Source organism: Lynx canadensis, chromosome D3, assembly GCF_007474595.2.
Source record: "Lynx canadensis isolate LIC74 chromosome D3, mLynCan4.pri.v2, whole genome shotgun sequence".
NCBI classification, from domain to species: Eukaryota; Metazoa; Chordata; class Mammalia; order Carnivora; family Felidae; genus Lynx; species Lynx canadensis.
Genome location: NC_044314.2, coordinates 78,129,283 through 78,369,906, shown reverse-complemented (window position 1 = coordinate 78,369,906; position 240,624 = coordinate 78,129,283). Strand labels below are relative to the sequence as shown.

Sequence of the window (240,624 nt, the reverse complement as noted above, 5' to 3'; positions counted from 1 at the left end):
GAAGGAAGGAAGGAAGGAAGAAGGAAGGAAGAAGAAGGAAGGAAGGAAACATAGGGGTGTCTGGGTGGCTCAGTCAGTTGGGCATCCAGCTTAGCTCAGGTCATGATCTTAGGGTTCGTGAGTTCGAGCCCTGCTTTGGGCTCGCTGCCGTCAGCTCAGAGCCTGCTTGGGAACTTCTGTCTCCCTCTCTCTCTGCCCCTCCCCCGCTCATGCTTTCTCTCTTAAAAATGAATAAACATTCAAAACAAAGAAGAAAGGAGCCTTCCTGCCTAAGGTCCCTCCACCACTTACTAGATATGAGAGCTTGGGTCAGTTATGGATGCTTCAGCCTCTTTATCTTTTACAGATGGGAGTAATTACCTCTACCCCACAGCACTGTCATTCATTCATTCGTTTGCTCAACATTATTGAACATCTAATATCAAGAATCATGTTACATGCTTGATATATACTCAGGAGAACAAACTGGGCATCGTCTCTGACCTCAGGGAGCTTCCTGTCCTGGATTAAATGAAATTATTGTATAAAACTTTTAGCACAGAGCCTGGCAAATAAAACTTGCTCAATTAAAGTTAACATCATCGTTACTATTACTACCATGGCCCAGTCAGGATGTAAACACACGTATCTTTGCCTCTGAAATCCTTTTAATAAATAGGGTTTTGTAGGGGCCCAACAGGAGACGAGGCTAGAAGGGGACTTAGGGATGTCCAGAAGAGACTTCAGACGTCAGGTTTTTAATATGTACAAGAGCAACTGCAATCCTTGTGCCTCCCAAGCATTTTTTAGGTATTTTCACTCTCTTTCTCATGATCCATCCAAGCCAGATGTATTTTTAAACTCCATAAACATACCCCTCTCTGTGGCAATAAGTGTATTTTCCCTTGAATGTGGACCCCGTGTGTTTGATTTGCCTGGAAAGGTGTGGAAACCACCCAGACACGGTGCTAATGGGATGTGACAGAACTCGCAGCTTCCCCGGGCCTGGAAGGAAGTTGACGAAGGGGAAGCTTAATGAGCTTCCACCCACATTTCAATTATCCTAACAAGCTGCCAAAGGAAGGCCTGTTTGCAGTACCGTGTTCTGGAAAGTTTTGACAAGCCCAGGAGGAATCTATCCGGGCCGGAGCTGCGTATGTCTAGGGAAAGAAAACACTCTTCCTCTGGGAGAGAGGATGACAAGGCCAGCTGGCAGTCAGCTTTGTCACCTAGTACTTGAGGGGATCCTTCTCCAACACGACACCCTCATTAGCTAACCCAGTACAATTGTATCAGCTATAATGCCAACACCATAATGCCACATAACAAACAGCCACGAAACCTCAGTGGCATATCACAATTTTTAATCACATGTCAGTGGGTCAGCTGGGCACTTCCAGTCATCTGAGCTGAGTATGGCTGAGTTCATACACGTCCCCGTGGTCAGGTAGGTGGCATTTTGCTGTTCCTGGTTGGGCTGCCTCGCTTGCCTGGGGCAACTGGGCTGACTCAGTATTTCTCCACACGACCTCTCATCCTACCCACGGGTTTGTGCATGGAGCAACAGGAGGGTCCTAAGAGAACGGCCACATTATTGCGCAGGGTCTCTTGAGCCCAGCCATGGGAAAGGCATGGCGTCACTTCTGCTGTGTTCTATTGGTCAAAGCAAAAACAAGCTTAGCTGATAGAAGGGATGACAAAGTCACGTGGCAGAGAGTAGCTACAGGAAGAACACTGATGGGTCCATCAGAGCAGTCCCACAACAAAATATAAATAACAAGCACCATTACTGAATGGCAACTCGAGGTCTGTTTTATGTGTAGGAAAGGATGTTAAACTGGGACGCTTTGGGTCTTGAATTCAGCCAAAGCCCAAGAGTAAGATGAGATGTTCAAACACCGACATCTCAGAGCAAGATGCTGGCCTTGCAAAGATTCCCCAGATGAAACTCGTTTTGTAACCCTTGGTCCAACACCCACCTCCAGGATATGAAAAGGCTGAGTTGAAAACCAGGGAGAGGATTCTTGGAGGGAGAAGTCCAGTGTGAGGTGATTCTCTGCCCCTTGACAAGGGGAGAGGCAGTTACCCTTGTCTTGTGAGGGGAACTTTCAGTAGGTAGCTTGAGTCTGCTATGTGTTTCCTGGAGTCTGGAGGGACCAGCCTGACTCAGACCTGAAGAATGTACAGATTAGCAGACTGTGGCTAGAGCCTAGCAGGATTACAGGATGAGGGGAAGGGGTAGCAGTGGAAGCAGGTGCCAAAGATGTATGTGTTTCCCATGAGTCGAATAGATAAAGGCATCTGCTGAGATGAAGGCATGTTAAAATCCCTCTGCCCAAAAGACGCAGAGGGAGGCACTGATGTCTACCACTTGGCATGGGAGCTGGGAAGGACAGGGGGAAACTGAAGAATCCCCACCATGTCAGGGTACTGTGCCACGTGGAAGGCAGTAGAGGGGGACCCAAAGAATCCACAATGCACCTCAAAGAAGAGACTTTTGAACACCTGCTGAACACAGAGAACTTTAAATACCTGCCAAGCAGTTTGTGCCAACACCAAGTCGTGACAGTACTAGCCACAGAAGTTCTTTCCTGCCCTCGTCAATTGCCCCTCTGCTCCCTCAGGTCATTGGACAGCAAGCAGGAAGGAGGAAGAGACATAGGGAAGCCAACCTCCTTCCCCAATGCCTGAGCTGAGTAAGAGGAGACACAGAGCCGCTACCAACCCCCACAAATACTATGCCTTTGAACTAGCAAAAAGATGCCACCTGAAAGAAGCTTTACCTCCATCTGTCTGAAATTTGCTCTAATATACTCTAACAGTTACCTGTTAGTGTATAACAAATCTTCCCAAAACTTTGTGGTTTAAAACAACATTTATGATTGCCTGGTCTCTATGGGTCAGGAGTCTAGGCACATGAGCTGGGTCCTCTGGCTTAGGATCTCTTACCAGGTTGCAGTCAAGGTATCAGTTGGGCTGTGATCTCATCTGAAGACTAGACTATAGAAGGATCCACTTTCAAGCTCACTCACATGGTTGTTGGAGGCTGTTGGCCAGAGGCCACACTCTTCATTCCTTGGGCCTCTCCATGGAATAACTCAACATGGAAGCTTGTATCATCAGAATAAGCAAGAAAAAAAAAAAAAAAGCAAAGAGTGTCAGCCAAATGGAAGTCAGTCTTTATAATCTAATCTCAGAAGTGACATCCCATGACTTTGAATGTATTGTATTAGTTAGAAGCAAGTCACTAGGTCCAACCCCAAGGGTAGGAGATCACATAGGGTATAAATATCAGGAGGGAGATAATTAGGGTCATCATACAAGTCTGCTTCCACACACACTGAATTCATTATAGCTACACACCACGCCATTGGCCAAAAGTCTGTTATAATAAACACACAGATCTCTAGTGTCTACAATATGAACACTACCCATGTCCTATGTGCTATGCAACCTACCAACCATATGTGGTTCTGAGTGGAGATGCTTTAACATTTTAAAAACAATTTATCATGGAAGTTTTCAACCATTTCCGAAAGTAAAAGAAATAATAACATAAAATAATAACATAAAAGCGGCCATTCTTGTTTCACTTATGCCCCAATCCGTTCCCCCAAAGCCCCCAGTTGTTGAAAAGCAAATCTCAGACATCACACTATTTCATCTTTAGGAATTCAACACGAATTTCCACGTACCAATTTACCATGACACCATTAACAAGAATCCCCCAATTTCACCTACTAATTCAGTTAGTGTTCCAATTTTTTCCAACTTCAGAAGGGTCTCTTTACAGTTGGTTGGTTTGGGGGAAAGCTTCGACCCAGATTTTAAGCCATTACTTAAGAATGGGCATTTTAATGACTGAGATGGAACTATCCTGAGGGTGAGAATGACTGCCAGGCATCAGTGTGGAAAAAAGGAAGGTTTCTTTTTTTGCAACTCTATCACATCCCACTTGTTCATCAGGATGGTGACACATAGGTTATCTGAAATCCTCAGTGTAGTCCATCGAGGTGGGTGTCAGAATCCTCATTTTTACACAGGAGAAAATGTAGATGCAGGAGAAGGAACTTGCCTCAGGTCACACCGTGATTATTTGATGCAGCCGATGCCCCAACTGAAGTCTGTCTGACCTCCCCAGGGGACTCTGGCAGCTGGCTATCATACTGTTATAGCTTCTAGGACAGGAAGATATCGCGAATGCCTTTTTACGGGACCATACTCTCCCTCGTGAAGCCCTTTTTACCTGATGTCGGCAAGAACCGAACCATGTGGGCTCTTAGCCTTTGTTTCCTAATATTCAGCACAGAATTGGGTACATTGCAGGTGCCTATATAAATGTAGCCCATGTAAAGCCTGACTGTCCTGCTTCAGCCCTGAAGCCACCATAGCATAGAACCCCATGCAAAGAAAACCCCATTCTGACAGCCAGACAGCCAGTCTGAGGAGCAAAGTCATTCCACTGGCCCAGCCTCATCAGCTTTAGCTCCTTGACAATGGGGGCAGCTCGTGAAGGGAGCTGCGGCTCATGGGGGAGTGAGACAGATTCATGTCCCCACTGTAGACATTCACCTGAGAAAATGTGATTTTCTTTGCTTTCCCAACTAGGTGTTGGGAAGAATCTGATGGAGAAGCATTATTTCTTTTGATGGGGCAGCTATGGTCGTGAATGGTATTCTTCCATTCTGGAAAGTCTCCGCAGAAGCAGGTCACCTGGCTCTGGAACCATCCATACACCCCACCCTCTTCTCTGCCTGACAAACTCCTAATCCTTCAGGGCTGGACACAAATCTCATGTGCTCGAGGAAACCTTCTCTGTCTTTCCAAATAGAGTGTCACCCCCCTCTGGTGTACCTATCCCATGTTTGTCTGTCTGTCTTCCACTCCAAACTGTAAGTCTGATAAAGCAAAGCCTGCATCTGTCATACGTGGAACATAGTAGACAATAAGTATTTGTTGACGGATTGTTTCTTTTTATTAAAAAAAAAAACCCACAACTTGAAAACTGCACTTACTGAATTACTGAAACTCGTATTAAAAAACCACGGAGCCCAGAGGCATTCTCTCCAGAAAACAAAGCAAAACTTGAAATTTACTTTCTTCTCCCCACTGCTGTTCCCACCAAAGTCCTCTCCTCTATTTGGTCAACTTTTTAAACTCTCCGAACCTAACCAAGCCAGGGGCTGGTGTTCACCATCTTTCTCTTTTGATGTAGCCTTTTCTCCTATAACTAACTTGGCCCTTCTGTCTATTTGAGTTCTTGCATTCACCCATTACCTAGATCCCAGAAAGCAAAGAAGGCCTCGAGAGTGAAAATCAGCCTACCTCTTTAGAAGGTGAGACGTGATTATCAACTCCTGAAGACACGAAGTTTTGGCCATTTTGTTACCTGCTATGCTCTCAGCGCTTGGGGTAGTGCCGATCACATAGCTGGTGCTCGATCAAGATCGTCACACGTTTTTGTACTTGCTAAGAGGATGGATGAATAAATAACAAGAGGTTTTCGAGTGAGGAAGCAAGAGAAAGATGAACAAAAACACCAAATTTTTTTTTCCCTCTGTTTGGAGGTCTAAGATGGGATGTTTGCCTGAAGAACCAAGTAGCCATAGCTGGTAGGTCACAGCCCCTGGTCATTCTCAGACTTGAAGGGCCGTCTGCTGCTGAATCAGCAGGAAACAGCACTGGAGACGTGGGCTAGGTGCAGCTTGGCAGCGTGGTAGCAATTTAGCTGACAATTTCCTTCTATGTTTCAGCATAATTGAATTAGCATCCATGGAGACTGTCTCCCAGACATCGGCAAATGCAATACCGTGGAGCAGGCGATGCAATTCATCTGGCATTATGAGGCATTGAATTGCCATCCAATCCCGCACCTCTCCTCGTTGCTTTGTGTGCTCGTTAGAGGAAATTAGGTGGATGCGATGAGCCTGGGAACAATTAAAATCTTCCCACTTAGGCGATTCCCAGCAGCGGTACCCAACTTCTCTTGATAAGCACTCAGGTTTGCTCAGCTAGCGTGCACGCATGACTTTCTGGATGTGCTTTCTAATTCTGAGCAATGGATGACAATTCATTTTGCTTCAGATAGGGCTATGGACTGTTAGGACACAGAAAAAGACAACTTACCGGACAGCCATGATATGAACCAACCAGAACAGCATCTGTAATGGACAGTGCCATGGCCGGGAGTCTTGGGGCTCAGTCCAACTGGGAAGAGTATTGCTCAATATAGAGTCTATGCAATGGGACTTGATGGTGGACCACAGACAAGGGCCATGAAGACAGTACCCAACACAGCAAGTTAAGGTGAAAAGTTGGGAAGATTAGGAGCAGGATGAGTGGGGACTGAAGAGTGGCATTCGGGCAAATGGCTCAGAACCAAGGTTGTGAACATTAAGAGTGTGCTAGACTGAACGTACTTTGAGGCTAGGGGTGGCCACTTAAAGGACTGTGGTTTACTGGGTAGAGGGAATGGCTGTCAGCTGCTAGGGAGCAGAATGGTATGGCAGAAAGAGCCGCTTTGGAGAAATATGGATTTGAGACTGAATACCGGTCCTGCCATGTTTGACGGTTAAACCACTTCACTCCTAGGGTCTTCTGCCTCCTCGATAGAGAAAAGAAGACATCTATCTTGCAAGGCTTGGAGAGGCTCAGGGTTGTGCTGATACTGGAGGTATCATATGCATAACAGGACTTTGTCTTGGCTTGGGTTCCACCAGAAAGGGACTTTGAGATAAGGATTATAAGGATTGGAGTGCAAGCAGTTTCTTCGGGAGATGATGGAGGGGAAGTGGGAGAAGGAAGCGGGGAGAGAAAGAAGCCAAGGAAGTATTCGTGGTGATCAAGCCAGAGAGCACTGTGAGCATCAGAACTCATCCCATGGGGAACTCCGGGATCCACGCAGAACACAGGTCTCAGAATTAGCTTAGTGAGGGATCTGGAAATTTTTAAAACCGACTCCCATCAGTCATTTGCTGAGGGCTGTTCGTTGCCTAGAGCTTCAGGTCTGCCTTGGCAGTGGGCAGACTTGCCTTCCTCTCTTCAGAAAGTCCCCAGGCACACGGATGCTGATAGGCAGAGGGAAGCTGGCCTTTCCGCTCTGATGTGGTAAGTCCTGATGGGGTTCTGACAACTTCTGCCGTGGTTGATGCATTGTCCCAATTTGGACCGGGTCCCCTAAGCAAGCCAAGAATGGAACAGCAGGTGCCAGTGTTCCCATGTTCCAAAGAGAGGTGCTAGACCTCCAACAGGGGTGGCAAACTATTTCGTGACCCTTAGCCTCTCACCAAGTTCCCAGGAGAGTAGGGAATTGGAAGGGGGCTTTCATTAGACAGCATGGATGGAATGACACTGATCTCTCCCCAGCCCCATAGGGCAAGAAGGGCTGTGTTTCCCTCACCTGAAGCCCAGAGGGAGGAGCTTAGGAGGGACACACGAGAGCATGATTTGTGTCCTCTGAAGACTGGAAGCCCTACAGGCTGGAGTCTGACTTGTGCCTGAAGGATCTAAGGGACACAGGCAGGCTGAAGAGGCAGCAATTCTCCCACCAAAGCATTTTCCTTGGGGAAGGAGAGAGAGAGAAAGCGCTGACCTGGGGATATTTGAAAGATGCTTTGCCTAACAAGGCCCTCCGGAGGAATGATGAGCACCCAGGCCATAGAGATGGACCGCGAATAACCAAAGCCAGAGGGAATGTCATTACTGGACAGAGCATTTCTTTTCTTTTCTTTTCTTTTTTTTAATTTTTAAAAATGTTTTATTATTTATTTTTGAGAGAGAGACAGAGACAGAGTGTGAGTGGGGGAGGGGCAGAGAGAGAGGGAGACACAGAATCCGAAGCAGGCTCCAGGCTCCGAGCTGTCAGCACAGAGCCCAATACGGGCCTCCAACCCACGAACCACAAGATCATGACCTGAGCCGAAGTCAGACGCTTAACCGACTGAGCCACCCAGGCGCCCCTCACTGTACAGGTTATTTAGAGAAAGTATCCATCAGGTGTTGTATATCGAGAGCATCTGAAATGTATTAATAAATAGCAGGTCTTGTCATTATGAGCTGGGTGCCTGGGTGAAAGTTACACCAGAATTCAGGCTGTCAGAGCTAACTCCCAGGGTGTTAAAACTTGCTGATCAGCCCTGGGCTGTACCAGCTCCTGGCCCAGTGGGAGGAAATGAATGACAGAGACCAGGGTCTGTGTCACCAAGCAGAACATGAGGGGTCCCTGCACCCCACCACTGCTGTGGGGCATCAGGGCCAGGTAGGCTACGTTTGCTGTGTTCATGATGCTAGCTCCTGGGAGGGCATCTTGCTCGTTCCCACTGGACAGCAACTGTAGAAGGAGGCTTGCTCATTATTCTTCCTGAAGCTAAACCTCAGGATGGACTGAGGAGGGCAGTGGGGGTGGGAGCCAGGACTGGCTGCCGCCTACAGCAGCATCAGAGCACATGGCAAACTGCTCCCCTGGAGCTCAGATCCCAGGCAGGTGCTGACAAAATAAAATCAGAACTGAGACAAAGGGATTTCTACACACAACCTGTGCATTTCCAGCCTTCTTTCGTACTGGAAAGCGACGGAGATGTGCTTTTTCTACGCATGCATCACGGATCCATGGGAAACTTCTTCATTGAGCTATAGCTCTTTGTTCTGCAGGACAGGAGCTCCTTGAGGGCAGGGACGGGGTCTCAAGTCCTTTTTGTGTCAACCAGGAGGAGTCTGTGAAGCAACCAAAAGCATTTATTTGGGGCCTTCAGGATTGCAAGCCAGGAGTCAGAATGGACAGACCTTCCAAGAGGGGAGTGAAGGCTCATCAAGGCAAAAACCACAAGTTTGCTTAATTTGTTTTGAAAGAATTATGACTGGTGCTGAGAGAGTCAAACTATCTACTACACAATTGGCTATTTAGTTAACAGAGGCTACATTATCTCTATTTTGACTGACTCTCTTAGCAATGTTTATTTCATTTGGAATCTGATTTGGCATTTGAATCCCAGGAATCTAGCCTAGGGCTGGATACAGAAAGAGATTGGGCTTTAAATTCACACAAATCCTGGTTTGAATCCTAGCTCTGCTACTTACTAGCTGTGTGACCTCGGGTAGATCACTTCACCTCTCTGAGGGTCAGCTCCCTCATCTGAAACATGAAGATAAAAATACCTACCTCCCAGTTGGAGGGAAACAGAACTATATTTAATGTGCTGGTTCCAGTGACTAGAACGGTAGCTGCCATCATCATTATTTTCTATTGACATTGTCTCATTTCCTCACCGTTGTGTTCAGACATTTCTGGTTCTCTTATAGAATTCAGTGCAAAAATGGCCAGATCTTTCATCTACTCAAAAGACGTTTCCATTTTGGTAAAAATCCTTAGTGACACAGTCCACAGACATTGTCAGAGCCGAAAATACTTTTTCATTATCAGATAAGAAGATCCCTTCTGCAGTCTCCTCATGCTCTAATTCTGCCTCCAGTTGGTCCTGAGGGAAAGTAATCTTGCATGACACTTCAAGCTTTACAGCTAAAATCAAATTTAGCATCCCGGTTCCCAATGGGCAAACCCAACATTTTCACGTGCTTCCCACATGTCAAAGAGAATAGACGCATCTTTTGTTTCAAGCCAAATTTCTCCAGGTCGGTTTTCTACATCGTAGTTTATTGAGCCTCCGCTCTTCCATCTGTGAAATGGAGCCAGTGAGAACGTCCTCTCTCATAGGGTTGTTCTGAGAATGGATGAATGGCCAGAGAACTCAGGTTAGTCACACTGTTGCTTCCACAGACCCCTGCTGTGTCACGGAGGAAATCTGTGGTTCCAGTCCATTGTGGTTGTTGGCCAACTTTCTGTCCAGACTCCATTGGATCAAATTTGCTCTGTTAAGCAAAACTGATCAACTTGGACACTTTTTGTGAATTCTGGCCAAATACCCCAACTGTTTAGTTTTTGCTCTCATTAACCTTAAAAATTAAACTGTCAGTTATTTTAGCAGCAAAAATGGGCTTATTTGGAAAAAAAAAGCAGAGAATCACAATCCCAGACAAGCAGGCTATGGCAAAACCACAAACAAGGGCCCAGAAGGAAGGAAAGGAACTCTTTTATAGAGGAGAAGGCGAGGGGTGGGGGTGGTAGTTGGAAGGGCTGTTGTAAACAAAAAGTCCATTGGAGTAAACTGGGGGGTTTGAAGTGTACTGGCTTCTCATTGGCTGAGCTGTGACTGTCTCTCATTGGCTGGGCTGTTGCTGAGGGAGGAGAGAACTTTTCTTCCTCCTTTAGGATAAAGTACTATCACTTGTACTGTCTCTCATTCTGTTGGGTCTGCAATTGATTCTAAGTAGTAGGGTGTGAGAGCTCCCCCTGCTGGCCGTCTGACTCCATTTTAAGGAGGTTTCCTTTGATTAATCTTCACATTGTTGAACCAACAGAACTCTAAGCTACAGAAAGAACGTGGAAGTGAAGCTGAGTGCTTTAGAGGAGTGGAGGGGACAGGCCACAGGGTGTGGGCGGGAATGGTTAGGGACAAGGCTAAAAGGAAGCAGGACAGGGCCGTGAAGGTGAAGCAGCTGGCTGCCAAGTAGAAGTGCTCTAATTCTCTCCTAAGCATCAGGGAGTGATCAGAACAGAAAAGGGTGCCTACCCCTTGTCCGACTCAACTCAACCTTGTCCGACTCAACCCCACGTGGCAAAGTGCATCTCTGGCATGGAAAGTGCCCAGAGAAGGAAAAAGGAGGTCAGAGAAAGTAACAATTGCAGCTACCACTGTCTGAATGCTGTGCCTGCACCTTGTATATGGCATCCACTCACCCCTCCCGAGAACCCAGCGAGGTGGGCATTATTATCCTCATTACACACAGATGGTCCTCCAGCCCTGAGAAGTGAGTTTCTCAACATCCCCCAGTTGCCTCTTTCTATCTGCCAGGCCTTTCATGTTTCCATCATTTATTCAATCTTCAACAATCATTTACTGAGTGTCAAACCCCCGTGTCAGGCGCTAGGCAGGTTGTATCAGGAAAGCAGAGAAAAGAGGATTTCAGATGAAGAGGTCCGGGGAACAGAAGCCCAAAGCCAGAACCAGGTTTTGTTTCTTGCAAAGTGCCTGGAACAGTGGCGCCAGCAGCCTGTGCCCAAAGGCAATCAGACACAAAAGTAGAGCCACAGCCCCTGGCGGGGAGGGGGTATCACCTCATCCTATCAGAGACAGGTAACTGTCCTTGAATCAAAGGCTTCCCAGAAGCACCCCTAGTAACAACAATCAGCAACACTGATTATTGAGCAATTTGCTTTGTGCTGAGCAGTTTATAGGCTCACTTCACTGACACCGGCCCCTTTAACCGTCACAGTGACCCTAAGAGGCAAGCAGGGTAACGGTCCCCATTTAACAGATGTGCTGAGGTCCAGAGAGGTGAACTCACCTGCCCAAGGACACATAGATCGAAGAGGCAGAGCTGAGATTCAAATCCGGCTCTCCCCAGTTCTAAAGGCTGCTTCTGAACCTCCACGGGCCCGCATCCCTCCCACAGCCCTGCAGTCACGGACTCACCCCTCTTCTCTGTGGATAGCGGCTGACCACCCCAGGAAGGCTGTAGCAGGTGAGGGCTGAGTGGCAGGGAAAACGGCACTCGAGCCCTGCCACTTAGGGCTGTGCGACCTCCCGGAGCCTCAGTCCCCTCATATGTAGAATGGGAACAGTATCATAGAATGGCTGTGAGGACTTCACATGTGACCTCACCCGCAGGAAGTGAGCACACTGTCCACACTCCACCCCTCTTAGGGGCCTCCCGTCCCATCCTCATGCCCCCAGGAAAAACGAAGGCAGAAGTCCCTGAAATGGCGAAGAAAAGGCCGCAACTCTTCTGCTACCACTAGACTGTGGGCCCTCGGGAGGAGTCTCATCTGTGTTTCCCACAGGACCGGTCACGTGACAGGTAGGGGGTGCTTCTGAAAACGCGCATGCGCGCAAGCACACACACAGCGCAGGAGGGAAATACACCAGCAGGTTCTCCCCGGTTATCTCTGAGTTTCGGCACCTTATCTTTCTTTCTGCTTATCTGCATTTTCTGACTTTCCTGTGATGCACATGTATTATTTGTGGCATTATCTGAGATCTTGAAAGACATACACCCAACTAGTGCTATAGGTTACCTCTGGGAAATAGGGATGAGAAGACCTAGTTAATGAGGAGGTCTTCGGGGGGGGGGGTTGTTTTTTGTTTTTCTTTTACTTTATGTACATCCCTACTTTTTGCCTAACTTTTATAATTTGTTTTGAAAGAACGATATAAGCCACGTGGCACATGAGGCAGAAATAGCAAGAACATCACATGAGAAAGACTTGCCTTCAAATGCTGGCGAAGAGTAACCACTCTAAATCTCAGAAGTTCTCCATCTGTAAAATTGGGGTTAAAATGCTGCTTTGTCAAGTTTGTTGTAAGGATTAAAAATAAGGGTGCCTGGGTGACTCGGTCATTTAAGTATCCGACTCTTGATTTTGGCTTAGGTCATGATCTCAAGGTTTGTGAGTTCGAGCCCCACATCTGGCTCTGTGCTGACAGCATGGAGCCTGCTTGGGATTCATTCTCTCTTTCTCTCTCTCTCCCTTTCTCTCTGCTCCTCCCCCACTCATTCTCTTTCTCTCTCTCTCTCTCTCTCAAATAAATAAGTTTTTTAAAAAACTTAAAAAAAATAACCTGGGCATAAAAACCTCAGCATACAGTAAGTGATCAGTAATTGAAAGCAGTTATTAAAGCTTTTTGTCTGTGCTTTTATGCTACATAAACAGGTGCTTCTCCAGGAACCAATATGGTGAAAAATAAACACTTGCTAAGCACCCAATCAAAATTCTGCATGTCACTACAATGAAACACATTAGAAAATGTAAGGTGGGGGCCCCTGGGTGGCTCAGTCCGTTAAGCATCCGACTTCAGCTCAGGCACGATCTCAAGGTTGGTGAGTTCAAGCCTCATGTCGGGCTTTGTGCTGACAGCTCAGACCTGGAGCCTCCTGGGATTCTGCTCTCCCTCTCTCTCTGACCCTTCTCCTTGCACTCTGTCTCTCTCTCTCTCTCTCTCTCTCTCTCAAAAATAATAAGCATTAAAAATTAAAAAAAAAATATGTAAGGTGTGTCTGAAATAAAATATCCATCTACACTCTCTAGTATCAAATTTGATCCCTCAGTGGCCAAATATACTCAGTGGTCAGTGGTAGATCTTGGACTTCTCTAAGCTGGGCAGAAAAATCTGGAGTGTTCTGTTTTGTTGACTTTTATTTTGTTCTTTTCCTATTCCACCACAAAGCCTTCCTCTGGCTGGAAAATTCACCACCACACCCCTCCGCCTCCCCAGAATCCCACGAGGAAGTGAGATTTGCCCCGGACACAATGGTGGAGCTGAGCTAATCTCGTCTTACATCTTTGGGAATTCGTTTGCCTGTTGACCCAGGTGCCCTACACATGCTCACGAAAACCTTCTGCCAAACTTCATTAGCCATTGGGGCTTCGGTGCCGTTATTCTGAGCCCTTATTTTCTGGCATTAATTTAAAGCAACATTTTCTCACCTCCTTTGGCGTGCTTCCATGAGTTGGAGGCTTAAAAAAGGAATTGCCATGGATTTTGTCACAAATTGCCTAAAATCAAAATGTTTGGTTTCATCTCCTATTTCATTTCCAAATGATTAGCAGCCGCCGCCTGGAGCACCTGTTAGCAGGACTCTGAGACCATTCCCAGGCAAAGCAAAACAACCAACCAAAATAATCAACAACTGAAAAACACCACAGCCTTATCAGTTCATGGTTTCCACTAATGAGTTACTGATGTCTGTCACGGGCATGTGCTCAAGGACTGGTGACAATATCTGACACGCCAAATCGAATAAAGCATTTTTTTTCTGTTCACTCCAAAGAAGCAAACTGGTGGGAATTTCATGTGGTGTGGCGTGACCATAAGAACAACTATTATTTATGAAGTGCCCCATGAGCTAGGGTTTTTCCCGTACACAATACATCTTAGAACAACTCCTCAATTATCAGGACGGTCTTGCTTGCAAGGGTCAGAGAACCAACCCACACTAGCTTAAGCAAAAATAGACTTATTTGGGCTCATGTAACTAAGAGGAGAACTGAGGTCAGCAACAGGCTCCAGAAACTTCCTCCTCATGTCTCATTTTTACTTCTATCTATCTGTCTTTGCCTATTGGTCCCATTTCCTCCTACTATAGACAGGCCTGTTCCATATGAAGAGGAACACGGCTGCCACGTTCCCAATAGGTATAAAATGCTACTTTCTCCCCAGCATCATGTGTATATCGATCCCAGGGAAAACTCTGGTTGGACTGTTTAGGTCGCATGCCTCTCTCTTGCAGCAATCACTGTTTGTGGTCAGATGATTTGGCCAAACTGGGTTATGTTCTCATCCTTTTGACCAGAGGTCTGTGTCTGTTCATAGGAGAAAAGTTTAAAAAGCTTAATAAGCGGATAAAAATAAGGCACTATGAACAGTTGGGCAGGTTTCATGCTGCACAAGGGTGCCAGCGGAGGGTTAAGTAGGAAATAAAATCCTGCCTGTGCTCTGCTCAGCCAGCCATGCACCCTGGCCCCCAGTACATCTGCTGGAAGAAAGGATGCCTTTTTCTAATTCCTGCAAAGGTGTCACAGGGGTAGCAGCAGCTTTGGACAAAAACAACAGTTACTGTAGGCCACTACAAATTCTAGGAAGTAAATAATGATTAACTCTTTTTTTTTTAATGTTTACTTATTTTTGAGAGAGACAGAGACAGAGCACAAGCAGAGGTGGGGGCAGAGAGAGAAGGGGAGAGACAGATCCGAAGCAGGCTCCAGGCTCTGAGCTGTCAGCACAGAGTCCAGCGTGGGGCTCAAACTCAAACCATGAATGAGATCACGACCTGAGCCAAAGTCGGACACTTAACTGACTGAGCCACCCAGGCGTCCCAATGATTACCTCATTTTTAAGATGAGGAAACGGAGGTCCACAGAGGTAAAGTGACTTGCCTAAGGCTATATAGCAGGCAACACCAGATCCAGGATTTGAACCCAAGTCTCTGGCTCCAAAGCCCATGGCTTTCCCTGTAATAACTCATCAGCTACCTGGGGAGTGGGGGCTCCCCCTCATACCTAATAGCATGAGGAAGAAGTGAGAAAAGTGGATTCCGTGTGCCTCTTGTCTCTGAAAAAACCCAGCTATCCCCATGGGGATAATCTAACTAAGAAAAACAAGCCAAGCCAAGACAAGACACTTCACAAAAAACTGTTTGCAAACAGCTTGGAAGTCATGGTGTTCCTTTAAAAAGGTAATTTCTTGCTTGGAACAGTGAGAAATTAGATGCAATCTGTTTTGATTTCTTCCCAATTTAGGACACGCTTTAGTGACCAATCTGAAGACATGCCAGCATCCTTCTGTCTCGAGGATATGTTAGTTTCGTTTATATCTCTGTTCATAAAGGACATCTAAATCATCCACAGGAAAAGCGGCTCAGAATTGATACAGCAGACATGCAGACAGACTGAGCTGCATCTTTTCTGGATATTATTATTAATAATAATAATAATAATACCATTCACTGGGCATTTACTGTGTGTCATGTCTGATACTAAAGACATCCATCACCACACAGCCTTATTAGAAAGTCAGGGAGGGTAATTTTGGCTATTCAACATCTGAACACCCTTTCTTGGAGGAAAATCCTCCATTGGGTGATTCCTGGCAGAAGCTTGACCTGTTCCCTCCACAAAACCAGAAGAAATCAAGAGTTCCACGAGCTCCCCTATATCCTTCCAGAACATTCCATGGTTGCTTAAGTTAACCAGTGTCTGTTTCCATTCTTTGCATCCAAGCATCCTGCTGTATAAAAGTGTTCTTGGGGAGCCTGGGAGGCTCAGTCAGTTAAGCATCCAACTGTCAGTTTCGGCTCAGGTCATAATCTCGCAGTTTCGTGAGTTCGAGCCCCACCTTGGGCTCTGTGCTGGCAGTGTGGAGCCTGCTTAGGATTCTCTCTCTCTCTCTCTCTCTCTTCTCTCTTCTCTCTCTCTCTCTGTCTTCCCCTCTCTCTGCCCTCCCCTACTCAAAGTGTCCTCTCAAAATAAATAAATAAACTTTAATAAACAAATAAATAAAAAAATCAAAGTGTTCTTATCCCCATTTTACCGATAAGACTCTGAGACTCGGAGAGAGTATAAGACTGGGTCAAAGAGTTAGAAAAGCTAGAGAAACGCGAGCAGAGCTCCCTGAAGGCGTAAGAGAGGCATAATGTTAGCTATGAATACGAGTTTCATCCTCTGGGGGACCCTGGCAAGTTATTTCACCTCTCTCTGGGTCTCAATTTCTTCATCCCCAAAATGCAGATGTTTATGCCAGTAACACAATTCCTGAGAGCACTGAAAGAAGTCATCAAAAGAAAAGAAAACAAAAAGAAAAGAAAAACAATCATGTAGGTATTGCTCTCAACATCAGGTCTGGCACACAGAAGGTGCACGACACCCGTTAGCTGTTGTGTCTGTTGTATCTGTTATTATCGTTTGTGCTTATTAGCCTTTTTCTATCGTGTCACAAGCGGGGCTTAGCTGACCATCTAGTAGGACTGTGTGCTTTACCTTGTCATCCTTTTCACCCCCAGAGACGCGGCTGAAGGAAAGCGGAGGGTGATTAATAAGTCCACCAGGAGAGGTATTCTACCTCTTGGCATGGGGGTGACTTCTGAAACCAGACATTCACTCTGGTTCTGTGTCTCAGGGGGACCCCAGCACAGACTGGCAGAGGCTCAGCCAGGGCTCATCGATCACGCTAATGACGATGGATTTCCACCCTTTGCCACTTGATCACCAGCTGCCCAGGGTTTTATCACCATTTCCCAGGGCAGAGCAGGCCACCCCCCCCACAACTCCTGCCCACGAGGGCCTTTGTTTCTTACTCCCTGTCACCCAGAACAGAGCCAATTAAAGAACTCACTCATGTCTCCACCCTCCACCCCTTTAATTACAAACAGTGCTGAGAGTTGAATAACACAGAACAAAAGACAGATTTATTTACTCCAGGATATAAACAAGATTATCAGAAACAAGCATTCAGAAGCCCTTAGCTCCTGGGAGAATTTTAATTTGCTGACCCCCTGCCTTACAGAAATCTCGGGGTTTTTTTCACATAATTATAAAACCCCAAGAGTCTCGCCTGCTTGAGTTGTTTGTTGGCACATTCACCACCCTGGCTCCTTGCTCTCATTGGCCAATCTTAAGTATCTCCACTGGGGCTTTAAGCCAGGCTCTTTGGAGACAATGCAGGAAGCTTGAAAGAAATTCTCTTTTCCTGGTGAAATTGTCCTGTTGTGGGCCACCTAGGATGACCAAGGCACACAGACAGGACCAGAGAGGAGGTGACGTTTCATTGGCTTTTGGTTACAAATCATTTAAACTCACATTGAAATGGCTTTAAGCCAAAAAAGGAACGTAGCGGCTCCTGTAACTGAAAAGGTGACCATTAAAGCTATGTTCGGGTACAGTTCAATGCAGGGGCTTCAAGCATGTCACTGAGCTCAGGCTCACTCTATACCTCCTCTCACCTGTGTTTCTCTGTTGGCTTCTTTCCCTTGGGAAAGAAGGTCCCCAGTATTCTCAAGTCTCCAACCTATCAACTCCTAGAATTGAGTGCCACTGGATCAGTTTTGATCATGTGCCCCCACTTGAACCAATCACTGAGGGAAGGAAGAAATACACTGATTGGCCAGATCTGGGTCACATGCCCAAGGCTGTATATGGAGTATAAGACCAATTCTATTTGAACCATACAGACAAGGATGTCAGGTGGGTGAGTCCCCAAAGAAAACTCTAGGTGCTGTACCCAGAAGATGGGAGATGGATGCTGGGCAGATGAAAACAATGGATGACCAACAGAGTATTATGCTGGGGTAGAGATTGTAGAAGACAATCTTCCTGGGGCAGCTTGGAAGTTGTCCTTTAGCATCTATTATGGGCTGAACTGTGTTATTCCCCCTCCTCCCCAGTTGATATGGTGATGTCCTAACCCCCAGGACCTCAGAATGTGACCTTATTTGGAGACAGGGTCTTTACAGAGGTAATCAAGTTAAAGTGAGGTCATTAGACTGGGCTAAGAGCCCAGTCCAATATGACAGATATCCTTATGAGACAGAGAAGTTTGGACACAGACACACATACAGGAAGAATGTCATGTGGACATGAAGATAATCATCTCTAAACCAAGGACAGAGCATGGAATGGATTTTCCCATATAGTCCTCAGAAGAAACCAACCTTATATTGATACCTTGATCTTGGATTTCTAGCCTCCAGAACTGTGAGACATTAAGTTTCTGTTGTTGAAGTCACTTAGTTGTGGTGGGTTTTTTTTTTTTACTGTTAGTTTTTTGTTATTGATGACAGCCCTAGAAACTAATACAACATCCTTTGAGGAAGATGTCAAGCCAGGTGGTTGGCTCATGTCTCACTTCAAGCCCTAAGAGACTCCTAAGATCTGCCCCCGCCCCTGCCCGCCCAGACTCTTGCACGTTGCTGGGGCTTCTGCTACCATGGTCATTCTTCATTTTGGATACCTATTGCCATATGGGTTTTCACTGCTCAATACAACATTGATTCCAGTGTGAAGCTCAGCCCTTTTCCATACCTGCCACACATAAAAAGAATCCACTCACCCAAAACATGTCTGTACACTTTGCTGAAGTCTTGGAGTAAGGAGGAGAAGATTAAATTGCAAATTCACACAAAGCTTCAAAACTGAACAATGAGAATTCATGTTTTCCACTCATTCATTCATTCATTCATTCATCAAAAAAATTTTTTTTTGAAAGCCTACTTTGTGCCAGACTCTGAGGCATGAGAAGACACAAGATAGACAAGACCTCTGTATTCATGGAACTTATACTTTAGCTGGGAACACATATGATAAGCAATTAAATAAGCAAGAGAATTTTGGAAGGAAATGTCAGGAAGAGAATAGTAGGGTTGAGTGGGCACTTTGGGGATGACATTTAAAAAATTTTTTTAATGTTTATTTATTTTTGCGAGAGAGAGACAGAGCATGAATGGGAAAGGGGCAGAGCGAGAGGGAGACACAGAATCCAAAGCAGGTTCCAGGCTCCAAGCTGTCAACACAGAGCCCGACGTGGGGCTCGAACTCATGAACCGAAAGACCATGACCCGAGCTGAAGTCAGTTGCTTAATTGACTGAGCCACCCAGGCGCCTCTGAGGATGATATTTTTAGCAGGATGACATCTTTAGCAGGAGTTGGGGAGTCAGGAAATACCTCTCAGAGGGGATGAAAGTGGGAGGGGCTAACTCTAGAAGAAAAGAAAAGGAGTGAGCCACGTGGAGGTAGAAGGCAGAGAGGATGGGAGAGCATTCCAGGTATGGAAGCACTTGCACTTGAGAGGGTGAGGGGAGGGCTCAGGGGTAGGGGGGTGGTGGCCAGGTTAGGAGAGTGGCCCCAGATCTCTAGAACTTCCTTGGGTCTTAGCAAATTCCCTTCCTTACCTAGTTCTGTTATTCAGAGGCTTATTCATCCGGAAGCTGTTGAATATGCCCCAGATTCTACTCTGAGTACCTTCTGCAACACGGTTGCCCAATACAAATATAACACTAGTCACATATACATTCCTAGATTTTCTAAGAGCCACATTTTTTTTTAAAGGGAATTAGTGAAATTAATTTTAGTAAGATATTTTATTTCATTTAATATACAAAAAATATTGTCTTTTGACATGTAATCAATATAAGCACTGTTGAGAAATTTTGACATCCTATTTTTTAGTACTGTCTTTGAAACTCACATGTGTTTTATACTTACACCACGTCTCAGTTTGGACTCGCCACATTTCAGGTGCTCAATAGCCACAGGAGGCTATGGCTACTGCATTGGACAGATTCATCTCCAACCATCCAATGGGAGGAGGAAAGTTGACCTTGAGATTCTTTTCAAGAGTGTAATAGCACAGTCCTGTAGGCACACATGGGCTAGAATGTGGGAATGTCATCCTGACCTCACTCTCATTTCTCTTAACCTCAGCCTAGGGGGAAAAAGGTACAATAACAATATTAAGTGTCCAGCAGAGAGCAAAGGGCCCACCATCTGCTGGTGGGCCCCCCTTAAAGGAATGGAAATTCCCACTGACTGACAGACATCCTGGAAGGAGGTCAGGCAATGAGGATGCAGAAAGGCAGCCTATTTCCATAGTTGAGCTATTGTCGATAGCGCTGCTATAAACATTGGGGTGTATGTGCCCCTATGAATCAGCACTCCTGTATCCTTTGGATAAATTCCTAGTAGTGCTATTGCTGGGTCATAGGGTAGATCTATTTTTAATTTTTTGAGGAACCTCCATTCTGTCTTCCAGAGTGGCTGCACCAGTTTGCATTCCCACCAGCAGTGCAAGAGGGTTCCACTTTCTCCACATCCTCGCCAGTATCTGTTGTTTCCTGAGTTGTTAATTTTAGCCACTCTGACAGGTGTGAGGTGGTTTCTCATTGTGGCTTTGATTTGTATTTCTCTGATGATGATGGATGTTGAACATCTTTTCATGTATCTGTTGGCCATCTGGATGTCTTCTTTGGAGAAGTGTCTATTCATGTCTTCTGCCCATTTCTTCACTGGATTATTTGCTTTTTGGGTGTTAAGTTTGGTAAGTTTTTTATAGATTTTGGATACTAATCCTTTATCTGATGTGTCATTTGCAAATATCTTCTCCCATTCCATCAGTTGCCTTTTAGTTTTATTGATTATTTACTTTGTGTGCAGAAGGTGTGGTATACACACACCACATACACACACAATGGAATACTACTCAGCAATGAAAAAGAATGAAATCTTGCCATTTGCAACAACATGGATGGAACTGGAGGGTATTACGCAAAGCAAAATAAGTCAGTCAGAGAAAGACAGGTATCATATGATTTCACTCATATGTGGAATTTGAGAAACACAACAGATGAACATAGGGGAAGGAAGAAAAAATAAGATAAAAACAGAGAGGGAGGCAGACCATAAGAGATTCTTAAATACACAGAACAAACTGAGGGTTGCTGTAGGGGAGGTGGGTAGGGTGATGGTTTAAATGGGTGATGGGCATTGAGGAGGGCATTTTTTGGGATGAGCACTGGGTGTCATATGTAAGAGATAGATCACTGAGTTCTACTCCTGAACTCAAGACTGCATTGTATGTTAACTAACTTGAATTTAAAGAAAAAAGAAAAGACAAAACAAAAGGAAGGCGAACCTCAGGCTGGGAGGCAGGCGGGGTGAACTCCCATGCAGGCAATGCTCACAGGGTAGGGGGAGCCCTGTAAATGCCCATGGAGTTGGGTCGGTGGGTTCTGAGCGTGTTACCTCTAGGAGGTGCATGGGGAACATTCAGTCTTGGAACATCCAGTCAAGTCAGCATAAAAGTTGCAGCCTGTTCTTGCTGCCACCATGGGCAGCAAGGTCTGTCCTGTGCTGGAGCGGAGACGCAGAGGGCAGAGCGGCAGCAGCTGGAGGCAGAAGGAAGGGAGCTGAAGCGGAGAGAGCGGTGCCTCATGGGAAATGTGAAGCAGTGGTCCAGAGAGCCGCACTGGCTGAAGTGACAAACAAGATGAATTTGTGAAACATGCATGTGCTCCCGGGGGATGACAGGGGAACCTGATTTTACAAAGGAAAATAAAAAGAAAAGAGGGGGTGGAAATAGAAAGGAAGAAAGAGAAACTGGAAGGGAGAGAAGCTTCTAGAAATGGAGTGGGATGAAAGCCTGAGCATCACAATTAAGGCCTTAAAAAGAAGAGCAGCACCACAGACCGGTAAAATCTGGGCCCTGCTGGTGAATGAATGAATGAATGAATGAATGAATAAAAAAATCTGTGTGTCCAGTTGCTGGTCTGAGCCCTTTCCGTGGCTCATTTAATTTACTCCTCACGACAACACTGAGGCCAGTATGATCATTTCACTTTATGGATGAAGATATTGAGGCTCAGAGAGGTTAAATAATTGATCAAGGTCACACAGCTAGGAACTCATACAGTCAAGAATTGAACCTGATTCTGCTCTTAACTCCTACACTCAAACTTGTTAAGAGGTGTTCTGGAGAACACCAAAAGGTCTCTGTTACAAAAAAACCCCACACACATAACAAAAAACAGGGGGAGAGGGAAGGAGGATGGGAAGTTTAACCAAATAAAATTGGAAAATGTGGCATATTGTCACCCACTTGAGAAGTCACAGAACACAGGCAGGAGGCTGTTACAGGCCGTTCTGGTTACCTATTGCTGTAAAACAAACCAGCCAATGATGGTTATTTTTATGTGCCAACTTGGCTAGGCCACAGTACCCAGGTATTTGGTCAAACACTTACCTGCATGTTGCCATGAAGTGGTTTTTTTTTAGGTGACATTAACACTTAAATCAGTAGACTTTGAGTAAAACAAATTAATCTTCCATAATACGGGGGGCCTCACTCAATCAGTTGACAGTTTTATGAGAAAAAAGACCAATCTCCCTTGAGGAAGGGACTTCTGCCCACAGACTGCCTTGGGACTCAGGCTGCAGCATCACCCCTTCCATGGGTCTCCAGTTCCCAGTCTGTCAGCTTACCCTGCAGATTTGAAACATAATAGATATGGTCAAATGATCGATATTGTTAATATGTTATGCTGTTGATCTAAAGCACCCGACTAAGACGGAGAGAGAAGGGAGGAGAGAAGACGAAGACCGGAGAGACATACGGGAGATCGGAGAGGAAGGGAGACCTATTAATACTAATAATTTATGTATATATAAAGTATTAATATATATACACACCTGTGTATATACTGTATATACGTGTGTGTGTGTGTGTGTATATATATATATATATATATATAATCGTTTTTGTTTCTCTAGAAGACCCAGACCAGTACACAGCCCAACCTTAGTGGTTTAACTTTTTTATGCCCATTAATTCTGTGGCTGAGGATTCAGACAGGGCACAGCAGGGACCACTCATCTTTTAATTAAAAAAAAATTTTTTTTTACATTTATTTTGAGAACCAGAGAGGGACAGAGTCTGAGCAGGGAGGGGCAGAGAGAGAAGGACACTCAGAATCGAAAGCAGGCTCCAGGCTCTGAGCTGTCAGCACAGAGCCCGACGTGGGCCTCAAACTCATGAACGGTGAGATCATGACCTGAGCCGAAGTCGGACACCCAACCGACTGAGCCACCCAGGTGCCAGGGGACCATCCGTCTTTACTCCACCGTGGCTGGGGTTTCACCTCTGCCGCCGCCTCTAACAGCTGGAACTGTAACAGCTACAGCCGGGAGACGCAGTTCCAGGTAGCTTTGCACTCACCTGTCTGGCACTTTGGCAGGACACCCAGAAGGGTGGGCTCAGCTGGGACTACTGGCCAGGGAGTATACCTGTGCCTCTCAGAACAGGGTGGTTCCATGTTCCAGGAAACAAGGTTGAAGTGGTATATGTTCTTTTATGATGTAGCCTAGGATGTCACACAAAGTCACTTCCACCATACTCTGTAGCTCTCAGATTCCAGGGGAGGGGACAAAGTCCCCACCTCTCAACAGGAAGGGTGTGAGAAATTTTGCAGCTAAGTTGTAAAACCTCCACAGAGGCCTTAAAGGAAAAAAAAATCTGTTTAATCTTACTTAACCTGACTTTTCTCAAGATTCCACTTATCTATAGTCACAGGTGAAATTGTGCCCTCCTCCAAAATTCAGATGTTGAAGGGGCACCTGGGTGGCTCAGTTGGCTGAGCGTCCAGCTTCGGCTCAGGTCATGATCTCACGGTTCGTGGGTTCGAGCCCCGCATCGGGCTCTGTGCTGACAGCTCGGAGCCTGGAGCCTGCTTCGGATTCTGTGTCTCCCTCTCTCTCTGCTCCTCCCCTGCTCATGCTGTCTCTCTCTCTCTCTCTCTCTCTCTCTCCTTCAAAAATAAATAAAAACATTTAGAAAAATTAAAAAAAAATTCAGATGTTGAAGCCTTAACCCTCAGTATCTCAGAATGTGACCTCATTTGGAAATAGGGTCAGAGCAGATGTAATCAGTTACATTTAGAAGAGGTCATACTCGAGAATAGTGGGTCCCTAATCCAGCATGACTGTGTCCTTATAAAAGGGGGAAATTTGGACCCAGACACACACACGCACACGGGGAAAATGATATGAGAAGATACAGGCAGAGGCCAGGGTTATGCATCTCACGAACCACCACATGCTAGGAGAGAGGCATGGAACAGATTCTCACCGCCCTGAGAAGGAACCAGCCCCTGCTAACACCTTGATCTTGCACTTCTAGCCTCCAGAACTGTGAGGCAATAATACGCTCTGTTGTTTAAGTCACCTACTTCCTGGTTCTTTGTTACAGCAGCCAGAGCAAACTAATACTTCATTTGTTTTTTCACTCAGCCAAATTCAAGACCTTTCGCAGCACGGCCGCCGCTGACTGCCAATGTCACCTTCAATTCCCTTAGCTTCCCCTCACTTTATGTTCCCTGAAACTACATTTTTTGGTGAGGATTAAATAAAATAATATACACAAAATAGCTAGTAAATGGGAAGTGTTCAATACACAGCAATCCCCTTCCTGCACCTGTCTGCCCCCTCCTGGTCATTCTGGCTTGTTCCACTGCCCTTGCCCCTTGGGTTTGCTTTGCTTCGTGGGCTCTGCATCTCGAGCCTCTCTTCCAGACACCTGAGCTGCCAGTCTCCCAAAGAGGCTGGAGTCTGGCTCCTCCATCCCTACACAAGCTTCTCCTTCAGGCTCCATGCAGAGTCCCCAGGCAGCCCCTAAAGAGTGGGTGGGGGGCTCACAAGGGCAAGCAGTGTGGCGGAAAGAGCCTTGGGAAATTTCTGGGTTTGATGGAGGCAGTGGAAAACAGGGAGTGTTGCGTGAGCAGGACACATTGCTGAGCACAGGAGATTGTGCTCAATCTGGGATCTAGTAAAAATTAGCTATATGACTTTGGGCAGGTCTCTGAGCCTTTCTAGGCCTCGGTTTCCAGATTTATGCAGCCCAGATATTCTCAAGGATCTTCTCTCCTTTATAGATACCTTTGTACAAATGGTAGGAAATTTGGTGTCCTCCCCAAGATTTCTGCAGACTCCCAAAGATGCTTCTGTTTTGTTCTTAGTTCCATTTAGGGATCATCTGGATGTGCCACTCATGGGGTCCCTTTGACACTGGGCCAGGCAGATGAGGTATTCAGCTCCCCACTCAGTCTCCAACAAACTAACTGCTCACATAAAGTACTTGTGTGAACAGGCATGTAGAGCGTATTTGGTGCCCTCCTCTGATTCTCCCAATGTGAACCCAATTTTCTGGAAACCACTCTTTGCCCACCTCAAACCAAGTAAACGTGAATGCGAGGCCATCTCTGGCCCCAAGGGTGAGCACATGATCTAGTTCCGGCCAATCAGAGCATTCCCCCGCCAAAACCACAATGATTAAGATGGTCATGTGATCCTAGTCAGTCAAATGAGAATTATCCCTGGGTCTTTTTGGAAAAAACTACTAGGAATCAATTCCTGAGAATGAACTGTTAACCTTAAAAATAAAACTGTCGGTTATTTTAGCAGCAAAAAAAAAAAAAAAAAAAAAAAATGGGTTTATTCAGGAATAGCAGGGGATTATGGTGCCGACCCGCAAGCTACACCAAAACCATAGGCAAGTTCCCAGAATAAAGGGGAGGAGCCTCCTTTTATAGGGACAGGGGAGAGTTGGGAGGGCTGTTATAAGCAAAAAGTCCACTGGAGTAAACTAGGGATTTTGAAGTATAGTGGCTTCTCATTGGCTGAGTTGTGACAGTCTGCCATTAGCTGGGCTGTTGGAAGGGCAGGAAGAAAGCCTTTCCCCCTCCTACTCCAACAATAAAGTGCAATCCACCTGCAAGATTCCTCTCTCTTCCCGTTGGGTCTGTTTTCGACAAGGCGTGGTAGGACATGAGAACTCCCCCTACTGGCCTCCAACTCCATTCTGAAGGAGGTTTCCCTTTCTCAATTTCCACAGAACCAAAAAAGCAAAGAAACGAGATATAAAAAGACACCAAGTGTCAATGACACTATTTAAGGCCCTGGACCCAGCCATGCCGGTGTATTCAATTTCATAAGCAAATAAACACTCCTAGCTTATTTTTCTTAATCCAGTCCGATTTTTATCTCTATCACTTGCTCCAAAAAGACATCTGATAGTAAATCTTACTGAAAACTTGAGAAGATAGATGAATGTACAGCATAGCAATGCAACTAATATAAATTCAATATCACCTAGTCTTGATCCTGCGAGTTCTTTGTTTTGCTCCCCTCTGCCACAGTGACTCAAGGATCTCCGTTCCAAATTCCATTTATACCTAGCCTAGAGTGGTCCGGCTACGCCCACTGCAGCACCCTCCTCCTGCCCCCACAAGCCCTTATAAAGGTATTTCCCTAAACAAAGAAAATTCCCTCCCTGAGGGGAATTCTTGTACCAGTTATTGAGAAAATAAAAATTTCACTCCTCCACCTACAAAATGAGGAGGGTAGACAGGACTTCCTCCTCATTCCATGCAACTTAACAACTCTGCAGTTCAAAATACAATAAAGCCATTAAAATTGTGGCCTAGGAGAATGTTTTTCAAAATGTAAGTCATAACCCATTAGTGGGTCTTGAAATCAATTTACTGGGTCATAACCAGCATTTTTTTTTTAATGAAAAAAGAATAAAATAGGACAATAACCAGAGTACATCATACATAACAGAGGTGAGTAGTGGCTCATGAAACTTTTATTTCAATTGGAAACAGAGGTACCGTATACACACAGTACTAGATCATAGTTTCAAATGTATTTCTCACTGTGGCACAAAACGTATGAAAGCTAATGGTGTAAGTCAGTACTTGTTGACAGGGAGAGATGTCAGGCAGTTAAAATACATACACATATATACTTATTTATATTTATATATTTATATTCATATATTTACATATGTATATAATGTGATCTAATTTTTGCCAAAGAAAACAACAGAAGAGACAGACAATAGATGTAGATGTGGATAAACCCGAAAAATATATAGAATTATGTATACCAAAGACTAAATTATTATCCCTAGATGGGGGGAAGGGATTAAGGTGTTTTTCATTTTCCTGTGTATACTTTTTTTTTTTTTTTTTTTTTAGAGAGAGAGAGAGCAGGAGCAGGGGAGAGGGTCAGAGGGAGAGACAGAATCTTACGCATACTCCACACTCAGTGCAGAGTCCGATGCAGGGCTCAATCCCGGGATCCTGGGATAATAAGACAGATGCTCAACCGACTGAGCCACCCAGGCACCCCTGTGTATACTTTTTAACTGTTTTTAAAAACAGACATGTTACTTCTACAGTAAATTTAAATTACTCCTCTAGTAAATTTAAATTTAATTCACTCCTACAGTAAATGTAAAAATTTCTTAAAGCCTATTTTTATTTAGAAAGGTAAGTATACTTAGAAAAACCTTTTAACAAGGATATCTGGAAGAAATATACCCAAATAGTAACAATGCTTTTTTGTGCGGTTAATTCCTTGTGTTTTATAATGTACCCACCACAAACTGAGTGTTATTGTAAAAGTAAGAAGGAAAGTGTTTGTCTTAATTTTGCGATTCTTCAGCGGGAGAAAGAAGTTTGCATATAAAACTTGAAAAATCAGAACGTACTGAAGGGGTCGGGCGCAGTGGGGGGCAGGGGTGGGGAGCTATGCAAATCCTTTGAATGGATTTTCCGCATCAGCGAATTCCTCTTCTTTTAGCTACTGTCTGATGAAGGTGTATATTAGGACGCGGCTATTATATATTCCACATGTCATATTCCTCAACACCTGTTTGAAAGAGCATATTTTATGGAGAAGGAAGTGTCACTGAAGCTAAGAGAAAGAAAGACAGCTTCCACCAAAGTGCCAGAAGCCAGGGGACTCCCAGACAAGAAACAGTTGTATATATCTGAAGCTGCCCTTGAACAGGATGCAGACAGCAGCGGAGGACAAAACCAAAGAGAGAAAGGCAGAGAGAGTCTCTTCAATACTGTCAGGAAATTGAAAAATTGGGCCACCCCATCCAGAACATCTAAACAATGACGCCCTAAAGAAAGTAAGAGCGGGAAATTTGCCTCCCAAATGGCTAGCTGAATTGTGAGTTCAAAATTATAAGTTATAAAAGGAAATTACAGGGAAAAAATGGAGGGAGGAAGGAGAGGAAGGAGAGAGAGAGGTAAAGGAAACAATAGTGGTAAACGAAATTCTTACCTGTCACTTCTCAGAAGAGCAGGGGGAAATGCAGCATGAGGAAGAGCTGCATTTGGAGTCAGAAAACACAGGTATGGACATGTCAACCTTGTCTCGGTCACAGTCAATGTAGCTGCCTCGTCTAGAGTGCTCGGCGCTCTGGGGAAGAAACTGTGTGTCCCAGCTTTGTGTCTGGAATGGGAAGCCATTTATTCTTCCCTCTTCTTTTCACAGGAAAATGCTTTCCTCTGCCCTTCTGTGTGCAAAATGGGGGAAACGAACTTGGCATTTACTTTTACGTGGTGTGTTTTAAAAAGTGATGCTGCATGTGGATTAGGGAAGAAATTCAAATATCACAAAAGACCGTCGGTGTAAAGTAAGTTATGCTTTATGCTACACATCTTCTACTTGCCTCACCCCCGCCCTCCCACATCCACTCTCCACCTCTATGGCACCAACTGGCCCCCGTGCCCTCCAGCTGCTAGGTGGCTTGAGCCAATGGGAGCCACGGGCAGGAGATCAGAGGAAAGCATTGGGGTGTGTTTGGGGTATCCTTCCTCTGAGTTTGCTTCAGACGGGCTGTGTCCCTCAACTACAGATCACCAATCCTCCCAAGACCTTCTTCTCTGCATGATCTCCCTCCTTCAGAGGGCTGGTAACCACTCCTTTCCCTTGTCCCGTAGAAATGGCCACAGCTTCATTCCCTTACTATCCCTTGGTGACTGCACTTTGTCCCGTGATCCCCTACACCCATATGCGTGTAAATGGCCACATGGTAAATAAACCTGCCTCGCATCACTTTGACTCTGCCATCTGGGTCCTGCTGAGCTCTGACCTCCCTCTCTCCATCTCTCTTGCTCCTTCTCTCTCCTAGAAGGTAATATATGATACACCTAGTTTTCCTCTCTTTTGTTTTTTAAAAAAATTTTTTTAACATTTATTTATTTTTGAGAGACAGAGCATGAGTGGGGGAGGGGCAGAGAGAGGGAGACACAGAATCCAAAGCAGGCTCCAGGCTCTGAGCTGTCAGTGCAGAGCTGACACGGGACTCCGACTCACGAACCATGAGACCATGGCCTGAGCCGAAGCCGGACACTCAACAGACCAAGCCACCCAGGCACCCCTCCTCTCTTTTGTATTTTAAACTTAACCTATCTTGAAGACTGTGCGGGGCGTTTTCTGTTTGCACAGCTTCTACCCCACCCATTCTCCACTCTTTACCACCATGTCCTGTGTTTCTGGAGGCTGGCCTGGATGGACTGCACCAATGGGCTCCTTTGCCCTGTGACACCTAGCTGGGCACTGCCAGTGGGGGGACAGTTGTAGATTGGAAGTACCTGCAATAGATAAGCAGGCATGAGGAACATGAGCTTTGGGTATTTATCCCAAAATAAATGCTCCCTCCCTGCCAAGGTGCTATGGTTGACCACTTCCTTCTTCAGAAGGCTCCAATAGGACAGCTCTCTTCTATGAAAAGAATTATACAGATATTTTGAGGCTTTAGATGATATCTGTCTTCAGAAAGGAATACTTTTGATTTCTAGCAGTTAGAGGAGGAAAGATCACCTTAATCTAGTCAGAGATGAGTTGATTTAAAGCTGGTTTTTAGTCTTTGCAAAGGAAGGTCTCCTTTTCCTGTTACTGTCATCTTAGAGTAGAGACATCAGTGGATTCATCTTAGAAGGAAGAAAGGAGGGAGGGAGGGAAGGATGAAAGGAAAGAGGGAAAGAAGGGAGGAAAGGAGGGAGGAAGGAAGGGAGGGAGGGAAGGAGGAGAGAGGAAAGAAGGAAGGAAGGGAGGAAGGAAGGGAGAAAGGAAGAGAGGGAGGAAGAAGGGAGGAGGAAGAGAGGAAAGGAAGTTAGTTCAGTTTTCTAAGAGGACAAAGAGCTAATTACGTTAGCCAGAATTTATTTGTACCTATTATATGCTGGTTTCTTACCTAGCATATGTATTAACATATGTTTTTGTATCTAATCTATGTAGATGATAGAAGTATATAGACAAAGAGATACATAATTATGTCATTTAACCCACTAATGGCCCTATAAGTTGGTGATTTCGTTTTTATTCTTCATCATAAGGAAATTGAAGTTTATATAAGTAAGAAACTTGCCCAGGGTCACATAGCTAACATACAGGATTTAAAACTCAGGATTCAACTCAGTTCGGTTGGCTTAATGAATGTTTATATCTTATGTAAAACAGCAGCTTACAAACAGGCTGTGTGGCAGGGGTTCCTACCCCTACCTGTGTGTTAGAATTATCTGGAAACTCTATTTTTATTTAATTGAAAATTCAGCGATGCCTAATATTTAATTTTAAGTCACTAACTCTGCAGAGCTGTGCCGCAGTCTCCCTCTGTTATCCTAAACCCTCAGTGCAATCCTACTACTTGCTGGCCTAGAAAAGTCCCATTTTGAGGGCATAAATGAATTGGGGTGCAGAGGGAAGTGAGACTGAAGCAAGATGTGTAGTGTATGTGTTTTGTGGGGCTGCTGGAACCAATTCTCACAAAATGAGTGGATTAAAACAATAGAAACCTATTCTCTCACGGTTCTGGAGCTGTAAGTCTAGGCAAGGACGTGCTTCTTCTGAAGGCTGTAGGAGGGGATCCTTCCTTGCCTCTCTCCCAGCTTCTGGTTGTTGCTGGCAATTCATGGTGCTCCTTGGCATGCAGAGGCATCACCCTAATCTCTGCCTCCGTTGTCACATGGCGTTCACCTTGTGTGTCCTCGGTCTTCTCTACGTTCGAATTGTTCAAATTCCCTTGCGCTTACAAGGATGCCAGTCATGGGTTTAGGGCCCAGCCTATCCAGTATGACCTCACCATACCTGATTATGGTCGCAAAGACTCTTATTCCAAATAAGGTCACATTCACAGGCACTGAGGTTTAGGACCTGAACACATCTTTTGAAGGGTGCACAATTCTACCCATGCAGGTAGGAAGCAAGCTAGAGCATGTACTGAACAGGAAATTGTGGGCTACTTGGAAATCCATGGGAATACCTGGCCGGGGAGCGTTTTCCTACCTGGGTTGGAGGTTTGAGGAGTCTTAAGTGGGTGTTAAATGAAGCAAGGTCAGGGCACCTGGTTGGCTAAGTCGGTTAAGCATCTGACTTCGGATCGAGTCATGATCTCACGGTTCTTGGGTTGGAACCCTGCATCGGGCTCTGTGCTGACAGATGGGAGTCTGGAGCCTGCTTTAGATTCTGTGTCTCCTTCTTTCTCCCTGCCCCACCTCCACTTGTGCTCTGGTCTCTCTCTCTCTCTCTCTCTCTCAGTCAAAAATAAATAAATAAACATTACAAATATATATTTAAATAAAACAAGGCCTCCCGCAAAGGCTAGAGAAGCTAAAATCTTCCAGATGGCTTGGGAACCCCAGTTGTCTGCAGGGCTTACAGATACACCCCCAGGTTGTTCTGCTGAACACACACATGCAGCCTCTTTCAATGAAAAAGCATCAAGACTGTGCGACAGAGTGCTGAAGTCAGTCGCTGAATTCTCAGCCCTATAACTGGGTTAGTCTCCGGCAATCTCCACCACTAACAAAGTGCCAAATCCCCAGAGCTTCAGTTTCCTCCTTTGTAAAACGGGATTAATAATTCCGTAATTCCGACCTGTCCTGCAGCAGCCCTGCCCACTGTGACATGAAGCATGAATAAATGGAAAGCATTAGTCACGGAGGGAGCTTGGGCCACATCCTAGAATCCAGCGGGGGAAATTCACTAAGAATACTCCTGGAGGCGACTCTACTTCCCCCACGACCGCACCTGTTATACCCAAAGCAAAGAAAGAGAAGAGCAAGAGAGGGTCATAAACACCGCATTTTTTCGTCCTCATTTACAAAGGTCCACGTTCACTGCCCCCCTTCCGGGTGCGGTCTGGAGGATAAGGTAGGAATGGGCCGTGGGACCACAGGGCTCCCAAGGGTCAATGTAGCAAGCGGTAATCCTTCTTGAACAGAATGAAATACAGGGTCCTCAGAGGTGGTGCAAATACACATTATCCAGTGATATTTCGTCCTGGCAGCAATTAGTCAATAGGTTGCCAGCTATCGGGCGTCAGGGGAGCCCCCACTTTTACTTTTGCCCTGGGCCCCATAATTTGTAAATCCGGTGCTGGCATTTCAGTAAAAATACCCAGAAGGAGTTCTTTGGGTGCTAGATGCAACACAGAAAAGTATATTAAAGATATTCAGAAAACAATGACTTTTCCAATAGGTTTTTAATGCCAAACATATGTACTCCTCACTGAAATTCGAGTGCATAGCAGATTCTGAGATTTCACTTCAACTACCCCAGCTGGCATCCGACACATTCCAAAATGTTGCTTCCACTGGATACGTCTATTTTTAATCCCTTCAGATGCCTTTCTTTTTGGCAAATTGGGAGGAAGAGAGTGCCTGTCGCTCCACGTCTTTCCGTTCATATTTTGCATAAATCAACCAGGAATTAAGAATTAAACAATCACTTCATATCTCAGTTGTCAAATATTTCACTGTTGGGAGACGTATTTGCATATCTGAAAACATGTCGGCCTCTCGGTGTGTTCGGGCTGTGGAGAATAGAAAGAAAACTCTTTGGGATACCAACGAGCACAACAGCCAGAAAGAGATTTGGGGCAAGGTGGTCAAAGAAGGTGGTAGGTCCACGCAACAAGATGAGGGGGACGCCCTGACCTCTCTGGTTATTGCCGTCCACACTGACCTACGTCAGGTTCCCCAGGAGCAGACCCAGAACAGGAGTTTGGATAGAGGCGGTTTACTTGGGGGGCCATCCAAGCAGTACCTCAAGGGGGTGGGGAAGCGAAACAGGGAAAGGGAAGAAGCCAATACTGGGTCATCCATGAACAGGCATCTACCATAGGCAAGTCAGTCCTGAAGGAGACCTCTGGGGAATATAGAGCACACTCCAGAGATGTCCTACCTACCTGAGGGGCGAGCGGGTGAGGTATTAACCACAAACTCCTGCTCATCACCCCTTTCCATCAACTCCTGTGGGTTTTAACTTCTTGCACATCCAAGGCTGCTCAGTTCAGAGAGAAAACAGACCTCTGGCCCTGTGGTGCGCACTGAGGCACCCCAGGGTGCCACAGAAAATCCATAGCAGAGGATAGGGATATCTTAAATATTTGAGGGAAACAATGTAACATCTATCCAACACTGTATGAGCTAATTTGAGGTAACTCGTGGTATGGGTAGTTTGGGGACCTCCTCCCTCCCTCAAATTCATATGTTAAAGTCTTAACCCCTAGTAGCTCAGAGTGTGACTTTATTTAGTTGAATCCCTGTAGTGCTGGGGAGCTCATTCGCTCCCTATGGAACACACCCCTTCATAAACAGAAAAGGGAAATAGCATGTCTCAAGCCTGTATGGGGTACTAAGCTCTATACATTGCATTATTTCACTTAGTGATCCCAACTGTATGAGGTGGGCATAACCATCACTATTTATATATGTGGTGAAGTTGAGGCTAGGAGAGGCAAAATCCCTTGACCAGGATCTCATCACGAGTCCATGGCAGAGCCGAGATTTGAACACACGTCTTTTCAATTCCAGAGCCATTTCTACTTCCAGGTGTCACATAGCTCTGACAGGTGGCCATTAACACCAAAAGAAAGGAGAGCTGACACTTAACTGAGCACTTCCTTTCTGCTAGGCATGGTGCTTCACATGGACAATCCATTTGGTTTTCATCACAGATTACCTCTGAAGCTGCTCAATGCCCAAATCAGTCCGGCTCTAGAGTTTATGCCTCTTAAAATGGTTCTCTGATGTGTATTTCCTCATATTGAGCCCAAACCTCTTCCTACTCTTTGGACTCAGACAGAACTTGTTGAGTCCTTCTCCATCGAGCCTGCCCCTCAAAGCTGTATGAACATTTTCCATCCCATTTTGCTTTCTCATCCCATCTCATCCCCAGCCCCATCTACTGAATACAATTCAGTTTATCTGCATCTTTGTTTCCTTTTTTATGTTTATGTATCATTTTTGAGAGAGAGAGAGAGAGAGAGAGAGAGATCATGAGCGGGAAAGGGGAAGAGAGAGAGGGAAACAGAGAATCCCAAGCAGGCTCCACACTGTCAGTGCAGAGCCCGACGTGGGGCTCAGTCTCATGAACCTAGAGATATGACCTGAGCCCCAATCAGGAGTCAGCCGCTGAACTGACTGAGCCACTGAGGCATCCCTAGTTTGTCTGCATCTTTCTGAAAGCACTTTCGGATTGCTTAATGCTGCCCACAATGGAAGCAGGAAGACCAAAAGTTCCCGTGAAAGGGAAGGTCAGACTCAGTCTTCCTACAGTGGCCAGAAAATAATGACTTCCAAGCATCAGCATCTAGAGCTGTGGGGCGGGGCACTGTGTATTGAATAGAGGGTCATCTGGCAGAGGACTCCTTCTAAAGAGAAGCTGAGGTAGGGGCGCTTGGGTGGCTCAGGCGGTTAAGCGTCCGACTCAGCTCAGGTCATGATCTCGAGGTTTGTGAGTTCAAGCCCCGCGTCGGGCTCTGTGCTGACAGCTCAGACCCTGGAGCCTGCCTCAGATTCTGTGTCTCCCTCTCTCTCTGCCCCTCCCCCGCTCACACCCTCTCTCTCCTTCAAAAATAAATAAACATTAAAAAAATTTTTTAAAAAGAGAGAAACTGAGGTCATTATTGTGTGACATCATAACCTGCAGAAGCTCAAGGTTTAGAGATAAAACATGAATTAGATTGATTTCACGTGAAATAATGCCAAGGATAAAGCATGCAAATCAGAACTTGTGCAGTAAATCTTCTGCAAGCTGAGAACCTACCCCATGGGGTTATTGGAAGAATTAAATAAATTAATGTATGGAAAGTGCTTAGTGGAGCACCTGGCACCAGGCGAATTATCGGTAAATATTAGTATTAATATCAGCTGTGAAATGAACACTACATGTAAAAATGAGTAATTCTTTCTGGGGATGGGATGTCAGGAAATAATCATAATAGTTGCCACTTAAAAAAAAAAAAAAAAAAAAAAAAAAAAGGGGGCGCCTGGGTGGCGCAGTCGGTTAAGCGTCCGACTTCAGCCAGGTCACGATCTCGCGGTCCGTGAGTTCGAGCCCCGCGTCAGGCTCTGGGCTGATGGCTCAGAGCCTGGAGCCTGTTTCCGATTCTGTGTCTCCCTCTCTCTCTGCCCCTCCCCCGTTCATGCTCTGTCTCTCTCTGTCCCAAAAATAAAAATAAAACGTTGAAAAAAAAAATTAAAAAAAAAAAAAAAGTTGCCACTTGACTAGGATTCCTCACATGCTCAGCCTTTACATACATTATCTGTTTTAATCCTTGGCAATCTGTACAAAAGTGATTCTTCCCATTTTAAAGATATGGAAGCCAAGGATCAGCAGAGTTTAGGGATCGTATCCTGGGTCATGCAGCTAAGTGGTTAAGAGCTTGGGTTTTAGACTCAAACAAGTCGCGCTTTTGAATCCCAGCTCAGCCACTTTGTGTGACCTGAAGCATGTCATTCAAGTTCTCTGAGCCTCAGCTTCCTAGTCCATTAAATAAGGTAATAAAATATTTTCCTTAAAGATGTGCTGCAGACAATGAGCCAATATATGTAAAACAGAGCAATGTCTAGCACATCCAAACACTCCTTAGATGTATACATGTGTGTGTGCGTGTGTGTATATATGTGGGGGCTTTGAAGTATGAGTAGGAGTGTGTCAGGTGGAAAGAGGAGGGAAATATGCTTCTCAAGGTAAAAGTAACTGTGGGGCTAAAGACACACACTGAGGTACCCAACCCAAGGCACAAGAAATCACTAGTGGGTTACTGGCAGGACAGAGCAGAGTTTAGAAGGAAGGAGTCTCTTGTAGTTAGACGGAGAGAAAGGGTTAAGGTCCTCAGACCTAAGAGGAGAAACCAGAGTTGGCAGAACGTGGCTTCCTGGCCAGTCGCCAGCTCCCAGCCATCTTCCCTGCAACTCCTGAGTTCGCGACCCCGCCCCCACCAATCCCAACCAATGAGGAAGTCCTCCACGGCGTCTCGTTGCCAGGCAACCGAGTTGGCCCCGGCCTTGCAGTTAGCGGATTTTCTCTCCCTAGCGTTGGGAACCTGAGCCTCACACCGGGGCCGCCTTAAGATAGGGACCGGGGGCCCCTCTGTGGGCTCCCTTCAGACTTTATCAGTGGAGTTTTATTTTTTTTACTTCGTATTTTATTTTCGTTTATAAGAGAGAAAGATATCCCCTTCCAAAGAGAGGGAACGCTCATGAAAGTTTGTGACTTTCTAAGAAGTGAATAATTCCAAGCTTGCCTGATTCTACCCAGTCTGGACCTCCTTATCCTGTTTATGGGAAACCCAGATGACCTGCCTCCTTACTCCTGGGTCAGAAGCCTCTTTGGAGTCTATGTAATTGGCATTGGAAATCAGGGAGAAACTGCTGGAGCCTCTCACACCAGTGGCTGCTGAAGTAGAAGATTCGGGGGGGGGGGGACCTCTCTTTAGGGGGCACAGGCCACACCTGAGGGATTTCCAAGATGACCAAAATACCAGCCACCAAGAAGGTGCAAAGCGTCCCCAACGCAGGGGCCCTCTGGCCCTTTTATGCCTCAGAACATCTAACACAGGTAGGTCTCCCCTCTCTGCCAAAACCAATCATGTTTTCAAGACCAAGTGATATAGGAATTAGCCTTCAGGCCAACAAGAGACAGAGGAAGAGAGGAGTCATGGTGTAATTAAATTGTCGAGACACATCCCTGTTGCTATCAATGGTTGGTTTCTCGTAAAGAATGAAAACGCCAGCCAGAACACTGAGCTGGGCCATCCTATTAGCCAGTAATTCCAAAATGATAGAATAAATCAGCAGTGACACTGTAGAACATCAGAAAAAAATTAAGATGAATTGTAGGTTTGCCATTGCAGAAATTATTTTCAGAGATCCACTGGGCTCGGGGTACGTGCACTTCCTGTCTCTTATGGAAAGAATGCGAAGTCAAACTTTCGTTTTTGAAGCTTGACTTTGCTACTCGCAAACTGTTGACATAAGATAAGTTGCTTAGCATCCCTGAGCCTTTATTTCCTCATGTCTGCAAAGTGACAACAGGAATTTCAACTAGGCAGAAACAGTGTTAAGACTGAGGAGATGTGGAAATTGGTTAACATGATCCAAACACTTGATAATGTGTTTATGTGACATGAAATACTGCTGTTGATTTGAAAAAAAAATCATGAATATGTATGTAATGGCCACAGTCAAGTGTTTCTGTTTTCAAAGGATCATAACTGGGTAGGCCAGTTCTGTCTTTGGTAACTGTGTCTTTGTTATTGTATCTGCAAACCTGTATATCACCACTGATTGACTGAGATAGGTGAACCGTGGGAGAGGGGGTCACAGGCAACCCCGGCCCACTGTGGAGTATCTTATGGCTCAGAACCCTGCTCCAGGAAGGAGGGCGTGGGGAGAAGTCAGTGCACAAAGGAGAGCTTAAAACTCACTCATGGTTATGTGGTGGCCCAAAGTGCTCCTGAGCTCCTACCTTCCAAGAATTACCACATCTGTATGCACCCCCCATTGTTCTGCTCTCTCAGTGAGCTCACTCTGCAAGATGCAGTTCTCATCTATCTACTTTCATCTCAAAAGGCTACACAGAAGTCCCATCCAGAGCAGTCCTCTCGGGGACTGAACTTCCTTAGCAGGGGCCGGGAGAGGGGGTTAGGAGAATGAGTGAGGTGGACTTTTCAGAAGTAGAGGGGGTGTGGGCAGTGGAGCCAAACAGCTTGGGTTTGAGCCCTGGATCTGCCTCTTAGCAGCCCTGTGGACCTTGGGCAACTTGCAGAACATCTCTGCTTCAGTGTTACCATCTGTCAGAGGCGGGTATGGTTATGCCTTCTCATGAGATCGCTGGTGAGCATTAAATGATCTATCTGAAGCTCCTAGAACAGTTCTTGACACACAGTGAACACTCCTTAGAACTTAGTTATATTGTTATTTCATTCATTTGGCAAACATTTATTGAACCTGTTATGTGCTAAACACCTGCTCTTGTAACAAATTGGACTTGCCTTTAAAAATTTCATAATCTATAGTGTGTATGTTTGGAATGGGAAGTGGAAGATAAGAAACAGATAATTGTAATGCAAAGTGAAAAGCATCATTGGGTGTTGTGAGAATGCAGAGGACAGCTAACTCGGACGTGTGTGTGTGTGTGTGTGTGTGTGTGTGTGTGTGCGCGCGCGCGCGCGCACGTGTGTGTCAGATTTGCGGAGGGAAGAATCCATGTATCCAAGTAAATGCAGTAGAGTTTTCCATCTTGGGACAGAGAGATGAGAAAAGTAGAGGGAGGTGCAGAGGTTGGAATGACCATGTCTTTCTTGGAAGAGGGTTGGTGGAACCAGGAAGGTCAAGAAAAGGGAAGAAGGTTTCCAGGGAACTGTTGGGTAAACTAAGACTTTAGGCACAAAAGCTTCATTGAAATCCCGCTGCCCCTGCCCCACTTTCTAGGAAATAATGAAGACTCTAGGGTGTCACTGGCTCACATCTGAATTATCATACTTGTAGAAATTGCAACATTTTAGAGCTACCGTAAAGCATTGGTTACCCTAAGCAAGGTTAACTAGAATGTGCCAAGCCACAAAGAAAATATGTACAAATTGGGATCAACTTATGGTGCCAAACCCAATCAAACCAATAATAATTGCAGTGACGTTAATAACAATGGTAATAGTCAGCACGTCTTGAGTATTTATCATGTGCCAGGTCCTAAGCTAGATCTTTCAGAACCATCTACAACACATCAGGGTGAACTGTTACCTCCTCACAAGATAGATGGCAACATGGAAGCCCAGGGAAAATAGGTCCCTTATCCAAGGACACTGGCCAGCAGGGAACAGATTTGAACTTGGATCTTTCTCCAGGGTTCCAGCGCTCCCCGCCTCCCCACGCTAATCAGGCAGTGATAGAGGTTAGCATACACCACAAGGGTATACAAAATGAAGGTGTAAGTGTGGGCCCTGGCTTCAGATAACTTTCGGGTTTATTTGGGGGGCAGAGGGTGACATACAGACAAAGAATAACAAATGCCAGGCAGCCAAGTAAGGGTCTAATGAGGAGTGATTGAGGAAGGATCTGGTTTCTCAGAGGAGAAGGATGAGGCCACACTGGGCTGCATGGTAATACGTAATACCACTGACTAGGGGTCCACCATGCTCTAGTGTAATGACATGCAGAGACCTCCCCCCCGAAAAGGGTCCCGAAGCCCTCCGAAGCTAGGTATTCTCCTTCTCACAGAATGGAAGTTGCTATGTCATAACTAATGTTACAGTGACACCCTGCCTCGCCCAGTGTCTTCCTGTAGTTTTTAAAAATATGAATAATATATGCAAATCCTCTGCTTGAATGGCTTTTGTTGAGGAAACCTTGTAGCTCGCCCTTACACGGGGCTCCCTAATCTTTTAGGGAGTTCCTTGTCCCTTTGTTTTTCAAGGAAGCAGAAGAGAAGTTTAATGGGATTAGCCATGGGAAGGGAGGGAGCAGGGCATGTGCAGATTACCGTGGACATACATTTTCTTCCCTGAAAGGGAGCTAAAAGAAGAAGGGCACTTAGCACGCACCCCTCCACGTTGCAGAATGGAAATGCAGAAATGGCATTTTGGCAAAAACGATTAAGTTGTGGAATCCTTTAGACAAGCTCTGTCTCTTGGTGCCTGAAGTGTCTCCCTCGCTGAGATTAAACACCCAGCGGGAAAAGAAGGATCCCTAATTTGGGCAGATCCTGAAACAGCCAGTAATCATCCTGGGCACTCTACTCCTATCATAGCTTAGTGACTTAAAGAGACGTTTCTGCGGCAAACAACATGAGCTCAAACCCCGACTTTGCCACTTACCAGGTTGCGTGGCCTTGAACAAATCAGTTTTCTGAGCCTCGGTTTCACGGGGATGTCGCATTTTATCTAATCGAAGACGCCTTCCATTTCAAGAGGTGTCGTAATTTTGTTTTGTGCCACTAAGAAAGAAAACTCTACTGATTAAACTATAACCTACTTTCCATTATAAGATGTGCCCCAGTTTCAGAGTTGCTAAAATGTGAAAATAAAATGTGCATCTCAGAATAGATGAAACAGCTAAAAATGCTCCCCTGTCATAGGGTGTTGTGGGGATTAGATGAGCTCATGTGGGCAAAGCTCTTAGAACAGAGCCTGGCACAGAGTAAATACCATGAAATGTTAGCCATGATGGCTTTTGTTTCATCCTCTATCGGCTCTAGGATAGAGGGGTTGTTATTAACCCCCTTTTGCACCTGGGTAGACTGAGGCTGGAAGAGCCCCAGGGTCTGGTTCTCTGCTGAGAAGGGAGAAGGGGGCAAATGAAGCAGAATCCCAGGTATAGAGAGTATTGCTTGGCCCAAGCTTGGCCCAAGCATCTCTGCCCGCCCCTCCACTCCCTACTGTCCTACCTCTGCCTCCGCACCCCCCCCCCAACCCCTGTGATGAGAACAGAAATGCCCAGAGAAGGTCTCAGGAGTCCAGCCCAGGGTACACCCGGGCGGGCTGCCTGGAATCAGAAAAGGAGAACTAACATGTTTTAGAAAGAGATCCCCCAACAAGAGAAACCTGGACTTTCCACAGAAGACGTTTCCAGCTGCAAACATGAAATGATTTTCCCCCTTGTCCAGTCGGGGGGCACTGTGGCCTGTAGAGGTAAGTGGAGACTCATCACCCCTCTTTGTTGGAAGTGGGCTCAGCGCTGGGTGATTTCTCTGGCCTCTTATCACAGAGACCACGCCCCCTGCCCTGAATCACTGATTGCGATGGAAAAAAAAAAAAAACAAAAACAGAAAACAAAACAAAAAACAAAACCAAAATAGAATAAAAGCTCTCATGACCACTTGAGATTCAATTCTGAAGAATCCCACCAGCCGCGCCTTCATTTTTATACGACTCATGACTTAGGCCAGGGAAATACCAACCAGTCCTTTTCTCTCTCCAAGGGATTCTTCTGGCTCCATTGTTATATGCAGGAGACAGTTGCAGAATTCAAGTTGCTTTGTTGTGTTGTTTTTCTTTCTGCCCCAATGCCGATGCTACAGACTGGTAATGCCTGCCTTGGTGAATCTTGCTGTGTCTAATAGCAGGTCAATGTGACAGTGAGTTCCCCTCCAGGATAAATTGTGGGGAAGGTGCGTGTTCATTACCTCCTGACACAGGAAGAGCGATAGGCACTTTCTTTGTGCTGGACAAAATGAAGCAAGCTCTTTGTCTCAGCTGCAAAGAGGCAACTGCTCAGTGTGGGGAAGGGGTGGGGAGGGCGGAAGAAACACAGCAAAGAGTCTAGTTGATGTGATATTAGCTTAGTGACTAGGTAGGAGCTCTGCCTTGGAGGTCATACAAAGGTGCGCTCAAATCCCCTCTCTGACAGTCTCAAGTAGGAGGTTCTGTGAAATGGGCTGAATTATAACAGGGTCTACTGCATCGATGTTTTGGCAGGTTGAAATAAAATAATGCATGTGAAATACTGAGCACGATATCAGGACACAGTTAGCCCTCCCCCGACCCTGTAAGGGATGGCAGTAGTTATTACCAGTGCCCCTCTCTGTCCTCCGACTGGATGGGAGTGCCACCATCACCACTTTGAAGACGCGGCCAGCCCAGATATGAAGTCTGGAGGAAGCTGACAAGTCACGCACTGGGGCCATCATTAGTGAGGCTAAGTGCCAGCTTAAGGGTAGAAGGGAAGAAGTGGGTCTAGGGATGATTTTTAGAACTGGCATGAGAGTATATGTGCATGAAGGATGAGGTGCCTTGCAGGAGAAAATTTGTTCTGGTGGCAGAAATGCACGACCCAGTTAAAAACCCTGGTTGTAGAAAAGGAGGTGTCTCTATAGTTTGCATTTCTTGGATTTAACTCTCAGCCCAAGCCCATTACTCATGTTTGAATCCGATGGAGAACCAGAAAGAAGTGAGAAAAAAAAAAAAAAAGGAAAACTCTATGTATCAATTAGGATCATTTTGGGCTACAAGTAAGAGAAAAACTGAAAAGCAGTGACATAAACAAATATGAATTTATTTTTCTCATGTAAGAAATGTGGAGGTGAATGCCTACTAGTATTGGTTCAGAAGCTTGCTAATTAATGTAGGAACTGGCAGGTCTTTTCCCCTCATGGTCATAGAATGGCTGCCCCAGCTCCAGGTGTCCCATTTGTACCCCAGCAGAAAGAGGTAAAAGTGGAGATTGTGGGTTACTACCTTTGTCCCTTTTGTGAGGCAAATGAAGGCTTTCCAAGAACTTTCCTATTTTCCTCTTATGCTCCATTTGCCAGAACAGTGTCGCCTGCCTTTTCTAACTGCAAGAATGGCTGGGAGGGGCGCCTAGGTGGCTCAGTTGGTTAAGCATCTGACTTCAGCTCAGGTCATGATCTCAGGGTTCGAGCCCCTGCTCGGAGCTTGGAGCCTGCTTCGGATTCTGTGTCTCCTTCTCTTTCTGCCCCTCCCCTACTCTCACTCTGTCTCTCTCAAAGGCAAATAAACATTAAAAAAAATTTTTTTAATGAATAAACATTTAAAAATTAAAAAAGAATGGCTGGGAAAGTGTGTATCTAACAGCATGGAAAGCAGGGGCAAAGGAGAGATGAAAGAATGGGAAATAGGTATCGGTTGGAGTAAACAGCAGTGGCTGTGAATCACAAATGATTTCCCCAAAACTCAGATACTGGTGGACCCAAGCAACCCAGTGACTGTGAGGCTCTGGGGGCAGGGGAAGGGTAGAGGCCCTCAACGGAAGAATTCGTTCCTTCAAGGAGTATTTGTATATGCCAACCATGATGCTAGGTGTTGGGGATACAGAAGTGAAAAGAGGCAATCCTATGGGACACGCTTCTGGAAACTCTGAAAAAACATGTACTTACAAGAAAAACAGGAAGAGAGAGAGAGTTGGGACAGCAGAACCTGTGCCATTGTTATCACTGTGACTCCCATCTGGTTCGCTGTTTGAGGGAGGGGAGCTTGAGGAAACTCCAGTTAGACAAGTCTTTACACATCTGTGGAAGGAGCCCTGTCCTCAACCCCCTATCAACATCCCCACCCACCCACTGCAGCCTCCAAATACTCAGCTGTGAGCTGTTAAATTCAGAAGCTGCTGCAGAATCCATGCAGGGTTTGGTGGTAAGTAAGCACTTACATGAAATCTGACAGAAGCCAATTAAACCTTTCTTGGACTGAATAAACCAACATATTTCTCTCGGAGATCTTTCTGACAGCTACATTCAAAATCATAATGGGTGGTAATGGGATACCTTCTATCCTGAGATGGTGGCATTTTTCCCTTCTAAATTCCTGTTTTCAAACTCTGCTCAGAAAATTTCTTGTAGGGCTCAATTTCGATCGAATGTATTTCTGCCTAAATTGGAATTTATGCAATCGCTAGTTTCATTTAATAACTTGAGAATTAGTCACGTCTGGCGATCGGCTTGCATGTCCAGAAGTGCCTCGGGGTTTCTGGGTATCACAAAGTGAGAAGATTATACTGCTGGGATGGTTTCTGGGGTGGGTTCAGCATTGTCAGCGGCTTGAAGAGGTTCATGGTATCTCAGTGGTAGAAAAGACAGAATAATGTCCCACAGTAGCCCGGTTACATGGGCAGGGTCACCTTCCGGGGTGTATATTTAACACCTACCATGACAGATGCTTAGGGGGTCAGACCTGGGGACTTCTCTCAAGGAACTCACAATTCCACTGGAGAACCAATTCATAAACATCCGTGAATCAAGACAGCAAATAAAAAGTAAAAGTAAAAGTAAAAATAAAATAAAAATAAAAGTAAAAGTAAAAAAAGTAAAAGTAAAAATAAGAATAAAAAAAAAAAGAGGGGTGCCTGGGTGGCTCAGTTGGTTAAGCTTCTGACTTCTGCTCAGGTCATGATCTTGAGGTTTGTGAGTTTGAGCCCCGTGTCCGGCTCTGTGCTGACAGCTTGGAGCCTGGAGCCTGCTGCAGATTCTGTGTCTCCCTCTCTCTCTGCCCCTCCCCAGCTCGCACTCTCTCTCTCTCTCTCTCTCGAAAATAAACATTAAAAAAAATTCTGTTTTAAAAATTAAAAAAAAAAAAAGAAGTACCAAAAAGAAAAGCAAAAAAATATATAGGAGCTTGGAGATAGAAACAAATTCTATCATGGGAAGAAATGCACAGAGAAGCTATCTGGTCTGAATCCTCAACATTGGCTGGAAAGAGGTTGAGTAATACGAGACACTAAACCAAAGCTAGAATTTTTCTTCTTTTTAATTTATTTAAAAAAATTTTTTTTAAGTTTATTAATTTTGAGAGAGAGACAGCACAAATGGGGGAGGGGCAGAGATAGAGAGGGAGAGAGAGAATCCCAAGCAGGCTCTGTGCTGCCACTGCAGAGCCTGATGCAGGGCTTGAACTCACAAAACTTGAGATCATGACCCGAGCCAAAACCAAGAGTTGGACACTTAACCGATGGAGCCATCCAGGCGCCCCTAGAATTTATTTTCTAATAAGGGTGGAAGCAAGACAGAGTACTACTATGCTTCCCCAAGGAGCATGTTCTTTCTGGAACCCTGTATGATGAAATGCTCTCCTTCAGAGCTCCAGTAGGCAAACCGTTGCATACTCTCCCTCTTCATACATAAAGTTACCCAAGTTTCTAGCCCAGGGCAGTTGTCAAATTAGAGAAGATTTTGCTCCATGAATTTTCGCTAAAGCTTTCAATAACCAGAAAGGTCCAATGTGTTGTTTCTTTCGAGGCTTTGAACTTCAGCAGAGCAGGGTTTCTCCATCTTGGCACTGTTGACATTTGGGGCCGATGAGCTGTCCTGTGCATTGGAGAATGTTGAGTAGCATCCCTGGCCTCTGTGCCTTCGATGTCAGTAGCAACCCCTTCCCCAAGTTGTGACAACCAAACATGTGCCCAGGTCTTGCCGAATGTCCCCTAAGGGGCAAGATTATCCCCGGTAGAGAGCCATGGCAGTGGAAGACTACTACAGTCCTGAACATCTTTCCCCAGCTGAATGCTTCTCTGATGATGCAACATTCCCCATTTAAATAAGTGATGCCATTGTGTACCAGTTGTTCAGGCAGAAACCCAAGCCTCCTCTTTGACCCCTCCCTCCTCATCATCCCTTATGTCCAACCAGCTGCCTCAGGGCAGGTGTTCTTCCCTCATTATCTTCAATTTGACCTTCTTCCAACCCATTCTCTTTCAATGCAAGTATGATATTGCCACTCCACTCGATAGAACAATCAAGTGGCCCTCCAACGCGCTTAAAATGAAGATTAATATCTATAATGGCGTTTAAAAGGTTCTGCAGGATCAGGTCCCTGCCAACTTTCCCTTCCTCAACTCTCATTATGTGGCCCCTACTCAGAAGCCAAACTGGTTTTTGAATATACCATCTCCTTCATCTTCTTCCTCCTTCTAAAATGTCCCCTACCCAGGGGCGCCTGGGTGGCGCAGTCGGTTAAGCGTCCGACTTCAGCCAGGTCACGATCTCGCGGTCCGGGAGTTCGAGCCCCGCGTCAGGCTCTGGGCTGATGGCTCAGAGCCTGGAGCCTGTTTCCGATTCTGTGTCTCCCTCTCTCTCTGCCCCTCCCCCGTTCATGCTCTGTCTCTCTCTGTCCCAAAAATAAATAAAAACGTTGAAAAAAAATTAAAAAAAAAAAAATGTCCCCTACCCTTTCCCCCCCGGTTTTCCATGACAAGATGTTTCCAGAGCTCTGGACAGTGGTGGGACGGGCATGGCTGGCTTCCGATCCCAGCTCTTCCCACTACCTGGTCAAATCACTTAACCTCTCTGGTTTCTTCACATTCATCTACAGAACCAGGAAATCTAACCTCCCAGTTTTAGGTCTCCCTCCTTCCATGGGAATCTAGGGAGCAAATAATGGCTACCACTTACTGAGCATTTGAAGTACATCAGGCTCTTAGCATAAGTTATTAAAATAATCCCTCATGTCATGGGCAGATGCCATCATTACCCTTATTTGTAAAGAGAAGGAAACTGAGGTGTGGAAAGGTTTTGTAATTTGCTCCAAGACACCCAGAAAAGTAGTTGGTGTCATTAGGATTTGAATTCAGGACTGATTAACTGGAGAGACCCTGTGCCCTTAAGATAAGCCTGTTGACTGCAGTAACAATGAGCAGTAAGTAAACAAATATCTCTCCAAAAGGGGCATCTGTTGGTTCTTTTTTATAAAGAGTATATTCAGAAGTATCTGACAGAAAAAAAGGAAAGTGACAATTTTAGCTGTAGGCAATGCAAACAAGAATGTGACTGTGCCCGTGACCACAGACAAGGACATTTGCATTTTCTTGAGCTCTTGCTAAAATATGCTAGTGAGCTTTTCTGGAAGAGAAACACAGCGAAGGATGGAGTCGGGGCGGGGGGGGGGGGGGGATCCCTGTATGTGGCTGAGGCTCTTCTTTCTAAATAATGTTTATTTTGATGAAGATTTACAAGCCATTTCTAATTAAAGCCACATTTCTAAGAAAGGCCTATTTTGATCCTGGGTCAATACACTTCCAAGACCTGCTAGAATGGACAACAGGCCCAGCTAATGAGGAATGAGGTTCTGGGTTGTAGGTGGCTGAGATGTTGATAATTGTAAACAGCTTAATTGGGTTGAATAATTTGGGCAAATATCTAGTTAAATGGATTCAGTCTGAATCCAAACTCTGACCCACTGAATTTTTTATGTTCTACAAAAAAATAAAAAAAAAATACTCTGCATCATAATTCCCTGTTTATTTGTTCAACCCCACCACGAGACTTGGAGCTTCGTAAGGGAAAGGACCATGCCTTGCTCACAATTCCATCCCCAGAGACTACTGCAATGCCTGACAATGGATAGAAGTTCAGTATTCTTTAGTGTCAAGATCAAGGATAATTCCAGGTACTGAGTACCTGGATTCCCTCAGGTAACTGTAAATCCATTTGGACAAGGGCCACAAATGTTTTAGTCCCTAGCATGTGTGTGTGCGCCTCACAAATACGGATACCATTCTAGGACTTGCTATGTGTGTGACCTTGGACAAGTTACACTCTGGTGGCTCAGTTTCCTTTTCTCACGTGTGGAAATAAAAACAGTTCCTGTTTTGTAGGGTTGTTGGGAGCCTCAATGGGGTAATGCTCAGAAAAGCCCCCGGCTATGTCGTAAGCCCCTTTTTTACTATGTAGTAAGTGCTCATTAAATGCTATCTTTTCATATTTCCACTTGGGGATCAAAGCCATTGGCTCCCAAATATCAAGGATTAAAACATTTAAATACTGACATTTCCAAAAACGATGACTCTCACGATGATCGTCTTTATGCATTCAGGAAAAGGCAGCCAAAAGAGTAACATGACTAAAATGTTGCATTTCCGAGGGCCCTTGAAGAAAATGCCCACAAGGCAATTAGCGCCTGACTGTTGCCTGTGTTGTTATTGTTTATTAGCTGATCCCATCTTCTACTAATCAAACTGCTTCTTCGATATTTTTAGACCTTTTACAAGAGGCCTTTCAAAACTCAGGAAGCAAAGCTTGTTGACAGGTACCAAGGAATTTGAGCTATGAATGTGGCATCTGCCTAGGGATGGAAATGGAATGGAAAAATGGCGGGCATGGGGAGCATTCTCTGCAGGGTCCATGGGAAGTACAGTAGGCAGCTTGGATGATTCTTTAGCCTTAACGAGCCCTCTTCACCTTTTCCCTCCATGCCTCAAACCAACAAATCACCCTGCTTGTCCCCCTTTTCTGCAGCGCCAGGGCTTGAGATTTAAATTGTCTCAATAAAGGGCAATTCTTGACTTCCCCAGACAAACTCATATCTTAGCATGACTGACTTAGCACCTGGGCCATGAATTATCCAGGACTTAAAGCCTGCTGCTGCTCGCCTGCTCTGTGACCTTAGGCTATCTGCTTCACTTCTCTGATGCTACCTTTTCTTAAATGTGATCAAATCTTGTGAAGATTCAAGATATGTCCATAAAAACTAGGTCCAGAATAATAGCTGAGATTGATTAATACCATTCAACCTTTTGGTGTCTTCTGTACATCCCAACTGCCCCCATATTCTGTTGTGTGTAATGGCAACGTCAGTGTGTGTGTGTATGTGTGTGTGTGTGTGTGTGTGTGTGTTTGATGATGTCATATTGAGAAAGAAATCTACCTCCTCATGAATCATTTTTTTTCAAGGTTGTCTTGGGGATAGCAAAATTGAAGTATGTTTTTGTATCCTCCATGGGGTTAAAAATGACATTGATGTTTTAAAATTAAACAAATGGCACATTATATCGTTGTGATGATAATAATAGAAATAATAACCAATAACCAATGATATTATTGGTTGAGTACTTCCTATGTGTCATGCTCCATGCCAAGTTCTGATGTGAATTATCCAATCCCATCCACTCAACAATGCTAAGAGGTGGGCACTACTTACCCCATTGTGCAGGTGAGCAAACTGAGGCTAAGAGAAGTTAAGTAACTTGGCCAGAGTCCCACGGCTAGTGGTCCATCTGCTATTGGAACCCAAGTCGGGTCAGACTGCAAAGCCCCTATTCTTAACCATTATGTATTACTTTGTAAAATAAGCCTGAGTTTTTCTGAGGGTGGATGGGTTGAGGGAAAATACATCCCCACTCTCAAAAGAAGAGCACTGAAGAAGGAAAACCACCTACGTGGAGGGGCTTTGGGGAAGTAGAAAAAATACTGACTGCATCTCACAGGCTTCTCACTTCTACTTTGTCCTCATCGGGCAAGGTCAAAGTCCAGGGGGTGTTTCAAGGATATTCCAGTCACCCTAGAAGTCATTGAAGTCAGCAACTAACATGCACTGTACTGAGCTCTCCCGTCTCCCCATCCCACTGCCAAAACCCTCACAAAGCCTCCGCCCCATCTTTTGTAATGCCAGCATTACGAGAGCAACCTGTCCATTGAATGAAGCTTGGGATCTAATCAAAACACGAAGTTATTTTTGCACCTCCCACCCCTGCCCAACGATTTTCAGCAGGGGAAGCTTTTCTCCAGCGCCGGCATAAAGACGATGTATCCAGTGCCTTTTCCGCTTGCCCTAGGAGGTAGCCATCGTGGTCTCTCCAAGCCAAAAGACACAGTCATGATTCAGAAATTAAAGGCATGGATTCTAGGTATTAATGTATTAAGCAACACTTCAACCTTCCTTCAAGGAGAAGAGTGTGCTTCCTCTCCTGCCTGTTAAGGATGGCTTAGGACGGCTTCCTGCAGGCCACCTGCCCCCAGGGAGGACAGTGTGAAGCATGCCCCTTCCTTTACCCACAGAGGTGCCCCTCTCCCCTTAGCATTCTGTGTTGGCTGGGAGGGAAAGTAGGGAGCATGGGAAAGATCTCACAGGTATTCTTCTAGGACCTAGCAGGTGTCTAAAGCTGGCTCTTTTCTCCTGTAGGCACTTCTGCTGGCTCTTTGGAAGTTCTCTACTGCAGCCTCCTAAATGATTCCAGCTCTCCACCCATGGTCTATTGGAGGCACTCCCCTCAGATTTCAGTTGACCAGCAGTCCGCTCCACCTGGACTCCTGACCCCGGAGTCTCCTGGGCTTCTGGTGGGAATTATTGTCAGCAGAATCCCAGGGTGATATTCCTGCCTGGGGTGTCCCTATTTGGTGCTCAGGTTTCACGCACGCTTGACACACCATCAAAAACAAGCACCACTTGCTAATCCAGCCCCAGCCCCAGGAGCACTCCCTAGCCTGCCTCTGTCCTTGGGATTTTCCAGGAAAGGGCCAGGGACCAGCCCGCCAGTCCCCCAGCTGCAGGGAATCTACACTCTAAGCCCCTGAGCATTCCCACCAATTGCTCATTTGGGTTTGAAGTGAAAGATGAAGCATCCTCCTCCCTTTGGGGTCAGGATTCAAAGCATCCCAGCATGTGTTGTTGAAGAAATCCCTTCCAGAAATCCCTCTCTCCCTTTCCACTCTCTGCTTTTACATTCTCAAAGTGGATAAGGATCGAGGGACCCATTCTCCTACAGCTACCTCAAAGATTCCTTCACGGTGGTCTTTCTCTCTTTCATTTGGAGTGTGATGCCCAAGGTATCTCAGCTCCCCGGCCTATACTACCCTACCTGTTAGTCCATCCTGCTATCCTGCCAGGTACTGAGGGTTCACAGTGTGCCAGGCAATTTGCAAACATTATCTTGAGGTCATACGGCAAGCCTGTGACGGAAGTGTTACCACCTCCGTTTCACAGCTAAGAAAAATGAGGAGGCTCAGACAACAAAAGGTGACTCGGGGGATGGAGAGGCTGAGACTCAAACCCAGCGCAGTCTTGCTCCAAAGCCCGTTTTGTCCTCTCCGCTGCAGGCCCAGAGCTGTTAATATCCACTGGGATGGGGACCCGGCTTCATCCTCAAGTCTCCAAATTCAGTTCCAGACCACACTGCTACAGCCCATCCTCCTTGTCACCAAAGTCTTTCTGGGCTCATCAGAAGTTACAGGAGCTTCCTGGGGGAGAATGTCACAGTGTCCACAGAAGTCACATCAAATGCAGCCGTCTCATGGTTACTCACAAAACAAAGTGTCCTCTTTCTTCCTTTTTGATATTAGAACATGGTCCTACTGCAAACTGACTTGAAAGGAAGCCAGACTCTATTGTTCCTTACTTGCCTGTGAAGGATGATAGCCACTCTGGCACCTAAAGGACCCGAATTTAATCCAAGGTAGGGCCCTCAATGAAGGGGCGGGGATGGTGGTCAGAGGTCAGATACCCCCCGAAGCAGCCAGCCCCAATTCAGAGAAAATCAAAAACCGCCACTCCCCAGAAAGTAGTTATTTCTCTGCAAGTTTGGAAGCTGTGGGTCTCTGTCTCTCTCTACCCACCCCCGTCCTCTTCCCTCACTCTCTTCTTTGTATCGTAACACTGACACAATATTTGTTAGCTCTTTCCTATGCTTCCTTTTAGCTTTGTTAATTCTTATAACAATTTCATGTGTTTAAAAAGAGAAAAAGAGGGGCACCTGGGTGGCTCAGTTGGTTAAGCATCCGTCTTCGGCTCAGGTCAAGATCTCGTGGTTCGTGAGTTCGAGCCCTGCGTGGGGCTCTGTGCTGACAATTGGGAGCCTGCTTGGGATTCTCTCTCCCCCTCTCTCTGGCCCTTCCCTCCCCACCTCAATTCATGTGTGCTCTCTCTTTCTCTCTCAAAATACATAAACTTAAAAAGGGGGGGGGGGAGAAAAGCCCTAGACAGCCTGGCCACTTGGACACCAGGGGAAGGCAGCATTTCAGACCAATTGCTAACCCATCCAAGCCTGCCGACTCACGGTTTCGTTAATGTTCTTTCGTCAGCCCTGGATTGCAGGGATTGTAATGGAACTTGTTCTGTAATTGTGTACTTTAGGTAAATAGATCGTTGGATAAGATTGATAACAGAGTGGCCCAGGTAATGTTTTAAACCGAAAGCAGAAGAGTATGAGGGTGTCTCCAGCTGTAAATGACAGGACCACAATTCATGCTGTGTCGGTTAAGGGTGTGTAGGGCTTTTTCAGCATAAATCACCATTTTCTGAAGCTTGGCTTTTCTGCGTTAACAAAGAAAAAGGAGCTTTCTTTCCAGCTAGACACAGAGCACAGGGCTTCAGGCAAATAGGGGGTTTGTTTTGATAATGAACTTGATATCCAGTTATAACTCATTAATATAGACCACGCGATGTCATCGCAGCTAATTCCTTCATTTTACAAAGCCTGGATCTCAACAAAGCATATTATTGGCCCCAAATGAATTTTAAAAAATGAATAGATGACACAAAGGCCCAGCGGGTTCAAGGCAGAAATGGTACAGCCGTGTGGAAAGCGTGAATTTATCAGCAGGCTGTTGCTGCTGATTCAGTCAGGGTCACCAAGCACTCAGACATCGTCTTTGTTTTCACACAGAGGTAGATTTCAGGCCAACAGAACCCAAGCCAAAGAATTCCTTCTCTAGGTTCAGGAAGCAGAACAATCCAGACCAACAGATCCCCTAGTTCCGAGAAATTTTAAAGATGAGGAGCTATCACTTAGAACCACAGAGTCCTAGAGAAACCTCAAAGGGCATCTATCCAGTTGTCTATCTAAAGCAGGAGAAATGTGATTGTAACATTGCTGGCTCTGGAGTCTGCCTGACGTAGGATGAGCCCCACTCTGCTACTGCCCAGCTGTATGACTTGGGCAAATCACCTTTTGCTCCAAGCCTCAGTTTTGTTATTGGCAAAATGGGAATACAGGCAGTCCCTACATTTAGGATCCTGATAATTAGGTAGCCAGAGTATCCTGGTCTCCCTAGGAGAGGGCTGACCAGAGGTGGGTGCAGTACTTAGATGTGGTCTGATCTATATTATCTTCCTAGTTGCTGATAAAAATGCTGAGTGGGTCCAGGCAGATACTCAGGGCTTATTAAAACACGACAGGGGTGCCTGGGTGGCTCAGTTGGTTAAGCGTCCGACTTCAGCTCAGGTCATGATCTCACAGCTCATGAGTTCGAGCCCTGCATCAGGCTCTGTGCTGATAGCTCAGAGTCTGGAGCCTGCTTTGGATTCTGTGTCTCCCTCTCTCTCTGCCCCTCCCTCACTCACACTCTTATGTGTGTGTCTCTCTCTTTAAAAAATAAGTAAAACATTAAAAAAAAAAAACCAAGACAGATTAGGAACTTCTTTGCTTCAGGAAGCTTTCTCTGGCTGTCTCCCTTGTCTCCTCCCTCCCCAACTCCACAGTTATAGCTCCTATCTCACATCTGCTCATGAGCCTTGTGTCGCCACCAACAGAGAGGGTCACTGAAGCAGGGACCGCCATTAATGCTCTTTGAATTGACCGATTCATTCAACGACTATTTGCAGCACATCTGTTACGTGCCAGCCTCGTGGAAGACAATAAATATTTGTTGAATAAATTACTTCAAGATCTGCCCCAAGGAGAAGACCTATTATCTCCTTGTACATCCGCTTGCTCTGAACAATACAAATCCTATTTTAAAATGTATTGCTCTTGGTATATATACATTTTTACGTTTCCACTCATTCTGGCCTTTAGCTTTTCTGGCAATATTCTAGAAGTCTGTCCACTTCTGGGAACGTGCCCTCCCTGCCATCTTTGGTGAAATTTCTTTGACTCTCCAGCTCACTGGTGCTTTATAGAAGACTAGGTTGCCTTAAACGCTGCCCCCCTTGCTTGGTTATCAGAACTTCACTCCTATTCATTCTTTCTTTTTCATTTCTTCCAAATTTCATTTTCCGGAGTCCCCCCCACCCATCTAGCACCGTGTTTCTTTCTAAAAGAGCCTTTGGCCACGAGTCCCTATGAACCTTTTCATCAGATTTTTTAGAAAATCTCTCTCTAAAGTCTAGTGCAGAACATGACCAGAATTCTCTTCCTTCACAGTACAATATCACCCCCAAGATACATACACTGTGGTCAACTTTCCCCCAAAGTTTCCTCCTTTGTTGGTTTCTGGTCCATTTTTCACTTTATTCCTGTGTCTGTCCAGAGATTAAATTCCTGGCAATGCAAATGGCAATTATATCAGATGCTTCACCGTGGGTTTGTAACAAAGGCCTGAAGAACTGGCCTCTCGCAGTTGCAATATCTTGCATCAGGACCAATTTTGGAGTTTCTAGCATTCACCTGTGTGTTCTGAAGTCTTTCCCACTATTAAATTTTTTCCAAAATCGTTTTATTCTCACCCAAATACTTTATTTTTTTTAAAAAAATTTTTTTTCAACGTTTATTTTTGGGACAGAAAGAGACAGAGCATGAACGGGAGAGGGGCAGAGAGAGAGGGAGACACAGAATCGGAAGCAGGCTCCAGGCTCCGAGCCATCAGCCCAGAGCCCGACGTGGGGCTCGAACTCACGGACCGCGAGATCGTGACCTGGCTGAAGTCGGACGCTTAACTGACTGCGCCACCCAGGCGCCCCTCACCCAAATACTTTAAAAGAAAACCACCTTTTATTGAAGTATAAGATACACATCTAGGATCCACTGCCAGGTGTGGGGGAAACTGGCACTTTCGAACAGTGAGGGCGGGAGTGACAATCTGTACATTTTGGAGCATGGTTTTAAATACATTAAGATTTAGCCATTTCACTTTTAGGTACTGACCACACAAAAATGTTCCTATAAGTACTGTTCTCAAGAATAGCTACATGTAGGGGCACCTGGGTAGCTCAGTGGATTAAGTGGCCGACTCTTGATTTAGGCTCAGATCGTGATCTCACAGGTTCGTGAGATCAAGCCCCACATCTGGCTCCATACTGTCAGCCTGGAGCCTTTTTTGGGATTCTCTCTCTCCCTCTTTTTCTGTCCCTCCCCGACTTGCACCCTCTCTCTCAAAAATAAATCAACGAATATTTAAAATGAAAAAATATGCATACAATCAAAATATGTATACAAAAAATATTTAAAATATGCATACATTCTTGAATATAGGTATATGCATATGTTCAAGAAATGTATATGTTCTTGAGTATACACACACATGTACACACACACACACACACACACAAAAGATGCTTATTATGGTTATATTTTGTCAGAAATATTTTGGTTGCCAGTGACAAAAAAACCTCCTCAAACTTGCACAAGCAAACAAGAAGGTGAAGAGGTATTAGAGATTCACATTACAGAAAACTCTAGAGAATATGGCTTTAGGGGATTTAGCAGGATCTGGGAGCTTACACAAAGTCATCAGGAATCTGCCTCCTATATTCACTGGCCTCATTTCCATCCAGGCTGATTTTATTCTAATGCAAAAGCTCTCCATTGTGTGTCAAAATGGCCATCAGCAGCTCCAGGCTCAAATCCTTCTGGCTTAATAACAGTAGGAAAAAAGAAGCTTCTCTTTTCCAAATGAACCATCCAGAGTCCCATCCCTGAATTATCCACTTGGATATTGCCCACCCCTGGAGTTGACAGAACTGGGGTCACCCACGCCTGAACCTCAGGCACTGAGAATGGGGGAAGGGTAAATTCTTGAGAAGAAAATCCAGATGCTTTGATCCAAAGAAGGCAACCCAAATGCTGAAAAGGCAAAAAACAGAACATGTCTACTCCAACAGCATCAGTATTATTTTTAAAACTGAGGACAACCTAAAATCTGCATTGATAGGAGAGTCAAATAATGTCATGTACATGCATGATACGGAATATTATGTAGCCACTAAAACAAATAAAGTAGATCCATATGTACAGACATGGAAATATGGCCATTATGTGTATATATATAGTTTGGTGGAGGGCAAAGGGGAGTGCTGTATGTACATTTCAATGAGTGTGACCATGTGATTTCTTGTCCAAACTGGACACTTATCAGGGTGAAAGGAGGGGATATAATTAATTACACTGGGACAACATATATAATTGGAGATTGTCCTGGGAAAACACATATGAACAGTGGCCAGGATTATAATCCCATATTTGTTAAAATTTCTGTATATCTATGTCTGTATATTTATCTACGTGTGTGTGTGTGTGTGTGTGTGTGTGTGTGTGTGTGTGTGTGTAATTTGCCTTTATTTAATAAAGATTTGGAGGTTGGGTGCCTGGCTGGCTCAGTTGGTAAAAGAATGCTACTCTTGATCTTGGGGGAGTCGTGAGTTCTTCGAGCCCTACACTGGGTGTAGAGCTTACTTTAAAAAAAAAAAAAGGCCTTACTTAAAAAAATATATGAGAAGGGTAAAAGTGGGGGGGTATTTTATTTTATTTGTTGAGGTATAAATTACATGCAGTAAACTGTTCAAATCTTAAATTGCAGCTCAGTTAAATTTTACCTATCTATATACCTGTGTAACCACCACCTCAATCAAGATAGGAAATGTGCCCATCATCCCAGAAGATTCCCTCAAGTCTCTTCCTTATCAACGCTGCCCTCACTCAGAAGCCACGGCTCTCCTAACTTCTTTCACCAGAGATTGGTTTTGCCCATTCTTGGACATCATATCATGAAACCATAGGGCATGTTCTCTCTTACTTCTCACTGCTTTTGCTACCATTACACCTGTGAAATTTATCAGTGGTTCATTCTTTTTTTTATTGGTGGGTAGTGTTTCATTGTTTGCCTACACTATAACTTATTTAAATGCTGTACCATTGATGGACATATAGGGTGGTTCCAGTTTGGGGCTATCATGAATAAACCTGCTTGGACATTCCTTTACGTCTTTCATGTGAACATATATTATATGTTCCATATAATAAAACCATATATTTATGGTTCCAAATTCTTGTAGTCATTGCTGGGTCACAGAATAGGGGTATACTTAGTTTTATCAGAAATCACCAACATTCCAAAGTGTCAGCCACGTAGGAGAGTTCCAGGTCCTCCACATCCTCATCGAAACAGCCTTTTTAATTTTAGCCTTTCTGGTAGGTGGGTAGTGAGAGCTGACTATGTCTTCAGTTTGTATTTCCCTGGTGAGTAATGATGTTGACCATCTTTTCTTATGTGTTGATGTTGACCATCTTTTCTTATGTGTTGACTGGCCATTTGGATTCTTCTTTTGTGAACTACCTGAGTTTTCTCTCTCTCTTTTTTTTATTGGGTTGTCTTTTTATTATTGATTTGTAGGAATTCTTTATATATCCTGGATATGAGTCTTTTGCCACATGTATGTATATATCTACATAGGCTCTTCTTATGTTTTTAATGGTGCCTACCCACTATGAGCAAGCATTCTTAATGAAGTCTAATTTATCAACGTTTTTGTATTATAATGGTTGCTTTTTTCTATATTTATATAAAGCCACAAGACATAGTTATTAATATTGCTTTCAACAGTCCATCTTCTACCAATGTGAACATGCATCTACTCTTTCTGGTCTCTATTATTTCCTGTGGATCCCTATTTCCATCTGAGGTCAACTTCCTCCAGCCTAGAGACTTGCTTTAGTATTTCTTGTGGTGCAGGATTGCTGGTGGCAAATTCCCTCAGCTTTTGTGTGTTTGTAAAGCCATTATTTTGCTGTCATTTTTGAAGGATATTTTTATTGGCTACAGAACTAGAGGTGGGCAGGATTTTTGTTTTTGCTTTTTAGGGCCCTAACGATGTCATTCCATTGTCTGATCGCTTTTATAATTTCTAGAAAGAAGGCTTCCCTCTCTGGAATTTTAGTCCATCTCCTCTTCTTTCATTTCCACAGCTTTTCAGGGTCTTTGAAAATATTATTTTTGTCATTTATCCTTTTATCTTCTTGTTGCAGTGAGAACAATCAGTTTCCACTAACTGGCGCATCAGCTCAGAAACTGAAGTCAACCTCTTACTGGGGAAAATTCAAGCTTGCTGCCCTTTTTCCTTCCTTCACTCGTTTTTTTGTTTGTCCATTTTTTCTTTCCTTCCATTTTTCCCTTTGCGTTTTTTGCTTCATTTATTTCTTAATCAACTTGTCGGAGTATAATGTACATAACAATAAAATGCAAACATTTTAAGTCTCCAGTTCAACGAGATTTGACAAACGTAGGCAACCACATGACCACCCACCACCCCAGTTCAAACAGAGAGCAGTTCTATCATCTGGGAAAAGTCCCTCCTGCCACACTGGAGTCAAGCCCTTCCTCCCACCTCAGTCCCAGGCAGCCACTGATATACCTTATCACTGTAGATGACTTTTGCCTGCTCTCAATTTCCCTATGAATTTAATCATAAAATACATAGTCTTCTATCTCTAGCTTTTTCTTCAGTCAACATGTCTTTGACACTCAGCCATGTTGTTGGATATACCAGTAGTTTTCCCCTTGTCATTGTTGAATTGTATTCCATTGTATGAAAGTATCAAAGTGTATCCACTATCTTGTTGATGGACATCTGAGTTGGTTCCGGTTTTTCTTCCTTTTTGAAATCTGCAATGCTATGAGTAATTTGCTAGTGCATCTCGTAACTGACGCCCATCCTGGTGAACAGAGCAGAGCCCTGGCCCTTGTGTAAGCTTCAGCCTAGAGGACAGATCCGGGTGGGGCGAGTGATCTCAAGCATGATGAGTGTTGCAGAAAGGCAAACGTAGGCTGCCACGGAGCAAACGTCAAGAACACCTAGTTTAGTCCAGGACTTCAGGAAAACCTCCCTGGAGAAACATTTGAGATGAGAATCAAGGATGGTGGGGGTGGAGAGGGAGCACAGTGAACTCTGAGGCGGGGTCTGAGGTGTAAAAGAACACTCAGCGTACACGGAAGGCCAACACAATCAGTGCATCACTGAAATCTACACAGTGACAGAGGCACTGCGATAGACATTTAAAAAAATACATTATTTCATTTAATCTCCCGAACAACTGTGGGAAGTATCTGAGTGCCATTTTACCAACGAGGAGACTGAGATTCAGGGAAATGAGATAACTTGTCCCAGATGACAAGTCAGTGGTAAACCAGGATTCAAATCCAGCTCCGTCTGGCTCCCAACGCCCATGCTTCCCTCCTGACCTGAGGTCAACCCTGGTTAGACTGAGTGCAGGGAAGATGGAGAGACAGGAGTAGATTAGAGAAAGACCCATGGACACTAAAAAATATATACATATTTATTAAGTAAATAAATGTCTAAGAAAAAAATCTTTAGCATATTGTTTGTATTTCCTCATTTGTATTTACTTAATTGCTTAAAAACAAACATCACTGCCATATTTATCAAATCCTATCCATTCTGCCCCACAATGTCGCATTATATAGACTTTGGTGGTGGTGATGGTGCATGTGTGTGTGTGTGTGTGTGTGTGTGTGTGTGTTGGGTCAGAGGCAAGAGCTAGAAAAAAGTGGGATCAGAGAAACACCAAGAGGTGTTTACAAACTAAAGGGCAGAGAAATCTATCAGTTAACCAAAGTGGAATAAATGGTATTGACAATTAATTTATATTCTCAGAAGCAGTGAGCAGAGAACGCTGCCTGGACAATGAAAGTGTCACTGGGAGCTTTCATTTTTGGTGTCGCCTGCATGTAATTTGTCCCCTTTTCACATAGAAATACATGGTATTAACTGGGAGATGTGATTAGAATACTAGCAGAGGCTGACTTTCTTGGGAAACAGACAGGCGGGGGCCTAACAGCCGATGGAGATCAGAGACGGTCTCTCTCCAGTAAATTCACAAATTGCAGCCTGCTTAATAAGGGAAGGGCATTGGGGCCGACACTGCAGTGTTTAAAAGAACCGTGCCTCAGGGTGCCTGGGTGGCTCAGTGGGTTGAGCGTCCGACTTCAGCTCAGGTCATGATCACTGGTCCACGAGTTCGAGCCCCGCGTCGAGCTCCGTGCTGACAGCTTGGAGCCTGGAGCCTGCTTCAGATTCTGTGTCTCCCTCTCTCTCTGCCCCTTCCCCGCTCATGCTCTGTCTCTATCTCTCAAAAATGAATAAACGTTAAAGAAGAAAAATTTTTAACGAACCGTGCCTCCCACCTGGCATCCCAGCCCCCCAGTAATAGAAATGGCTAAGACACACTGAGAGTTTACCTGCTATATGCAAACTGCATTGAGGTGTTTTGCATGAACTCATTCATTTCATCCCCAAACAAACATAGAAGGGATGTGATCCTATTATCCCCATTTTAGAGGAAAGAAAGCTGAGGACACAGACATTTAATGACTTGGTCCAGAGTATGAAACCAGAAGCCCCTTCTGCTTTTCACCAAAGCCCTTGATTTTACACCTTTGCTTTATCCAGGATCCACACCTCATAGAGGAGAGAGAGCACAGGTGGGACACAAGATGACAGACACTCCCTGCTGGAAGGCCTGAGAAACCCCACTCCCATGGAGACAGAGAAATTGTGCTCTGGGGATGGAAGGGGAAGGGCGATGCTCCAAGAGGAAATCCAAGCAGTCAGAGAGAATTGTAACATTCCCAGAATGCATGTGCCCATTCTCCTAATTTGATGGATAGGAACACTGAGGTCCACAGCAAGGCCAGTGGGCATCATGTTTGTTTCTCACAAGACATCCAGCCTTCAGGCACCCACAGGATCCCTGTAGGATCAAGGGGGGCCACCCCAGAAGGTGTCTCGTAGGTAATAATAGAAGTGATGGCAAACACTTCTATTGTGTGTGTCATGTGCCAGGCGCTGTTCTAACTACTTTCACAAAGAGTAACTAATTTTTAAAATTTATTTATTTATTTTGAGAGAGAGCAAGCAAGTGGGGGAAGGGCAGAGAGAGAGGGGCAGAGAGAGAATCCCAAGCAGGCTCCACACTGTAGGCACAGAGCCCAACATGGGGCTCCGTCTCAAGACGGTGAGATCATGACCTGAGCCAAAAATCAGGAGTCAGACACTTAATCAACTGAGCCACCCAGGCGCCCCAAGATTAACTAATTTAGCTTCCATAAACCCTAAAGGGTAGATACTGTTATCATCTATTTTACAGAAGAGGAAACTGAAGAACAGAAAGGTTAAGTGGCTTCTCTGAGGCCACATAGGTCCACGGTCCCACCCTCTGAATTAATTCCATCCCTCATCCTTCACATAACAGCCTTTTACCTCTGCAGAAAGAGCTGTCAAGCTTTCCCTTCATTCCTCTGTGGAACACTCATGGCTTTCTTTCCCCACATGATAATCCTGCATCCTGGATTCCCCCCTGAACTCCACATTTGACAGATGGGAGCTTCGCACCTTTCCTTACTAATATGGAACGAGCACTCCGTGTTAATGTCTGCGTGCATGAGCTCAGGAGGCAGACCCCCGGATCTGAGTCCCAGGTGTGCCCTTCACCGTGACCTTCACGAAGCTTATGTGATGTCCGGTTCAACATGTGAGCTCTGCTCAAATGCCCATCAGCTGACGGGGGGAAAAACAAGATGGGGCATATGCACACAGTGGAATATTACTTGACCACAAAAAGGGAATGATGTACCGATCCATGCAACAATATGGATGAGCCTTGCAAAAGCCAGACCCAAAAGTACTCATAGCATGTGATCCATTCATATGAAATTCCAGGAAAGGAAAATCTCTAGAGACAGAAAATAGGATCCTGGTTTCCAGGGGTTGGGGAGATCGGTAGGATAATGGAGCGATACCTAAAGAGTTTCTTTCCGAGCTGATGAAAATGTTCTAACCTTGACCGTGGTGTCGGTTGCACAGATCAGTACGTGTACTAAAACCACCATGAGAATGTGCACTTTAAACGGGTGAACTGGGTGGTATGTGAATTACATCCCAATAAAGCTGCTGAAGGAGAAGAAATGAGGGAAGAGGAGGAGAAAGAAGGGGAGGAAGAAGAGGAGGAAGAGGGAGCTCTGGAGCCTGGGGTCAGATACCAGACCTACCACCATGTAGCCGTGCAGCCTCAGCTAGCTGCCTGGGCCTCCCTTTTCCTGTCTAGTAACAGCTGAGGAGGGTGGTCAATGATACGAAAATGTTTAGCAATCGGCACAGCAAGGCCTCCAGACTCCTTAACCCTTTGGCTGCTGGATCATGAGGAGGTCCAGGGGCAGTGCAGGAGAGGACTGGGGTGGCCAGGGGTGGGGCACAGAGCATGAGTCCTTGCCAACCAAAGAAGAACTAGAGACTTCTGAGCTTAAAGTTTGCAACCACGAGAGAAACCGCAGGAAATTCAGTTTGTCATTAGCAGCCCCGGAAGCTGTGACTTGCAGGAATACATCAGGGTGTCGGGAGCCCATCTCCTCCTGCCCTTTTGGAGCACTGGTTTTCCAGCGTGGAGATTTCCATATAATTAACGCAGGTTCATAAATGTGCCCAACTCGGGTTTCCATGGAGACTCCCTGAGCTTAATTAACGCGGCCAGGGTTGCACACGGCTCCTGGGTTCAGGCTACCCTCCACTTACTCGCCATTTTATTTTTAATACCCCAAATTTAATAGGTGCTAATTATTTCTCCTCCTCCACTGGTGTCAGCCTGTTCCTTTTCCTCTTTCTTCTTCTTTCTTGCTTTTTGCTAATTAATACCTCTGGTGGAGGAAGAAGAGAGGAGGAAAGACAAAGCCTGTTTTCTTGGGCGACGGAGGAGGAACCCCAACTGGCAGCTGCAGAACGAGGGAGGTGATGGATAAAAACCAGGCGGGCAGGTTTGTACAAGGACATGAAAATGCGACCCAGGCGTGCCCTTATTTGGGGCCTTCTTCACCTCTGCTTGGGGGAACGGACGCAGAATGTAGGCTGGTGAAGTCACTATATTTGGAGAGGAAGACGCTTGCAGTGTAGTTTTAGAAAGATTTACGGTGCGCAAAACTCCGAGGCTTATCTCCGACCAGTCTTTCCTGAAGTCCAGAAAGGGGTGAAAATTGCAAGCGGAGGCCTGACAAATTACGTTTCCAGTTTCACCGGGTTAAAGAACACTTGTATCACATTGCGTTTCTCAAATCTGCAGAGCAGGTGAGATTCAGAGAGCGGCGGGAGTTTAAAGCCAAACAAGTTATTGAAAGCTAGCGTAAGGTCCCTAGGAATCATTCTTGCCTGAGAAACAGTGACGTGTGGTGGTTAAGAATATGGCTTTATTGGCTGTGCAACCAGGGGCAAGTCACTTCACCTCTCTGAGCCTTAGCATCCCCATCCATAAAATGAGGACAACAGTAATACCTTGAGGGTTTGTTATGAGGACAAATAGGTCACGCATTGAAACAGCATCTGGCAAGTTAAGTAATCGCCACCTAGTGTTAATTACCATCGTCCGCCACAGCCCTGGCACCTAGCATGGGGCCCAGCATAGAGTCGCTGCCAGTTGGTGATTGGCAAATGAATGAATGTGATCAAATGGGGGTCCAGAGCCCCGCCAGAGGAATCAGTAAGTGCCTCATTACCCACATTTGTTCTTTCTTTTTAAAAAAAATTTTTTGGGGGCGCCTGGGTGGCTCAGTCGGTTAAGCGTCCGACTTCAGCCAGGTCACGATCTCACGGACCGTGAGCTGGAGCCCCGCATGAGGCTCTGGGCTGATGGCTCAGAGCCTGGAACCTGCTTCGGGTTCTGTGTCTCCCTCTCTCTCTACCCCTTCCCCGTTCATGCTCTGTCTCTGTCTCAAAAATAAATAAACATTAAAAAAAATTTTTTTTTAATAAAATAAAAAATAAATAAATTTTTAATGTTTATTTATTTTTGAGAGAGAGAGAAAAAGAGAGAGAGAGAGACAGAATATGAGTGGGGGAGGGGCAGAGAAAGGAGGAGACACAGAATCTAAAGCAGGCTCCAGGCTCCTAGCTGTCAGCACAGAGCCTGGTGCTGGGCTCAAACCCACGAACCATGAGATCATGACCTGAGCCAAAGTTGGATGCTTAACCAACTGAACCACCCAGGCGCACCCCCCTTTTTTTGTTTTTAATTTTTTCACTTTTGTCTCTTAATCTACTTCTTACAAGCAAGAATTTCAAATTTAAATGCCCTCAAGGACTAGGTAGGAAATACAAACGAGTAACTAGGCTTGCACATGAGGACACATAGCTCTCTATCAAACACTAGGGAAGTCCTGGCCAGACCCTGCCTTGGGACTGTGTCAGAAACAGTGGTCACTCAACCTGTCCCAACCTGTCCCAAACCTGACTTAGTCACAGCCCCATCCCTGCACTCGAGACAATTCCAAACAACACAACCCATTTTTAATGGGTTCAGTTTCTCTCCAACCCACAGCATCCATAATGAACTAACGAAAGCATATCAAATACAATCACTCATTGTTGTTAAGTTCTTGGCAAAGTCACCAAACGTCAGGCAGTTGGCTAGCTCCGTGGTGCTGTCCACGTCTGGGACTGTGGCTTAAGTTGTCATAATAATGAATTGCCGTGCTCACTTAGGCTTGGGCACGGATCCAGGACATCATGTTGGGCTGAGAAGAGAATTACTTCTCAAAGGTGACACCTTGTACCTCATTTACAAGGCGACAATCCCAAACACACATCATAGTCGCATGGCTGAGAGAAGACTCTTTTCAACACAGCTCTTTAAACCTGTACTTCAGGGTCTGAAATCTATTTGAAGGGGTCACATGGATGGGGCATTGAGGATGTTCCTTCTTGTCCATCTCGGCTTCGTCTCTGACATCCCCCCGCCCACGCCATCCCCCCGCCGGCCTAGGACTCAAAGGCTGAAAGGCATATGCTCAGTGATAACAATGTAGGCCTAGAAGTGGCAGGGGCATTCGTCAAAAACACTTGTGCTCCAACTGTTAGGTTTAGAATATGTGAGCAGGTGTCTAATCAGCTTGAGCCCTAGAACCCAGATGCCTCGGCTATTGTTGGGTGCTTTCGCCCTCCCTACCTGATTCCGTATCTTGAAACATCCTCCTATTTCTTCATTAAGTAACCACCGCTGGGGAATTGATTCCTTCTATGAGAGAGCAAGATCGTGAAGTTGTGCTACATCAGCAAATAGATAATTGAGATGATTAATAAAACAACGCAGGACCCGCAAGTGATGCCTGCATCCCGTGGGGACACAGTGAGTGGAGGGTAGGGTGGGGAGAGGCTTAAATCCAGAAAATTCCAGGGATTTGTCTCCAGCGCCCAAATCTCATAGTTCCCAACCTATTTGCAAGGCCTAGACAGAGCAATGGCTTAATAAATAGTTGTGGAATGAATGAAGGATTCGGTGGCTGATGTGTCAGGAACAACAACTATCTTTAGAGTCAGAACTAGGTTAGAATCCCAGATCCTCACTTGTATGCTGTAAAACCTTAGTCTAGACACTTCTTGTCGGAGCCTCAGTCTTCCCACTGTCAGAATCTCAGAAGCTGCCCCAAGCCGCTATTTAGATTTTTCTACAATAAACCCCACCATCCACCCGTTTCTCCAAGCAGCTGCATCCTCTTACCCCAAAGGTTGTTCATTTCTTTGGGAATAGGCTCGCTTCTAGACCTCAAGAAAAACACTGCCTTGCAATTCTCCCTCTCCCTCCTGCAGAACCTGGGTGGGAACCCTGTGCCTCTCTCTCTGTTGGAGGTACCATCCACTACATCCACTATTGACAGGCACTTCTGCTGGTTTCCTGTGGCGATGATCCCACCCAAAGACCCTCCCAAACCTGCCCATCTCAGGTGGGAGATGACATCAAGACACAGTCCAGTATGACAGATGAGCATAATATTTAAGAGTCTGGGTTTTGAAGTTAGGTGAAGCTAGGCTTGAAGCTGGGCTCTTCTGCTTAGTAGCTGTGCCACATTGCCTCTCTGGAGTCTGGAAAGTTGGGGTATATATAATATGAATCTTTCAAGGGATTGTGAGCTTTAGAGTTGATGCGTAAAAAGCATGGGAGCTGAGGGGCACCTGGGCGGCTCAGTTGATTAAGCGTCCAACTTTGACTCAGGTCACGATCTCACGGTTCCTGAGTTCCAACCCCTCGTCGGGCTCTGTGCTGACAGCTCAGAACCTGGAGCCTGCTTCCGATTCTGTGTCTCCCTCTCTCTGTCTCTCTCTCTCTCTCTCTGCCCTTCCCCTGCTTACACTCTCTCTCTCTCTCTCTCTCAAAAATAAATAAAGAACATAAAAAAAAAATTTTAAAAAAAGAAGCATGGTAGCTGAGAGCCATCCTCACATAGCCATGGGTTCTGGGGTGCCAGGGTAGCAAAAATTAAGGCCAAGACCATCATCTGGCAAAATCTTAGAGGTCTGAATGACACAGGAAGAACCCCCCGCACCATGGAAGTCAAGCAGTGCCTTGCTCCTAACCTTCTTGAAAGTTCTTCAGTCTTCAGCACCCACCAAAGAATCTCCATGCTCAGAACAATCTCGGTGCTGCCCAAGGGCAGGCCACCTTGTCAGGAGGCATAACATAGATTTCACACAACACCCAGGCCCTGCTGCCCAGGGGTCGCTGTGCAAGCCACCAGTGGTAAGCAGGATGATTTTATGTATGCAGCCACTTTTAATCTCAATAATCATGTGTTAATTTGGATGGTGCATCAGAAAAAAATTTAATAAGCACTTGAAAGGCATAAAGTCATGGATATTATTGCTGAGAAGGAAACGAAATAGATACTTAAGGTTAATAAAAAAAAAACCACATAAGTATCTATATGGATACCACAACAGATGATGATGATTATACAAAATTATACAATAGATTATGACGATTATAGGTGGAAGTCTGGATTATGGAAAACACGGGATCAGGCAGAGGGGGAAAGGTCAGGTTTAAGATGCAGAAATGTCCTGATATGCAGGTCAGGTCCCAACCCTAGAGCAATATTAACTCGCCGATGCTAAATGGGAATCTTCCGATTCTTTTTCGGTCACGAAATGCCTCGCGCATAATACGCGATGGGGAAACAATCACGGTCTTACTCGGGTGCTCAAGCATAGGTGGTTGGGGCAGACTGACCCAAGGGAAGGCTGGGCAACCAATCCCATTCTACACCACCGGCAGCTTTGGGACCCTAAGCAAGTTACTCAACCTCTCTGAGCCTCAGTTCCCTCACTTGAGATGGGGCTTTTCATCAGACCAGCCCTGCTTATCCAAGTTAAGGCACTTTCTCGACACGTTCATTCCCACACCACTTACTACACGCCTAGTCATGTCGGACTGTGTGCCTGGCTGGCCCCGTGTCAAACAATGCCATCCAACACAGAACAGCGTGATGGGTTTGACATCACGCTGGTTAGAGTTTATACCCCTGTTCTCCCACCAACCCGGTGTTACCTCAGGCAAGGTGTTTCCCCTCTGGGGGGGGGGGTCCCCTCACCTGTAAAGCGGAGGAGGGTCCACATTCATTTCCCCCAAGTTCTCATTAAGAGAAGCTTGGCTTGGCCCCTCTTCCAGCCATCCACATGTTTCTGAAGTATACCAGTTCCGACATCGCAGAGACCGAACATGTGGGTGATTGACTGCATTTTTCACATTTCATTTGTCATCTCGACAGGCTTTAAGTGCGTGGATAATGAACTCCGAATTCCAGATGAACTTAAACCAATTCCTTTCCCCTCTCTCTTGGAGGCGAGAAAGGTTTCTTTGAAGGAAACGAGAACTTCATCTTTTTCTTTTTCTGCTCTTGGCAGAACAGCAAGGCTTGCCCAAGGCTGCATGGTGGGAAGCCGGCTTGCCCAAAGGAGAAGGCATATGCTGTGGAGGGGGTTCAGTGTGGTGGCTGGACATGCAGGTTTTGGGATTCCAAAAGGCCTGGGTTCCAATCCCACCTCTGCCACTTAACTGGCTGGGAGACTTTCATCCGGTTACTTGACATCTCGGGGCCTTCCTCTTGCTTGTGTGGATAATAATACCTATGCCACTGGGTTACTGTAAGGATTAGATATACTAAAACTAAAGCCACCTGGGTGGCTCAGTCGGTTAAGCGTCTGACTTCAGCTCACATCATGATCTCACGGTTCATGAGTTCAAGCCCCACGTCGGGCTCTGTGTTGACAGCTCAGAGCCTGGAGCCTGCTTCGGATTCTGTGTCTCCCTCTCTCTCTGCCCCTCACCCCTCTCACACTCTTTCTCTTTCTCTCTCAAAAATAAACATTTCAAAAAATGCTGAATGTATGTATTACGTCCCTTCTCAGAGTAAGCTTTGATGCTATTATTACCCCCATATTAGAGATGAGCAAACTGAGGCACAGAGAGGTTAACTAGCCCCACTTCAGAGGTAGCAAGTGGTAGAACCAGGAAAGGAAACATTATAGAAATAGTAAACACACAGATCATTACAATTGGGAAAGAGTGTGACAAGAAATGCTATAAAGGCATGACGGGGTTTGGGGAAAATGTCTCCCAGGAATGGGTCTATACAGACAGAAAATTTTTGCCCCAGTGACGTATGTGCTGGTAAATGTTTAACAGCCAGTCTCCAGGAAAAACAAAAAATAAATAGCAGACAAAAGACCCTAGTTTGTAGTGTTTGCCTATTTCTGTGGTGTAAATACCCCCACTGTGGCTGATTCCAAGCCACCAAGGCCAAGTTGGGAAGGAGACACGCATGGTCAGTTCACACCAAGTCACGTGCACAAGCTAGCAGGGCATTTTTTTTGTCCCCACCTGACTTCCAATAATTTCCCTGGAAAGACTCCCTTGGCTGCCTTTCCTGGGCCACATCGCAGGCTGTGCTGGTGTGGACAGACGGAATGTGTGCATAAGGCCGCGGACTAGCTCTCTGTGGGTAACTCACCCAAGGCTGCGTTTGATTGGGTCAGTCCCTAATGGGGCGTCGGGTCAGGGAGCGGGGGGGGGGGGGGGGGGGACAGTGCCCTTCCTCACCCCCAGTGGCTCCCTGCACACAACAGTGATGGTTTTCAGCAAGACGGACAGCCTGGAGCTGTGGAGGGGGAGGTGGCCCTGATGTCATTAAAATTTCATGTATTTCTGGTGCACGTGAAATGTAATGCGGGAGGCTGCCCCGAAGGGCCCCAGAGCCCGTTTCCAAAATGAATCAAGTCCACAGCGCCTTCCTGCAGAGGACGGCCACCCCCTTCCTCCGGAGCTCTTAATGTAAAGTCTGACAAATGTAGAGCCGCCTAATTAACTTGACTATTGTCTCCTAAAAATACCTCTTCTTCTGGCTTTCCTTTGGCGAAAAGAGCAGACTGGTAATCAGACGGAAAGGTCACATTACACCAGGGAGTGGGACTGTGTTGCACACCCACTCTCCCGCGCAGATTCGTGTGTTGGACACGTTTCCTCTCTGTACTTCATTAATAACTCAGAAAGCGTGGCCACCTTCAGAGAAAACCCGCTTGCTGCCTCCCCCAGTGAAGCTCAGCTCCCTCCGTCCTAGCAGTGGAGAACTCCCTTTCCGAGTGGCTGATGGGGGTTTTCCAAACCTCCTTACGCCGCAAGACTCTTCCTCCACCGCCTTGCTTCCTCCTGTGCCGCCTTTCCGCAAATGCCTGCAGGTGTCCAATTAACCGTAAGGAAGACGCGGGCTCAAGGCGGCCACAGGAACATCGGCACTCGTGTCAGTGCGGGTCCTTTGGAAAAGCAAGTACCGAGACAGAGTTAGAAGCGCAGGAGATATGTTGGGGGTGGTGCGTGTGAAAGTCAGAAGAGGCGGAGAGGGAACAGGACGCAGCAGGCAAAGCATTCAGATTGGGATGAAGTCCCACAGCGGGGATAGAAGAGAAGATAGGAAGAGGTGTTGAGTAGGAAGAGCATCAGACTGCCGTCCAGCTCCGAGAAAGTCTTGGCCAGCCTCATGGAGAGTTCCAGAACAAAGACTGCCTACTGGAGGAGCCGTGTGTTGGGCAGAAATGGCCAAGCCCTAGGGTGCTCACGGTGCTCCGTTACTGGCCGAGGCTGTCCAGGGAGTGAGTGTCCTCAGCTCCAATGCTTTGGTTTTAAATGACTCAGGGGGGTTGACCTAAGCGAAGGCAAGGGCATCTCAGGATGTTGGCTTTGTTCTGCCCGTTCTCCATCCTCACAAAGATTCCTATCCTTTAAGCCGTTTGTCCTATGTATTCCCCACATTGGGGCCACACTGTAAGTGATGGGGTGTCAGTAACTGGGAGTGGAGGTCACTTACCCCGTGTCAGAATATAGGGGGGTGTTCTGTGCCTGCAAGGACTCTGGGCTGGAGAAAGACCTTGCCCTGGTCTGGGTGGGAGAGTATTTGCAGGCCGCTAAGAGACCGTGTGGATGGGGACTATATACCCTTTCTATTCCAGACCAAGTCACCAGAGACAGAGAAGTACAATAGGAAGTATTTCTCAACTGTCATAAAGCCCCACAAAAATCTGGGAAACTCAAATAACCAATTCTAGTTTTTTATTCTCAGTGTTTACATGCACAAGTGATAGCATAAATACATCAGCCTTGCAAACAATTACAATGTCACAAATAAGGCCGAAAGCCCCGCTGAACCCAGAAGTAGGTGTTGTTAACTGTTCAGTGATTCCTTCCACAGTCCCCCCGCTCTCATGCACAACTGGAAGTGGAGCAAACTTGAAATCACAGCCAGGACCACACGGTTCCACAGTCTTTCCATTTTACCTCTAACCGTTTTCTCCTGCACCACATGTAACTCTGTGAACACGGGCTCTTAAATGCTTTGCCGGGAAGTATGAAGCAGGGCTAACTGTATGCCAGGCACAGTGCTAAGTACCTCAATTAATCTTCACGACAGCCCTGGGAGGGATGGTGTTATTGATCCCATTTTACTGATGCACAAACTGAGGCTCAGGTTGTAACTGGTCATAATGAGTGTCACAGATGGCATTTGAACCCAGGCCTGTCAACTATGACATCTACCTCCCAGGACACGACTGAAATCTGATCCCCCTTCCAACAAGTAGCAAGTGCATTGCTGAAATTGCTTTCTTTTGCCAAACTCCCCAAGGCACAAGCCCGGATAACATCACAGGGAAAGCCCTACACGCTGACACGGGACTGTCAAGACACGGACAGCGGGCCTGCCGGATGTGTGCAGAGGGCCAGACCCACCGATGGAATCCTCCCTCTGTACATGCTGGCAAGCCGCTAATCTAAGATGTCGGTAACGGCTGACGCTCAGCGAGAGCCAACACATTCTGGCAGTTCTGGGATCAAGGGAGCACGGTCATCGGATGCCCAGCTTCATCCAGAGGTTCTCCACTCATCCTGGAGACCCGCAGCTCAGCCGGGTGAAGTCATATCAGACAGGGGCCAATTCTGACATTGAAAAGGAGAACAACAACAACAAACAAACCATGACAGGGGCTTGTGCCAAAGCTGTGTTAGAAAGCTAAAAATAGCTGCCGTGGATGGCCACAGATCATGAAACGCATATGTCGACATAAGAGCCCCGTGTAAAATCGTCCCACGTGGGGTGTCCTCTAAGCCACTCACAATTAAGCTTAAGTGATGATACATAGAACATCATTTTGCAGGTGGAGGACACTCCAATGCTTCGTGGTCTGGGGACCCAGGAGGTGTTGGGCGGGCCAGCCTGGACTGAAGAACGGCCAGGGCTTGCATCTGGAGCTCTTGGCAGCCCCACTGCCATTTGTGAGTGTTGACTGGGGGCCCAGGGGACCCACGGCACTGTTCTGGGCTTTGTCAGGACACAGGAATAAAGAGAAAGTGTGGCATAGCGTGGCAGAGATGGGTTAGTGTCTATTCGATCCTCACCACCACTCTGTGAAATGGTACTCTAACAATCATAGAATGTCTGGCACATAGTGGGCCCTCAATGAAATGTTATTTAGACCCAACTCCTCCCTGAATATATTTCCAGTGAAATGTGCACACAGATGAAGTGAAGATTTAACTGCCATAATAACGCATAATAATTCACCTGCATCTAAACTCTGGATGCACATGGGAATTGACATGTGGGAGATGCTAGACCTTGAAAGGTTGTTGGCTGGTGTGAACTGACCCAAAGAAGCTACTGAAGGGGGTAATAACCCTCGTGTGGTGGCTTCACAGTCAGGCAGGTGGGAGTCTGAACACCTTCCGGGGATACAAAGCAAAGCTACAGCCGAACATCTACAGCAGGTGAAACGCAGATGTGAATTAAGTACAGATGTGCAGAAAGTGGACAAAGTCAAGCCCAGCTCTGGTGGTGACCAAATTGTCTGTCTGAGGATGCAGGCAAGAAGGTACCTCGTGTCCCTGAAATGGGCACAGATGGAATCTGACTGTGGAGTCGGGACTACAAGAATCTTCTAGTTCATCCTCCACATGCTCATGCTCTAGGAGGTGGCCAAGGGTCTCAGAACCATTCCGGATAATTTCCAAATATCGGATCCAAATCTCTTTCATGCAGGTTTTTTTTTTTTTTAATTTTTTAATGTTTATTTGTTTTTTTTTTTTAAATTTTTTTTTTCAACGTTTATTTATTTTTGGGACAGAGAGAGACAGAGCATGAACGGGGGAGGGGCAGAGAGAGAGGGAGACACAGAATTGGAAACAGGCTCCAGGCTCTGAGCCATCAGCCCAGAGCCTGACGCGGGGCTCGAACTCCCGGACCGCGAGATCGTGACCTGGCTGAAGTCGGACGCTTAACCAACTGCGCCACCCAGGCGCCCCAAATGTTTATTTGTTTTTGAGAGAGAGAGACACAGGGAGAGGGGAGGGGCAGAGAGAGAGGGAGACACAGAATCTGAAGCAGGCTGCAGGCTCTGAGCTGTCAGCACAGAGCCCGACACGGGGGCTCGAACTCATGCACTGTGAGATCATGACCTGAGCTGAAGTGGGACGCTTAACTGACTGAGCCACCCAGGCGCCCCTCTGCTCTTCTACTTTATATCCTTCAGAGGACAGCCACAGTTGCGTGAGAACTCCTGAGCTGGTGCCAGGTCACACTGTCTCCCGAGTGCCCACTGTTCTCATGTCTTTCCAGCTCTGTATTCAGTGACATCATGTTGGTAGCTTGAAATCAGCCATGGTGGGAGTAGGGACACTATTGGAACTGGAAAACACTACAATCAGGGCTGTTTTTTTTTTCTTTTTCTCCCCTGGAAAGCAGGTTGTTCAACATTTACCAGCATTTACTGGGTGGGAAATTTCTATCAAGGAAGTCTATCCCATGGGGCACCTGGATGGCTCAAGGCAGTTAAGCGACCGACTCTTGATTTAGGCTCAGGTCATGATCTCACGTTTGTGGGTTTGAGCCCCACGTTGGGCTCTGTGCTGACAGTGTGGAGCCTGCTTGGGATTCTCCTTCTCTCTCTCTCTCTCTCTCTCTCTCTCTGCCCCTGCTCTCTCTCTCTCTCTCAAATAAAATAAACATTTAAAAAAAAAAAAAGAAATTATATCCTAGGGTCATAAAATCTCTGAGTTGGAAGGGATTTTAGATCTCTTACCTTGTCTCAGATTTGGAGCTAGAATTCTCCCACAGGTTTCCCTGACAATGAAACAGGCTCCAATAGCAGACAGTGAGATGATTTTTTGGTGTTACACAGACTGTAACATGAAATCGCATAGTGGAAAAGGTAATCATTTTTCAGTTCTCTTCTGTCCGTTTTTATTATGCAAAGGAGCAAGTCTCCGTTCGGTGCTAGTTCCATCTTTAATGCCTCTCTCTCTAACGCTTGTAACTCTCCCTGTTAACGAAGGGAGCTCCGGCCTCAACCCAGAGGCTTGTGCAAGCAACCCTGCCTAGCCGTGACTACAAACATTGTTTTGTTTTATTGTATTTGCATTTACAGATACCTTCTCTTTGTGACATGCAATAATGGTTTCCTACCCGCATTGGTGGCATCAAGGTTTCTTTTTACAAAGTGTTTTCAAATAAGCCAATTTAAAGACAAATAGGAAGCGATTGAGAATACAGGTGGTGCTGAGAAATGGCGAATTTCCTGAGGATGGTTTGCGAGGGACTGTACCCTAAGTCGGGCAAGCTTCACTGGAATACATCCAGACACAGGGAGGCATCTCTTCTGTTACCATAATCAGTGAAATGTCCCATTCAAATAAAGAAGGCTTGGGGTGCCTGGCTGGCCTCAGTCGGTAGAGCACCCGACTCTTTTTTTTTTTAAGTTTATTCATTTATTATTTCTGAGAGAGAGAGAGAGAGAGAGAGAGAGAGAGAGAGACAGAGCACAAGCAGGAGAGGGACAGAGAGAGAGAGAGATCGGGAGGGAGACACAGAAGGCCAAAGCAGGCTCCAGGTTCCGAGCTATCAGCACAGAGTCCGATGCGGGGCTCTAACTCATGAACGGTGAGAACATGACCTGAGCTGAAGTCTGATGCTTAACTGCCACCCAGGCGCCCCTAGAGCAACTCTTAATCATAGGGTCCTGAGTTCAAGCCTCACACTGGGAAAGGAGCCTATTGTAAAAATAAATAAATAGATAGATAGATAGATAAATTAATTAATTAAAATTAAAAAATTTAAAAAGGCTTGTTTTGTCTTCCTCTCCACCATACCACCATCATTTTAAAATTAAATGTATTTTCTATACTAGTCATCTATTGGACCAAACCCTCCTAGTCCCCAAGCTTTCTAATTTCCATTCTTGGTTTGTCTTTTGCTCGAAACCCCCATTAATTGTCATGGACTTTTGGGTCTTTGTGGTGAACTGAGCCATAATGTCCCTGAAGGTCTAATTCTGCCCTTGATGTGTCAACATTTCTCCTGTCAAAGCTGCTCTTCCTCTACAAGAAGAATTGAGCAAAAATGGCAGGATAATTTGCTTTGAGGCATCATCTCTCTAGAATTACATCCGCCAGCTCCTTCTCTATACCCTTTGGAGAAGCCCCTCCACGCGATGTCCTGATGTTCAGACTCAATGGCAGCTGATAACTGCTGGGTATCACGGCTTCCCGTGCCCCAGGAGCCACGCTGACAGCTCCAGACGCATTCTCCCCTGCACCTCACCGTTCCAGGAGTCTCTGCCATCACTGCCCCGTCCTACCGATGAGGAAGCTGGAGCTCAGAGAAGTGAAGTCACGCCCCCAAGGTCACCCAGCCAGGGAGCAGCGGAACCCGGACTCCTAGGCAGACCTGTGAGCCTCCAAAGTCAGTGCTCTTAGCTCACGACAAGAATTTCCGGCCTCAAACCCTCAGACCTGCCACGGGAAGCCGAAGCAGGTGACAAGGGAGATACCCATGCTATGACCAGAGACCCTTTAAGGAAAAATCTGGTTTCCTAAAGTCGGAAGAATGTGCAGTAAGAGAACACGAAGCAGGCTGGCTCTCTGCGGGCATCTGGCACTTTCTTGTGATTGTCCCAGATTTATCGCTGGTGACAGGAGAGTGTGGGAGGAAGGAAGGGGGAGAAGAGACACTACTTGAGCCTCACCTGGGCCGATTCATCCTTCTCTTCCCCTTCAGCAAACAGAGAGCAAACTTTCAGGTGCTTTAATCATAATTCTTTTTCTCTTCTCAATAGTCATTAAGATTTTTCTTAATCTGTGAGTGAGTTCAATAGCAGTCTGTCATATTTGACCATGAGGCAGGGATGTCTCTCCCAACCCTTTTTCAATTTGCTTCACCCATTCAGCAGACATTGCCTGATGCCACACTGTGTGCCAGGCACACTTTCAATACAAGGGAAGCAAGACGGGCATCACTTTTGCCCTCTGTGGACATCCCAACAAGCTTACCACGGTAATGGGAGGGGGGCAGAGTGTATAGAGTGCTGTGGTGGCACCTGACTGGTGAAGGAGCAGCAGAAAAAGTGTTTCTGGCAGGAGAAAGAGTGTCTGCAAAGTCCCTGAGCCATGACAAAGCAGGAGGAGCTCCAAGAGGTCTAGTATGGTCCATGCTATGGGGCTGGCCCCATAGTGGGCATTCAGTAAGGGGTGAGTAAATGAGGGAGCGTAGGAAGGAGCAGAGGGTACGAGGCGAGCAGCGGGAGAGGAAGATGGGGACATACACTTAGGCCAGCCATGATGTCTTTGAAGTCTGTTACAAAGAATTTTGGCTTCGATCTTGACTTTGAGGGGAAGCCATGGAAGCACTCTAAACCACAATGATGCGGTCATATTTATGCTTCCCCAGAAATACTGGGCCACTGAGCTGTGACTACCCCATCATTCACCCACCCTGACACCCTCCAATGTCAATAGGAAGCTTAATTTCTCCCCTATGCCAAGAGGCAGCTGAAAATGCCCATACCCTTGGGAATTTTCTCTCCATCCCTACCAGTCATTCATTCCTCCAGTAGTTTTGCACACGGAGGAACCACTCTGTACCTACCTGTTTTCCGTGTTCCTGAGGCTCAGCTTGCAAGAGTGACTGTGGGTGGGGGCTGCACTAGACCCTTCTCCAAGGTCAACGAACCAACTAACCGACTTACTATTTACTTTCATTTTCGTTCGCACAAAAGCAGAGCCTGAGACAAGGCTTTGAGTGCAGGAGTTTATAGGGGAGGTGATCCCGAGAAACAGGAATGGGGGAGCAGGAAGAGGGAGAGAAAAGGAAGACAAGCCAATAAAGGGTGCATCATTGAACCTGTTGCCCTTGTGGGCCAACCACCATGCAAGCCCTCTGGGAAACCATCACAGAATGGGAGACGGGGCTGTTTACTTGTTTCCATCCTCTGTTGGGTGGTGTCACCCCTGAGATGTTAACTCCCCCAAACTTGTGGGCTTTGGCGAAAGACCTAAGGCAGAAAGGAAGAGATGCAAATGAGAGATGTGGGACATTGCCATAGTGTACAGGAGCTGTCCCTACCACAGTTGCTGAGGTTGGAGGAAGACAAAGAAGGTATAGCAGGTGCCACTAAGTAACATTCGCGGGGCATTTATTTGTGCCAGATTGTTAACCCACATTTAGTCACGCCTTGACCCATTTAACCCACCCAAAACCATTGTGAGGTAAATCTTAACCACCACCACATGCCAGACGAAGACAATGAGTCTTAGATAAATGACTTATTGAAGGCCACAGATCTGGAAGTAGCTACAGGACTGGGCATTTAAATCCAGATCTGTTTTCTGGAGGTTCTAGGGAAGTCATTCTGGCTCCTCCCACATCCTCTGTCTCTGAGAGGGGAAGGTCTACATACTACATAGTCCCACCCGCCGAGCCACAGATGATTGGACCAGAGGAAAAACACCTGATACAAGCCACACCAATCAGATTCTCTCATCTGAGAATCTGGACCTCAAAACTGACCCAGGCAGCCACAGAGGATGGAGATGATGTCCAGTAAACTCCAGGGCTGGGACCACGATTTTGCCACAACTGGAAAAGAATAAGGAAGCAAATGTGCAGAAATAAGTGGTCTTGAGCACTGGTGCCTTTTGGAAGAGCCCAAGAGACAGAGCAAGTAGCTAAATTTTCCTGCCATTGGGGTCCATCTTTTCTCCCCTTGAGTTGGATAAATGTGTTTCCATTCCTGTCAACCACAGATCCTTGAATAAAACACAATCTTAAAAAAAAAAAAAAAGAGAGACAAGAACCCTCAAGAGGGCATGTTCATGACACGGGTGACATGAAGATTTGGGGTGTCCATGGGTTTCTCTGCAATAGCTCTGCCTGGCCTCTGTAAAGAGACAGAGCAAAGATAGTACCCAGATGATGGAGAGGAATGGGACAAAGATGTTAAACGTGGCTACAGAATGAAAGATGCTTCATTAGGGGTCCAGTGTCAGCTGCTGCTCCTTTTTCTTCCTCCTCCTCCTCTTCCTCTTCCTCCTCCTCCTCCTCCTTCTTCCTCTTTTCTTTTGATTCTACTTCTTAATAAAAGAAAGGAGCACAGCTCAGGCCGCATCCATCACCATGGCTTTCCCACTAATAAAAGCAGCCTGATGATGGGCTTCTGCACCCAGTGAGTCCCAGTTCATTTTTCGCCCCTTTGTTGGCTGCAGTGTAAGACAGCTCGAGAAGAAATTAATACTCCGAGTCGGTGTCAGCCCCGCTGACAGCAGATCAAGGCTGAAAGACAAATTGCTCATTACAGTTCAGGGATCTGGAGCTGGGAGAAGACAGCCAGGCCATCCCCTGCCAGCTCCAAGTAGCTCCCACCAGTGACTGAGTTCAGCTGGGGACCTGCCCTGGCTTCTGCCTGCCTGTGGGGTTTGCTGGGGGGCTGGTTGTGGGTGAACACAACCGCTTTGGACCATCTCGGAGCCCCTCATCAGCCATGTTTGTATCACTGGTGGGACCAAATCTAAAGGTCTGGAAAAGGTGCTTGTGTGGGTCACCTGTCCATCCCGGGGTCATGATGGCGGCTCTGGGTGGCAGGAGAGTTAATAGGAAAGCAGAGGACCCTGGTACAATGAGAAATCAAACATGGACAGGAACCCCACTGTTGTCCCTTGCCTTGTTTTCTCGACCACTGTCCTCTGATCTTCTTATGTCTGACACTTTGATTCCTTGACAGTCAGGGGATATGGTGTTTTGTGGCCGGAGTCCCACACAAGGCCTTGACCCAAAGGGCAAATGGGGGCTGAGATCTACCCGTGCTACATTTATTAACCACATACTCTGGCACAAGGCTGCATGCCTTTGGAGAGAGGTGGCTTTTCCTAATTTGCACAAAGGTGCTGCTTGGATTAGTGAAGGTCCTGGCAACATTACATATGAGAGCCCCTGGCTTATTCATTGTCCATCTCTGCTGAGTAGAATATAAGCTCCATCAGGGCAGCGACTGTGCTGGGAATATTCCACCTGTCTCTCCAGGTCCACCTACCACCCTTCTCCTCCCTTCTCCATGCCCAGAAAGAATCACCTCCATGGCCTGTGTCAGTGGGCTCCCTTGCTTTCAGGCTCCTGGTTGGACTCAGCCCACAGGAGGCACCACTGGGAGATCAAAGGTGGGAGAAGACAGAGGTTGGAGTAGTTATTCCCTGTGTCCTTTCTGCCTTGTTGATGTTGTGGGTCATGACTTTACCAAGGTCCTGCTCCTGACCCGTGTCTCCATACAGCTCCCCTGTTTGGTTCTCTCCCTGGCTTTGCCCCTAAGAGTGGGGGAAACCTCTGGCTGTTGCTAAGCCCTAGAGAACTGCATTACCCTTATAGGTTTCTCTATACGCTGCCTTGCCTTTGTAAATAGTGTCTTTATTCTACTCTCCTCAAATTCCTGGTTTGCCTGCACCATTTCTTTCCTACTGGGAGCCCAACTGGGATACAGGGACTTGGACTGCTTCCTTACTGTATCCCCAGGGCCCAGAAGAGTGCCTGGAACTGAGCCACCACCAACATCTGTTGAATGAATGAATTCTGATCACAAAAGTGGGGACAGGCCCTTGGTTTCTCAGTGCTTTGCCAAAAGCGAACCGGCGTCTTCTTCATTCAGCAACAGCTCGGCTGCTGGAAATTGGTCACCAGGACTATCCCTCCCACCTCATCTTCTGTGTTCAGCAGACCCCAAATCTCCCCATTCTCAACCATTTATTTCAGATGACAAAAGGACCCTGTCTGAAAACATTCTGACTTTCTTTCTCACTGGGGGGTGAAAAATAATAATAAGTATTACACTAAGAGAAGCATCCTTTTTGATTTCTCAAAAGTATTTCCTCTGTCATTCTTTTCTTTACATCCATTTGCCAGACCTCTTCTCCTAAATTAGTGCTGGTGGCTGCTTCCTCACCATGTTAATTCTACTCTGAAAAAGCATGGGGGCGACACGGGATACAACAGAGCCATTCAGTCTTGGGAGACACTGCGCAGTCACAACAAAGGCATGAGTCTTCAGAGCAGCCGTTCAAGAGCTCTTGGGCATAATGACCAGGTGGTGGCATTCTCATCCTAGGGGGCTGTGCAGTATTCTCCCTTCCAGGGTCTTGCAGAAACGGCATTGTCAGAGAAAACCACGATTTAACGGCAGCATGACAGGAACCTTGAAACTAATGGTACCCAACCCAGATATCAGAGCCAGGCAAATGTAGGAGACAACTGGAAGGCAATTATCTTACCATCCATGCCTACAACTCTGTCATTAACCATCTGAGCATTGCGGGAAGCCCTTCCCCTCTGGAAGGTCAAATTCATATGGTGCCAAGTAGTTGAAAGAGAAGAGCTGGTAACTTGGGGACAACAGGACAGATCTTTCAATGGGGAATTTTCCAGAGCCATACACAGAGCATCTTATCCACCTCCTGTATTTCCCTTTCTCCTCTCTGTGTGTCTGTCTCTCTCTCTCTCTCTCTCTCTCTCTCTCACACACACACACACACACACACACACACACACGCACTTCAATCCAAATGGTATAGCTCTTCTGTTTTCCAAACCCAGTTTCCACCAAGCTTTGTTTATTCAGGCTAGGAAAAGTGGCATTGCCTACTTGACAAGAAGCTTTTGATTAAAAACACTGAACTCTGCCCAAGTAATTGTACTACACACAAGGAAAACATTTGAGGGCCTGAAGAGAAGTTTCCCTTTGTTGCTAGCCTAAAATAATGGTTTAAAGAAAGAAAGAAAGAAAGAAAAGACCTCTGGCTTATATTGTTTGAACAAAACTTGCATCTGTACATTCTAGAATTTGCTCAATTTTTCCCTAATGTGCATGCAGGATGTTTTCTATACATTTTAATGGCGAAAGTCATATAAATGAAATCTGTTTGTGCTGCAAAAAAGGCAATTGCTAGACATATAAAAGCAAAAGTCTCTTTTGAGTATGACTTCCTGTCCCTCTCCCATCTCTGGAGGTAAATACTTTTGTGGATGATGTGGCCCCTCCCACACCCTTTCTCTATAGGTATAAATGTATACGTGGGAATCTTCACACATGTTTTACTTTGAGAATAATTTTGTTTTTCATAAGTGGGGTCCTACAATATGTATTATTGCATAATTTTTAAATATTTATTTTTGAGAGAGAGTGCAAGCAGAGGAGGGGCAGGGAGAGGGGGAGATACAGAATCCAAAGCAGGCTCCAGGCTCCGAGCTGTCAGCAGAGAGCCTGACACGGGGCTCAAACTCAAGAACCACAAGATCACGACCTGAGCTGAAGTCAGACGCTTAACTGACGGAGCCACCCAGGTGCTCCTTATTGCACAAATTTTAATGTTTGTTTATTTTTGAGAGAGAGAGAGCAAGCTAGTGGAGGAGGGCAGAGAGAGAGAGAGAGAGGGAGACACAGAATCCAAAGCAGGCTCCAAGCTGGCAGCACAGAGCCCGACACGGGACTCAAACTCATGAACCATGAGATCATGACCTGAGCCAAAGTCAGGTGCTTAATTGACTGAGCCACCCAGGCGCCCCTTATTGCACAAATTTTAGAAACTTAAGAATACTCTTGGGGATCTTTTCATGGTGGACTTAGTACATAAAAACTTACTTTTTTGTTTCTAATGGCTGCCTAGAATTCAGTTGTTTATTTCATTAGGTCCCTATTGATGCACATTCAGGCGATTCCTAACGTCTGGTTATTATACGCGGTGCTACAATAAAATACTCGTACGTTGCCTCCTTGGACATATGAGCTCACATTTCTATATGGGAGAGACAATTATAGCAGTTAGGATGCTTTTGGCTGCAAACAAAAGAAAACGCACAGCCGAGCAACAAGGGCTTTATTTACGACAAGTCTAACGTAAGTCAGTTCCAAAGATGGTTAATTTGAAGGCTCGGTGCCACCATCATGGACCCAGGTGCCTCCTTTCCATCCTTCTGTTCTGCCACCCTCAGAAGATGGGAATGCCTCCCTCCAGTGGTCACATGATAGCTAGGGATGTTCTACGTGACCCTGCCAAAAGATCTTCAACTTTCCTATCAGCCTGGACTGAGCTGCCAGGTAACATACACACCAGTCACTGGAAGGAAGGCAGTGTAACCAACCATCACGACTGGCATGGACCGCCATGATTCCTCCTCTGGATCTTGGAGGAAGATGGGGGAGAAAATGGATTTCATTAATCAATATGCCATCCAGAAAATATGTATCCTTTGCAGTCTACCAGTTGTATCTGAAAACATATTTCTTCACATATTCACCTACTCTTAGTAAGACGTTTAAAACTGTTGCCAATAAGATGGGCAAAGAGGGCATCTCGTTGTTTTCTTGCATCTACTTGATTTCTAACAAGATGGATGATCGTCTATATATTTATTGTTTATCTGGATTTTCTCTTCTGAAAATTACCTATTTGTATCATTCGCCTTATTTTCTATTGGACAGCTTGCTGTGTTTTTATTGATTTGTTGGAAGTTCGATATATACATCCTGGACACACGTAATCAAGAAATTTTAAAAGATTGTTAAGAAAAAAGAACACTTAAAATCATCTATCTTCGTCCTTCCTTGGATTCTCAAGGGCTTCTGTAAGAGTTCAGGAAACAAAGAAATCGTGTTGCGTGGAAAAGGTTAGGGTGACATGCTTTCCAAAGGGTGTGCCTCAGAACGGAAGTGCTTTGCCAGGTGTCACAATACATTTTGGAAACGCCACAGAAAATGTCCTGTCTTTCAGAGTCCCACAATATCACAAGTAGCCATAGGGACCAGCTCTGTTGTTTGCTCATGACTACTCCCTCTCACTGTGTGACCTCAGACACATCATTCCGTCTATCTGAGCCTTATCCTCATTGTACTCTAGTCCTCAGGTGGCTGTTAGGGAGTGTAGCAGATGCATCCATGCTCTCCTGGTGTCCCCTTGGCTCTTACCAGGCTCATGCACATCCATGGCTCTCTGTCTATGGTCTGAGACAGTCCAGGAGGGGCAGGAAGGTAATGCCCTCAGGAGCAGCCCTCCACCAATGGCAGACAAATGTTGGTGGATAAGGACCCAGCCTACACTGCTTTCAGATGCAACAAGTCTCTGGCACATTCTGTACCAAGGGTCGACAAACCACAGCTCACCAGCTAAATCTAGCCACCACCTGCTATTACAAGGTTTTACTGGAAAATGGCCACACCCACTGGTTTATACATCATACATACTGTCTGACTGCTTTCACATTACAAGGGTAGAGTTACACAACAGGGACTGTATACCCTGCAAAGCCTGAAATATTTAGTGTGGCCCATTCCGCACAAGTCTGCTGACTGACCCTCACTCTATATACCATTCCTATCTACCTGGGATGAGCCCAGCTCACCAACAGTGGTAACCTACTTGCTCATTAGCACAATTTCCTCTCCTTGTCTCACTCCCTTGCTGGTGTTTCCTGGGATCACCCCCCACCCCAAATACATTACTTGTGCTTATAAAGCTGTGATGTCCTGGGCAAATTTACAGAAGAATGGACCGATTGGAAGAGGGTAGGGGGTTGCACACAATGCTTGGTCTGAGGTCCAGGGCTAAAACATTTGAGGGTTAGAGTCCCCGCCCCCTTCACTTCCACAAATCCTACACACACACACACACACACACACACACACACACACACACACGACATGCACGCGCACACGTGCACTGAGCCTGTTATTTGTGGTGGTTATAGCCTACGTTGTTACTATTCGTGGTTGCGGACTTGCAAACTAACAGAAAATGAAAATGAAAACAGGGAGATGAAGACGCTTCTCTCTCCTTGGACCCTGACTCTTGTGAGTGGCCACGTAAAAGAGCAGACTCTCTTCATAGGGAAACCATTGGTTTCTTCTGTAACTATGTGCATTTGCATATGTAAAATAAACAGGGCATCAAACATCTCTCCTAGAGGGGAGAGGGGCTCCCTGTCACGTCTCACCATTCCATGCAATGCTACACTAATGCCACTCTCAAAATTCGGGGGACAAGGGCTGTAGTCTTAAATGCACCGAACCTCTTCTCACCTCCAGACATTTGTACCAGCTGCTTTTGCTGCTAGAACCCTCCCTTAATACGTGCACTATTGTCATTATTTGAGTCTTAGTTTAGACATCACGCCCCCCCCGCCCCCCAAGAAGCCTTCCTTAACCCCTCCTCCAAGTGCCACTAAGCAGCCCAGGTCCCTCTGTAACGTGGTGTTTGCTGTGCTTACCAGACTTTCCCATTGTGGTACTTACCATAAGAACTAAATAAATGTTTGTTGAATATCTTTTTCTCCTACCAGACTCTAAGCTTCCTGGGCATATAAGGAAGGTTCTTTTGAGTTATACCCAGAAATGGAACTGCGGGATCATATGCTAATTCTAGTTTTAATCTTTTTAAGGAATGGTCCTCACTGTTTTGCCACAGTTGGCTATACCATTTTATATGCTATCTTCTCTTAAATGTCATCTACCTCGGGGTGCCTTCAGGATTTATGGAAGATGTTCTGAGGACTTGGACACTAACCATTAAATTACTGGGGTGCCAGACAATGGCTCAATGCCTTAGGCATGGAAATAAATGTTAGAGCTTGGACTCTAGTCTCAGACTGATCTGCGTTGGCGTGCCAACTCTCACACTTCGTAGCTGTGTGACTTTGGGCAAGTTACTTAACCCTTCTGAGCCTCAGTTTCTGTCTCTTTACAATGACAGCAATAATAATCCCTACCTGAAAGGGCTGTTGCCAATGGCACAAAGAACAGTGTGTGTAATGTGGGTGGTGCAGGGTCTGGCACACAGCAAGCGTCAGTGAATGAGAGTGTGTTATTGTCGCTACGTTATTATTGTTGGTACCCCTGGAGAAAGCTAAGAGAATTTTGATGTGTAGGTTGAAAGGACCTTTCTGCATTAGGATAAATGAAGGTCTGCTGTCTTTTCTTCCTTCTGAACCCTGGAAAACTGCTTGGCCTCAGGTTGCTACTTCTAGAAGCCTTCTGCAGTGGGGTCCTGCGGTGTGTCTGGGGATTGCCTGGTACCACTAAGTGCTCACCTGCTTTGCTGCATTGCAAGGGACAGAGAGGTCAGAACTCGGGGCAGGGCCTTGGAAACATTCAGAGATCCGTCATCGCAAGATCAGTTCACCCACGCCCTCTTGGTCATAAGTAACACAAACTCTTTCAGAGAAGTTTGATCAAAAAAGGGGGAATTTACCCTAAGGACAAGGGATGTCCTGTGTCATTCAATGGCAGAAGTTGCAGTGTAGCCTCCTGAGAATGGCCCCAGCACCCAGGACATCATCGTTCGCCTCTTGTCCCTTTATCTCTGCCCACACCCCCTCTCTGCAGACCAGCATTCATGGAAGAAGGTGGCTGCAGGCTCTTCTGAGAACTGCCTTCTGCTGGACTGCAGCCAGCTTTGAATGACGCACTGCAGTTGCCCAATCTTCACCTCGTGGGTGAGCAGAGGTGGACACGTGACCCAAGCTGGGCCAATCAGATTCTTCCTTGGGACTCTGGAATCGAGGCTGATTAGTCTTGGCTGGTTTTCTCCCCTCCAACATGGTGATGATAACAGTAATCTTTACCTTGTCGGACTGTGGTGCAATTAGTAAAAAGAGTGCATGTCAAGTTCTTCGCCCAAGCCAGGGCACACAGTGAGCACCCAGGAAAGCTCCACTGGTATTATCATTGTTCTTCCAAAGGCCAAGCTTCCCAGCCTAGCACCCAGTGGTGCTCAATAGATATTTATTGGAATAAATAAATGAATCAATCAACAAGAGAATGCCATAGGCTGAAGTCACCCATGCTCTTTGATGATGCTCAGGTATAACAAGACATGCACTTCATGTTTGTGCACAATGCTTCTCTCTTCCAAACACTGGACTTTGTATCTTGAATAAAACCAAGTTGAACATCCCACAGCCCCTCGCGTTGTGAGGTGCAGGTGCTATGTAAGAGTTTTGAGAGTTTCCAGGTGCTCATGATACATTTTACAGGTCATTAAACCTCTAGTTAGACAAACTCAATCATGTGCATTCGTTAAAATGAGATTTGGGCCATTTCGGAGCCTAGGCTCATAGTGCAGGAAATATGTTCTGGGTCTTCTTTTGTCAGGGAGGTGGGGGGTGGGGGATGCGTTCCACAATAGCATCAAAGAGTTCCACGGCGTATTTTCTCATTTTATAGTTTCTGGGGCCATCCCCTCCTCTTCTGAATGGTTCCTGTTCTGCATTCACTACCCCTAAACAGTATTTATGTTGTCTGAGTCTCCACCTACACCGTGGGCTCAAAAATGCACGTCCTGGAGATTTGTACCTGCATTAACTGGGGAGAATGTTTATGTTTTTAAAATGTAGCCGCAATAAACGACTTTCGAAATGTACCTTGGACAAACACATGATTAATCAACTCACCCTCAGAGCAAAAGTCACAGGGAAAAGTTTTGTGGACAGAATGTTCTCCCAATGGTTTAGAAAAGAGCCTCCGAAGTAGCACCTGTGTCCACACCGTGGCAGGTTTTAAGAGGAGAGAAATATCAGTCTGTAGCTTCCTGTGTCTGTGTGACATTTTCAGCGAACGAATCCAGCAAGGAAATAAGGACTCATTTAATGGAACTCCCCTCAGCACTGTGGTCAGGATGACAAAAGGTCAGATGGCCTTTTCTGGTCCAGCAGGGAAACAGTGAAGCCATCAGGCATTAACAAGCACCTTCAGGAAGAGAACGCTCTCACACGCCTTCTTTGGTCTGGCAAAAAGTGTTTAACAGCCCCAAGCATCTTGAGCTTACACATTTTTGAGTCCCAAGATCCGGGAACAGTGACAAGCCTTTAATGGGTCCCCAGAAAATATCTGTTGAATTAATAATATTCTTGCTAGACAAAAAAAAAAAACAAAAAAAAAAAAACAAGACATACCATTTACCAACAGCGGGCTACATGCCAAAAGTATGTAGAGTTATACACACTAGTTCCAGCGGTCGCAAGTACCCTGCGAGGCAGGCATTATTGGGGAGCATTTCCCCATTTCAGGGGTAAGAACACTGAGGCTCCAAGAGGCTAATGCACTTGTCCAGGGAGACCCCACCAGGAAGCAGAAGACTGAGGATTTGAAGTCTGTGTCTGACTTCATGCTCTTGCCTTCTTTTGAGCTCTGTGTCTCTGTCATGCTCTTGCCTTCTTTTGAGCTCTCCAACCCTCCCCTTTAGCTTCCTAAGTGCATTTGCTCTAGTTCTTTCTGCCTGCCACGAGGAAGCAGGGGATAAGGTCCGTGTGCTTAGCACCACCTCACCATGTGGTAGTCCATGCAGGGACTCTACTCCTGGGTGCTCCTGCTAAGCACCGAGAGTCTTATACCCACTTCCAGGCACACCCTGAAAGCACAGCGGCACCTTCTAATCGTTCCCAGAGTGGGCAGGCTCCCGGCTACACAGAAAACAGTAATTCTCATGGGTGTCCAAGGCATAGTATGGAACAAAACATGGGCAACTGGTCTCCCCAAGACTGGTTAGGAAAACCGATGATCTTGATCCTCTGTGTCCTTTTCAGTCTTGCGTTATGTTTCGTTACTTCTGGTTCTTGTGCCTCCTATGAAATATCAGTCCCCTCGTTTTCATTACACATCCCCACAGAGTCGTTTAGTCAACCCACAGACACTTACTGATCCCTTACCAAGACAAGACCATCTGATCTCAGAAGCGGGACAGATGCATCAAACAGCTCCAATGCATGCAGCTCTGTGTTCCAAGGAGAGAGGCTTGTCCAATGTGCAATGGGGACAAAGAGAAGTGCGCCTGACTTAGCCAGTGGAGGGTGAACTGAAGAAGGGGGTTCTTGGGAAGGCTCCACAGAGGTGGTGATATTTAAATGGAGTCTTGGAGGATGAGCAGAAGTTTTCAAAGTAGGAGAGGAGAGGAAGAGCATCCCCTGCAGGAGACATAATGCGTTCCCAGGAGTGTGCATGTTTCAAAAGTATTTAGAGATGAAGCCAAGGACAGGGTGTTGGGGGGAGAGGTACAGCCAGCAGATGCAGGCGTGAGAGGCTCTGCAGAAAACCCTGAAGAACTGGGACTTTGCTGAGGTCAATGGGGAGCCACTGAAGGGTTTCAACAAAAAGAGTGATAGTCAAGTTTGTTTTATAGAAAGATGGCATATTAGCGTTCTAGGGTTGCCTTGACTACCACTAACTGGGTGGCCTAAAACAACAAAAATTTACTCTCTCACAGTTCGGTAGGTCAGAAGGCCAAAATCAAGGTACAGCAGGGTTGTTCCTTCTGGAGGGATAGAGGGAGAACCCGTTCCACGCCTCTCTCTTAGCTTCCAGGTGTTGCTGTCAACCCTCCGCTTTCCTGGGCTTGTGTGTACATCTCTCCAGTCTCTACCTCCTTCCCAGGAGGAGGGTCTCTTCCCAAGGGGAAGGGGGAGGTAATGGCAACAATGAGCCCTGTTGGAAAGGATCTCAGAAACCAGAGCATCCAGTTTCCCTCTGCTTATTGATAAAAGTGGTTACAGATGCTATTAAGTGGTGGAACCAGTATTTTACAACCGGATAGTCTATCTCAAGCATCCCTTTATATTCTTAAGATTGTTTTTTTAATGCATACTGGCTTTCTCTAGTAAGGTTTAGCTTAGACAGGGCCTTCAGGAGCTATGGAGCTTATTGGCAGAGCTCATAATTGTCTTAATAGCCAACATTTATTAAGCACACGCTAAATGCCAGGTGAGGCGCCTTGAATTCATTAGCTGTGATTCTCACATCGTGTCTGAAAAGAAAAGCCATATTATGAATGTCCTCATCTAAGAGATGAGAATCTTTGTGCTCAGTGAGGTTATAACTTGCCCAGGGTCACCCAGTGGTAAAGCTGAACCAGCACCCAGGGCCACATGATGCCCAAAGCAGTTTCTAAAATAAAAAGAATCATTTGTTAAGAACCCACCATTGAGAAAAATATATAGGATTAGGGAAGTGGGGTATGAAAGCCCAATCAATTTATCTCAGTCCAATTGAAAGAGTTTCCATGTCCCTAGTTTGGGATAAAGAAACCATTCTGGAAGCCTGGATGACAAACTGGGGTCACCCCCCCCCACCCCAGTCTGTGGGGGGAGTGCAGAAGGAGATGCATATAGGACCCAGAAGGGCACCCTCCTGTCAAGTGAGGGGCTAAGGCTCCGACTTAATTAATCCCCTTCTCCCTGGCAACATTTCCCTTGCCCTCCTGTCTGTTCGAAAGAAGTCTTTTCCTCTCTGGGGATTAAGGGACCTTTTCAGCTCCAGCTTATTCAGAATAAGGTTTCCTCGAACGAGTGGCCAATTTCTTTTCTCCCTTTGAGCCTGGCGGGCAAAGCCTGCTGCTGAATCAGGAAACTGCCAACGAACCCATCATGCCCAGATAGCTGGCGTCTGCTTGGGTGTTGTTGTTGTTTATTTTTTAATACTTGTAGGGGTTTTTTTCTTTTAATTTATTATTATTCTTCAGAGGGAATCTGGAACTTGCAGGTGCAAAGATCAAGAAGGGCCGTGTTCTTCCCTGAATGCCCCAACAGGACTCCGAAGACAGAGGGGGAAGGGCAGGGCGGGGGCTGACACCATCACCCTGACTCACATCAGCCTTCCCTCCCCCCATAGCTTACTGTGCTCATCTGCTTTTGCCCGTGATGGCTGCCAGTGGGCATCCCGGTCAGCCAACTGGTCCTCTTGGTGTGGCCAGAGTAACGGGTCAGCCGTGGAATGTCATCTGAGGATGGACCACCATGGTCTCACCCTAAAACGTACCCCAATGCACCAAATCTGGTGCATACCTGAAACTACAACATCTGCCAAGCACAGCATTGGGTTAAGCATTGCTTACTCCCTGCACTCCATTTTCAGGGTGAAAATCCTACTAGGCTCAGTGATACCTTATGTCACTCCCACCTTAGTATAAATTAATCTACAGCCTGGTTTCCATAGGTCAGAACACCATGAGGGTATTTGGCACCTTGGGCTGGAGAGGAGGAATAGTTAATGGGGAAGAGTAAATATTAGACATCACTAGAGAATGAAAGAGAAGGAAACTGGAAGTTATCATACACCTACCATGAGCCAGTCTTTACATATCTATTATTTCTATTTTCATAACAACCTTCCAAAGTTGGCACTATCATCCACATTTTGCGGCTGACTCACCAACATCCATCCCAGCTGACTCGTGTAACCCAGGGGTTCTTAGACTTTAGCAGGCAGAGGAATCCTCAGAAAAGCCTGATGAAGGAGATTCTTGAACCCCACCACCGGAGGTCCTGATTCACCTGGTGTTGTATGTGGCCCATGACTTTGCAGGTATAAGAAGCTCTCAAGGGATGCTGATGGTGCTGGTCCATGGGACCACAATTTGAACAGCATGGGTCTAGTCATGGCAATCTTGTTCACCCAGCCAATGATTCGTTCAAATGATGGACCAGTTCAAGCCCATTTGGACCAATGAGACATGAAAGATATGCCAGGGCTTTTGGGAAAAAAACCTTGACCCCGATTGCTACCGGCAGCTGTTTTACAAACGTGAAGGGAAGATGTCTAAGGATAAAGCTGATTCTATGGACAGCTGACCCTATGGGCAGCTCAGTGGCATGATAGAACCTCTAAACCAACCCCAAATCCTACTCTGGACTCCCCGTTACATGAAGTAATGCATTTCCTTATTGTTTAAGCAAGGGTAGGTAGAGTTTACGTTGCTTTCAGCTCAGAACATCCTAACAGACATTACTGTCATTCACAGATGAAGAGAAAGAGATTTGATCCAAGGCCAAGGTCACACAGCTGGTAACCCAGTTCTGTGGGGGGCAAAATGCCTTTCCAACTTGTCACCCTGCCTGAGTGGCTTTCTGTCCAATACCTGATGTGGCACCCTATCTACTTTGGCCATAGTATTTGGGGCCAGACCCACCTAATCTTTTATCATCAAGAGGTTAAGGATTACATCTGTCCATCTGTCCATCCTTCCCTCCATCAAGCGTCCATCCCATTCTTGCTGCATGTCAAGCCCTGTGCTTGCGATTCACTGGAGGACAAGATTCAGTCTTAGCCCTGAAAGAGTTCAAATGTAGAGGAAGAGACAGACCCACAGTCTCAACATCTCCTTCTCCATTCCCAAGACTTTAGCACCATCAAGACTTTAGCATCAGCCCACCGATGCCCCGATGCTCAGTGCTATTGAGTTTCTAAGCTGTTGGCAGATAATAAAAGCCCAATCTTTTATTTAACTCAGACAGATTTATATACCTTTGGAAAATTGGAATTTTCTTAAACATCAGTAAAGCAATTCAAAATCCTTAGTAATGGGGATTATATAAATATTCAACCATCACATTTCTCTGTTTATAGAGCATCAAAGTGCACAGCACATTATAAAACTTCTAATTAATCCTCATAATGCTCTGGTGTCATGAGCAAAGGGCAGATAATAACCCTATTTTACCAATGGGACCAACGACCACTGTAACTCAGCAACTTGCCCGTGGTCATGTGGCAGACACCTGCGTTTTACACCTTCATTAACAGCACAGCTTATTAATTATAACAATTACATTAACAACTAGCATTTATTGAGAGACCCCATAAACCCGGCTCTGTCCTGAGAACTTGACACACATTAGCACATTACATCTCCATCACAACCCTGTGAAGTAGGCTCTGTGCGTGAGGAAACTGAAGCGTAAAGGGCTGTTGTATTTGTCAAAGGCACTGGCCAGTCTATGTGACTCCAAATCCTTCATAGCTGCCCTTTGATTTATTGTACTTGCTGGGTGACATGTTGGGAAGTAAAGCCCTGAGTATTCTTGTCCTGAGTCTCTGCTGCCTTCCTGTGTGGCCTTAGGAAGATTTTTAGCCTCTCTGGGTCTTAGATTGCTCATCTGTTAGTGGAGCAAGGAGAGTACAGACTTTGGAACCAAACTGTAGTTTGAATTTCAACTCCACCTCTGTCCCTTACTTATCACGTAAGTCTGTAAATTTACTTCACCTTTATGCGATTCCATTTTCTAATCTGTGAAATGGAGTTCATAACAATCCTATCCACAAAACGTGTTGCAAGAGTGAAATGAGTTCATACATGCAAAGCTCCTACAACCATGCCTAACAACTTAGTAAGCATTCAATAAATGGCGGCCATCTTTAGCATATCTGTCACATGATGTAGGGGCTGTGCTGGGTAATCTCTCAACTCTGATGATCTCTAGTGACTTTAAAATCAGTGCTCTCCCATTGGTTTTGGTTTAGCCACAGGGAAATAGTACAACTCTACTAGGTATAGTGTGGGGTCATCTAGACTATTCACAATATGCTAACTACTTGCAATATGCAAACAAAATCATGGTCAAGACCCTTTTGACTGCCAATGATAGAAAAACCCAATTCAAAGTGACCGAAGCAAAAGAGAAAATTGTCTCAAGTAAACACAAAGTCCATAGGTAAATCTAGTTTCAGGAATAGTTGGGTCCAGTAATCAAACAATATTTTTCTCTTACGTTTTCTCTTGTGTTGGTTTCATTCTCAAGTAGTCTTTACCAAAATGGTAACCAAGATGACCAACCAAGAGCTCCAGGTTGACATTCTCCCAGCTCAGCAACCCCTATGGAAAGAGATCTCTTTCCTAACTGCTATAGTGAGTATCCTGGGATTGAAAGTCATTGGTCTGCACTGGGTCTCAGATTCATAAAAGAACCAATCCCTCATTGTGACCAGGGAGCTGATGGCACATTTTCACTGGCCAGGGCTACATTATGTGCCTGTCCCTGAAGCCACATGGATTGAGGGTGGGAGAGGGGCTCACCCAGGAAGGCGACTGCTGGGTCTGTGCCTAGGAAAAGTTTACTGCAGCACTAGCTGTCAGTCTGCAGATTTCCCAGGCTAAGGCTTCAAGAGCATAACTTTGGGCTTTAATCAGCTTGAGCTGCAAATCAGTGCCCCACCTCTGATCCCAGGGGTCTGAGCAGGCTCCCATCAGTCATGCTTAAATAGGAATGTTCTCTATCACTTCCAGATCTTTGCACATGCTGTTCCTCTGCCTGGAAGAGCATCCTCCTTCCTCTTCTTTTCTACCCCCCTGATCCTTCAAGTCTCCACTTGGGCTTAGGAGTCACTTCCTTCATCCCTGACTACTGCCTGCCCTAGCTGGGTCACATGCACCCATGGCCCCTCGGCCCACTGGCACCCCTGCCTACATTACATGATATTGTACTTTGCTTAATTGTCTGCCTACCCTCCCCCTGACAAGACTCTGAGCAAGAGCTTTGGGAAGAGTGTGTGTATCCTAGCACCACGCTGGAACCCTAAGAAGAACACCGTAAATCTTTTTTGAACAAAAGAATATCCAATGTGTCCTGGACAGTGGGATGACATATTGACAAGTCCAAGGGGGCAAGAGGGCCAGGAGCAAAGCACAGAGCGTGAGAGAGAAGTGAGAAGGCTCTAGACAATTGTCAAAAGACCCCAACATTAATGGAGACAGGTAGGTCTGCACGAGATTAGGCAAATGGTGCCTGCTTGGATTCCAGCTTCAGACAGAATCTTAACCCAGGCAAACATACCATGTCCCAGAAATATCTAGAAAGTGTACTTAGCAGGGCCCTTTTGGAACAAGGATCCTTACCACCTCTCCTGAAAGGCACATCTAAGATGATTTCAAAAACATCTGTGCGGTTCCCACACAGAATCTTGTACTCGGAAAACAAAAACACTCTCCCACTCACTACTTCTGGAGTGTTTGGTTCACCTCCCTCTAATTTACATGGCTAACTGGCCTCTCCCTGGTGAGCACCAGCAAAGCATGGAGATGAACATCTGACACCATCAAGGGCATCCATGCCTTCACCTCTTTGGAGAAGAGAAGGGCTCTCCGTGCAGGCTTTCACATTTGAAAACAATACACAGGTTACCCATCCCAGGCTGCCCTGCCACTGTCCTCTCCCACCTCCGCTCACCACCCCCACCCAGGAACCATGTCTGCTGAATGTGAGAAGCAGGTGTTTTGCTATTTCAAACAAGTCTGAACCCCAATTCGTTTCTCAGTAACTTGATACTCATTGGTGACGACCGTGGTTTCTCATCTAGCGTTGTTATTGATTTGGTCAGAAGTAATTAAGGAGATAATTCTTACTCAATTACATTTCCCTGAATTTCCTGAGGTTGCTAACTCTGCTCCCCGGCTGTATTTTCTTTTCTAAATTAATTTTGTCTTGACTTCGAAATGAGAATGGATATTAGGGGCTTGCTGTGCTTGTTGGCTTTCATAGGAACAAAGTGGGGCTCTGTATTTTAATTCTGACCAGGGCTCTCAAACTATTTTAATTTTTTAAAAAATAATGTAAAATATACACTGGTTTAAAAAAATAAGCAAACATGAAAAGTCTTCTACCAAAGAGTAGAAGTTCCTCTTCCCAGCCTATTTGTCACTCCTGAAGGCATTCCCCAGGCTGGCACTTCTAACACTTTCCTATTATTTCCTCAAATGATCTACGTTTCCAAATCATTTAAGTTGCAATTCTATTTCTCAGCTTGTATGTTTTAGACTTTAATGACCTCCTTCTATGAAAAATGAAGATCTGGCTTCTTGGAATCCTTACACACTCCCCATCTCCAAGTCCTCCCCCAAATAGTATTACCTTTAGTTCTACCTCTGGTTAATTCTGTAGCTTTAAGAAATATGTTATTAGGGCAGTGAAACTCTTCCATAGGATACTATCATGATGGATACATGTCGTCATATATTCATCCAAACCCATAAAATGTGCAACGCCAAGAGTGAATCCTAATGTAAACCATGAACTTGGGGTAGTAATGATGAGTCAGTCAATATAGGTTCATCGACTGTATCAAGTGCACCCCTCTAGTGGGGAATGCTGATAATCCAAGAGGCTATGCATGTGTGGGGGCAGGAAACACATGGGAATTCTCTTGTACCTTCTGCTCAATTTTAAAGTAATATTTAAAAAAACCATATTTTTAAAAAACTATATTACATTCAGGGCACCTGGGTGGTTCAGTCAGTTAAGTGTCCAACTCTTGATTTCAGCTCAGGTCATGATCTCACAGTTCCGTGAGCCAGAGCCCTGCCTCAGGCTCTGCACTGACCCTGAGGACCCTGCTTGGGATTCTCTCTCTCCTCTCTCTGACACTCCCCTCCTTGTGCTCTCTCTGTCTCTCAAAATAAATAAACTTAATTTTAAAAATTATTTTAAATACAACTACGTTACACTTGCATTTCTGTCCCCATTCATCATAGAAAGTATCTTTGACTCCTCACTTTATAGAGGCGATTAGTTCATCATCTCCCCTTGTGTCTTTTATTACTACTTTTACATCATCAAGATTGGCAGCCCACATTCTGTTCTGGGCCCATAGTTAGTTTCCCAGGCTTTGTCTATGAGTTGAGTCTAAAAGTTGAAAATCAAAGACTATTACAGCTTCCTTTTCAATGGCTCATCCACCCGCTCAACAAATAGCTGCCAAGAAACCACTCTGGTTTGGCACTGTGCCAGAGACCAAAGAGGCAATATGACAAGGTCACACTCCCTATATGCACTGCAAGGCTACAATTTAGAGGAGGGAGGGAAAACACACAACTTACAACATAAGCATAATAGCTGTTTAAATCAGTGGTTTTTAACTTTATATTAAAAATAAGAAACATTGGGGCGCCTGGGTGGCGCAGTCGGTTGGGCGTCCGACTTCAGCCAGGTCACGATCTCGCGGTCCATGGGTTTGAGCCCTGCGTCGGGCTCTGGGCTGATGGCTCAGAGCCTGGAGCCTGTTTCCGATTCTGTGTCTCCCTCTCTCTCTGCCCCTCCCCCGTTCATGCTCTGTCTCTCTCTGTCCCAAAAATAAATAAACGTTGAAAAAAAAATTAAAAAAATAAAAATAAAAATAAAAATAAGAAACATAATAAAGAGGTAAGCGGCCTATAACAAATATTTTAAGTTAGAATTGCTGGTTTTTCTTTTCCTTTGTGAATATAAGTAGAGTCTTGGTGCTCAGGCCTTGCCCCACCTATCTTCCCCACAGTGATCCTCAGGCTGAAGCCAGAACAGATTTTACCCACTGGGGATCATATCCGTCCTCCAGGGATGGAGAGACAGTGAGAGGCATCATAGCTGCAGTTTTGTTTTGTGTCTATAAAGTTCCTTCAACAGGGAGCCTTTGCAGCATTGGATGCATTGGTCTAGAACACACTGGCTGGAAATATCACTCTGAGGGCAGCTGGGAACAAACATCTGCTCATCATGGGAGGTGCCAGACCAGCCACCATGATGCCCATGGGGCCAGTGCAGACACCACGGGGGCCTCTGGGGCCATGGAGGGAGTATTCTGACCGTCCAAGTGGTGGAGCAGGTGCAGGCATGTGTGTGTGTGTGTGTGTGTGTGTGTGTGTGTGTGTGTGTTTGCTTATCAAAGTATAAAATCTCTCTGGCAGGATACACAAGAACTTGGTAGCACTAGTCATCTCTGCGGAGGGAAATGACTAGCTTGAGGACAAGATGGAAGTAATGCTTTTTAACTATTTACCCTTTTGTTTGTTTTTAAACCATTTGAAAATGCTACCACTCAAAAGAAAAACTAAGATAAAAAATGAAATTGGGGCGCCTGGGTGGCGCAGTCGGTTAAGCGTCCGACTTCAGCCAGGTCACGATCTCGCGGTCCGTGAGTTCGAGCCCCGCGTCAGGCTCTGGGCTGATGGCTCGGAGCCTGGAGCCTGTTTCCGATTCTGTGTCTCCCTCTCTCTCTTCCCCTCCCCCGTTCATGCTCTGTCTCTCTCTGTCCCAAAAATAAATAAAAAACGTTGAAAAAAAAAAATTAAAAAAAAAAAAATGAAATAAAACTTGAGGCTTCATCTTTGGTCCTTAGCTAGGGCCCTCATCTCTAAGCTGATGTGGCTTCTCATGGCTTCTCAGCAGTATTACCAGCATTGGGCATGTTTTCTCCTGCTTGGGGACTTCAGGAGAACCTTCATAATCCTCCCACCTACCCATCACACCTTATGTTCCAACTCCTCCTGGTTCCCTTTGTCTGAAACAGCTCTCTCTCCACTTCAGCTCAGTGACAGCCACGGCCAATAACCTGCCCTGACCAGCCTCGAGCTGAGGTCAATGCCTGCACTTCACCACATTATAGTTAAACTGCCTGTTTGGTATCTGTCTCCCCGATTAGACCATGAGCTACTTGAGGGCAGGGAGGCTGTCTTGTTCAGCATCGTATCTCTGGCCAGTTTCTAACTCATAGCAGGTATTTAAGAAGTTTTTGAGCCTCTGGTCCCTCACGCAGTGTCCTAATGTGGCCCATGTAACCTGGCATTGAATTGCATCTTGTGGACAGCATTGTGGAAGCATTGCTTCATATCAAAGCAGCCCCGGACGCACATGAAGGCTCCTCCCCAGGGGAATGCAAGCCCCCACCAGCAATTCTGCATCTTGGCTCTTTTCCCTTTCTCTCCCCGTCCCCCCAGTCCTAAACTCATCTCTCTGCTTCTGCTATTCATGTGGAAAATGAGGTTAAATGAATTACTAACCCATGGAAGGCTGGGTTTCTTTGGACCTTCAGGGGATTCACTGGGATTCTGCAAAGATGTTGACTTCCATCTTCCTCCAGGGAGAGAAGAAAAGAAACCGAGGGTGCATGGGGACGTATCCCCAGCCCTCACACACACACATGTAAAGTGCCTGGCATGGGAATGGCAGTTGTGTGTTATGATGCTACTTTTCCTTCCTGGAACCATGGCAGACATTGCTAATCAATCCCAGAATTCTTCTGATGAGATCAGACTGCAGGGACTTCTAGACAGCCACTCCTACTAATGTAGATTGAACCTGGCACTGGAGATGCCCATTTGGAGATGGACAGAGCCCGTCTGCCATGTCCAGCCTAACACATTTCCAAACACACGGGAGGTACTGAAAATTTAGGCATAATTTTTTAGGCATAAATTTAGGCATAATTATTAAACAGAAGTGCTATTGGCAAAAGATGGTTGTTACATCCTGGGGCCCATATCCTGAAGCTCCTCCAGGACTTTGAATGACAGCCCATCATATGGATTCCCATTGGCTACTGCTGCCCAACAACCGGACTGCTGGCCCCTCATATACCTCGTCTTTCAAAAGAACTTGTGAGATTAATGTATTTGATTAAAAACAAAATTTCTTTTTTACTGGGTGGATATAGCACATTGGCTGCTGGCACGCCAGCTCAATCCCTGGGCTGATGGAGGCTCATTGATGCTGGAGGCCAATTTCCATTTCAATCAAGTGCAAGTGGAGGGTGGCAGAGAAAAAGATTGAAGGAAACTGGGACTTGACTGAAAGCTATGGCATCTAGTGCCACCTACTGTTATATCACTGCATCGCTACCATTTCTGACCGGCTCCGGGTTGTTGATAGCCTTCATCTGTCCTTCATGAGTTTATTTGAGAATAAGTCATTCAAGTTATATTTTGTCTTTATGATTCAATTTTTTAAAAAAAATTCCAGATACTCACTATATAGTGATAATGATAGTAACATTCTTTGATGTGTTTAGTTCACGAAGCCAAAATACCAAGCTGCCTCTCAGTACCCTCACAGCTCCTTGGATGAAGACTGGGCAGGTGACAGGTGGGAGTCCTGATGTCCGGAGGGGAGTGACAGACCTGGAGTCACACAGCTAGAGGGGCAAGGAGCTGGGACTCTGAATCCTCATATCCCTTCCGTATCTGTCACTCTCCCACCTCTGCTCTCCCCTGCACACCTTGGGGCCTGGCTCACACCTTGTCTGGCCCCCTCAAAGCATAACTCCTACTTTAGAAATTCCAGTGTGTAATGTGGATTTCACTGGAGGGTTCATGGAAGAGATGGAATGGAGGGTAACATTGAGCCCCATGGAGGAAAAATCAATAAAACAGTCTTTTCACTGGTGCATTTTTACTGGATGTGAGCTACTGCCTGCCCCACCCCAAGGCTCTCTTCCCACCCTCCATGATATATGACTCTGCGTTTATCAACTGGAACCCTTCCTCCTCTCTCTGTGTTTCCCCAGAATCTGTCTTCACACTCCTCTCCCTTCCCAACAAATCAATCACCCTCCTTAAAAACAAGGAGGATTTAAGAAACGATGAAATAATGAAATGATGCTGTCTTTCCCTTTTACTCAAAGAATTGCAAAAGACTTTTTGAATTTTCAGGGAGGCTTAATGATTGAGGACCCAAGTTGTAACTACAGGAAGATTGGATGTATTAGAGTTCTCCAGAGAAATGGAGCCAATATGACACATATAGATAAAGAGATTCATTATAGAAATTGGTTTGTGCAACGGTGGAGTCTGACCAGACCCAAGACCTGCATTTGGGAAGCTGGAGACCCAGGAGAGCCGGTGGTGTTCATTCTAGACTGAAAGCCTCCCAGCTCAAGACCCAGGAAGAGCCAACGTTTCGGCTCAAGTCCAGAGTCAGGAAAAAAAAAAAACATCCAATGTCCCAGTTCCAAGGGCAATCGGGCAAGAGGAGCTCCCTCTTACGAGTCTGGGGAGATAAGGCTTTTGTTCTGTTCTTCAGCTGATTGGATAAGGCCCACCCAAAATTAGGAAGGGCAATCTTTGGGGCGCCTGGGTGGCTCAGTCAGTTAAGCATCTGACTTCGGCTCGGGTCATGATCTCACGGTTCGTGGGTTTGCGTCCGTATCAGGCTCTGCACCACAAGTGGGATTCTCTCTTGGGATGCTCTCTCTCTCCTCTCTCTCTGCCCCTTCCCCGCTTGCACTCTCTCTCCCTCCCTCTCTCTCTCTCTCCCTCTCTCAAAATAAATAAATAAACTTAAAAAAAAAAAAAGGAAGGGCAATCTTTTCTATTCAGTCTATCAATTTAAATGTTAAACTCATCCAAAAACACCCTCAGAGAAGCACCCAGAATAGTGCCTGAGCACCTGTGGCCCAGTCAGGTTGACACCTCAAATTAGCCATCACATGGGGGTTCTATTCTTTGCTGTGATAGCTGGCCAGCTGTATGACCTTGAATGAACTTCCTCTGTGCTCTCCTTCTGTAAGATGGGTTTCTTAATAACTGTCCCATTGGGTTGTTGGAAGAAGCAAACGAGAGTAAAGGCATAAAATGCTAAACACGGTGCTGATGTGGAACAATTCCACAATAATTTGTCAGCTTACAAGACTTAGCCACCTCCCCTCCCTCCACCCATCCCCCACTCACAAAGCAAAGGAAGCCCGCACAGTCCACGTTTTCTGCAACCCTTTACGTTGTTGCACAGCTAGAAATCTGAGTGTGTATATGAAAGATCATAGTTTCTAAAGGTAGGAAATGAATTCCAAATAATTGTAAACACTGCACAGATCAAATGAATCCTGCAGGCCACCAGCCTGACATCTCTGTCTCTCATTTACAGATGGGAAACAGACTCGCCTAGGTTTTACAGTCATAAACAAATAGGTGTGAATGTGTTCCAGTAAAAACTCCCGATTCACAAAAGTCAACAGCAGGCCGTGGTTTGCTGGCCCCTAGACTAGATAAGGGTGAAGTGGGATGGTCAAGGAGTGCAGGACACTAATCTCCACCACGGATCATCCATGGGCCCTTGAATAAGCGACTTAACCTCTCCAGTCCTGGGTTTCCTTTTCAGCAAAATAGGAATAAGAGTACCTCATAAAGGTTGGCATGAGGATCAAATAAACCAATGTAAAAAAGGGCCCCAACCCCAGACTCCCCATCCAGTCCCCAGGCAAGCTGTTGACATAGTCGGGGCATTGTCCCTCAGAGTGAATGTTGCTGGTGACAGATGCGGGTGGTGGTTTATAAGATTTGACACTGTGAGGCGTGCCTAGGTGGCTCAGTCAGTTAAGCACCCAACTCTTGATTTTGACTCAGGTCATGGTCCCAGGGTTGTGGGATCAAGCCCCACCTCGGGCTCCACGCTGAATGTTGAGCCTGCTTGGGATTCTCTCTCTCCCTCTCCCCTCCCCCTGCTTGTGCTCTCTCAAAAAAAAAAAAAAAAAAGATTTGACACCGTGGAAGGTGTGTCTCTTGGACCTCTTTCCAAGAAAGAACTTGCCATTCAACCCTAAGGACTGCAGGTAGCTGAGAGCCTCCAGCTGTTGGCACTTGTAGGACCTACCTCAGAGGCCAGGATCAACCCATCGTCCCCAGCCAAAGAACGCTGGCCATTTCTGCCCTATGTTTGGACTCCTAGTTTGCTCTAGACTTTGTCTAGATCCCCATCATGGTCTGAGGCTCTCTCTACCCAGTCTTGCTCTTTCCCTCTTTTCTCTCTCACAAGTTTATCCCAATAAGCCTCTTGCACTCCTGTCTCAGTGTCTGCTTCCCAGAGGCCCCAACAGACACAGATGTTGAAGTTTTCTTTTTTTTTTTTTTAACTTTTTTTTTCAACGTTTATTTATTTTTGGGACAGAGAGAGACAGAGCATGAACGGGGGAGGGGCAGAGAGAGAGGGAGACACAGAATCGGAAACAGGCTCCAGGCTCTGAGCCATCAGCCCAGAGCCTGATGCGGGGCTCGAACTCACAGACCGCGAGATCGTGACCTGGCTGAAGTCGGACGCTTAACCGACTGCGCCACCCAGGCGCCCCGATGTTGAAGTTTTCAAAGATTCCAGGTCATTTAGTTTGCAGAATGACCCTCACTTTTTATTTTTCTGATTGTTCCTTCCTGACCACATTCAGACTGGGCATTTGGGACAGAACGACAGTGTAGGTGGGGCTCCTGGGTGGCTCAGTTGGTTGAGCTTCCAACTCTTGATTTCATCTCAGGTCATGATCTCATGGGTTTGTGGGTTCGAACCCTGCATCAAGCTCTGTGCTGACAGAGTTTCTGTCTCCTTCTCTCTCTGCTCCTCCCCTGCTCATTCTCTCTCTTAATAAATAAATAAATAAACTTAGAGAGAGAGAGAAATACGATGCAGGTGATACTGTATCCTCCCCAGTGCATTGCTTCAGGGCACATGACATCAGTTTGTCCCATCACTGGTGATGCTGAGTGTGCTCACACTGGTTCAGGAGGTATCTGTCAGAGTTTGTCTTTATGCAAGTACCTTGTTCCCTTTGTAATTAACAGCTAATCTGTAGGGCTGAACCTTGAGACTGTGATATATTCATCTCGTCATTCAGCAAATGATGGATTGAACTCAGGGTCAGACACTGTGTCAGAAGCTGGAGATCAGAAGCTTTCTTCCCAGGAACCATTGCCATCCTTCTCTTCCCCCAGAGATTCCTGCTGCTTATTCTGTTCTTAGGGTCCCAGCATAAGACTCACTCTTCATCCCTCCCCTGGTTAACCATCCCCTTTTCCTTACCCCACTACTCTCCAGGGCCCCAATATTCCCCAGGCCCCCCACCATGTCGTTTCTCCTGGGAGTTGAGAAAAACAAGAATGGTTAAATCAAAATACTCTAAAGGATGCACCCTGCCTTCTGTGAAGAAATTCTTTAAAAAATTCAATAGCACACTTCCTATTTCAGCTTGAAGTGTCTACATGGGAATGAGGTCACTAGTTCTGGGTCATCCCTACATAGGTAGGTATGTGTCTTATATCTTTAAGAAAAAAAAACACCAAAAACCAAAAACCAAACAAACAAAAAACCTCATTCCCCCCAAAGGAAAGTGCCGATCACCATCATAAAACCACCCAAAGTTTAAATATCAGTCTGCAAACTATGATCTCTGGTTTCATGCATATACCCTTGCCATGGATCCTACCCACTCTCTGCCTATTTTGTTCTTTACAGCTTCTCCATAAGGAGTCTGAAATTTGCTAATCATCTTCCTTGCTCCTCAATGCTCTCAGCTTTTCAAATGGTCTCCCTTCCCCCTCACCACTTGACAGAGCTTCCCAGCTGTTCCCCTGATGTCTGTATCAGCCCAAGTACATTTAGCAGGAATTCATTTCCATCTTAATCTGATTCTAGGAAGTAGATCATATTTTAAGAAGTAACAAAGATGGGTTTGGAACATTCTTTGATAAAAAGACAGAGAACAACAGATATTTAAAAGATCGGCTTGCCAACAAACCATTCTGATGTTTCGCCATATAAAAATTTTTGTGACAAAATCCAGTGGGCAAGCTTTGGAGGCAGTATCTTTAAATTAATAGCTAGCAACTGCTATCCCTTATTTAGCCCCCACTATGCAAAATGGGAATCAGAATGAAGTCATGGTTAAGAATACAGGCTCTGGGGGGCGCCTGGGGGGCTCAGTCGGTTAAGCATCCGCCATCAGCTCAGGTCATGAGCTCACAGTCCATGAGGTCGAGCCCCACGCCAGGCTCTGAGCTGTCAGCACAGAGCCTGGAGCCTGCTTTGGATTCTGTGTCTCCCTCTCTCTCTGCCCCTCCCCTGCTCATGCTCTGTCTCTCTCTGTCTCAAAAATAAATACAGACATTTTTTAAAAATTAAAAAAAAAGGAATACATGCTCTGGTGTCACTTGAACTTGAGTTCAGACCCAGAATTTGCCATTTGATAGCATGTTGTGTTCACTTTTCAAAGCCTCAGCTTGTTCCTCTATAAAATGGGGATAATAATATGGCAAGGTCTAAATGGAATCATGTATATCAAATGAAAACACACTTAGAACAATGTACGGCATATAGATGAACAATAATGTTGTTGGTAGACAGTATTAACTCCATTTCACAGATGGGGAAACAGACTTGGGGAGGATATGCAACTTGCCTAAGTTCTTCAACTCCTAAGTGACAGAGCCAGGACTCAAACCTGGGTCTTTCAGACAAAAAAGCTCTTTCTTTTCATTCCTGCCACCTCCCACTTCTCAGCTATCAGGTTAAACCAAATTGCTTCCAAATGTTACTATGAATTTGAATATTCACAGTACATGAATATTAAATGTGAATGTACCTGCCCCCAAACCAACCCCAGCTAAGCCTCCAATGAGTTGTTTTCCTCCTCTCCCCGCCACATTTATCAGCGTTTAACCTGACACCTTACAGGATGTCATGTGGTGTTTCTCACAGACGCTGTCAAAGACTCATTTATAGATCAATCAGAATAAGGACACACACTGTAGGAAAATGTAGACATGGCAGAGATTTGACTTTGTTTTCCAGGAAACAAAGAATGAAGGCATCCCCTACACTCTACAAGTCAACGGAATAAACCGAAGGCTCTTAAGGCCAATGGCACTCCCGAGGGAAGCAAGGATAGAAAATTAAAGTCAACAGTCCCAGGATGGTTTTTATTAATCTTGGCTGGAAGTAGTCACAGAAAGCAAGGCAAAGAACATCCAAAGGGATGGTGATAGGGTTATACTTGACTTTTATTTTCTCCCAACTTTTTAAAAAAATCTTTTCTTGATTTTCCACAATGTTCATTAGTTAGTTTCATAACCAGAATACAATCTTAAACATAGAGTTGTATTGCAAACGTGTTACCAGGGTAGGGAGACACATTAATCAGTGTCAGCAGGGAAGAAATATTTAGCATCAGTTTGTTTATCCGGGATAAGGGCTTAAAGTGTGTGGAGCACAGGACACATAAATTTTGGTGCAAGAGGAAGTGGGCTATGAGGATCTGGAATAGATGATACAAGTGACCCTTCACCAACACAGAAATTAGGAGCACTGACAGCACCCCCCCCCCACACACAGTATCAAAAATATGTATATAACTTTTGACTCCTCCCACAACTTAACTACTGATAGCCTGCTGTTGACCAGAAGCCTTCCTGGTAACATAAACAATCGATTAACACATATTTTGTGTATTATATGTAGGATATACTGTATCCTTAAAGTAAAATAAGCTAGAGAAAAGACAGTGTTATTAAGAAAATCATACAGAAGAGGAAATACATGTACAGTACTCTTCTGTACAAAGTCCAAGTAAAAGTGGATGTGCGCATTTCAAACCCATGCTGTTCCAGGTCAGCTATACTTCCTAGGGAAAAGAAACTGGGAGAAGTAGGTGGGTTCTGGATACTCTAGAAACCTGCATTGTGAGAATGATTTTGAGAGAGAGAAAGAATGATCCCAATTCTGGAAAGAATGATCCGAATTCTGGATACGCATCTCAGCCAAGGAAAATTCTAAGAACCTCAAACTTAGGACCCAAAGATAAGAAATATCCAAAGTTACCATCTGCAAAGGGTTCCGTATAAATCAGGAAAACCAGATTTATAGTCCAAAAATACCTGGTCAGCACCCAGAGCATAAACTATAACCACAGCCATTTGATGTTGGCCCTCATTTCCATGTTCATTTCCTGCTCCCACGGGGGGCTGATCCTTGCAAACTACATTTCCCAGGTGCCCTTGCCAGCTGGCTTCCCGAAGAGGAAACTGGAGGGTCAGAGGAAGGGAGAAGCCAGAGTATTTCTCTCCTTCCCCCACTCAGCTTCTGGTGGCAGCTCCCAAATGAAACTACATCTCCTCCACGGGCCCACCTTTTGCCAGGGGGATTGGGCTGGATTGGGCTTTTGAAGGCTGCCTCTCTCCTTAGCCCCTCCATCCAAGCTAGGCTGTCAATCTCTATCTTGTCATGCCATCCCTTATTTAGTTTTTCAATTCTTCCAACACCTTTGTGATTGCTTCCCTATATTAAATTCCCTGTATTGAACTGTCTGGCATGAGCTCTGTTTCCTGCCTAGGCCCTGCTAAAATAATCTACTAACTTACATCACTTTAGCCTAGTGTGCTAAAATAATCTACTAATCTACATCACTCCAGACTCAGATTACTCAATTTAAAGCAGCCCTGAAAACTTACACTTAGCTCATATTGATAGAATCAGTCAGAATTGCTTTACAAACATGAACACGCTATTATTTTATTGGACAATTAATAAAGGTAAATTATTTTTAAAGAAGAGAAAAAGATGACCCAAATTAAAAGTTACCACTTACCTATAATTCAAACATCCTGCAATAATATCCTTACTAACAATTTGTTACATTTACTTTCAACCTATTATGTTATTGCATATATACCTTGCCATATATCATTACTTTATTTAATTTTTTTCAACGTTTATTTATTTTTGGGACAGAGAGAGACAGAGCATGAACGGGGGAGGGGCAGAGAGAGAGGGAGACACAGAATCGGAAACAGGCTCCAGGCTCTGAGCCATCAGCCCAGAGCCCGACGCGGGGCTCGAACTCACGGACTGCGAGATCGTGACCTGGCTGAAGTCGGACGCTTAACCGACTGCGCCACCCAGGCGCCCCACTTTATTTAATTTTTTTAATGTTCATTTATTTTTGAAAGAGAAAGAGAGAGCACAAGCAGGGGAGGGACAGAGAGAGAGAGAGGGAGACACAGAATCCGAAGCAGGCTCCAGGCTCTGAGCTGTCAGCACAGAGCCTGACAAGGGGCTCGAACTCATGAGCCTTCAAGCCGTGAGATCACGACCTGAGCCAAAGTCAGAACCTTAACCAACTGAGCCACCCAGGTGCCCCTATATATATATCATTACTTTAAAATATAATTTGTATTAGTGTATACGTATTTTTAGAAATATCTACAGATTTTTATGAATATGAATCTTAAAACTCTCTAGATCTAAGTTCTTTACATTTTTATGACATGTGGTTTTACTTGAAATTATATTCCTTTCCATAGCAACAAATACACATCGATAGCAACATTAACTACTAGCACCAAATTCAAATGCATTGTATGCCATGACCTGGATAGACCATGATTTATCCCCTCAACGCTCATTGTTGGACACTTAAATGTTTTTCACTATTATTAATACTGTTGTGATAAGAATCCTCATGGATAAATCTTTTTATCCTTGCTGAAAAATTTCCTGGGTAAAAACAGAATTGCCAGGCATGAGCGTATGTGTTTTTAAGGCTACATATACACATGGCTAAACTGCCCTCCAGAAAGCTGTAAAGATGGTGATTCTTGGATGTCGTGTGTACTTTTAATTGTGCTAATATCAAATAGTGTTGGTAAACGTCCTGACAACCGGAACTCCCTCCTTCAATGCCATTATTACTGCTGGCTTATTATAATTGTAATTAAATAATAGTCGCTTCCTGAGCGACTATTGTGAAAATCGCTTCCTGAGAATTCACTGAAATGATGACATAATTGCAGGGATTTGGGGGCTGGATCTTGTCCTGCTAAAGTTTTGTGTCAAGTGGGGGGGACAACTTGACTTTACTGCTATAAATTGGTCAGCACCAGCCCTAATCAATACAAATTTTCTTCTACAGGCAATTGTCAGTAGGCAACATTTGGAGAGGGAGGGGAATGTGTGAAATTTGGACAGTATCATATTTGCTTCCTGAGGGGAGTAAAACTTGAGACATTTAAGAGAATGATGTGTAAACAATTGTGACTTCAAGCAGGGTTTCAATCTCGTATTTTCAAATTATCGGGCAGGGAAGTTTGAGTGTGTTTGGTTTTTCATTGTTCATAAATATTTTTAATTTACAATATCTTTTAAGAAAGTTACTTTGGTCCCGTAGGGAAGAGTTATAGAAGGTTCAGAAAAAGAGAGGGATTAGGAAGATAGGTAACAATGACTTCAAACTTTGATCTCAACTTGGCCAATCTCATTGGTTTCACTGCGAAATGCACCAAAATGGATGTCATCTGATGTTGATCACACAAGAGGGGAAGGGAAGGGAAGGGAAAAGAGGATGAGTTCTAGTTAAAATAATTCTTAAATTTTTTTTTAATGTTTATTTATTTTTGAAGGAAAGACAGAGTGTGAGTGGGGTAGGGGCAGAGAGAGAGGGAGACACAGAATCTGAAGCAGGCTCCGGGCTCTGAGCTGTCAGCACAGAGCCTGATGTGGGGCTTGAACTTACGAACCATGAGATCATGATCTCTGAGCTGAAGTTGGGGCACTTAACCCACTGAGCCACCCAGGTGCCCCTAGTTAAAATAATTCTATCTATTGACAGGCTTGGCACACCCAAGGGAAGACATTTTTCGGATAGAAATCTTATGGTTGTGGGTAACAGAAAATCTAACTCAAGCTGGCTTAAATAATAAAGGAAATGTTCATGAACAGCCTAGTAAAGCCTGATTAGTTCAACAAGGCACCAGGGAACAAGTTTTTCTTTGACTCTCCTGTCTTCCCCCACATCTTCTTCAACTAGAGGCAGGTGCTCCTCATGGGCACAAAATGGCTGCCAGCAACTCCCACAGATCATCTGCTCCTCCAATTATAGTCAATGAGGAAAGAGGACTTCTCGGCCTGTGGTTCCTTAGAGGATCTAGGAACCATGCCTTCTAGAAGCCCCTGGCAAATGTCTGCATGCATCTCATTTGCCCAAACCACATCACATGACCATTCCTTAACCAGTCACAGTGATGGGGGATGGGCTGTGCTGTTTGGCTTCAGCCACTCAGGACCACCCCTGCTGCAAGTACCCCATGGGGGGGGGGCAAATGGTCTAGTGAGGGAGCTAGTATCACAAGGGAGAGTACTACATATTGTAACATGACTTCCCAAAGAACTCAGACATCTCCGTATGTCAATAAATATATTTCCATCCTTATACTGTCATCACACTTAATTGCTGTATACTATTCCATTGTTTAGATGCACCATAATTATTTGACCTGTCTTCTATTGTGAAGACGAATAGGGAGTTGCCGTGAGTTTCCTCTTACAAGCAGCATCCCAGTGAGTGGTTTTGCTGATGGATCTCTGTGCCCATGCAGGGATATTCCCACGGGACGCCTGACAGCAGAAGGATCATCATACCCTGAGGCAAGCACACTGTGGCAGCATTTAGGGTGCGCTGACGCATCACCCTTCAGAAAAGTCACCACAACGTATTCTTCCACCAGCTTCATTGAAACCACCCATTTTCCCATAATGTCTTGGCACTTCCTTTGGTTAAAAAAAAAAAAAAAGAATTAGTACTTCAGGCATTCATTTCCAGGCAGGGTAATCCAGATAATGATCTTGCTGTTGTTCCACTAAACTGGGGCTGAGAAAAGTGACTCTTATATTAGAATACAGTTAATTTAACTCTCTTCTTTACATTGACCTGGTATCCACCTCTGAGTAATGAATTTAAGTCTTATGAGGTTTCCCTTATGGCTAGGCAAGGCCAACGATTACCGGAAAGGCAAAGAAAAACCCATGAACAATCACCTGGTTAATTCACTCATAAAACTCTGCTATAGCGGCGGCGAGGGGGAAAAAGTACCATTGACAAGATTCACTTCTCCAAATCAGCTGCCTACACCGCCAACAATGATTATTAACGTTTCATTCTTTGCTTTGCTTTGAGTATAATGTTAATATCAAGAGCCTCCATTTATCAAACGCTTGCTACGAGTCAGGAATTTGGCGATGAATTGTCCCAACAAGGTAAGAATTATTCCTCCTCTCTGCTGAGAAAGAGGCCCAGAGAGGTTGAGCAATTTGTCTGAGATCAAACAGCCAGTCACCAGACAGAACCAGGGTAAGAGCTCAGGTCTGCCTATCTCCAAAGCCCTCGTTGCTTCTGCTGTGCACATGGACCCTCTCTGGTGTAGAGGAGGTCACTGTGCTGCCCAGGACCCCTTCCAACCTGGTCAGAGATCTTGGATGAATGCCTGAGCCTCCTGCAGCCTGGCTCCATTTGTAACGGTGCACTAACACTTTTTTCTTTCACTTCTTGGCTTCCCATCAGGTTCCAGACAAGCCGATGAAGAGCATCAAGTACTTGGACAAGGAAATCATAAACCTCAAAAAAGACCTTGCACGAAGCCGGTGAGTGAGCCCGCAAGGATTAACCCATAGATGCCCTGACAGAGATGAGCAGGTTACGGGGTGGTCCCTACGAGTCCTTGCTAAAATCCCAAGGTCTCCAACACTAAACATTAAGCAGAAGACTTGCAGGAGGGTGTCCCTTGGCTGGACTTTCCAGAGAGTATCTTTACTGGACTAACCTCTCCACTAGCTGCCAATCACTGCCTAGAATTCCCTTTGTGTTCCTTCCTGGACCTGAATCCAACTCAAGACAGTTCCCATGTGCTCCAGAAAAATCTCTCCTTTTTACTCCAGACGCACATCATGGTTGCCCAGAGTCAGACAGACCTGGTCTCAAACAGCAGCCCTGCTACCTTCCAGCTGGTAACGTGGCAGAACCTATTGAACCTCCCCGAGTCTCTGTGTCCTCATCTGTAAAATGAATATGATATGAGGTTGTTAGAAGGCCTGGGTGAAATAAAGCAGCTAAAGTGCCCCTTGTGTGGCCTTTAACACAATGCCATCCCTATCCAACCTCCCACCCCACCCAACCCCTTCCTGTAAAATAGCATGAACAAACTGAGGTCTAACCCTATCTTAGTCATCTCTGGACGGTGAGCTGGGCTTTTTCTCCCTCTCACCTCTTAACTCTATCCTGGGACCTGCAACGTCCAAGGTGGGATCATAAATGGGACTTTTGGCAAAACACCTCAAGGCGCGGGAAGAGATGGAGACTCTCTGAGCACAAAACACGTAAAGATGTGCTGAGACGGGGGTCATACAGGCAGTGTGGAAGGCCCGTTTATCTTCTGTGTCTCCCACTCTGAGCCAGACCACAATGCAAGTCAGGGCAACACATTCTCGTTCTTCACCTCCCTCACCCGGAAGCTCCCTCTGTCTCTACTGCCCATCTGCGTCTCCACACCTTCCCCGTCCAGGAGCACAGCTGATGGTACTGGATGCAAGAGCCCAAGAGGGGGCTGCAAGGTGTGGGCATGAAAGGTGGGGAGGAAGAATGGCATGAAGGGACGAAGGCACGCATCAACACCCCCTGTCCGGGAGAAACGTTAATTGCAAGCTGTGCATGTAATTTTAAATTTTTGAATAGCCGCACTACTATTGAAAAGTAAAAAGAGACAGGTGAAAGTAATTCTAATACCATATTCTATTTAACCCAACATAGCCGAAGTGTTATCAATCATCATGTAATCAATATAAAACATATTGATGAAATACTCTATTCCATTCTTCATACGTGATGAAAAGTGACAAAGTGATACAAAATGAGCAGTGATGAATTACACTCAGGGCACACATCAGTTTGGACCAACCACCTTTCAGGTGCTCAGTAGTTACTATGGACTGAATTGCACACCACCCCCCGATGCACATGTTGAAGCCCTAACCCCCAATGACTATATGTGGAGATAGGACCACTAAAGAGGTAATTAAGGTTAAGTGGGGGTTCATAAAGGTGGGCCCCTGAATCAACAGGCCTGGTGTCCTTATCAGAAGAGGAAGAGACATCATCAGGAAGGTACTGTCTGAAAGCCAAGGAGAGAGCCCTCAGGAGACACCAACCCTACTGACACTTGGCCTTGAACTTCCAGGCTCCAAAACTGAGAAAACAGATGTCTGTTGTTTGAGCCATTCAGGCTGTGGTATTCTGTGATGGCAGCCTAAGCAGACTAATAGTCAATGTCGAGGTAATCCTGCAGAGAATGTCCCCAGCTCGAGAGCGGATGGACCTCAGTCTCAGAAGCTCGTGTAGACCTGAGCGCAGGGATGGCATGTGAACTTGGGTCTCAGAATTGAGGGCTGAGACCCACAAGGACTCCTCCATTACTTGTGGACATATTGGCCTCTAGAGTATTTGAACCCAGGCTCGAGAGGGCTTTTGAGGCTCAGGCCTTGGGAACCTTGGGGGGAGTAGTGTCAGAAAGTCAAGAGCTACCTGAATGGGGGCAGCAAAGAAAGAGGCTCGTGAAGCTGAGAAAGAACGCCTCAACCGGGATCTGTACTCTGCTCCACGGCCATGCCTGGAGGACATTCCAGGCTTCAGAAGGAATGGTGCAGCACAGAATGTGGATCAGAGGTGAAGTTCAAAATACAGAACCATCTGTATGTCATGGGCACCAAACAATCGGAACAGACACCGGCCATATACAACCATTGTAACCAGGTTGGTTCTTACCAGCTGAATATTATCAATCTTGAGGTAGATGATTCTGACCCAAAGCCTCAGCTGCAAATACATACCAGAATCTTGGGAGCCTGAGAAATGAGGGTTTCCATATTAATCTGTATCCTGTAGACAAACAGCTGATAACTAAAGGTACCAACAGACGGCTTGACCTATGTAAATTCCAGATACCAAGACTCAACACAGCTCAAGGAGGGCGACAAAGCTGAGCCAGCTCAAACCAGAACTGAATGTGAAATTTTCAGCAAATTTGCAAGCCAGTTATTAGACACAGCTACAGTTTAAAATTCAATGATGTGAACTCACAATTAAATGCATCACATTAAAACAAAGGTAATAAATACTCAAAACCCATCACTTCCTAATGATGCCATACATTTCACTCTTCTCTGTGCTCTTGACGTTATTTCTGGTTATGGTATCTGTTTGGTGGAAATATTGTAGAACAGGAGCGGCTGCAGGCAAATGTCTGCCCAGCTCTACATTCACTGACATCACGTCGGTAGCTCAAAATCAGCCACAGTGGAAATATTCACGGCACAGAAATCCACAAATGCTACAAATCAGGGCTTATTTGTACCCCCCTCCCTTCCCCCGCCAAGAGAGATGGTTGTGGAGCATTCACCGGCACATCCCTGGGGACATGCTTCCTCTCCCCCACCAACCAAGGTTGAACTTTGGACTAAGCCAGCAGAACATAGGGGCTTTAGTCAAAAGGTGACAAAGACAGTGGCTTTTCTGCCACCCCTGAGTTGGCAGGCTGAGACTGTCACTCCTGCCAGACGCATTTACCATGGCTCTGAAACTAGCTAGAATTTAACATCCTCACTGGACAGGCTTAGCCTGTCCAAACGCTGGACCTGAAAGAGAATGTGGAAAAGGCCACACAGAAAAGCCACAAGCAAGAAAACAAGAAACAACAATAAAGTGTTCCACCTGGCCACGCTCTCGGATTCCACTGACATTTAAGGAAACAGCGAGTCCCCTTCAGAAGGAAACATCCTGCTTTCCAGGGGAAATCTCCTTCCCAAGAGATGCAAACCCTGTGTGCCCATCTCCCAGTATTAAATGAGGCGAATTATTAGCAAAGATGTTGTCTTTCCCACTTACTGTTTTTCAAACCCACTTCGCCGATTAGACTTTAGCCTACGTTGAACCAAACACCTTGACTACCTCCTAGATTTTTTTTTAAATGTTTATTTATTATTGAGAGACAGAGAGACAGCGCATGAGCACAGGAGGGGCAGAGAGAAGGGGAGACACAGAATCCGAGGCAGGCTCCAGGCTCGGAGCTGTCAGCGCAGAGCCCGACGCAGGGCTCGAACCCACGAACCGTGAGATCATGACTTGAGCCGAAGTCGGACGCTTAACCGACAGAGCCACCCAGGCGCCCCGACTACCTCCTAGATTTTTATTTAATACCTCAGCCCTCTTATAATTCAATGACACCATCCCCAGTTTCATGGCCAGTTTAACATGATGCTAGAAAGAATAAAAACCTAACTGCTTTCCTCCTCGCCTGCTCTGCCAGATGTTCGGTGGCACCAGGCAGCCTGCCACGCGCTTGCTCGCGGAATCTCTCCTAGTGGAAGCTGACAATCGGGGTGTCCGCATGTGCCCAGTTCTTGGACTCATGAAGCCGATAACCTATCTTTCTCCAAAGCTGCTGGTGCTTTTTATTGCAAGTGTTTTAAGGAAAATAAACATCTCTGCAACTAAAACCAAAACATTGACCTGGAGCTATGATCTGCCCATGGCGAAGTTTAGTTAGGTGAAGGCAACTGCAAAGACACAGGGAGAAATTACCGCCCTGCCCACCCCCCCGCCCCCCCACAAGTTCCCCAGCAGACCCCAGCAGGGTTCAGATTATGCAAGTGTTTGAGATTTTGCTTTAGAGCTCCATTTGGTAGACAGCTGAAGCAAGGCAGTTAGAAATAACAAAGGTGGAATTCTGGCAAAGGAAGAAGCTTTTTTTTCTTTGTAAGAGGTTAGGCACTTCTTGGTTCTTCCTCAGTTTTCTGTGGTCACTCATTTTCATCAACAAATATTGAATATCAGGTATCACCAGGGATACGCCAGGCATGACTGGATATACTGGAGACACGGCAGCGAACAAAACATTCAAAATCCCTGTCCTCAGTGAATAAGAGGCAATGGTGTGAATTAAAATGGGGCAAAGATGGGGCGCCTGGGTGGCGCAGTCGGTTAAGCGTCCGACTTCAGCCAGGTCACGATCTCACGGTCCGTGAGTTCAAGCCCCGTGTCAGGCTCTGGGCTGATGGCTCGGAGCCTGGAGCCTGTTTCCGATTCTGTGTCTCCCTCTCTCTCTGCCCCTCCCCCGTTCATGCTCTGTCTCTCTCTCTGTCCCAAAAATAAATAAACGTTGAAAAAAAAAATGGGGCAAAGACAACAAACAAGTTAGTGGGTGATGAAATAGGATGGAGAAGGGAGTGTTGGTTATATACTATGAGACTATAAAACAAGGTGATGCAGGGAGCCCGGGTGGCTCTGTCAGTTAAGCATCCGACATTGGCTCAGGTCATGCTCTCACGGTCTGTGAGTTTAAGCCCTGTGTCAGACTCTGTGCTGACAGCTCGGAGCCTGGAGTCTGCTTTGGATTCTGTGTCCCTCTCTCTCTCTCTGCCCCTCCCCTGCTCGTGCTCTCTCAGAAATAAATAAATATTGGGGTGCCTGGGTGGCTCAGTTGGTTAAGCAGCCGACTTCGGCTCAGGTCATGATCTCGCAGTTCGTGAGTTCGAGCCCCGTGTCGGGCTCTGTGCTGACAGCTCAGAGCCTGGAGCCTGTTTCAGATTCTGTGTCTCCCTCTCTCTGACCCTCCCCCGTTCATGCTCTGTCTCTCTCTGTCTCAAAAATAAACGTTAAAAAAAAATTAAAAAAAAAAAGAAAGAAAGAAAGAAATATTTTTAAAAATTAAAAAAACAAAACCACCAAGGTGATGCCTATAGCCTGGTGATGGGGAGAAAGCTGCTATTTTATCTAGAGTGGCCAGAGGAGGCTGTTCTGTAAAGGGAGCTCTCGGCCTGACATCTGGATGGTGAGAACCATTCACATAAAGATACAGGAGGAAGGGGGATGGAGGACAACAGGTGTATTCCAGAGGAAAATAGTGGATGGGAGCCAAGGTTGGAACAAGCTGGAAGTGTTAGAGAAACAGAGAGTAGCCAGTGTGGCTGGAGCTGAGTGAGAGAGGGTGAGAGAAGCAGTCAATGAAATTAGAGAAATGGACCTCGGGCCTCATAGGCCATGGTGAGCATTTGGGTCCTAGTCTAAATGTAATGAGAATCCATTGGAGGGTGCTGAACAAGAGAAGGATATGATCTGATTAAAACAAATTTTTTTAACGTTTATTTATTTTGTGTGTGTGTGTGTGTGTGTGTGTGTGTGTGAGAGAGAGAGAGAGAGAGAGAGAGAGAGAGCGCCTGAGCAGGGGAGGGGCAGAGAGAGAGGGAGACACAGAACCCGAAGTAGGCTCTAGGCTCTGAGCTGTCAGCACAGAGCCTGACACAAGGCTGGAACCCACTAACCATGAGCTCATGACCTGAGCTGAAGTCAGACACTTAACCAACTGAGCCACCCAGGCGCCCTGACTATGATCTGATTCTTAAGAGAACATTCCATATGCTGCATAGAGCCCAGTTGAAAGGCTGTAAGAGTTGACAATGGTCTGGCCGGCAAATAGCAGTGAACCGGGGAGAAGTGGGTAGACTCGGGATTTATTTAGAGCCACAGGACTGGCTAATGGATTGGATGTGGGGGACAAGGGAAAGGCAGGGTCAATGTGCTACAATGACTCGTTGATACCTCTGCCTCCTTCGCTAGGATATAAGATCTACCATAGCCTAGACTCTATCATGTCCACTGTCACAGTTCCCAAGTGTTTGTTGATGGGATGACTTAATTCTTTATGAGGTAACAACGTTTAATAAGGGACATTCACTTTGAGATATGGTTTGTGTCTGAGCTGGTAAGTAGAATGAGTTTTTCCCAACTTTTTTTTTTTCCTGGACACAATTAGAGATGAGACTAATAAATTAATTAAAAGTTACATCCAGGATGGTAGATAGGCGGCTCGTGTACTCCCACTTCTCTCTCCTGTGTCCAAGGCAGACATCACTAGTGGATCACAGCACTCTTTCAGTCTGAGTCCAGATTTGGTCTTGAAAATCCTCTATGCACAGGATGTAATTTATTTGCCATCTCGAAAGGAGACTCTGGTGTCTATAATGACACCTTATTAACTCCATTTGAGGGTTGGCATGCAAGAGACCAACAGGAGGAACAGACCTCAACCAAATCCCTTTATGAATGAGGCTGATTTTTAATCAGTGAATTTAAATAGCTGGAAAAATTATTGTTGACCTCAGACATTCACTGGCGGTTCTCAGCAACTTCTACGTCTCACCATTCAACACCCAGGACCTCCACGTCCACAGCCTGTAACTCAGAACGTCTTCATTTACAAGTTCAGGCCTGACTTGGCCCACCAGCCCCTCCCCCTGACTTGAGACTTGCCTCAAAGCCCCAGAATTGTTTCAGAAAAATGGATTTACATGCTGGTCAATGCCTCGGATGCAGGCAAAGTTAAGGCTTCTGAATTGCACCTTATGAATCATTCAAAGAAGCCCTCAGTGCCTCCCCCCCATGTCACATCATCCCCACACCCTCCAGCCAGCGGGTGGACTTTAATGAGTCCCCTACATGTTCCATAAAGGCAAGCACTTGGCCCTACGTCCTTAGCCCAGAACTGATAAACACAGCCGCGTGCCCAACGGGTAGGTCACCGCTGTAGGCTGGAGGAACCTGGCTCAAGTTAATTGCATTTTTATCATCTTGAATGTGACCCAGAGGCCCTGCCCATTTTTTTTTTCTCTGTTACTGATGTCTTCGTGTGTCTTTGACACCTCTAGTTAACCGTAGATCGAGGGCAAGTTTTCTTCTCTGCTTTTCTTAAACCGCTCTCCACTGAGGGTAGATATCTTTTTAATTCTTTTCCTTGTGGCTAGGGCTACCTCAGAGGATCCCACATAAAAATTTAAAAAAAAAGAATTAAAAGACCATGTTTTCAAATCTAAGCATCATAGTAACTTGAACCCTTGAACCTTTGGCTACATAAGGATTCGCACAATACTTCGTTTTCTGAAATTCTTTCCCAGATGACAGGCAATGTGCTCAGTCTTATAGTTAGGCTTGGGGCCTTACATAATACAGTTGGAAGTGCATTAGCTTTGGAGTCAGCGGTGGATTCAAATCCCAGCTCTACCAGCAATTAGCTAGGCATCCATGAACAAATCAACTCACTTCTCTAGACCTCAGTTTCTTTATCTATGGTATGGGATACAGAGATAACAAGATCTGCTTCACACTGTTGCTGGCATTTGTGAGAACAGAGATGGGCGAGGAATGCAGGAATAAGTCAACAGAAGGTAGTCTTTGTTTTTTAGCTGGTTTTGTGAGATCATCTGAAAATGTTCACAGGCAGTGACAAAAAAGCGTCAACGTTGGAGACAAACAGTCCCAGCCCTGTCCCTTATCTGCTAAGTGGTCTTGCTCTGGTCATTTTACCTCCCTGAACCTCAGTTTCTCATCTGTAGGATGGAATCAATGTCTCCTTCCAGGGGTTTCTTTGATGAGAACAAAAGGAGACAAGGTGTATCATATCTTCTATTCCACTTCGTTCCTTCCCTTAGCTCTTCTAATGCTCTGAGAACAGAGATGAGACCAGGGAATTCAGAGTTGCCACTTACAAGCCACATAGTGATGAACAAACTACCTAATTTCTCTGAGTCCCAGAGTGGGGATTGCATAAATACTTTCTCCCTCTCACAGGGCTCTTGTGAGGATTAAATGAGTTAATACATGTGAAGCATTTAGAACAGTGCCCGACCCATGGTAAGTGCTTGATAAATGGTAGCTGTGTATCTTACATCATCCGTGTACCCTGAGTGACTGTAACTATTTTACAATATGATCGCGATCTCATGGATTCCTCCCTGTCCCTAGTCAGGGAGCTCCAGGCACAGTGCAGCATGAGATGCGGGAATATCACACCCAATCCCAGATTCTGAACCTTGGAGGGTTATGTTTTCAGGCCAGCTAGAGCCAATACGATAGGGAGAGGTGGGGAGTCAAGAAGGATAGTTCATAAGTGGAGACTGTGCAAATCAGCGGTTAGTACTGGATTTCCAGATTAATTTTAAATCTCTTCCTATGGGGATTGTTGAACAAGCCATTACTCTAATGGATGTAACCACAGGCTGCACAATAAAGCACTAATCCACCACTTAGAGCAGACGCTGCATGCATTAAGCCCTGTAATTTTTAAAAATTTTTTTATTGAAATATAACATAACACAGGAAAGCACACAAATGATTAAACTCAATAGACTTTCGCAAAACGAACACACCCCGCTAACCCACACCCCCATCAAGAAAAGGAACATTACCAAGGCTCCCCCAGAAAGCTTCCTTGTGTCCTCTCCAGTCACTACCCCACCCCCAACCCCCAAAAATCACTATCCTGAATTCTGAGGCTGAGATCAGCTCCTCCTGTTTCAAACTTTACATAAATGAAATTATACAGTTGGAGCTCTTTATATTATCAGGTTGTTTTCATCCAACATTATGTTTCTGAGGCTTATCCATACTGTCTCATAAAGCTGGATGGAGTTTGGTCTTTCTCAGGTCCCCTCTAATTTCCATTTGGTGAAGATAGCACGACGCATTCATTATGGTATTGATGGACATTTGGGTTGTTTCCACTTTGAGGGGGTACTATGAACAGAGCTGCTGTGAACATGCTTGTGCATGTGTTTTGCTGAACATACGCATTTCTGTTGCAAATACACCTAAAAGTGGAATTGTTGCTCATCGAGTTTGCACATGCTCAGCATTACTAGATACTTCTGTATCCCAAGCCCTATTTTTTAAAAAATTTTAATGTTTATTTATTTTTGAGAGAGAGAAAGAGAGAGAGAGAGACAGGGCATGAGCAGGGGAGGGACAGAGAGAGGGAGACACAATCTGAAGCAGGCTCCAGGCTCGGAGCTGTCAGCACAGAGCCCGATGCTGGGGTCGAACCCACAAACCGTGAGATCATGACCTGAGCCGAAGTCGGACACTTAACCAACTAAGCCACGCAGGCACCCCCCCCAAAGTCTATTTTTTAAACAACTTTCAAAACATACACCAATAAGACAATCTTGAAAAACTAGAAAATACAGATCAGTAGATATAAATAAGTAATGGAACCACACACAAGTACATCACTAAGCAATGATTATTCATATTTTGGCATATCAACTTCCAATATTTTTCTATACAGACATGTAATTTTAATAAGGCAAGAGAACCACTCTGCCTGCACCATTTGGTAACCTGATTTTTTTTATTCAGCAACAGATTATGAACATCTTCCATGCAATAAATGCACATCTACAACTCCATTTTTTAAGGTTTTTAGTATGAAAATGTTCAGATATCCATAAAGGCAGACAGAATAATATAATTAATACATATTAATTATATTAACAATATATATATTGTTAAAATATTAAGAATATTAACAAATATTAACAATATATAGATCTTTTTTAAGAGAGAGAGAGAGAGAGAGAGAGAGAGCGCTAGCAGGGGAGAGCGGCAGAGGGAGAGAGAATCTTCAGCAGGCTCCACTCTCAGCACAGAGCCCTTAGTGGGGCTCGATCCTATGACCCTGGGATCATTACCTGAGCCGGAAACAAGAGTCAGACACTCAACCAACTGAGCCACCCAGGCATCCCTTCCCCCATTATTTTCAAGCATTTATTATCTTATCTGTAAATATTTAAACGACTATCTACAGAAGAACTCTTCTTATTTTTATTTTTTTTTTTAATTTTTTTTAATGTTTATTTATTTTTGAGACAGAGAGAGACAGAGCATGAACAGGGGAGGGGCAGAGAGAGAGGGAGACACAGAATCGGAAGCAGGCTCCAGGCTCTGAGCCATCAGCCCAGAGCCCGACGTGGGGCTGGAACTCACGGACCGCGAGATTGTGACCTGAGCTGAAGTCGGACGCCTAACCGACTGAGCCACCCAGGCACCCCAGAAGAACTCTTTGAAAGCAAAAACCATAATAACATTACCACATCTAAAAATTAGCAATAATTCTTCAATATCAAATATCCACTCAAGCATAACAACCATCTTAATAGCTGTATAATATTCCAGTGTAAGAATGCAGCAAAATTCACCTAACCTATTTCCTATTGCTGGACTTCTTCATTATTTTCAATTTGGTCCTGTTATATAAACAGTGCTTAGAGGGACATCTTCGGAGTTAGATCATTATCACTTTAGTTGCTTAGAATGAACTCCTAAAGCATGCATCTTTAAGATTCTAGACCCTTCACTGAAGTCTTCTACATTTACACTGTGTTTCCGTTCTGAAGAGGTAGCTAATTCAGGAAGTGTTTGAAACAAAATGAGCTCTTCTCACAAGAAATGAGAGAAAAGCAAGAAATACAGGGTGAGAGGTTGAAAATACTTGACACATGACTGTGCACTTTTCGCTTTAGTATAGTCTTCAGCAGTGGGGATGGGGGGAGCAGTTTATGGAAAGCAAAATGAAAACGTAAAGTGTTCATGAAATAAACCCCTCCTAAATTACTGGCAACACCCAGCTGAGCCACAGATAGAACCAGGCTGCACCAGTGAGATCATTTCCCATCCCCAGGATTCTTCACGTAAAATATCTGCCCTACTTATTAGCACTTCCTGTAATCCCAGCCCCTCCAGAAGTGACTGTTGTCACCCAGATGAGCCTATTGCCCGGGGCTATAATCCATGCACCTTTTGCAAAGCAAATGAAAACTTTGACTTTTCCTGAACAGACTATAGTCTTTGACCACATCTTTGCCTGGGTCTTTTCTGTAGAGTGAACTAACATTTTGCAGTCATGAATTCACTCAAAAAAAAAAAAAAAAAAAAAAAAAAAAAAAGCAACAACAACAACAACAACAAAAAAAAAACTGCATTAAAAAGCCAGAAACCCCACAGGTTCACCAAGCTCATCTCGGAACACCTGAACTGTGCTCAGGAGCAACACTTGGGATGCTAGACCAAAAATCACCCGGTCGCCCACTGGGAGAGAAGTGACACTCTGTCATTTGTCCAACCCACAACCCACGGGAGCGCAAAGCAATAACAATAATAAAAATAGCAGGCAGTTCACACTCTGTTATTGTGAAATTAATGCTTGTAAATATATTTCAACAGGTATTCATTTCCTCATGACTCTATTCCAGAAATGGATAAGAACAAGAAACACCTTTAAAACCAGTTTTCCCGTCACCTACCCTTCACCTGATCTAATGTATTGACAGATAGTATAATGTGATGGCTTTTGGAACCAGCCTGAATCCTGGCTCAGCCACTGATAAGATGTTTAAATGTGGGTGAGCTATCTAATCTCCGAGTCTCATTGCCCTCATCTGTAAAATGAGGAGAATAATAATGAAATCTACTTCACAGGGCAGGGATGAAAATAAAATGAGTCAAGATGCATGTATCCGGCACTTGGACTGCATCTGTTAAATACACACTACAACCAGAAGGGCCAATACTCCTGATGGCTGGTGTTTAATACCACACCCCAACTGCTTGACCATGCCACTGGGGTTCTTCTGTCCACTTAATTTCGGTGAGATTTTCTTACCACCTGTGAGGGGAGTCAGAGATGTCTCATTCCTGTCTGATGGGAAAACCAGGTGCCGGAGGATGTGCAACTGTAATAAGCTTAGGACACTATAGTTTGGCCTTTGCCTTGACAGACAAAGAGCTGGATCCTTTTCAGACACTGTTTTTAAGATGACATTAGTTAGTCCACAGGAAGCATTTCGAATAGAGTTGCCCAAGTAAGTGTTGGCTCTTGTCATTATCAGCGTTTTTCTTATTAGTATTACCTTTATCGGAAGTGGAGTCAACAGCTTGAATCAATGGAAAGGAAAAAGGATGGATCACAACTGAACCAACCTATGTCCTTCCTCCATACCCACAAACCCATCATTGAGAAGAAAATAAGCAATTTCATCCTACGGACCACTTTTTCTGTAACATGAAAGAGGCTACAATTTGAGTCACGCTTTTTATTTTTTCAGTTGACCATATGAGCCATCATATGAGTTATTCTCAGGAAGTCAAGGGTCTCCCTCTAGAAGCTTCACTTCCTCCTTTGGGTTGTCTAATAAACAGAGGTTCATTGGGTACCTTGCACACCCAGAGGAGAAAGCTTGCGCTTGCAGCGTCCTCCGCTGCCATTGCTTTTCACTACCACAAGGTGTCGCTGTAGAGAACAGGTCCTCCAAGATCTGCCAGACCATACTGGCCTTTCTTTGCTGACATCTCACTGATCCACATCATAGCTCTCAAAACCCATAGGATTTCATTAGATGCCTTCTCCCAGACAATCAGTTTACCTGCACATGGGAGGTTACCTTTAGGGGCTCCAGGATGCCCTATCCCTGTTCAATCTGAGGGAAGCTGTCCAAGCATCTGACCAAACCCATTTTCTGGCTGCTTTTTTTGGGGGGTGTGGGGAGGGAACTTACAAGGAGAGCACAATTTTTTTTCCTATTGAGAAGCCAAGATATGTTACATAAATCATTTTAATAGATGCGCAATGATGTGGAGTGAAAATGTTTCCCCAAAATCAAATCTCACTGCAGCCGTATTATACCATCAGATGGATGGGGGACATTAGGGCGACCCCTTAGAAGCTTACCTGGACCTCATCCTCTCAAAATTTCCCACGAAAACAAAAACAGAGTCAGCAAGAATGCTCATAGAAGCACTCTTCTGCCCTGAGCTGAAAAAAATGCAGGACAGCCAAATCAAAGAGCCTGATAAGTGTCTAATGATGCTTCAGCAAGTTCTCTTAGGGTGCGTCTGAGGCAGACAAAGTCTGAGGGTCAGGAATTTCTGAATGTCTTTCTGCTGCTGTCAGTCTCATGGGTGCCATTTAAAGAAAATGCATGGCCTGGCCCTTCAGCACATCTGACGTGTTTCACTTTAGGAATCATTCTTGGTCAGATTAGCTGCAAACAAGAGTTTCCTGGCAGCATGTGGATGCAAAGTTAAAGAAATCAATTAGAACTGGGACCTCATCAAAATAAAAAGCTTCTGCACAGCAAAGGAAACAATCAGCAAAACTAAAAGGCAACTGATGGAATGGGAGAAGATTATTGCAAACGACATATCAGATAAAGGGTTAGTATCCAAAATCTATAAAGAACTTATCAAACTCAACACCCAAAAAAGCAAATAATCCAGTGAAGAAATGGGCAAAAGACATGAATAGACACTTCTCCAAAGAAGACATCCAGATGGCCAACAGACATATGAAAAAATGTTCAGCATCACTCATCAGGGAAATACAAATCAAAACCACAATGAGATACCACCTTACACCTGTCAGAATGGCTAACATTAACAACTCAGGCAACAACAGATGTTGGTAAGGATACGGAGAAAGAAGATCTCTTTTACATTGTTGGTGGGAATGCAAGCTGGTGTAGCCACAGTATGGAGGTTCCTCAAAAAATTAAAAACAGAACTACCCTACAACTCAGCAATTGCACTACTAGGTATTTATCCAAGGGATACAGGTGTGCTGTTTCAAAGGACACATGCACTCCAATGTTTATAGCAGCACTATCAACAATAGCCAAAGTATGGGAAGAGCTCAAATGTCCATCGATGGATGAATGGATAAAGAAGATATGGGGTGTGTGTGTGTGTGTGTGTGTGTATACGTGTGTGTGTGTATATATATACATATACATACATATATATACACACATATATACATACACACACATCTTTTTTATCCATATATACATATATATACACATATATGTATATAAATACACATATACACACACACACATATATATAAATATATATACATACATACACACACACACAATGGACTATTACTCGGCAATCTAAAAGAATGAAATCTTGCCATTTGCAACTATGTGGATGGAACTGGAGGGTATGATGCTAAGTGAAATTAGTCAGAGAAAGACAAAAATCATATGACTTCACTCATATGAGAACTTTAAGAGACAAAACAGATGAACATAAGGGAAGGGAAACAAAAATAAGATAAAAACAGGGAGGGGGACAAAACAGAAGAGATTCATAAATATGGAGAACAAACTGAGGGTTGCTGGAGGGGTTGTGGGAGGGAGGATGGGCTAAATGGGTAAGGGGCATTAAGGAATCTACTCCTGAAATCATTGTTTTACTATATGCTAACTAATTTGGATGTAAATTTTAAAAAATAAAATAAAAAGAAATCAATTAGAACATTATTCTGCAAGAAAATTCTTTGAATCAGAAGAGATTTTTTAGGAATCTCTGCAATGAAGCAAGATCCAAGCAACTAGTTAAGGCGGGAATCTGAATCCCCATCCCTGCCCTGAGACAGCTCACCCTTAGATCCTGTGAACTCTTTCCCTCAAAGTCTACTTCAAGAAAGCACAAGGATTTGCAGGGAGGAAGTGTATGTTCCGAGCAGGTCTGCTCTCTTGCACAATTCCAGGGGCACCATTTACAATGTGTGCCCCAGGGGGAACAGAGCCCCCAAAATACAATTTGTAGAATACAAATAACAATACCCCGGGGGGTTGTACAATTGAGCAGCCCTTTATTGGTAGTGATAGAAAGGTAAAAATAAGAGCTTAAAGAGCTCTCAGGGCTTGTGGGAGGAAGTGTGTTGTGGAGAGAGAGAGGGAGAGAGAGAGAGACCAGATTATTGGTAAGAGTGTCTCAGGTGGATCGCAGACTAGATACAGCCGTAAGTGCATGTTCAGGTTCGTGTACCTTTCCCTGCAATACCCATCTAGGTCTTTGAGTTGTCACTTATCAGAAGCATTTGGTCTAGAAAAGTGAATGGGAAGTGACCAGGTAAAACAGAGAGAGAAAGGGAAGGTATCTCAGGCAGAGAAAATATTATGCACATGATCACAGCCAGGACAGGACCCGGAAGGCTGGGTGACTATAGACACCTTTTGCCAAGTTCCTCCTCTGTGTCAGGCACTGGTCTAGGACTTGACGTAAGGTCATCTCAACTGTGAGAGGAAGACGAGAGAGGACAGCTTAACCCTGGGGACCAAACCCTGAAGCAAACAGCTTTCAGGCTGACACAGCTCAGCAGACCCCGAGTGAACGGGAGAGAGCTGGCCTGTGGTTCTGGGCACACGTTTTGCATCTTCTGGGATTCATCTGAATGTACTATGACAAGACAGGCAGTGGCAGACAACCACACTAGGACCAGGAGGCCATGAGAAGCTGCTTCTTACAGTGACAGGCAAGACCCAAGTTGTAAATTCGAAAGGAGCCTTTGGCCACCCACCCCAACACACACAACTGCACCACGCCTCAGACCCTTCCCATCTCCCTGTGTACAGACTCGGAGTGACATAGCCATTGCAAATTCCTGAGGAGTGCGTCCTGTCTCCAGCAAGTAATCCCTGCCGTCAATCAAGCGGGAGAACACGGGTCCAAGATTGCAGCCTGGTTGTCCTTGTGCCTTATTCCATTGTCTGTTGTCTGTCTGGAAATTCTAAACCAGGAGTGCTTCGGAGGTGGCTGGTGTGCTCCCGAAAAAGCCTCTCTTCCTGCTAATGCATTTACATCCACACTGGCAGGTCTGTGACGAACAACTCTCCCATTCCATTTAGTCATTAAGCACAATAGGTAATAATGTGCATTGCAGGCTGGGGTTGCATTCCTTTTAAAAAAAAAAAAAGTCAATCAGAGTATCTCAGAACTGAAAGCCAACTGCCTCCAGAGGCTTCTCCAAGCTTCTGTTTTCTCAGCGCCTATGTGCGGACGGCACCAAGAGAGCGCCACAGTTAGAACAGTGGCTCCTGGATCCAGACAGACCAGAGTGTGCACATCCTGACATCGCCACCTTCTTGTTGGGTGACTTTCGCCCAGCGCTTCAATTCTGTGAGCCTCAAAGTTGCCCCATCTTTGAAATTATAGTGCTTGCCTCGTAGGGCTACTGAAGGGATTCGATGAGCTAACACGGGTGAGGCATGAGGGCCCGGCCTCCCCCACAGAAAGTGCTCTGTAAGTAATGGCTACCATTAGGATGATTTTCCAAGCCTCAGTCCTCTCCAGGGTTTCTGCCCTCAAGGATATCTGGCTTCTTCCGAGCCCCCCTCCAAGTTGTAGTTGCTTCTGAATAAGAGGGGGCAAACAGACGAGAAGGGAGGTGGGGAGGTGAGGGGAACAGGAGGAAGAGGCACATTAGACTCCTGCACACGAACAGACTTGCCAATATTCCCTCCCCAGTGAGGTGCAGAACTCCTAATAGCAGTTGCCTAGAAACGGAGAGCTGTGGTAGGCTTCTGCTCCCTTCCAGAAATCACCCTAATTGGGATGCATGTAGAACTGTTTGTTGACACTTCGAAGGTTTTTCCTCTTCTTCTTCCAGAAGAGATGCAGTCCTCCCATACAAATGCTGACTCACATTAATTAAGGAGTAGCCCTCGGCCAAGGCACCTTTTAACCCCACAGAAGCCGGCGTGGCTGGCGGCCTTGGTTGGCGGCCTCCGATGAAATGGCCATTTTAGGTCGCCATCACTGTGTGTGCATTTCAGGATGTTTACAAGGTCTGAGGCGACTTTTGAAGGCAGGATGGCGTGCGGACGCGGGTGTGTGTGCACCTGTGTGAACAGTGAGGTCATATGAAGCTTGCAAAGTCCAGGAAATTCAATCAAAATGCAACATGTGCGTACTGTGTAGCCTGATATTAGACGCTAGAGGTGCCTTCCTTTTGGGGGGTTTAAACACCTCTTGCAGTCATTTGGCATAGGTAGGTCAGAGACCGCATTACAAGCTAAAGAAATAACTTCCCTGAGAGGCACATAGGGAGCCCCTTTCATTTGATCACTTCTTAGAACACAGCTATATTCTAGCTCCCAGTTGGAAAAAATATATATATATATTGCAAAGACATCCATTTATCTCTTTCCTGTTTGGATGATTCAGCTTCTGCACGGACGGTTCTATACACCTGCTCCATCCAAAGAGAATGTAAAGGGACCACATCGAACTAGGGTGGCGGTGGTATTATGTGCCAGAAAGTCAGCGTGTATTTAATTAGGTTCTGAAATGCAAGAATTTCAAATGATTTAGTTATTCATGCAGTAAATATTTTATGAGGCTCTCCTTTGTGCTGGTTCTAGGGATAGAGAAAAGATTTAGAAATTGGCCCTGCCCTCAGGGAGCTCTGTCTGGTGGTGGGGATGGGAGGAGGGAGTGCATGGACAGACAAGTTAGTGAGCAGTTCAGGGGTGCCTAATGCAGCCTGGGAAGAGCAGAGGTGACTGCTGGGGAGGGGTGGGGTTACCTGAGCAAGTTCTGAAGGGTAAGTAAAAGTCAGCCAGGTGGAGAAGCAGGGAAGAGCATTTGAGGCAGGGTAGCCTATGAGCAAAGGCACTGGCATGGGGAAGACCATTGTCTTGCAGCTTAGTATTGGCTAAGCATCACTTGACGAGGAAGAGGTCTAGGAGATAGGACAAATCCAGCTCATGCAGAGCCCTGGGGGCTGCACTGGGAGGTCTGGAGACGATGTGCAATATTGGTGAGGACAGAGGAGGAAAAGGGGTCCAAGGCAGGGAGGCCAGTGAAGAAGGAGTGGCAGATACCAGAGGAGAGACGTGATGGCAGCCTGATTTTAGAGCATGGTGCCTGCGAGGGAAGACTTTGGTACTTAGCCCCACAGAAGGGTAGAGCCCTGAGACAAAGCAGTGAGGACAGAAGGGAGCCATTGGAGGACTTAAAATAGCAGAGCGGAACATTCTTCGCACGATAAGCTTCCTCACGCTGAGGAAGATGGTTCTGTGCACCATGGAGAACCAAAACATCAGAGGAGCAGAGTTAAGAAGCAAAAACATTTTGGTCATGCCAAGACTTTTATTTTTATTTTTAAAGTGTTTATTTTTTATTTTTTTAATGTTTAGTTATTTTTGAGAGACAGAGCATGAGCAAGGGAAGGGCACAGAGAGAGAAACAGAACTTGAAGCGGGCTCCAGGCTCGGAGCTGTCAGCACAGAGCCCGATGCGGGGCTCAAACTCACGAACCGCGAGATCATGACCTGAGCTGAAGCTGGACACCCAACCCAATGAGCCACCCAGGCACCCTAAAGTGTTTATTTGTTGCGGGGGGGGGGGAGAGAGAGAGACAGCCGGAGCAGGGGAGAGATGGAGAGAGAGGGAGACACAGAATCTGAAGCAGGCTCCAGACTCCAAGCTGTCAGCACAGAGCCCAACTAGGGGCTCGAACCCATGAACCATGGGATTGTGACCTGAGCCAAAGTCAGCAGCTTAACCAACTGAGCCACCCAGGTGCCCCTGGTCATGCCAAAACTTTTAAACATCAAGCCTCCAGCTAAACAGCTCCTGCTTTTCAGTTCATCGAGTGATGCCTGAGGTGACCGAGGGTTTAGAGACAATGCACTGAACTGGGAATCCAGAAACCCCATTTCTGTCTTGGGTCTGCCTCCAACTTGCATTCGATACCTCTCCTCTCTGGATCTCATTTGCAGAAGGAGGGTTTAGAGCTTTCCCCAATGGTCTTCTCACTTCCAAAATTCTCAGTCTAGATTCTGACTCAGATCAGAACAATGATGCCCAAGGCTGAGCTGCGGACACCAGGAGTGGGGGGTTCTGGTCCCCAAACGCCAACTAGAATGCAAATTCTTTGAAAGCGAAGGCCAAATCTTAAAATTTTGGCACCTTTCCTTGGCCCCCATTCACCTTGTACACAGTCCATGTCCAATAAGGATGTCAGGAAGGAAGGAATTGAATGAAGTGTATTCAGAAGGAGGCAGGATACATAAAAATGGGATCGGCAAGCAGGGAAGAGATTTAGATTAGGCAAATACTCACTGACAGCCAATTTGGGAATCATGAAAAATGATGCCTGAAAATGCTGGTTTCTAATTCTAGAGATCGATAAGAAGAGAAATGACCTTCAACAGATCAAATAATCAACATAACCCTTTTTTTTTAAACTCACTGAATCAACTAGCCATTTTCTTTAATTGATGATCAAAAATAATATTATATTCCTATCATGTGCCCAAGAACGGGAAGGGGTGAGGGGAGACACGTGGGAAGTGTGATATGGTGAATGCCTTCAAGGAATTTCATTTCTAGAGAGGAGTTTAGCCCAAATTCTGAAACCCTTTTGCACAGAGGTGCTGTCTTTTTTGCATCTCAATCCCCACTCATCCCCTTCTCATCTGTGTACACACACAGATATGTGTGTGTGTGTGTGTGTGCGTGTGTACGCACGCATTTGCGTGTACCCTACACCGATGAGAGGGCTTGCTTCCCCGAATGTGGCCCTGGCAATCAGCAATACTGTGATCAGACTGCCAGGGCCAATCCTTCCTCTTCACAAAGCAGTTTTGAATCTCCCAATTTCCAGCCATGGTTAGCTTTTGCACAACTTCTTCAAATGCTTCCACACCATTTCTTTGTTTTTTTGGCTTTCATGACAAGTCAGATGAGATAATATTATCTCAAAGAACAGGTGAGGAGGACAGACCCAGGCCTCCAGTCTGCCCCATCTGGGTAACCTCACACAAAGTCGCTGAACCTCTCCGTACTTTCCTTACTGTGAGATCCGGCTGCCGCTGCTACTAATACCTGCCTCACAGGATTGGTTACAGACATTGAAGGGGCTCAGTCAGTTAAGCGTCCCACTTTAGCTCAGGTCATGATCTCGCGGTTCATGAGTTCGAGTCCCGCGTTGGGCTCTGTGCTGACGGCTCGGAGCCTGGAGCCTGCTTCGGATTCTGTGTCTCCCTCTCTGCCCCTCCCCTGCTCATGCTCTGTCTCTCTCTCTCAAAATAAATAAACATTAAAATAAAAAAAAAAGACATCGAAGTATCCAGGAACTGCAAAGCCTTTTTTTTTTTTTTTTTTTTTTTAGTTAGCAGCACATGGCAATTGTTCCTGTTCTAGCTGCAGTGACAATGGTCATGGTGGGGGTCATGATGGTGCTGATGGTTCTCCCTTAGCTAATAGAACAGAGTGGTTAACTATTCTCCCTATATACACAGCCAGCTGCTGGGAGAGTGAGAATTAGAACCCGGCTTTTTAACTGGCATTAATGGGGGTGCCTGGGTGGCTCAGTCGGTTGAGTGTCCGACTGACCCTTGGTTTCGGTTCAGGTCATGATCTCATGGTTTCCTGAGTTTAAGCCCCGGGTGGGATCCTGCTGCCAGCCCAGAGCCTGCTTGGGATCCTCTCTCTCCCACTCTGTCTGCCCCTCCCCCACTGGCACTGTATCTATCTCCCTCTCTCAAAATAAATAAATAAACTTAAAAAAAATACTTTAATTGACATTAACGTACGTCCCACTCCTGCCTAAATCCATAGGTCTGATGTGAGTTCACTGTTTACCAGCCGTCTTCCCCTGAAACACCCACCGGGTTGTGAGTGGGTTCCTTAGATGCTTCTATCTTTTTCCTCCTCTTCCCCTTCCTCCTCCTTCGTTTCTCTTTTCCTGAAGATCTCAGAGATTAAGTAAAGGAGGAATCCAGAAAAGAAAACCACTTAAAATAATTAGGAGGTTTCTGCACGTAATTTCTTATTTAGCAGAGCAGAGGTTAATTCCCTGGCCCTTTAGCTTAATAAATTTCATTACTTACACGAAGACCAAGTGTTTTTCCCACCACCACTGTGGGCAGCCGATTCACGGACTCTTATGAATTACTGCATAATGCAATTTACCAAATCCCAAAATAATTGCGGTCTAATTACGCTGTTCTTGCCGCCGCCCTCAAAGAAAAGAACCTCCCAAGCTCACCATTTGAACCAAGTGCCACCTCCCAGAAGCTTTGTGGGACTTAGAGCCAAACCACCACCCTGGCTGTGTGCACAGCAGGAAGGCTGTAACAGCAATCATTCACGGCTTTGATGGTGATGATGATGATGAAAGCAATCATTGTTACCATTTTCCCGAACATCTCCAAGGTGCCAGGCACCATGCTAAGTGCCTGTCGTATATGGTTTCAACAATGTCCTAAGATGGGTATTCATTTAGCCCAGTTTTACAGATGAAAAAAAGTGCATCTGGAAGAGGGAGAAATTACTCACCCAAAGTCACAGACACCAAGGGATCAGGAGATGCTAACTAGTTAAAACCAGAACAGACCATTTCCAAAACCAGCACATTTTCCTCATGCTAGATCAACCTGGATCAAACCACCTGGGTTTAAATTCCAGCCCTACCACTTACTAAGCTATGGTTAGACTGCCTGACCTCTTTGAGCCTTGGTTTGCTCATCAGCAAAATGGGGACAACTACCTGCCTCCTGGGGATATTGTGAGGATTCAAGGAGATCATGTACATGGGAGTCCCTAGTTCAGCAACTTGCTCAAGCCCTTACTATGCACACCTTTCCACCTCCTGCAAAGGTACCAGCTTCCCTTCAACTACAGATGCTCCCCTGACTCCCAGCTCTCACTCTTTCAGGCTCAGACCCTCCTGTATCTATTTCCTGACACCCTCAATGGAGACTCTCCAAGACCTACTTCTCTTGGCAGAATTTCATGCTTCCAAGTTTTCTTGTCTGTTTCCCACTATCCAAACTAACCTCCCGCCAATAGCTTTCCTTAGTCCCTGGCCAGCAATTTAGCCAAGGATGATGGCACATTAAAGGTGAGAATCATGACAGTTCACTCGAGGAAAAAAGAGAGACAAAGAGAGAGACTCAGCGGGACTCCATGCTGCTGCATGGTAAACAGAGCTGGAGATTACCAGGACTTGACCAAGGTAAAGGCTTAGCTCCCTCCAATAAAAGAGGTTTCCGTTCTGGAGGAAGAATAGGCATGGTGGCTTCATGGTCATGTAGGACCCAGGTTCCTTCTATCTTTCAATCCACTATCCTTAGCGTTTGCTTCCATCTGCAAGGTTTCCTCATGCTCACACAGTGGCTGCTGGTGCTGCAACCATTACAGCTAAGTCTCAGGCAGCAGGAAGGAAGAAGGGGGAAAAAGGCCAAAGGGCACATGTCCCCAGCTGTATTAACATCCTTCAAATAGTTTTCCCAGAAGCCTCTCCCAATGACTTCCACTTGTATCTCACTGGCCTGTCCTATCTGCAAGGGCAACTGGAAAGCACAGTTTTGTGTGTTGTCTTGTTTTGTTGGTGTTTTTATCGAGGCATTTGGAAGCCCAAGAGAATGTGGTCTGTTACTAAGGAAGGTGGGGAAATGGATATTTGGTAGGTAACTGGCACTTTCTGCCATTAGGAGGAAGGAAGGGAGGTAGGGAAGGAAAACCGACAAGTGTTGATTGCCCACGCTCTCTCTCCCAGGCACGGTCTTTAAGGAGCCCATAGTCAAATAGGAAAAGCAGACCAAAAAATAGACAATTGCCATAGAGTGCGATAAGTGCAATAATGAGAAGCACATAAGCACAAGAAGCCAGGGGGAGGGGCACGGAGGAGGTACTTGAACTAGCCTGGAGTTAGGAGAGTGGGGGAGTGTGAGATCGAATGGTCAACACTGGACAATTCTTCCCAAGTCTTGAAGGACAAATAGAAATCAGCCAAGTGAAGAAGCAGCAAAGGGCACTGCAGGAGGAAGCAAAATCATGTGTAATGTTCAGGGGTAGGGAGAGGCAAAGAAATGACTGGTTAAGTGGTTAAAGACTAGCAGGCAGGAAACTTTTCCCTTCTTCCCTTCTAGGTTCTTATAATAGGTCAACTTATAAAATATCAGAAAGCTTATTGTATATAAGTTCAGCTTAAACTCACCTTTCATGAGTAATTGAGATAAAAGCTTATGTAGTTCCCTATTAGGGTTATCGGAAATTACTAACCGCCCTATCTCGCTTCTGTGACCTCGCCTGCTTGCTAAACAGATAACTTAGGATGCAAAACGCTCCCCCACCCCTTCTACCAAGATCCGGCCTAGGCAAGACCAACATGTACAAAGTCACGAACTCACTGCCCCAGGGTATCTTAGGTGTCTAACTATGATTGGTCATTTTAAACCCTCTTAGGACAAAGAACTTTAAATTGATAGGTTCCCGCCAAAACTAACATCTGTGTGTCACAATATAACTGGCTACCATGAAATGCTGTAAATTGTAATTGGTTAACTAAATAATAACGTACTCTGACTTGCTAAAATCCATATATGCTCACTGCTACCTTTGTTCGGGGCCATTCTCTGCACTTTTCTCCTTAAGATCAGGTTTGGCCCCGCCGTGAATAAAATCTTGCCTCGCTTCTGTTCGGCGTCTGGTGGTTTTTTTCCAACAGCACCCTGTTTCAGTTCTTAGGCTGGTCTAATAATTAAATTGACAACAGACAGAAAATAGGAGCAAAAACGAAAACAAAACCCAAAGCAATTTAATTTTGTACATACAGGAGCCCATAGAAAAAGGAGACTCAAAGAAGTGCCCAGAGCAGGCAGCTTTTGTACCTCCTAGACAGACAACACATTTGTAAAGAATCGAGAACAAAGGGTTTGGGCGAGGGGTCGCAAATTAGCAGTGAAGCAGCAAGGGTGGTTTCCACAGCCTTCTCGGCCCTGAATTCCCTCTGTCTGATGGTGAGGACGCCTCTCTTTCTCTTGGCACAGGGGGGGTACCATGCACCAGGGAGAAGGATTTCCCACTCTCAGGGGAACAAAGGAGGGTCAAAGCGTCCTCCTTGCCCTGGCTGCATCTTTAAGTCACTTTAATTTAAAATAATCAATAAGCCACCTGGCGTATTCAGGAGTGGCATGCTCTACTTCCCTTCAAGATAAAGCCCATATCTTAGAGGACCTTGCTGTCATGGAAAAGAGTCTAGACGTGGTCCTCAGGACAGTGGAAAGCCATGGAAGGGTTTGGAGCACTCTGATGGGAATGGTGAGGTTTGCATTTTAGAAGGAGCACCGTGGCACAGGATGGGAAGGGGAAGGACCAGGAAGCTACTTAGAGTAACAGAGGCAACCAATGATGGTTTCTGGCTCAGATGGTGGCAACAGGAAGGGAGACAGTCAAGTGATGTTTAAGAAGTGGGGTTCTAACTGATCACTTCCTGATCAGTTAGTGGGTATGAAGAGGCTCAAGGGGACAAAAGTAATGTCCCCATTCTACAGGTGAAACAAGCTGTCTTTTGCTACCCTAGAGCAACTCCCGAACAGCACACTTGTGGCCAAAGGAACCCTCCACGTTATGCCTTCTTCCAACTCAAATGGCACCTGCTAGCTGCACGTGTACTGTGCCCACACTTCAGAAATGCCCCCCAAGACTCTTACGAAGGAGCCAGAGAGAATAAAGCTGCAGCATATAAAATGGCATCCCCGTGTGAGGATCAAGCCCCACAGCCACGTTTTTCTTCTGTCTGCTTTATGAGCAAAAGGAACCCACACACCGGACTTCTTTGGGGGCTGAGTCATTCTGGAAGGACAGAATCTGTCTGAACCTTTTGATCTGAGAGGTGAAATCCCGACTGGGCAATTCTCCCATTGTTGGGCATTACAATTAGCAAATGACCCGGGGATGGTAAAGAGATGTTCGGATGTGATTTAATAAGAATGTGGTTGCAATAAGCCCTCAGAATATGTTTGCCATCAATTTGCTGTATACACAATATGCTACCAGTGCAATCTTTTGTGTATGCAGTTGACCTTTATCTCTGGCAATCTTGTCCTATAAAGAAGAGTGAAATCCTCCATTGCAAATCATTAGCACTCAGGAAATGGCTTTAATTTGCATGCTGACAAAGATATTAACTTGGGTGGTGGTGGGGGGGAATAACACAACACGTCCTTTTGTCTGAAAGGCAGTTCAAAATCTGTGTTGTGACTACAGTTGACTGAAGTTCAATTACTGTAATAAATGTATTCCAAATTTCATCTCAATTGTATTTGCATTTTAATGAATGATTCTCACCTTCTTGTCAATTTGGCAGCCAGGCTAGATTTATTAAGTTATTGTATAAACAGGGCATTCTAATGCGGGAATTTAAATGCAAAATATTTGCTCGGCGCTGCGTTTGAACTGGGGCCGCGTTATTAATTTGCCCGTACAGGTTGCCTGAAAATTCAAGAATTTAAGGATGGCATTTCAGATCCCTTCTTTCCATCAGGTGTGCTCTCTCCCCCTCTGAAATCAATACGTCTGGGTGGGCTGACAAAGCAAGGCATCAGCCAGCCAGACGAAGAGGGCTCTCCAAGTCTCCAGCCTCCACAAACTGAAAAGAAACTGATTTATTTGCTATTATTTGAAAACAGTAAAATTTGTTAAGTGAAAATTTCCCGTGTAGGCAATTCCCGTCTTCAAGAGCAGGACATCCCTGAAATCGGATTGCCAGGAGTGTTTGTTCATTTTAATGTCATTCTGCCTTTCCCGTTGAAGCACTCCTGGCTTTATAGCCTCATATTTCTTGCAGGCAGAGACAGAAAATGTGAGTGAAAACCAGCTGGATGCAGAGACGTAATACCATTAAAAGTTGGTTTTTTTTTTTTTTTAAGTACATCTGGGCTGTTGGTTTTTAACAAAGTGATTTGCGGTGGTTAATCCTATGTCCCCCCCCCCCCATGATGGAAAGGGTGAACAAGAATTCCCTTTGCTACCCACCCCCCAGCTCTCCAGAACTCCCACAGCTTTTTGCAAGGCCCCTGTGAAAAGATCTGGGCTGCTTCTGACACCATTCAGTCCTATTTCTCAGGTAGGGCCCTGGGGATGGAGGCAGATTCAGGTAATGGGAGCCTCCCCACAAGCAGAATGCCCTCAAAGGGGGACCATGTCTGCTACTGATGTGCTTAAAGAACTTTCTGAGATGAAGTGATGACTAGCGTGTGTCAAAGTTCTATTTGAAACCTGTAGCAACGGAAACGGGCTTCTAACACAGCCAGTTCAAAGATCTCTTTTTGGAGAATGTTTTGTTTTATTTTGTGGGCTTGTTTTTAATAGGGGAAAGGGGACAGTTAGACTAACAATGCATCTTGAACTTCAATGTGTAAATGAATCACCTGCGGGTCCTATTAAAATGCAGATTCTCATTCAGGAGGTTTGAGCGGGGACCCAAGATTCTGCCTTTCTTTCTATCTTTCTTTCTTTTTTAAGTTTATTTATTTATTTATTTTGAGAAAGAGAGAGAGGGAGAGAGAGAGAGAGAGAGAGAGAGAGCGCGGGCGGAGGGGCAGACAGAGAGGGAGAGAGAGAGAATCCCAAGCAGGCTCCACGAGGTCAGTGCGTGGAACCTGATGTGGGACTTGAACTCACAAAACTGTGAGATCATGACCTGAGCTGAAATCAAGAGTCAGACGCTCAATCAACTGAGCCACCCCGGTGCCCCAGGTGATGCTGATGCTGATGCTGCTGGTCCAAGGACCACCGCACTTGGAGCTACAAAGCATCACTCAAAAGGACGAACAGCTAAAGGTTAACAGACTTGTTACAAATCTGATGGGCCAGCTGTGTGGGTAAATCTAACACCCAGAAAGGGCTCTTCAACTCATCAGAAGATATCAGAAATTTGCTCAAATGTTTCATCAAGTATGCTAGATATTTCTCAGAAGGGGCTGTTAATTACTTTATGATCTAAGGTCTGTTCCGGACCATCTTTTCTCAGGTCTGAGGCAATTTCCTTCTTAATACCATATTTTATCATATCGAAGAGGAGCATTTTCTTTTTTTTTCACATTTTAACATCTCTGAGCTGGAGATGTAATGTACAATTATATCTTAATTTAATTGGCCTGGGTTTCTCTTTGTGGTTCAAAAATAATAGTGCGTCTTATAATAGATAATGTATCGGTCAGCTATTTTCACCATAATGCTATGTAACGAGCTTCCCCAAACTCAGCAATTTTCAGTAAGTATTTCTTCCTTGTTCATGTGTCTGTAGGTTAACTGGGGTTTGGCCAATCTCGGCTGAGATTAGCTGAGTTCAGTTCTGTTCCCCATGCCTTTCTCATTCTTCTGGGTTCAGCAAAATAGTGGGTTTTGTTATTGTCATGGGGCCAACTGAACAAGCTTATTTCGAGCTTCTGCTCAAGTCATATCTGCTAACTTCCATAGGCCAAGGAAGTTATATGAAAGCCAAAAGCCAGGGGGCTGGGAAGTACACTCCACCCTTGAATACAGGGAATGGGGGAATGTGAGCACTGACTTTATCTACTACAGGTGGTATCTTGGATTGGGTAAAACATGGTCTAAAGGGGGAAAAGGTAAGCCACCAGTTTCTAGTCTGCAGGCCTAGAGGTGAACCCTACACAACATACAGCCTGGAGATATGCAAAGTCAAAGCTTTTTTTTTTTTTTTTTTTTTTAAGTTTATTTTATTTTTGAGAGATACAGAGACAGCATGAGTGGGGGAGGGGAAGAGAGAGAGACAGAAAGAGAGAGACACGGAATCCCAAGCAGGCTCCACGCTGCCAGCGCAGAGCCCAACACGGGACTCAAACCCATGAAACCACGAGATCATGACCTGAGCCGAAACCAAGAGTCAGACACTTAACCAACTAAGCCACTGAATCAAAGCTTTAGAAGCTTCCAGTTGAATGTGATTCACCTTGCAGCATGCAGGTGGAGAGGGAGAAATTCTGGAACCAGCCCTCCTGGCTTCCGATGCCTGCTCTGCCACTTTCCGGCTGTTACGGACCCTCATCATTTACTCACCCCTTTCCTTGTTTTCTCACCTGTAAATTACACTAACCTCTCAGGACGGTGAGCGAGTTGGCAATAATAATTATAGCTCTCACTCACGGAGTCCTGTGTGGTAGGCACCATAGTAAGCTCTTTAGGTCCACTATCTCATTTAATCCTGCCAAGAGCCCTCCGAGGCAAGAGCTAATATTTTCCCCATTTGAAAATGAAGAGGCTAAAGTTCAGAGAGGTTTAAAACCTGCCTGAGAGAGAGGCAAAGGTCCCATGCAGAGGCTGTTCCGTGCAAGCCTCACCATGTATTTACTGCTCCTCAAGTCTGAAGGGGCCTGGGAGAAACCTGGGCTTCCTGACTTCTGTCCCTTTGGTCTGAGCTAAGTCCTGCTGAGAACACTGTTCCCGAAGTGAGCAATCTCCATTCATGGGATCACACACAGACTCCCGTACAGAGAACATATGTCCCTTAAAAATAAAAACCCATCCCCATGCACTGGATAAGAATATGTCACACTGGGTAGAGGAAACTTTCCATTTTATAATCGGCTGCTTCCTCCGCTTGCCTGATGCAGTTAATTATTTTACTCCCCATCGTTCCTCTGGCGATGTTAGCCAGGGGAGTTTTACAGCATGGAAAGCAGTGAACAGGAGGCCCCGGGTGAGTGGATTTAAAGGCGAATACTGCTCTTCCCTGCAAATAGCTCCCTTCACACAAATAGCCTGGTAATCAGCAATAATGATGGAGAAAATGTAGGGAACATACAAGGGAATTAAATGGGAATTTGCTGAAATATTAAGCATTTTTAAATGGGCCTCCACGGTACCATGGGAGTGCTTCGCAGCTCAATGAATGAACATCTTGTAGCCTGAAATTCCTAGAATAGACTGGTGTGTCTGACATGAGGGCCCAGACCCGCCCCACCCCCCACCCCCCACCCCCCACCAGCTCTGCTCATCTCTCACCCAGGTCTTTCCAGAAGATCTAGCAGCTGGGAGTCTGGCTGCCTTGGATGAAAAGGGGTGGTAATTCCAACAGAAAACTTGATTCCTCAAATTGGCTAAGCTGGGTTTCCCTTTCCCCTTCTGTGAGTTATTCAGGCATTCATCACTATCGGCACTTAGGGTCTTGTTACAGAGATGGCTTTACACAGCATGTCCTCCCTGTACAGATCCTTGAGAAAAATCGCTTCCTAGTTTCAGCACCAGGAATAAGTAGGCATCTCCTGAACAGCTTTTTAAAAATCGTACCGTCGTTGGGAATCACATGAGGGATTGTATTTCCCTTTTTGCGTTAGCCACTAGGATGCTCAGGGCCAAATCGTGCACTAGATCATGTGGTGCAGGGTTGGTTTTTAAAATTTTTTTTTAATGTTTATTTTTGACAGAAAGACAGACAGAGTGAGGGTGGGGGAGACGGAGACACAGAACCCAAAGCAGGCTCCAAGCTCTGAGCTGTCAGCACAGAGCCCGATGCAGGGCTTGAACTCGCGAACGGTGAGATCATGACCTGAGCCGAAGTCAGATGCTTAACCGACTGAACCATCCAGGCACCCCAATGTGGTACAGGTTTTGACACCTGTCTTATCTGATTTTTTGCCTTCTTGCTTTTCCTGCCTTTATCCCTTTTTTTGTTTTGAATTTTCTGCCTCTAATACTTTTTTGGAATAAGGGCATAAAGGAGTCAAACAAATCTCTCACCAACCTCTTAATTACAATAAAAAAATGCATAACTAAGACTCAGAGGTGAAGACTGTGAATCCTCCGAGGATGCGTTCACCTTTGCAATGCCAGTGCCCCGAACAGAACTTAACACGTTATAATCAGTGCCTGATGCAGAGTCTGACACTTAACAGGTGTCCAGCCTAAGGCATGCCACATAATGTTCAAGCCCTTTTTCTTTACTGTGGCATGGACCATCAATCTGCCACTTTTTATAAATTAATTTAAGAAGGATGTTGTTAACCCTCATGGACAAAGACAACACAGTGAGGCTGGCTGTCCCATGCGTGCCAGCCTAGATATCTGATCACACTATGTAACAGTTTGCTGGCATTGCCATAACAAAGCACCACCAGCCGGGTGGCTCAGCCACAGAGATGTGTTGTCTCACACTTCTGGAGCCTAGAAGTCCAAGATCAGTGTGTCAGCGGGGTTGGTTCCTTCTGAGGCCTGTGAGGGGGACTCTGTTCTATGCCTCCACCCAGCTACTACTCATGGTTTGCAAGCCATGTTTGGTGCTCCTTCCTGTGGGAACATCACCCCGATCTCTGCCTTCATCTTCATATGGCTTCATATTCTCCCCATGTGCTTGCCTGTGTCCAAATTTCCCCCTTTTTTAAAAAAATATTTATTTGAGAGAGAGAGAAAGAGAGAGAGCATGCACGTGCATGAGTGGGGGAGGGGCAGAGAGAGAGAGGGGGAGAGAGAGAATCCCTAGCAGGCTCCACGATGTCAGCACAGAGCCCAATGCAGGGCTCGGTCCCATGAACCGTGAGATCGCGACCTGAGCCAAAATCAAGAGTCAGATGCTTAACCGACTGAGCCCCCCAGGTGGCCCCAAATTTCCCCTTTTTATAAGGACAGCAGTCATCTTGGATGAGGGGCCCACCCTACTCCAGCATGACCTCATCTTAACTAATTGCATCAGCAGTGACCTTATAAGGTCACTTTCTGAGATACTGGGAGTTAAGGCTTGAGCCTGTGAATTGTGGGAAAACACAATTCAATCCATAATACATACCTTTCAGGATCTAGTTGGTTACAGGTTCTTCAGAGGAAGACAGAGGCTTTTGTCCCATCAGACTGAAATCAGAGCCCAAAGCCCACCAAAGTGGCCAGGTCTGTCCCGTGTCAGTGGGACCACCTCCACTGTTGTACACAGTAAACACACATGATGAGTCTTCTCCATGCCTGTCCCCACTCCCTGCCCCTAAAGACCATGGTGTGTCCTGGGACAGACAGCTTTCAGTGACAACCTTTCACTCCCTAAAGGAATCTAGAGGACACCAAGGGAGGTTTCATAGCTCAAGGGGCGCTGTGACACCTGCCAGTCAATGACAATCCTCTCAAGTCAGTCAAGGACCCAGTGGCCCACAGATTCTCTAAAGTCAATGAAAGTGATTTCCAGGGAAGGCAGGTGAGAGTTTCTAACGGAAACATCCTGACATTCTATAAAGCAGCACACTGGACCGCTGGACTTCACCCATTCAATCCACTGGGTTGAGACCCAGTGACAACAGCAGTACCTACAACACGGAGCTACTGTGAGGATAAATCAATTAATTCACGCATCCAGAAGTGAGGGGGTTGGGAGGGTGCGGCTGAGTTCTACCACAGACGTGAAAGCACATCACTGCCTAGTTCCATACAAAGGCCTCTTATCTGCATGATTTATTACGTACTTAAGTCTTCCTGAAGTCCAATGGCAGAAAGGGGCCTCTACAGCTCTGTTACTGCACAAGAGGATGTTAGATTGAGTGATTAGCAATGAGCTTCTTAATTAAAATGGTAAAATCTACTGCCTCCTGGAGTAGCACCCACGAACAAGGCTGTGGGGAGGCAACAGGTGCCCAGAGCAGCAGTTTCTTCCTCCCCCCTCCTTTCCTTCCTTCTCTCCTTCTTCCCCACCCCCCTTTCCTTCCTTCCTTTTTTTAGAGCAAGACCATTCTGCCATAAATCTTAAAGAGAACACCAATATCTAAAGCAAATACAGGGGCGCCTGGGTGGCTTAGTCGGTTAAGCGTCTGACTTCAGCTCAGGTCGTGATCTCAAGGTCCGTGAGTTCGAGCCCCACACTAGGCTCTGTGCTGCCAGCTCAGAGCCTGGAGCCTGCTTCGGAGCTTGTGTCTTCCTCTCTCTCTGCTCCTTCCACCCCCCCCCCAAAAATAAATTAAAAAAAATTTTTTTTTAACTTAAAGCAAACACAATATACCAGTAGCACACATGGATGGTGCAGTATCACATTTTATCCAATGAAAATTAAACTTTCTTAATCTAACTGGACTTGCCCAGGGCTTTTGCATATGCTATACTCCCTTTACTTGAAACACTCTTCCCCCAGAAACTGGCATGACACCTTCTCAGCAAAACCTTTCGTGGATCAAACCTCCCCACCCCTGGCAGTCACTCTCCTCATGCCCCCACTTTATGTTCCTCCACAGCACTTAGCATACTGCCTACAGTTTACTTCGTTGTGCTTGTCTGTCTCCACTCCCCCTGGAATATGAGCTTCATGAGGGCAGGAATTTTGTGGCTCTTTTGTTTGCTGCTGTTATCTCAGCACCTAGAATAGAGCCTGGAAGGCACCCGGCAAAGCACTCGATACATTTTTGTCGAATGGTTGATAATGATGCAGCGAGTTGGGTGTGAATGAATGCAATAAGGAATCTGACTCCATTTTTGACGTGTGACAAGTTGATAGCTTTCAAGCGCCCCCCACTTCTTGCTCTTCTGTCCACGTCTGGGCAAGCTAATAAGAAAGTCCAGGTGCCGGAGGGAAGCTCAAGCCACAGACCAGGGACCGCTCACCCCAGCCCCACTCCCTGACCATGACAGAACCCTAAGCAGTCAACCTTCCATGATTTCAGACCTGTTTGGGAGCCTTTCCTGCTCTGCCCAGAAAGCCTCATCACATAAGTATTAAGTCGCTTCAACACAGTTTTGGTGCACCTGTGGGGTCAGTTTCAACCTCCGAACCAAATTTTGCGCGAGGGGTCTCTGAGAAGTAACACAACAGCAGTTGCTGTCACATGAGCCTCAGTCCCCAGGTCAGCTCTGCATTTGTTGTTTGTGCTACAGCAAGAAAACCGTCATTTGTGAAATTAAGGGGTTGCCAATGGTAACAGTTTTCTCTTCACCGGGTAATCTTGCAACCTGAGGACACTCTTTGATGAGTGGATTCAGAGAAGCTCGAAAGCAAAACAGAAGCACTCTGTTGTTTCAAACACGAATTCCACATCCTATCAACCAGCTCGCATTCCTATACTTGAAAATAAAAGCCAGGTGGGGCAGACGTCTGGGTGGCTCAGTCGGTTAAGCATTCAACTCAAGTCGGGGCCTCACCGTTCATGAGTTCAAAGCCCCGCATCGGGCTCTCTGTTGTCAGCACGGAGCCTGCTTCGGATCCCCTGTCCCCCTCTCTCTGCCCCTCCCCTGCTTGCTCACTCTCTCAAAAGTAAACAAACATTAAAAAGTATTTTTTAAAGTAAGTAAATAAATAAAAGCCTGGCAAAAGCACCTAGAACTGACAATTCAGGGCCAAATTTATCTGTAATGTGGTTTCACTTTGGGAAATTTTGTCTAAGAGGAAACTGAGAGATCATTTTGCTGTGACAAGAATATGAACTGGGCAGATAATGCCCGATCCCTGCCTGCAATCGGCTGGCTGGGTTGGACATGTGACATGTAGTGTAGACACTCAGAAGAGTTGACAGGAGCTAAGAAGCAGGGTCTAAGTTCAGAAGAAGATCACTGATGACCTGACACTGACATATTTATAAGAAACTCAAATACCATTATTTCGTCTCAGCTGCCATTGAAGCTAAGACACATCACTTAAAACAGAGTGAAATAAAAACACTGTCAATTAAATTAAGACAATGCTTGCTTATCCTTTAGAATTTTTATTTCCTAAAAATAGGGTGTCCTAATTTTTACAAGCTCTTCTTAACTGTCCTAGACAATTTTTTATAGATCACTCTCTGTTTGCATAAAAGGGGAAACTATAAGAGAAAATACATTGCTTAAGGTTTTCGTCAAACGTCTTCACATTTAGAGCCCAGCTCTTCTGAATCACACGGTTCCACTCCGAGTCAACCATTCTGGATGCAGCATTTCTTAAAAGGATGCTTTGCTATTGTCTCCAAGAGTCTCTTCCTAGCTGCCAACCCCCAGTCTGCAAATTTTGATATTGGCACTCTCTTGATTATAAGAAAATGTCAAGAAAGAAAGAAATGAAAGAAAGAAAGAAAAGAAAAGAAAGAAAGAAAGAAGAAGAAAGAAAGAAAGAAAAAGAAAGAAAGAAAGAAAGAAAGAAAGAAAGAAAGAAAGAAAAAGGATGTTTCAGACCCCAGCTCATGATCCAGTGGTTTTGTGATCTAAAACATTCAGGGGGCTGTTGTACGATCAGGCTGTTAGGAGTAACAACCAAGTTTGAGTGTGTAGGTGATAACAAACACAATACAACTGCCATCTGGCTGGCAGTGACTGGAAGTCACACCCACAAACACGCTGAGATGTGAAAAGTTGTGCACTGCACAACTGGTCAATGCAAGAGAAATGGCAGGAAACGCTTGTATAAATGGAATTGATCTGGTGTACAACAGGATGTTCTGTGGGTTTTGTATTGTTATTAGCTTAGAAAACTGTTCATGAAAACTCAAACATTTGCAGATTCCTGAAGCATTTCTAGAAGTTCTGTTTCTAGCAACTCCCAGATCGGGGCTCACTTCCGTCCAGACCCCAAGGCCCTGCACCACCTGTTCCCTGCCAGTGTTGCCAGCTTTAGCTCTGGCCACTCTCCCACATTCCTTCTGTGCTCCAGCTTTTTAAAGATTCTTGTACTTTCCTAAACGGGCCATCTTCAGACTCACCTGTCCTAGTCCATTCCAGCTGCTATAACAAACTACCATAGGCTACGTGGCTTGTAAACAACAGAAATTTATTTCCCACAGTTCTGGAGGCTGGAAGTCTGAGATCAAGTGCACACATGGTCAGGTTCTGGCGAGGATCCTCTTCCGGGTTGTAGGCTGCTGGCTTCTTATTGTATCCTCACAGGGTGGGCAGTAGAGAGAGGAAGCAAGCTTTCCCGTGACTCTAATAAGGATGCTAAGAATCCCTTTCATGAGGGTCCTCCCTTATGACCTCATTTAATCCTAATTACCTCCCCCAAACCCTACCTTCTGACACTATCATGCTGGGGGTGGGGGGTAGGATTTCAACACGTAAATTTGAAGGGGACACAAATATTTAGTCCCTAACACACCTCTTTACATTTACAACTGCTATTCCATCCACTCGTATGCCATTTCCCATGTTTCCTACTGGTAAATTCCTACTTATCCCAAATGTCACTTCCTCCAGGAAGCCTTCTTAGATTTCTCTAGGTTCCTGTAGCTCTTTGCACTGGAGTGTTCAAAGTGCATGTTTCTGGGTGTGCTTCCTCTATGATACTATGAACTCTCTGGGGGCAGATGCCTTGTCTTATTGCTTTCTGTAACTTCAGTCTCCTCACAGGTGTCTAGACTAGCAGGTTTTCAGGCAATGCCCACCAGAGAAATGAATGAAAAGTTATCACTGTGAGACACAATTTGAAAAATACTGGAAAAGCCCCACCTCCTGCCTCCCAGCATTTTCCCAATGGACAATACAAGAGTCCACTGCTGAAAAGAAAATGCCCTCAGTAATACCTTAACTCTTCCTAGAAAAGGAACAAGGATTAATTGGTCACATCAGAATCTAACCATGATAGCTCGCTGAGAATATTCCCATCCAAAACTGAGAGAAAGGGAAAGACAGGAGAGGGAAAGAGGTACTCAGAAAAAAGGAAAGGAGATGTCACTTCATCCAGAAGATGTCTCCAACTACCCCCTGGTCTGAATTCGGTGCCCTCTTCCTACAAAGCTCAGAGTCCTTCCCACCGCCATCTTTCTGCGTCATCACTGACTTTCCATGTACTCTTAGAGACCCAGGGTCCTGTTCATCACTGTGTCCCCAATGGTCAGCACAATCCCTAGTACACATTGGTTGTTCAACAGGGATTTTAAGAATAAAACTGAATCTCAGAACCAATCTTCATGCCTGGGGAAACATGGTGGTGGTTCAACATGGTGCCTCACAACTTCCCAGAGAGTCAGAAGACAGGGGGACAGACCGAGAGATGTGTCCACTCCTTCCCCAGCACAGTGCTGCCGAGTTCCAACCCCAAGGTGACAAATGGCAAAGTCGGGGAGTTGTGTGGACCATCAGGCGCAGAATGTCTTGGCCAGTTTCAAGACGTCTGATCAGAAACCAGTGGATGAGTCAGCAAGAAAAGAATCATGAAGTGTCAACTTATGTCATCTAACACAACAAGCTCCCATAGACCTTATTCACTCCACTTCTGCAGTCATAGGAAAATGTGAAGCAAAGGTGAGCATTTAGGCAAATCTGAGAGAAGGCAGCCTTGGCCAAGGGGCCTGGGCCTTACAGTACTGATCTGCTACTGATTATCATGGACAAGCCCCTTTCCATGCATGAAGATATCTGATCCTGTAGGGTGCAGATTATTATGCCCATTTCATAGCACCTAACAGAGTACCTGGCACATAGTAGGTGCTCGATAAATATTCGTTGAATTGTGGAGTGAGGAAGGAACTGAGACCAGAGAGGTTAAATACTCAAGGTCAGGTCCATCTGACCCCGGAGTGCCAAATGCAAGAAGGCTCCTGCCCTGCAGGTAGGAGAGTGCCCTTCAGAGATGCTTAGTCCCAGGACAATACAGCATCATCTTAATGGTCGGTTCAACTCTGTTGATGTCTCTCCCTCCCTCTTCCTCCCACCCCCCATCTCCAGCATGTTGATTCGGTCGGTGAAGACAGGCCGCGGCTACTTTAGCATGTTGCAGGAGGAGAGTGCCTTGAAAAAGAAGCAACAGTACCTTCAGAAACTGAAAGAGGAAGAAAGACATAAATTCCAGCCAGCCAAAAAGATCTCAGAAGTCCACTATGGTGATATTCTTTTGACGTAAGTAGACGGCGGTAGCTACAGTGTCCACAGTCCGGGGAAGGGCCACGCAGAGTGAACACCACCTGGTTGGGCTGAGGGATGGCAGCTGTCTCAGACTGGAAGCCCCATCTTGGGGTGTGGCGTCTGACCATTTCTTTTAGTCCGCTCCAACCTACCTGTCAGCCTCACCTTCTGGTACCCAATGGAGCATCTTCTACTACAGATATCTGTCCTCACGTCTGATGCCAAGAGCTATACAAGAACTCTTGCTGGTCCCCAAATATGCCTCTTTCCCTCTCTTTACCAGGCTTGCCCTTACCACTAGGCCTTTCCCCATGCTGTTCCTTGGGCCTTAAATACCCTTCCCCACATCTTCTTCCAATTGAAGTTCTACTTATCATTAAAGCCCAGCTTAAATGCTACCCTTTCCTGATACTTCCTGGATTTAAGCCCAACCCCCTCCAGACCTCATTTGGACTCAGGGTTCCTGTAAGGTGTTTGTGTGCTGGTTCACCTTAACCCACGTCAATATCTCTATTCTAGGCCTTCAGCTGCATCCCCAAATCCTAGCTCAGTGTCTACCCAAAACAGGTGCACAAGAAATGTTTGTTGGTTTGTTGAATACAGTAGCCCCCTCCTTCCATAAAAAAAGGTCTTTCTCTGGTTGGGAGAGGACCATCAACAGACTGGCCCATTATGAAATGTCCATTCACATTGATAATAGCAACAGTGATGATGACAGTGACAACCACAATAATAATTATGAGTGTCTACTATGTGCTTTATGCATATCTTCTCATCTAAATTTCAAAACATTCCTTACATAGGTGCTATTATTACCGCCTTTTTACAGGTTAGGACAAAAGTTTAGAAGTGCTCACCTAGTTCCCCCGTGACTAAGGTCATAAGTTAGAAAGCATCCTTGAGTCCCAATTTTTGAGTGACACCAAAATTCCTGGGCTGCGCCATTCTGCATGGACAGACTCCTGGGATACATAGCTTGTGCAGACTGAATGAGGCACAAATCAGGATGGAAAGGAGGTGCTGAGGCAGGCAGAAAGGAAATATGTGGTAGAAATGGACTGCCCCTGGAGCCATTGTCCTATTAGAGCAGTAGTGGTCTCAACCTTGGCTACACATTAGAATTGCCTGGGCAGTTTTTAAAATACCAATGCCCAGGGAAAGATGGCAGAGTAGGAGGACCCTAAGCTCACCACATCTCAAGGATGCAGTGAGAGAGCACAAAATAGCAATGCCCAGGGTGCTTCCCATACCAATTATGTCAGAATCTCTGGGGGTTTTACCTGGACAAAGTATTTTTTAAAGTTACCCAAAATGGGGGTGCTGGGTGGCTCAGTTGGTTGAACGCCTGGCTTTAGCTCAGATCATGATCTCACGGTTCGTGAGTTCAAGCCCCATGTTGGGCTCTGTGCTGACGGCTCAGAGCCTGGAGCCTGCTTCGGATTCTGTGTCCCCCTCTCTCTCGGCCCCTCCCCTGCTCGTGCTCTGTCTGTCTCTTTCTCTCTCAAAAATAAATGAACATTTAAAGTTCCCCAAGATGATTCCAATGTGGAGCCGAGGTTGAGAGCCACTGTGCTAGGGCTTCAGGGACCCAAATTGCCAGGTTGCAGGCTAAAGAGCAAACGGAATCCACAGCAGATACCCCCTCTCCTCTGCAACATGTCCCAAATTATGTTCTTTGCAGTGTTAACTCAGAGAAGTACCAATATGTGCTTCTCAAAAACAAGGGTCCTATCAGTGAAATCCTCAAGGTTCCAGGTGATAGATACAAACCCCGAGTGCAAGACTATGAGACGCTGGTACATTTGTAGATACTCTTTCCTGAAAGTGCAGCCCTTGGGAATCCCAGCTTATTGTAAGAAGGGCCTTTTCTTTGATGCTTCATTTGTGCAGACCCTGGGCTATGGTTTCTCTCCTCCTTGCCCTGTGTGCTTTTTTTTAAATTAAATTAAATATTTTATTTTACTTTACTTTACTTTACTTTACTTTAGAGAGGGAGAAAGAGAGTGAGCAGGGGAGAGAGAATCTTAGGCAGGCTCCACGCTGGGCACAGAGCCCCACAGAGGGCTCCACCCCAAAACCCTAGGATCGTAAACCTGAACTGTAATCAAGAGTCCTATGCTCAACTGACTGAGCCACCCAGGCATCCCCTTGCGTGCTATTTTAGAAGGAAAAGTTAACCTTTTCTAAATTGGTAAATGTCGTTAACACCAAGTTAGCACCCATGCTTGCTTACATCTCTGGCTTTCATTTTGGCTCAAAGATTCCCACTTGGTGTCAGCTCTTTGCTTTTTTCCCTTTTTTTTTTTTTTTTTTTTTTTTTTTTGCTATTTTGTCCAATGTTCTTGATTATTTTTACCCTAAGGGTCGATCCAAATAAGCTAGCCTGCCATTTGTGCATTCATTTAGTAACTCACTTATCCATTCTAAAATGAGATAAAATATTTAAGATTTATCATCCCCATGCCATGCCTTTTAAGGAGTGGGCATCCCAAAGAGAAGTCTTTTTAAGGGGAGCAGGGAGTATTTTTTTTTTTTTTTTTTTAATTTTTTTTTTCAACGTTTATTTATTTTTGGGACAGAGAGAGACAGAGCATGAACGGGGGAGGCGCAGAGAGAGAGGGAGACACAGAATCGGAAGCAGGCTCCAGGCTCTGAGCCGTCAGCCCAGAGCCCGACGCGGGGCTCGAACTCACGGACCGCGAGATCGTGACCTGGCTGAAGTCGGACGCTTAACCGACTGCGCCACCCAGGCGCCCCGAGCAGGGAGTATTTAAGGGAGTATGTAGATACAGAGAAAGAGCAGAAGTGCTTCACCTAAGAGGCAGAATGGAGACATCCAGAAGACTCACCAAGACTGTGAGCAGAAGGGACCTTTTAGGGGACAGAAAAGAGAAAAGGCAGCCACCACTAGGAGAGAACAGAGATGTCTATAAATTTTTTTTATGTTTATTTTTTGGAAAGAGACACAGAGCATGAACAGGGAGGGGCAGAGAGAGAGGAGACACAGATGCGAAGCAGGTTGCAGGCTCTGAGCTGTCAGCACAGAGCCCAAAGCAGGGCTCGAATCCATGTGAGATCACTACCTGAGCCGAAGTTGGACACTTAACCAACTGAGCCACCCAGGACCCTCGAGAACAGAGACATCTAACGGAGATCTTCATGAGGTTCTGCCTCATAGTGTGAGACGTAAATCCATTTCTCTGTTTCCCTCCAAGATCTTCAGTGAGGAATCAATGGCCCCTTAGTGCAAGATATTCTTGGACCTTCATCTTGGCCAATTGGAAAGTAAGTTTGGTGGTGAGAAGGCTACTTTGATCCAGGCCCCCTTCTCACTGCACAACCAATCATTATATATTGAAGACCTACTACGTGCAGGGCCTCTGGGGGCATTGAGATATGAAAAGGATTAAGGGACAGTCCCTACCACATTTGGTAGGAGCACCGAAACAAAGCACCATGAGGATGCACGTGAAGGAAAAACACTCCTGCCATGTTTCCCCTTTACTGTGATGCCATGACCACACTCACAACACTTCTGACACCAGATGTGTGGGGTTTCTTCCCACACCAAGCAATTCTCCGTGACACCAGCTGGGTATCCTACCATCCAACCCAATTCTGACGCTATCTACCAGGAGGTAGCATCAGATCCCCCAGGTTAAGGGCTCGGTCCCACAAGACTGTCCCCACATCGCAAGCCCCGTGCTGTCACCTGTACTTCTGACTGGCTATAAATCAGGGTTCCCATGACCCCCCTCCTCGGGTGTGATCACTTCATAGAGTGGCTCACAGAACTCAGAGAAACACTGACTTACATTTACCAATTACTTATATAATAAAGGATGCAGGTGAACGGCCAGACGGAGAGGTAAATCAATAAAGAGGGTGAGGCCTGGAAGTGTCCCAAATCAAGAGCTTCTGTCCCCCTGGAGTTGAGGAGTGCCACCTTCCTGTTATGTGGATGTACTCACCAAGCCAGAACTTTTGGGATTTTTATGGCGGCTTCACTATATAGTCATGATCTATCATTAACTCAATCGCCAGCCCCTCTCCCCTTTCCTGCAGGATGGGGAGTGGGGCTGAAAGTTCCAGGCTTCTAAAGGTGATGGCCTGGTCTTTCTGGCGACCAGCCCTCCTCCTGAAACTATCCAGGAGCCCACCAAGAGTTGTCTCATTAGAACAAAAGACATTCCGACCACGCAGGAAATTCCAAAGGATTTAGAAGTTCTGTGTCAAGAACCAGAGTCTAAGACCAAATATTAGAACAAAATATCTTCCTAGTGCTACTGCAACTTAGGAAATGACAAGGATTTTAGGAGCTCTGTCCCAGAAGCCAGGGGCAGAGACCAGTAGATACGGCTTCTATTGTCTCACAGTGTCCATCCCCTCCTGGTTAGGGGGTGAAAAGAGAGACTATATAGAATCCCCAGAAGTATGATTCGTGAGCAGGATTTTTAATGCTGAATAGAAAGAGACATGGTTAGACACAGCAGTATCAGCCCACCAGAACTGCCGGTGGCCAGCATTTCTGATTAGGAAGGCCAGGGCTGAAAAAGGAAGGTGTTGATGGTGTCATCTTTTGACGAAGTCAGCAACATTATCTTCAGAGTGAAAAAAAAAAAAAAAAAAAAAGCAAGCAAGTCATGGCCTGAGCCACCCGCATCCAGCCACCCACCGGGCTACCAATGAAGGATCCTCACGGGACAGGGGCACATGATAGACAGAAGGTTACTCAACGAGTAAGGGGGTTCTTACTCTTTCCACGAGGGTTCCAAGAGTTTAGTGCAAAGTCTGCCTTCCCTGAGCCTGATGGTGCTTAGAGTCTGGTACTCCCAGTGATACTAGCCAGCTGGCAGGCTTTCCCCGACAGAGAAGGAATGAACTCATGGCTTTTTTTTTTTTTTTTTGAACAAGCTGCACCCAGATGAATGGGCACAGGAACAGGCACTGGGGAAGGGGGAGAGGAGTCTATTAAAGATTCTCCTGCAGCTATTTAAATAGTTCTGTTGCCACGTCTCCCTTGTTTGGATGGGGTTTTAATCCATGGTCATAGAACACAATTCTCTCTTCTCCCATCCATGTTTCAGTGTGCGAGACATGGTTTATTTAAAGTTTAATAAGTTTAAATATGCATGAGATCATCCTTCTCACAGACATCGGTCTCGCTGTGTCTTATCTGGTGGATTCTATGAGCTGCACAAGTCTGGTTATTAAAATAAAACTGGAGGCCATGACTGCAGTGTAGCCATCAAATGCAGGTGGGGAAGCAGGGGTTATAAAATAGCACTGGAATTCTCCATACCAGTACAGGGTAGTGGTTAAGAGCACAGGACTCCCTCATACGACTATTTAACTTTGGGTAAGTCACCGTACCTCTCTGAGCCTCCTTCACCCTTACGTATGGTACCCAACTCCCAGTCTGGTTATTCAGGACTGAATGAAACTGCTTAGAACAGAGCCTGGTAAAGGAGACTCCCTCAGTAACTGCTAGCTATTATTATGCAATAAGGTGACTTTGATCTCTGTGGGCCTCAATTACCTAAAATCCTCAGATTTATGGCTAAAAATCTTAATTTCCAGGCAGGCTAGAAAGCATCTCTCATCTAAGAGCCAGGTGCTATAAATATAATTCCAATCACAGGAGTATCAAAAAGACAAGTGTTCGTTTAAAATACTTTTTTAACGAGGTATTTGATCTTGGGCATTATAAAAGCAGGAGAGATTATTCCCCCCTCCCCTCCCTGGATCCAAGACCATAGGATCAGTTCTTTCAGACAAAAGTTTTAAGTCTGACAAAGTAGGCAAAGGGAAAAAGGAAATCAAGCACGTCCTGAAAGATTTCTGCCTGCTAGCAGTCTTTCCCACTGTGCTCAATGACCTCGTTTTTCAGTTGCAAATTCAGCTGAAAAGGTGAAAAAAACAACGGGTAGAATTTGTCTTGTTATTGTGGTTGAGAGGCGACAGAAAACCAGAGATTAAGGACTGTAACAGTTGGGTTAATTTCTATGTAATCTAAACCACTGGGGGACATGACTGAGCCAGTAAAACTGGGCAAGCCGATGTATTTGTGGTTTCCTCAGCTCTAGGGCTGAATCAAGAGCTCATGCAAGTGGAAATCAGGGGACCTGGATTCCGGTCCTATTTTTTTAGTTAACTCTGTGACCCCAGGATTGTCCTCGAATTCTCAGGAATAAGTAAATTCCTAACGTGTGTCCCCACTCCACCTCCTCTGCCCCCTTCCGCCTCATTCCCCCCCCCCCCCACCATACACACTAAACCAGAGGGATTTTTTTCAAGACATAAATTGCTCTCAGCTTAAAACCCTCAGATGGCTGCCATTCCTCACAGAAAAAGATCAAAGTCTGGGCAGGGGGCTACAAGACCCTGGATGGGCCAGTCCTGTCTTTCTCCCTCAGCCGCAGCCACACATACTCCCCTACCTTCCCCCTCATGATATGCCCCCCAGAGGAGGGCTTTCCCCCATCCCATTCACCTACCTAATTCCCATTCAACCTTCTGATTGTTTACTTTTGTTCCAGTTACTGCTGCTGTGAACAACCATTCCCAAACTTAACAACTCAAGACAACAGGGGTGCCTGGATGGCTCAGTGGGTTAAGCCTCTGACTCTTTTTTTTTTTTTTTAATTTGATTTATAAATAAGTAACTTTTTATTACTTATTTATTTATATATTTATTTTTAGTAAATTTAACCACAACATGGGGCTCGAACTCGTGACCCTGCGATCAAGAGTCACATGTTCTTTTTCTTCTAATTTTTTTTCCTTTTTTTTTTTTTAATATATGAAATTTACTGTCAAATTGATTTCAGCTCAGGTCTTGATCTCATGGTCTGTGAGTCTGAGCCTCATGTCGGGCTTGTGCTGACGCTCAGAGCCTGCTCAGGATTCTTTCTCTCCCTCTCTCTCTGCCCTTCCCTGCTTGTACACTCTTTCTCTCTTCCTCTCTCTCTCTCTCTCTCTCTCAAAATAAGTAAAAACATTTTAAAAAATTAAAAAAAGAAAAGAACTCAAGACAACAAACACTTATTTTGCTGACAAATCTGCTGCTTGATCTGGGCAAGTGGGGGAAGGACTATCTCTACCATGACTAACCGCGGCAGCTTGAAGGGTCCATTTCCAACATGGCGCATCCACATGGGCCACAACTTAGAGCTGGCTGTCAGCTGTGCTCAGCCGGGGTTGAGACCCAGCAGCCATGGCTCCTCTCCCTATGGATCTCTTCATAGGCTGTCAGCTTCCTCACAGCGTGGCCATGGCTGGGTGCTAACAGTGAGCATCCTGAGACACGAGAAGGAAAAGCTGCGGTTCCTAGAGCCTGAGCCCAGAAATGGCATCACACCCATTTCTTTTTGACATGTTCTGTTAGCTCAACCACTCACAAAACCAAGATTCCAGGGGAAGGATACGTACGGCCATCTCTGCCTTGGAAGAGAGTCAAAGAACTTGGGGTATGTGGTTCTAAATGGCCACAACTTCCTCCAACGAGTATTCCCTGGCTCCGTTTCAGCCCAACTCCCTATTTTGTGCTGTCAAAGAACCATATACTCTTCCTACTCAGCCTTATCACAACTGCGTGTTTGGTCAAGCCCATTTCTGTCCCTAGACTCTAAGCTTCAGAGGGGAGAGGCTGGGTCTGTCTCATTCATTGCTGTGTCCACAAGCCTCCAGCAAAGAGATGTTCAATAAATCCGGGTAGAAGTGAATAAACCAGGGAACCCGTCAATGATTCAATCAATGGAGGGACTTAGACTGAGGCTCAGAAACTGAAAGGCCCTAAGGGAACTTGCACGTCCTGGGAAGCAATAAGGCAGACAAGGAGCAAGAAGCAGGCTACCCACTGAGAAGCCCACACTGAGGGTAAAGCAGGCAGCAACCTTGATCTTGGGTGCCACCTGACTCTTGCCAGCCAGAACAGGGACCCAGAGTGGCAACAACCTGCAAGTTTTCAGAGCCAAAACATTTCCATTTTAATGTGAAATTTCCCAATGTTAAAATACAATTGATTCAGACACACACACATGCACACACACACACGTGCACACACACACACACACACACACACACATACACACAGGCTTGTTAAAATGTGTCTATTGGCTAGATTTGGTCACAGGCAAAAAGAAATAAAAACCTATGACTCAGCCTTGCTAGAAAAAAAAAAAGTATTTTACATAAATGAAATAATTTGCTCTATGATGGTGGAGAAAAAAAATCTAATATGGTATTAAATGTAATTTAATGTTTCCTTTTGAAAGAGTCTTTTTCAGGTAAATGTCCAGTGGTTTCAAAGATGAACTGCCTGTCTGGGCTATTTCTCCCTTCTCTAAGCAAGCCCCCTCCTCCCCTATCCCCAGATGGTGTCTGGCTTGGGAGGAAGCTTCCATATTCTCTGTGGGGGCAGAGCATGAAGCTCTGGTTTCCCATAGCAGCCAGCCTGGTGGCCACAGAGGTATGCCTGGTTGTGGCTCATCTTTAGGGGACACACTTGTGCCCGCTTCTAAAGTTTGAGATCCCCCACACTTCATGGCTGGTTCAACCAACCAATTAGTCAGCAGTCTGTAGAGCTGGATGAAGCCTCTTTAAGGAAAGGACCAGAAACAGGAAACACTAACTCCAGGCAGTTCCTTGGCTGTGTCTCATGCCTTCATTTCCACTTCTCATCATCCCCATGGCCAGGCTGAAGTCACCTTCCTCTCTCAGGCTGGAATTATGCAATACCCCTAACTGGTCTCCTTGCCTCTGGCCTTGCCCTCCACCCGCCCCCCTCCACAGATCACTCTCAAAATAGCAGCCAGAAGGATCCTTTCTGAACACAAGTCAGACACATCTTCTCTTGGCTCAAAATCCTTTACTCTCCTTCTCATTTAGAGAAAAGGCCCAAGTCCCCTGCAAGACTAGCTGCAAGGCCCCTATTCTCTCCCCCCCTCCTCCCCTTCCCCTCCCTGCCATCTCTGAAACACAATCCCACCGCAGGACATTTGTACCTGCTGTTTCTTCTGTCTAAAATGTGCTGCCCCAAGACATCATTGAATGGCTCACTCCCTTATGCTCTGCAGATATCAAATGTCAAACCTTCCCTCATCACCCTATTTAAAATTGTAATTCCCAGCCCTTCTGAACCCTCTTCTCTGTTTTTTATCCCTCACGGCACGCCTCACTGTTTAGCCCCGCAGGGGAGGGAGGGTTAGCAAGCTCTAGCCCAGGGGCCACATCCAGCCCTAAGGCAGGTTTTACAGATAAAGTTTTATTGGAACACTGCCATCTGCATACTGTTTACATATGTCAATGGCTGCTTTCATTCTACTAAGTAGTTGTGACACAGACCACATGTCTGACAAAGTCATAAATATTTGGCCCTATTTAAGAAAACATGTCCCAGGGCGCCTGGGTGGCTCGGTCGGTGAAGCGTCCAACTTCGGCTCAGGTCATGATCTCATGGTTCATGGGTTCGAGTCCCGTATCGGGCTCTGTGCTGACGGCTCAGAGCCTGGAGCCTGCTTCGGATTCTGTGTCTCCCTCTCTCTCTGCCCCTCCCCCACTCATGCTCGGTCTCCCTCTGTCTCAAAAATAAATAAACATTAAAAAAAATTTTTTTTTAAAAAAAGAAGAAAACATGTCCCACCCCTGATCTATATTAATATACCATACCATTTCCCTACTTATCTTGTTTATTCTCTTTGCTCCTCCACCAGAATATGTGCTCCACAAGAGCAGGGGTTTTCCTATGATCTGTTCACGGGCTGCTTCTAGAAGCCTCATCTCTCGAGCCGGCCCATAGTAGGTGCCGATCATATCTGCCAAATAACCACTGGCAACAGAAGGAGGTGTTTAAAACGGCTGCTCACTGCTCACTCTGTTTCTCTTTCCGCTTCTCCTTCAGCACATACGACCAAGCCAAGGTTAGGAAGATGGGCGCTGGAGTCGTACTTCGCCCATTCACCCCCGTGCACAGCTGCATCATCTCATCCTCGCTACCCGAGGCTCACGTGTAAGTAGTCCCTTCTCTGGCTCATCTGCCTTGCTTGCTTTTCAGTTCAAGCCAACGGCTCAAAGAGCCAACAACGCATCGGAGGCTGCTGAGCTCGTCCTTTGTCCTCCTGAAAGGGACATAGAGCCTGCAGCCAGCGACGCTATCTGACGCGAAGAAATAACAGAAAGCAGACGTGTTGCTTTAGAGCTAAGTGGCAAATCCGCTGGGACTGAGCCATTCCATTCCTCACCGAGCCAGACGCTCTAATGTCAAATAGTTTGCAAAGCCTGATAAAATCTGTCTGTAGCTCTCAATGAGCGCGTGCAACAACATCTCAGCCCGGGCTCAGGGGACGCGTTTCCCCCAAAACTCAAGGAGCTATTTCCCAGAGAAGCACCTGTTGTCTCCTGACCCGAGGCATGAACTCATGATTGCGTGGTATAACAGGGGCTCATCAACCCTCCAAAGAACACCGTGGCTTCCTAAAACCTCGGCATCTTCTTCCCCTTGTGTCAATTCCAAAGAATTACAAACCCATGTTTTTCTCTTTTGCTAGTTAGCACTTTTCAACCGGAAGATTTGGGGCACAAAGACAGAAGCTTTTGATTCCAGGGCAGGGTTTCTCGACCTTGGCACTGCTGACCTTTGAGGACGAATAATTCTTTGTAGTGCAGGACTGACCTGTGCATTCCAAGGCGTTTGGGAGCATCCCTGGCCTCTATCCACTCGATACCAGTAGCGCCCCACCCTGGAGTTGTGACAACCAAAAATGTCTCTAGGCGTTAACAAATGTCCCCTGGGGGCAAAATCATGTCTACCCTCTTCACCACTCCCCCACATTAAGACCCACTGCTTCAGGGCAATGAAAATGGTGCAATGGATTGCAGACTCCTCTGTCTGCTTATCTGTCAAATATTTATTAAGTCCCTACCGTATGCATAAGTGATCACGGCATTACCAACTGCTCTGCAGGCAGATCTCACTCAGTTCTCTCAGCGGCCCTATTGTGCAGGTGTATTACTATCCCCTCTCTGCAGATGACAAAGCAGCCGAGAGGTGTGCTCCTCTGCCCAAGGTCACAGAGCTCAGCATGTCACTGGGCTGGACTTTTAAGCCACGTCTGTCTGACTTCACAGCCCAAACACGCATCACCATGCACTACACAGAAAGTGTATCTCAAAGCCTTGCCTTTGGGGAGCTCATGATATGTTTGGAGAGCCAGGTCTCGTACTCGAAGAATAAAACAACGCAAGAGAGAAACCATACCATGAGATGGCAGGAAAAAAATAAAATCATTAATAAGAGCACTTAGTTTATGGGTGGAAGATGCCACCATCACCACCCACCACCACCACCATCATCATCACCATCACCATCACCATCATCTCTCCCCAATATTCCAGCTTTTGATGAGCCCACTCTCAACTTTCCTCCGACTTCCCTTTGATTGATATTATGATTGGATTCTTGATAGACTTATTTGTTCAAGCACATTCCAACTGGAAACCTAAACTTGTGTTCTTAAAACATCTCCTTGCAGGAATAAGCTTTGTAATTTCTCATCGCATCCCTTGGAAACGTGCTTCTGCCCATCTGTCCCATGGACAAACCTTCTGAAACAGAATGGTGTAGATCAGTGGTTCTAAAGATTTCATTTGCTTGTGAATCCTCTGGGGATGGAGGTGCGGGTGATGTCTGGAAAATACCTATTTCTGGGGGCTCAGTCGGTTAAGCATCTGACTCTTGATTTCAGCTCAGGTCATCATCTCACGGTTTTTGAGCTCAAGCCCTACATTGGGCTCTGTGCCGATAGTGTGGAGACTACTTGGGGATTCTCTCTTTGCTCTCCCTCTCTCAAATAAGTAAACTTAGAAAAAAAAATTTTTTTTTTTAAAGAAAATGGATATTTCTGGGCCCCACCCTCAATTCATTTGGTCTGAACAAACTGAGGCTTATATCAACCTTGGAAGTAACTGGAGAGTTTCTTCATCATCTCCTTTCAATGCCAGATAAGGAAACTGAAGCCCAGAGAGGGGCAGAACCTGCCAAAATTCTTACAACAGGAATTCTGACCTCCTCACTCCTAAATCAGATCTTTATACCAAGTTCGTTAGGCCAGGATGATGAATATTATTATCATCACAGTACTTACTGTCGGTTTCTATTAAACTCTTTACCAGGGATCAGCAGACTTTGTCCTAAAGGGACAGACACTAACATTTTAGACTTTTCAGACCAGACGGTCTCTCTCGCAACGACTTAACTTGCCATTGCAGCTTTCGTGCAAAGCTGTGGCTGTGTTCCAATAAAGTTTTATTTGCAAAGAGACAGTACCCCTACTGGCCACAGTTTGCTAATGCTGTCCTCTTCTTCTCCTTGGCTGTTAAAAGGCTCTGGCTGCATTTGATGACTGTATCAGTAATTCATTGCTGTATTCCTGAACACCTCAAAATGGAGTTGCTCAAAACAGTAACCATTTTTTCGTTGCTCACAGTCTACAGGTCAGTTGGGTGGTTCTGCTGGTCCAGGTTGGCTTGGTTGATCCTGGCCAGGTTTGTGCATGCGTGTGCCCAGATGAAGGGTGAGCAGGAGGGCGGCCATCTAGGGTGGCCTCACGCGCAGGTCTATGGTTGACTAGTTGCCAAGGTGACAAGAGTGACTGGGCCACATGTCTCTCATCATGCAGCAGGCTAGCCCAGGCAGTCGGGAAGGGTTCCAAAAACAGGAGCCTGAGCACCAAAGTCTCTTGAGGCTTAGGCTCAGAATGGATACAATGACACATCCACAACATTCTATTGGCCATAGCATCAAGGACACAAGGACTGGGGGAAAGATTCCACCTCTTGATGGGGAAGATGCAAAGTCACGCCGGAAAGTGTGTAGATGCAGAGAGGGGCTTTTTTGTAACCAGTGTACCCAAAGGCATCAGGGCACGGAGTGTCTGATCAGTTCTCAAATCCTCAGTTGTCACATCAGCCAATGTGGATCAGAGCCGGCTGAGTCCCTTCCACCCAAAGTAGCTGATCCCAAAGCTGGCTGAATATTCTGAATTGGCCGTATGGGGATCAATTCAATCATGTCAAGGGAGACTTGATCTTTACGTATAAAAAGGTGGGGGGAATGGTCTCTAGGAATGAGAAAGAGCTCCTCCTTTCCTCTCTGGGATGATGGGCTGCCCCTCACAGCCTTCCGTAAGCAACTGTTCAGCAAGAGCAGTGCCTGTCACCTGTCCAGGTTTGTCCTTGGCAGTCAGCATGGGGTGCTTGAAACGGCTTTGTAGACATATTCTGATTTCTCTTAGGAAAAGCACCAAACGTTGTTCTCCTCTCAGGCACGTTTTCGCCCACTCGTATTCTGGGTGGTAGAACTGTTTCGATGGAGTGGGCTATCTGAGTGTGCTCATCTGGAGTTCTGAACGCAGGGATTTTAGAAGCAGGCTTTGTGCTCCCCTGTCCAGTGTTTTTGTCTATTGTGTCCCGCATTTAAGAAAAAAAATGGCCTCTCTTTTAAGTCGATAAAATCCAAGATAGTGTGCTATGACCTGACACACAGTCATTATGAGGAAGTACTGACTTGTTATCAAATATGTTTCTGGGGATCCTTTTTCTTTCTGTTTCTTCTTTCCAGTTGATTTTACCACATGTTAGATGAACAATCATCAGGTTTGAGGCGCTTTTTTTTTCATTAAGACTTTATTATACACACACACACACACACACACATATATATAATATATATATTTAGAGCAGTCTTAGGTTCAGAGAAAAAGTGAGAAGATACAGAGATCCCCACTATAATGCCTCCCCAATCCGTGCTCAGCTTCCCCCATTAATCAACATCCCTCACCGGAGGGGTACAGTTGTTACAGCCTATGAACTTACTTGGATATCATCCTCAACCAAAGTCCTCAGTTTACATTAGGGTTCCCTCCGTGTTGCACATTCTGTTGGTTTGGACAGATGATGTGTAATGAATGACATGTATACACCACTGTAGTGTCACACAGAGTATTCTCACTGCCCTAAAAATCCTCTGTGCTCTGCGTGACCCTTAGCAACTGCTGACCTTTTCACGGTCTCCATAGTTTTGCCTTTCCAAGAAGGTCATACAGTTGGAATCACAGACTATGTAGCCTTTTCAGATGGGCTTCTTTCACTTAGTGATATGCGTTTGAGGTCTCTTCATGTCTTTTCGTGGCTGGATGGCTCATTTCTTTTTAGCGCTGAATATTCTACTGTCCGGATGTATGTACCACAGATTACGTATCCCTCCACCTGCTAAAGGGCATCTTGGTTCTTTCCAAGTTTTGGCAATTGAATAAAGCTGCTCTATATAAATACCTTGTGCAGGTTTTTGAGAGGCACATTTTGTAAATACAGAATAAGGTCCAGACCCATTGGATGAAACCCTTATCCTGGTGAAAAGGGAGGGCTCTCCCCGGTAACAAGAGCACGAATATCATGGATGAGGCACAGATTCAGAAGCCAGACTGTCTGGGCTAAGATTCAAACTCTGCCATTGGCTGGCTGTTTTGAATTTGGACAAGTTATATGGCCTCAGTTTCCTTACCTGCCGAATAAGGATACTAATAGTACCTTCCTCACACGGTTGTTATAAGGATGACCTTAGTCAACGACAGTAACCTGCAGCGGACAAGACTCTGTGGCTTGTAGGCTCGTGGGCTAGAGAGAGAAGTAAACAGGTAGTTAGAACAAGGACTGGGAATGTAGGGGCAAAAAGATATGCTATAGAGATGGAATGCTTTAGGATGCTTGGAGACAGGCTAACCCAGACCTAGAGAAATCAAGGAAGGCTTCCTGATGGAGATGACAGAGAAGCCATCAGGAGCAGAGAACAGTCCCCGCCACCTCTCCTCACCCTCACTCTAGCAATTCCTGCCATTTTATAGATGAGGAAAGTGAGGCCCAGGAAAGTTAAGTAATTTAACCGAGAGCACATAGCTGGTAGGTGGCAAAGCTGGGATTTTAACTCAGGCAGCACCAAGTGAGAGAGGGGTGAGCCTGAGCAATGGAGCAGAATTCCACCAAGCTGCAGATGACAGAAGAGGGGAGACTCAAGGCCAGCGAGGTGGATAGGGGTCTCACAGATGACGGTGCATTAGTTTGCCAGGGCCACCAAAACAAAATGCTACAGACCGGGCAGCTTCAGCAGTAGAAATTTATTTTCTCATCATTCCAGAGGTCAGAAGTCCAAGATCAAGGTATTAGCAGAGGGTCGGTTTCTTCAGAGGCCTCCTTCTCCCTGCATCCTCACATGGTCTATCCTTCAAGCATGTGCGTCACTGGTGTCTCTGTGCGTCCAAATTTCCTCTTCTTACAGGAACACCACCGGATTAGGCCCCACCCTAACTTAGGGCCCCATTCTAACATAATCACCACTTCAAAAGCCTTATCTCCAAATACGGTCGTTCTGAGGTCCTAGGGGGTTGGGACTTCAACATGTGAATTTTGAAGGAGACACAATTCAGCCCAACACAGAGAGTGTAGGGAGTTTGCAGATTTTAAGCAAGGGAGGGAGGCATAGGGTCGGGTTCGTACCTGTTCTTGTCACTTGCAGAAATGAGTCTGATGCTCACATGCCCCACATCCCCCACCTATGACCAGGCAGGGCCCCACCTGGCCAATTAACTCCCTTTGCTCATCCCTTCCTCCCAGTCCCTGCCCCACACAACCCAAAGCCCAGGCTGGCAGGGGCTCTCTATGGTGAACAGAGGAGGAGGCATCTCCCTGGGCTTTCCACAAGTTTCTGGGTTATGGTGAGGGTGACGTGAGGTGCCAGGCACATGGCACAGCTAACTGCTGTTCTTGGCAAAATGCTGGAAGTGGCCCAGTGCTCAGAGCTGCCAAAAGGCACCTGTAGGGACCAAGATGGTGCTAAGGGGGGAAGACAGACAAGAACCGGAAGGCCTACGGGTCTGCAGGACCTTTCAATTAGAAACGAGGGAATAGCAGATGTTAGTAAATAAGGTAAGGAAACAAAGAAAGCGGGGAGGAAGGGCTCCAGAGAAGAAGAAAGGATAGCTGCTGACCACGGTCTTCTAAGACCTGGTGGGCATGGCCACCCTGGAGGCAGTGAAGGGTGAGGTAGTGGGGGATGTTTCCCTTCAAGCTGAGAGAAACGGACGTTTCTCAAGGGATTCACCGGGACAGCCATGGGTCAGCTCTGTACTTGGGCCCTACCTTCTGCACTGGTGCCTTCCTGGAAGCAGAGAGGGTGGATCCCTCCTTGCCACTCTGCACATCAGACCCGGGAACCCTGGGGATTATTGATCAAGATCAACCTCAGAGAAGAGCAATTACACAGGTTCATAATGGAGGCATCTCACCCATTAGCGTAAGAGGATAGATGATGCAGGGAGGTGGTGGCTGGTCGGGACTCCACCTTGTTTCCAGGAACAAATGCAGGCAGCAGGTTAACCCCCTCCTGACCTCACTCCCAGGGCGACCACCACTTTGGCTCGGGCAGCACTTTGGACAGAGCTGGGGCCCACGGAAGCACAGTCTCTGGGGTTAAACAGACAGCTGGCTTCAGAACCTCACCAAACCCCAGGAGTATGGCCTTGAGCAACTTCCTTCCCCTGAGTCCCTCACCTGCAAAGAAGACACAATAACAGTACCCTCCCTCTAAGGGTTGTTGAGAGCACTGGATGAGATGCTCAGATCCCATCTCTGTCACTAAAAGCTGCGTGACCTACAGCAAAGTGATTGTACCTCTCCAAGCCTCAGTTTCCTCTTCTCTAAAATGGGGACAATGATTCATAACCTTCTCTGAAATGGGGACAATGATTCATACCCTCGCAAGTTGTTGGAGGATTTAAATAATGTGTGTAAAGTGCCCTAGTCAAAGGCTAGCTCATTATAATACAAGATGTCACCCCAAATCAGGAAATACAGGTTAGACATACTTTTATACAGTGTTTTAGTTACATTTTCTAATAACATGTTCAGTGTGGTTTTCTTCAACATCCAGCTACAGTTTCAGGCCAAGGACCCATAAATTTAAAACAACGGGCCCAACTGTTAGTCTGGGGGGAGGAGGAAGATTACAATAAATCCAGTTTCCTTGTGTTCCCAGCCTTCTTTGACATTCTTAGTGTATTTATTATACTTTTATCAGGTGAAGAGGTAGAGATATCTGTAGGATATGAATGTCCTTCAACCCACTTGTTTGCCTGAGTCAAGACCTCTAGTGGTGGGACCCCATCCATTGTTTCCCCAATCCTACATGAAAACCCCCCCATAACCAGCCTAGGGTCATCTTACATCAAATCACAGCTCTGACACCTGCTAGCCCAGCAACCTGGTAAAAGTTCCTTCATTTCTCTGAGCCTCACATTCCTCATCTGTAACATGAGCCCGTGAATATCTTCATGGGCCCACTGCAAAGGCTCGATGAGATGAGGTATGGAAAACACTTACCGTGCCTCTCTAACTGGAAGCCAGCACAACTGTCTCTGTGTCCATTATGGTGAAGGATGCAGTTCCAGCAGGATCCCACTGTGCACCCCTCTTCTGTCTTTGCAGGGAGCCCCTCTTCCGCCAGCTCTGTGCCCTCCACTGGCTCCTGGAGGCCCTGACTATCGACCACGCCCACCATACTATGAAGCCTGTGATCACCTGCTGGAATCCAAAGTAGGTCTCAGCCTTTCAACCTGCCGAAACTAGCAGCAGGTTGTGCAGTAGGGGAGGGCCTCCTATCTGTTCTTCCCCTCCTCTTGCTACTTTTGGTGGGTGGGTTGCTTTAGGAGTTTTCCGATGTGCTCTGTGTGGCCAAGACAGGGGTGAGCTCGGAGCCAGGGCATACAGGCCATACAGGCTTGTGGGAGCCAACGGTGTGCATATCCTCCCAGAAAGTCTCCCCACCTCCACATTCACTAAAGTCACATTGGACGCTTGAATCAACCAGCCATGCTGTGAGTGTTGACACCATAGGGACTGGCCAGCTAGACCAGCACACCACTGGTTGCACAGCCAGGCTTCTCCCCACCGCTCTTCTTGGACCATGTCTCCCCAACACTATACTTTTTTTTTTAAGGTTTTTAAAATAAAGTTTACTTATTTTGAGAGAGAGAGAGCACCCGCACACAAGTGGGGAAGGGGCAGAGAGAGACAGGGGGAGAGGGAGAATCCCAAGCAGGCTCCACATTGTCAGCATGGAGCCCAACATGGGGTTTGAACCCACGAACCATGAGCTGAGCCTCATGAGCTGAGCACGAACCATTCAGCTCATGACCTGAGCTGAAATCAAGAGCTGGATGCTTAACCTACGGAGCCACCCAGGCGCTCCTCCCCAACACTATTCTTTATTTGCTGCTCTTCCTTTTCACTTTGTTCTTTTCTTTTCTTAAGGTTTTGTTTGTTTGAACATATATTGGTGTGGCTGCTTCTCCACTTGGATCCAAGGGAATACTCAGCGCTCAGGTCCTGAGCAGCTGGGCTGAAGCTCTGTGCCTGTGGTCTAGCCTGAGCAAGTGTTAGGTGTGTCCCCACCAGAGGGGAGGCTCATGCAAAAGCCTTGAGGCCACTACGCAGGAACTGCATTGCATACAAGGCAGAACAAGGAACAGGCAGGCAGGAAGGCATCGGTTCTTTAAAGAGAGGCATGCAGTCTCCAAGAATGAGGAAAAAGGGAGGACTCCCTGACTTAAGGAATTGGGAGTCGCTTTGTGAAAGTCCCATGCTGAGTGAAATAAAATAGTTCCCCGTCCTCCATAAGTGGGAACCCATCACTCCCGCCCCAATGAACTAATATGGCCTCTTTCTCACAGTCCCACCCCGCCTCCCCGCCCCGCCACCAAGGTGAATTCAGAATTCAGACTCCGTTCTCTTCCTGAATCTTAATAACTCCTTCCTCCTGAAGGTGTTTACCACCCACTCCCAAACCCCCTCCCTCCCTACCCCTGCCCTAATTCATCTCATGCACCAGCGCCCAGATAAACTAACATCAAATACAACCAGAAATATAAATCATGCACCTATAGACTGGGAACTCCAATTGATTCCATGTTTGGGGTTGGGATGAACTGAAAACTGTAATTTCCCTTAATGCTCTGGTTTATAACCTTTATTTTTTTAAGCAGCAGAAATCCCCCCCCCTTTTTTTAATGGAAACCCCGATAGTATAAAACAAATTTGTCAAAATGGAGCTTCTACACGAAGCAGGCGGTTGGAGACCGAAGGGATCTAGGGCCCCTCCAACTCTCTCCCATCCCCCACAAAGTACCCCAGGTATTTCCAAAATATCTCTGTGGTTCACAGAATTTGTTTGAAAACCACAGTCTTAAGCCATTTCCCACACATTATTTTTCCTAGAGGAATCCTCTTTTAAAGATCTGAGGTATGTCCTTCCTCCTTCCAGACCTTTCTAATGTCTTCCCCTTACTAATAGACTTACTTTTAAAAAAAAAAAAAAACAGAATTGGAATCATACTCTAAATATTATCTTGTACATCTTTCTATTTTTCCCTTTAAAGTGTCTTATGGACATCTTTCCATGGGACATACAAAGTTTCCACATTCTTTTGACAGTTTCCATCATCCTGTAAACAGAATACCATCCTTCAATAAAGAAATGGTTACCTATGGTCTATGGTATGGGTGGACCATAAATTAGATAACCACTTCTCTATCGAGGGACACTAAGGTGGTTTCAAGTTTTTGCCATTTCAAACAGTACTGCGCAGAACATACCTCGTACATACATTTTGTACCCAGTTGAAAATATTTCTGTTGGCTAGATTCTGAGAAATGGAATTTCTGGGTCAAAGCAACATCTAATTTTTTTCACAGTTGATTGCTTAGATTCTAAGAAAAAACACCCTCGGCCAGTGGACTTCTAATAGCATTTCATGTCCCCCGAGCAAGCTACGAGCCACAATAATTTCGCCTCCAACATTTGGGCATCCATTCTCCCAAACTGAGGCAAGAACATACTGTAGGCTTTGGCTTGAGAAGATAAAAAAGGAACATCTTCATTTCCTTTGCTTGGTTTTAGAAATGTGCCCAGAAATGTGACCCAGAATGTGCCCAGAAATGAGCCCAAATGGTTGTCTGCGGTTAAAAAAAAAAAAAAAAAAGAATGGTCACGTTAGGAGCAGTGGAGGCTCTACCTGTGACTTGTCAGGGCAGAATTCCATCAGGGATCCATGGATATCGAGCTCTATCAGAGCAGAACATGAACCAGACCAGCCTGACAGAAAAATACATCCAGAAAGATCCCTACGGGAAGTCAGAGTATTTGCTGGGGCTTGTTTTTTCCAGTGAACCATTTGATCCTGATGGTGATTTTAGTTTGGGGTCAGTGGTATGCTGGTAAATGTGTAATAAACAGAACAGTTCTCCAAGAAGGAAAAGCCATGCCAATATCCATGGTGGGCATAGTCCAGCCAAGGCTGATTTCAGGCTTACCAATGTGATGCCATTGAACCTGGGGCCGGGAACACGTTCAGTTCAGAACACGTTCAATTCTTGTGAGTCAGCATGAGCCAACTCCAGCACACCGTTTTTGGGGGTTGATTTTTTTTAAAAATATATGAATCTGAGGGTGGGGGCTGGGCAGGGGGTTAGGTTTCCTAAAAAGTGCCAGAAAATCTTTTTAGTTAGCAAGAAAGGAGAAGGATGTTTTCTCTTTAATGCCTAATCCCTATTTATGATGTTTCATCCTGATACCATAATTCAAATTTCCCCAAATCTTCAAATGCATTTTTTAGAGCCCAGAAGAATTAAGAGTGAGTAGGAACAAGCACATGGATGAGTTCAGGCTCTGCCACTTAGTAGCTATGTGACTTTGGTTGCTTAACATCTCTGGGCCTCTGTTATTTCATCCATCATATGGGTTCCTGCGGGCCTCAGAAGAATTATTGTGAGCATCAAGCAAGATAAAGAACGTAGAGCATTTATCCCAATGACTGAGAGCACAGCCAAATGATAGCTACTCAAGATTAAAATCCCCATTTCAAAGAGCAGTTGGCTGTATGATTATCAATACCATTGAGACCCAAGGCAAGGAAAGAAAGAAACTTCTGAGCAGAGTTTTACCAACAAATGAGATCCATGTCACTGGAAGAATGAACAAACATACAGACAGACAGAAAAAAAGCTAAGCAAGGTCAACCAAAATCTGGTTGCAAAAATAAGCAATCGCGGAATGACCCCAAGAGAGAAACACCAAACCTCTAGTTCTCCTGACTGTGTTTTCTAAGTTTCCACCATCAAGCAGCCAGCATCTCCTGCTATTCAAGCATCTGAAACACAAACCCTGAGCCCTGACACCCACCTTGCATTTTCCAAAAGGAAACATCCATCATCGGGGACCTGCAGGTCCCAGAGGTTTCTCTTCTATTAGGCATGATGATGGCTGTAGATCAAATCCTGCCCTCTTATGGATTTTATAGCAAGAAAGTGGGATGGTTCAATACCTTAACATGGGCTTTCTCCAGGCAGCAAACTTTTGCTAATTGGCAGCTCCCGTGCTGCAAGCAGAAGATGATCTTTGTTAATTGCAGGGAGATCCCATATTTGGCTGGAATTGGTGGATGGTTGGGTGAATGGACAGATGACAGATTCTAGGATGTCACATGAGTTGCGTCTGAGTCTCCCCTTTCCTTAGCGGGGTCAGGGAAGGCCTTCCCAATTTCATCATGTGACAGTTCACACACATTATCATTTCCCAGCATCCTCATTAATCCCACAGCCAGCAGGAGAGTTTATTTCAATTGACAAGGTGATTGGGTCCACGAGAGAGCAGACACCGAGCTTTCAATAACAAACATGCTGATTACCCTTCTCTCAGAGACGCAGGCCTCTATTTTGGCAAAGTAAGACTTATTTTATATATAAAGGTACCCCAAATCTTTATCCAAACCCTCGGGACCAGCTGTGTTCAGAATTGCTTTTTTTTTTTTTCTCTCTCTCTCTCTTTGGCATTTTAGAAAGGAAATATGGGGCAAACACCATAGAAAACATCACACACACACACACACACACACACACACACACACACACACACACCGAGAGGACAGGGTAGCCAACTATCATCCAACACTGTATTTCTGCAGGAATAAAAAAAAAAAAAGAATGAATATTTACACTAAGTGTATAATAAAGATAAACAAAGGCCATCATTAGCCTACCATCAGTTCAGGTCATGTTTTGCTGCCAAATAAGCTATTTAAAAACCTTTTTTAAGTTTATTTTGAGAGAGAGAGAGAGAGAGAGAGAGAGAGAGAGAGAATCCCAAGCAGGCTCATCAGTATCAGTGCAGAGCCCGATGAGGGGCTCAAACCCACAGACTGTCAGAAGCTTAACCAACTGAACCACCCATGTGCCCCTAAAAAATTTTAAGTTTATTTATTTATTTCGAGAGAGAGAGAGCTAGAAAAAGCAGGGGAGGGAGGGAGAGAGAGAGACAGAGGTAGAGACAGAGACAGACAGAGAATCCCAAGCACGCTCTGTGCTGGGCAGAACCCGACACAGGGCTTGATCTCAGAACTGTGAGATCATGACCTGAGCCAAAACCAAAAGTTGGATGCTTAACCAACTGAGCCACCCAGGTGCCCCAACATTTTTCTAGTTTTCAACACCCTTTGGATTTTGGAATTGGATAAGGGTTGTAACCCTGTGTTGGTATTATTTTTTTCTAGAAATTAACTTTCCAAAGACTGACTAGAAAGGAATGGGCCTTTACAGAGAAGCAGCCAAGATGAGATAGATGCAAGCAACCATTACAAACCTTAGTGCCACTTTTCCCCAACTCCATTCACCCCACCCCCTGCTAGTGGGAACTACAGGGAACTACATCTTCCCTAGTTCCCGTGGGAAAGAAATGGGCACACCCCTGGCCAAGCAGGGGAGTAAAGAGTTCCTGATTTACCTTCCAGGCAGGGTACAGCATACACCATGGGGTGAAGGTGTGAGGAGCTGTCCCCTGGACACACTCAAGCAGCACAATCATCTATGTCTTATTGCCTAGGACTGTCCCACTCTTAATCGGGGAGTCCAGGTGGGTATAATCCTGACTTTCATAAAGAAAGTCCAGACACTCGGGGCGCCTAGGTGGCTCAGTTGGCTAAGCATCTGACTTCAGCTCAGGTCATGATCTCACAGTTCGTGAGTTCAAGCCCCGAATCGGGCTCTGTGCTGACAGCTCAGAGCCTGGAGCCTGCTTCGGATTCTGTGTCTCCCTCTCTCTCTGCCCCTCCCCCACTCACACTCTGTCTCTGTCTCTCTCTCAAAAATAGATAAACATTTAAAAAATTTTTTAAAAAGAAAAAGAAAAAAAGAAAGTCCTCACACTCAAGGGCTGGGCTGCCCAGGCACGAAGAACCTGCTGTTCCTTTAGAAAAACATGGAAGGCTAAAAGGCAACCACACTTTGATGTTTCAAATATGACACAGGCTCCTAAATCTACCTACTGTGTTATAATGAAAATAGCTGGCACCTGGGTGCTTCCGATGTCAAGCACTGCTCTGAGTACTTTACATCATTTGAGCCTCATTCTAACTGACAGATGAGGAAACTGAGGCACAGAAGATTTAAGTAACTTGCTCAGAATTGCATAGCTAGTAAAAGCTAGGTCAGAATTTGAATTCCGGTAACCCAGCGGGCCCAGCACACGTGCTTAACCACTAAATGGCAGGTTCCTCTGTTCCTAGCTAAAGCCCCAAAGTCCTCAATTAATGTAGGGCACGGTCTGGTGTCAAAAAGCAAAAAGAAAAATTTATTGCAAAGTAATATTTGTCAGGGGGCGTCCAGGATACAAAAGGGACTGCAGCTTACCAAGATGATGTGATATGTGCGTGTGTCATTTTCTTTTAAGAAACAACAAAAAAAGGCCATTCTATACTTATGGCTTTGGTATTTAACTTAACATATGGGAACCGTCTCTCCATATTGGAACCACTTTTAATGACTGTGGAGTTTATCAACATATTTAACCAAGTCCTGTAAGAACTTTAAGTCTTTGCCAGATCGTCAATCTTGTGGGGGGAAAAATGCAGCATCATTCTGAAGAACATGCAAAAATAGCAGTTATTACATTTAAGTTGTTTTTCCCTTGTCATGTGCGCCCCTACCCCACCCCGGAAACTCTCATGTTCCTGAAGCCTGCTGTTTTCAGGCACTACTGGGGATACAGCAGTGAAGGAAGCAGGTAACATCTCTGTTTTCTGCAGCTTTAGGGGAGCAGATAATAAACATGCAACAATCAAGATGCCGTGAGATAGCACCAAGGGTCACAAAGAAATTGACAGGGTGATGTGACAGTGGCAGGTTGGGGGTGACTTTTAAATTGGGTCATCCGGGAAAGACTCACTCGGGAGGTGACATTTGAGTGAAATCTTGGATTTCACCTGCTCTCCCCTCTGCACTGATTTAATTGCAAAATGCCTCCCCTGCTTTACTCAAGAGGACATCTCTGCAGGAGTAGGGGACCTTGGCAGGATGATGGGAGCACCTGTCACTAGGGAGGCGACCTGCCTGGGAGATCCTGGGAGCTCTGATCTCTGTCCCCTCCTTCCCTGGTGCACAATCAGCAGTTACCGCCGATCTCCAAACTCAGTCATGGACTCGTGAATGCATTCTAAACCGGTCAACAGACTTTCCACTCTGAGAAGTAGGTGTTTTACCCCACATGACGGTTCGCAAAGGCTGAGTGAAGTATTTGAGAAAACCACTCTGATGGCCGCTGTGGAGAGATTTCAAGTGACACACTAGGAACAAAATGTGCTTGGTGGGTATAGTTAAATGAGATGCGACGGGGCTCAACGCTTTTGTCCCTTGATTGCTAGCAAATCGGATCCCCCAGAAAGCTTCAGCAAGGGGAAATTATGGTCTGAAAATCGTAGCAGATTTGCCCCTATGGATCTGCCCTAGTGCCTCGTTCCCCACCATCAGCCCCTCCTCCAAGCCACACTTAGACCGCTGTCGACAAAAGCATACTGTTAAGAGTTTAACTGTGTTCAGTTCTCTGTACAAGGCACCCCGCCAAGCCCCTAACAAGCCCCAAATTTCATCTTCACAGCAATCCTCTGACATAACTAATATTATTCCCTCCATTTTACAGATGAGGACACTGAGGCTCAGAGAGGCTAAGTAACTTACACAAAGACACGCCTCGGAAGGAGGGCAGGCACAGGACTCGAACATCCAGGCCACCTGACTCTTAAACCCACTGTTAACCACCAGCATGCACTGCTTTCCCGGTCCTATTGCTCAGAGAGACTTGCCTGAGGTCACACAAACAGTAGATCAGGGACATCAATTAGGTAAACTAAATTAAGCTGCCGGAATGAACAACCCTAAAATCTCAAAAGCTTAATGCAACACAAGTGCATTTCCTGGGCGTCCTACGTGTCATCAACATAGGGCTGTGCTCCTTAGTCGCTCAAGGACCCAGGCTGACAGGAGCTCCTTGTCAACATAAGCTTCCACCATCAACTCGGCAGCAGAGGGAATCTGCCTTGAGGGCTGGCCCTTAAAACATCCACCCTAAACGCCACATTCAATTGCATTTATTTATTTATTTATTTATTTATTTAAATATGAAATTTATGGTAAAAAAAAAAAACAAAACAAGGTTAATCGCTTTTAAACAAAGCAAGTCACAGCACTACCCCTGTCCTCAAGGAGCCGGAAAGACCTGGGACTATTTGGTAAACAGCACTAATGACCACCCCACCAAGCCTTGGGAAGGACGGACTGTCAACTGGCTGTGCCCATCTCAGACAAGGTGTGCAGCCAGCCCCCTGTGGACAAAGAAACACAGGTGGTTTACTTCTTTTCTTGCCCCTGTTTGATCTTCCTTTTTTTGGTTTATTTGCTACTGAGAATGAAACATCAGAGAGACTGATTCTGTCTAACCAGGGCCCTTTCTTTATCAGTGGCTTTGCACGAGCAAGGGCGCAAGGGCTGTTTAAGATCTCTGGGAGCCTCGCTGCATTTTTAACTCATTTACCTGCTGCCTGGAGTTGCAATAGATTTCGGGTCATCTAGGAAGTCAGCGTTAACAGAAAGCCTCCCCATCTTCCCGATCGGGCTTGAATATTTAAGATTTTGAAAGCTTGGCTGGGACCAGATTTAATTTTGAAAGGGGAAGGGGGTTGCTTTTGAACTTCAAGAAGAAGGCTGGAGGCACAGCAGGAGCTGCGTTAGTGAAAGGAAGGAGCCCCAAAGCCCTGTGGTCTTGAAAGAAACGCTCCAAAGCAGAAACTGCTAAAGCTTCCAGTTGGTGCGCCTTAAATCAGACTTCAAAAGCGCCGCTAGTTTAAATATTGTTTATAGGACTGAAGTATTGCTGCTCCTTCCTCTGGCTGGATTTTAAATATTCCCTAATTTGATTACTCGGGGGAGAAGCAGGCAGAACCAACGTTAAATGAGCTTCACTGTTAATTATTCAGAGGGCTTTTTATTGTGTAATCAAACATAAAGTCTTACAAAAAGCTTGAAGGCACATTCTCACCCCGCCCCACCCTCCCCAGCCTGACTTCCACCTTGGCGCCTACGTATGTTTCTTGGGTTGTGGCTGTGGGCTGATAAATATTCAGCAAAGTCCTGCCAGGGAGGAGGGCACACCTCCCCCCCACCCCCCCCCCCAGCCCCTGCTCCACATCTGGGCTGGTAAAAGCCTTCGATTCCACTACCCAGAGCCTTGTGCCATGAGAAGCCCGTCTTATGCAAGTTTGAGCTTGATCACCCTTTACCTCCTATATCTGAGTATCTCCCACCTCCCTCATCAGCGCTCAGCAGCCCCTGAGAAGTCTAGACCCTTGTCAGTGCCTCCCGTCATCAACCTGGTCTGGCCACCTCAATTCCTCAAGTCCCTGCTCTATACTAGATGACAGCCAGCCAAATGATTTAAAGGATGCCAGCCATCCAAAATCCTTTCTGCAGAGAAAAAGGAGATAAAGAAAGGGATGGGTGGATGGGTGGACGGATGGATGGATGGATGGATGGATGGACGGATGGACGGATGGACGGAAAGGGAAATCAGTGCGTTAATCAATCATTGGTTGATAGGTAGAAGGAATTGAAAGAGCACACACTGAGTCTTCCTGCTTGTTTATCAACAGAGATCCACTGTCCTGTAGCCCCAAGTCCAAAATCCAAAAGGCTCTGGAAACAATTTTTCCATAACTCATTCTGCAGCAAGCTTTGACATGAACCAAACTGACTTGGTGGCACAATCTGACTTGAAGTTATTTACAGGTCTTTAGCCCACCTAGAGTATTCATATATGTCACTGCAGAAATAGTAATGTGTCTGGTTACAGGATGCTGTCCCAGTCCCCGCTTCTGGAAGGATTACGTTAACATATGGCACAGGCAGCATATATCCTTCCCAAAATGCCAACGTGGCAACACATCTGGTCCCATGGGTTTCAGATGAGGGATTACGGGCACAGCACCAACAAAACCTGCTGGAGGCTCAGTCTCATAACCAGAAAGTTCCCAACCCCTGAGGGGAGGAACCAGGATTTAGGGTACCCCAAGTTTAGTTAACTGGGGAATGGTGGTGCTTTAAGAAAAGGAATAGAAAAATTGCAGTGGAAAATTAGGTACAGGGCCCCACAGGGACCCATCAAGTGACAGTCATTAGTTTCACTGTAAATCTGAACCTGGGTGAGTGACCTGAGCACCCTCGCCCCCGTTTGTTTTCTCATCTGTAAAATGGGGTGACAATGACTGCATCGCAAGGTTTTACTGAGACAATTCAGTGAGAAAGCATCTTGCACATAGCATCGTACAGAGTTCTGCTCAATACGCTCCAAACCAGTGATTTTCATTGTGCAAAAACCTGCCCCCACAACCTCTCCACAGGCCCCCTCAGTTATACTCTCTCCATGCTACTCACAAGTGCCCCTCATGGTAGGATTCTTGGACACCACCGCAGGCAGAGATTCAGAAATGAACATGCCTTTCAGTTCACCCCCCAGGAGTAGCTGCAGACTTGCCCTGGAGTTTAGGAGAGGACCCAAGTCCAATTCGCAAACAGATGCAGAATGAATACAAATACATTCACCTCCCTCAGCCCCACCTCGTAAGTGGTGGTCTCTCCTAACCTCAATTTTCACTGGCAGGACCCAGCTATGGAGGACTGTGCCTCTCACTTCTTCACGCAAACGTGGGGGGAGCGGTGGGGGGGGGGAAGAAACCGTAACAGAGAACAGCCACCATGCATCATCCATTCATTGCATTTCCTAGAAGAACTTGTAGTAAAACCGAGGCTCTGGGAACGGAAAACTCATTAAGCTGTTTCTCACTCAGGGACCCGGGTGGAAGCAAGAGCACAATAAAAAAAATCAATAAGGACAAGTCCATGGGACAGAGGTGGGAGCACTTCGTGACAGCGCCTAAGGTAACTACCAGCACACGACGCTCTGGTCTGGCTACCAGCCCCGACTTGCATTGGGAGCGTTTTTTGCCAGTCTCTTCTCTGATGGGATTTTTTTTTTTTTCTAGTTGGTTCTCTGAGTGAAGAGAAATCAGAACCACATGCTGTTGGATGGTTTTTGTAAATTTTAATTAAAACGGCTATCTGGGGATTACGGGAGACATGACATTTGGCCAGAAACCACTTCACGGGAAAGGGGAGGAGCAGCTGCGGAGCTGTTCAATTACATGTCACCGGAAGGAAATGGACTCACCTCACTCCATGTTTTTAATCAATACCAGTCATTTCTCTCTCGATCTCTCACTCTCTTTTCAACTCAGCCAGAAAATAAGAAGTAGGTGATTCAACAGATAGGGTGTTCTACAAACAAGAACGCACATTTACCACCAAGGGAACATCGAGAGGTCTATTCTTTTCACTCAAAACTATTCCAAACCCAAAGCTTCCCAAATTCATCTACCCAACAAACAAGCACTGTAAAGTAATAACGACAAGAGGTAATATTTATTTAAGTTTATTTATTTATTTATTTGGGGGGGAGGGGGCACGTGAGTGCACATAAGTGGGGGAGGGTTAGAGAGGGAGAGAGAGAATCCCAAGCAGGCTCTGAGTCATCAGCACAGAGCCCAGTGTGGGGCTCGAACCCACGAACCGTGAGATCATGACCTGAACAGAGATCAAGAGTCAGGTATACAACTGACTGAGCCACCCAGGCACCCTGACAAGAGGTAATATTTAGATAAGTAAAGGTAGTTGAAAGAGCAGGCACCTAGAATGTTTCCTACACCTGTGCCCTTCCCCACAATATGAGAATAATGTTCATCCCTGCCTACTTCACAATGTTAGTAAAGAACCTCAGGAAACACCATGCCAACTCACTTTGAAAGGGGTAGGGAGGCCTGGGTGGCTCGGTTGGTTAAGTGTCCAACTTTAGCTCAGGTCATGATCTCACGGTTCGTGGGTTCGAGCCCCACATCGGGCTCTGCACTGACAGCTCAGAGCCTGGAGCCTGCTTTGGATTCTGTGTCTCCCTCTCTCTCTCTGCCCCTCCCCCACTTGTGCGCTCGCTCGCTCTCAAAAATAAATAAGACATTAACATAAATTTAAAAAAAAGAAAGTGGTAAAATGTTGATAATTATTGTGGTTATATAATTTTTAATTTTTTTGACATTTATTTATTTTTGAGAGACAGAGAGAGCACAAGCAGGGGAGAGGCCGAGAGAGAGGGAGACACAGAATCTCAAGCGGCTCCAGGCTCTAAACTGTCAGCACAGAGCCTGACACGGGACTTGAACCCAGAAACTGTGAGATCGTGACCTGAGCTGAAGTCGGACGCTTAACTGACTGAGCCGCCCAGGCGCCCCATGGTTATATAATTTTTAGAAGCCACTTTTTAACATAATTGCAATGGGCCAGGTTCTATGCTGAGGAAATGCTTTGGGTACATTAGCCAGCTCTGCCCCAGGAGGCACAATTCTAATCCCCAGCTGGGAGAGGAGGAAGTTGAGGCTCAGAGAGGCTAAGTGACTTGCATGAGGTCATACAACCGGGTAATGGCAGAGCGAAGAGTCAATCCTGGGTCTGTTCATGAAACACTGTTTATTAAACACTGAGCTCGTCAAATGCATGTCCTCCATTGTGTCACGATTATAATTGCCCCTCATGAAGAGTTGCACTATTTTCTTTTTCTTTCATCAGGGTGTGCCTAGATCTGAGAAGTAGAAGCCTTTATTTTTTATCACAGAAAGTTGCTATGGAGACACTGTGTACATCTGTCTCCAGAGATGCACAGAAAGAGCAGCAGGAACCACAAACCTTAAAAAAAAAAAAATGTCCTCCAGGAATATTCATGACAAAAATTGCAACAGGGGACAGTAAATCACCACACTGGAACTCTCACAAAATTGAATTCCCTAGGAAATTTATAGGTCACACTCCAGGCTGAAGTGTGGTCCATTCTGAGGACAAGGGAGCACTGGATTAGGAGTCAGGAGACCTAGCTTAGCCACGGTGACCCGGTTCACTGTGTGGCTTCAGACAAGTCCTTTCCTGTCTCTTGACTTCAGTTTCTGTGTCTCTAAAATGAGAGCTTTGAAAGAGGGGCTGCAATCAATTCCCACAGCAACTGATATTCTTCTGTGTGTTTAGAGCTTGTCAGTGCCAAGATCATGTTTGTGTAAGAACCAGGCAAACTGGGTATATGAAAAAAATCTGGATGGGTGTAAGCATTAGGGAGTGGTGAGGTCTGTGGCAAACAGGGATATGCCTACTCAGCTAAAGGGAAGAACTTCTGCCCAGCTCTAGCCATTTTGCCATGTGAGAATGGAAGTCTGGGGCTTATCATTTTTCAGAGAGACTAATAACCTAGGTTGCTATATAAAAACCTCCCCAATTTGTAAAATTCCGGGCAGTTAATCATGTCCCCACCCCCCCCACCCCACCCCCCCATGGGCCGCCAGTTTGAAACCCTTTGCTTCTGAAAAAGTATAAGGAATCACTCAGGGAAATCTTTTCCTTTGTTGCCAAAAGCAGTCCCTACTGAGGTGGAACACAGCAGCTGGTTAACACTGCTCCTGAGTGAAATATAAAAAATAGGGAAGAAGCATTTGGGGATTTAAGTCAATTCAGACAGAGTCAGTTCAATAAAGGGTAAGCAAGATGCTGAAACTGCCTGTCACATGTTCCCCCCACATTTTATTTCTCTGCCACTCTCAATTAATCAGAAGTGTCAGCCCTTCACTTCGGATTTCCTGGCTGAGGTTGTTAATTGAATTTTAATTAATGGCAACTTTAGGAGCACAAAATGAAATCCTAGCCCAAGGAAGATCCACACGGAGCTCTGGATGCAGAAAGCTCCTTGAGACCACCCCAGTCTATTCTCTTTGTTTTGTAAATAAAGAAACTGAGGCAAGGCTGTGGCTTGCTCAAGGCCCCTCTGAGGGTCGTCCCCCTCCCCCCACCCCGCCCCGGATCCAGGTCCAGTGCTCATTGCCAGACTCCAGGCTGCCCCTGGGACACGATGTGTCCGGCCTTCATAAATGATGTTGATCTAAAGAGTCTGGTTTCCAGAGCCAGGAATTCATATTGTGCCAGAGGAGACCGGATGAGGTGACTTCCACATATATTATCCCCAGTTGCAATGTCAGGACAAAGGGGATGCTGTGTCAAGCTCCTGATTGGACAAAGGAGAGAACATGCCCCCTTGGAGATCTGGGTAAACCCACCTTCTTCTTCCCCTGTGCAACCAGGAAGACCCTCCCCTCTTCCCAGGGTGGGGGGCGAAGTTCCACCTGTACTCATAGCCCCACAAGGCAGCCACCAAAAAATTACTTCTGCCCACATGCCGTGGACTCCATGATACGAATCCTGAGGGACACAACTCTCTCCACCCTGTTAGATATTTATTAGATGTTGGTGTGGCCTCAGTGCTGTCTCTTCTTCCTATCTGCTTTCCGAAGGCATCAAACACTATGAGTCTGATTGAAAGATGACCTCAGTCTTCCCTGCAGGAGCATTCATTTTAAAAGTTCGTAAATTAAAAAAAAAAACAAAACATAAATACATAAATAAATAAATGTTCTCAAATAAAACTGTTTCCATTCATCGAGCATAAACTATAGCCCAGGGCGCTATTGAGCTCTTACCCTGGAGCAGCTGAGGACCTACTGTGTCCCACTGTAAACCTGGTATTTTCATCAGCATGGGATCAGGGGAATTTTCAATGCCACTGAGAAAAGAGCATTGCTTAAAGTATTTTCAAGCAAGGCCCAATAATTAGCATCGGTGTTGACCTGACCTGGATTTGAATCCCGGCTCTGCCACATGCTAGCTGTGTGTGACCTTGGGCCAGTTAGAAACCCTCTGGAAGACTTGGGCCATGAGTTAAATGAAGACAGGACCCTGCACAGTAGATTCAGAAGTGACATCAATCATGCAAGCAGGTGAACACACACACATACGTGTGCACACACACACACCGGTAACCCATCCTGTCTGACTCCTTTCCTCCCAAAAGTCCACATTTCCCTTACAGGGCTTTCTCTACCTACCCCTTACTACCTTCGAGGGCTTGTCACTTAGACCCTTCTGTCCACCACAACCATGGCTCTCCTTCCTCCCACAACGAGTGCTATCTCATCAGACAAATCTGCTTCCCCAATATCCCACTTCCTAAACGTCAGCTATAGAATTTTCTCCATCCTACATTCTTCAGAAGATTCCAGCAAACACAAATCTTCATTGTTGGAGGGCCTGGCGTCAACTCAGTGGAACAAGAAATTGATACATGCAATGTGGGGTCAAACCAAGAGGTAGCTGGAGAAATGAGACCCATCCTCCCACAGTTTAAAAATCAACTCTGATGGGGGCGCCTGGGTGGCTCAGTCGGTTAAGCGTCCGACTTCCGCTCAGGTCACGATCTCGCGGTCCGTGAGTTCGAGCCCCGCGTCCGGCTCTGGGCTGACGGCCTGGAGCCTGCTTCTGGTTCTGTGTCTCCCTCTCTCTCTGCCCCTCCCCCGTTCGTGCTCTGTCTCACTGTGTCTCAAAAATAAATAAACATTAAAAAAATTAAAAAAAAAATCAACTCTGATGATTATTACAAAAGAAAAGTCAAAAGCTCTTCTGGTCCCCGGTAATATCATTAGAATATGCGTTTGGCTTCTTGCGGTGACTACGTGGACAACCATGGCACTCACTGAACAGAGTAAGTCCCATAATGTTTGCTTCAAATAATACACATTTTAGGGGTGTCTGGGTGGCTCAGCCAGTTAAGTGTCTGACTTCAACTCAGATCATGATCTTGTGGTTTGTGAGTTCAAGCCCCATGTTGGGCTCTCTGCTGACAGCTCAGAGCCTGGAGCCTGTTTCAGATTCTGTGTCTCCCTCTCTCTCTCTTCTCTCTCTCTCCTCTCTCTCTCTCTCTAAAATACATTTTAAAAAACTTTTTTAAATAAAAAGATTAAAAAGGGCGCCTGAAAAAAAAAAAAAAAAAAAAAAAAAAAACCTGGGTGGCTTGGTCGGTTAAGCGTCCGACTTCGGCTCAGGTCATATCTCACAGTCCGTGAGTTCGAGCCCCGTCGGGCTCTGTGCTGACAGCTCAGAGCCTGGAGCCTGTTTCAGATTCTGTGTCTCCTTCTCTGTCTGCCCCTCCCCTGTTCATGCTCTGTCTCTCTCTGTCTCAAAAATAAATAAATGTTAAAAAAAAAACAATTTAAAAAAAAAAGGGCGCCTGGTGGCTTAGTGGGTTAAGTGTCCAACTTTGGTTCAGGTCATGATCTCACGGTTTGTGAGTTCAAGCCCCGTGTCGGGCTCTGTGCTGATAGCTCAGAGCCTGGAGCTTGCTTGGATTCTGTGTCTCCTTCACTCTCTGCCCATCTCCCGCTCACATTTTGTCTCTTTCTCTCTCTCTCTCTCAAAAAAACATTAAAAAAAAATCTTTAAAAAAAAATTAAAAAAATCATACACATTTTAAACTATCTTGATTTGTGACAGATCCAGGATACGTCTCATGGTGTTCAGAAAGAGCCAAAAGAATTCACATTCAGAGCCAGGTTTTCACTTTTTCTTTCTTTCTTTTCTTCTTTCCTTCCCTCCCTCCTTTATTCTTCTCTCTCCCTTCTTTCCACCCTCCTTCCTCTCTCCTTCCTTCCATCATTCTGTCCTCCCTCCCTTCTTTCTGAGACCCCTCTCTCTTCTCTCTTTTTCTTCAGACCAAGAAATTCAAATTCCTATACTGCGTGTCACCAACCGCAAGCCAAGCCGGCGAGGCTCCACCCTCAGTCTGTCTCGGACCAGTGGGGGATCATCCCCCCAGAGCAGTATGATGTCCATGAACCCCGGCTCAGACGAGCCCCAGAGTGTGATCACCCAGGCAACAGGCAGCAAGGACATTGAGGACAATGAATCCTCTTCGACCAAGCCTGACGAAGAACCTCTCCATATCAGTAAGTCGTACCTGAGATCTGAACAATCTGCCTGGACTCTTTGCCTTGAAGCTAGACATCAAGAACCCCTCCTACTCCACCTCCACCCCCATTCAGTTAAAAGAGACACAGGGGTCTCCTAGCCCTGTTCAATTTCCTCAGTCCCCTTTGCTTTTCCCCAGGGGAGACTGGAAATATACTCTGTACCTTGGGTTACTCTGAGCAATTTCTCCTCGAGAGACAGTCCATGGTCATCAATTGCTCCTTTTAAATTTCTAATAATTATAGGGGCGCCTGGGTGGCTCAGTCGGTTGAGCGTCCGGCTTCGGCTCAGGTCATTATCTCACGGTTTGTGAGTTCGAGCCCCGTGTTGGGCTCTGTGCTGACAGCTCAGAGCCTGCTTGGGATTCTGTGTCTCCCTCTCTCTGTTCCTCCCCTGCTCGCACTCTGTCTCTGTTTCTCTCTCAAAAATAAATAGACATTAAAAAAAATTTTTAAATCCTAATAATTATATTTTATTGAGCCCAACTTATATAAAATGTTGTCACTTCAGCATGAAATCAATATAAAATTATTAATGAGATATTTCACATTTTTCATACTAAGTTTTTGAAATGCAGCATTGACTTTTTAAAATAACTTTATGGAGGTATAATTTGCATACCATAAAATTCACTCTTTTTAAATGTACAATTCAATGACTGTTAGTCAATTTACAGAGTTGTGCAACTATTATCATAATCTAGTTTTAGAACATTTCAATCAAACCAAAAGAAAACCTCATATCCATTGGCAGTCTCTCTCCTTTGCCACCCCATGGCTCTAGGCAACCACAAATCTACTTTCTGTCTCTAGGGATTTGTCTTTTCCAAGTATGTTATATATGGAAGTTGTATCCCTCTGTGACACTTGTCCCCTCCTCCCCCTGCTCTGGAAGATGCATTTTCAGTGGTTCACAATCTGGGGGACACAGGTGCTTTAGAAAATCTATTAAAAACTAGGAGTCCTCTCTCCATAAGAAAATTTATACACACATATATACATAGTTTTGCATACTCTTTTAGGTATGGACTTCCAGCCTATGGACTTCCACCAGATAGAATCGCAACTAGATTCCATAAGTCATGCAAAAAAAATTATTCTCAGAACTTTCTGAGTTGAGCTTGTATAGTGAAAGGAGATAGGAAAGAAGGGATTTATGCACAAAGATAGAGAGAATAGAAGAGAAAAAGAAAGGATCATGAACGAGCTGGCCAATGCAAAACTATGGGCTCTGGTGCATGGACCCCTTCCCACCACATCTCCTGTGTCCCCTCAGTGGCGCCCAAGCGGAGGCCTGTCTTCTTAGCCAGTGTTCTTTCAGACCATCTAGAATGCCTGTGGCAACCAATGCTGGGCTGGGCTAGGCTGAGCTGAAAAGAACTGGGTGTAGGATAGTTTCAAGGAGGTTGAGTAAGAGGTCAAGGTAGACCAGAAAGCCTGACCGAGGCCCTAATCATCAAAACAAAGAATGGACACAAGGACAAAGCATCCAGTAAGTGGTCAGGACTCAGAGTAATGACTGCCAATGAGAAAAATTCCCACCCTTGTCAACAGGGTGAAAGCCATGAAAATCCATGAAAGGCTCCGAGCCCTGAAAAGCTGTTTGCTGAACAGACTATCTAAGATAGTGAGGAACCAAGATCAGCCATCAGCAGACGTGTGACTCTTATGGATTTCTTGAACCTTCTTTCATTCAACACATATCTACTGATCAGCTACTGAGCACCTGGAACTGAGGATTATAGTTCCTGGCCTCCCCAAGCTTATGTTTTAGAAGGAAAAAGCAGATTATAAACAAAACTTGCAAATATCAAGTCAGTTTGCAGATGATATGTGATCAGAAGATAATAAAACAAGACATGGGCCAGAGAGAGACTGTCGGTGGGGATGAGGCTAGTTTAGCCACAGTCATCAAAAAAGCCTCTCTCAGCTCTGACCATTTAGGCTGAGGTCTCAGGATATGAAGCCGGGAAGAGAGGCAGGAGTCAGAGTGGGCATGGCCTTTGTAGGGTAAGGTAAGGACTTCAGAATTATCTCAATGGCAACAGGAAGTCTCTGGGAGGTTTTCAGTACAGGACTAACCAGATCTGGTTTTCTCTTCAAGGTGTCTGTGTGGTTATCAATGTTATATCCATGTTGTGTGTCTTTCAGCCCCAAAAGCCCTGCTCTTAAGTAAGAAGAGAAGTGTCCCCAGCTCCAAGAACTGCCTCAGTCCAGAAGTGGCACAGTGTCTCCCAAGAGGAAGCAGGCATGCCGAAGGAAGGAGGGGTGGAGGGGGAAGGTATCTGTGATGAGCAGACGGGTGAACAGTGCCACCTCTCCAGGCCTCTGAGACACCGCAGACCTGTCCCCAGTCACTGCCTCCTACCCACATCTAACCAGCTAACTGGTCCCCTCAGTCCTACCTCCTAAAACTCCTTTAAACCTTCTCTCTTCATTCCCGTAGCTTCATCTTCGTTAGAGATAGAAACTGAGGCATGCAGGCTAGTTCCTGCCACTTACATTTTAATACACAGGTTTTGTTTAAAAAAACAAACAAACTGGGGTGATATTCTAAGATTGAAAGATTTTACATAAAAATTTTGATTAAAAACCCACCACCACCACCACTGTGGCAAGAGTGGACCCGCAACCATGCACTACATCCAAATGGAGCTGCCCCTCTTAGGGGGGGCACGTGCTGGCTAGTCTTCCACAATCCCCACCACTCCCTATTACCCCCAATCATTGTTCCCAATTGGCCAAGTGCATGGCCATTTATCATCTCATGTGCCCTACTATTTTCCTTAGAATAAGGATGATGATGATCATGACGATGATGACAGTACAAGAGTTATATGCTTAAGAAGACTTTTACGTATCAGGCACTATTCTAGCTTCTACTATATACATACTGTGTACATATATAAAATTCACACTTATGTGTATGTATATATTTGCACGTAAATTCAAAGAGTCCCCACAATTTATGCCTTTTTGTAGATGAGAAAAGTGGGGTACAGAGAGATTAAATTATCTGACCAAAGTCACACATCTATAAGTGATTGAGGCCAGAATTTGAACCAGGAAATCCAGTCTAGCCCTCAAGTCACACAACATTGATTTTTCTTACACTAGCTCATGTCATCCATCCCGGTACCTGACCCTTCCTGGTACCTGAGTTTGGAACCCCCAGGTCCACAGTCTCATTACCTCTCACCTACATGACAGCAACAGCTTCCTAGTCTCCCTGCTTCCTGTCTTGCCTTCACTTGCCCATGGATTCTTCTCCATGTTGAGCCATAAGGAACTTTCTAACTTAAAAATCTGACGTAGGAGTGCCTAAGCGGCTCAGTTGGTTAAGCATCAACTCTGGATTTTGGCTCAGGTCATGATCTCATGGTTCGTGAGTTCAAGCCCCCCATAGGGCTCATGCTGACTGTGCAAAGCCTGCTCGGATTCTCTCTCCCTCTCTCTGCCCCTCCCCTGCCTCACTTCTCTCTGTCTCAAAAATAAATAAACTTAAAAAAAAATCTGATGTAGTGTTGCCCAGCTTAACATCTTTCAAGACTCCCCATTGCCTCTAAGACAGTGCATCTGATCTTGTCCCAAGCTGTTACAATAGGCTCAGCTTTCGCCACTTCATACCTTCCACCAGGCACTCCAACCTCACCAAATAGCTTTCCTCTTCTTAAACAATGCTCATTCTCTCATGTTGTCCTCTGTCTGCAATGCCCTTTAACCTGTGACACTTTAGTCTGGTGGACTCCTAGTCAACCTTCAAGACCCAACTCAAATGTTCCCTGTGAAGTCTTCTCTGACTCTCCTGGGTTCCCTCCCTGTCATTTCCCTTAGTACTTATATTTGGTTTTACTGAGTACTTAATTTTAACTTACAATTATATCTCAGTGTATCAGGAACTCCTTTTGGCTAGATACAGCAATCTGAAAAATAGTAGCTTAAGAAAGATATTTATATTTCTTACAGATTAAAAAAGACCAGTCCACAGCTGGTATGGCTCCAAAAGGTCATCAGGAAACCTGCTTCCTTCTGTCTTTCTTTGCCTGATCTCAGTATCACTTTACGATCTAAAATGGCTAGAATGCCAGCCATCACAGCCACATGCTAGGCTGGAAGCAGAAGAAAGTAGGTGAAGTAGGAAATTGCTCACTCCCAGCTGAATTGAAGCAATCTTTTCAGAAGCTCCATACAACATTTCTACTAAACTCTCATTGCCCAGAATTTAGTCACAGGGGCACACCTAGCTGCAAAGATGTTGGACAACAGGTCTAGTAAATGCTTACCCTCACACACATAAAAGCACACACACACACACACACGTGCGCGCGCGTGCGTGCACGTGCACATATTTCTATTACTAAGAAAGAGGTGGGGGAAAGGAATGTGAGCTCCCTGCTGGTGTGGAACAATGACGTCTTATTCACCTTGAGCCTGGCACACTGCAGGTGCACAACAATGACCAGGAGATGCGTCTCCACCAGATATCTATGTCCCAAAAAGAAAGTCTTTCTATTTCCACCTCCTCACCCTTCCCCTCTATTTATACGTTACCCTCATCCCATTTGTCAGAGCCTTGACCAAAAGTAGATTAATTTCCCAGACTTTCACTGCCTTCTAAAACCTTCTCAAATTTATTCTGAATTCATGAATCCTATTCTGAGAGACACCATTTGACCAAGGTCTAATTTCCAGGGCTGGCTGCATAATGAAGTCTTTGTGGAGGCAAATCACTGGAGACAGCAGGTTGTGGCCTCTCCATGGACTGATCCCCTCCCCAAATCAATGGCAAGGGGATTCTCGAGAAACCAAAGCCCAGGCCATTCCTGCTGCCAGTCTTGAAGCTCCCAGTCTTGGAACTGTAAGAGGAGAAACTCACTTAAATAGCAACCCAGAAAAGATGCATCCCACGGTGGCTAACGTTCCCCCAGAACCCAACCCCATACAACAAAAAGACCTCCTCCATTTTCCCCTAAAGAGGAAGGAATGAGTTTTGTCACTCAAGAGTGAGCTGTGTGGACAGGCTGTAGATGGAAGGTGGAGGACAGAAGTCAGAATATTTTTCTTTGGCGGTGTGATTTAGCACTCGAAAACACAGGATGCCATTGTCTGTGAGCAATGGGTAGTGTCCTCTCCATGGCTCTGGGGACTCAGGACTGAGCAGGTTCCTCTGAGTGTGGGCATCCATTCCAGGACTGTCTTCCTCAGGGAAACCCTATTTCGTGGCACCTGCTCCCCTTCCAAACAAGTATCTTCTCCCAGGTAGCCATGAGGCGTAGATGTGGGCCTCCAAGCCCCCAGGCTTTATTCTAATTCATATGTAACCAAACTCAGGTACATGATGAATGGAGCCTGATTTTGGTTGGGCACCATACATTCCCAGACACATTATCGGCAAGCAGAAAAAAAAAAATTTTTTTCGGTGCATTAAGTGAGCGAGGAGCCTTCTATATGATTCTCTAGGAAAGCTGCCTGACATGCCAGGTCACTAGGGTCATTTGCTGGTATCCACCCACCCCTAGGCTGGCTTGCTTGTGAGTGGGGGCAGGAGTGGGGGAGCAGTCAGATGTTGCTCCTTGGTTCTGAGGAGATGGGAAGAAAGTGGAGGAACCAGCTACAGGTGCCTTACTCATAGGCTTCTAGACACTCGCCAAGGATTTGGGATGTGGCAGCTAGGGGAGGTGGGTTGACAGACAACGAGAAGATCAGATTCAGGTCAAATGGAATCATGCCCTCAAATTACTGGGAAGATAGATTACTTGAGAATGAAGAAGGTGGAGTAGAAAATGGCTGAATGAGGGTGTTGTTCACAGCCTAGATGGCTCCAAGGTCATTGAAGAGGAGCGCCCTTGCCCTAAGCACCCACTGACTGCATTCATAAACAGGCTGGATACAATGGCCATAGCAAGCACTGGGCCCCACTCTTCTAGGTATGGCTTTTAAGACCTGCACTTGCGTTGACTACAGGCACCTGACAAAGGGTGAAAAGGGTCCCCACTGGCACTGTCCTCCTTCACTGAACCCCCAAATCTAGCTCAAGTTCTTCCAAATTCTTCCCTCTTTTTCTCTCCTTAGCCATTCACTTATTTACTCAGCAAATGCTGACTGAGAACCCTCGATGACAAGCACAGTGCCAGGTACTTGCAAATCTGTATCCATATAAAACATGTAGGATTTCTACTGTCCCACTCCCAAGTACAGTTCATTTTCTAATATTAGTCTCTCAGGGCTGCGTCATGAAGTAACCATGAACCGGAAGGCTGAAAACAATAGGAATTTATTGTCTTACACAGGTCTAGAGGCTGGAATCCAAATCAGGGTGTCATGGGGCTATGCTTCCTCCAGAACCTGTAGGTGGGGAATCCTTCCTTGCCTCTTCTAGCTCTGACAGTAGCTGGCAACCCTCGGCACTTGGCTCTAGATGCACTGTCAATCCAATCTGCCTCTGCCATCACAGGCCATCCTCTCCCTGAGTGTCTGTCCCCTCTTGCTATAAGGACACCAGTCATATTGGATAAGACGCCACTCCACTGCAGTGTGACCTCATCTTAACTTAACTAATTATACCTGCAATGTCTCTGTTTCCAAACAAGAATGTGAATAGTTTCACGTTCTGAGATACTGGGTGATTAGGGACATCCACGTATCTTTTGGGAAGACACACTTCAACCCCTAACAGTCAGGTACAACAGATGTATTTCTACACTATAGAAAACAGCAACAACATTAAGTATGCAGGGAAAAGTCCACTAGAGCAGGAGAAATGGGGCAGCCCGAGCCGTGCACACCTGCCCAATGGCCACCGGCAGCGTGCAGCAAGAATGAACCCCATCTCAGAGTCTTTACAGGGGAGCGGGTGGTCTGGATTTTTATGGAAACCTTCCAGTTTGAAAAGCTGGGCATCTGCATCAATCAAACAAAACCTGTGAGCTAGATTCAGCCTGTGGGTCACCAGGTTGCCACATCAGGTCTGTGGGATCAGAGAGGGTTTCCTGAACAAGACGATTTTCTTCTGAGAATTGGAAACCGTTTTGTCTCTGGCTACACTAGAGTTTAAGGGTCGGGGAGGGGAGTGAGATGAGACAGGAGAGAAAACAAGCAGCCAGACCCTGCAAAGCCTGAGAGGCCACTTGGAGGAAATGTAGATGCTGTCCAGGAGGAAAACGATGAGTCACTGGTTGTAAGCAGGGAGATAACACCGGGTGTATAACCTGCCAAACGCTGTGGGCTGCCTAGACCCCCGATCTACCCTCTCCAGCTTCCCACACACAGAAGCGGAGGGGATACCAGCCCCGCCTGCCCTCTGGACAATGACCTCTCATGTTCCCATCAGATCTGCAGAAGCTCCTGGAGATGGTTCGGGAAGATGCCCGGAGGACAGTCATAATGGAAAATGGGATGCACAAAAAAGCGCCCAGGTATTGTTCTCTTGACCCTTGGGGCAAATACAGGATATCAGAATAACAGTGATAACATTAGCCACAGCAGTTCTGAATCCTTAATATTTTTCTCTGTGACAAGCACTGAGCTATGTACTTTGTTCATGTATATCACCTCCCTGGGTTCTTACAACAACCCTCTAAGGAAGATACTGTGGTCTTTATTTACAAATGAGAAAATGAGCTCAGAGAGGCTAAGTAACTTGTTCAAGGTCACCCAGCCAACGACGGTAAGGGCACAAAACCTTCTAATTCCAAAAAGCATCCTCTTACCACCATGCTACCCTGCTTCCAGGAGTTGTAAGGTTATTCATCCACTCTTTTACTGAATATTTATGACCATGTATAGACTAGGTACTAATTATTACAGGAAGCATTGTAAAAGGGAAGCTCGGACTAAGAGGGTGAATACTAGGGAAATGTGATCTAGTCTGGGATGTGGATGAGGATCAGAGAAGTTCCCTCCAAGGAAGAGACTATAAGAGATTGTGGATGAGGCATGAAAAAGAGCTACCCAGCCAAAGTTTGGGGGGGTGGGGTGAGGAGACAGATGAACATTTCAGGCAGCACATGTGCAAACATGGTGAGGAGGGACCATGGCGCCTTCAAGGACTGAAGTGCGGCCAGAATGGGATGGAGAGAGGCATCAGTCTGTCTGGGGACCTCAGAGGCCACTTCCAGGATTCTGGTTTCCACCCTAAGAGACTGGCTCGTGGCGCTGCACTTGAAGCTGAAGTGTCCTCCTCTGGCGGAAGCCTTATCCACGGGACCTGCGACCTCGAAAAGCCTCAGAGAGCAGGCAAGCTAGAGCTGGAGTTCCCTTCCCAAGTACAGATCCTTCTGAGTAAGCAAATGACTTCCTGAAAATAAATGACACACTGGAAGAGGTTCTTCATCGCTTTCAGCCTACTGGGATGCCGGCTATGACTTATTGGTTATTGTTATTACCATAATTACAGTTCACTGAGCACTTTCACATGCATCACACCCGCCACTGCTTGCTAAAGACGAATTTGTCTGCTGCTGCCTCAACTGGCATCGGAGCTCGAAGGGTGGCACTCGGGAGGCATCCAGAGACAATGCCAGCCCTTCAGGCCCTGGCCGCTGTTACTGATTTATCAGCGTTGGAGACAGATGCTAATGATGAAGCATCAGCTCCCCGGGTCTCTCTCCTTTGTAAGAACTCATGGCATGAACACTGGCATTGGAGTCAGACTGACATGCATCTGAAACCCGGAACAGGTCAACGTAGCCTTTCTCTAAACCTCAGTTTTCTCGTCTATAGAATGAGACTTGTGGCCTCAAAGCCTTGGCCTTGGAACCAAGGAGGCTAGGGTCAATCTCCATCCCCATGATTTAATTGCTGTGTGATGTCGAGCAAGTTGCTTCACCTCTCTGAGCCTGATTCCAATTCTGTTAAGTGAGACTCATTAACAACCTACCTCAAAGAGATGTAGTGAGCACTACATAGCCTTATCTTTGTAAAATATTATACTTGTGGAAATAATGTCTATTTCAATGAGAATTAGCTGAAATAATGCATTTAACATATTAATATTAGCACCTGCCTAGCATATCGTAAGCATTCAATACATGATGACCGCCGTGACGGTGTTGGTGGTACTTTTTCACACGTGGCGTCCCACAGAATCTTCGCAGCATGTTGCTGAGGCGGGTGTATTAACAGCTAACCCATTACCAACGCCCCACCACACGGATGGAGAAGGGCGATGACTGACATGCATAAGGTCCTCAAAAGACAGAACCACGCGAGAACACAAAACTCACCGCGTGGCCTCTGTGTTCACTTCAGTGATACAATAACCATGGTTACAAGAGCGAGAACCTGTTGAGATGTCCCATCTTCAACTCCTCTGGGAGAAAAATCTCCCTAATCTCTCCCTGAGGCGGCAGATATTGGAGGCTTCTCTTAGAGCTGTAGAGAGACAGTTAAGAAAAGCTGCACATTTCTTTTGTCCTCCTCGCTTTAGAATCTGGATTCCTTTTTTCAATTTAGGCCCCACATCTGTTCCCAGCAGGGATGACAGAGAATTCTGGGGTTTTTAAGAACCCCTAAAAGCCAACTGGATCAGCCCCCAGCCTCAAAGCCAGACTGCCCTCTGGCCGTCTTAGTCCTGTTCAGGCTGCTGTAACAAAAATGCCACAGACGGGGTGGCTTACAAACAATAGGTATTTATTCGTCACAGCTCTGGAGGCTGGGAAGTCCAAGATCAAGGTTCCAGCCGAGTCGGTGTCTGGCAAGGGCCTTCCCCATAGATGGCAGTCCTTGCCACAGATGGCCGTCTTCTCACTGTAACCTCGCATGGGGGAAGGGAGGGGTTTCTTTTGTAAGGGTTTGTAAGAAACCCTGGGGTTTCTTTTGTAAGGGTGCTAATTTCAATCATGAGGGCTCTGACTTCATGAGCTAATCATCTCACAAATGCCCCCACCTCCTAATACCCTCACCTTGGGGATTAAGATTTCAACAGATGAGTTCAGGGGGATGCAAACATTCAGACCATAACATCACCTAGGAAGATGACCTTTTCTTAAAACTCTGCTAGCAGTATTTCCTTTAAAAAAAATTTTTTTTAATGTTTATTTATTTTTGAGAGACAGACAGAAGGGATTGGGGGAGGGGCAGAGAGAGAGGGAGCCACAGAATCCGAAGCAGGCTCCAGACTCTGAGCTGTCAGCACAGAGCCTGAAGTGGGGCTCGAACCCACAAACCACGAGATTATGACCTGAGCTGAAGTCAGATGCCCAACCAACTTAGCCACCCAGGCGCCCCTAGCAGTATTTTCTAAGTGTCTCTGGGGATCAGAATCAGCTGGATCCTTGTTAAAAATACAAATTTTTAGTCTTCATCTCAGAACCACTGAATCGGAATCTCCAGAGGAAACTTTATTTTTTAACAAGCACTCCAAGTGAACACTATTTCACAGTATGTTGAGAAATTCTAAGGTTTCAAAATGTGCTCTCTGCACACCAGTATCAGAAGTGTGTGTGTGTGTGTGTGTGTGTGTGTGTGTGTGTGTGTGTGTGTGTGTGTATGGTTTTTAAATGCAACTTCTGGGGCCTCGCTCCAGGCCTAACATACCCAAATCTCTGGGAGTATGGCTCTGTATTAGCAGCAATCTCTCCAGGTCTCCAGGTGATTCCTATGCCCCATAAAGTCTAAGGATCCCTGCTCTCAAAAGAGAATCCTCCCACAGATACTGACTGCCTCTAGGGCACCGTATGTTGAAGGCCTTATTAAGAGACTCATCTTGCTTTGCAGTATCTTGTCAATGCTCAAACAAACCAAGTGTGATTCTGCCTATAAAGACGTGCAGACCACCGGCAAATCAAGGTAGGAGACACCCCACAGTTATAGGGACCATTGCGGAGATGCCCCTTACCAGATTATAGAAGGTGGGGCAGGGAGGAGGGACTTTTTCCTTCTTCATTAGAAATAAGCTTCTTAATTCCTGCGGGCGGGGGGGGGGGTATCCAGGTGTCTCTCCCCACATCCCAAAGTGAATATCATAAAGTTAAAAATCTTCCTGTAGTAGAGGGATATGAAGCAAGGAGGATGTGTTACAGGACTGCCCTTTCCCTCTTTACTTGAGCAACTTGTAATGAGGGAAGGGAGGTCTGCCCCCATTTCATTTATTCATCTGAAATATACTCATCAATCCCCATGTGTGCCAGAAACCGTGCTAGGTTTGGAGGGATTCAACAGTCTGCTACCATAAATCTCACTATCTGGACTGAAGCCGTAACTTTCTCGTGTGCCACGGACCCTCTGGCAGTCTGAGGACTCCTTTCAGAAAAATGCCTTTAAGTCCGTGCTGTAAATAACAAAAGTTTACAAAGAAATCTGTAGTAATACAGATTATGACATTACAACCAAATGTGGGATATAGTAATCTATGAGCTTCTTTAGCAGTGAGTTATATAATAAGACTTAGCACATCTAATAACTACTATAATTTTAGATTAGTGCTGAGTATAAATGATCTTTCAAAATATCTGCCACAATTGTGACGCAAGGTGCAAATACATGCGATTTCCATTCCTGCTAAAGGCTAGTTGAAATAAAGATGTGACCTTTTTTCCATCTGCATTCATGGACTCCTTGAATCCTGCCTTTGGTTAAGAATCACTGGTCTAATGGGAGAGCCATGTCTTTATTAAATAATCCCACAGAGTTAGCCATATAATCATGACTATGGAAAGTGTTCTGAAGGACAAGTAAAGAGGATTGTGTGAATGTTGAGCACCAGGGGCCCAAAACTGAGTTTGACATTTAAGCTGAGACCTGAAGAAAAGAAGACTTAGCTAGCCTATGGCTGGGATAGATGGGAATCGTGTTCCAAGAAAAATGAATAGCATGTACAAAGAGCCTGAGACAGAAGGAAGCATAGAGGCATTGAGCAGAAATCAGTATGGCTGAAACTCAAGGAGGGCCAAGGAAAAGGGAGATAGAGACAGGCAAAGGGTCCTTTGTTATTTACTTCTGTTCGCTTGTTTATCACAGTGAATGCCACTACTTCCCTCACCTCCCACGTCCCCCGAGTCACACTATCAGCCCTAGAAAAGAAGAGAGCCACCTTCCAGACCATCAGGAGGAAGGTCAAAGCCAACCCACTCTCCCAAAGAATGCATCTGCAGGGGTTGGGGCTGCTGGTTGGAATCCAAACACAAGGGTTTCTGGGTACTATTCCTGGGGCCTGCATCCCAGTAAGGTGGGATAAGGGCTCAATCCATCACCTACCAGGGCTAAGACCTCTAGATCCAGTCCCCTGAGCCTCTGGGGAAAAGCAGCAAAGGTCAGGACCTTTCCTGCGGAGAGGGGTTTGGGAAGTGGCAGGCCTACCTAAAGAAGTTCCAGGCACTACAGGGCCAGAAGGGAAGGGTCAGCAGCACATCACAGGGATAAGAAAAACAGGGTTATTCTCTAGAACCACACAGATAAGGCAATCAAGTCAGTCTTCCAAGCATTTTGTAGAAACAAAGGGAGACAGGGCAAGAGAGAAGGTGAGAAACACTGATGCTGAAGGATCAGACCACTAAAGCAGGACACAAGAGAAGGTGCAGGGGAGGGACAGGCGTGCACAATGGAGCTTCACCCCTTCTAGAAACTCTGACCAGGCAAAGTCACAGGAGGGAGTAGCCACTCAAGGAATTAAATCAGCCCATACCTGGGAAGTGTTCAGTGTCATGAGAGCTGACTGATCACAGATGAGGACACTGATGATCCCGAGCTGAGTTGCTTGCCCACAGACTGGGAGCTGGTGGTGCCAGAGATGGGCTCTGGAGCCAGCTCTGTCTGCCTCCAAAATCAAGTGAAGCAAGTGTTCAGCTCAGAGTCCAGTTTAGAGAAGACAATACTTGAATGAAGAAACAGTCTGGGTTTGGGAAAATAGACATCATGACTAGGAAGACTTGACTATCCCTTCCCCAAATCTGCACTCAGCCCCAGCTTACATGCCAATTGGTGTAGAGAGAAAAACGGAAGGGCCCCAAGTGAACTTGTCCTCCAGAAGGAAAGATCAATTTTGTACAGATGAAACTGGGATCCAGAAAATATGTCATCCTGACAATATGCAGAGACAGAAGGTCAAAGTCAGACTACAAGACTCAGAGCAGGTAGAACTTGCTGTAGACCATGAAACAGGGTTGGATTTGAGAAAGTGGAGAAGAAACAAGAAGGACCCTCCAGGCAGAGGACATGGGTAGAAGCAAGGGCCAATATACACTGAGAACAATATACACTGAGTTCTATGACTGGTCCTTTGATTAGAGCCACTTCCCTTACCCGAATTCTGGAGGCTAGCAGGTGTCATAGGAGCCCCGAAGACACCCTTTCTGTGAAAAGCAGGCTCCAGGCAACTTGAAACCATCCCTTTGTGTTTCAGTGAAAGATCTAGCAGTACAAGTGGAGAAAGCCACACTCTGCTCATCCAGAAGAAGTCTAAAAGGTAAGCCAGACGGGCAGCGGAACAAACTGGCCAAAGGGACTATGGTAATCACATCCTCTATCTTCCCAGGGGTATGGAAACAACCCAATGCAGACCAGACTCCCCAAAGTCATACACATTGCTTAAAGACAAGGGTTGCCCAGGGAAAGGGACTCATGGCCAAGGTGCCAACGCAGACAACGGCAAAAAATTCCTCCTCTGTGCCAGGCACTGGGTGAAGCATTCTATATTCACCATCATGCTTATTCCTCAAAACCAATCCTATGAGGCAGGAGTGTTATCCCATTCTACAGAGGAGCAAACTGAAACCTGGCCAGGTGAGATGTCTTGCCCGAGGCCACATAGCTAAGTAGTGGTACTGGAGTTTGAACTGGAGTCTCCCAGCTCCAAATTCCATTTTCATCTCACTGTCCTTAACATTCACTGGGCTCAGGTGACCGGATGTCTCCCTGTGGACTTATTTATTTATTTTTTATAATTTTTTTTTTAAGTTCTTATTTATTTTTGAGACAGAGAGAGACAGAGCACGAATGGGGGAGGGGCAGAGAGAGAGGGAGACACAGAATCGGAAGCAGGCTCCAGGCTTTGAGCCATCAGCCCAGAGCCCGACGCGGGGCTCGAACTCACAGACCGCGAGATCGTGACCCGAGCTGAAGTCGGACGCTTAACCAACTGAGCCACCCAGGCGCCCCCTGTGGACTTATTTAATAAAGCCTGAACCACCAGCTCGATATTGGGAAGATCTGTCCTTCCTATATCCAGGGGAATGCTGAGAGAAGCATTCCATTGCAGAACACCTTGGGGCCCAGGGAATGCCGCATCATGGGTCTGATCTTGCACCCTGTCCCCTAAGCCCTTCTTATTTGTGTCTACAGCCGTACCAACCGGGACATTATCCAGTGCAAGAGTGGCGTGTGCAACACCATGAGGGCAAAGTTTTACAGCGTGGCCCAGGAAGCCGGCTTCTGTCTTCAGGACAAGATGGAAATCCTCATGAAGTAAGGGCACACATATATCCCTTCATCCAAAGGACATTCATCTAGTACCCACCATATGCCCACTGATGCCAGGTGCTGGGGCTTAGCAGGGAGTAAGGACATATTTCCTGCCCTCAGGGAGCTTACAGTCTCCTGGAAAATATGGGCAGAAACAAATAACTAAATTTATAAATATATAGGTACAAATTATAATCATTGCTATACAGGAAGAGACAGGGTACTATGAGAGAGAGAAACCATGAGGAACTAATTTAGGTCGGGTAATCCAGGAGGACTTCTCTAAGGAGGTGACTTCAGGCTGAGCCTTGACAGATGAGGAGGAGCTGACGATGTACACCAGCAGCAGGCTAAGTACATACAAAGCTCCAAGTCAGGAAGGGACATGGAAAATTTGCAGAGGAGAGAGAAGTGGGGAGTGAGAACCGCATTATGCACAGCCATGAATGCCACACTTAAGACTTGGAACTTGATTTTAAGAGCACCGGTGGGCTACTGGAAGCCTCTCTTTCCTACGCTGACAACCCAGTAACTGTCTCCCTTCCCAGCCTACCCCTTGACTGCGGTGACCATTCACCCCCAATGAACTCATCCATTCGATGAAAGTTACACGGTCACCCTGTGCTCTATCACCCTGTCAGTATGGAGGGGTTAGGGTTCAGGGCCACTGTTTCAGAGATGACTTGTCCCCGCCTTCTGGGAGCCCCCAGGCTAGTGAAGAATCCAGACAAGTAACCAGACAATGACCAGACAGCTGATGACAGCCAACATGAGAGTGAGCAGGGGGCTAAGGGAACACAGGGGAAGGATGTCTTGCCTAGCTTGAGGCAGCAATCGGAAATGTCTTCCTGGAGGAAACAACATCTTCTGTTTCATAAAAATTGGTGAGATTTCCAGAGCACCTGATATGTACCCACGAGCTTTGTATTCATCACTGAGTCCTTACAACAATCCTAGGAAATAGGTGCTGTTATTAGACCCATTTTATGGATGAGAAAAGTGGGCTCAGAAATGTCTTGTCAAGACAAGGTCACCCAGTGGCTAAGTAGTAAAGATGGAATTTGAACCCAGAGAGTCACACGCAAAGTGGGAAGGAGGGACAGGAGCTCCAGGGAAAAGCAACAGCAAAGTCTCAAAGGCCAGAAGGGGCACAGGGGACCAGGAACTGCCATTAGTCAGGTGTGGCTGGGGTTCAGGTTGCTTTCAAGGTAACCAGAGAGACAGAGGCCAGATCATAAAAGGTCTTGCTAGCCCAGCTATAGAGGTTGAACTTTATCTCAGAACTTTGTTCATGAGCTAAAGCATAAAATGCTGAGCTGGAAAATGCTGTCGAGACTGAATAATCCAGAGCCTTACAGGGCAAGTTACTCAGGGAACCTTATTCCAAGTAAAACTAAAAGCCATTGAAAGTCATATATAGGTGAATGCACTGGTTATAGTTACAATGCAAAGTCTCCTTAGAGAGCTAGGGCATATGCCCAAAACAGTAAGAGGAGTGGAGAAGAGAGGAACCAACCTGAGTTAAACACCTACTGTGCATCTGGCACTAAGCTCCGCACTTCGCACACATTGTATCACTTAATCCTCACCTCTGAGAGCTAGGACCATTATTATCTTCCATTTTACAGATTAGAAAGCTGTGTAAATACAATATAAAGTAGGGAGAGAATGATAAATGGTGACTGGCTTTCACAAGAAAAGAGCGTTTCAGGACCTTGGAGAGAGCTGTGTCATCTTGTGGCCTGAGCCACATTGTAAACTGAAGAGTGAGAGGGCTGAGGACTTCATAGAGAAAAAGGTGTTTAAGTCAGATCTCAAAGGGCAACTGGGATGGATAAAGAAGAAGGGGGTCTGATCTTCCTCTTTTTCATACATCCTGTGATGCAGGCGCCAAGAAGAGAGAGGTCTCCAGAAGTTCCATTCTTTTGTCTTGGTCTCCGATTTTAAAAAGGATATAGCAAAAATGAGGCATCAAGTCTCCATGATAAAAGGAGATGCAAAAGAAATTGCAGACCACTGGTAAAGATCCCCGGAGTCAGATAAGATGGTCTTTGACGGGGGAAGAGGGAAGGGGAAAGGGGCTGTTGTTGGAAAATCACATTTGATCAAGACAATTCTTGGCCATAGACAGGCTGTCAGGCAAGAACCCCTCAGTTCCTGAACCACAGACAATCCAACAACTGTATTCTCCATATTTATTTTTGGTCTGGATCAGACTATCAAATATGGACTAATTTGCCAGCCTCTTGGAAAATGCAGATGAGGCAAACCACATGAAAATTCCTACAGATTGTGAGGTTTATGGGGCAATCCCTACATTCTCCAAATAAGTTGACCCTTTAAGGATATAAAACCAGGAAGGCATATCCTAGAAACACTGTGCCCCAGCATGGGGTTATAATATAAATACAAGAAAAAACAACATGGACTGAGCAGTTACTGGGTGGCAGACACTAACCTAAGAAATTTTCCTACCTTATTTATTTTATTCCCCACAAAAATCCTGAAAGTTACATATTAATACCCACTTTGTAAACAAGGAAACCTAAAGATTTAAACCCCTGTCTGACCCCAGTCTCTATGCTCATCTAAGATACAGAATTAGAGTCTGCCATGCACCCCATCATGGCAGGGTGAGTAAATCAAGATCTCAGAGTAAGATGAGAAAGTCTAAGCATGTACCCAGGGTCCTTTCCATGATTTTAATAATGTAGAATGGGAGTTTACAAGGAGACACAAATAAATATATGAATCTATACCACCAAATATAAAATACAAAGCAATACAAGCAGCCCAAAGTACACGGTAAATGATCAGTTTCTTCTTCAAATTTCTCTACAATTGATTCATCTACATGGGGGGGGGGCCTTTTTTCTTTTTTAAAAAAATTTTTAATGTTTATTTATTTTTGAGAGAGAGAGAAAGCAGAGTGTGAAGAGGGGCGGGGAGAGGCAGAGAGAGGGAGACACAGGCTCCAGGCTCTGAGCTGTCAGCACAGAGCCTGACATGGGGCTGGAACTCATGAACTGTGAGTTCATGACCTGAGCTGAAGCTGGACGCTTAACCGACTGAGCCACCCAGGCGCCCCACCTTTTTTTTTTAAAGAGATGCCGTCTCCTGCCTTAAACCCTGGTCACACCTGAACCACCTCCAGGTAGGAATCTACCTTGTTCCCACCATCTCAAGAATGGATTACCAAACTACCCTCAGACTGCTGCAGCATTCAGAAATGTTTTCTAAACCCGCTGAAACACACAAAGCTGTGGTCCAAGCTTACTCACTATCAGAGACATAGAAAATACACACACACTTCCCCTTCTTCTTCCCCCTCCTCCTCCCTTTTCCCCCTCCCCCTCCTCCTCTTCCATCTTGTGTTTAAAAGCCCCTTGCATCCTGGCAGGTATCCCACAGATATGCCCATGTCCTCCTGGCCTGATTAGCCCTCAAAAGAGAAGCATCCAAAATCTCAGTGCCCCTTCCTTCCTTCTAGCTTTCCACATTGTCTGCTTGATAGAAAAATCATAAATGCTTTAAAGCATGCCCTTAATTTGTTTTTTTAATGAGATGCAAATCATGCTCCAGCTTTTACTACCCCTAAAAAAATAAAAAGACTTGCCTGATCTGTGGGCTGTTTACATTTCGGATGGAGGCAAGCCTCCCAGGTGAAGACATGCTGCCCTGGAGATATTACATGAGTGGTAGAAACAGAAAGTGGGGGTGGAAGCTCTAAGATACTCAGACCCACCCCCCAGCAGGTTCCTAACTGGCTCTCTCTTCTTGGGATTGGGAATTGAAGGTACTTTGATCTGCTGTCCAAACTCCCCAAAGATCTGAAGAATTTCCGCCCTGCCAAAAAGATCCTGGCGAAACTACAGAAGTTTGGGGAAAACCTAGACCTCAGGATCAGGCCCCACGTCCTCCTGAAAGTGCTACAAGACCTGAGAATCTGGGAACTGTGCTCTCCGGACATCGCTGTGGCTATTGAGGTAACTACTGTGTCCTTTCCCGTCCTCACTGTGCCTCCAGTGTCCTCATTCAGTCATCTCTCAACATCCAGGCACCATTTAAGTGCTGCACACACAATTAAAAAGACATAAGGTCTCTGCCTTCACGGAGCTCATCATCTAACAGGCGAGGGATTATCACATGACCTTGGTGGTTTCAAATCCAGGGGACATTATAGTCTATGTAAATGGTGCCCCCTGGGGAAACTTGGAGGCTTTGGAGACACATCAGTAAATGGACACATGAATAAAGGAACCAGCGATCATAAGAAGAAGCACTCTAAATCTGGCCCGTGAAACAGCAGCAAAGACCTCACCTGTGTGCTTATTAGAAATCTGGAATCTCGGGCTTTAAACCAATGCAGAACCTACATGTAAATGAGATCCCAGGTGATTTGTATGCACAATAAAGTTTAAGGAGCACTGATTTAAGGTAAATGTACAGCGGACCTATCTTAACTAGGATGAGTGGGGAAGGTGACTTTTAAGCTGAAACAGAACTTGACTTGTGTGAGGGACTCCTAGGCAGTCAATAGGTTGGGGAGGAAGCAAGCAAGGAGGTGCAAGGATATGAGGGGACTGCTCAGTCTGTGCAGACTTTTGAAAGTCAAGTTAAGGATTTAAGTCTTCATCTTGAGGCTGCAGAGAAGCCACTGAATGGTTTTTAATGATAGTTTATCATCACTACCCACTCTAGACATTCCTAGGGCATCAAAAGCTATCAGCAAATAGGAGGAGAGGGAGGGATTCCATCCTAAGGTATTAACAGAGATTAACAGAGTGACTTCCTTAATTTCACCCCATGGCATATGTACATTTTCACAGGGCTTTCAATGTCTCAAGATAAAGATGGGACTCTAGTGGTGGAATTCTCAGTCCTCTGGGTGTTTTCATGCCAGACTGGCGCTCCCACAGGCTGACCTGGGTGATTATATGTGGGTGCAAGGTGAGGAGTCCAGGGATGGGGGATAACCCTGTGGACAAATCCCTAGGTCCAGACTCTACTCCCTACATCTTGTGAAGCTCCTTCAGGAAGGACTGGTAGGCTAGTCCAAAACTAACTCGAGGGTAACTCTCCACTCCCCACTTGCCAATTATGGGGTCCACTTTCCACCTGCCAGCTATGGGGGTATAGAAGAGGCAATCTCTGAGTGGGTAAGATAAAAGGGGTATGGATGCTCCCCCATTCTCTGAGGTGAGTTCACCACCCTGGCTAGTAAAATTTAGCATGTTCCTCTCCCAGTGAGAACATCACAGAATGTGGGGGTCTCTTAATCCTAGAGCCTATATGAAATTCTACATTTTGTATCTTAAACCTTTCCTGGAAGCAAGTTATCATCAGTTCTCAAAGAAGGCTACAAACCAAAAAAAGTGTAAGGACAAATGACTTTTTAAAAAGATATTAAAGTAAGACAGAAAGAAAAATGCAGACAGCTGGGTTTTCCTGCTCTCCCCAAATTTCTCTGGGTCAACAGTGAGAAAAAGGGGCTTAGTCTGATGAACCAGGAAGCTGGAAAGGTGTTCTTTTCTTGAGAGAACAACCCCCATCACGATGCTCCAGGCATTATGAGTATGTGCATGGTTAAAGGTATCCTGGAGCCACCAACCTCAATCACACATATTCTAGGATCTTGGAGGTGGGGCAGGAAAGGGAGTCTAGCTTTCAGACCAAATCTCAGGTTGCCACTGTGTTTTCCCCACAGTTTGTACGTGAACACATCATCCATATGTCTCAAGAGGATTATATCAACTGGCTGCAGAACCGGATCAATATCCCCATCCGATCCCACAGTCTCCGGACATAGACTGGGCCTGGGTCAACCAGCTGTCCCACTGGAGGAGGACTAGACTACACAGTATCCTTGCTTCCTATCCGGGTTCTTCCTTCCTATCTACTCTCATGGATACCCACTAGAATATATGAGACTGACTTCCGGCAACATTCTAGAGGGAGATACTCCCAGGTGGAAACTCCTCTGAACCTCACACCCCGCCTCAAACTCCCAGTGTCTGTTCCTCATTGGTCCAGTCTGACTCTACCCACTCCCTCTCCAAATTCCTTTACCTTACTCCTCTTCCTCAAATTCTGGCTAATAAAATGGAGCTGAATATTTGGTGTCTGGCTGGGAAAGAGTTGGAGCTGTGGAATTTGGGTGTGACATTCAGATCCTAATAATGACCACAGTTACCATTTATTGAGCTTTCATTATGCCATAGGCCCCCAGTGTTGGGTGAAATTTTATTGCCTGATAATATCATTTATGTTTTTTAATGTTTATTTATTTTTGAGAGAGAGAGCGAGAGGGAATGCTCCAAAGTGGGGGAGGGGTGGAAAGAGAAAGGGAGACACAGAATCCAAAGCAGGCTCCAGGCTCTGAGCTGACAGCAGCGAGCCTGATGCAGGGCTTGAGCTCACGGACCATGAGATCATGACCTGAGCTGAAGTCGGATGCTCAACCGAGCCACCCAGGTGCCTCTGCCTGATAATATCATTTAAATTCTCACAATAACCTTGGTTAAGTAGGGAATGGTGATGTTGTCCCCATTTACCACCATTGGCGCTACAGCGTATTTCTCAACATTAAGTATAGGCAACAGATGGATAGTGGGGTAGGTGGGTAGATGAATGGGTGGGTGGATGGATGGGAGGATGGATGGATGGATGGATGGATAGGGCATTCATTCCCCAACAAGGCAAATGGTGTGCAAGAAAATCTCCACCTTAATAGTCCTCATATATTTCTGGTGCTCTTGCTTGCATAAGGAAGCTCAACTTCCTGTCATCTCAAATTGTGTATGGACTCATCACCATTTTACCTCTTTTCTCACTTTAGTCTTATGCTTACCTATATTCTCACTAAGTTATAGAACCTGTAGTCATTTTAACTCTCACTGATGGCCCAGCTGATTAATGATTAAACAACTGGACTTGATTTGCTCTTATTCCCAGATTGGCAGAGCACTCACATAGGCTGGCCCTCCACATCTCTTCATGATGATCTGGAAGGGAGGGAGGAGTGTGGAACCAGAACTATTTTTCAGTGTAAGCAACATCTTTTTTTTTCTGTTCACCTAGTCAATCATTTACTCATTCATTCAAAGAATGTTTACTGAGAGTCCAATATGCATCAACCAAGTTCTAGGTTCTGAAGATACAGCAATGACCAAAGCAAACAAGGTGCCTTCTGTCTTGGATGTTACATGGAGACAGACAAGTCAAATGGGATCGGCAATGGGATTGCATAGGCAATGGGATGGGCATAGGGATTGCATAGCATCACACGTCTCTTCACACTGACATCCTTTGTTAACATGATACCTTGACAAGCCATGAGGTGCAAATTTGAGACACTGCCTATAAGAAGTCTGCGAAGTTAAGAGATTCCAAACCTCTTTGTATTAAACAGGAATTTAGGTGAGGGGGAGGAGAGAATAAAGGAGAGGAACCAAGGGAGGAAAAAAGAGGAAGAAGGGAAGGGGGCTGAGTAACAGAGTGAGAAGGAAACTAGGGAGAAAACCAACCAGGGAAAAGTCCCCAAGGTGGGGCTGGCCAAGAACTACCAACCAAACCAACCCCCTCCACTGTATCACCTTGGATCTTCAGTCATTTCTATCACACACTCAAGTGCCATCTGTGAGTGGTGTTTTGAGGAAATAGGAAGAAAGGCTATGTTCTACATCTGGGTCTACCTGGGGGTAAAGAAAGGGCTTGAGGGACTCAGAAATGAACACAGTAAAGAGTTTAGTAGGAGCGGAAAGTCAGAACAGACTACTATTCCATAAGCTCTCTAGATTTACAGAAATCCTGTATGTACATTTGGCCCCCCACTAGACAGGGGATGGGACTCTGCCAAATTGATATATATCTCATACATCTCTCAAACGTCAGGTGACATTTAATTGCGCTAGAGAATCAGCACAATGGTGCTCAATTAAAGCAAGTACAAGAACATCCCAGGGGACATAGGGCTGGGGGTGGTAGGAGGGAGTGGGTCTCAACTCATACTTGAGATGTCAGGAAAGGTTTTCTAGAGAAGGTGATTATACCTGTAAGATGAGTGGGATCCAGGTAGAGAAAGGTAAGGAGGGAGGGAAGAATGTTCCAGGTACAGAGAAGAGCGTGCACAGTGGCCTAGAGGCAAAAAGAAAATTGATGTCATTTGAGAAACTAAAATAACAAGGTCTGACTAAACTGTAAGATCAGGTTGACAGGGTAGGGAGATGGAGGAGGAAAACTGGAGGGAGGTAGAGACAAATTTGGAGATGCTTTCTAGGCCATGTTATGAGGTTAAGACCAACTTACTGGCAATAGGGAGCCACAGAAGGATTCTGAGCAGGGGAATAATCAGATTTGTATTCAGGAAAAAAGAAAAGGCTACCGTGTAAGTGCAAGGCAGAAAGCAGGGAGCTAAGATAAGGCTGTCACAGTGATTGCAGGGAGAGCAATGGCAGTGGGGAATGAAAGTCTCTTTAAAAGAATCAACAGAACCTGGTGTGGTGAGTGACAAGCAGGCAGAAGGCAGAGTGTCAGGAATCATGTCTGGCTTTCCAGCTTAGATCTCCGCGTGGAGGATGGTGCCTTTAATGTACCAGGAGGAAAGGAAGAAAAGAAAGTTCTGAATGTTCTGTTTTGAGCATATTGAGTGGGAATATCAAGTGGAAGGATCTGAAACTCAGGAGAGAGGATGCAGTGGAGATAGAAATAATGACATCAACATCGCATGGGCCCTGATGGCTAAAGCAGGAAGTGGGAGGAGAGGTTAGGAGAGGAGAAGACACAGAAGGCCTTGAGGATAGACGGACAAGAGCATCAAGCAACCCACTCACAACCTAGCATTGACTGAGGGACTGCTTTGTTGCAGACACTGTGGAAAACACCTGACATGGATTATCTCATTTCATCTTCACGATTCTGCAAGGCCAGGCTCATCTGCTCTAGAGACGATGAAATCGAGCCTCCCAAAAGTGTCCTGCTGACTCTGAATTCCCTCCCGACCTCCACCGCTGCCCTCTCTGACCCCAGTCCTCACCGTATGAGACGAAGGGGTCACAAAAGTTATCTTGCTTTTGAAATACCAAAGAAACAGCTCTACTGGCAGGACTTCCTGGCATTGTATTTATTTACAGCTGCAGCGCATTCCACAGTGTGCAAATAAGAAAACATACTCCAGTAATAGCTGAGCTGATGTTCACAGCGTCGCTCTTAGGTGGGCATTGTTCTAATCCACATTTTACAAGTAAGGATAGTAAAGACACCAAACCTTAAAGTCATCTGCCAACAATCACACAGCCAGTAAGTGGAGGAGCCAAGTCCCGAACATACCTGTTTTGGGCAGGGGAGATGCTGAAAATCACGACACTGGGCCCTCCTGCTGGCGGCTTTCTGAGCCTAGTTCTCAGAGCTGTAGCTCCATCTAGTGGTCGGTATCAACATTACGCTCCCATCATGCTAGTCAGCGGAACAGAACCCTCTGCCAAAAAGGAAGAAGGCAAGCATTAAGAGTAACAAGACCATTCTGCTTAGACAAGGAGTATTTACTCAAACAACAAAGGCATTTGACAGCTAGGATAGACTGGGGACTAGGAGGAAAGAATACATCACCTCCCAGATCATAGGCTCAAAGAAGAGCCACAGGGAGAAATAAGTTTTGCTGTGAGCATCTTCATCAGAATCATAATTAAGCACCTACTATGCGTCAAGCCTCTGCCAGGTGACCAGGATCCACTGTCCTGCTGCTCTGACCAGGCCACCTGGGTGGCTATCCTGAGAGTTTTAAAAACCATATGTGCCCTCACAGAAGCTTTTTCTGTAAAGGAGCAGAGAGTAAATATCTGTTGCATATTCTTTTTATATGTGTAGCCCTTTAAAAACATAAAAACCATTCTTATACTGGAGGTCGTATAAAACAGACTACACCGAGATTTGGGCCACGGGCTATAACTTACTGACCCCTGTTAGAGCGTAAACTGAAGGAAGAAAGGGAATTTTCTAGTTTTCCCTAAAACCTGAGACGGGGAGGGGCGCCTGGGTGGCTCAGTCGGTTAAGCGGCCGACTTCGGCTCAGGTCATGATCTCACGGTCTGTGAGTTCGAGCCCCGCGTCGGGCTCTGTGCTGACAGCTCAGAGCCTGGAGCCTGTTTCAGATTCTGTGTCTCCCTCTCTCTCTGACCCTCCCCCGTTCCTGCTCTATCTCTCTCTGTCTCAAAAATAAATAAATGGTAAAAAAAATAAAATAAAAATAAAAAAAACCTGAGACAGGGAGAGCTGGTGAAAATAATATGGTAAACATGTAGACAAAAGGTTCTTTTGCACTATTCACAATAGTTAGGGAATCTTACATTTCCTTTAGGAAATGGGGAAAGTGGGGGCGCCTGGGTGGCTCAGTCAGGTAAGCATCTGACTTCAGCTCAGGTCATGATCTCACGGTTCGTGAGTTCGAGCCCCAGGTCAGGCTTTGTGCTGACAGCTCAGAGCCTGGAGCCTGCTTCGGGTTCCGTGTCTCCCTCTCTCTCTGCCCCTCCCCTGCTCAGGCTCGCTCTCTTTCTTTCTCTCTCTCTCAAAAATAAATAAACATTATTTTTTTAAAGGAAATGGGGAAAAGGAACGTATGCATGCGTTAAAAATTCTAACACCACAAAAGGACATATGCTAAATAGTACTTCTTTCCCCTCCAGACCTCAGACCCCACTACCATCTAGAAAGCAACCTCACCGTACCTAGTAGCTTGTGTATCTTCCAGAGTTACTCTGTGCATATACAAGCCAAAAATAAATAAATTAAAATGTAGCACTTATTGTGTGCTTACTGTACTCCAGGTATAGTTCTAAGTGCCTTGCATGTTAATCTTAGTTATCCTGAGAGCAGATCTCAGTATCACTCTGATATTTACAGTAGAGGAAACTGGGGTGCAGAAAAGTTGAGGAACTTGCCCAAAGCTACAGAATTTGGGTGAATATCCTTTTTTAATTTTTAACGCAAATAGTGGGCCTTATATACAAACTTTTGCATTCATTTATCTTGGTGGTGATCTCACTTCATTATCTTCCTACTTCATATGAAGGAGGAGAGTTTCCTACCATGGAGTTTCGTACCATGGAAACCAAGAGTTGCACTGTCATCACCATCCTGTCTTGACATTTTTCATGGATCCCAGATCAGGAAGGACCTGGACCAAAAGATATGACCAACTAGAAATCCTGGAATGAAAGCCTAAGCTAACTTTAAAACCACTCCCACGGGGCACCAGTTAAACATCCAACTCTTGATTTTGGTTCAGGTCATGATCTCGTTGCTTGTGAGTTTGAGACCTACATTGGGCTCATCATTGATAGTGCAGAGCCTGCTTGGGATTCTCTCTCTCCCTCTTGCTGCCCTTTCCTTGCTCACTCTCTGTCTCTCGAAATAAATAGACTTTAAACAAATAAAAAATAAAACCACTCCCACAACATTTCCCTCTTTATCCAAACCACTCATTTCAGTCCTTGAGTCTCACTCTGCATGGCTGAGGTTGAGGGTCCTCCCCTGTTTTGAGTCCCAGAGGTAGCCAGGGGAAGCCATATACAGATGAGGCAGAGTAAAAATTTAATAAAAGGGACAATTTTCTGACTGACTAGGCCAGACATTATATCATTAGTTCCTATTCATTCACTGGTTGAATCCTTGTAATCACCCTAGGAGGTTGGCATTATTGTGTTTACTCTCATTTTACAGATGAAAAAAGTGGAGACTCAGCAAAGTAAAGTGGCTTGCCTAAGTCACATACTTTCAAGCAATGGATCCAGAGTTCAAATTCTTGTCTTGAGATTTTGCAATATTGTTTTCGCTATATTTCACTGCCTCTCTACTTATATAGAGGCTTTTGTGTTGGGATTCATATTGGTCATCTTTCCATGGGGGCAGAGCCACAGCTTTAGTGATAAGTTAAAAAAAAAAAACATTTATATCTGTCAAAGGATGTTCACATCCATTAATACCCTATGATCTTCAAAGCAATCCTCTGAGACGTGCAAAGCAGGTCTTACATTTCAAAGACAGGACATACTCAGTAACTTGAGACATGGACCTGGCTTTCTGATCCTCGAGCTTTCTTCACCTCACTAGCCTGGGAGACTGAGCACAGGAGCCACATTCGCTCACACTGTGGGGGACAGCGTCCTAACGTCCTTTCAGCTCTAGTGTCAAAATAGCTCCCCAAATTTCTGTTTGTTTATTTGCTTGTTTATTGTCTGTCTGCCCAGCTAGACTTAGGTTCATGAGGGCAAGGACTGAATCTGCTTTATTCATCAATATATCCCCAGCACCTTTCTTAGGACTCCTGGCATCAACTGGATGGATGGATGGTTGGGTGGATGGATGGACAGAAGGATGGTGAGATGGACGGATGGTTAGATGGGTGGATGGTTGAGTAGATAGATAGGTATATGGATGATTGGGTGGATGAATGAATGAATGAATGAATGGTGGATGGATGGATGGATGAGTAGATGGACGGTTGGGTGAATGGATGGATCGATAGATAAATGGTTGGACGAATGAATGAATGTATGAATGATGGATGAATGGATGGATAGATGAGTAGACAAATGGGTAGATGGATGGCTGGGTGGAGGAGCAGATGGACGCATGGATGACTGTGAGAAAAGCCATCATCAGGGTCAGCTGATCTGAAGGATCTGAAGGATCCTCAGATATTTACTGCCTTCTGGGAAATATGAATGTCCATGAGGTGGCAGATATGCCAAATCAAAACTACCCATCCTGACAAAGCTGGGGACTAATGGTATAAGAAATAAACCAGAAGCTTAGTGTACTGAAGCAAAACCAGCACAAACACGTCTACTACCATGACTCACCATGTTAGGGAGAGTAGAGCCGAGGCATTCCATTTACCTCAGACTTTTAAAAGTGACAAAAAGATACTTTCAAAGCTTGGGACAAGATTACTATTGAACAGCAGAGGCTCTCCCATCACTTAATACCCTCCTTCCATCCTTTTCCCAGTCCATCTTCTGTGTTCCCATGAAAAGTCTTCCTCACTTGCCCTTTGGGACTATATCCATTTCTATTAATGCTACCCAACAGCCAGCTCCCGTTCTTCTTTTGCTAAACGGGTCCTAATTTTGTACAGGTGTCTACCCCTCCTCCCCATGTGAATCAGGGTAGACCCTGATCGGTCTAAATCTATACTGGTAATCTCATTCCCCATGCCAGGATTGATCTATAAATGATCATGTGACCCATGAGTTTTACCAATGAGTTGCAAAAGGAGGCTTCTGAAAAAGGTTTCTCTTTCTCCTGAAAGACAGACACATGGGGAAAACAGTCTTTCCTCCCCCTGGAGGTTATCACATAGGTCCAGAATTGTGCAGGCATCTTACTACCAATAGAGGGCAGAGCCAAGAGAATTAGGTTAGTTTGGACTTTTGCAATGTGAGATGAGATGATACAGCCTCTCATTATTTCAATAGATGAGTCTGGGTTTCCTGTTACTTACAACTAAAAACACTCAGTTACGAGAACTAGGTGAATTAGCATTATCATCCTTCTCACTTAACCAACATCTGCTCTTTTAGTGGCAATTTGAATGACAATGTCCTTCTTCACAAATTTCAGAGAAAGTCTTTGACTCTTTTAAGCAATGTGCCCTCGTGCCAGGGAGAATCCAGCTTTGTTATTTGGGGCGCCACAAAAAGGCAACAGGTCTTCCAAACAGAGAAATTAACAATGCCAAAACCTTTTCTGAAGATTTAAACTCGTAGCAAGAATGTGAAATTCTTCTCACCAAGAATTGGAGGCTGGAGGACATGATACTGTATAAGGTGCTTTATGAGGCACCTTCTTTCCCAAAGTCCCACAAATCTAGGAACAGAGGTGAAAAAGAAACACTGGAAATTGGGGCAAATTTTCAATTTCACACTGATTTGAAGAAGGTGTTCATGGGAACAGGTATGTGAAGGTAGGGAATGATTCACACTGATTGAAAAACAAGTCCTGGGGCGCCTGGGTGGCGCAGTCGGTTAAGCGTCCGACTTCAGCCAGGTCACGATCTCGCGGTCCGTGAGTTCGAGCCCCGCGTCGGGCTCTGGGCTGATGGCTCAGAGCCTGGAGCCTGTTTCCGATTCTGTGTCTCCCTCTCTCTCTGCGCCTCCCCCGTTCATGCTCTGTCTCTCTCTGTCCCAAAAATAAATAAACGTTGAAAAAAAAAATTAAAAAAAAAAAAAAGAAAAACAAGTCCTGGAGACAACTGGAAGAAAGGAGTTAAGGGGAGGGAAAGCAAAACTTTGGTGGGTGGGAGGTGGGAAGGGGCAGCTCACTGATGTTCATGGAGCATTTGAACCAGGTGAGATCTCGTCATCTACTTGAGCTCAAGGACCCACCTGTGGCAGGCCACGTGCAAGATGCCAGAGTTATAAAAATAGAGACATCTAGACCCTATCCCCCAGAATTAGATGCAGAAGGCTTAAATGCAGAAGGGTTAAATGATGGCCCTATAGCATGATGGTTAAGAGAGAAGATCCTGGTGTCAGATGAAGAAAGTTCAGATCTGAACTGTGCTCTCACTAGCTGCATGACCTCAGGAGATATCTTCACTTCTACACACATCATCTGTAAAATAGCTATACCACCAAGGGATCAGTAAGACAACACGTATAAAGCCTCCAGCTCTTAGTAAGAACTCAATACACATTAGCTATGACAACGATGGTAGTGGTGACCGAGAAAGTGGTGCAGATGGAGCACACAGAAGCTGCCTCCCCGGTCAGGCAAGTCAAGGAAGGTGTATCAGTCACTGTCTTTAGACATAAGCGATAAAATCTGATTCTGGCTAGTTTAACCGTGAATTGCTGCCTCCAAGAACTTATGTTCGGATTGCCAAAACCTAGCTCACATGATCGCATCTGAGCTGCCAGAAAGGTTGAGAAAGCAAGTATGGACTTTTCATCTTTTATAATAGGAGGAAGATTCATCTCATAAAGTGCAAGATACAAAAAAAAAAAAAAAAAAAAGAGAGAGGGATTCAGATGCTAGCCACAGAAAAAAGCAAAAATGTCTTGTAGAGAAAGCTTCCTGGAATAAGTACCATTTCAGCTGAGTTGAAACCAACCCACAATTCATATTTTACCAATAAAGAAAATGAGGCACAGGGTGGTGAACTTTTCCAAGGCCACAAGCTTTGGAAGGAAGTGAGAGTAAGACTGGGAATAGGGAGAAGTAGGGTGTGGGGGAGACCCCAGAAGAGACCTCTCATGGGGCTGTGGGAGGGAGATGCTGTAAGTCCCAGCTGGAAGTTGATGTTGAGTCTAGAAGTGGTGGCCACAGAAGAGAAGAGTAGATAGTGGTTAATCTCCACATCTGGGAAGAAGTTGGGATCCACCATAGAAGAACATTATGTAAAAAAGAAATGGTCTCATCTTTATCCCTAGTTCTCTGGAGGGAGCCTCTAAACCCTGGGAAGTTCCCAAATGATAGGAGTATCTTTGTTACTCATGTGGAGCCCCTAGGACCACACCTGAGTTTATGCAAATGAAGTGTCCCACAGTGGGCCCCTAGATAGTTTTAGACCAGGTGCAGGCCATATCAGAGAGATTAACCATGTGATTAGAGTACCAGGGCTTCGAGTCATATGATATGAGTCTGTCCTCAAGGGCCAGAGATCCGGTTCAGCCACAGGGTCAATGATTCAATCAGTCATGCCTCTATAATAAACCCAAATAAAAATTCTGAGTGCCTGGAGCTTCAGTAAGCTTCCCTTGTCAGTAATCCTATACTGATGTGCCAAAAGGATGATGCTTCTTGAGGACCTGGAAGCTTCACACTTCGGACCCTCCCAGACCTCATCCTGTGAAACTCTTAATTTGGAAGGTCTTGATTTGTACCTCTTATAATAAAACTCTGGACATAATTACCACACTTTCCTAACTTCTGTGAGTTGTTCTAGTAAATTACTCCATCTTGAGGGGCTATGGGAACTCCCAAATTGTAGCCTGTTGGTCAGAAATGTAGGTGACTTCTGGGGAACCCTGAACTTGTGGATAATATCTTGAGGGCATTCTTGTTGGGGACAGTGTCCTTAGCCTGTGAGATGTGACCCAACTCTGCATAGTTGGCATCACCATTGCCTTGTAAGGAGAAATCTATAATCCAGGCAAAGGACCACACTGTCCCAACACTGAGGTTTGGCCTCCATCAAGGAAAGTCAAGGCCTCCGTCAAAAATACAGAAGACGTGTATAGCTTGTGCCTGCTCATGCTCTCTTCTTTAGGTAGCAGCCCCTTCTCCTTGACTCTTATTCGTTGCAGATCGTGAGAGTTTAAACCCTGGTGCCAGCTGTAGACATGTGACCAAGACCCATCCCATCCAAGCATTACAATTACCTATCATTTAGCAAATGATTCAGGAACTTGACACCCAAGGTAACCCAATAAAAGTCAATCCCTGAACTTTCACTGGAATTGGTGAGAACAGAGAGCTTTCTTCTGGAATCGTTGACTATAAGGATAAAATAAGCCTAGAGCTTCCTGGAGCCACCACATACAGAGACACAAAAAGAGGAAAACCAAGCTGAGATTGCAGTAAGAGGTATGCCAAATCTTGGTTACCTCATTTGAACACCTGGTTCTATCCAGACCTTTGAAATGTTTAGTTGTGGGGGCCAACAAATTCTCTTTTCTGCGTAAGCTAGATTCTGTTTGGTTTTCTTCCCTTGCAACAAGAAGATCCAATGGATGCAAAAAGAGAGAGAAAGGAGATCTCTGAGCAGGTCTCACCAAATCCTAGACACCCTGAAGAGAGGCCCCTCCTCTCAGGGGTGGCGGAATAGTAGGAGAAAGACTAACATCAGATGTATCACGCAGGTAAAGCTAAGAGAAAATCTCCAGTTAAACCCACAACATCAATCAAAAGAAAAGGGAAAGACTAGGAACACAGATGTTTTATCACTCAGCTTTGCAGCAGGTGTGAAAGTGCCAATTTGGATTTAAAAGAGCATGAAACAAATGTAAGGTGGGGACTGTTATCAGAGCCAACCCTCATGTTATCTACCACTGTGAAAAGAGTGCTAGGTAAGTGGATTTCCTAGCTCAGTGGTCTCCCAAGTGGGGTAGGTGGGGAGAGTGATGGTGCACAAGACAATCCATTAGGGAGCAGAAGAAAATACTGGAACTTATATTTGTAGTCATCTTAGCTAAAGTGTACTTTAAGCACTACTGGTAACTGAGATGTGGATTAGCTCTGGAACCTTCATTCGGCCTATATCAAGAATGGCACCAGGTACCTGGGATCAAACACTTAAGCCAGGAAACCCAAGAGGAGATGAGAGTTCCACAATATGAAGAGGTTAATTATGGCTTCATTATCTTCTCATTCCCCAGCCTTATTTCCAATATAAATTATAATGCTTCTTCTTCCCTCCGCCCCCCAGTTTTAATTTTTTTTTCAAATTGAGTTATAATTGGCATATAACACTGTATTAGGTTTAGGTGTACAACATAATGATTATATATATATATGCCATACATCCCCATACATATTATATATATATATATATATATATATATATATATATATATGCCATACATCCCCATACATATTTATGATTTTTTTCTTGTGATAATGACTTTTGAGATCTACTCTCTTAGCAACTTGCAAATACACACTACAGTACTATTAACTATAGTCATCATGCTATACATTATATACTTATTTATCTTACAACTGGAAGTTTGTACCATTTGACCACCTTTGCCCAACTAACCCCACCCCACCTCTGGCAACCACTCTGTATCTATGAGTTTGGTTTTTTCAATGCCTCCTCTTTAATGCCTGCCATATTATTTCTACAACACCAAGTATGCCTGTGATATGGGCACTGCCGTCTCTGTACCCCAGTGATGCTCTCAGGTACTGGGGGATTTGCTACCTGAATGTGCACTAACTGGCTCCAGACAAATGCTTTCCTGATTAACCCCTCATCTCTCTCCTCCTTAGCTTTCTGGATTCTCTCCCAGCGAAACTGAGGTTGCCAAGAGAAACAATGGACCCAACCTGTTCAATTAGGAAGCTTAACTTTACGTAGAGTTGTGTTTTCTCCCTAAGTCCCAGTTCAGTGGTTCCATTTCCCCTGGCTAAGACTACTAGGAGGTCAGAAGGTCAAGAACCCGAATTACAGAGCATGAAACAACACTCTGCAATGTCTTCTAGTTACTCCTGCAAAGTGGCTCTTCTGAGTGCACTCTAATTATCTCTCTCAGCCATGATAACAAAGAGGTTTGATGCTTCAGAGGAGTAAAGAAGCAGATAATCTATCCCTGAGTGATTTTTTTTTTTACTTGGGGTGGCACAGAGACGCCATCCTCCACTTTGCTAAAACAGTAGCAGAGGGATGCCTGAGTGGCTCAGTTGGTCAAGTGTCCAATTGACAGTTCAGAGCTTGCTTGGGATTCTCTCTCTCTCTTTCTCTCACTCTCTGCCCCTCCCCTGCTTGTGCACGCACGTGCACAGCTCTCCTTCTGTCTCCTCTCTCCCCATCCCTCTCTTTCTCTCTGCCCCTCCCCCTCTCATGCTGTCTCTCTCTCTCTCTCTATCTCTCAAAATAAATACATAAACTTTAAAAAAATTAAAAAACAAAAATAAAACAGCAGCGGTATCTCACTTGTGAGCAGTCCCAACAGGAGAATGTACAAAAACAATAAATTCGATGCTCTTTCTTCTTCATGAGAACATTCCATTACACATCCAGCGATTCTAGGGCATCTGAAATGTGGTCTCATTTACAAACATTTTATGTGTACTTTATTATTTCATGAACCACTGATCACATAAAGCAGATTCACTTCCCTCCTCTTCTTCAAGCTAATATTGTTTTACATTTCCAGAAAACTCACCAAAAAAGAGAAAAGAAGACAGCAGATGTGTAGATCTCTGTCACAGGCTATGGTGCTGTGTGTGGTCGTAGTGTTGTAGGATTAAGAGATGGACTCAGACCACAGAGCCTGGTTCCACACTTGGCTCTGACATGTACCAGCTGTGTGCCCTTGGACACGTCCCTGAACATGTCTGTTGTGCCTCAGTTTCCTCAACGGTACAATATGAGTAGTAGCAGCACTTACCTCATAGGATTCAGATGAGTGGCTGCGATGAGTTCATTCACCGATTCTCATACTTCACTGCACATTCACACCCCGTGGGGAGTTGTGTTTTTTTTTTTTAATTCCCCAAGACTCTGATTTCATTGGTGTAGGGTGTGGCCTGAGCATCAGGACTTTTAAAAGTTATCCAGGTAATTCTTATATGCAGCACAGTTTATGAACCCTTGAGTCAGTGGATGTGGCATGCTTAAAAAGTGTCTGGCACGGCACACCCATAATGTAAGCGTATGCTGTTATTACACTTTTAATGTCTTAAATAATTCATAATCTATTTAAAATAGTAATTGAGAGCCTACTCTGTGTCACCGCACGCCACTGTAGGAGCAGAGCATCTTCCAAATTAATTTGCGGAGCTCACAAGGAACGTTTCAACGTGCCCCTCCCCGGTAAGCACAGGGGGCCAACTGGAGACCAACGTCCGTTCTGGCAGTCCATTCAGCAGTTCCAACTTTTCAAGCCTCCGTCGGTAAAATAACACAGCCCATTTCCCAAAACCACTTAAATCCAACAACAAGGTTTTAGTGTTTGGCAACATAAAAGCAGAATGCAATTAAGCTTTGGAGCTGCGCGGAGTATCTACCAGCTGGAGCCAAATGGGAATGGAGCGAGGTGAGGCTCCATTTGGAGTATGGACTCAGCCCATCTGCGCCTCAGGTCCCCACCGTGGGAGATACCTCAATGAGAACTGACTGAAAGTGATAAGGGGCCTTCAGGACTCAGGTCATTGTCAGAGAAGGAGCCGTGGCTGGGCACAGAGGCCCTGAAGTGTTGAAGAATGACCCTTCTCTCTTGGACAGTGCTGAAGGAAGAAGGAAAGCCATCTCTTTTCTTACCCAAGAATGTTGAGCTCCCACATTGCCTCCAGGCACCGTGGGTGCTGATTCAAATAGCGATGGCTGCTAACTTTTATTGGGCACCTCCTATGTGCTTGGCACTATCCTAAGAGCTGTATACGCATCACGTTTTTTAATATTCATAAACAATTCTACGGGGAGAGGGTTACGAGCATCACTTCAGAATGAGAGGTGCAGTGATTTGGTTTCAAGCGACAGAAGCCCAACTCAGACTGCCTTCCAGTAGATGGGAATTGGTGGCCTCAACAAATACAATGAAGGGTTGACACAGCAAGTTATAGGATGGACAAGGACACATCTGGACCACTGAAGCTGCTGGAAAGAGGGGCCCTTTCTCTGTGCCTCTCCGCTTCTGTGCACCAGCCATAGTCTATCCCACTGCATGCCAGCTTCTTACACAGGTGGCACTATGATTTCTGGCCTCCTACAGGCTCCCCCCCTTTGTTCTGGTTTCAGAAATCCCAGGAAAAAGCTCTGATTTGCCCAGCTTGTCCACCTTGGACCAATTAGCAGTGACCAAGACAGCAGGATCATGTAAGAACAGGGCAGGCCACTCAAACCACATGGGTTACACTCCGGATAAGGGGAAAGGAAAACAATTTCCCCAAAGAAGGAGGATATATGTTCCCAGAAGAAAGGGGGAAAAAAACCTATCCTAGTCCACTACTTCCAAGAATGAAAGCCAACAAGGCTTTTAAGTAAGAAGGAAAGTGACTCCTCCTTAAAGTTCTATCACTCTGAAATTCCTCTGGGGATTTGGGGCTCAGACCACCTATGGCATTTCAATTCAGTTTAACACTAATTGAACTTTTACAGAATGCTGGCATTGTGTTCCAAGCTGGCACATAGTATGAGCTCAATAAAGATTTGTTGAATGAATAATGCAAAGATGAATAAGGTAAGGTCTCGCTGCCCAAAGAACTTACAGCCTAGTAGGATCTTAAGGCAAGGAAATAGCCCAAAAGGAAGATATATAGTACTCTAAGAGCTCAAGCAAATTAAACATCACATTGATTTGTGAAAAACTAAGAGACAACTAAGTTAGGAAAGTCATCAAGGAAGGAGATACCATCTGAGATGGGCCTTGAAAAGGAGTGAGATTCCAACAAGCAGAGATGTAAGAAAAGTGTCTCCAAAGAAGAGCAGAGCAGGTGAGCAAAGGCATGAAGGCAGGTATGGACAAGCCATTGAGTTTTGTGTGTGTGTGTGTGTGTGTGTGTGTGTGTGTGTGTGTGTGTGTGTTAAAATATACATGGCATAAAATTTGCCACCTTAACCATTTTGAGGTGTATAACTCATTGGCATGAATTATGTTCACACTGTTGTGCAACCGTAACCACTACAGAAAATTTCCATCACTCCAAACAGAAACTCTGTACCCATTAGCCAGTAACTTCCCATTTTCTGGAACACGGCAATCTACTTTCTGTCTCTCTGAATTTGCCTATTCCATATATTTCATGTAAGGAGAATTATACAATATTTGTCTTTTTATGTCTGGTTTATATACTTAACATAATGTCTTCGTGGTTTATCATGTGTTGTAGCATGGTCCAGAGCTTCATTCCTTTGCATGGCTGAATAATGTTCCATTGTACGAATGTATCGTGTTTTGTTTATTCATCTGCTGATAGACACTTGGGTTGGTTCCACTTTGGGGGCTGTTGTGAATAATGCTACAATGAACACTGACATACAAGCATCTGTTCAAGTCTCTGTTTTCAGTTCTTTTGAGTATGCATCTAGAAGCAGAATCGCTAGGTCTTACAGTTGTTTTGAGGAACCCCCAAACTGTTTTCCACAAAGACTGCACCATTTCATATTTCCGCCAGCAAGGTACAGGGCTACAATTTCAATACTTGTTATGTTCCATTATATATACATATCCATCCTCGTAGGTACGAAGGGGGACCTCACTGTGGTTCCGATTTGCATTTCCCTAATGACTAAGGATGTTGAGCATCTTTTCACTTACTTATTCAAGCCATCAGGTGTTACTGGTGCACAACCCAGGAGTAATAAAACTAAGGTGTTTAGGTTTTGTTGCGTAGTCAATAGGGAGCCAGTGACAGTTGAGAAGCAGAAGAGTGACATGATCAGAAGTATAAAATCTATTTAGAAGAATGTAAAATGCAGACACAGGACTCGCTGGGAGGCTATTTCAGTCGTCCGAGTGAGGGACAGCGCAAGCCTGAGTCAGGAAGGTGACAGTAATGATGGAAGGAAAAAGGCTCCCGAGGAATCACCCCTTCGGCACACTGGAAACAACCCATGTGCAGTCCTAAGGAACCGATTATATAAGAGGATGGTGCAGCCTTCGTGATGAATTGCTCTGCGTCCACAAAAATGAAGAAGCAGATGAATAAATAATGGAGCAGAAAGATGCTCACAATATATTAGGTGAGAAAAACGAGGTTACAACACAGAATGTACATCATGATCCCATTTTTAGATAGATGGTATGTAACTAGATCAAAAGGGAAAGAGAAGGACAGATGCGGAGGGGAAAAAAAGACCTTGAAAAGCACACACAGGAAGATGTGAATAATGATCATCTCTCTCGCTGAAACTAACCTCCCATCAAGCTATTCTCTGTGCCCAATTTTCTCCACTGCCCTCATCACTTTCTGAAAACATCTTATTCATTTGTTCATCTGTTTATAAATTCCAGGAAGGAGGGTGTCTGTTTAATTCTTTCTCTATTCCCAGAACCTAGAACCTAGCATCGGAGAAGCTCCACAGATATTTTTTGGCAAAAGTGCTCAGTAATGTAATCCAACTTGGCTTTTCTTACCTTTTTTTAATTGTACGCAATGAATGTCTAAGTTTCAACACAGAAAAAACGCAAAGAAGAGACACATAAACAAGCGTCTTTCTTGCCACTGCCAATAACATCACCACCACCTCTGCCAACACCACCGGATCTTCCATCGTGGCCGTTGTTCCCTGCAGGACCTCGCAGCCAGAGGCTAACACCAGATACCACTAGTACAACATCAAAGTGCTTTGCTCAGCCTGTAAACCCACCCAAGACCTCTCTTGCCTTCCTCCAGCTTCCTGGGTATCCACTTCGTCCATCCGTGCCCTTCAGCACAGGTGAAGCTATTAACACCATCGCACCCCCACAGACTCAGAAGCCCAGAATAACCTGCCACCGGTAGGGCATACGCTTGGAAGAATGCTTCCAGGAAGAGGAGGTCACCAGTCTATACCCACACTTGTCCTATGCTCACCCCTTCACCTCCGTTGCCCCCAATCCTGAAGGCTATGGAGATCATGACTAAACAGCAGAGCTAACTGAAGTTGGAGCAGGAGCCCCGGCTACGCGCGTAGAAAAGTAAGAGTGAAGCCAAGGAGCCCACTCTGGCTCGTCTTACAACTTTGGGCATTGGCACCTTCTCTCAGGTCCAGAAGTTCTGAACCAGAGATTAACTGCGCTGAGTCAGAAGCCCTGTGAGGTGAGTCATAATCATGGGTCGCTAACATAAAGGGCCAAAGTTTTAAAATAATTAAATATTTATAGTAAGGTACTACATAATTTATTACATATAGTAAATAGATTTTACTATATGTGTGCTATCTAGAGAAAAGTACATATGTTTATACAGTACTATGTGTTACATGTATTACATATGCTATATAAAATTATATAGATTATATTTTACCATGTACATATATGTGTACATAGAGAATCCATTCAATCATTCATTTACTCATTTGTGCTGTGAAACTGGACCCTGATATTTTGTAGCACCTTGTAAGCTTGAAGCAAAAGACAAACTCCTGTTTTTTTTTTTCTTTTGTGAGAGAGAGAGAGAGCAGGGGACAGGGACAGATGGAAAGAGAGAGAATCTTAAGCAAGCTCCATGCCCAGCTGGGAGCCATAAGCAGGGCTCAGTCTCATGACCAAGAGGTCATGACCTGAGCCAAAATCAAGAGTCGGGACGCTTAACTGACTGAGCCACCCACGTGCCCCAAACACCTATTTTAAAGCCACTGGTATTTTTTCATTTGCTTTTCAGGTAGAGGTTGAGTTCACCGTAGTAAGAAGGGGAGGAAAGACTTCGATTTTTTCTGAGACGATCACTCTTGGAGAACTCTGAATCAAGCGAAGGGGAAGGAAAGGCTTATTCTGAAAAGGTCTCTATTGAGGGCAGAGACACATCTCTCTAAAGGGGTGGGGAGAGAAAGAAGGTTTCTCCTATCTCTGGAACAAAGTGGGAAGGTGGGAGCCAGGGGCTTCAATACTGACTTGGGGGAGAGAAGGTCAAAGGCACGGCTGACTAGGGAAATAGGCAGGCTCTACAGTGTGGAGGCTGGAGAGGAGGGGCTCCAGCTGGGGTGTCCATGAGCATAATGATGAGCTCTGGGATAAGTGAATCCAGGTTATCCCTTTCTCTGATCGAGAGTGCCACTGCAGCTACGCTTCTAAGAACTGAGCATGACTCTGGGTGGGTCACCCTAAGAACATCCTCCATTACATCTGTCTCTCTTTTTTTTTTTGTTTATTTGTTTTTGAGAGAGAGCACTAGCAGGGGAGGGACAGAGAGAGAGAGGGAGACACAGAATCTGAATCTGAAGCAGGCTCCAGGCTCTGAGCTGTCAGCACAGAGCCTGATGCGGGGCTCAAACCCACGAACCGTGAGATCATGACCTGAGCCAAAGTCAGATGCTTAACTGACTGAGCCACCTAGGCGCCCCTATCTATCTCTCTCTTTTTAAAGGAAGTGTTGAAACAGCTACCCTAACCCCCTCCTTTCAAACTCACCAAATGCCAAGCCAGATGGGAGCCATCAAGCCCAACTCTGGCACTTTAGAAAAGAAAATCAGAGTTTTAGAAGAGGAGTTACAGAAAATGCACCCACACAGCAGCTATCCTGCCACCTCTCTTGGCCCCATTTACCATGCCTTTTCCCTCCCCCAGTGACCATCCAACTTTTGCTCACTAACCGGCAAATGGTATCACAGAAACCCAGAGCATCTTGCCCAACAAGAACATTTGGCTAAGAGTGACTCCTCTGTGGGAGGAGACAAATTTAACAGGCAACTGGGCAGGAAGCACTGCCCTGTTTATTGACGGGAAACTGTTTGCCAGAGTAAGAGCTCTTTGGGGACCTTTGAAGATGTTTGGCAAGCCCCAGTCCCAAAAGCTGCTGTGTGCTATGAAAGGGCCCGTGGGCCTCAGAAAACTCAGCAGCCAGAAAGTTACCTCCCCGAAGCCATCTAAGGGAGCAGTGTGGAAAGGTCCCATCCAAGAAGGATGCACGGAGTGAACTACTACGTCTTTAAGAGATGCCCCTCCTCCAGAATCAGTCAAGCCCTCCACCCCTCACCCTGTAATTTCTCCCTTAGAACAATTTGCACAAACCGAATCAGTTATTTGTATATATTTACTGTGCACAAGCTCCCAGCGTGCCCGCCGTGCGCACTAAGCACAGTGCAACGCACGTGATGAAAGCTTATTGACCACAATGAAATACCCCTTCACAGCCATTAGCATGGCTACTACCAAAAGAAACAGGAAATAATAAGTGTTGGTGAAGACGTGAAGAAGTTGGAACCCTTGAGCGTGGCTGGGGGTAAAATGGTGCGCAGCCACTGTGGAAAATAGTTAAGGCAGTTCCTCAAAAAGTTAAAAATAGAATTACCATTTGACTGAGCAATTCCACCTCTGGGTATATGTCTAAGAGAATTGACAGCAAGGTCTTAGATAGTTGTACACCCATGTTCACAGCAGCACTACTCACAACAGCCAAAAGGTGGAAGCAACACAAGCATCCATGGATGGATGAACGGATAAACAAAACGTCGTACATACATACAATGGAATATTATTCAGCCTTCAACAAGAAGGATATTGTGATGCCTGCTGCAACATGGATGGGCCCTGAAGATACTTATGTTTAAGTGAAATAAGCCAATCACAAAAAGACAAATGTCATGTGGTATCACCTGTATAACGTATCTAGAGCAGTCAAACTCACACAAACGGAAAGTAGGATGGCTGCTTCCAGGGGCTGGGGGGAAAGGGAAGGGGAGAGTTTTTGTTTAATGGGTATAGTTTCAGTTTTGCAAGATGAAGAAGTTATGGCAAATGTGAATATAGTTAACATTATTGAGCTTTACGCTTAGAAATGGTTAAGATTGGGGGCACCTGGGTGGCTCAGTCGGTTAAGCATCCGACCTCGGCTCAGGTCATGATCTCCCAGTTTGTGGGTTCGAGCCCCGCGTCGGGCTCTGTGCTGACAGCTCAGAGCCTGGAGCCTGCTTCGGATGCTGTGTCCCCCCTCTCTCTCTGCCCCTCCCCCACTCACACTCTGTCTCTCAAAAATGAATAAACGTTAAAAAAATGTTTTAATAAAAATTAAAGAAATGGTTAAAATTGTATGTTTTATATTGTATGCATCTTACCACAATTCTTTACAGTAAGTTTTAAAAAACACTTCTTGAATAAATGAAGAACACAGCTGGGAAAAAAAACCCAACCCACCTAAGCAAAAAGGAAATTACACTGGTTTATATGACTGAACAAATCCAAACATACAGCTTCAGACATAGCAGGATCTAGATGTTCAAATAATACCACCCAAAATCTGTCTCTATCTCAGCCCTACAGAGGTTGTAGGAAAGAATGGCACACAAAGCCATGGAATATGGTTTGTTTTTCATCAGTATCAGTCTCTCTCTGAATTGGATACGAAGTGGACTCCACTTTAAAATCCCCTCAAGCTCACCTCAAACACCAGCAACTACATTGTAACCATTTCCGGGAGGTTCTAACCATTTATATGCAGTTGCAACTAGACATTTAAAAAAACATTTTTTTATTTTTATTTATTTTTATTATTTTTTAATGTTTATTTATTCTTGAGACAGAGACAGAGAGTGAACAGGGGAGGGGCAGAGAGAGAGAGGGAGACACAGAATCTGAAACAGGCTTCAGGCTCTGAGCTGTCAGCACAGAGCCCGACGTGGGGCTCGAACCCACGAACTGTGAGATCATGACCTGAGTCGAAGTTGGACGCTTAACTGAATGAGCCACCCAGGTGCCCCAAAAAACATTTTTTTAAAAAAGGAAATTCCTGCCATTTGGGTGTTTGGACGTGAATGAACCTTGAGGGTATTAAGATAAGTGAAATAAGTCAGACAGAGAAAGTCAAATACTGTATGACTATGTGACATCTTAAAAACCCAAACTCAGAAGTAGAGAGTAGATTTACAGTTAGCAGGGGCTAGGGGGTCGTGAAATGAGGGGATGTTGGTCAAAGAGTACAAATTTTCAGTTAGAAGAGGACTGAGTTCTGGGGATCTCATATACAGTGTGATGACTACAGTTAAAATGCTTCACTGTATACTTGAAAGTTGCTAAGAGAGAAGATCTTAAATGTTCTCACGAGAACAACAGCAGCAATGAAATGGTAACCCTGTGACATGAAGGATATGTTAACTCACCTTATTGGGGTAGTCATTTTACAATCTATTCATTTGTTTCAAATCATCACATTGTACACCTTAAATGTGCACAATGTTATATGTCAATTATATCTCAGTAAATCTGGAAACATGTTAATAATGTGGATTAAATTTACAAGCAGTCATCATATTAGGAATAACAACAAAGGAAAAATATTCTTCCAGTACTTGAAACTGCTATCCAATTCAGCAAAAAAGTCAGTTCATGTCATTGACAAATAAGTGAAATTCCCACATCTTCATCATTTCACTTTTGTCTTGCTCATTAACCTAAAAAAAGAAAAAATCAACTAACATTCCTGTCAAAACTACACTCATTCATCAACGCAATCATAGGTTGGCTAAGAATACGAGTTTGGTGGAAATCAACAAAAAAATTCTGTGATAATTTGATATTTAAAATTTATAATAATAAAGCATATTGCATTTTTAATTATTTGTAGAGTGAATGTTACAAATCCTTTACATCATGAAATTTATAATAAACATATGCATCATTCATAATATATGTGTGTAGACAGAAATATATAACATAATCACTACAAAAAACTATACAAAGAGATAACATCTAAAAACACAAGAGGGACATATGGGTGGCTCAGTCGGTTAAGCATCCGACCTTGGCTCAGGTCATATCTTGCAGTTCATGAGTTTGAGCCCCATGTCGGGCTCTGTGCTGACAGCTCGGAGCCTGGAACCTGCTTTGGATTCTGTGTCTCCCTCTCTCTCTCTCTTCCCCTCCCCCACTCATGCTCTGTCTCTCTCTCTCTCTCAAAAATAAACATTTTTAAAAATTTAATAATAAATAAAAAATAAATAAAAACACAAGAAGTAACTCAAGATGGAATCAAATAGCCATTCAAATAACCTACAGGAAACAAGAAAAGAGAAAGAGGGAAACAAACAGGAAACAAATGATAAAATGGCAGACTTCAGTTCTAACATATCAATAATTGCCTTAAATAGAAGTGATCTAAATACACCAAATTAAAAGGCAGAGATTGGTAGATTGGCAAAAATGGATAACAAAGTAAGATTCAACTGTACGTTGCTTACAAGAAATTCACTTCAAACTTAATGATACTGGTAGGTTAAATCAGAAGAATGAGAAAAGACATGTCATGCAAACACTGATTTTTTAAAAGGCAGAAGTGGCTATATTAATATCGTGAAAAGTAGGCTTCAGAACAAAGAAAAATTACTAGAGACAAGGAAGGACATTACATAATGGCAAAAGGATCAGTTCTTTAGGAAGACCTAACAATCCCAGCTGCGTGTGCACCAAACAGCAGAGCCGGAAGATACATGAGAGGTGAAACAGTTATAGTTGGGATTTCAACATGCCCCTCTCAGCAACAGACAGAACTACTAGAAAGAAAACTGGCAAGGATAGAGAAGATCTGAACTACACAATCAACCAACAGGATTTAACTGACATGTATGAAACATTCCACCCACTGATAGTAGAACACACATTTTTCTTCCTACTGCCCATGGAATATTCACCAAGGCAGATAATATTCTGGCCCACAAAAAAAAAAAAAAACAAAAAAACAAAAAAACAAAAAAAAAAAAAAACAAAAAAAAACAAAAAAAAAACACCCACCCCCAAAATGTTTTAAATTGAAAAATCATAAAAAATGGTCAAGGATCGGGGCGCCTGGGTGGCTCAGTCAGTTGAGCATCCGACTTCGGCTCAGGTCATGATCTCACAGCTCGTGAGTTCGAGCCCCACGTCGGGCTCTGTGCTGACAGCTCAGAGCCTGGAGCCTGCTTCTGCTTCTGTGTCTCCCTCTCTCTCTGCCCCTAACCCACTCATATCCTATCTCTGTCTCTCTCAAAAATAAATAAACATTAAAAAAAAAATTTTTTTTAAATGGTCAAGGATATGAAAGTTAGGGATGAACTGAGGAACCATTCCAAACTGAAGGAGACATGATAACAAAATGTAATACATGTTCTTAGGTGGAACCAGAGATGACCACCTGGCGAAGCAGGTAGCAATATCCGAACAAGGTGTACAGATTAGATGGCAGGGTTGTATCAAGACAGATTTCCTGGGGCGCCTGGGTGGCGCAGTCGGTTGAGCGGCCGACTTCAGCCAGGTCACGATCTCGCGGTCCGCGAGTTTGAGCCCCGCGTCCGGCTCTGGGCTGACGGCTCAGAGCCTGGAGCCTGTTTCCGATTCTGTGTCTCCCTCTCTCTGCCCTTCCTCCGTTCATGCTCTGTCTCTCTCTGTCCCAAAAATAAATAAACGTTGAAAAAAAAAATTAAAAAAAAAAAAAAAAAGACAGATTTCCTTACTTGAAGGGTTATATGGCAGTTACTTAGAAGAGTATTTTTGCTTGGAGGAAATACACAAAGAATAATTTAGAGGTGATAAGGCAACGTGTATGTACTTATGTTCAAATGGTTTGTGAAAACTAATGCTAATGAGTTTGCACACACACGCACACGTATACAGGAGGAAAGGAAAAGAGGATGATGAATCAATACAGTGAAATGATAAAAAGTTGGGATTCTGAGTAAAGGAGATATGGATGTTGCTTTCACTGCTCTTCCAACTTATCTGTAAGTTTGAAATTATTTCGACATAAATTAATTTAACACAATGGAAGTTAAATACACACATATCAGCAAAAGCTGAAGGAATCCACCCACTAAAAGATACATAGAGGAGATGAGATTCTATGGCAGAGGACTACTATGTGTATACAGGAATTAAGACAGCACAGGTACTTCTATGAGGAGAGACAAATAGGCCAACCGATAGAATGGGCCCACGTGTATTTGGACAAATTATTAATGGTGCTATATTAATTAGACACCCACAGGGAAAAAGAATCTTGACCCCTAACTCATCCCATTACACTAAAGGTCCTATTTTCACGAAGGACACTATAAGACTTGGATTCCCACTCAGGGGACAGAACGCATCCTCCCCACTTTTTCACTGATCAGAGGTTGCTACTGTGGCACCTCAAACTGTTGGCAGGATTAAGAAAGCAGGGTTGGCATGGAAACCAGAGTTTGAGAGTAGAGTCCAGAAGCAGCCAGGTATCCTCCGCGGTGCCAGAGCTAATGACAAACTCAGGAGACTCAACATCGTGACTACAACTGACAGACCTGTCTGGGAGCCTACGTGACACTGTGACATACCACCAAGGTCCGCCACGTGGAAATTAAAGGTCCTTTACAGGAAGCTGGAGGTTCTGGGTAAGCAGGTGGAGGCAAAGACCATCTGGCTATTACTGCTTAAGTGACTCACATTGAATTCACAGGAACACAAACCTAAGAGCTCCCCATCAGTCTGAATTAGGTCTTATCTAATTCTGTACCCTCAATGCCTGGCACAGGGTGAGTGTAGTAGTCTGCTCAGGCTGACATAACAAGTACCACAGGCTGAGCGGCTTCACCACAGAAATGTATTTTCCCATTATTCCCAAACCTGGAAGTCCAAGATCAAGGTGTTGACAGGGTTGGTTTCTTCTAAGGCCTCTCTCCTTGGCTTGTAGATGACCATCTTCTCCCTATGTCTTTCCGTGGTTTTCCCTCTCTGTGTGTCTACATCCAAATTTTCTCTTCCTATGAGGATACCAGTCATACTGGATTAGGGCCCACCCTAAGGAGCTCACTTGAACTCACTCACCTCTGCAAAGACCCTATTAGGACTTCAACATAGGAATTTGGGGACGGAGCGCAATTCAGCCCATAAGAGTAGCCGTTTGGTGGCTCTATGCCAAGTAAACAAATGAATTAATGAGTGATAGAAGCGTCCATTACAACATCTCTTTTGTGGGAGAATGTTTCAATCCCAGACGCCTGAGCCGAGAATATTTGGGCATTTGTGATTTTCCCGGACCCCTCCCCTTCAGCCAGTGAAACCAAGTGGAGCGCAGTTATCTCCAGTTGGACATCAGGGAGCCAAGCTAAGTGCTAATACGATCTACTCATTACGACTACAGCTTTGATACCTTCGATGTCCCAGAACTAAACATCGAGGCCCAAGGAGACTCCCTGAGTCAAATTCAGTCACTTTTTGGATTAACCTTAACAATCCCAAATGCTGAAAAAAGCATTCAGGCACACACAACCACCACCCTGAGAAAGACTCTCATTGTCAGGATATGTGATAGGAGGATAATCTGGTTGCTCCAAGACCTATAGCCACTTATTTCCAATTTTTCAGGACAACACAACCAATATGGCCAGAGTCCTAATTTCAAAAATGTAGTTCCCTTGCCATTGTGCGTATCCTTACATTCAGTGGGACACATGCTCAAATTTTGGTAACTGAGTAAAATGGTGGTTTAAAAAAGTCTGGATGCAAAAAAAAAAAAAAAAAAAAAGCCTGGATACCAGGGCACTAAACCTGGTCCTAATCTCTAAAGATACCATCCCCTCTAAAAATGAATACTTCGAAGTTAATCATCTTGGTGGACCCTTTAAGTCTTAAGAATGCTTGTCCACAGATACCCTGGTTTCTTTATAAAAATTATGGCTTTGAGGGGCGCCTGGATGGCTCAGTTGGTTGAACATCCAACTTTGGCTCCGGTCATGATCTCACAGGTTGTGAGTTCGAGCCCTGTGTCAGGCTCTGTGCTGACAGCTCAGAGCCTGGAGCCTGCTTTAAGTTCTGTTTCTCCTTCTCTCTGACCCTCCCCTGCTCATGCTCTGCCTCTGTCTCTCTCTCTCTCTCAAAAATAAATGTTAAAAAAATTTTTTGATTATGGCTTTGACATCTATATGTCACGTGATTCATTCATTCATTCATTCATTCATTCTCTTGCTCATTATTCACTCACTCAGTATTTTTTTTACTGGACCATATTAACTGAGCATGTCCTATGTGCTAGGCACAGTTCTAAGGCCTGGGATACAACAATAAAAGAAGGTTTCTGTACTAGCAGGGGAGATAGAAGCTAAGTAAATTATAATAACAATAAGAACAACTGAAAAAGTTAAACAAACTGAAACAATTAAAAACCAAGTGATCTCCATTATCCCTTTCCTGAGTTTAAATTCAGATCACAACTACTCTCAAGCTTCTGTCTTCTAACTTGAAGCATCTCAGTGGGTTAGCTTAGTTCGTGCCACCTCACGTCCTCTTCATAAAAATAACAGTCTTTTCGACCCCCTAATAGTTCACACTTACTAAGCACTTATGTGTCAGGGATCCAACTAAGCACTTCACATACGTTATCTCCTTAATCGACACAATATTCCCAGAAGGGCTGGCACCATTTTACAGGCAAAAAAACCAAGGCTCACAGAGACTGGGTGACTTGTCCAAGCAAGTGGGGGACCAAGGATTTGACCTGTCCAGGCATGCGCCATGCCATTTTAGGTTACACAATATTGACTACCATTATTCTCCACGTAGTGCACATGATCCCTGACCTAAATTAGTTCCTAAAATCATGGAGGATCTCAGAGAGTCCTCCGGCCCTTCTAAGGGACCTTTTAGCTCCGCTAATTTACTGATTGATTCCAAATGCCATTTGGGACCAGAGCCTAGTTGGCTCCATCTGAGTGTTTAGGGAGGATTAAAAAAAAATAATAATAGAGATGCCAGGATTTGAACCCAAGGCTAAAAATACATCTGCCTCTTCTGGAAAACTCCCCCAGGTGATTCTGGTGAGCAGCCAGGGAGAAGACTGGCTCCTTCCGCCCGACCTTCCTGACATAGGCAGACTCTGCCGGGAAACTTTCAGAAACAGACTGCGTTACGTACCAGTTTGATTAGTCCTAACGTTTGGAACCTTCTTTCTTCATTGCCTGAACTCTGCCCTTCCCAAATTTTGGTTGCCTGAAGAAATGGGCGTCATCCAGCAAAAACCAATGCCATATGGTTGAAAGTTATTATAGATGATAAACAAGTTTACATCCCACTTCCTGGAACTATGCTGCTTTGTTCTGGTTTTTATAAGGAAAAAAAAAAAAAAAAACAGAGTATCTCAGAGTACAAATCATGAAACAAAAGAGTCACACGTGTGCCTCATTATACCCACTTTGCAAACAGATCAAAGGAATAAAAGGAAGACGGGGGTTGGGAGAGGAGACAGTTGATGGGGACAGAAAGAGAAGGAGTCAAATATGGGCTCTACCAACTATGATTCTGAATTTTAAAAACCCACTTTCACTCTTACTCAAAAGAACAATACAGAGATTCGCCACCCCCCCTTACCAAAAGCATGCTGTACCTTCATTGGACAAAAAGATCCAGGGAAGTTTCAATCCTTAATGCATGAAAATTCCCCAAGAGCCCAAGAAGGGCTTTTTTGCTGGATTGTGATGGAAAGCCCACTCCTTCATGTATAATTGAAGATACTTAGGACAGCATTACAACTCTTCCTGCTTATACACAAACTGCTTCCAAATCCTCACTAATGTGCAGCTCTCTCAGGAAGCTCTCTTAAGCAATTAAAAATGGTAATTCTGCCCCCTAGCAAGAGTCTGAGCACCCCCCGCCTTACTATGGATTATAGCAGCACAGTTATCGGCTATTCAAGGGTACATATTCTATAAACTTTTCTCAAACTGTGCTTTGCTAAATACGTAGGTGAGGCACGTTAACTTCTTTAAAAATAACAAATAACGAAACGTCTGTTTTTGATGAGCATTTCCTTTTAATTTATCCAGTCGATTTCTAATTTGCTAAGGGTGCGGAGAAAAACTAGATTATGTTCCCTTTTACCCCCTCAGGAACAATTTGTTTCTGAAAATGTAATGCTGGAGTCCCCACCTTCCACATAGCAATATTGTACTGAATGGAGTGTTATTTTGCATTACAATTGTGATGCACAGTCTCCAAAAATGTAAGGAAAAAAAAAATAGCCACCTTAGTGGGCTATGTAGTTACAGCAATGTTATTCAATGCCTGGTCCACAGACCAGCAGCACCAGCACCTGAGATCTTCTCAAAATAAAACAAAAACAAAAACAAAAACAAAACAGAACAACAACAACAAAAAAACCCCACTGCTTTAGAGCAGTGATGCCCAATGAGGCTGAATTTGCCTCCCAGGAGACACTGGGCAATGTCTGGAGACATTTTTGGTTGCCACAACTGGGGGTGAGGATGCTACTGGCACCGAGTAGGGTGGACGCCAGGGATGCCTCACATCGTCCTACAGTGCGTAGGACACCCCACAACAAAGAACTCTCCTGCCCCAAAGGCCAACAGTGCCGCTCCTGAGAAACTCTGATTAGAGAAAAGTGAATTGGAAACAGTGGAGTTAAAATAGGGAGAGTTAAAAAAAAAAAAAAAAAGTATTTCAAGCTGACAACTAATAGAGATAAAAGAAGGAGAAAAGAAAACATTGGCATGAAGGCCATGGAGCTTCGGGCTGTGATCATGGGAACCGTGTACCCTTGGGGAAGTCACCCTCTCTCAATTTCATTTTACATGTCTATACAACAAAGGAAGAAAAGACTCAACCAGAAGAATGGGATTATTATCCCTGAGGTCCTTTTCGGAATCGAAGCATTATAATTTAGGCGGTATTTCCCAAGCTTGAACAATCCATGCATCACCTTCACTATGTTCGCCATATCTGAACGCCATCTTTGCTATTTCAGTTTTTACTTTAATTAACATATTTCCCAGGTTCAGGGTGCATTCTTAAAAGAAAATTTTATGTCACTATCATTAGTTTAAAGCCACTCCTAGTTGCCACAACTGGAAGTAAATACCATTAATGGAAAACAATGTTATTAAAGTCTAGCCAGATACTCCTGTCTTCCCAAGACTTTGAGCTCCAGGTCAGTTCTCTCTTGGTTAAATGGGAGATTAATGCGCGTTAAAGGGATAAAAGGCATGTTAGCACCAACCCAAGATTCTCTGTATCACCTTAAGTGATTTTACATTCCACCGGTGATGCATCCTACAATTTGGAAGATGGTGGCATAGCAATTAAGAGGGAAAACTTTGAAAGTGGTTCCATTTGAGTTCCGGACTTCACTCTACGACTGACCGGCTGTGGGATGTTGGGCAAGCGATTTAACCTTACTCAGCCCCAGTTCTTCATTGGGAGCTAGTAACAGGACCTAGGGTATTATGGCAGGCAGCCTCTGAGATGGCCCCCCCATGATCTCCACCTTCAGGCATTTATGCCCTTGTACAATCCCCACCTCTTGAGTATGTGCTGAATCTAGTGAATGCTTGCTTATACCCAGTAGCAAACAGCAATAATGACGGGATGTCACTTCTGAAATTGGGTTGCAAAAAGGTTGTCTCCCTCCCCGCACTGCCCCGTCTGTCTGTCTGTCTCTGTCTCTCTCTCTCTCTTTCTCCCCCTCCCTTCCTCCCTCTCTCCTCTTGTACTAGAGAAACAAGCTGCCATGTTAACAGCCAGCAAGGCTATGAGGCCAACCAACAGCCATGAGAGCAACCTTGGAAATGAATCTCCCCCAAGTGAAGCCTTGAAAGGACAGCAGTCCCAGCCTAGGAGACACCCTGAGTCAGGGGTATCTATCAAAAATGCACCCAGATTCCTGATCCACAGAAACCATGACATAATACATACTGTTCTATACTGCTACATTTTGGGATAATTGGGATAATTTGTTTTGCAGCAAGAGATAACTAATACAAGTTACTCTGCAGGTTATATACAGTAATGGCCTTCCATTCAGGGAAAAAGTCCTGCTGGAAACAGTCTCATACAAAGTGGAAGAAATCCACAATAGCTTCTAGGATTAGTTAACCAATTCCATTGTAAATATCAATGGACAACCAAAGGTCCCCAGACATTTGAGAACTGAGATGAACACAACTGACTTATAGTCAAAGGAGAAAAAGCATTTAAAAAAAAAAAAAAATCTCTAGGGGGTGCCTGGTGACTCAGTTGGTTGAGCATCCAACTCTTGATTTCAGCTCAGGTCATGATCCCAGGGTTGTGGGATCGAGCCCCACATTGGGCTCTGTGCTGAGTGTGGAGTCTGCTTAAGATTCTCTCCCTCCCTCTCCTTCTCCCCCTCCCCTGCTGTGTGCATGTGCTCTCTCAAAAAAAAAAAAAAAAAGACTCTCTAAAATTATAATTGGTATCTTCATAGAGATTCAAGAAGATATTCATTTTTAAATAATAGTAATTATTAGTAATGATAATTGTAGGTCCTAATTATACCGAAGTTTGCAGCAAATACAAAGGAGTTCCTAGAAATTAAAACTTTATTGCCTACAATTTTTGATTTAGTGGACCTCCTGGAAAAAAATCTCAGAAAATCTTCCAGAACATGAAGAGAGAAAAAGAGATGCAAAATATGGTATGAAAACTAAAAAACTATAAAGGTATAACCCAAGACATTCAAAGCACGTCTAATAAAAGATCCCAGAAATGAGAACAGAAAATGGAAATGGAAAAATAATTTTATTTATTTATTTTTAATTTTATTAATGTTTATTCATATTTTGAGAGAAAGAGAGCATGACTGGGAGAGGGGCGGAGAGAGAGGGAGACACAGAATCCGAAGCAGGCTCCAGGCTCTGAGCTGTCAGCACAGAACCCGACACGGGGCTCAAACCCACAAACTGAGCGATCATGACCTGAGCCGAAGTCAGACGCTCAACCAACTGAGCCACCCAGGTGCCCCGAAAAAATAATTTTAAAAATAACAGAATCATCATCTTGATACATGCAAGAAAGGCATTCAGTAAAATCTAACATCTACTAATGATTTAAAAATTAACACACTAAGGAAAACTTTCTCAACCAATAAAGGATATCTATCAAAAAAAAACCAAAAAAAACTCTAGAACAACTGATAAGACATCACTCTGAATTACATAGTTTTACTGAATTCTATTCCACCCAAACCTGAAAAGATACACATGTAAACTTTAGAGTTCTAATAAAACATAACTTTCATAAAAAAGAATTAACATTTTCTTGAAAAATCTACCACAAACAGATGTATTGTTAAAACCTTAGAAACATCCCCATTAATGTCAGGAATCAAAATATCATACTTGCTACTTACAGTTAAAATTGTAATTGAGATTTCAGCCACTCCAACAAGACAACAAAAATAAATGATGTTTGGGGTGCCTGGGTGGCTCAGTCAGTTAAGCGTCCAACTTCAGCTCAGGCCATGATCTCATGCAAGCTCATGAGTTCAAGCCCTGCATCAGGCTCTGTGCTGACAGCTCGGAGCCTGGAGCCTGCTTCAGATTCTGTGTCTCTGTCTCTCTGCCCCTCCCCTGCTCACGCTGTCTCTCTCAGACAGAAAATTTTTAAAAAACATAAAAAACAATTTTTAAACAAATGGAATACAAGAAGAAAGTTCTATAACCAATATGATTGGGTAAAGAGAAAATATAAGATAATTTATAGATAAACTATTAGAACCAATAAGAGAGCTCAGCAAGGTTATTGCATATACTAACAACATACTGGTATCTGTAAAATCTCTATATTCCAAGAACTACATGTAGGTACATGTGTAGTTAGAACATGTAAAAGGAAAACTATCCTATTCAAATAGCAACACAAATTATTGTATACCTAGGAATAGAAGACCTTTATGAAGAAAACTATAAAAGATTGAAATACCTACAAGAAGTCCTAAATAAATATATGTAAATTTGGAAACACTCGAAAGTGTGACAAATTTTGTTCCCATCCATGAAATATATTGTGTGCGTGTTTCAGGCAAGTTATTCAAAAGTGAATGTGGGGCGCCTAGGTGGCTCAGTTGGTTGAGCGTCCGACTTTTGATTTTGGTTCAGGTCATGATCTCAACGGTTCGTGAGTTCAAGCCTCACATTGGGCTCTGCACTGACAATGAGAAGCTTGCTTGGGATTCTCTGTCTCCCTCTATCTCTGTCCCGCCCCTCACAAATAAATAAATAAATAAATAAGCATTTAAAAGTGAATATGAACGGGCTAAGCCAATTTTGCAAATAAGAACAATAAGGAAGTTTCACCCTACCAAATTTTACCACATCATACAGGGTCATAGCGTTATAAACCATGAAGCACTGGTATAGGAATTTGCTACCAAACAAATCCAAACTCATGAATGATTTGGCAAAACTAGCTCATTATTTGGACAAAACAACAACAACAAAGTTGGATCCCTACCACAGTCCTTTACAAAGGTGAACACCAAATTCCTTGAGGACCTAAATGCCAAATGTGATACCAGAAATCTAACATAAGACATTGTAAGAGTTTTTGTGGTCTCTAAATAGAAAAGGACTTTTTTTTTTTAATGTTTATTATTTTATTTTTGAGACAAAGAGAGACAGAGTGTGAGCAAGGGAGGGGCAGACAGGGAGACACAGAATCTGAAGCAGGCTCCAGGCTCCAAGCTGTCAGCATAGAGCCCAACGCGGGACTCAAACTCACGAACCGTGAGATCGTGACCTGAGCTGAAGTCAGACGTTTAACCGACTGAGCCACCCAGACGCCCCATGGAGAAGAACTTATTAAATAAAATCCAAAATCTCATGCCATAAGTGAAAAACTGGTAGTTCTGAGTACATCGAAATTAAGAATTCTTGTTGAAAAAACAAATCACATAGTTAACCAGTAGATGGTAGCCTGAGAGAAGGTGTTCGTAACATACAAAACTGATGAGGGATTCACATCTAGAAAACAAAAGAAACTCAAAATCAACAAGAGAATATGTAAACTCCAGCAGAAAAATTCAGAAAAGGATACTGACAATTTGCAGATCGGGAAACCAGAATGGCTGACAAATAAATGAGGAAAGGCCCAGTCTCACCAATAATCAAAGACATACAAATTAAAGCAGTAAGATACCACTTTATTCTATCAGACTGGCAAAGATTGGAAAGTAAGGTAATAACTGGAATCTCCACGCATTGCTGACGGGAGTGTAAATGGGTTCCATCCTTCTAGAGAACAACCTGGCAGTATTCTGTGAAAGGAAATCAATGTAAGCCCTAGGACCTAGTTCTTGTACTATAGAGATTTTACAGATACCTGTATATTGTCAGTATATGCAACAGCCTTGCTGAACCTTCCCCTCCCCTGAACACATACACTTCATAGCAACTCTCACACAGACGCACACAGTGACATGCATGAGGCTGTGTATTGCAAACCCGCTTGTGTAGTAGGGAGCTAACTATCGCTAGATGTCCATCACTGGGGGAAATGTAACAGAAAACTGTAACCAGGGGCACCTGCGGTAGTTAAGTGTCTTTTGGCTCAGGTCATGATCTCACGGTTCGTGAGTTCAAGCCCCTGACAGCAGGCTCTGTGCTGAGCATGCAGCCTGCTTGGGATTTTCTCCCTCCCTCTTTCTCTGCCCCTCCCCACTTGCTTTCTCCGTCTCTCTCAAGGCAAATAAATAAACTTAAAAAAATAATAAAATTTAAAAACAAAACTGTAACCAATGTGTGCTTTGGCATACCTTGCAACAAACAGTTCAGAGGAATTAACTAGAGGTACATACAGCACATAATACATCTGAAAACCATGATATTGCTTTTAAGAACTAAGAAACAATTGTATCGTGGGATGCCTGGGTGGCTCAGTTGGTTAAGCATCAGACTTTGATCTCGCAGTTCGCGGGTTCAAGCCCTGCGTTGGGCTCTGTTCTGACAGCTCAGAGCCCGGAGCCTGCTTCAGATTCTGTGTCTCCCTCTCTCTGCCCTTCCGCCATTCATGCTCTGTCTCTCTCTCTCTCAAAAATAAATAAAACATTAAAAATTTTTTTTAATCTTTTGCATGATACTGTTTGTATCACTTGAACACATATACATCTAAAATAACAATATCCATGATAACACATACAATGAACAGAGGAGTATGATTAACTCAGCTCTCTGCACTTGAGATCAAAAACCCACATTTCACAAGCAAGAACAAAGGGCCAAGAACAGCCAAAAGAATAGCCAAGAAGAGCCAAGAAGGGAAGCAAGATAGTTGGCTTTGTCCTACCAAACATCCAGACTTTTTAAAAAACCATAACAATTAAGGCAGGAGTGCAATAAAAACAAATCCCAGGGGCGCCTGGGTGGCGCAGTCGGTTAAGCGTCCGACTTCAGCCAGGTCACGATCTCGCGGTCCGGGAGTTCGAGCCCCGCGTCGGGCTCTGGGCTGATGGCTCAGAGCCTGGAGCCTGTTTCCGATTCTGTGTCTCCCTCTCTCTCTGCCCCTCCCCCGTTCATGCTCTGTCTCTCTCTGTCCCAAAAATAAATAAACATTAAAGAAAAAAAAAATTTAAAAACAAATCCCAGGAATGACAGCTGTGCAAGTGGGTATGAAAACAAATGGCCCAAATTATAACAGAAAGTCAGAGAGCTCTAAAAAAAATAGATAAGTCATCTAATGTATTTGACACAGACTCTAGACAGGCTTGAGGAAATAACAATAGCCATATGGTTACAATATGTCGTATACTTTCCCCTTTCCACCATCCCTCCTCCCAAGTTTTATTAATTGTATCTCCTTTGTTTTATTTTTTTTTAACTTTTTAAAAATTTTATTTATATATTCTGAGAGAGAAAGAGAGAGAGAGAGAAGCAGAGAGGCAGACAGAGAAGGGGAGAAAGAATCCCAAGCAGGCTCCACGCTGCCAGCACAGAGGCCGATGCGGGCCTGGAACTCACAAACCATGAGATCATGACCTGAGCCGAAACCAAGAGCCGGACGCTTAACCAAGTGAGTCACCCAGGTGCCCTAATTGTATCTCCTTTAAAGGACACAACCGTAATGACACCTAAGTCCAGTAAGTCCAATCACACAAATTCATTCTTCGGTAAGTGACGTTTATGTAACACTTTGAAACTATCAGTTTATGGTTTCAATTTAACCTTTGGACAAAACCCAAAAGAATTAATTTTTCTGTATTATAGAGAAGAAATCTAAATGTTATAAACCTGGGCAACGTACAAATGACAAAAAGAAGTTAGGAGGTAAAGTGATTTGGGCCTTCTCTGTAGAAGAGCAGGTGATGGGTGCACAACCTTGGGGGCAGTGGGGGGGAGTTGGTGCTGTGGGGAAAGTGTCCATCACCATTCCAACCAGTGGCATGGCATATGATACAGGAGTTCAGAGGCAAAAAGACAACAGGGAAGGAAAGAGAGGCTTCAGAGAACCAAAGAGCAAAAACAGCCAGAAACGACAAAAAAGCATGATCTCCACGGAGGTCACAAGGTAGCAGAGATCCAGTCCAAAAAGGTTCCTAGAACTCATGTGACCCCAAGTTTAGATGCTTTCGCTTCAAAGTATTTCAGAAACCACAAGAATGAGTGTGGGAAGGGATAAAGTTCTGCATTCTTCAAACTTTGAAGCACTTAAAAATCAGTCACGAATGGCTCCATTTTTAGAGTTGCTGAGATTTGGTCATTCGCAAGGCAACTCAAGCACTTTACAGTTAGTCCACTTGAGACCCTTAAGTAGAGACTGCCACAGCCATTTCTTGACATGCCTGTTGAATTACATCCCTTTGGAAGGGGGATGTCCAAGTTCACACCAATTCCCCCTTCCTTTAAGATGTGTGTGTGTTACCTCACGCCAGTCAGAGTGGCCAAAATGAACAAATCAGGAGACTATAGATGCTGGAGAGGATGTGGAGAAACGGGAACCCTCTTGCACTGTTGGTGGGAATGCAAATTGGTGCAGCCGCTCTGGAAAGCAGTGTGGAGGTTCCTCAGAAAATTAAAAATAGACCTACCCTATGACCCAGCAATAGCACTGCTAGGAATTTATCCAAGGGATACAGGAGTACTGATGCATAGGGGCACTTGTACCCCAATGTTCATAGCAGCACTCTCAACAATAGCCAAATTATGGAAAGAGCCTAAATGTCCATCAACTGATGAATGGATAAAGAAATTGTGGTATATATACACAATGGAGTACTATGTGGCAATGAGAAAAAATGAAATATGGCCCTTTGTAGCAACGTGGATGGAACTGGAGAGTGTAATGCTAAGTGAAATAAGCCATACAGAGAAAGACAGATACCATATGGTTTCACTCTTATGTGGATCCTGAGAAACTTAACAGGAACCCATGGGGGAGGGGAAGGAAAAAAAAAAAAAAAAGAGGTTAGAGTGGGAGAGAGCCAAAGCATAAGAGACTGTTAAAAACTGAGAACAAACTGAGGGTTGATGGGGGGTGGGAGGGAGGGGAGGGTGGGTGATGGGTATTGAGGAGGGCACCTTTTGGGATGAGCACTGGGTGTTGTATGGAAACCAATTTGTCAATAAATTTCATAAAAAAAAAAAAAAAAAAAAGATGTGTGTGTGTTAGCCTGTGTGGGTGTGGGTGTGTGTGTGTGTGTGTGTGTGTGTGTGTAAATACTCTCTCACTTCAGAGCCTCTGCTCATGCTATTCCTTCTGCCTAGTGGGCTTATTCCCTGCTCCTCACATGGCTTCTCCTTCTCATGCTATTCACCTCAACTTAAATGTCAACTTCTCAGTGAGGCTTTCCTTGACGCTCCTAAGTGAGTCCCTTGCTATTATCTGTTGTCAATCTACCAATATTTATTAAACACCTCTTTTGTGCCAGGCTCTGTTCGTTCTCTGGTCACAGAACTGTGACCAGATAAAGGCCCTGCCCACAAGGGGCATTTCCTGTTTACATTTTTTTTTCTAAAAGGAAGGGTTCTCTTCCTTTGAAATACAGGTTCCATGAGGGCATGGACAGGTGTGTTTAGCTCATCATTTTAACCACCCCAGCACCTAGGACAGTACAAGGCATACATCTGGCACAAGATTTGCAAAAGAATCAAGGAACAGATGACTTCTACGCAGCCCATTACCTGGAGCCCAAGGGACACTAGACCTGAGTTATGCCAGATTCTCTCTCACGAGAGTTTGGAATTTGATCCACGGACACAGGTGGGTCGGGAGCCAGACGAGAAGACCCTAACTCCTATGGTAAAGTCCCCATCTGCCCTGAGTCCTGCCTGCCCCAAGGTCACGTTGTCTAACTCTTCTTGGAGCTCATGAAATAAATCCTCCTTCCAATAAATTTCCCAAAGCCAATTTTAGTCACATTCTATATCTGGCAACTCACTTAATGCCAACTGATTAGCACAAAAGGACATTAATCGGCTCACATCAAAATCTGGTTTAAAATACTTCTAAGGCTTCCTATTATTCCTAGAATAAAACCCGGACTCCTTACCTGTGCTGGAAAAGTCCTGCATCATCTGGCCCTGCCTATTTCTCCTACCCCATCTCCTATCTTCACTGGCCTTCTTTCGGTTTCTTAAGCATCCTGAGTTCTTTTCCACCTCAAAGCCTTTCCACATGCTCTTCTCATTGCTTGGAATGTTCTTCCCTCAGTTCTTCAAATGTCTGGCGTCTCTTTAGCCATGAGATCTCCACTCAAATGTCACCTCCCCAAGGAGACCTTCTATGTCAGTCATGGACCCAGCAAGACTCAATTGGCATATTCCCATTAGAACATTAGGACTACTTATCAAAGTTTGGGGAGCCACAATGGATAGTACGTTACCCCAGAACAACAGAGGGGCCAGTGTCACTCCTGGGCCTGAAGGAAAGAGGGTAATGGGGCTCTCTGGAACCCCAAATGAGAGTTCCTTACAGAGGCTTCCCTGGAGGAGCCATGACCTTCAACCCAGTGATTCACCAGCTCAAGGCAACTCAGCAAGGAGAGAACCAAGGAAGAAAATATCCCGACATCACTCTCCTCCCTCCTTCTATACTCCTGCCAGGATTCCGTGTTGGTCAAACCCCTCTGAAGCCAGAGGACAAAGAAGCTTGTTGCAGCTGAAAAGGGCTGGCAAACATTTTCTGCGGAGGGCCAGACAGTAAACATTTTCAGCTTTCTGGGCCATACAGTCTCTGTCAAAATGACTCAACTCTGACATCACAGCATGAGAAAAGCCACAGACAATACATAAATGAACAGGTGTGGCTATGTTCCAATAAAACATTATTGACAAAAACAGGCAGTGCGCCATATGGTGTTGGGCCTGGATGTAGAACATTCAAGGCAGACTGCTGGGTCAGAAGATGGAGTGGAGTGGGCCTCTGGGGGGCTCAGTCGGCCGCCGACCTCGGCTCAGGTCATGATCTCGCAGTTCATGCGTTCGAGCCCTGCACCGGGCTCTGTGCTGACAGCACAGAGCCTGAAGCCTGCTTGGGATTCTGTGTCTCCCTCTTTCTCTGCTTCTCTCTCGCTCCCTCTCCCTCTCCCTCTCTTAAAGATAAATAAACATTAAAAAGATAAAAATAAAAAAAGAAGATGGGGTGGAGAAAGGAAGAGAGTGTCTCCAGGGCTCAACAGGATTTATCTGGCATCCCTTCTCCAGCCACCCCATCTAAGTATCCCCTACTACAAGTCACTATCACATTACCCAGCTTTATTTCCTTCAGCACAAATTGTAAGCACCTTACCTGTGTTTCAATAAGAGTAGGGATCGTGGCTTTATTGCTTGCCACCATATCCCTAGCACCCAAAACGGTGCCTGACACACGGTAGCTTCTCAAATAAATCTTTCTGAAGGCACAGGAAGACTTAACTAATACAGTGTGACACAGCTGACAAGACATCTGGTCTCCTTAACTCAGGTGCACCAAATGATACCCTCCAAACATAGCTCTCCTCTCCAGTCCACGTGTAAGTGTAATTCTTGTCTATTCCACTTCAGTCTTCCTAATACCCTCTCCAGACCAAGCCTGCTCATCTATCACCCCCAGGAACTCCCCCTCCCATTACTCCAGGTTCCAATTCCACACATCGATGTTCAACCTTTCAAACTGTAAATGGTTTGCAATCCACATTCTTTGGAAATGATTCTGCTTTAGAAGACCTCTCCCACACCTCCAGCGCAGGCAGCTGCTTGGAATGTCTCCATTTCATCCTACTTTCCAGGGTAGGGCAGTGAGAGGAGGAAGGAAGGGCTTGGAAGCATCTTTGTTAAAAAAAAAAAATCCCCATTTCCTTATTAACACCAAAGTTGACAGAGCTCCAAAATTATCCAACAAGAGAAAAACAGTTATCATAAAATTTAATTAGAGTCATCAAAGACGATTCAACAGAGGATCACAACGTGGGAAGGATTTAGCATAGGGCATTAAGATAAAAAAAAAATCAAGATACAAAATTGTGTGTACACTTTCACTGCAAGTGTGTGGGAATGTACCTGGATATACACAAGGCATGAGAAATTGCATGGGAAATATCAATAGCTAGGATATTGGGGTGTGGGTGACTTCTTTCTGATTTCTAGGACTACTGCTATAACATTTGCTAATTATTTGGTTCATCCAGGAGTTGCACAAGATAGTCCAAAACACAGCATTATCTTTATTATATATTATCAATTATTATGCATTATCAATACATATTATACATGTGCATATATATTATATAATATTATTGGATATTATATATTATCTACATATTCTACATGTGTATATTATATTATATTATATTATATTATATTATATTATATATGCATGTATGGATATATATAATGGTATACTGGTATATAAAAAATGATATGTTCTCTGGTAGAGTGGAGGACAGATGAATGGGAAAAGGATTGCGTTTTAAGTCAGAGAATTTGTGTTTTGTGCCCCTCTACCCAGAAGTGGTTTCATAAAAAGGCATGGTTTAAAAAATTAACAGTACAGAATCTGTTTCCCCCTCATACTTTCTCTCTCCAGCCTTGCTCCCCCTCAACCACCACCACTTGTGATCCTTGTGAGAAGATCAAAATTGTTGGACACTGGAAAGGTAAATGGTTTTCTAATAATATTAGCCAAAAAGACACTGTTCTTCTGCAGCAAACCCCTGAGACCATAGCAGTTACTTTATGACTGTCAGAGGCTGGTACTTGAGACTAATGCAAAATTTGGAAGCAGAGGCATTCAACTTCTTACCATTCCTAAAGATCTGGAGCCTTAACTCTTCCATTTTCACAGATCAGCAGAACCTCTCTCTCCTCCTTCTCTTTCCCTCTCCTCTCCCTCTCCTCTCCCTCTCTCTCCATCTCCTCTCTCCCTTTCCTCTCTCTCTCCTCCTCTCTCCCCTTCCCTCCCCTCTCCATCTCCTCCCTCCCTCTCTCCCTCTCCTCTCCCTCTCTCTCCCTCTCCTCTCTCCC

General features: G+C 45.2%; 1 protein-coding gene across 1 annotated transcript; it reads left to right on the top strand.

Moving 5' to 3' along the window:
• Window positions 1-36,291: 36,291 nt before the first annotated feature.
• On the top strand, window positions 36,292-200,186 carry CCDC60 (coiled-coil domain containing 60). Its single transcript, XM_030292442.1, has 15 exons — window positions 36,292-36,779; window positions 108,643-108,722; window positions 145,150-145,320; window positions 155,228-155,335; window positions 162,862-162,969; window positions 173,598-173,688; window positions 174,401-174,407; window positions 179,439-179,666; window positions 187,018-187,102; window positions 190,404-190,475; window positions 193,027-193,089; window positions 193,965-194,087; window positions 195,972-196,103; window positions 197,881-198,070; window positions 199,792-200,186. Exons 1-15 carry the CDS (start codon window positions 36,690-36,692, stop codon window positions 199,891-199,893), a joined length of 1,650 nt encoding a protein of 549 aa, XP_030148302.1. The 5' UTR covers window positions 36,292-36,689; the 3' UTR covers window positions 199,894-200,186.
• Window positions 200,187-240,624: the final 40,438 nt, after the last annotated feature.

Coding starts and splice junctions, on each gene's coding strand:
- CCDC60 (XM_030292442.1), top strand. CDS start 36,690: ATGACCAAAATACCAGCCACCAAGAAGGTGCAAAGCGTCCCCAACGCA. Junction 179,667..187,017: donor CGAAGAACCTCTCCATATCA/GTAAGTCGTACC, acceptor TGTTCCCATCAG/ATCTGCAGAAGCTCCTGGAG. Junction 187,103..190,403: donor ATGCACAAAAAAGCGCCCAG/GTATTGTTCTCT, acceptor CTTGCTTTGCAG/TATCTTGTCAATGCTCAAAC.